We start from the raw sequence: 239,998 nt of genomic DNA on the forward strand, positions 1-239,998 counted from the left end.
CACCCAGGCACAGCCCAATGGGAGATTAGCTGTGAGAAAACATCACTTAGTGAGGACTCAGTGGGAGATCAGCTTTCAGAAAGCCCGGGCAAGACAGCACCGCAGCTCTAGTCTTCTCAAGTGGCCAGACTGTCAGCACCCCTCCACCCTCGTAACAGAGCAGCATGTCTCACACTCCCCAGCGGGCACTAACCAGCCCCACCTGGCCCTGCTAGGCACCTCAACTGCTCCCCCACTAGGGTGACCAGACAACAAGTGTGAAAAATTGGGACAGAATTGGCAGTAATAGGAGCCTATATAAAAAAACCACCTAAAAATCAGGACTGTCCCCTTCAAATCCGACCATCTCTCCACCCCATCTCTGCCACTCTTCCATCACTTACCCAGAGCAGCGGTCACGCCAACACACCCAGGACATGGGTACTAACACAGCTCAACAGCTCATTTACAACACAAGAAAAGATCAGATCAAAACTCTACTTGCAAAGCCATCTAAAAACACAGTGCTGGGGATTTGACATGCTCAGTGCTCCTTCTCCATGTTGGGCACCAGGCTTTCAGCTCAGGGTGACTCACACCCAGCCAGTGGCAGGCTCTGCCCAGGCAGGCTCCCATTAAGCTACACTAAAAATATGCATCCCAACCCCAAAACTTACTCAAATTTTACCCCAATGGCCCCAAACTTCTGGCTTTTAATATGCATATAAGATACTGCCGCGCTCAGTCAACTCCCCTTGCTCTCCAGTGGAAGCTGCCGCCAGAGAACAATGTTGATATTTAAATTAGCTAGTACATCACTCGCTCAATTCCCTCTCCTCTCCAGCAAGTAACGTCGGAGAGCTCCAATCTTTCTCACTTACCTTTCTGGTGTCAGCTTCAGGCGCCAGGGTTCACAAATGCATAAACAACTTGGGATTCTAGCAGACTACCACTTAACTCACTTGTGTTAGCAGTTGAGGAATGTGGTGCTGCTCTGAGGGGACGTACTTGCATACTTGGGATATTATTGCAAAGATACAATTAGAATTTCTGTTAGACAATTTTAAGGGCAACTCATATTTAGTAAAAACCTTATTTAGTGAAAGAAAGGCTAGCGTGACAGCACGGTTACTGGGGCTACAAAACACTTTCCCTCCTGAGTGAAACAAGAAGTTAGAATTAGAAAATTAGTTTTTCCAGTGTTGGTACAGCTTCAATTTCTCTTCTGTACAGGTTTGTTTAAGGCTGACTGTTTTGGTTTATTGTTTTTTTTTTAAAGTTGAGGTGGAGCTTTTAATTGACGTTTGCGGGATTGAAATGTCTGACATGCAATACCGGTTTTGACATAGTTCTGCATATTTTTATACAGATTTGGCCAGTATTCAGCTATTCAATTGCTTTATAGGTGGTTTTAATAGTAGGGCTTATTTATTTTATGTTATTTTAGCATCCTGCTGTAGCACTTTTTTATGATACTTTATGATATTTGTTATTTTTTGATTTTTAAAAACAAAATCAGGTTTTCTTTATGTTTGGGTTTTAAATTAAGCATTGGTTGCAGTTTCAAATTTTGCTTTAGATTTTTGGTTTCAGATGGGCTAAGAGGATTTGGGATTTAATACTAAAATTTGGGCAGATTTAGATTATTTATATGGACTTGGACTAAATCTCATTTACTATTTTATTTTAATGAGTGATATTGCTGTAAATCCTGGCCAGGGGGAGAGGAGCTGAGCCTGGCCTTTAACTGAGGAGCAGAGGCATGGCCCCAATGTGGGTGAAGCCAGGTGATGAGGAGGGCGCAGCCCCTCAATTTTTTCTCCAGCCCACCTCACCTCCCCCACCCTAGCAAATGGCAAGAGACTGATGCCGCACCTGATGGCCATTCTGCATTACTCTGACTGGCCACTGGGTGCCACTGCTACTCCATGGGAGACCCCCCACCCCGATGCATTACCTTGACTGACCACCGGGTGTCAGTGCTGTGTCAAGCAAAACACCCTCTGTGCAATACCCCGACTGACCACCGGGTGTCTCTGCAGCTGCAACAGAAACCCACTCTGTGCATTACCCCAACTAGCCACTGGGTGTCACTGCTGTGCCAAGGGAAACATGCTCTGTGCATTACCCAGATTGGCCACTGGGTGTCACTGTTCCTCCATGGGAAACGCTCTGTGGCATATCCCACCTGGCCACTGGGTTTCACTGCTCCTCCTAGGGACCCACTGTCTGTGCATCATCCTGACTGGCCACTAGGTCACTACTGGTCCAAGGGAACACCTCCGTGCATTACCCTGAGTGACCACGAGATAGCACTGCTGCGCCAAAGAAATGTGCATCGTGCATTACCCTGACTGACTACCAGATGTCCCTGCTCCTCCAAGGGAGACATACTCGCTGCATGACCCTGAGTAGCCACTGGGTGTCACTGCTGCTCCATGAGAAACACCTTCTGTGCATTACCGCGACTGGCCACCGGGTGTCACTGCTGTGCCAAGGGGAACATGCTCTATGCATTACCCTGACTGACCACTGGGTGTCACTGTCTCTGCAACGGAAACACCGTCTGTGCATTACCCCAACTGGCCACCTGGTGTCACCGGTGCTCCATGGAAAACACCACACTCTGTGCAGTACCTTGACTGGCCGCCGGGTGTCACTGCTCCTCCATGGGGGAGACACTTTTCAGTAGCCAACCTGGTTCGCTCTCTGGCCGCCCAGCTCTGATCACAGGGCTGCCACCAGCAGCAGTGCAGAAGTCCCCACTTAACTATGTGCAGCCCAGAGCACACGGCAGGTTCAGGGTGCCCCACAGCAACCCAAACAGACCCACTCTGCCTCAGGCTCCTGGGCCTGCCGCCCGTGGTTGATGCTCCCTGAGGGCTCTGCCAGAGCCAAGTTCCCCTACCCAGGCGGCTCTTGGAGGCTGCAAGCAGTCAAAGGGCGGCGGGAAGCTGAGGATCAGCCACAGCCCCAGGGGCCAAGAGCAGCAGCAGGAGAAGATGACAGGAGCAGCCCAGCTGCCCATCCCCTGGCACCAGCCAGCACATCAGTCACTCCCCAATGGCCGGCTCTAGCCACCACCTGGCCATGAGGAGGGCAATGCAGAGGGCGGGGCAGCGCTGGCACTTAAGAGGAGCAGGAAGCAGAGCCATAGAGATGGGTGGGGCCTTGTGGCATGGTGGGGTGCAGGCCCCCAATTTTCAGTCAAACCCCCCCCCCCACTGGGAAGAGGATGGTGCCACCCATGGAATCTGGAAATTGAGGGTTGAGGGTTTAAGGTTGGGATTACAGGGTCAGGGTCTAGGGGTTGGATTAGGGTGAGGGTAAGGGGGAGTTAGGTTTAGGATGTGGATTAGGTTTAGAAAGGGTTAGGGGTTGAGAGGGAGAGTTGGATTACAGGGAGGGGAGGGGTTAGGGTTCTTGGAGGCAGGTTTGAGAGTTAGAGGGTCGTGCTTAATGCGAGGGTTAGGATTAGCTTTAGGGATTAGGTTGTGTAAGAGTTTGGGTTCAAAGGTGGGTTAGAGTTAAGGAGTTAGGGTTATAGGCAGGGTGGGTGTTATGATATAATAGGGTGATGGTCAGGGATCAGGGTTAGTTGAAGGGTTAGGGTGCAGGGTTGGATTGCCTAGGGTGAAGGGAGGGGGTCAGGGTTGGTTGTGGTGTGGATTAGAATCAAAGGTTAGGGGGAGGAGTTGGGTTAAAGTACTGGGGAACAGGAAATAGAGTTTGTGATTAGAGTTAGCAGGTGGCAGCTCAGGGTTTGTCTTTTTTGCTGTTCTAATTGCTTGAGTTGACCATTGTGTATCATAATTTCCTGTAAGCGTAGTTTAATTCCTTTTACTGACTTTTCAAAAACATTAATTTCATTATTATTATAACACCACCTATGTTTTTATTGTGACATAGTAAATTACAGATTTTAATACTAATTTTTTTTGTTTTTTAATGTCAGGCTATTATATGTGATCATATCACTTCAATGGTGCCTGAGTTCCTTGGTTGCCTCACCCCTGGTCCAGGAGTAGCAATGGGTGATGGATGGTGTCTGCCCTGTCAGTTTCCTAACCCATGAAATCTCTATATTAAATTTAGATCTCAATAACACAAATGCAGCAAAGAATCCTGTGGCACCTTATAGACTAACAGATGTTTTGGAGCATGAGCTTTCGTGGGTGAATACCCACTTCCTCAGATGCATGCATCTGAGGAAGTGGGTATTCACCCACGAAAGCTCATGCTCCAAAACGTCTGTTAGTCTATAAGGTGCCACAGGATTCTTTGCTGCTTTTACAAATCCAGACTAACACGGCTACCCCTCTGATAAATAATACAAATGGTTTCTAACTTAGAAAAATGTATTCAGTTAGAAAACTATTTTCATGAGTGTCTCAATTTCAAATAGAGATTTCCCAGAAGTAGCACATTGCAACAAGACTTACCCCATCTGTCACAAATTGCTACTCCTAGACCCAGGCCTGCTGAATTGTGGGGGGTGGCAAATTGCAGCAGGACAGCAAAAACTTGCCATGTAGATGTCAGTAACTGCAACTGGTTGGAAATTGGGAAAGACAGACGTTTGTAATAGTACGTCCTGACACTACAGCCGAGATGCTGGGATGTTTCCTCCACCAGACATCAGGCTTTCCACATTAGGGACAGTGGGTGCCAGGCCAGTTGGGGGCTGGTCTTGGTTTCTGTTGTGAGCAGGCTACTCTGGGAGCAGGAGAGGGTGAGATGTGGGGCAGGTTGTTCAGCAGCCAGGAGCCCACATGCTTTTTCATCCCTGAGCAGCTCAGACATATAGGGAACCTGCTGTAGCCACGGCTGTAGTGCTGCTCTGTGGCCAGGCTCTGCTTGGTGCTGGCTGCAAGAGATGGGGCAGCATCAGAAACAGCACAGCACATGGCGGCAGGAGCTGCTGTGGCAATCAGCCACCAGCCAAATCCACTAACCTGTCAGCCTGCAGCATCACCATCTGTCCTCCATATGACCCCCCACCCCTCTCCCTCCCTCCTCTGTATGCCAGAGACGCTCATCTATCCATCTCCAGACATCTGTTTCTCTCCAATTTTCCATGCAGCGCTCAACACAATGAGGTCTGAAACTAGAGTGAGGCTTTTGGATGCTGCAGTACTGGAGCTGTAGGGTGACAGTGCATCTCTGGGCATCTCTAGTCTCAGCCCCTTTTCCTTGAGTCCAAAGCCATGACTCTAAGTTCACACCTCTCGGGCCCAGATGCCATAGCGCTGAAGATACTCAACCAGCCACTTGTGCTCTGTGATCCCGTTACAGCAACAAGAATCTCCCCAAAGTCCCCATGAAGATGTGGGAGGAGTGACATCTTAAGCCGAGCAGGCAGCATGAACTCTCCTCAGCATGGCATGGACCATGCCTGGGACAGACAGAACCTGTATGACTCATAGAAGACCACGGGGGGCAAGAGAGTGCATCTCACTGAGTCTGATAGGAGGCATGGACCCTCCCTCTGGGTTGCATTGTGACCGACAGACCCTTCCCCAAGATGCTCCTCACCAGCCCATGGGAGACAATGAGGGGCCAGGGAGTCATTATTCAGGGTGTTGCTCTGCTGCAGGCTCTCCATGTGCTACATGGTGATCTCCAGAACGTCAACTCTCTGCAACTTGGATTGCTGTAAGGAGTGGAGGGAGGCACTATTAATAAGTGATGGCAGGTACAAGGATTTGGGGACTCAAGGTGTTGGGGTGTCGCAGGTGGGACAGTGCTGTGTGTGTGTGTCTCTCCACTTCGCCCCCCGCCCCCTATTTGGGCAGTGACCCCTGGTTGCTATTTCACACTTTTAACAAAAGAGCCAAATGCCGCTGTTCGTCACAGGGTAATTTTATTTAACATAGAGCGTTCTTCATCCAAAATTTACAACCGTCAGCTTGCCCAGCACCGGCCCAAGTCGGCACAGTATTTGATACCAAATACTCCAGAACATACAGACCCAAAGGGAAGCAAGTTTTATGTGAAGCAATGAGATGTCGCCTAGAGAACCTGCTGAGCGGCTGTTGGGAAGCAGATAAAGTGCAACTAACTGCAATGGAGAAAATCATAATCCATCAGGGAGAAAAACTGACTCTGCTAGGATATCACACCAACTCCAGCCAGGCTGGGGTACCCAGCAATTTTGGATTGGAGCAGGAATTTTCCCCCTCCCTGGCCTGTTCATTGTCTGGCAATTTCCAGAGAAGTGCAAGGAGTGAGCTGAACATGTGCAGTAAAAAGGGCAGAAGGCAGGCGAGGCGGTGGGGGGCAAAACGTCTAGACAAGGCTGCTCTGCCCTCTCTGAAATGATGTGAGCTTCCTTCCTCCCCCCCCCCCCCATACACTCCCATCCTTAAACACTGTCTTTATTCAGGAGGTGTTTACATACAAATGACATATCACCATAGGGATGGTCACAAATTGGTCTTCTCTGCTGTTCTGATTGCCTGAATTGGCTACCCTTTCCTGTAATCTCCTGTAATGTAGTTTCACACCTTTTCATTCTTTACTTTTCAAAAAAACCTGAGTTATCTTACTCTTGTAACTTTTCCTGTTTTTATTGTGACTGTCATTTACTATTTTTAACACTGGTGCCTGAATTGCTGGTTGTCATGAATGGCTACCTCTGGACCAGGGAGGTGCTGAGAGTGGCTCCTCCTGTCACAATTGGCTACTGCTCTGAAATCTTTTTAAAATTTGGATACAAGTAAAACAAGATTTTTCTAATTTAAAAAAAGTATTAGAAAAATCTAATTTTATGAGTGTCCCATTTAAAATAGAGATTTCACAAAAGTAGAAATTGTGAAAGGTTCAATCCATCTGCCACAAATCCCTACCCCTAGACCCAGGAATGGGAAATTGTGGGTGTAGCAGATGGTGACAGGACAGTAAAACAAAACAAAATAAAACTAGGTGTCAGTAACTGCTAGCGGTAGGAAACTGGTACGTCGTGCAGCTTGTAATGCTACATCCCCATCCCAGCTTTGCCCACCCCACTGAGTCAGTTTTGTGCTCTGCAGGTAGTCACTATGGTGCAACAGTGCCATGGTGCTACAGAGAAGATGAGGCACACTCCCATTCCTCAGTCACCAGGGTCTCTACATGTTTGGGTTGCTGGCTGCCAGGCTCAGCTGGGCCTTAGGCTGTGGCTCCAGCTGGAGGTTGGATGAGGGCAGGTAGTTTGTGCAATGAGTGTATGCACTGGAAGTAGCACCAGTGTACTCTTGCAGAGCCAGGCTCTGCTGGGTGTGGGCTGCAAGAGTTAGAGTGAGAGTCAGAGATGGTGCAGGAAATGGGGGCCCGGAGGTGACAGGGCCAGCAGCCATGAGCTGAACACACCAAACTGCCGGACTGTGACATCATCATCCATCCCTTCAGCCGTCTCTCCTACCCTTCAGCCCTCCATATATCCCACTATATGCCATATACACCCCTCCACCCATCTGCATGCCTTACACGCTCATCTAGCTCCATATACATCCCTCTGTCTCTCTGATCGTCCGTGCAATGCCGAGTACAATGAGACCTGGACCCTGAGCGAGGATTTTGGGTGCTGCAGTAAGGGACCTGTGGGGTGATAGTGCAGGTCTAGAAATCTCTAGTCCCAGCCCTACTTCTTTTCAGCCCAAAGTTATGACCAGTCCACCCTTGTTGGTCCCAGACCTCACGGCCCCATAGACAAGCGACTGGCCACTCACACTGTGACCCATTTACAGCAATAAAGTCTCCCCAAACTCTCTACGAAGATGGAGGGTGTGAGGAATGGCTCCTGAGCCTGGCAGGCCATATGAATCCTTTCCAGTATGGCCGGGATCATGGATATCAGCAGATAGATCTTGCTCAGGCCATGGGAGACCGGGGTCTGTGTGTGTGACATGGAGGCACACAGATCGTCTCTCAGAGCAGCTAGATCCTGCCTGGAGCATGGGAGACTACATTTTAATTCAAAGAGACATTTTAAAGCCTCACATTAGGCATCAGTTAAATATAGGGTAATAATTGTCTGAAATGCATAAACAGAGACCTTTGGCTATTGCTTGAAAACAAGTTTAGTTTGAAAGGTATTTTATAAGCATTTTATTAATAATTTGAAACTTCTGTGAAAGTTTTTATTCTTGGGTGGCGTGAATATTTACTAATAAAACCAAATCTCTTCACTTTAATGTCAAGTATTAGTTTCCACATTATTATCCTGATTCATGAGAATTTTTTTGGCTGCTTTATATATATTTACTACAAAATAAGTGATTTGATGTTATGTAGCATTTATAAGCCATACCATAGGGATAAAAATTATTGAAATAAAAAATCAAAGCCAGTAAGGCAATGATATTGCTGTGCACTCCATAAAGTCTCCGTCACACACACCAACTACTAGCAAGTGGCTGTCAGAAAAAATCCTCTGCTTGTTTTCCTCACCTATCTTAGGCGCTAAGCTTTATTTTTCCCTGGGGGTGCTTCACCCCCGCTCCTCCCCAAGGCCCTCCCTCTGGCCTTCCTGGCCCTGGCTCCCAAGGCCACACTCTCACTCCCTCTTCCTGCCCCAACCCCTCCCCTGAGGCCCGTGCTGCCTGCCACTTGCTGCTCTCCATCCTCCCCCAAGCGTTTCCCCCAGCCGCCGAACAGCTGTGGCTGGTGAGTGCTGAGCACTCACAATTTTTTTCCATTGGTGTGTGGGCCCCAGAGCACCCACAGAGTCACTACCTGAAGACACACTCCTTCCTTTGAATCTGTGAATGGAAAGACCTGCCTAGGAGCTAATCAAGCTACTCTGATTATGCTAACACGTGACCCCCAGTTTCTCACAAACACCTTTTAAGGCTACTTGTCTTGGTGCACTTAGTAGCATCATATATTAACTAACATTTACTGGAAAATGTGTTTATGCTGCAGACTTTCTGTTCAGCAATTCAAAGAACCTTGATGTATAAAGGAAGAAACCTGACCTTTACACCTGGGCCCATAAAGAGTTTGGCCCTGCTCCTGCAAACACATGCAGTCACTGGATGTTTCCAGGCCCAGGACTAGTGTTAAAGCCAGATGTTCACATGGATTCCTGGGGGGAGGAGAGGCAGGCTGCAGCTGAGGGCGGGGTTAAGGCAACACTCTAGGGAGCGACTCTGGGCTGGAATCTGCAAAACCCAAAATAACCCAATACCCCCACTGGAGATCACCCGACAAGTCACAAGGCACAACAGGGTGGGGACCGGAACACCCAGGATGGGACTACAATGTCCATGATGCAACAGGGCCTGTCAGAGCATGGCAGGCAGCACCATATTAATCTTTTGTCTTCACCCTCTCACTGTGAAATCAGTGGCTCCCAGTGCCAGTGCGGGCACCACCTCCTCCTACAATCTTTGCCTTATAATAGCACCACCCACTCAGGGCACAGTCTGTCACTGCAATCCCCACTTCCTTTCCTACTGGCCTAAGGATTGGGAAACAGCAAGCAGAAGTTGTTACCCTAGTAAAAGCTCTAATGGTATTCAACTAGAACAGGGGTAGACAACCTATGGCACGTGTGCCAAAGGCAGCACTTGAGCTGATTTTCAGTGGCACTCACACTGCCTGGGTCCTGGCCACTGGTCCAGGGGGCTCTGCATTTTAATTTTCAATGAAGCTTCTTAAACATTTTAAAGCCTTATTTACTTTACATATAGCAATAGTTTAGTTATATATTATAGACTTATAGAAAGAGACCTTCTAAAAATGTTTAAATGTTTTACTGGCACGTGAAACCTTAAATTAGAGTGAATAAATGAAGACTCATCACATCACTTCTGAAAGGTTGCCGCTGACCCCTGAACTAGAACCACTAACAGAAAGTTATTTGTCCTGGTACTCACTGTAATAGTGTCTGACCAGAAACAGTTACTGGAAGCTACTTGCCCCAATATGCTAACAGCATTCCATCGGGAACAGTGACCTGAAATAATTTACACAGGTGATCTCACCTGTGGTTCTAGGAGGTTGAACGTTACCTAAATCCCAGACCATAGCTCCCGATCCCCTGGGAAGTGTTTTGGTTTTGGGGGTGGGGAGAATATGCTTGTAAACTTCAATTCCTAGGATCCCCTTAGACAATAGGGATGGGGGAGGTGTGCAGAAGCTCATGAGAGGGTAAGAATCTACATCTCTTCTGATTTGGGGCGGGGGGGTGTGTGGAAGAGGTGAGGCAGGTCTTGCAACTAAGCTCCCATGATTCCCTTGGGGTTTTCAAACTACAACTCTCAGATTCTCATCTCTGTCAACTGAGTCAGGGCTCCACCTTCCATGTGCTCTTGAGTTTTAAAGCTAGAGTTATGGACATATGGCCTTGATAAACTACCTTCTCCTGAGGGCAGGGAGGGAGGCCTGGAGCCAGGGCAAGGTCTTTACCCCAGGGAGGGGAGTATCACATGGACAAGGCCCAACTTTCTCTCTGCCTGGGACTGCTGTACGGTGTCTCCACCAGCTCAAGAGGCTCTGTTCACAAGATCCCAGCCTCCTCCAGGGTGTATTCCATGCAGTATTTCAGGGACTTGTTGCAATGGGGTGGCCCCTTGCTCTGTTGCTGGGAGTAGCAGGGGATTTATTGATGGTCTTTTGCCTCTTTCAGGTGCCGATAGAGAATACCATGGTACACATCGGTAAGGGCAGGCAGGGCTTGTTAAGTGTTGCACATACACCATGTTGCACTAACAAACCCCTAGTTTCTGCATCCCTCAATCACAGCTAGTGCAGAATGCGTAGCCTTCTTTACTGAAGACCCTTAATGGTGGTAGAGCAAAACTGGCTTAAATAATGTAAATACATTGAGATGGTCTTACAGCTATGTCATGGCAGAGTACAGACTTTGATTCCATCATAAAAAATAATCTACTGTTGCTGTCTAAGAGCAGGTTACTTTTCCCTGAAGCCTTTGGAATATTTGGCTAGACTTCTATGCACATTGAAATCTATTATGACAGGTATGTGCTCTTTTCTTCAGCACATCTGCTCATGAAAAATGATCACGGAGGACATGTAGCTCTCTGGCTTGCCTTTGGTGGCTGTGCCACAAACCCTACTGTTGTATAGTGGCTGCAAAGAACAAACGAGCAGGGGACAGCAAGTATTTAGAGCAGGTGGGCTGCTAGCCCCACTCCCCACCAGCCGTAATGAAAAGCTTGTTGGTTTGAACAGTAAGAGAATCAAACACTGGATTGGTTGGAGCATGTCACAAACCAGTTGAAAAACTTCTAGGTAACTCAACATGTTTTTCAACGCAAATTATTTGGTTATTTTAAAAGACAACAGGTTTTCTGTTGCGATCCTCCATATACCAGGCGCACCACCAAGCCTTTGTTCATGACTTTGCATGAATTCTTAAGACCCACCCCCACCCCACGGCCCAGGGTGCCCCATGCCCCTGGCAGGCGGAGGGACCCAGCGGCTCAGCCCCGCTCTCCAGGCTCCCGCAGACTCACTCGACACCAGTGCCTGCGGAGCGCTGCGAGAGAAGCCCGGATATGGCCTCTGGGGGCGGGGGCAGCTGCTACCGACCAGCACAATGGGGGGGCGGAGTGGATAGACGGAGCACTACAGTTAGTCAAGTCCGGCACCCCGCCCCCTTTGAGGGAGGGCATGCAATCTCAGAGCCAATCAGAGGTGATGTCACAACACTCTCGCAGTCCATTGGCTACCAGCGAGTAACCCGGCGGTGGCCCAATAGGAGGCGCTAATCCGTCGTGACAGCCGCGCCCCACTGCTCCTGCCCTGCAGCCGAGGGCAGTGCCCTGGGGACCGAGGCAGCCTCCCGCGGGGCACGCGGCACCTGCTGCCTGGAGCAATCAGGAGGGCCGCTTGTCTGAGTTCCTTTTATTGTAGCGAGCAACGGGTCTGGCCCGGCCCGGCCCCTCCACCGGCGGATCCCGCCCTCACGCGCTCAGCACCAAGGGCTGCTGCTCCTCGGCCACCGCCTCGGCGGCGGGGATCTCATACGTGACACACAGGGAGGAAAACAAACAGCCAATGAAAGACGTGAGGCTGGCAAAATACATCACCCCATTAGCGCTGCCCACCACTGCAGTTATGGGTCCCATCACTATCGAAACAAGCAGCTGAGCTAGGAAATACTGGCAGCTCAGAAGAGAGATATCCATGCCCATTCCCCTCTTGGTACCATCCAGAGTCGATCCTGCGAACTGTTCAAAGGGAAAGAAATAGAGAGTAGTTTAGCAAACCAGAGCAAAATATGCAAATTGTTAACACGGTAAAACAATATGCTAAAGGCAAACCCGCAAGATGAGACTTCCAATAATGAACATCCATATGCAGCATCCCCTACATTTAACAGAGGCGGACACATTGATTTTCCAAACCTAGCATTGTAGGGAATTACTGTCCCCAATAGTTGTTTGATTTACATCAGTATTGTTGAGAATGTAGTAGTGGTTTGAAGCAGTGGTTTTTAACCCAGGGCTGCCCAGAGGATTCAGGGGGCCTGGGGCAAAGCAGGGGAGCTGCGGGGCTTTTACTCACCCAGCAGCGGTCCGGGTCTTTGGCGGCATTTTGGCGGCGGGGTGCCTTCAGTCGCTCCGCATCTTCGGCAGCACTGAAGGGCTCCCCACCGCCGAAGACCAGGACCGCTGCCAGGCCAGGGCTCGTGGGGCATTTCCGCAGCAGGGGACTGTTCAGTCATGCCACATCTTCTGCAGCACTGAAGGGCCCCCTACTGCTGAAGACCCGGACCGCCGCCGGGGCTCGTGGGGTCCCTGCAAGGCCTGGGGCCTGAGGCAAATTGCCCCACTTGCCCCCCCCACCTCGGGCAGCCATGTTTCAATCTTTTTTCATTTGAGGAGCCCTAATTTTTTTCAAATAGAGGTGTGGCCCCGTTTGGAAATCGTAGGGTCTGCAGACCCTCATGAGTCCAAGGACCGCAGGTTGAAAACCACTGGTTTGAGGGAATCTGTAAACTGTACTGAGTTAAGTACTTCATCATATTAGCACTAGGGCTGTCAAGTGATTTAAAAAAAATTGTGATTAGCTGTTAATAATAGAATAACATTTATTTAAATATTTTTGGATGTTTTCTACATTTTCAAATATATTGATTTCAGTTACAACACAATCCAAAGTTTACAGTTTCACTTTATATTTATTTTTTATTACTAATATTTGCACTAATAAGCAGGACATAGTATTTTTCAATTCACCTAATACAAGTACTCTAGTACAATCTCTTTATCATGAAATTGAACTTACAAATGTAGAATTATGTAAAAAAACAACCCTGCATTGAAAAATAAAACAATGTAAAACTTTAGAGCCTACAAGTCTACTCAGTCCTACTTCTTGTTCAGCCAATTGCTCAGACAAACAAGTTTGTTTACATTTGCAGAAGGTAATGCTGCCTGTTTTTTATTTACATCACCTGAAAGTGAGAACAGGCATTTGCATGGCACTGTTGTAGCTGGCGTTGCAAGATACTTACATGCCAGATGTGCTAAAAATTCGTATGTCCCTTGATGCTTCAACCACCGTTTCAGAGGACATGTGTCCATGCTAATAACAGGTTCTGCTCGATAACTATCCAAAGCAGTGTGCATCGACGCATGTTCATTTTCATCATCTGAGTCAGATGCCACCAGCAAAAGAATGATTTTCTTTTTTGGTGGTTTGTGTTCTGTAGTTTCTGCCTCAGACTGTTGCTCTTTTAAGACTTCTGAAAGCATGTTCTACACCTCATCCCTCTCAGATTTTAGAAGGCACTTCAGATTCTTAAATCTTGGGTCAAGTACTGTAGCTATCTTTAGAAATTTCCCATTGGTATCCTCTCTGCATTTTGTCAAATTTGCAGTGAAAGTGTTCTTAAAATGAACAACATGTGCTGGGTCATCAGTCAAGAATGCTATAACATTAAATATATAGCAGAATGCGGGTAAAACAGATCAGAAGGCATACAATTCTTCCCCAAGGAGTTCAGTCACAAATTTAATTCATGCATTATTTTTTTAACAAGTGTCATCAGCATGGAAACATGTCCTCTGGAACAATGGCTGAAGCATGAAGAGGCATGTGAATCTTTAGCACATCTGGCACGTAAGTATCTTGTGATGCCAGCTACAACAGTGCCGTGTGAATGCCTGTTCTCACTTTCAGGTGACATTGTAATTAAGAAGTGGGCAGGATTATCTCCCATAAATGTAAACAAACTGGTTTCTCTTTGCGATTGGTTGAACAAGAAGTAGGACTGAGTGGGCATGCAGGCTCTAAAGTTTTACATTGTTTTGGTGTTGAGTGCAGTTATGTAACAAAAAACCCTATATTTGTATGTTGGACTTTCATGATAAAGAGACTGCACTACAGTACTTGTATAAGACCTCATCTGGAGTAGTGTGTCCAGTTTTGGGTCCCACACTACAGAAAGATGTGGAAAAATTGGAAAGAGTCCAGCGGAGGGCAACAAAAATGACTCGGGGACTGGAGCACATGATTTATGAAGAGAGGCTGAAGGAACGAGAATTATTTAATCTGCAGAAGAGAAGAACGAGGAGGGATTTGATAGCTGCTTTCAACTACCAGAAAGGGGGTTCCAAAGAGGATGGATCTAGACTGTTCTCAGTGGTAGCAGATGACAGAACAAGAAGTAATGGTCTCAAGTTGCAGTGGGAGAGATTTAGGTTGGATAGTAGGAAAAACTTTTTCACTGGGAGGGGGTGAAGCACTGGAATGGGTTATCTAGGGAGGTGGTGGAATCGCCTTCCTTAGAGGTTTTTAAGGCCTGGATTGACAAAGCCGTGGCTGGGATGATTTAGTAGGGGATTGGGGTCCTGCTTTGAGCAGGGAGTTGGACTAGATGACCTCCTGAGGTCCCTTCCAATCCTGATACTTTTTGATTGTATGAGGTGAATTGAAAAATACAATTTCTGGTATCATTTTTACAGTGCAAATGTTTGTAATAAAAATAATATAACGTGTGCACTGTACACTTTGTATTCTGTGTTGCAGTTGAAATTGATATATTTTAAAATGGAGAAAAACACCCACAAATATTTAATAAATTTCAATTGGTATTCTATTGTTTAACAGTGTAATTAACTCAAAAAATTAATTGTGATTAATTGCATGAGTTAACTGTGATTAATCAACAGCCCTAATTAGCAAACTGATCTCTTCTCTGGAATATTCCCTTAATGCCGGAACACCCAGGCAATGCCATAGGACAGGGGTGGGCAAACTTTTTGGGCCGAGGGCCACATCTGAGTGGGGAAATTGTATGCAGGGCCGGGACAGGAGGTTGGGGTGCAGGAGAGAGTGCGAGGTGTGGGACGGGGTGCGGTGTGCAGGAAGGGGCTCAGGGCAAGGCACTGAGGCAGAGGAGAGATGCGGGGTATATGAGGGGGCTCAGGGCAGAGGGTTGGGGTGCAGGAGGGGTGTGGGGTGCAGAAGGGGGCTCAGGGCAAGGGGTTGGGATGTAGGAGGGATGCAGGGTGTACGAGGGGACTCAGGGAAGGGAGTGGGGTTGCAGGAAGGGTGCAAGGTGCAGGCAGGGGGCTTAGGGCAGGGAGCTGTGGGGCAGGGTGCAGGAGGGGTTCAAGCTCTGGCTAAGCAGCACCAGGGTAGCAGCAGTGCAAACCAGGGCCAGGGCAGGCTCCCTGCCTGCCCGCCCTGGTTCCGGCCCTGAGCCACTCCAGGAAGCGCTGCAGCCCCTGGGGGAGGGGTTGGAGGGCTCTGTGTGTGCTGGCCTTGCTGTGCCTCCTGGTACCTCCTCGAAAGCTCCCATTGGCCGGGGTTCCCCATTCCTGGCCAATGGGAGCCGTGGGGTTGGTGCCTGGAGGCAAGGGCAACGCACGTGGAGCCCTCTGCCCCCCTGCCCGAGGGCCGCCTCTGAGAGCGTTGCAGGGCCCGCAGTGCCATGAGGGGTAATCCTGCAGGCTGGATCCAAAGCCCTGAGGGGCTGGATCTGGCCCGCGGGTGGAGTTTGCCCACCCCTGCCATAGGAGAAAGCAGTTGTGCATAAAGGAAACACAGCTCAGCAGAAAGGGAAATGATCTTCTTTACCTTTTGAAACTCCAACATTTCCTGAATTGATCTGCTGGGGAATCTTTCTCCCCTTAATACAAGTATATCAGTACCATTAATGCTACGAAAAGTTGTTTCTCTCTGGTCAACATCAATTGGAGAATAGAATTCTTAATGTGATAAAGCTCCCATTGGAAATTCTGAATGTGGGGTTGATCCTGCTACCATAGAAGTGATTTGTAAAAGTCCCACTGATACCAATAGAAGGAAGATTGGGCCCAATATGTACAGCCAAACACTTACTAGTTAAACAACAGAAGGATAAATACACAACTATTCCAACAGACACTTCTAGCCCATTAACTAGAACAATGACTGATAATGTTAATACTCATTACCTGAAATTCACTCACAGTAACAAGCAGAAAAGTCCCTGAGTGGGAGGGAGCTACAGCCATCCATTTTTTTTGCAGATTTTAAGCCTTCATTTAATTAAACTATTTTTTAACTCTTGCAGTGGAGAAAATAACTTCCAAATGTAAACTGATGCATTTACTGCCTTCCTGGACCTGCAAACCAACAGCTCCACTCTCTGTGCTACCATTCCTGTCTTTTCTAACAAGCAGTAGAATTAAATTAATAAGATTGGTCTGTTTTCACGGATGTTATGCAGAACCCTGTATTCACAAAGAAGGTACCAGAATCATGTCATTTTTGCTCTACAGATGCTTAGGAAAGCTATGAATTCTGTAAAGGTCTCTGGTCAATATTAACAAGGTTTGAAATATTTAATGTAATAATAATAGGAATAGATCAAAAAAGAAACAAGATTTACAATTTATAATGTATAAAAAGCTAATTTAATTCCAGTTACCCAGGAATCTGAATTTGACAATTGCCCTAGCCGATGATGCCGATAAACACAGGCTTTATGTCTTCTCAGCTACTGTTGTATATAGTGACCCATGTTTAACTCAGTTATTGTTTAAGTGTAAATGGGGAAACGAGAATTTAACAGTGGGATTCTAAAAGAACAAAATATCTATTTTTGAGTAAAATAATTTAAATTGTAAAATTGTCTAATGTCCTTATTTAATATTACATTCTGCTTGAGTTAATGTAAGATGCCAATTCCCCCCCTTTCCTTAAATTTTTGCATCTTTTTCTACATCATGTTTGCATCTTTATTAACATGCTAAGACTTTTGGAAAAATATTTGTATCCAACGAGGTGAATACAGATGTGTGCTGTTCAGTTCATGTCACTTGTAAAATTAATGCAGGAGAAAGTTTACTAAGATTAAATTCTAACTGTTTGAGAGTATTTGACACGAGGATTTGTGTGAGCTTTAATAGGGTAGGTCCGTTTATCCAGTGTGCAAGTGGTTCCAAGACCTGTCAATACTACTAAACAGGGCCTGATCCTGCAAAGAGTTACACCTGGCATAGAGTCCTTGTGGCACCTTAGAGACTAACAAATTTATTTGGGAATAAACTTTTGTAGGCTAAAACTCACTTCATCAGATGCGTGGAGTGAAAAATACAGTGAGCAGTACCTATATTACAGCACATGAAAATATATATACTGCTTACTGTATTTTTCACTCCACGCATTTGATGAAGTGGGTTTTAGACCACAAAAGCTTATGCCCAAATAAATGTGTTAGTCTCTAAGATGCCACAAGGACTCCTCATTGTTTTTGCTGATACAGACTAACACGGCTTCCACTCTGAAACCTGCCACCTGGCATAGAGTTTCTCCCAATGGAACTCCATTACTTTAGTGCTTTGTGATCCTGTATGCCTGCATACAATCCTCTGTTGTGCAACCAAGGTCTAATAATTTAGGGCCCATTTGTGGCTTTGCCACAAGCCCTGAGGAAGAGGCAATGCATTGTTGTCTGCCCACAGAAGCACACAACAATCTTGCCAACTCTCACAATTTTATTGGGAGTCTTGTAACAAAAAGTGTTTCCCAAGCTTCAAGAGTGATGTTAATATGCGAGAATCTGAGTTTTTGTGTATATATAAAGGAAGTTTCTAGCCCTCATGGTTGCAGAGAAAATCTTGAAAATGTGATCCTAGTGTAGCCTAGAATCTAAAAACCCAGAAGGCAAATAAAAATAATCACAAATTAATTATTTTTAAAAAACCCATGATTTTAAAGCCAATCTCATGATTTATTTTTTTAATGTTTGGGGTTGGAAATGCAGAGGCCAGGAAACTGATTGTGACTCAGAGAATCATAATTTGGGTATCCCCTTGCTCTAGGGGAGGAAATAATCTGTGCTAGCACTACAGATAGTATAGATTACTTTCCTGGCACATCAGTTCACTTGACTAGCGTATTGGAGGACATTGCATATCCAAGGTTCTCTTTATTCCCCATCCTGGCCCATCACCTGTGCAGGGGAAAAGAGAAAGTAGCATCCCTGTGGAAACTGCTTTCCTCCCTGTGATGTGAGGAGCCAGGAATCCTTACACTGTCTCTCCTCTGTATGAGCATGCAGAAAGGGTCACAAATATAGTTCATGTAGAATATTGTACAGCATCACAATAATGTTAGGGTTACAGAGTTAAGCACTCAAAAGTCAGGAAATGTCAACATTAAAATTTCAGCCATTGTTCAAAAGCTATCAGGCACGTACAGGCTACTCTTTTCAAACCCTCACAACTTGGTGACAAGGCAAATGGATTTTCACAAGGGCACTGTAAGACACTTCTCCTTCCTCACAGCTATTAACTACCAAATTTCATATTTCACCTCAAAACATTGCTAAACTGGTCATATAAAAGTTACATATTTTAGGGTCTTTTTAAATAATTGGTCACCCCTCCTTCTCAAAAATGAACTGCTTTTGTGCAAACAATAGAACAAGTTTTTCCTTGGGCAAAAATTAGACTTGGAAAAATTCACCCTTAATAATGCAAATTTGAAAAAATATGAGTAACTGCAAAGTGATTTACGATGGAAATGCTTAGGTAACTTTTTGCTGACAGCTGTAGTAAGTGCTCCAGCAGTAATGAAGTTTACCTGAGATTTAGGGTTGCCATCCAGCCAGTATATATCTCCTGCAGGAATAGTATTTCTGTTGAGACATGCATAGTAGTTCCCTTTTGCTGTATTGTGCCGGGGTGTCAAAAAAACATTTTTAGAGATTCCGTAGCCCAGATCCACAAAAGGGATTTAGGTGTTGTGATGCTCCTAACTTTTAGGCACCTAGAAAGTCACAGGAACACCACTGTGGTCCACAAAGCCTGAGTTGGGCACCCAGCCTCCTATACAATGAATGGGAAGAGAGAGGCACCATAGAAGCAATCCACAAAGCCAGCCCTGCTAGGCAGGGAGCCACCTATGCTAGCCAATGGGAGAAGTCTATGAGAAGGATGCATGCCAAGCCCTGTTCCACTCTTGACATTTGGTGCCTAAGTCTGGGCTGTAAAAAGGCACCTATCTCCGCCTGTGATTAATTATCCAGGAGAAGATAGGTGCTCAACTGCCTAGATTGAGTGCGGGGGCCCAATCCAATAGATGGCCTCTCAGAACATCTGCTTTTGCCAGGATAAGGTTAACTTAAACCTGCATGCGAGTTCACACAAAACAGCCAGATAAGGTGCTTCCTTATAACTTTTAGTTGTGTGACAGTCAGCAGCGATCCCCAAACAGCTAGTAGCCTTATAATAGCTGGCAACCATTAAAAAAAATTGAACACCTCACGGACACAGTAGCCTGAACTTTTGAACTGTCTTCTCTTATTGGTCTTAAGGCAGTTGAAGCTGGTCCTAAGCCGTTTTTTGCTGAGCAGATTGCAGAAGTGCAGGGTTTGCTAACCACCAATCAAATGCTAACACAACCAAAGCCTGTGTGTAAATGTGTATAAAAAAATTCTTGGCTTTTGTATGAAGTATAGTCTTTGTACCAATGTACAACACTCTCCTTTCTTCTGCAGAATAAAGCAACCTTTCCTTATCCCTGTCTGCCTGTCACTGGCTCTCAGCAAGGCAAACCCAACATTTCAGTAACAGTTTCTGGCACCCCAGATGGGACCCTCCTAGCTTGGACATCGGACTCCGGATGGTTGCAGCAAACTAGGAGCAGCGCCACCAGAGTGCTTAGCCCCTCCTTCCTCACTTCACCGCGGCCCCTGGGGTTCGTGCTCCGATAAGGTGAGCCCTAATAGAATAAAAAAACACTTGCCGGGTTCTGGTTATATTCTGGTTACTGTATTTCTGTCTTATACCTTTGGGTGTTAAGTGTGTGGGCAGAACTAAGCTTCTTGTTCGTAATTCCTCAGGGTGAAAGCCATAGCATGCAAAAAAGCCCTGAGGTCGTATTAAGATCCTTCTGTTCCGTCCCCTGTAGCAGTCAGTGTAAGCAAAGATTGCTGGCTTAAATTTTTTAAATTAAACCATTATTCCCTCCTTCTTTCTGTTTAATTCTCTATTTAAGTGCCAGAAAAGGAGATGGGTGGGTCTCAGCAAAAACCCTCTAAAAATAGCCCTTTAAATTACATGTTAAATAAATGGCCTTTACCCGGTGTTCAAAAAAATAAATCTCTTCTCATCAGACAGAGGGGGATTTGAAGTGTCAGTCTTCCACATCCTGGGTAAATACCCTAACCACTAGATTACAAGTTAGAATGGATATAGCGGGAGTAGAACCCCTTGCCCCTCAAGTCCTCCGGTACCTCCTCTATAGCTCCCATGGCAAGGAGGGACCGTACCTCCTGCAAGAAGATTTGCTCGTGAGAGGGGTCCCTGAAGAGGGACGAGGATGGGGAGTGGGAGGGGGTGTGTGGAAATAAACTGAAGGCGGTATCCAAATTCTACCGTGCTAAGACCAAACGATCTGAAGTTAGTTGAGTCCACACAGGGAGGAAAAAGGAGAGGCGGTTGCAAAAGGAAGGGAAAGGATCCTGTTGAACAACTGGTACAGCGCCCTCGGGCGCACCTTCAAAGGCTTGATTTAAGTCTCGCAGGTGGTTTGGCGGGGCTGTTATTCTGACCCCCTTGGGGTCTGGACTGCCGTCTACGATTGCCTCGGCCACGCCTCCTGCCGAAGTCCTGCCACTGTCTAGGCGGGGGGTAAGGGCGCTGAGGCTGGGGCCGGAAGGGTCTGCGCTGAGTCTGCGGTATGTGCATCCCAAGCGAGCGCATGATCACCCTATTGTCCTTCAGACTCTGCAGCCTAGGATCAGTCTTTTCCAAAAATAGGCCCTGACCTTCGAAGGGCAAGTCTTGTATTGTATGCTGCAATTCAGGAGGAAGGCCTGACACCTGAAGCCATGATATTCGCCTCATGGCAATTCCTGAAGTCAGAGTTCTGGCTGCGGAGTCGGCTGCGTCTAATGAGGCCTGGAGAGAAGTTCCCACCACCTTCTTTCCTTCCTCCAAAAGGGCCACAAACTCTTGACGCGATTCTTGGGGGACTAACTCTGCGAATTTCTCAACCGCCGCCCAGGTGTTATAGTTATAGCAGCTAAGCAGGGCTTGTTGGTTTGCCACCCTGAGTTGGAGGTCCCTCGCAGAGCAGATTTTACGTCCCAATAAATCCATGTGTCTAGCCCCCTTTGCTTTTGGGGCAGGGGCTTTCTGGCCATGGCGCTCCCTTTTGTTAACCGATTGGACGACGAGGGAGCAGGGAGGAGGGTGTACGTACAGGTACTTGTACCTCTTAGAGGGCACCATGTACTTCTTCTCAACTCCCCTAGCCGTGGGCGGAATAGATGCTGGAGACTGCCAGATGGGATCAGCCTTTGCTTGGATCGTCCGAATAAATGGTAAGGCCACCCTTGTGGGAGTGTCAGTCGACAAAATATCTACCACCGGGTCTTCTATCTCCGCAACCTCCTCCACCTGGAGGTTCATATTCAGGGCCACCCATCTCAGGAGGTCTTGATGTGACCTTAGGCCAATTGGAGGAGGACCCGAGGAGGATGTCCCCGCCACCGCTTCATCTAGAGAAGAGGAAGAGGAAAGGCCAGGGACAATTGGGTCCTCTGTTGTCTCGTGGACTTGGGCGACGTCCGGCTCCGGTGGGACCTGAGGGTCTGGTGCCTGAATAGGAGCGTCCTCCGTACCCGCAGGAGGGGGGCGACTAACAGTAGCCTCTGGCACCCAGTGCTCCGACAGTACGGAGCGTGGAGGTCCACCTTGGGCTTGGTGATATGCCCAAGGCGTCTAGAAGGACCACTGATGAGGTCCTTGGTCCTGAGCTTGGGTCTCTTGGAAGACACGGCTGGGGACATCTAAGTCACGGTCCTGTGCGTAGGAAGCACTGTCCGCCTGGGATGACATAGATGCATGGCGAGACGGCCAAGGAGGAGCTGAAAACCCCTGAGAATGGTCTCCATCCCTGGGTAGTCTGTCTGTACGCTGCAGCAGAGAGCGGTACCGGGCGCTATACCGGTACCGGGAACGAGACTGGGACCTGCGACTGGAATGGTGCCAGGAGGTTGACCAGGACCTCGAATCTCGACGCCGGGAGCGGCTGCGAGAGGTGCGGTGCCAGGAGCGGTGCCGGGAGCTGGATCGGTACCAAGAGTACCAGGCCGGCGAACAGGGTCCTGAACAGTGCCGCGAGTGCGACCGGTACCGAGATGGAGAACGGTACCAGGACTGCGAACGGCGTCGGGACCGGGATCGGCAATGGGACCGAGAACGCCGTCGGGACCGCGATCGTGATTGGTGCCTCTCAGCGGTGCCGACAGATGATGGTCTCAGTAGGACAGGCTTGCCTATGGACTGTATAACCCGCACCAGTGGTGCCGGGGGTTGAGGCAGCGCAGACTCCGTCAGTGCAATCAGTTCCCTTGCCGTAGAGAATGTCTCCGGCGTGGAAGGAATAGTAAGCTCAACCATGGCACGTGCCGGGGAGCTGTCAGGCACTGGACTTGATGGCTCCTGAGGGACCGGAATCGACGGTGCTGAAGTTGTCGGTGCCGGGCGGTCCGACTTAGGCGGGTGCTCCGACTGCGGTGTGGACACGGTTGGTGCCGAGGGGCCTTAGGGGTACCGGTGCGCTCCGGTGCCGAAGATGCACCTCTCCCCGGGGCGGACTGTCCGGCGCTCAGTGCCGAAGGTGGAGGAGTAAGAGCTGCCTCCATCAGGAGCTGTCTGAGACGAAAGTCCCACTCCTTTTTGGTCCGCGGCTTAAGGCCTTGCAAATGCGGCACTTATATGCGAGGTGGGATTCCCCGAGGCACTTAAGGCAGGAGTTGTGAGGATCTCCTGTAGGCATCGACTTGTGACAGGCCGAGCACAGTTTGAAACCTGGTGAACTGGGCATTGGCCTCGGCACCAGGTGAGGGGAAGAGGCTAATCCCCGAACCCCTCTTAACTATATACACTGTGTTAAAGAAAATAATAAACTAACAGCAAGTATAGAAATTTGAACTATATACACAATAACAACAAGAAAACTATGAGTAGCTAGTGAGGTGGAGATCAGCTAAGCCGCGCTCCACTGTTCCAACGACCGACAAGGGCGGTAAGAAGGAACTGGGGGGTGGTTGGGTTGGCAGGGGTATATATCCGGCGCCATGGTGGCGCCACTCCAGGGGGCGCCCAGCCAACCCACCGAGTGTTGCTAGGGTAAAAATCTTCCAATGAACGTGCACGCAGCGCACGCACACCTAACTGGAACGGATATGAGCAAGCACTCGAAGAAGAACATCTGCTCAAGTGCAGCGGCAGTTAAAAAAGCAAACAGAATGTTGGGAATCATCAAGAAAGGGATAGCTAATAAGAATATCTCTTAACGCCACTATATAAAACCATGGTACGCCCAAACCTTGAATACTGTGTGCAGTTCTGGTTGTCCCATCCCAAAACAGATGTATTAGAACTGGAAAAAGTACTGAGAAGGGCAACCAAAATTATTAGGGGTATAGAACAGCTTTCGTAAGAGGAGAGATTTAAGAAGACTGGGATATGCTTTCTTTTCAGCATAGAAAAGAGACAACTGAGGCAGGAATATGATAGAGGTCTATAAAATCATAAGTGGTGAGGAGAGAATGAATAAGGAAGTATTATTTACCCCTTCCTATAACACAAGAACTAGGGTAACCCAATGAAATTAATAGGCAGCAGGTTTAAAACAAACATAAGGAAGTACTTCACACAATGAATCAATAACTTGTGGAACTCAGTGCCAAGCAATGTTCAGAAGGCCAAAAGTATAACTGGGTTAAAAAAAGTATAAGTTCATGGAGGATAAATCCATCAGTGGTTGCTAGCCAAGATGGTGATGGATGCAACCTCATGCTCTGGGTGTCCCAAATTCTCTGACTGCCAGAAACTGGAACTGGACAACAGGGGATAGATCACTCAATGAGTGCCCTGTTCTTTTTATTCCCTCTGCAGCACCTGGCATCGACCATTGTTGGAAGACAGGATACTGGGCTAGATGGACTATTAGTCTGACCCAGTATGGCTGTTCTTATGTTCTTATGCTTCCCAATCAGATTCTGCCAAACACCAGTAAAGGAGCATTAATAGTGTCCTGGCCAGGACAGACTGAGCTATGAAAAAATAACTTAAAATAAATCTTTAGCTTCTCAGCAATATACAGGAGAGGGCAAGGGAGAAGGAAAAAGAAGTAAGCATTAGAGAGGCTGGGAAGGGGAGAAGGGCAAAGGAAAATCAATAGAGAGGAAGAAGATTCAGTTCCCTTTCTACCCAGGACTGGCCACATAGTAGAAAGAGATTTTTAAACAAGTTAATTCTAACTGACTGTATGTGCAGCAGAAAAAGAAAAGGAGCAAAAATGTATAGTTTAACGTGATCTGCCTTGGCAGAAGGTTGTCTTAGCTGTGAGTAGTGTAGAAACTTCTGCACGTTATGGTTTAAAAACATGTAGTCATAGGAAACTTACCTTTTTACTCTGATAGTAATCACACAACAGAGAATAAGGGAGTGTGCAGAGTGTTGAAAACAGAATACCGTAAGTTATGCATAGAGATAAAACCACATAGATATTTCTGGAGAGTGTAGCCAGGCCTGTACCAAGTCCAAAAGCAAGGTATGCTATGAAATACAGGGTGCGAATACTGAAGTATTCTTCCAGCTTTTCTAGTGCGGCTGTAAAATAGAATTTAAGAGGATAAATTGCACAGAAATATATAAACAGATGCTGTTTATTTTTTTAACCTTCTGTTATGACTACATCCCAGTTGCCCTGGTCTTTAACCTTGTCAAAGCATTAGAATTATTGGTTTATTTAATTATGGGAAATAACTTTCCACAAACAATAAAAGGAACTTATGAGATATTAAATTTCTTTTTCTTAATCTGATGTCATAATTTTTATTTTTGCCAATTGTTTTGAAGTCTACTTTAATCCAAATACTTGTAAAGTTAGCATATATGATACTGTATAAGGCTGGAGTGATCAGCTTCTGGTACTGTCAGCTTTTCAGGTCACGCAGAGTAAGACCTTTCACAAAGAGCATGTTAAGAAAGTAATTATGAACTGAAGAATGGCCTATCTTTGCTTTACCCACATTAAGGCTTTTAAGGTGTATATCCCCCCCATGTTTTCTGAACCCTGTCTATTATTAATCTGTGGTTTATGGATACAACTTTAACAGGACTATGAATGAAATGTAAGATATTTAGTGGAGAAGTGATTGATAAATAAGGGCCAGATTCCACCATCTTTCTTCATGCTGAGTAATGCATTACTTTGCAAGTAGTCCTGTTGAAATCAGTGGCACTTCTTGTGGGGTAAGGTGCTATCACTCCTCAGTTTGAAAAAGGTTGGCAGAATTGGGCTTTAAGGGATTTATTTGAGAGGAATTAGTATCATGAATAGCACTTAATTGGAAATGTTTTATGTAGGACTATTTCTATTTGTAATAAGTGATATACAGATCAATTCTCTTATTTAATGGGACTGAGCATATAGGAAAGCTGTCCCAAAGTGTGTTTGGCATTCCATGCAGGTGAGTAACCAAAAAATATACATATTTCACATGGTAAGTAATTTATAGGGCTAGATTACCCTTACTCAACGTCACAGAGTGGGCAGGCCCTTTTAAGAGAGTATGGACACAGCACCACCTGTGCCTGGTTTTCCCCTGATGCACGGGAGAGAAATGGTAGATGAAACTTTGACCATAGGAAGCATGTAAACAAGATGAGATCACAGGCCTAGGCTCAGATAAATACAGATTGAAGTTCACCTGCTTTTAAAAAAGCAGGGGTTGCCTAGACTTAGTTTAGGTGAGATTCACATATTCATAGACTCTAGGACTGGAAGGGACCTCGAGAGGTCATCGAGTCCAGTCCACTGCCCTCATGGCAGGACCAAATACTGTCTGGACCATCCCTGATAGACATTTATCTAACCTACTCTTAAATATCTCCAGAGATGGAGATTCCACAACCTCCCTAGGCAATTTATTCCAGTGTTTAACTACCCTGACAGTTAGGAACTTTTTCCTAATGTCCAACCTAAATCTCCCTTGCTGCAGTTTAAGCCCATTGCTTCTTGTTCTATCATCAAAGGCTAAGGTGAACAAGTTTTCTCCCTCCTCCTGATGAGACCCTTTTAGATACCTGAAAACTGCTATCATGTCCCCTCTCAGTCTTCTCTTTTCCAAGCTAAATAAACCCAATTCTTTCAGCCTTCCTTCATAGGTCATGTTGTCAAGACCTTTAATCATTCTTGTTGCTCTTCTCTGGACGCTCTCCAATTTCTCCACATCTTTCTTGAAATGCGGTGCCCAGAACTGGACACAATACTCCAGTTGAGGCCTAACCAGCGCAGAGTAGAGTGGAAGAATGACTTCTCGTGTCTTGTTTACAACACACCTGTTAATGCATCCCAGAATCATGTTTGTTTTTTTTTGCAACAATATCGCACTGTTGACTCATATTTAGCTTGTGGTCCACTATGACCCCTAGATCTCTTTCTGCTATACTCCTTCCTAGACAGTCTCTTCCCATTATGTATGTGTGAAACTGATTGTTCCTTCCTAAGTGGAGCACTTTGCATTTGTCTTTATTGAACTTCAACCGGTTTATCTCAGACCATTTCTCCAATTTGTCCAGATCATTTTGAATTTTGACCCTGTCCTTCAAAGCAGTTGCAATCCCTCCCAGTTTGGTATCGTCTGCAAACTTAATAAGCGTACTTTCTATGCCAACATCTAAGTCGTTGATGAAGATATTGAACAGAGTCGGTCTCAAAATAGGATTCAAGGTCAGGATATGATCTGGAGCGGAGTTCTCCCCATAGCCAGGTGGAAAGTCTACGAGAGAACCCTAGAAAGAGCAGGAAACGCTGGGAGATTTTCTGAGGGCTAGAAGGACAGTGGGAGCCTTGGATGGGCAGATGGACTGATTTGTGAAACCCAGCTAGCTAGGGAAGGACTGATTGTGCTGTGGGTGGGCCAGTAAAGAGGTTTGTTTGGGCGAAACAAAGCAAACCCCAAGAGGGGAAACATTAACTGAATCAGCTATTCAATTTCAGGAAATATTCAAGGTATCAATGGCCAGAACACTACTGGTTTTTGGGAAAATCAGGAAGCTGAAAGAAGGGAATGGGGCCACATGAAACCCTACCAGCTCTTTAGTACAGCCACAATTTTAAGCCCCCCTGCAATTGTTTTAGATCGAACAGTTGATTGATGGTACCCATTAATGTCTTCCAGCATAACAGTAGTCCTAACTCAACTCTGTCTATCCTCCCAATACACAGAATCGTATAAATGTGGGGCTGGAAGGGACCACAAGAGGTCATCCAGTCCACCCCTCTGTGCTGAGGCAGAACCAAGCATACCTACACCATCTCTGAGAGGTAGTCGTCTAACGTGTCCTTAAAAACCTCTAATGATAGGAATTCCACTCCTTCCTTAGTAACGTATTCCAATACTTAACTATCCTTTATGGTTTAAAAAGGTTTTACTAATATCTACCCTGAATCTCCCTTGCTGCAGATTTAACTGATTACATTTCTTGCTCTAGGTTCAATGGACATTGAGAACAATTGACCACCATCCTCTTTACATATTTGAAGACTATTAGGTTCCCCCTCAGTCTTACATAAGGTACTCCTGTTAATGCATCCCACAATTATATTAGCTTATTTCACAACTGTACCACACAGTTGGCTCATATTAAACTTGTGACCTACTGTAACTCCCAGTTTCTTTTCTGCAGCACTGCCGTCTAGACGGTTATTCCCAATTTTATATTTGTGCATTTGATATTTCTTTTCTAAGCAGGTCCACCCAGAGGATTCAGGGGGCCTAGGGCAAGGCTGGGTCTTGGCGGCAATTCAGCGGCGGGTCCCTCTCAGAGGAAGGACCCGCCAGTGAACTGCCGCCAAAGAATGAAGCGGTGGCGGTAGAGCTGCTGCCGATAGTGGCTTTTTTTTTTCCCCACCACTTGCGGCAGTGCTTATACTCAAGGGGTGGCGCTCCGAGGCTTTGGCAGCACTTCAGCGGCAGGACCTTCACTTGCTCTGAGGCTTCCACTGCACTGAAGGACCCTCCGCTGAAGACCCAGAGCGAGTGAAGGGCCCGCCGCCAAAGTGCCACTGAAAACCTGGAGCGGCTCGTGGGGCCCCTGTGGGGCCCAGCGCAAATTGTCCCACTTCCCACCCCCCACCTCCGGGCAGCCCTGTTCCTAAGTGCAGTAGTTTGCACTTGTTATACTGAATTTAATCTTGATGATTTCAGACTAGTTCCCCAATTTCTCATGATCATTTTGAATTTTAATCTTGTCCTCCAAATTGTTTGCAACAACTCCCAGCTTCATGTCACCTTCAGATTTTATAAGTATACTCTCCACTTCATTATCTAAGTCATTAATGAAAATATTGAATAGTACTGGACCCAGGACAGACCTCTGTGGAACCCCACTATTAATGTCCTCCCAGTTTGGCAGGAAACGTTTGATAACTACTCAGTACAGCTTTTCAATCAGTTGTGTACACACATTACAGTAATTTCATAACCACATTTCCCACTTTGCATGTGGGACTGCGTCTCTGTGCATGTGGGCGGAAGGATGAATGCTCCCTGTGCATAGGGAAAGAGGGATGAATGCTCCCTGTACACAGGGTGTGTGGGTGTTTGAATGCAGGGCACACAGAATCCTTAGCAGCCGCAGGGGAGTTACAGGAAGTCCTTGCAGTAGAGACAGGTGGGATGGTAGCATACAGGGAGCTTATGTGGGAAAATTGAGGGAGGCAAGGAACCCTTGGTGCGTGCAAAATGCTCAGCTTACACAAGCTATGAAGTGTGAAACTCCCCCATACCTCAGTTCACCTACCTCACAAGAGCCTTGTGAAACTGTGGATTACTTTATGAACAGTCATATACAATGGCAACTTTTTTATTGTGACTAGACTGTTGGGTTTCTGTGCTGTCAATGCTAACAAGTATTAACTAACAGAGATAGTATATAGACAGACAAGAACTGCTCATTTAAAAAAAAAAGTTTTTAGGGCAGAAAAACCTTCAAGTAGTACACTAATCTGCAATATAAATGCCATACCCAAAACAATATTCTATACTGCAGAAGCAGCTTTTCAGAGGCAGTTTGTTCTTCTCTCAGCAGTATGGGAGAAAGCTCTACTTAATACCTGAATAGAATGCAGCACTGAATGCATAGATACACATTCCCCAACAGCCCATGGTGACCCCAGCATTGTATTTTTGATAGTCATCAGAGTTGTGAGGGGCTTTAGGATTGCCTTGAAACACCACTTCTCCCATGAAGTCTGTGTAGAACAGCAACATTCCCTCAAACGAGAGCCAACCTAGAAGAAGCCAGAAGCAATGTTTATTTATTTAAATTTGAATGGCATCTTTAAGCTCCCACTCCAAGCTCTGGGTGCTCTTGCATATTTTAGAAGTCCCAGCAGTAAACAAACTGTGTAACATTCTATAATACACTCTCTCGCTCTATACTATACCGTAATCTGCATCAAAGTCAAAGCATTTTAAAGGTTAAAACCTACCCCTTGAACACCACCTGGAAGCCCCAAAGGCAGACTGCACTGGTCAGAGCACTGATCAGAGCAACAGAAACTACAAACGGGTTACAGAATTCTAAACTAGCTTTAGTTTCTGAGTGGATTCAAGATGTAGCTTTCACATAGAGCACATCATAGTGGTCTAGTCTTGAGATGACAAAGACATGGATTAGTGTAATAAGGGCTGAGAGAGATGGCTGCACTGATCTTTCCAAAAACAGATGGGAAAAGTGCTTTTAGTTATGGCGACTACCTGGGACTCCAGCAGCATCCTCTGGTTCAATAAAATTCCATAGCAGCGAATGCATGTTACAAATGGTGGCTGTACTCCCTCACTCAAGGATGCTGATGCAACAGTTCATCTTGGTTGCTTCTGCCAACTTATTAATATTAACTCAGTCTTCTTTAGACTGAGCCTGACCCATCAAGCCTTTGACAGTCACTTGGCCACTGCATTAATAGATGGAAGGTGATGGTGGTGTAGAGCTGACTGCCATCAGAATACTGAAAACACCACAGCCTATGTCTCTTACAATCTTTCTTAGGGAGCCTCATGTACACATGGAACAAGAGTAGAATGAGAGTTGAACCCTGTGTCGACTCACATGAGAGTGTCCCTGGTACAAATAAAAGAAAGTATCACCCATCATTATCCTTACCACATGTCTAAATGAACACACACTGTAAGATGAGGTATAAATCTACAGAGCTCCAGCATACTGCACATTAACAGTCGGTGCCCGGGGTCCACATGATGAGTTCCCTAGAGAATGGACAGTTAGTGGATGGCACACTGGAGCTCTGAAGATTAACACGCCAGTTTACTGCGCAGTGAGTTTCATCTAGAAATGCCCTTAGAGGCCTCTTAGCAGATAAAAACTCATTCAATAAGAAGTCCAGTACCAGAGGACAATGTCAAAGGAGGCTAATTTTTAATGATAAACATTTAAATTTATAAATTCTGCTCCTAGTTCAGTTTCTTGTGTCCCAGTATATATACTCAACACCTAATAAGAGGAAGGTTTCCTTAGTGCTGATATAAACAAGGAATTATTTTCTTGGTAAAAATAAATGTGCATTCTTCATTTCTGGCAGAAAATAATCTAGTTATAGAAGAAACATAAGAGACATTCTGGAGTTTGGAATACTATCAGTCACGTCCGTGGAGAAAATTAGGCCCAGTTAGTCAGTTGTCCTAAGCAAGGGACAACCACAATAGATCAAACACTTTAAAATATTAATCTAAACTGATTCTTAAACTATTTTCTTCTGAAGGAAAATATGATTACTTTCATGGTGAAAACAACATGATACTGTGCAGATTTACCTAGGAAGTGGTTGATGCAGAGATTACGCAGAGTCTTGGGCATGTGGCAGATGGTTGAACAAAGAAGTTTCATGGAAAGTGATTGCTCAGACATCTCACCTGGTCCGTTCAACGCACTCTCATACTTCACACCATTCAGCAAAATATTAGCAACCTGCACCATAAGAACTCCAAATCAGAAAACAACATAAAAACAAAGCTGTTATATTACATTTCTTTGTGGTCACCGAGAGTGTTGCCATAAAAAGTAAACATTGAGAATACAGATGAGTCTAGATTCAATGGGGATGCAAGCAATGGAGTAAATAAGTTAATCATAAAATGCAAAGTAGTGTTCTGTGCACTGTTCTGGCTTTCAGTGGATTTGAAACAAGTATCTTTCACTCTTCTGGATTTCTTTGGGAACCAAATTTAGTACTGGCATAAGTGGACATGAATCCAATTGAAGTGAATAGGAGCTGTACTCATAACAGGGCTGCATCTGGCTGCAGGAATACTAGGGGTGGTGCAGACAAAAGGACCTCCTTTAATTTACACGCTCATGTTAGTTGCTTTTCCTACCATTCTCTACACACATGGAGTGAAATCCTGGCCCCACTGAAGGCAGGAAAGCTAGGATTTTACTCATAGTGGTAAATTCCACTCATTTGCACAGCTACTGAATGTCTAGCTGGTGCATGTTAAAGTACTTCCTATTTCCTCCTGCACCTTTTAAGACCAACTTACACCTAGCATGTAATTTACACCACCATTTATTTCACTCCTGAATTTTGCCAAAAGATTTACACGGGTGTTGCACCTGCTAACCTCAGGCTATTTTTGGCTGAGGTTGGCTCATGTTTACAAAGGGCTGCCAAATGCGTTCCCCTACACAAAATGAGCTCCTTCACGAGCCTGAAAACAGAAATATGATGGCAAAAAAGTATCTATGTTAAACATGTTTCAAAACACAAAATGTATAACTGAGTCAAAAGATAGCAAAATAAACATACATAACAGGACAGTTGCCTCATTTCTGCTCCCGTTATGTACCAGCATACAGAGGTCCCTGGCCTCCTGCAGATTCCTCCTGCAGAAACCACCGGGTTTGGGGAAAGCCTTTTCCCAGGAGCTGGAAAATCTCACTTTCCCTGATGAGAACATGGGTAGTAATCTTCTTAAGGGGACGATCACAGCAAAACACACCTCCACCCACCATTACTTTGGTTATCATTTCATGGGCCGTGAAACAATTGTGCTAACATTACTAACCTCAGAAATGCCAGTGCAGATAATTTGCCACTACACTTTGTGTGATATTGTCTGAGGAGTGGGAAAAAGCCCACATTATTCCCTGGCAGAGAGTCCGAGTCATAACTAATTTCCTGCAATCTCTTACAAACTTTTGTTCCCTAAATCCTCTCCCTTTTTATTAATAGACTCATATTATGAGTTCATATATTGTATTCCCATCATAGCTTTCATAAACAAGCTGTTACAAAGAGCCCTTAATCACAAGTGTGCATAGACAAACAAAAAAAGTCAGTCATTATGATAAAAGTATATATTTAAGCATTTTAAAATAAAAGGTAAAACTATCTAAAGAGATTAAATGAATGTTCAGATTACATGGTCATGACATTGTTTCTGGAGATATTTTCTCCTCTTACCTGTTGGCTGAAGGTTACATTTCTTCTCCTGCTACTTTCTGGACAATATCCTGTGACAACATCTGGAATGGCCAAGGTCTGAGGCCTTTTTAGAATCCCTATTGATCGTGGCTTTATTGCATCCAGTGAACCTACCCTTAGTACATCTCCATCTGGCCCTGGATTTACAGAATTCTCCCCTTGGTCCAGGATTCCATTTTCTTGACAGTAAAAACCCTCTGCCACCCTGGGAAAACTGACACTGATTGCCTGTCTGGGCAAGCTAGCTGGGATTGCTAAATAGCCTTCATACCCTCCTGTGAAGCAGTCTATGAGTACATTGTCAATATTTGAGGTCCCAAATGATGATGCAAATTCATTAATTCCTGTCAAGGAGTTGTCTCTGCTGTTAAAACTGCCATATTTAGGTGTGAGTGGGCTGAGAGGGGAAATTGGACTTGTAAAACTGAGATTTTCATTTACACCTTCCTCAAACAAAAGAGGTGGAGAAGGAGGAAGAGGAAGACTTGGACTCTTCATCACTTTTTTCTTCTTGCTAAAAGACTGCAGTGGTCTTTCTGGAATGCTAATTAGAGTCAAGACAGTAGTGATAGTCAATATTATTGCTGTGAAGACATAGATGACACGGAGCTGCCCTCCCACAGCTCTTCCAAAACTGGTTTTATCCCAATTTATTCCTCCAACAACATAACCAAAGCCACCTCCAAGACCTGGTGGGGAAAATAGATTAAGATTACCTTCCCCAGCCAATCCCTAAAGAAAAAGAGCAATGAAGCACAGCACCATTTGAATCATGAGTTCTGAGCTACATTCCCAGTTCCTAGTTAATCACTTTAAGGATTTCTCTCTCTTAAAAACAATACTAAACAATACAATAGCCTGCACCAAAAGCAAATTAATGATGACACAGAGAGGGGAAGGGGGTTGATGCTGCGCAAGTAACTGATATAAAAAACTTGAAGCCAGCTCTAATCCCAGATTTGCCAGATCATTTTAGGACAAGTCACTTAACCTTTGTATGCGTCAGAGTCCCCATCTATAAAATGATAACAGTGATGCTTACCTGCCTTATGGAATAGCTCTAGGATTAAAGTGCATTTCTCCTCTGAAAAGCGGAGAAGTTAAAATTGATCCTTCATCTCAACAGGAAGCTCTTTCCTGTGTGTATTCAGAGTCAGATTAGCTCAATTTACTGAATAATGAGCTGGCTACACATTTGAAGTGGCAACACTGTTTAAAACAAACACTATATAAAATATATAAATTATACAAGCTCCATTCATGTGGTGACAGCCTTAGGCCAATGTCCTTTCTTTCATCACACACATATATACGACAATGCAGAAGAATGTTTTATAAACCTGCTGAAAGAGGAAAACTAGACTGCAGAGTTCGACAGCTAACCATGAAAATAAGGGTCAGCAGTTTTAGAGCACCCAGCAGGATTTGCCTCCTCCAATAAAGCCAATAAAAATGGTATGTTCTCCTGAGTACAGTATGCTCATCTCCTCTCTTTGTGAATATTATTACTACCACATCTGTTTGAGGGGGGTCTCATGAACAGCTGCTCAAGAACTTAGTTTAATTTCTAGTTTTTACATTTGTTGTGAAAGTCTTCAACAATAAAACCCAAACTGATAAAGGGCAAAATATCACAAACTTACTATAATTTATACACTGTTTATTTTTTAAATTACTGAGGTTATCTATTGAGTTATGCTTATAGCAGAGGAAAAGAGACAGTTCCCCAACCCAAAGCTGTATGTATCATTACAGTTCAAAGAGCTATGGTATATACCAGGGGCCGGCAACCTTTGAGAAAAGACGGTTACTCACCTTTGTAACTGTTGTTCTTCGAGATGTGTTGCTCATATCCATTCCAATTAGGTGTGCGCGCGCCGCGTGCACGTTCGTCAGAAGATTTTTACCCTAGCAACACTCGGCGGGTCGGCTGGGTCTCCCCCTGGAGTGGCGCCGTTATGGCGCCGGATATATACCCCTGCCAACCCAACGGCCCTTCAGTTCCTTCTTACCGGCTACTCTGACAGAGGGGAAGGAGGGCGAGTTTGGAATGGATATGAGCAACACATCTCGAAGAAAAACAGTTACAAAGGTGAGTAACCATCTTTTCTTCTTCGAGTGCTTGCTCAGATCGATTCCAATTAGGTGATTCCCAAGCCTTACCTAGGCGGTGGGATAGGAGTGAGATGTTGCAGAATGCAAAACCACTGAGCCAAATGCTGCATCATCTCTGGACTGTTGAACCAATGTGTAATGTGAGGCAAAGGTGTGAATCAATGACCAGGTAGCTGCCCGACATATTTCCTGGATGGGAACATGGGCCAGGAAGGCAGCAGATGAAGCTTGAGCCCAAGTAGAATGGGCGGTGAGGTGGCGAGCCGGAACGTGAGCCAAATCATAGCATGTACGGATGCAGGATGTTACCCAAGATGAAATTCGTTGGGATGAGACCGGTAGGCCTTTCATCCAGTCTGCCACAGCTACAAAGAGCTGAGGTGACCTTCGGAAGGGTTCTGTTCTCTCGATATAAAAGGCGAGAGCCCTGCGAACGTCTAGGGTGTGCAGCTGTTGTTCCCGACGCAATGGGTGTGGCTTCAGGAAAAAAGACTGGGAGGAAGATGTCTTGATTGACATGAAAGGCGGACACCACCTTAGGGAGGAAGGAGGGGCGTGGTCGCAGCTATACCTTGTCCTTATGGAATACCGTATACGGGGGGTCTGCTGTCAAGGCCCAAAGCTCAGATACTCGTCTTGCCGAAGTAATAGCGACGAGGAAGGCTGTCTTCACGGAAAGGTACAGCAGCGAGCAGGTGGCCCGCGGTTCAAAAGGAGCACCCATAAGCTTGGCTAGTACCAGGTTGAGATCCCAGGTAGGGGTCAGGCGTCTGACTTGAGGGTACAAACGTTCCAGTCCCTTGAGGAACCTTGAAACTATGGGGTGAGAGAAGATTGATCGGCCATTTTCCCCTGGGTGGAAGGCGGAGATGGCTGCCAGATGCACCTTTATGGAAGAGACCGCTAGGCCTTGTTCTTTCAGGGACCAGAGGTAGTTCAGGACAGTAGGAACAGACACCTGTCTGGGGACAGAGTTACGCTGAGCGCACCAGCAGGAGAAATGCTTCCACTTGGCCAGATGTGTCATCCTAGTGGAAGTTTTCCTACTGCCAAGAGCACCTGTTGGACCGAGGCAGAGCAACACAACTCAGACTGGCTCAACCACGCAGCAACCATGCTGTGAGATGAAGAGACTGCAGGTCCGGATGCTAAGGCCTGCGGAAGCCCTGTGTTATGAGATCTGGCCAGAGTGGCAGGGGAATCGGGTCTGCCACTGAGAGGTCGAACAACATGGTGTATCAGTGCTGCCTCGGCCACACTGGAGCAATCAGAATCAGGTGGGCACTGTCCCTGCGGAGCTTGAGTAGGACTCTGTGGACGAGTGGAAACGGTGGGAAGGCATAGAGTAGATGCCTCTTTCACGGGATCAGGAATGCGTCTGAGAGGGAGCCCGGGGAGCATCCCTGGAAGGAGCAGAACACCTGGCATTTCCTGTTCTCTCGGGAGGCAAAGAAGTCTATGTGGGAAAACCCCCACTTCCAGAAAACAGAATGGATGATGTCCGGACAAATCGACCACTCGTGAGGCAGGAAGGATCTGCTGAGGTGATCCGCCAGAGTGTTCTGGACTCCTGGGAGAAAAGACGCTACCAAATTGATAGAGTGGGCTATGCAAAAGTCCCAGAGGTGGAAGGCTTCTTGACAAAGGAGGGAGGAGCATGCTTTGCCCTGCTTGTTTGTGTAAAACATGGCCGTTGCGTTGTCCGTGAACAGTGATACACAACGGCCTTGGAGATGGTCTCGAAACACCTGGCATGCTAGACGGACCGCTCTCAGCTCCCGCACATTGATGTGTAAGGTCAGCTCTTGAGGTGACCAGAGGCCTTGAGTGCGAAGGCCCTCCAGGTGGGCACCCCAACCCAGAGATGATGCGTCCGTGGTTAGGGCCATCGAGGGTTGCGGTGGGTGGAATGTCATCCCTGCACAGACTAGAGTGGGGTTTAGCCACCAGGTTAGGGAGCACAGAACCTTCCGAGGAATAGTGAGCACCAAGTCCAGGCTGTCTCTGCGTGGTTGGTATACTGAAGCAAGCCAGGTTTGAAAGGGACAGAGGAGTAGCCTCACATGCTTAGTCACGAAGGTGCAGGAGGCCACGTGACCTACTAGGCTGAGGCAGGTGCACACTGACGTTGTCGGAAAGGTTTGAAGACCTCGAAAATTGAAGCCATTGCTTGAAAACACGACTGCAGGAGGCAGGTTCTGGCCAGATTGGAGTCCAGAACTGCTCCGATGAAGTCTATTCTCTGCATGGGTGTCAGAGTAGACTTCTCTGTGTTGATCATCAGGCTTAGGCTCCCGAAAAGGTCTTTGACGATGTGCAGATGCTGCGATACTTGTAACTGGGAAGTCCCTCGAATAAGCCAATCGTCGAGATACATGTAGACGTGAACCCGACGCCAGAGGGAGGCGGCGACTACAGCCATGCATTTTGTGAACACACGCGGAGCCGTAGAAAGGCCAAACGGAATTACAGTGAACTGAAAGTGTTGATGGTTGACCACAAAATGGAGGTACCATCTGTGTGGTGGGTAAATTGTCATGTGGAAATACGCATCCTTCATATCGAGGGTGGCATACCAGTCTCCCGGATCCAGGGACCGCATAATGGTCCCCAGGGTTACCATGCGGAACTTCAGCTTTATCATGAATTTGTTGAGTTCTCGCAGGTCTAGGATCAGTCGTAGATCTCCTTTTGCCTTGGGGATTAGGAAGTAGCGGGAATAAAAACAACTGCCCCTCATGTCTTTTGGCACCTCCTCTATGGCTCCCATGGCTAGGAGCGACTGGACCTCTTGTAAGAGGAATTGCTCGTGAGAGGGGTCCCTGAAAAGGGAAGGGGAGGGAGGGTGAGAAGGCAGGGTTGAAACAAACTGGAGGTGGTATCCCACTTCCACCGTGCACAGGACCCAACTATCTGAAGTTAGCTGGAACTAGGCAGGGAGGAATTGGGAGAGGCGTCTCATCAAAAGTTCTGCTTGGGCCCCGCTGGTGGTTTAGGGGGCGCCTGATTTTGAGCTCAAGGGCCAGACTGCCTCCGACAATTCTCTCCACCACGCCTTCTGCTAAAGTCCTGACGCAGCCTAGGCGGGGCATAAGGGCGGTGTGGCTGGGGCCAGAAGGTCCTGCATTGGGTCACTGGCGTGTGCATACCCAGCGAGCGCATTATAACGTGACTGTCCTTCAGACTTTGCAATCTGGGGTCAGTCTTATCAGAGAACAGGCCCTGGCCTTCGAAGGGCAAATCCTGAATAGTTTGTTGTAATTCAGGGGGAAGGCCTGATACCTGAAGCCAGGAGATACGCCTCATCGTCACTCCTGATGCCAGAGTTCTGGCTGCAGAGTCCACTGCATCCAGAGAGGCTTGGAGGGAGGTTCTTGCTACCTTTTTACCTCCTCAAGTAGGGCCGTAAATTCTTGACAGGACTCCTGTGGAAGAAGCTCCGTAAACTTCCCCAAGGACACCCACGTGTTAAAGATATATCTACTTAGGAGGGCTTGTTGGTTTGCCACCCTAAGTTGGAGGCCCCCGGCCAAGTATATTTTGCAGCCTAGGAGGTCCATGCACCTAGCCTCCTTTGACTTAGGAGCCAGGGGTTGCTGGCCATGACGCTCCCTTTCATTCATTGATTGCACCACTAAAGGGCAAGGAGGTGGGTGAATGTAGAGATATTCATATCCCTTTGAGGGGACCATATATTTTCTCTCTACTCCCCTTGCTGTAGGTGGAATCTACGCTGGGGATTGCCAAATGGTGTCCACATTAGCCTGTATGGTGCGGATAAACGGAAGAGCCACTCTAGTAGGTGAATCAGCCGATAGGATGTCCACGACAGGGTCTTCTATTTCAGAGACCTCCTCCACCTGTAAGTTCATATTCTGAGCCACTCGCCTCAAAAAGTCTTGATGGGCGCTGAGATCAATTGGTGGAGGGCCTCAGGAGGATGTTCCTGCCACCTTGTCAGGTGAGGAGGAGGAGAAGGATAGGCCCAGGACCAGGGGGTCCTGTGGGGGCACCTGTACTTGAGGAGCATCATCTGCGTCAGGTGGAACCTGGGTGTCTGCAGATGGTATCGGAGACTCATCCATGCCCGTAGGGGGCGGGCGGCTTACTGTCGCCTCTGGTACCCAGTGTTCTGACGGGGCCGACTGTGGAGCCACTGATGGAGAACCTTGGGCTTGGTGGTATGCCCATGGTGTCCATAAGAACATAAGAACGGCCGTACCGGGATTTCACTTGCAAGGATTTCACTTTAGTCACTGTACCTTTTAACTTTTGTATAACTAACCCACTCATTTTTGTATAGTTCCCCCTTTTGAAATTAAATGCCACAGTGTTGGGCTGTTGAGGTGTTCCTCCCCCCACAGGGATGTTGAATGCTATTGTATTATGGTCAGTTATTCCAAGCGGTCCTGCTATAGTTACCTCTTGGACCAGCTCCTGCACTCCACTCAGGATTAAATCTAGAGTTGCCTCTCCCCTTGTGGGTTCCTGTACCAGCTGCTCCATGAAGCAGTCATTTAAAGTATCGAGAAATTTCATCTCTGTCCAGAACATAAGAACGGCCGTACCAGGTCAGACCAAAGATCCATCTAGCCCAGTATCTGTCTACAGACAGTGGCCAATGCCAGGTGCCCCATAGGGAGTGAAGCTAACAGGTAATGATCAAGTGATCTCTCTCCTGCCATCCATCTCCATCCTCTGATGAACAGAGGCTAGGGACACCATTTTTTACCCTTCCTGGCTAATAGCCATTTATGGACTTAGCCACCGTAAATTTATCCAGTTCCCTTTTAAACATTGTTATAGTCCCAGCCTTCACAATCTCCTCAGGTAAGAGGTTCCACAAGTTGACTGTGCGCTGTGTGAAGAAGAACTTCCTTTTATTTGTTTTAAACCTGCTACCTATTAATTTCATTTGGTGACCCCTAGTTCTTGTATTATGGGAATAAGTAAATAACTTTTCCTTATCCACTTTCTCAACATCACTCATGATTTTATATACTTCTATCATATCTCCCCTTAGTCTCCTCTTTTCCAAGCTGAAGAGTATGAGCCTCTTTAATCTTTCCTCGCATGGGACCCTCTCCAAACCCCTAATCATTTTAATTGCCCTTTTCTGAACCTCTTCTAGTGCTAGAATATCTTTTTTGAGGTGAGGAGACCACATATGCACACAGTATTCGAGATGTGGGCGTACCATGGATTTATATAAGGGTAATAATATATTCTCAGTCTTATTTCTATCCCCTTTTTAATGATTCCTAACATCCTGTTTGCTTTGTTGACCGCCTCTGCGCGGACATCTTCAGAGAACTATCCACGATGACGCCAAGATCTTTTTTCTGACTCGTTGTAGCTAAATTAGCCCACATCATATTGTATGTATAGTTGGGGTTATTTTCTTCAATGTGCATTACTTTACATTTATCCACATTAAATTTCATTTGCCATTTTGTTGCCCAATCACTTAGTTTTGTGAGATCTTTTTGAAGTTCTTCACAATCTGCTTTCGTATTAACTATCTTGAGTAGTTTAGTATCATCTGCAAACTTTGCCACCTCACTCTTTACCCTTTCTCCAGATCATTTATGAATAAATTGAATAGGATTGGTCCTAGGACTGACCCTTGGGAAACACCACTAGTTACCCCTCTCGATTCTGAGAATTTACCATTGATTCCTACCCTTTGTTCCCTGTCTTTTAACCAGTTCTCAATCCATGAAAGGACCTTCCCTTTTATCCCATGACAGCTTAATTTACATAAGAGTGTTTGGTGAGGAAACTTGTCAAAGGCTTTCTGGAAATCTAAGTACACTATGTCCACTGGATCCCCCTTGTCCACATGTTTGTTGACCCCTTCAAAGAACTCCAATAGATTAGTAAGACACGATTTCCCTTTACAGAAACCATGTTGACTACTGCTCAACAGTTTATGTTTTTCTGTGTGTCTGACAATTTTATTCTTAACTATTGTTTCAACTAACTTGCCCGGTACTGACGTTAGACTTACTGGTCTGTAATTGCCGGGATCACCTCTAGAGCCCTTATTAAATATTGGCATTATATTAGCTAACTTCCAGTCATTGGGTACCAAAGCCAGTTTAAGGGACAGGTTACAAACCTTTGTTAATAGTTCTGCAACTTCACATTTGAGTTCTTTCAGAACTCTTGGGTGAATGCCATCTGGTCCCGGTGACTTGTTAATGTTGAGTTTATCAATTTATTCCAAAACCTCCTCTAGTGACACTTCAATCTGTGACAGTTCCTCAGATTTGTCACCTACAAAAGCCGGTTCAGGTTTGGGAATCTCCCTAACATCCTCAGCCGCGAAGACTGAAGCAAAGAATCCATTTAGTTTCCCTGCAATGACTTTATTGTCTTTAAGCGCTCCTTTTGTATTTCGATCGTCAAGGGGCCCCACTGGTTGTTTAGCAGGCTTCCTGCTTCTGATGTACTTAAAAAACATTTTATTATTACCTTTGGAGTTTTTGGCTAGCCATTCTTCAAACTCCTCTTTGGCTTTTTCTTATTACACTCTTGCACTTAAGCGGGCTGTGTCTGTGCTCCTTTCTATTTGCCTCACCAGGATTTGACTTCCACTTTTTAAAGGAAGTCTTTTTAACTCTCACTGTTTCTTTTACATGGTTGTTAAGCCACGGTGGCTCTTTTTTAGTTCTTTTACTGTGTTTCTTAATTTGGGGTATACATTGAAGTTGGGCCTCTATTATGGTGTCTTTAAAAAGGGCCCATGCAAACTTGCAGGGATTTCACTTTAGTCACTGTACCCTTTAACTTTTGTTTAACTAAACCCCTCATTTCTGTATAGTTCCCTCTTTTGAAATTAAATGCCACAGTGTTGGGCTGTTGAGGTGTTCCTCCCCCCACAGGGATGTTGAATGCTATTGTATTATGGTCACTATTTCCAAGCGGTCCTGCTATAGTTACCTCTTGGACCAGCTCCTGTGCTCCACTCAGGATTAAATCTAGAGTTGCCTCTCCCCTTGTGGGTTCCCATACCAGCTGCTCCATGAAGCAGTCATTTAAAGTATCGAGAAATTTTATCTCTGCATTTCGTCCTGAAGTGAAATGTTCCTAGTCAATATGGGGATAATTGAAATCCCCCACTATTATTGGGTTCTTACTTTTGATAGCATCTCTAATTTCCCTTAGCATTTAATCATCACTATTACTGTCCTGGTCAGGTGGTCAATAATAGATCCCAGTGATGAGGCCCTTGCTCGTGGCTCTGGCTCTCTGGAAACATATGGCTGAGGACATCAGAGTCACGCTCCTGAGGATAGGATGCGCTACCAGCCTGCAATGACACCGATGTGTGTCTCGATGGCCACAGCAGTGCCGATAGACCCTGGGAGGGCACTACTGTTCTGGATGCTCGATCCCGGGGCGGTATCAGGGAGTGGTACTGGGAGCTATAACGGTACCGCGAGCGATACCGGGACCTTCGACCATAGCGGTGCCGGGAGGTCTACTGGGATCTCGAATCTCTTCGTCTGGAGAGACTGCGGGATACATGGTGCCGAGAGCAGTGCTGTGAGTCGGATCAGTACCGGGAGTATCTGGCCAGCGAACAAGATGTCAAACGGTGCCGAGAATGCGACCGGTACGGCGATGGAGAGTGGTGCCAGGACTGCGAGTGGCACAGTAAGCGGGAACAGTGTGATCGAGAGCGTCTGTGAGACTGTGATCTTGAACGACGTCTCTCTGTTGGATCAACAGAGGGTGGCTTTACTAGGGCCGGTTTCCCGATGGATTGCATGACCCACACCGGCGGTGCCAGGGGTTGAGGCCATGTTGACTCCGTCATGGCAATGAGCTCCCTTGCCGTGGAGAAGGTCTCCGGTGTAGAAGGGAAGGCAAGATCTACCACAGCATGAGCCGGGGAACTGTCAGGCACTGGACTCAACGGCCCTTGTAGGACCGGAATCAACGGTGCCGCGCTCGGTGGAGCCGCAATTGGCGGTGCCACAGTCGACGGTGCAGCGGCAGATGACGGTGCCGGATGAACCGTCTTCGAAGAGAGCTCCTTCTGTGGAGCTGAAGCAGCTGGAGCGCTATGTTGCTTCCTGGGTGTCAGGGACAGACAGCGGTGCCGAGAAGATGTCGGTGCCGGTAAGGGTCGGTGCCGGGGGTCCTTCTTGGTACCAGAGCGGTCGGGGCTGAAGGGGCGCTCCTTATAGAAGCAGTCTGTTGGGTGCTCGGTACCGACGCTGCAAGACTAAGTGCCGACTCCATGAGGAGCTGTTTCAATCGAAAGTCCCGCTCCTTCTTTGTCCTTGGTTTAAATGACTTGCAGATGCGGCACTCATCGGTAAGGTGGAATTCCCCTAGGCACTTGAAACAGGAGTCGTGGGGATCCCCTATTGGCATCAGCTTTTGGCACGCCGAGCACGGTTTGAATCCCGGTGCCTTGGGCATGGGCCCACACTGGGGTGGAGGAAAGGGGCTAATCCCCGATCCCCCCTTAAACTATATACACTAACTATAAATACAACAACTAATACTAACTATAACTACAAGAACTGGAACTATATACACAATAAACAGCAAAGAACTACGAGTAGCAAGGGACGTGGAGATCAGCAAAGCCGCGCTCCACAGTTCCAGCGACCATCACAGGCGGTAAGAAGGAACTGAAGGGCCGTTGGGTCGACAGGGGTATATATGCGGCATCATAACGGCGCCACTCCAGGGGGCGACCCAGCTGATCTACCGAGTGTGGCTAGGGTAAAAAATCTTCCGACGAACGTGCACGCGTCGCGCGCACATCTAATTGGAATCGATATGAGCAAGCACTCAAAGAAGTGGCGTGCTGAGCCATCATTTATTCACTGTAATTTAAAGTTTCACATGCCAATAATACATTTTAATGTTTTTAGAAGGTCTCTTTCTATAAGTCTATAACATATAAATAAACTATTGTTGTATGTAAAGTAAATAAGCTTTTTAAAATATTTAAGAAGCTTCATTTAAAATTAAATTAAAATGCAGAGCTGCCTGGACGGGTGAATCAGCTTGCGTACCGCCTTTGGCACACGTAACATAAGTTGCCTACCCCTGGAATATACACACATTCATGCCATGCTATTCTATATTGAATCTTGTCTGCTCGTAGCTAAATGGCTATATATCATGCAAGAATAAATAAAAGTGCATACCTGCTAACAAAGCATGGATGTTAAGCCCCCTGTCTTGATCCACTGGGCTACACACATCCATCATGTAGGCATGACTGGGATTGTCTGCCGAATCTGCACTGAAGTCCATTAGGACAACCCCACAGATTGTGAGAATGATCCCCCATTTATGGTTATTCACAGTGTCAGCCAAGGCGCTGCCAATGTCCCTTCCATTCAGCATAAGTGAGAGCCCCAATAATGCTCCTAGGAACAAGGCATCAAATTAGATCAACAGTGAGGAAAAAATTATGAAGGTTCATGCTTCCTTGCTCTCCAAGTGTTATTCTACACTAAACTCAGTACAGCAGGTAGCATCATTCACAGTCAGATCACCACAGACTGGGGGTTCTGTGTGGTTTATGGAAAGATTTTGGATCTCTGTTCCCGACAATGTCCAAACTAACTGAATTATTTGCTTCTCTTAGATCCAACCTCAAAATTTAATGAGCACTTTCCATAGTTTGTTTGTTTGTAGCATTTCCTATCTGCTGACAGCCCTTCACACAGGTCTAGATCTCGCCAGATCTTTGAGCAGACAGGCTGCTTCCAAGCATACATCTCTAGTTGCCCACACAAGAGGCAGTGGGAGAGTGCCCTCTGTCAACACTACAAACTAGGGGTGTAGTTCCCAGGTAACATACATATACTCACACTAGTTCTCATCAGACCACAATAGCACAGGCAGTGACAGCATGGCTTAGTTGTACTGAGCACACACCCACCAGTTTCCCACAGGTTTGTACTTAGTATAGCTAAGCCATGCCTCTGCTGCTTCTGCCCATGCTACCATGGTTACACTACTATTTAGACTCCTGCTAGCACAATGAGAACTGGTGCATGTATGCGTACGTGAGTTGGGAATCACAAACGTAGCTCAATGTTTAGACGTACCACTGTTCCACCCTCCCTGAAACCCTATAGATGCCCCTCTACAGGAGCTCCACATAGAAGGAGCTTCATGATAGGGTGTGGGAATAGACTGTCCGCAGTCAACAGCACCATCTACTGCAAGCACTGCAGATATAGGAGGGAATGCTGCTTGAAACACTAACTGCCCTTTGCTTCCCCTTCCTGTGGGCTACTGCACAACAGTAGGGAAACCCAGCCAGATGCAAACTAGAAGGGTCCTGCCTCTCTGGATCTGTCAGCCCCAGCAAACTCTAGAGAGCCCTATAACTCGCCCCTGGAGCAGGGAATCTCTCTGGCCCCCTCATGTTGGGGCTTTCACTCTGGGAAAGGCCATATGTGCAACAGTCTATGTATTTCTCTGAGCAATTATAAATCCCTTCTGCTTTTGAGAAAACAAAAGTTGAGGTCAGCAAATGGGATTAAGTGTAAAATTCAACCCAAACAGCATTGCACACACCTCATTTTCAAACACTAACCAGCTAAAGCTCACAGCACCTCTCTTATGGAGAAAAGGAAACTGGTGTAGTTGTAAGCGGGAGAATGGTCCCGCTATTGTGGGGAACTTTCCTAGCTTCTGCACTACCCCGGTGAAGCAGGCTAGCGAAAGGATCTGAGTCCTCGCTCCCACTTCCTTTACCTAAAGGCCTCCCTGCCCTTGAGGACTCCCCTTCCACTCTCCTGTCTGGCAAAGTCCTTGTAACCCCAACAAGGCTGGGCCCAGGATTCCTGGGGGCTCAACCCCCAACCCTGCTGTGGACACTCAGGACAGGGGCGAGGGTGTCCCCACTCCGGGATACTCTCTTTGCACTGCGCACCTCCCTGACCCACTGATCATTTCATACAATCTAAAGCAAATACAAGTTGTTTAATTAACAATTTAAAAAAGAATAAGGAAAAATGGGAAAGGTTAAAGGAAACACATCACCCTGCTCTGTGGCAGGGAACGCCACAAACAGTGTCTCTGGAATGTCAGGGCAATTCAGTCTGTTCCTTGTAGGTCCCAGACCTCCTTCTCAGGCCCTGGCTGTGCTGCAGGGATGCCGTGGGTTGGACACTTGCTCTGGCAGTGGCTACACACTCTCAGGCTCTAGGTGGCAGGACCCGTCTTCCCAGCGTCGCCCCCGCCCTATCAGGGTTACAATATCCTCCCCCCCCAAGTCTGGCCTGCAGAGCCTCTTGGTTGAGGCATCTCCCTGCGCTGGGCCCACTGCCCAGGGTCCCCCCTCGCACTCCCCAGCTGCTCACTGTACCCAGCTCCGGCCTGCTCCAGCCCCAGCTCCAGCTCCACTCTGCCTCAGCATGGCTGCTGCTGCTGCTGCTCTGCCTTCAGCTCCCTTGGCTCCTTCTCCGACCCCTCTGGCTTTGGTTGCTGCAGGTCTGCTCCCAGGGCAGGTCTGCTCTCTCTGGGCTGTGCTCGGGCTTTTTGGGCTGCAGCTCTGCTTCCAGCAGCTCAGTTCAGGCCCCTACTCTCTCCTTAGCTCGGCCCTACTCTGTCTGACCCAGGCAATTCCAGCTCACATGGAGGGTGGGACCCTGCTGGCCTCCTGACTCCTTGATCAGCCTGCCTACCTTGTCAATCAGGCTGATCTGGAGCATTGGCCTCTCCCCTTTTAGTGCTGGGAATTTGCCAATCAAAACACCCCCACTGAATGTTAGTAAGGGGGCAACAGTCCCCTTACATTGTGAAGGCCAGAGATTCTATAAGAGCCACATGGCAAGTGTCAGGGCTTGAATTAGAAGTCAAGGTCTTGGAGCCCAGTCCTATGCTTTGTTCACCAGCTGTGGCACTCACAGCCCTGCACAGTTGAGGGGAAGGGGAATGTGGCTTTTCAGGTCAGAACACTGGAGCAGTAAGGGTTGGGGAGGAGAGGGGAACAAGGCCTGTCACAGAGCACGCTGCCCTGGGCAGGGAGGAACGGGGTTGGAGGGAGGCAGAAGGGAAGAAGAGGTTTTCACTGTCTGTTTTACATATTTTGAGATTTAAAGTTGTTTTACTTTTATATTTAAAAAAACACACCTATTGCCAGGACCAGAATGAAAGGCCGCCTCCTGCCAAAACTTGAGGTGCATCTGTCACTCCAGGCCCCCAGCAAAGGCTGCAGTAGGAAACCTGAAACAAAAGTGACTCACAAGTAATGGACATTTCTGTTACCATCCTGTTTCACCAAGACTTCATAATGGGAAGTTTAAAAGGCAGGAAATGCATCATTAAGGCAGAATGTGACCTTCTCGATCAATAGCAGTCATCTATGCCCAGATTTTGAAAGGTATTAGGCATTGTTGTGCTTGGTGATGCTATGCCTAATTGACTTAGAAACATAAATCTTATTTTCAAAAGGTACATAGGCACTTGAAATTTTGGCTCCTAAGTGTTTACATGACTTTGAAAATGAGATTTGGGCTCCTTATCAGTTAAGTGTTGCAATGCTGAGTGCAGCAAGACCTAAATGCCTTCTGGACCCTAGGCTTTTGCACTATTTACTTCTTTGAATTTCCTGGAGTGGAAGCTGAGAACTGTAGTACATTCTGTAATGTTCAGCTGGTACCAGCCTAACCCAATGTAATCCAATCCACTTTCAGATAACAGTGGAGTTTGACAAAAAATGTAAAATGAATAGGCAATTATTTTATCCCGTAAGGTGCTCAGTTCTGTATGAACAACTTTACTGCCTTAAACTGGAACTTCCTCATAAGGTTAGCCTGGGCTGTAGCGGTAAGTCAATGTGTAAATCTGAATGCTGCCTGGATTATACTGGGCCAGGTACGGATTGAGTGACTGAGGAAAGGAATGATTTCTTCTCTTCTTCTGAAATCAGTTTTAAAAGAACAAAGAGACAGAAGGATGTTACCCAAGTTGTGGAATAATACTTTCCGCTACTCTTCCTGTATAGAAGAATACACCTTCAGCCCCATGTCTGTGCAGAGGAATATGCCACAACCCCAACAGAAAGCAAAACTCTGGACTGAGAAGTAGATTTACTTCATCCCTGGGATGCTTTGTTTAACTCAAAGCTACCCCCCACCTTCCCACCCTGCTAGCTGACAGGCCCAGAGAGGTTTAGGGCTGGTCTACACTAGGGGAGGGAATCGATCTAAGATACGCAATTTCAGCTACGTGAATAGCACAGCTGAAGTCAAAGTATCTTAGATCGAGTTACCTACCGTCCTCACAGCACAGGATCGACATCTGTGGCTCCCCCTGTCGACTCTGCTACCGCCGTTCTCGTTGGTGGAGTTCCGGAGTTGACAGGAGCACGTTCGGGGATCGATACATCGCGTCTAGATGAGACGCGATATATCGATCCCCGAGAAATTGATTGCTACCCGCCGATACGGCCGGTAGTGAAGACATACCCTTAGTCTCCATATTCTCCCCCTCTTTCTGTTGTGTCAATGGAAGTTAGTTACTTGACTTCCTTTAAATTAATTTTTAAATACACAAATGGAGTAGCCAAAATTCTGGAAGTATGTTGGCTGCAAATAAAAAAAGACTCAGAAATCAGTAATGAGAAATCCCTCTTTGGTCACATCTTGCCCTCCTCTCCATTTTGTTCTCTAAAATTATGGGTAGTGGTTCCAACTTCCACATCTCATGTGTGAAACCTGTAAAGTAAATTAAATAGCAAAGAAAAGAAATAACTCAGTGTCAAACTAATTTCTTGTGAAGTGGAAAAGCAGGAGGGTAAAATTAGCGTAAAAAAATTACCTAGTATTGGGCTGATAAACCACACCATTCCATACAACTGATCTGGCAGCCCCATCTGAAGCAATACAGGAGTCACATAGGCTGTTTCCATGGCATAGCTGAACTCGATCCCAAAGAGAATGCACCCATTAAACAGCAGTTCTAGGAAAGATCTCTGAGGGTGGAGATCCCCAAAGTCAATCAGATCAATAGGACATGGTGTATTTGGTGGTGGTGGAGGGGAGGGGCGGATGTGTTTTCTCCTCTTTGGGTGTCTTTTAAAGTTGTTGGCACGATGACTGATGTGGCGAGTGACAGATCCGGAATAGCCTGAGAACTGTGACCTCCAGAATTCCTGACAAGACAGGCTGGGGAAAAGCACATCACTGGGAGGGGTTGCTGCAGCTGAAGGGATCATTGTGGATATTCCTGGGAGGAAAAAAGCTGAGATTCAGTATTGCTGTGAAAGAGAAATGTCACCTGATTTTAGCAGCTGAAGTTCTAATCTAGCCCATTTCTGGTCATGGGCATATTGAATGCCTCAGCCTTTCACAGAACATAAGATTTTAATGAACATAAGAAAATGAATGCTGGTCGAGTCAAGAACTTTCTGTGCTAATAACCTAGTAGGACACTCACTGACCCCTAGGGGCCTTTCCTCCCTCATAATGCCCTTGCAGGTCACTATAGTTCATGGATGACATGGAACCAATATTGTGAGAGAGAAGGAAGCTAGAGTGCCAGTGATGAAGGACAAGTCCCCAGTCCGATCAAGTGCAGTAGAGCTATTTGCTGTGGTTATCATGAAAGCTAAGAGATTGTTCATTTCCTTCTCCCCGGGCACTTTGTGAAGTCTAGGGCAGCAGGCCCAGGCTGCTGCCTTCCTTAGATCTCTCTCTCTCTCTCTCTCTCTCTCTCTCTCTCTCTCACACACACACACACACACACACACACACATGCTGTTTGAAAGGCCCTTTTATTTTAAATTAAGAAAAACAAAAAGACAGGACAAAAGTAACATTCATCAGAGTTCAGGATCTCTTTTGCCTCACAAAAGAGTGCTATACAGCCTCAGTACAGAGAAAATAAAATCATAGCAGAAACACAGATAGATCATGGTTTATTAATCTAAGTTTATTTTTGAGACACGACTCTGTGTCGATTATGACAGAATGCCTACTCTTCCAGTTCCTCAACTTCATTTTGAGAGTCACCTTTTACAAAAACATTTTAATTTACTTCTTCCACCCAGGAAAGCCCATAATCATATTTTTTCACATAGTAATTGGCGATCAGCTTCAGTTTCAGCTCTTTGGGTTTCAGCGAGGAGAGGGAGAGTGAAGGACCCGCCGCCGAACTGCCACCGAAGACCCTGGAGAGGGCTAGGCTGATTGGGGAAGCAGCCACAGCTGTGGCCAGCTCAATCGGGGCCCAGCTGGCCCTGATAAGAGGGCTGTGGGCCAGAAACTGGGGGAGTCTCTTTCCAGCTCTGGAGGAAGAAGGCTGAGCTGCTCGGGAACATATGGTACCTGAAGTGGAGCAGTGCTGGGGAAGGGCAAATGGAGCTAGGGAGTGCAGCCTGGTAAACCTGCAGGCCTTGGTGAAGACCTTGAAAAGGTACTGGGGCTGCAGAGGGGCAGCCTGGGGATAGGAAAAGGCAGCAGGTCCTAACCCCCTTACCAATGATGAGTGGTCATTATAGACTGCAGTCTGCCCCAATGAGCAGGGCCTAGATGATGACTGGCAGTAGCCACTGAGGCAAGGTGGGGATAGAGGGTTGGGGGTTCCCCTGTGAGGGGAGACCCAGAGTGTGGGGGTACTGCTGGGGCAGAACCCTGAGGTAAAGGGGCATGGGGGTCTGGGAGGAACATGGGGCCAGCAGCAGGCGATACACTGGCCAGCAGAGGGTGCTCTGGGCTGGACAAGAGCTAATTCCCAGGACAACCAGCAGGAGGCGCTGTGCCAGTGAGTCTTTGCTTCCCTACGGATGTCTTAGCAGGAGTGTTGTAAGCAAGACACAAGAAGTAATTCTTCTGCTCTACTCTGTGCTGATTAGGCCTCAACTGGAGTATTGTGTCTACATTTCAGGAAAGATGTGGACAAACTGGAGAAAGTCCAGAGAAGAGCAACAAAAATGATTAAAGGTCTAGAAAACATGACCTATGAGGGAAGATTGAAAAAATTGGGTTTGTTTAGTCTGGAAAATAAGACAGAGGGGATATGATAACAGTTTTCAAGTACATAAAAGGTTGTTACAAGGAAGAGGAAGAAAAATTATTGCTCTTAATCTCTGAGGATAGGACAAGAAGCAATGGGCTTAAATTGCAGCAAGGGGAGGTTTAGGTTGGACATTAGGAAAAACTTCCTAATTATCAAGGTGGTTAAACACTGGAATAAACTGCCTAGGGAGGTTGTGTAATCTCCATTGCTGGAGATTTTTAATAGCCATTTAGACAAACACCTGTCAGGGATGGTCTAGATAATACTTCAGTCCCTGCACTCATGGCAGGACTGACTAGATGACCTCTCGACATCCCTTCCAGTCCTATGAGTCTATGAAGTGATTCCTGTATATAACTCAAAGAATATGTAATGCATTTTGAGATCATTTGGATTGAGAGGTTCTGCATAAGTAGGAGCTATTATTGGCTTGAGCAGCTTTCATTCTGAGTATCCTTTACTTATGGGCTTTGGGAGGTTGAGTCTAAACACTATAGTAAGATTGCTTTCCCCTAGAGTTTCATCTCCGCTCCACCTCGCAAGGGATAGAACCCATCCTCCTAGCACAGGGGCTCTCCACTAAATTACAAACTTCCATAATGTAGCAAATCAGGTAACATCTCCCTGGGAGTTAAACAGTTTGAGGGATAAACCTCTCTTACTGTATCTAAAGCAACCAGTATATAACTCTTAGTTACATTTCACTTTTAATTTTAAAGATTTTTTTACTGGAAATTTTTTAGTCTTACAAATATAAGTGTCTTACCTTTTAGAACCAAGCCATTGTCCTATCAAACAGGCTCATGAATCATCAGAAGGATGCATGCATGAACATTATATGCATAAGCTCTTAGTACCCTCATTAAGCAAAAAAGGATTTTTTTAAACTATTAGAAAAATAAACTTCTCTTGGATCAAGACTGAGATTAATTTTCAAAGCACTGAATGTTCAGCTAACATTATTTTTCATATGAAAATGTCAGTCTAAAACTCTGTGCCATGGGCTGAAAATTTCCCTTTGCTTCTAGTTTCAGCCAAGAATTAAATCTATTATCAGTGATATAGCAATGGAAATGCAGAGAAACCATCACTCTAGTGGGGGAGACGGAAGGCAAATGAGTCTAACAGCAGATTTGCCCAGACTTCAGAGTTCATTCATTTTTTTTTGTTCATTGTGCGACACAAGCTTTGAATTGCAAATATAAAATATATAATATTTCCCAGCACCTTGTATAAGATATACAAGGGTTCTTGATGCTTTCACCAAATGTTCTGAAATACAAGGTTTGTTGATCAAAATGTATGAATGAATAAACAGATTGCTAGTAAAATCCATTCTGTCACCCTTTCTATTATCAGGAAGGCAATTTAGAACCCAGGTGATCTATTCACCAATATAAAGCATTTGAAGCAGAAAACCACAAATCGTATCAGCCCTTGTGAAATTTTAACAGTAATGGCCATCCTCCATTTATACCAAAGTCCATGTCTTTCATTTTTATAAAATGAAAGTCAGGACATTCTGTCTTCTGAAGGCTCATTCTCTCTGACTTCCCACAGCAGAAGTATTACCCAAGGAACTGCACAATGATCTGACCACTAACTGCAGAAAGAGATGCAACTAAGAACAAAAGGTATCATCCTCCCTCCCATCCTCCTCTAAAATGTCAGCCCATATGCAGTATTTGTAAACCTTCTTGTCAAAGGGCCCCAAAGCAAATGCCCAGAGCACTAAGAGAGAATGGTTTGGATCTCAGAAAGCATTGCATTTGTTCAGTATGAAATAAAGTTACCTGTAATTACAGATGGAGGAGCATCCTTTTTCAAATGTTTATCTATGCCTGAATTATCCGAGGTACAAGTTCCTAGTCACTGCTGCAGTGGCTGAATCCTCCTTCCCTGCATAAGGAGCCTGCCTTTTGGCTGGGGAGGAGAATGATGATGTCATCAATACTCTCACTCTCCTTTCTCCCCAGCCTGCTGGGGCTCCGCAGAAAGCACCAGCTTCTCTCTGTGCCTCAGCTATTGTTTCTTAAAGCGGCACGCTGCAAGAACAAGCTGCCTGTATTGCATAACAATAGGCCAAACTAACAGGAGAATTGCCTGCATTCTCTTATTGTTAAATATTTCCAGTCTTCATAAGAGAAATGTTTTTACCCCACAAAGGGTTTGTAATCAAGTACAATTGTTTTTACTAGGAAGCTGCTGGTGTGTTAGCTGATGTTTCAATTTAATAGTTTATTATATCAAAGGCTTCTAAAGTAAGAGTTGTATATTTGATAAGAAATCTATATAAACAAAATCAGTCACTGCATTAGTCTTTAAGTGCCTCTTTGATGTTACCCTCTACTTAGATTTACCACCTTGCTGATCAACTGGTTTTAAAATGTCCTAAAATCAAATGACTGGCCATTTTAACTTGCATGCAACAAGATTTTCAGAAGTGCTGTGCATTTACAGTAATATAGATAAGCTTCCTTTAGAGCCTCTTTGAAAATGTTTGAAAACTAAGACAACGAAGGATGTTTCAGAGGGCACTTGGGTTGTTGTGTTCCTATGCCTACAGAGGTGAAATTGGTTTCAGAATTTGGCAGCTATTGCTATATTCATTAGGTGCCAATGGACAGAGTTTTCCTACACTTCTCTGGATTCCCAACACTCACCAAAGACTCATGACAGGCCTGTGGAATAAAACCAGGATTAAGTGGGGAAGAATCTGCAAACATCCCAAAAGCATACAACAGACATCAGATGTTCAAGGGGCTTCGGTGGGAGGGGCAAAAACCTGTCTTCAATTTTAATATAACTACTTATGATTATTGAAGGAAAAAAGTTGCCCAGGAAGGAACGACCCAAGGAAAGGGGCTAATTTAGCATTCTTTCACCACTTAATCCACTTTTGTATGGAAATTAAAGAACATATCAGCAAAAAATATTTTCCAACATCAACTCAACTCTGAACCCTGATCTCAATCCTCAATTGAGGGATCCCAGAATGACCAATTATAGTAAATTAAAATATTTGGTCTAAGTGTGGAACATGCATTAGGAAAGGGAGAAGGAAGAAAAGGGAAGTTCTAAGAAAAAGAAGCAGTTGGGCAGAAACAGATGCAACCATAACTGGGAAGGAATATGAATCCTCAACATTACACAGGCCTCCAGAAAGATACTGTTTACTGTGTATGACCAGTCCTAAGCAAAACATGCTCTGGAAATCTTTCAAAGTTGGTTCAAAATGTTGTATGGAGGAATTCAAAGATAGCATCAGTTGCAGCTGAGGAAGAGGTGCATGGCTCTTCCAGATACATTGAGAATTTCTGAACAACTACATTAAGCAGAAATTTATTTCACTGTCTGTGATTGGGCGGAAATTGATCAGAAGGAAAATTAATTACTATAGAACTCTTACCTGTGACAAGCAGGCATATTACACCCTCTATCTGCAGCTGCTAGTAGCTGCAAAATGAAGTACTTCTATTTAAATTCAGTATGTCTGAAGTAGAACATATATGTCATGGGAGGTCTCGTATACCCAGTGAGATAGTCCCTCGGGTAACCTGGGCCATTCTCGGGGAGGGCTTTGAAGAGGAGCGAAACTTTGAATCTAAGGGTATGGCTACACTTACAGTTTTGCAGCGCTGGTAGTTACAGCTGTGTTAGTACAGCTGTGTAGGGCCAGCGCTGCAGTGTGGCCACATTTACAGCACTTGCAGTGCTGTTGGGAGTGGTGCATTGTGGGCAGCTATCCCACAGAGCACCTCGTCCCATTTTGGCGCTGTGGCTTGTGGGAAGGGGAAGGAAGTGTGCGGGTCTTTCCGCTTCCTGTTCCAACGCCCCGTGGTGCTTTGCTACACATTCCGAGCAGTTTGGCGGCATTGTGATTCTGCAGCGCGATTTCTGCGGTTTTTGTTATAAATGGAGCCTGAGCTGCTGAGGACCTTGCTGATGAATGTTGCCAGCACATCACACATGGCAGTGGAGCTATTCCTTCAGCTGCAAAGTGAGAGTGACAGTGACAGTGAGGAGTCAGACGATGATATTGAATCGCCTGACGGTGAAGACACTAAATTGCTTGTGGCAGCAACAGACGTGCTCAGCACCGTGGAACGGCGCCTTTGGGCTCGGGAAACCAGCACTGAGTGGTGGGATCACATCGTCCTGCAAGCCTGGGATGACGAGCAGTGGCTGCAGAACTTTCGGATGAGAAAAGCCACTTTCATGGGACTGTGTGCTGAGCTCGCCCCTACCCTGTGGCGCAGGGACACGAGATTGAGAGCTGCCCTGCCAGTGGAGAAGCGGGTGGCTATTGCAATCTGGAAGCTGGCAACTCCAGACAGCTACCGATCGGTGGCGAACCAGTTTGGAGTGGGAAAGTCCACTGTTGGAATGGTGCTGATGCAAGTTTGCACAGCCGTTAATCGCACCCTGCTAAGAAGAACTGTGACTCTGGGGAACGTGCAGGACATTGTGGATGGCTTTGCAGAAATGGGGTTCCCTAACTGTGGAGGGGCAATAGATGGGACGCATATTCCTATTCTGTCACCACCCCAGCTGGCATCAGAGTACGTTAATCGCAAGGGGTATTTCTCCGTGGTTCTGCAAGCGCTTGTGGATCACCGTGGGCGTTTCACTGACATTTACTCAGGATGGCCTGGAAAGGTGCACGATGCACGCATCTTTCGGAACAGTGCCCTGTTCAGGAGGCTGAGGGCCGGGACTTTTTTCCCAGACCGCAAGATCACAGCAGGGGACGTCGAAATGCCCACTGTGATCCTTGGAGACTCCGCTTACCCCTTAATGCCATGGCTCATGAAACCGTATACAGGGAAGCTTGACAGGAGCAAGGACCTGTTCAACTACAGGCTGAGCCGGTGCAGAATGACTGTGGAGTGTGCTTTTGGCCCTTTGAAAGCCCACTGGAGTTGTCTTTATGGGAAGCTAGATTTGGGGGAAAGCAGCATCTCCGCTGTTATATCCGCGTGCTGTACCCTCCATAATATTTGTGAAGGGAAGGGTGAAAGATTCAGTGAGGAATGGACCTCTGAGGTTCGACGCCTAGAGGATGAGTTTGCTCAGCCAGAGAGCAGGGCTAATAGGGAGGCCCAGGAAAGGGCTTCAAGGATTAGGGATGCTTTAAGGGAGCAATTTGATGCTGAGAGCCAACAGTAATGTTTGGTGCATTTGATGTGGTTTGCTGTACCTTGGGGTACAATATTTACCACTTCCAGCAATAATATAACATAGTGAAAAAGAAAAAAAATCCTTTATTCAACATACAGTACATAAAAGGCAAGGGGGTTGGGGTGGTGGACTGTACATTCACAGGTTTGAATATGTCCTATTTTGATCACTATTCAATGTCTGCTGCACTTCAGGATTACTATGCTGCAGGGTAATGGGGGTGGAGTGAACAGGGTAAGAATTATAGTTATCAGGGCTGGTAGGTGATCGTACAGGTGTTGGGGGCAGCTGGGGGTAATAAGAAACTGGCTGCTGGAGAAAGTTGTTTTGTGGAAATACTGGGGAACAAGAAAGAGGGCTTTGGGAGGGCTGTGGGTTACAACGGTACATATTTGTCTGCATGGCTACGAGAGACTCGAAAGACTCAGTTTGGTGAGCCAGAAGGCTTATCATCTGCTTTGTGGTTTTTTTGGCAGACAATTCCTTTCTCCTGCTTTCTGTTTGCCTCCATTCATGTACACTCTGTCTCCATTCATACATTTTCTCTCTCCATTCCTGTGTCTTTCTACTTTCTCTGTTGTAGTGACTCATAACTGATTTGATCAATTCCTCTTTTGATTTTCTGGGATTTCGTCTCAAGTTCTGCAATCTATGTGAGGCCGGTGATCCGGCTGCATTAGTCAAGGTCACTAGAAAAAAGAGAGATAGAACCATGTAATACACAGAGGCTACATTGTTTATTATCACACAGTGAAGGACTTTTTAGACTTTTGGTGGCATCCTTCTCACATACCTCACATAACACAGAGAGGGCAGGGAAGCTAAAGTCATGGCGAGCAATGGGGTGAGTGGTTTTCCCCCGAGTTCCCCTTGGGAGTGGGAATTGACCGATGGGTCACTGGGGTTTATCTGCAATGGGTACAGGAGGTAGCTGGTGTCCTGAACAGGGGACAGTAGTGAACAGGAAGGTGGCGAGCTGCTGGGGGGGGGTGTTGGGCTTTGGTATGCGTTCACACCGTCCTGCTGGTGGGAGGGGGGGAACGCACCGCGGTGCTGGATGCCTGCTTGGAGGGGGGTGCATAACACCAGAGCACACCGCGGGGCTAGCTACATGCTGGGAGGGGGGTGGGGAACACCGGAGCGCACCGCGGTGCTGGATGCCTGCTGGGAGGGGGGTGCATAACACCGGAGCACACCACGGGGCTAGCTACGTGCTGGGAGGGGGGTGCATAACACCGGAGCGCACCGCGTGGCTGGCTACGTGCTTGGAGGGGGGGGGAGAACACCGGAGTGCACCGCGGTGCTGGATGCCTGCTGGGAGGGGGGTGCATAACACCGGAGCACACCGCGGGGCTAGCTACGTGCTGGGAGGGGGGTGCATAACACCGGAGCGCACCGCGTGGCTGGCTACGTGCTTGGAGGAGGGGGGAGAACACCGGAGCGCACCACGGTGCTGGATGCCTGCTGGGACGGGGGTGCATAACACCGGAGCGCACCGCGGTGCTGGATGCCTGCTGGGAGGGGGGTGCATAACACCGGAGCGCACCGCGGTGCTGGATGCCTGCTGGGAGGGGGGTGCATAACACCGGAGCGCACCGCGGTGCTGGATGCCTGCTGGGAGGGGGGTGCATAACACCGGAGCGCACCGCGTGGCTGGCTACGTGCTTGGGGCGGGGGGGGGTAAACAACAGAGCGCAATGGGCTGGGGAAACGCGAACCTGGCGCCCTGCACTCAAGTATCCCTAAATTCTCAACAGGGTTTCCTACTGCCAGACATATCACTGCTGCGTGTTACCTGGGAAGAGAGGGAGGGTCTTCTACAGCAATGTGGATACCGCCCTGGCCCCTATGCAGCTTGCCTGTGTGCAGCCATGGTCCCCCCACCCCTCGCTGCACAGTGGATCGGACGAGTTAGCCTGACCGGGACAAGGACCAAGGTGGCTCTCCCGATCAACTTGAGAAAGCAAATTGCAAACGCTCTGGCTGCAACTTTTCAAGAGATTACCGAGGCAGATTACAGAGACGTGATAGAGCAAATCAATGGGCTATTCCACGTTTAGGCATGCATTCAGGCAGCCATGACCCAAACCCTCCTCTCCCAAAACATAAAAATCTACTTACCCCGAGCACGATCCTCAGTTTCTTCCTCACCATCAACTTCCTGCTGCTGCGACTGGCTAGCCTCCTCCTGGCTTGAGAAGAGCTCCTGGCTGCATGTGTACTGGGACTCCGGGGTGTCTCTCTCCATGCCAGTAGCCTCACTGTCACCTTCCTCTACACCCTCCCCCACTTCTCCCTGCTGTGAACTCTCCATCGTGGTCCTCGGATTGGCAGTGGGGTCACACCCAAGTATGGCATCCAGCTCCTGGTAAAAACGGCAGGTCGTGGGGGCAGCTCCTGAGCGGCGATTTCCCTCACGAGCTTTGCAGTAAGCACTCCTCAGCTCTTTTATTTTGACCCTGCACTGCAACGCGTCCCGTTCATGGCCCCTTCTCATCAAGGACTGCGATATCTGCCCATAGGTATCATAATTTCTCCTTCTGGAGCGCAGCTGTGCTTGCACAGCCTCCTCTCCCCAAACACTTATGAGGTCCTGCAGCTCTGCATTGCTCCATGCTGGGGCTCGTTTGGTGCGTGGAGGCATGGTCGCTGATTGATTGATTGATTAATTGCACTCCACACCTGGCTGAGCAAACAGGAAGGGGAATTCCTGGGGCATTTAAAGGAGGGGTCAGGAGAGCCCAGGACAGTGGAGTTTGCATGATTACCAGAGAGGCTTCTAAGGTATGCTGGGATATCTACTTATGCCACGGAGGTCAATAAAAACGCTGGTGGGTGTCTACACTTGCTGACCAGCGCTGGATCCTCTACACCCGAGGCTCGACCGGGTGTACAGCCAGCGCTGCAACCAGGGAGTTGCAGCGCTGGCCGTGCTGTGCAAGTGTGTACACATCCTAAGTTGCAGCGCTGTAACCCCCTCACCAGCGCTGCAACTCTGTGGTGTAGCTAAGGCCTAAGCGATTCAAAAGGGAGAGAGGTTTAGCAAAGAGAGCAGAACACCATGTTAATGTGTTTTCAGTAGCTTATTTTTCTGAGCAGACAAGCTGCTATGTTCTGAATGAACTTGAGCCTTTTTTATAAGGTTGGCACTTCCATTCTTAGACACAGAGTGTGACACATATGGCAGTTTCCTGCCACTATCTTTGGGAGATCTTACTGTATTAGTTTAGGTGTAAGCAGAGTCAGAACGGGCTCTCCCCTGACATCTGGTGGTGAGCTGTGGAAAAGGACTTCGGGGCTGAGCTTGTTTGCATGGGCACACCCACCCTGCCTAGCACAATGGGACTGCTGGCGCAAATGGTCACTTTGGCAGCTGTGGGATCCCCAGTCTCTTTGTTATTGGGGCAGGAGGGTTGTTATCCAGGTTATGTGAATAAAGGACAGTAGAACTGTATTGCATTTTATGAAGGAGGGACGTGCCCTCAACTAAATAGTACTCGCTAGGCAAGGGACATGGGTTCCAAAGCAGTGAATTGAAAAGTGTAGCTCTTAAATGTCCCCATGTGTGACAACAGAGTTAATGCTGATTCTATTAGGAGTTTTGTAACATTGTCATACTGAATTCACTGATACTTAGGTCTGAGCATTAGATCACTAAGGATCCCAAACTACCAGCTAAAATCACTGAGAGCTGTGTTGCAGAGGGGGTCTGAAGGCAAGTTGGTGAGTCAGATGACTAGCAGAAAGGAGTGGTTAGTGATGAAAACTGCAGCGGAACCCCATGGAGAGGCATGATAACCATCAACCTGAGCAGCAGAGCATGTAAAATGCCTCCTATAGCTCCCCCCACTTCTTTCCAGGCTGGGAGATAAACTCTGCAGAGGGAACTCTGGAGACTGCACTGACCAAAGGAAAGAAACTGTGGGTGGGGTAACTTTTGGGTTGCTGAACTTAAGACCCTGAGGGGAAAAGGACACTGCCAAACTTACCTGGGGGTAGGTCTTTTGCTCATGGTTTGTGTTATGAATCCTGTTAGTGGTGTTTCCCCAACATAATGCTGCATTGTTTCCCTCCTTTATTAAAAGGCTTTTGCTGCACTCGGATTCCGTGCTTGTGAGAGGGAAAATATTGCCTCTTAGAGGCACCGGGGAGGAAGTGGGGGGGGGGGAGGAGGAGGGAAGGTATGTAATTGTCCCAGGTCACCGGCTGGGGGCTTGAGCTGGTTTTGCCTTGTGTTATTGAAATGGAACCCCTAGATACTGAACCCAACTGTTGTTGCTGCCAACTCTGATGGGCAGAAGGGTTACATATGTATCATTGTGGGCTAGGGACTGTATATAATTCTGTGGGGGAGGGTGATCACAGTTCCTCTAGGAACTAAGAGCAGTGTGGAGTTGTCCTAACACTTGCCCTGAAAGGATTAAGGCAGCCAGAGAGGCCAATTAGCCTATTACATGGCAAGTGGGGACAGGGGAGGGGATTAAGACTGCAGGAGAAGACTTAATTAAAAGAAGCTCACCTGTGCAGGAAAAGATGGCACATATAGAAGCTGGGAAACTGGCACCAGAAGTGCTGGGAAAGACTGTAGTCACTCTCTGGAAAGAAGGAGGAGGGTTGGAGGCTGTAGAGGTGAGTAGCCTGCAGTTGCTTCCTGGGAAGTAGGACTGGTGAAGCTGGCAGGTCTAGAGAAGCAAGGGCAATTTAGAAGGCTAGGAAAGGGCTTGGAGAAATGTGGCAAGGTACAGAGTCAAACAGACCTTGGCTGCTGACTGGAGGGTCCATGAGCTGGAACCTGGAGTAGAGGGTGGGTCCAGGTTCCCCAATCGGTCACTGGGGAAGTGGCATGGGTAGTGCAGTGCATAGGAAGACTAACTGAGCCTGTTCTGGGGAAGAGATTCTCCTCCTCTGGGGGAAACCACAAGAGTGACCTGGCTGGAGGGTTGAGTGCCAAAGGGACTGCAGCAGCTCCTGGAATGAGAGAGGGGCTGGAGACAGAGGTGGATGGACAACTTGCACCTGTGGGAAGAGGTGTTGACCTGGGGACTTATTCCCCAGAATGGCCAGGAGGAGGTGCCCTACCTGCAGTGAGTGGAGAGCCCTGTCACAAGAGCGATTAGAAAAATTCACTCAGGTTGTAACACCTCCAGAGAAGTACCACCAACTGCAGAGGCTCACATAAATTGGTTCAAACAGGATTCTGCAGAGACCAACAAAGAGAGGATTTTTGGGTAAATAGGCTGAGTTTAAACTGACTCCTGGGCTTCTTTCTGACCCAGCAAATGGACAAGACTTTCTGCCCAAGGGATCATTCCTGGGAAGGGTTGGAAGTACTTTGGCCTACGGAAGCAACCTAAGACTTCTGGTGAACTGTTAGTGTAACTCACAGAACCTGGCTGTCAATGGGCGGGATTGAACCTGGGACTTCTGGAGTTTAGTGCATGAGCCTCTGCAGCATGAGCTAAAAGCCATCTGGCTGTTAGCTAAGGCTGTAGAGCAAACTCGTTAATATCTCTCGGTGCCACTAAATGGGACAAAACACCACACCCAGAAAGTGTGTGGGTTACATTTGCATGCATATAGGAACTTTTTTATGTGTTTTCTCTGTAATGCTTTCACTTTAAGAATAAATGTCCTTACATGTAAAGAGCTGTGTAGTAACTTACAACATCTGTTGGCAATATGGTGATCATAAGTCTTCAGAGAGAAAGCAAAAGCATAGTCACTGGCCTGTTTAGACAGTCTGACTTCCTGGGAATATTATTGTAAGCAAAAAAACTGTGCAGCCTGGAAAAATCCTGGTGAAGCTGGGGGGAGACATGGGTTTCCACCACAAGTGCCAACTCCATGGGTGCTCTGGGCCTGGAGTACCCATGGGGCAAAAAAGTGGGTGCACAGCACCCACCAGCAGCCTTGCTGATCAGCTACTCCCTCTCCCGCAGCACCTCCTGCCTGCCGGTGATCAGCGGCATGCAGGAGGTGCTGGGGAGCCAGGGGATGGAGCGAGAATGGCATGTGCTTCAGGGAGGAATGGGGCAGGAAGAGTCTGGGTGGAGCGGAGATAGGAAGAGGTGGGGTGGGAGTTTGTGGGAAGGGGTGGAGTGGAGGTGAGATCTGGGCAGAGTGGGGGTTGAACACTCCCCCCAGTAACACAGAATGGCACTTCTTCTACCAAAGAGAAGTGACAGCTAAGGAACCAGAAGCCTAGAGTGGGCGCTCTCGCTGCCCATGTGCAGTGTGTGATCCACCCACTGGGGGAAACTGGCCCCCAGCCTGACCCCTTCTGCCCAAGCTCTGACCCTTCCCCACTGGAGCCCTGAGCAGGGTCCCACCACTTCAGCCACCTAGTGCCCCCAGCACTGAGTGGGCAGCACAGCCTCAACACCAGAGCACCAGGTGGTGGTGAGCACCAACCCCAGCTGCCCCGAGTCCCAACCACAAGCTGCCCTAATCCCAGATGGGGGGAAGAGGGATAAATCAGAGGGGACTAGAGGCAGGGTGTGGGCGGGACCACTTGGGGCTGTTTGAGGAGGCTTAGCCTCTCCTGGCCTGTAATATATGCTGCACTTGCCGGACTACAGAGGGGGAATATACATACAATTGCCCTGAACTGTGACAGAGAATTTCCATAAACAGGCCTGGAGGTCTCGCATGCATGGATCATGATGACAGAGTTTGTGAGGCAGGGTGGGGTACATTATCTGGCTAGCCATAGATGGAAATGGGCATCTTTCACATTTCTAACTACATGGGTATCCAGAAGCACTCATCTGTCCAGGCCAACACAGACTGTGGGCCAGTTTTACTGATCTGAGGACAGATGCCAAGAGTAGAGGGTCATGTTATGGAGGTAGCAAATTCTTCAAATTGTTTCCCACTCCTCACCAAAATCACCTTAAAACCAGGAAAACTTGATAATGTGGAATTAGAGTGGGAGATTCTCTTTGGCAAGCCTGTCTCGTAGTCTAATCTGAAGAAACTATGTATATGTCTACTGATAGTGCACAATTATTAGAAGTATGTGTTATACACAAAGATATATTTTTATTTAAGCAACAGTCTCGCTCAGTCTCTCATCCCTCTAGGAATTTGTTTTGCAAATTTGTTTTACATTATTATTATGCTCTTAGCTTCTGCATTTCCTTACAGTTCACACTAAACAAAGACTGCCAGGCCCACTGATGGTGGGTGGGGAATTGCCCAGGGTCCTGGGTGATTTAAAAGGGTCCAGGAGCCCTGGGCCTTTTAAAATCGCCTGGGAGGACCACAGGGCAGAGGCTCCTAGGCACATGTGGGGTGGTACCAGTAGCGGCGAAGGCAGCTAGGTGGGCATGTGGAAGTCCTGGCCTTTCAGGAGGAGCATGCCCAGCCACGCAGCCAGCAGCTTGTGGGGGCACCAGCCATTGCAGGCACAGCACTGCCCATGTGTCAGGCGGACCATCTGTGAGGGCTGGGGGCCCATTGATTATTCTGCACTGGGGCCCGGAATTGCTGTCAGTGGGCTTGAAGACTGCCATTCACTATTTAATTCACCCAGTGTCGCTTTTTTCTTTCTTCTTCTTTTCTTTTTAAAGACATAGAACTTAATGCAGAATCCTTAATTTTATCTCTAATATTTTGTATTATGTAAATGTATATTTACAGAGATGCTGTAACATCACCCTGAACCCTTTGTGCTTGTTATATTACACACTCTTAAACTGAAATTTGCCTTTTTGCCAGAACACCTCTCAGTGCCTGGTTTGGTGAACAGTGTGTTTATCATGAAGGTAATATATTTGGCTTGTGATTATGTTTAATGAAGACTAATTTTTTTCAGTATTTGTTGAAACAGAATGTCTTTACAATATGGAAATCACTAACAAAGGTTTATTTAAATAGCTCTCTCTAGAGGTACAACTCATTTGCACACTAGGTGGTGCAACAGTAACACATGAAATTTTTTTTAACAGAGAACAGTTCAGTGCTGGTGAATTTCAGTCAGTCTGCAAATCCATATAGAGCCGTAGGACTATGACTAAGCCATGTAATCCCTCCAGCACAGATAAGAACAATGAGCCTTTGAGGTCTCCTGTCACAAGAGGTTGCCTGGCATTAGATCTGGACATATTTTTGTTCTTTAGATAAATGATAGACAACAGATCAACATAAAAACTAAACTATAAACATACTTAAAATGTTTGTGTGGGCATGACAAGCCAAGACCCCATTTCTAGTACTGGTGTTTGTTAATTTAGAGTGCAATGATATTTATTTGCTAGAAGCATGTTTAAGATCAGGTCCAGGTTAAGCAGATCCTGGGGCTCTAGTTCTCTCACTCAAAAACCTCTTCCTTCCATGCTCACCTTAAATAGCTTCCCAGAATTGAACTCATGTCTGTGTGTATATTGATCTTTTAACCATAGTCTCGCTCTCTTTTGGGTTTGGTTTTTTTTAAAATAAATTTTAGTTTAGTTAATAAGAATTGCCTGTATGCATGAATGGAATATTCAAGAACCTGGGAGGTAATATGTCTGACCCTTTGCAAGTGGTAGAACCTTTTCTTTTATATGATCAAATGAAGTTTTTCAGAAATCTTACCCATGTCAAATATGATGATCTGGATGGAGGCCTGGGGCTGGGTTACTTCAAGGGAACTGTTATTGGCTTCTAGGCAACCAGTGAGGTAATAAAGAAGCTGTTTTATGCTGGCTTGGTAAATCTAAGTATTGAAAATATCCACCAGTTTTGAGGATTATCTACCCCATTCTTTGCAGTTCACCCTAACTGAATGACTGCAAGTGGCCCCCACTGGGACCCCGGTCACATCACCATATTAGCTCATGGTTTCAAGCATTTGTGTGCCAAAAGATGAAGGGAAGAGAGCCAACAGGGCCTTGCATTGCACAGTTATGTCTACAATCCATCGGTCACAGGAGTTTGTCACCAATCAATGAGGAAAGAACATGAACAAACAGTTTTACCCACACCACAAGACAAAGAAGAACAGGGAATATAAACTTCTCAGAACAGGGATTGAGTTTCTGTGAAATATATCATAGATACCTATGATTCTACGTAGTATGTGCAAGCTTACCACGTGGAAGAAGAGTACAAACTGAAAATAGTCATATGATGATTAAAGCTGGGATTTTCAAAGAAGCCTAATGGAAGTTCGGTGACTTAGAAACCTCCTTCCTTAGGCTCTTAATCTCAGCCTAAATATGGTTCTTCCAGGTAGCATTTTACTTGTCAATAAATCTTGATATTCATGGAAACACAAAAGTAGTACATAACTCTGTACATTTAAAATGTTCTTAGGGCCCTGTTTGTAAATTTCTGCAGATCAGCCCAACTGCAAAAATATATGTGGTGTGATGGAGCTTCTCCTCCGCCTCAGTGGGTCCTGCACTTGTGTTTAGTGGTGGGCTAGGGTATTCCTCTTTCCCTCAAAGTTTCCCCCATGCCCCTGGGCTGGCTGCTAATACTCTGCTGGAGCAGGGTTCCTCCCGGCCTCCTTGAATGGGCAAGAGAGCCTATCAGTCTTTGGTAGCCCCTCCGGGCATGATGGCCACAGACCAGACAGCGGGTTCAGTCTCTCCTTGAGTGAGGTCTTTTCCCTCAAACCCCGGTTGGGCAGTGTAAGCCGGTTGTGTCGGGGCTCGTCCCCCTCAGGTGCGGCGGGGAGCCAGGGCGCCTCCTTACGCTCTGCAGTCCGGGTAGGCTTAGCCCTCGGCAGGTGTTGAGCGGGGTACAGGGTCTGTAAACAGGGTAGAGCCCTGGCCCTCTAGCCGGGGTCGGGGCTCTCAAAGTCAATAAGCCCCGGCCCTTGGACAGGGCGGGCAGCAATAGTTCAGGCTCAGGCCTCTAGCGGGGCTGAGCAAACACAGTATCAGCCCAGGCCCTTGGACAGGCCGGGCAGTAATAGTTCAGGCTCAGGCCCCTAGCAGGGGCTGAGCAAACACAGTATCAGCCCGGGCCCTTGGCTCGGGCGGGGCACCAAACACAAGTCTAGTTCGCTCTGGCCTTCTGGGTCAGGGCAGCGCAGTGGCAAAGTCAAAGGGGCCCAGCCCTTGGTTCGGGCGGGGCACCAAACACAAGTCTAATTGGCTCTGGCCCTCTGGGTCAGGGCAGAGCAGTGGCAATAGGCGGGAAGAGGGGGAGTCTGCCACCCAGTTACGGGTGGCAGGGGGAACGCAGGCCCTCCCACTCCACTGCGTTCCAGCCCGGGGCCCTAGCAGCGGTCAAGACCCGCTGCGGTCAGTGGGGATCCTGGCCGCAACACACTGACATGGGTTCGGGCTCTTCAGGAGCCGAACCAGGGTCGGCTATCCCCGGGGTACTTCCAACCTCCCCCTCTCTGGGTACCTGGTCCTTGCTGGCATCATCTGGGGGGTCCCAGACCATGGGCTCCTCCGGGTACCGGTCGTGGGGAAGCTCAGGCCACTCCTCGGGGTATCGAGCACACGGCAGGTCAGGCCGACGTTCCTCCGGGTACCAGGTCTGAGGCAAGTCCGGGCAGCGCTCCTCCGGGTAGTGGGCGCGGGGCAGGTCCGGGCAGCGCTCCTCCGGGTAGTGGGCGCGGGGCAGGTCCGGGCAGCGCTCCTCCGGGTAGTGGGCGCGGGGCAGGTCCGGGCAGCGCTCCTCCGGGTAGTGGGCGCGGGGCAGGTCCTGCCCGGCGGGAGCTCGGGCACCAGCGTCTGTCCTCTCCGGCAGCCTGCACCCAACTGAGTGCTGGGGCCAGGCTTTTATACTTCCTGTCCCGCTCCTTGACTTCCGGGGGGCGGGGACAGGCCGTGCTGACTCCGCCCACTGAGGCGCCTGCTCTGGCTCGTCCCTCTCAGGCGCAGCGGGGAGCCAGGGCGCCTTCTTACAGGCAGATATTCTCCCACCCTTTGTCTCTACCCACAGGGTTTCTTTCCTGGTGCTTGTCAGCATCTGCACCACCAAGCTCCCAGTAGCTCACCTTCCTCCCACAGCTCCTACAACATGCACCTGTCTGAGTGGAGGGGAGGCTTTTAACAGGTTCTGGCAAGCCCTTGATTGGCCCCAGGTGTCCTAATTAACCTAGAATAACCCTGGTCAGCTACAAAGGGAAAAGGGATGTGCTTATCCTGGGGCTACTATACCTGCATTTGTGCAGAGCATGCAAGGCATCAACAGCAGCTGCAGAAGACACCTCCCACCCCCAGCCCAGCAAGATGCTCTCAGTCCATGTGGCTGCTGCTCTCGCCCTTTCATTGGCCTGGCAAGCTGGCCTGGTTTCCAGAAATGCCCTGGGTGCAACATTTGTTGCTACAAGGAGCAGTCAGTCTCCTGTAGCTGTATGGCCTGACCCTGTCACAGTGGACACATTACATCCAAGAAACCAAGCAGCAGCAGGCTAGGGAATGTTCTAGGCAGAAGCTCTACAGTGAAGCACAGACAGAAAAATTTGGAATGATATAGTTTTCCTAACTACAGGCAAGCTGGTAGCAATGCCAATAGCTAAGTTTATCGAACACTATCCATTACAAGGCCTTGTTTTCTGTTGCTTGTAACTTTGACAAACTTTAAGCATTCAGGCTGAAATTTTCCATGCTGAGTATTTGTTCAAGCTGACGATTTTTTTTTGAAACATTTCAGCAAAAACTACCAGGCAATGAAGTGTTTGAAACCTTTTCTATTAATTGGTTCACCTCCTGGACCAAACCGCAATCATCAAGATAGACCTCAACAAAATGCTTAGGAAATTAGAACAATAAAAATGGCCCGCTTAAAGAAGCAGTGCAGATTCTAGTCTGAGGAGGCCATGACTTATGTCCTCATGATGGCCTAGAGGTTCACAATCCCATTCTTTCTCAAAGTGAAGGAAGAACTGGCTGGGATATTGTAATAAAACATATTACTGAGACAGAGTGATGTGCCATGCCCTTCAGTGCCCATTGTGGGGAAAAACTGGTCCATTCATATCTGCATAGACCTAAAGAGCATCACTGTAAAATCAGAAAGGTACATGTTTTCCAACGTGGAAGTTATGGTCTCCCAGTAACATTTTTTTTCAGCAAATGTAGTTTATAGCTTCTGACAAGTTTCTGTTCCATTATGACAATGCTAACCCAATAACTTTAAGATGCTATTCAGAAAATACTGCTTTTTGTCACCTCGCCTTCAGAATCATAGACATCCCAGGAAACTTCCAGAGGAAAATAAGTGAAATTCTGCAAGTTTATGGGAGGTCTGAGGGAAGAACATAACATTCTTAAGGCAACTGAGACTGTTGGACTAAAATTATACAAAGGAAAATGAATGCAAAGCTAAATACAACTTCAGCCTTTCGGGCATGTGATCAAGAGAAGATGAAAGCAAATCCAGAAAAAAATCAAAGTTAGAGTTGAAATGCAAGCACTTAAAAATTGTATTGTCTGATGCATCTCTAATGCAATACAACTTGGGAGCAAATTTATACCAAAAATATTCCTTTTAAGCAGTTCATAAAGAATTTTGGCTTTTAACAGTTCCTATGTGGATATGGACCAGAGCACAGGAATGTATTTTTTGAGCATTTATCTAGAATAGAATCTCAGATTTATGAACACCCTGGGAATGGAGGTTGTTTGTAGCTCTGAAAAGTTTTTAACTCCGAACAAAATGTTATGGTGGTTCTTCAAAAGTTTACAACTGAACATTGACTTAATACAGCTTTGAAACTTTACTATGCAGATGAAAAATGCTGCTTTTAGCTATTTTAGTTTAAATGAAACAAGCACAGAAATGGTTTCCTTACCTTGTCAAATATTTTTTTAACTTTTTTTTTTATGTAGCTTACATTTAACACAGTACTGTACAGTATTCATTTTTTCCCCTCTGCTGCTGCCTGATTGCATATTTCCGGTTCCAAATGAGGAGTGTGGTTGACTGGTCAGTTCATAACTCCGGTGTTCATAATTCTGAGATTCTACTGTATTTATCATATCACCATTTTGGGCACATTATGATGTCTCCAACTCTACAGAATTTGATAAATTCTTTATCCTACAGACAAAGTGATTTGTGATGTGACTTCCAGGATCTATGCTCTAGCCATCTTCTGTTCCATTTCAGCCTACAGGAGATATTTATATATTATGGGTACCTGTGAACATAAGGCAGGGGACAATGATGTTTAGGAGCCACTTACTGTCAATAAAGAAAAACAAATTATATGTTCCACCTGACCCTTAATACAGTGGTCTGTCAGTGTTAAAATATTCTTCCCCAGAAAATCATATGAATGACTGTTGTGTGAGATATCAGAGGGGGGGGTCATGTTAGTCTGGATCTGTAAAAAGCAAGAGTCCTTTGGCACCTTATAGACTAACAGATGTATTGGAGCATAAGATTTCATGGGTGAATACCCACTTCATCAGTTGGTGAGAGTTACCACTGTGGAGAGATTCAAGACATTAGCCAAAGTAGATACAATTATCTACCCAAGAGGTGCCCTTAAGAGTTTTGTGTCATTTAATGTAGCTTGTTTATCTGGGATTGTGGAATAGAAGCCTATATTCCTTCCCAGGGTGGTGGTAATGGTGAGAATTAACCTGATTCCTGCTATGCATTCTTTCTGGGTCTAGACAGAAGTTACAAATCTCTTCTAATTTCTTTGCTGTAAATGTACACATAAGATGTGAAGTCTCCTGTTTACTTTGTTCTAGTTTAACTCCACAGAGCTCAAAAGGGTGAGTTTTGGTGATGAATATATATTGCTGTGAATCTCCATTGTTCCCTCCTACCGTGATCTTTTCTCTGGGAGAAAGATGTTCTGTATTCATTTAAAACCCTTTGTTTGGTCTTTCTGTGAAACAACTTGTGACAGCATATTCATCTCTTTCCTCATTTACAGCTTCGTTTTAGGCTCAGTGTTTCACTTGCCAGTAGACAGACACCGCATTATTTGCCTAACTTGGATCAGGACTATTTCTCTGTTTCTTGGAAACCTCTCCCAGGATCTCCATAATCCTTTCTCTGAGGAAAACATTAGCTCCAGCTGAGCGAAATTCCACTTCAGGCAACAACTCAGAATTTATTATTCTCTTAAATTTTTTTTTAAATAAGATCAATGGATCTGAGACCTCCATTCATGAGCCACCCGGAAGCAGCAGTTTCTATTTCAAACAAAATTAGATTCATTACTGGGAGACCAAATGTTTGTACTGCCAGCTCAATGCACTGAAAAAATAGTCTAATAGTCAGGTACTGCAGCTACAGAATACTTAGAGGCCAAGCAAAAGACCCTTCTGCAAAGATGAATCTGAATTCAGTGACACAAGCTAGCAGAGGTTTAGTTTGTTACAGAATGACTAGTGTCTATAGGAGGCACTGCAGCTTCCTCATGCAGTGCATTCCCAAGTGCCTAGGAAGCAGCAGTTGTGTGTAATTGTGGAAGCAATTGAGTTTACGTTTCTGCAACAGGAGGAGTGTCAAGGATCAGCTGAAGATACCAGGAGCAGATGGAATTTTTGTAAAATTATTCAGCATGCTTGGTGTAGATGGAGCTATCTATTGTGGAAAAAGCCTAACTCTACAGGTGCCCCACAAGTAGTCTATATTGGATGGTCTATGAATACCAATTCTCATCAGCATAGATTGCTTACAGGATAGGGAGAAAACTAAAACAATTATTGCTATTTGCTGATAGATAAACAGCCTACTGAGCTTTCAATGGGATTCATAAACTGATAGTTTATATAAATATTGCTTATTATTGGTATTATGGTAGCAGCTAGATGCCCCAACCAAAAATCAGGGTTCCATTATGAAAAGGCACTAAACAAATGCATAGTAACAGACAACCCATGCCCAGAACTGTTATCAATCCAAATAAACAAAATTGACAAAGGATGGGTGGGCCAAAGGAAGGATTATTTTCTCCATCTCATATTTAGCAAAATTAAGCCCAGAGAGAGATTAAATTATTTGTCTGAGGTGATATAGGGAGTCTGTGGATAAGAATTTAATTTGAATTCAACTACACTGTCTTTCCTACAGGTACATGCACTAACATATTACCAGAACTGCAGCACAGTGCTTTGGACTATGTAACCAATTGAAATGTATTAATAGTGAATTCTGATAAAGTTGAGGCCTTCTAATTGAACTCTGCAATGTGTATTAATCTGGCCATCAAAAAGTGTAGCACTTATCCCATGGCAGAAGTGCTAGATGTCTGAAGGGGAAGTACCCTATTTTTCACTGCTCGGTCTTGGTTCAGTTAATGAGACTGAATATAACAAAATGTATATTACTTTAATAGCGCCGGCAGCCCATCTAGTGCAGGCTGATCATGAACACCAAACATAGCTTTTCAGTTCAAAATAATTGCTGCTTTGGTTCTCATGGGAAAGCAGAGACTGGTTTAGCTTCCAACTCACTCTGTTACAGAGGATAACTTAGGATAGTGCTAATCAAAAGTAGACTCTTTTATAATCATGTACGTCTGTCTCAAAACCATCTAATGCACATACCTGCCAATGTGAACACTTTCCTTCTGTACTTCGTTATTTTGGATTGTGAGGTGTTCACAATAGGAGCCATCTTCTAGGTGTTTATACAATGTCCAGCACAAAGGGGCCTTCAGTCCTGATTGGGGCCTTTGCAGACCGCCATCATAAAATTAAATACTACTAAGGATAATAATCCAACACAAATCAATCATGATTGTTTTCTAGAAGCCTTTTCGGACCAGAGGACTATTTGAATGGCACCTCCTAGTAGGCATGTCATGAAGTCCTGATACACAGGTAGGAGGTTAAGGTCACATAGGCACGAGGCACAGGACTCTGGCTATTTTGAAGGACTTAGTGGAGCCCCTATACAGAAGGATCAAGTTTTGGACTTGTTTTGTTTACCCCGGAATGGAAGGACTCTTAGTCTGGCTGGAGACTGTACCAGCAGAGGGAAACTAAGGCACAGAAACAGGAAAATAAGTATGAAAGGGAAACTGAGGCATGGACATTCTTCTACAGTGGATGATGCATGGATGATGAATGGCTATGTCAGAATGTTACAAAACTGAATTCTCCTCTCTGCAGGGCTAAAATGAGAATTAAGCCCTATGCAACCTATTTTCACAGGCCATCAAAGGCATTAAGGAACTGTGTTTAAACTCTATTTTAAAGTGATTTCAGCTAAACTGATTTGTAACATGACATGGTCAGCCAGTGTGAATAGGTCCAAATTGTACTAGAATCCTTTTTCAAGTGAAGTACAGAATACGTGAGAGTAGAGTGACAAACCTTGTCTACACAAAGAGTGGTTCAGTTCCATTGGCATTAACAGTGTCACAAGCCAGGGTGCATACTAGCCACAGACTGCTGCTGCTAGTATTTGAAGCACTGTGACATACAGATCTGCTCTGACCAGAGTGAGTTGACACTGTGATCAAACCTGATGGCAGCTATTAGCCCAATTCTAATTTCAAATGACACCAGTGTAAATTAATGGTCACTGCTAAAATCAGTTTTCACCACACTCAAAACAGCTGCATGTAGGAGGAAAATCATGACCTAGGATTCCTGACATTGCTAACTCTGGTGGCGCTGAACCTAGGTGCATCCTTGATGAGAACAGTGTGTCTCTTAAGCACCCACTTCAGGAGCTAAGATGGGAGGACCCCTGTATGCAAGAATCTCCTGGCCTCAGCTATCAAATAACTTTCTCATCACAAAGGTGCACAAACCTCCCCCATACAGTGCCCTGCTATGCATAATCTTGAACCACCTTCTCTTAAATTCCAATAAGTTCCAATGGGTGGGCATGTTGTCTTGTACCACCACTCTCCCAACCTGGCGCTAGGTTGCCACTCATCCACGTTTTACATGGACAGTCCAATTTTTGGCTTCTGTGTCTGGATTCCATAAAACTAGGGTTGCCAGGTGCCCAGTTTTCGATGAGAAAGTCCAGTCGAAAATGGCACATGAACTAAAAGCCTGGTTACCATGGGGTTGGGGGAGGCACCGGGTCATTTAGCTGTGCCAGCCCCTGATCAGCCAGGGCTGCATCCTACCTGCAGGCAGGCTCCTTGAGATGATCTAGTGAGTCTGTCCAGTGAATGACAGGGGCGGGGTGTTTGGGGAGAAGACAGGGATCAGGGCCTCGGGGATCCGGTTACCAGCAGTTAGAAAAGTGGCAACCGGGGCAGACACAATCCCAAACAAACAGGGTTACTCATATTTTAAATATAGCCCTAACTGGCACACTGACTGTTAGAGTTCTGAGAAACATCCCCTTTAGGAGGTATTTTTATGCTATTGTCTCCATTTTCAAAGGGAAGTAGAACAGCACGACACATATCAAAAAGGAATCCCACAAAAAATGGAAAAATGGATAAATTACTAAGGATAAGTAAAAAGAATGGCAAAAGTATGTCAGGACAAAATCAAAGGCTGAGGAGCAAAATGAGCTAAACCTAATAAGGGACATAAACAGCAATAAGAAGAGGTTCTACAAATACATTAGGAGCAAGAGAAAGATGAAGGGAAATGTAGGTCCACTACTTAGTGGGAAAGCAGAGCTAATAATGGATGACATCAAGAATACTGAGGTGTTTAATACCTATTTTGCTTCAGTGTTTACTAAAAAAGTTAATGGTGACCAGATACTTAACACAATTAATATAGCAACAAGGGGGAAGGAACACAAACCAAAATGGGGAAAGTACCAGGTTAAAGAATATTTCAGTAAGTTAGATTTAAGTCAGCAGGGCCTGATTAAATGCATCTTGCTAAGGAAATGGTTAACTAAACTAGGGAGAGAATGCATATAAAATTTGCAGATGACTCCAAATGGCAGGGGAGACTGGGGGATGGGAGGGCATTGCTAGCACTTTGGAGAACAGGATTAGAATTCAAAACAACCTTCACAAATTGGGGAACTGGTCTGAAATTGCAAGATTAAATTCAATAAAGATAAGTGCAAAGCACTACCCTTAAGAAAGAAAAATCAAATGGGGAAATATAAAATGGGGAAATAGCTTGGTGGTGGTACTGCTGAAAAGGATCTGGGGGTTACAGTGGATCGCAAACTGAATGAGTCAACAATGTGATGCATTTGTGAAAAAGGCTAATATTCTGAAGTGTATTAACAGGAATAGCAGCAAAGAATCCTGTGGCACCTTATAGACTAACAGACGTTTTGGAGCATGAGCTTTCGTGGGTGAATACCCACTTCCTCAGATGCATGCCTGGAAGTGGGTATTCACCCACGAAAGCTCATGCTCCAAAACGTCTGTTAGTCTATAAGGTGCCACAGGATTCTTTGCTGCTTTTACAGATCCAGACTAACACGGCTACCCTCTGATAATTAACAGGAATATCGCATATAAGACATAGGTAAGTGCAAAGGTAACAGGGTCACATGCCCCCACTCAAGCCAGATTTCTGCCAGGGTTTATATGCTCTTCCCTGAACTCTGTTGCATACCATCAGAACCTTTAAATTATGTCCCCCTCCATCAACAGTTACACATTGTCTCTGGGTAAGCATCTCACTGTACTTGGCACTGATGAGGCCTCAACTGGTATACTGTGGCCAGTTTGGACTCCACACTTTAAAAAAGATCTGGACAAATTGGAGAAAGTCCAGAAGAGAGCAACTAAAGGACAAAAGGTTTAGAAAATGTGACTTGAGAGAGAGCATAGGGAGTAAGAAGAAGCAAGAGAGCTGTCTGCAGGAGACTTGAAGCCTGGAGCAGACATGCTAAATGAACTAACCAGAGACCCCTGATGTGGGGAGGGAATGGCAAGCAGCTGTCTTCTTACAAGAGAGCTGAAGTAGTTGTTTGGGAGAACTGACCCCAGGAAGTTTATAAAGAAGTCTTCTCTGAGCAGGATAGCTGTAAGCCAGAGCCAGGTTCTGAGGTAAGTGCTATGCCTTGGAAAACAGATTTTTAGGTTTGTTTTGGGTTATTGTCTGTATACACCTGCAGCTCCCAAAAGGGTGGCAATTGGACAAGCAACTGTGTGGAGTCCCTGTGAAGGAAGGGGGCCTGGAGGCAGGAGAATAGAGGGCAGAGCAGAGGCACCTTCTATCATGACCTATGAAGAAAAGTTAAAAATGGCTGTTTCTTAGTGAGGAAACAAAATACATACTGAGGAGGAAAGCTGATATGCCTTCACATATATTAAGGCAGTAGTTCTCAAAGTTTTGTACTGGTCACCTCTTTCAAATAGCAAGCCTCTGAGTGTGACCCCCCCCCAATAAATTAAAAACACTTTTTAAATATATTTAACACCATTATAAATACTGAATGCAAAGCAGGGTTTGGGGTGGAGGCTGATATCTCATGACCCCCTGTGGGATCCCAACCCCCAGTTTGAGAACCCCTGTATTAAGGGCTGTTATTAAGAGGATGGTGACTGACTGCTCTACATGTCCATTGAAGGTAAGATGGGCTGTAACCAGCTTCATCTGAAGCAAAGGAGATTTAGTTTAGATATTAGGAAAAACTTTCTAACTGTGAGGGTAGCTCAGCTCTGGAATAGGCTTCCAAGGGTGGTTTAGAACCCATCTTTGAAGGGTTTTAAGAACAGGCTTAAAGTAAGAACAAATATGTCAGGGATGGTCTAGGGGTACTTGGTCCTCCCTCAGTGCAGGGGAGGCTGGACTAGATGACTTCTTGAGGTCCCTTCCAGTTCTATATTTCTATGAATCTGTATCAGTTCTTACTCCTTAGGGGCTCAGTACTGGAAGGTTCTGAGCACTATAGTGGAACTACTACATGTGCTTAAAATTAATCACGTGTCTAAATTCTTTGCTGGATCAGGGCTGGAGCACGCAGGGCTTTTCAGGATTGAGGTCTATAAAGAGACAACATGGTTATATTTTACTAACCTTGACTTAAGAGTTTCTCCACCCCCTTTATATCAGTTCTGTGATTTTTAAGAAAAGTTATAAAACAATCATTCGTTTGTAAAAAGGCTGTTTGCTCTGTGCAGTTCATTAACCTCTAGAGAGCTGTTAATTATTACTGAAAACATTCCATCTTTCCATGGTGCTAGGAAACTACATGACAAAACCTTTTCCCAAGGTTAAAGATGTTTACCAGTGCTAAGGTACACATTGCAATAACTCGGTGTGCTATACGTGCAAAAGAGCAGGTGGCTAACATGAGAATGAGTAACTGTCATCTTCTTCAATTAACTGTTTATAGACATGGAAGACTTTAGGCCATAGTGGACTGTCTTCTCCAGTTTTAGATTCTAATTCAATATCTCCGTTCAGTTGTCTTACTATTTCCGTCTCTTACTTTGCAGTGTCCACTCACTGCGTAATAGCCACACTAATCTTTGAGTGTGTGCTTCAGAACTTAGATCTGTGGTGTGTTTGGGGAAGGAAGTGGAATAGTACTAGCACTGCCTGATACCTTAACAGACAAGTGAATAAGCAGCAGGTTAAAGAAAGTTTGAGTTGGATAGAGCCCCATTATTAAGATGAATGGGAGATGGAACAAACCATATTTAAAATATACATATATATATATATATTTTAAGAAATGTTATACAAATATGGTGTTAAGAGGAAGCAACTCTAGGATCTTCTTTTCACCAGAACGGTCAGTTCCACGGCTCTCCAGTGTCCTTAAAATCTCCCAAAGATTAGACAGATTACATTTTTTTCCATGTGGAAAGGGGCTTGGGCAGGGCATTGGGGATGCAGGGGTCTGTGGGGATGGAGTATAGGCTCCAGGAAGGAATTGGATACGGTGACATGTCCCTTGGCTCCTAGGTGGATAGGCCAGGGAGCTGTGAGTGGTGCCTCTGCCTGCAGGTGCCGCCCCTGCAGCTCCCATTGGCCGCACCTAGAAGCCCAGGGGATATGTTGCAGTGTCTAGGAGCCACGTGGAGCCAGGTAGGGAGCCTGCCAGCCCTGCCACCTGGACTTTTAACAGCTGACTGGAGCCGCCAGGGTCCCTTTTTAACTAGGCCTTCTGGTCAAAAACCAGACATCTGGCAACCTGAGGGAGCACTATCCCACTCCTGGCCTGAGGCCCTGGCTGTTGGCCCCAACCTCAGTTTAGTCTACCTAAACATTGTTTGATCCCCAAAAAATTTTAGCTTTGAATTAAGGTGTTTCAATTTTATTTTTCAAAATTGAACATTTAAACAACTTCATTTTTAAAACTGAAAAAACTAAACCATTCTTCCCACACAAGTCAGCAAACTAACACAAATTTGCAAAACATGTCAATGTCACCCAAACTGCTTTTTTTTGTCAAACTTTTAGTTAAAACATTTTACCCAGCTCTAGATACAGGCAAGTGATAAAGACAATAAGCATCTTGTTTCTAACCATGTAAATGTACCTAATTTTCTCAAGTGGCTGAGGTGTCTAAGCTTCTACTCTATACCTGCAGTATGGGAAGGTATAAGGCTCTCGCACGGACTACATGAAATTTAGCTCCTGGTTTTACTTAATTCCTATCTAGGAATTTAAATTACAAAAAAATCTCCCTTATTGGCACACAATGGCACATTTACTGTTGAACGCAACAGAGTGGCCCAGAGTGGCTGCATACTGAACTCCTTGGTCACACTCGATATTGTTCTTGGCCAGTGTGCGTCACCCCCAATGTGGGAATGGGAAGCTTGCTGCTGCTGCTGCCAGCCTGTACCTGTTCAATGAATACATAATTCTGTCCCCTCAGCAAATAATTAAAGCGGGAGGGGGTGAGGGGGAGGAGATTTTCTAAATATATTTTAGAAGGCAGCCAGCCTGCTGAATCTAAATGACCTCTTTCCATCAGTCACCCCAGATATGGTTGGAGAAATTCCTTCCCCAGACCTGCCCTTTTCTGGTAATAAAGATGAGGCAGTAATGGAGATTGGGGTGTCAAAAGAAGAGCTGTTTGAGCAAATTGATAATTTAAAGAGTCACTAGGGGCCAGATTTTCAAAGGATTTTAGCCACCTAAAGATGCAGATAGGTAGTGAATGGGATTTTCAAAAGCTCCGAGGCAGATTAGGCAGTTAACTCTTATTAATATAAATCAATCAGTTCAGAAAAGGGACTGAGACACTATTTTAGACTGATCAATGAAAAGATCTGCTCAATATAAGCTCCAGTCAAGAAAAACAAACAGGATGCTAGAATACATGAGAAATGGGATGAAGAATAATGCGTAATATATTATCATGCCATTATATAAATCAATGGTACAGTTTCATCTGTAAAATTGTTTGTAGTATTGGGCACCAAAAAGGATATTGCAGAATTAGAGGGAATTCAGAGAAGGTCAACGAACGATTAGGGGCCTGCCTGGAAGAACTCTTGTATGATGTGTGTGTGGAATTGGGATACTTCACACTATGAAGGGATTGTATGACAGGATTGCTTGTGATTGTAGGGGGCAGAGTTAGGCAGCCCTAGGGGATACCTCTTGGTTTATGTCTTAAATTTGTAAAACCTCATGCTTCATGATTTCAGTTGCTCACCTGCAGGGGATTCCCTCCCTCCTCTCAGGTATTCTGGATTTATTTATTTTTGTTTATTTTATTTTGTCTCCTTCCTCTGAAGCATCAGAGATGGCATGGCTAGTGAGCTGATGTTCTGAGCTGGGCTCTGAAAATTTTCTCTCATGCTCAGGGTCTAACTCAGTGGTTCTCAACCTACTTACCATTGTGGGTCACACATGCAGCTCTCTGGGTTATTTGGGCTACATCCATCCACCCACCCACACACACACATGCTCTCTCACGATCGCTCTCTTTAAAAAAAAACAAAAAACAAAAAAAACTACCTGTAGGGCCCTGAGGATGTCACATGGGCCACAGCTGTGTGCTGATTGAGCCGCAAGTTGAGAACCACTTGTCTAACAGACAGCAATATGTAGGGTTGGGAAGAAATGCCTCCAGGTCAGATTGATAGAAACCTTGGGGAGGGTTTCACCTTCTGCAGCATGTGGTGTGGGTCACTTGCTGGGATCATCTGGGTATCTCTCACAATAAATTCTCTGTCCTTGCAAGGCCTCAGGTTCTGGTGCACATCAGACTCTCCTATTCTTTATCTGTGACATGTAACAGTTTAATTTCCTGTGTGCTATAATATTTTGGTTGCTGAATTGAATTTGAGAGTGCTGGGTGGTATTGATAACTTGTGATATATAGATCACACTAATGCCACAAGGGGCCAGCAGATCATCTGAACTCTTGAGGTTGTAACTCTGTGGGCTGGTCTACACTCCCACGATAAATCGATCTAATTTATGCAACTTCAGTTATGTGAATAATGTAACTGAAGTCGACGTAGTTAGGTCCACTTACAGTGGTGGCTATGCTGTGTTGTGTTGATGGGAGAATGTCTCCCATCTACTTCCCTATGCTTCTCAGGGAGGTGAAGTACACAAATCATTGGGAGAGTGCTCTCCCATCAATTTTTAGCATATCTTCACCAGACCCGCTAACTTGACGCTCTCTGCTGATTGCAGCAGTGCAGATCTACTGGTAAGTGTACACATGCCCTATGAAGCAGACATGACTGTATAAAAATGAATGAATGGTACAGAGATGTTAGATCAAGGAGTTTTCCTCTGTTTCACAACACAATGGGACATTATTTTCATGTAATGTGGCAAATTCAAAATTGATAAAAGGAAATACTTTTTCACAATTAGACTATGGAACTCACTGCCACAGGAAATTGCTGAAGCCAAGAATTTAGTGGAGGCCAAGAATTCAAAGAGGACCTGGGCATTCATATGGATAACAAGAATATCTAATATCATAATATTACAAACATTTGAAAGGTACATTAAGCCTCATGCATCAATATTTAAGCAAGTCTCCAACTATAAGAGATCAGGATGAGACTTAATTTGGTTGTGGTGGGTAGATTTCTTTCCACATCTGCCTAATGCTGAGTAGTTTTACTTGACTTACTGGGATGTACATTCAGCACTTCCCTGCTGTCCAAACTACCAGTGGAAATATAATATTTATACTCCAGGAAGCATGCTGGGTACTCTCAACTGGAGCTTAGCATCTCCAGGTAATTAAAAATCTGATTTACTGGTGAACTGGGATATTCACAAATAGAATGGCTATTAATCCTTTTCTGAAATGGGCATATAGTCTATTGTAAAATGAGCCACCGTGCAGTGTCTAGACAGTCTCCATACCAAAACTGTCCTATTACAGTATCTCTCTTCCATTTGCTTTCAGAATATGAATATTGCTAAAATACTGCATTATGTTCCCCACTTGCTTTGGCTTTATGCTGCATAACTGATGAAAAATCAGATGCTTAGACACCTATATCTTTCTCTCTCACACACACACACCACTCAAGCTGTGTCTACACTATCAATTTTTGTCAACACCCAAAAGTCAACAAAATAAAAATCAGAATCAGAATCTCATGTTTACACTTGCTACTTCTTTTGGCAGATTGTGTTCAAGTGGGGGTACCGTCATTGACAGTGTGAGCATTGCACTGTGGGTACCTATCCCACAGGCCAGCTCGACACACCTTCTGTTGCTAAGTGTTGTGAGAAGGCGGAGCGGATCGCAGTGCATCTTGGGACCTGGCTAAATGTCCTGTGATGCATTGTTTTGTGTCCCAGCAGTCCATGGACTTCCAGCTTTCTTTCACAGCATTTTTGCAACAGCCATTCTGTGCTGTGCACCCTGGCATCTTTGTGGGGAAGGGATGGTTCCCGCACTGCTCTCCTATGCTCTGATAATTGTCATTAAGACATCGCAGATGGCAGTGCAATTAATCATGAAGTTCCTAACTAAAGAAGACTCCAAGTTGCTTGACATGCTGTGTGATATGGATAGGAGCAACTTTAGATTGCTTTTGGCATTCATGGAACAGCTGCAGATGGTGGACCATCACTTTGGGGCTGGGGAAATAAGCACTGAATGGTGGGATCATATCATCACACAGGTGTAGGATGAAGAGCAGTGGCAACAGAACTTTCAAATTCAGAAAGCCACCTTCCTGGAACTATCTGCGGAGCTCACCCCAGACATGCGGCACAAGGACACCAGAATGAGAGTTGCCCTCTTGGTAAGAAGCACATGGCAATAGCTGTGTGGAAGCTCGCAACGCCAGACTGCTACGGGTCAGTCATGAATCTATTTGGAGTGGGGAAGTCCACAGTTGGGGCTGCATTAATGCAAATATGTAGAGCAATAAATTGCATCCTCCTGCTATGAAGGACTGTGACTCTGGGAAATGTGTGTGAAATAGTGGATGGTTTTTGCAGAAATGGGGCTTTCTAACTGTGCAGGGGTGATAGATGGCGCACACATTCCAATTTTGCCACCAGATCACCTTGCGACAGAGTACATAATAGGACAGGGTGCTTGTGGATCACCATAGGCATTTAACTGACATCAATGCAGGGTGGTCTGGGAAGGTGCATGATGCACACATCTTCAGGAACACCAGAAAGCTGCAAGTGGGGACTTTCTTTCCAGACCAGAAGATTACAGGGGGGCATGTTGAAATGTTCATAGTGATCCTGGAAGACCTGGTGTATCTCTTACAGCTGTGGCTCATGAAACCTTACATGGGACACCTGGACAGCAGTAAGGAGCAGTTCAACAACAGGCTCAGTAGGTGCAGGATAACAGTTGAATGTGCCTTTGGCAGATTAAAGCTGCGCTGGCGATACCTTTATGGCAGGCTAGACCTTAATGAGGATAATATTCCCATAGTCGTAGCCACATTCTGTACATTGCATAATCTCTACGAAGCTAAAAAATGAAAGGTTTGCTCAGGGGTGGAGTGCTGAGGCAGGCTGCTTGGCCACTGATTTTGAGCAGCCAGCTATCAGGGCTGCCAGAGGGGGCGCATTTTGAATCAGGTTTTGAGGCAGCACTTTGACAATGAGCATCTGTAATGTCAATCTCAGACAGAGGTGCTAGTTTTCCTAGGACGCAATGGTGTCATTTTGGGCCTAATGTTCCTGTATGACTGTGGTGATGATGATGATGATGCCTGTGTGTGTGTGTTGGTAGTGCCTGCAATCTCAATTTGTAGGGGGAAAAAATAAAGCTGATTCACCATTAAAGAACTTTGCTTTTGTTGAACAAGAAACAGCATGCACAAACACACAGATGCCTGATGGGAAAGGTGGAACCAGGGAAGGAGAAACTTTCACAGCAGTGTGTGTAGGACCTGCTATCGTGAAAGTTGTCCAAGGGGATGAAGTGAAGGGGAAACCAAGAACTCCTGGAAAGTGGAAAGGAATATGTGGGCGGAGTTTGGGGGGGTGCATGGAAAAGAATTCTGAATGTGCTGCAGGGGAGGGCGGGATTGGATCCGCTCAGTCTGTGGCACTATTAAGGACTTCAGCATCTGCGTTTGCTCCTCCATTATTTTAATCATCCTCTCAGTTGCCTTCTTAACAAATGCTTAATTCTCTTTTATGTCCTGCCGTTTGGCTTCCGAGCACTCATTACATTCCCTTTTTTCTGCACTGGGGACTGCAGTACCTCCCAAACATGCCTTCCTTGCTGCATTTTGGGCGCTTTCTTAGCTGGCAGGGATGCTCGGCCAGGATTTGTGGTGTGTTCCTGAAGGCCACATCTGGTGAAGCACAGGGGACAATGCACAGAAGCGAGATTGTTAAATTCACGCACAGCATTGTAACACTTCAGTTAAATACATGTTTTGCAACATTGCAATCACTTTCTCGCTGACCCTAGTCAGGCACACATCTCTGCAAACACCAAAGCATGGTGAGTGTTGGCAGGGGGATTACTCCACATGAGGGGAAAAGAGCACACACACTCGGCAAGGGTCATGGTGCAGCATTCTACAGAAAAAAATTGAAAATTCTCCCATGCTTTTCCACAACTGGGGGTCATTCTAGCAAACATCTCACTGCCAAGAGTAAGCAGAGAAACAAGGGCAAGTTCCCCACCAACAGCAATAACACAGACCAGAAATGGAAGACTTGTTTGAAGGCTGTGTGCCTAGGATGAGTTGCATGCTGAGGCCTGATGTTATTAGTAAGTCATACAACACTTGCACAAAAGACACAACAATCTTTAAAAGGAAAGAGGTAGCAACCTGTATAGAACTTGGAAGGAGAAGCACAGAGAGAAGGGTTTGTGAGATGCACCAAGAGGTCAGTCTTTTTCCACATGGTATGAATGCTAGTGGTAGATGCAGCCTCTCTTTAAATAGTTATCACTGTAAGCAGTCAGTTTTAGTTTTAGAAATATGGAATCCTTGTGTTATTACTCAGTATGCAGTACATGAAACACTAGTGACTGTTCTGGCCTGTGCTGATTCCTCTGAGGTAAAATGCCAGCCCTTCCTCAACCTCTAGAAAGCAATTGTTCAGGAAAACATGCCAAACTTGTCCTGGCTCCTGTGCAGGCACCTGGGTTCTGGGCAGGGCCGGCTCCAAGTTTTTTGCTGCGCCAAGCAAAAAAATTTTCTAGTGCCCCGCCCCAACTCCACCCCTTCCCTGCCCCATTCTAACCCCTTCCCCAAATCCCCAGCCCCCCTTCCTCCCCCAGGTGTGCTGCATTTTCCCTCCTACCCCTCCCTCCCAGGCTTCTTGGGGAGGAGGGAGAAGCAGAGCGGTGGCACGCTTGGGGCAGGAGGCAGAGGTGAGATGGGGGGTGGTTCCTCTGGCCCCCCCGGGTTACTTCCTGCGGCCCTCCCCCTGCTCCCCACCGCTTCAACTCACTTCCACTCTGCCTGCTCTGCTTCTCCCGCTCCCTCCCAGGTTTGCTGCAAAACAGCTGATTCAAGGGGCAAGCCTGGGAGGGAGGGAGGGGAGAGAAGTGGAGCAGCCATGCCCTCGGGGGAGCAGGCAGCAGTGGAGCAGAGGTGAGCTGTGTGGGGGGGAAGCAGTTCCTCTTCCTCCCCCCCACCCTGGTTACTTCAGCGGCCCTCCCCGCACCGCCTCAGCTCACCTCCGCTCAGGGCCTGCTCCTGGTTCTTTGTGCCCCAAGCAAAAAAAGAAAGTGCCGCCCCAAGCACATGCTTGGAGTGCTGGTGCTGCCCAGAACCAGGGCCAGCTCTAGGCAAGAGCCCGCTGCATTATGTTAGATTGGTGTCCTGTTGGCTAGGCTTTGCTTCAGTGCAGTCATTTGACTTCCATGCAATTGCTTGATGTCCACTAAGTGACCCCCATTTAGCTTCATTCAGCACTTGAGGGTGAGCACCCTTTATTTCCCAAAAATTGAGATGGTCACCAAACTAATTGGAACACAAGATCTAGACTAGGATTAACCGATCAGCCCTTTCAAGTATTGACTACATAGGCAAAGTTTGGAGATTGAAAACAAAATTGCTGCATGTAAATTAGTCACTAGAGGGCACTAACAGAATCCAGTAAATGCGATGGGAGCATAGTGCCATACAGTGTTTTATGTAAGTACTACAGTGTTCAAGGAAAGCATGTTCTTTAATTCATATCCAGTTCCTATAACCACTCTGACATCAAGCAATTGCACCAGTAAATGCGATGGGAGCATAGTGCCATACAGTGTTTTATGTAAGTACTACAGATCTTCAGAGTGGTGTCATAGGTCCATAGAGGGTTTTTTGTTTTAAGGCCAAAAGGGACTACTGTATTGCAATTGTCTACTCTGATCTCCCATATAACACAGGCCAGATAATCTCACTCAGTGGTTCCTGCATCCAGCCCATTAACTTCAGGTTGATCTTGAGCATATAGTTTTAGAAAGATATTCAATCTTGATTTAAAAACTTCAAGAGTCAGAGACTCCATTGCACCCTTGATAAACTGTTCCAGGGGTTAATTACCCTCACTGTTAAAGATTATGGCTCATTTTCAGTATGAATTTGTCTAGTTTCCAGCCGTTGGCTAGATTAAAGAGATCGCTGTCAGATGTCTTATAGCCTGTAAGCCAGTCCTCTCAGATCACCTAACTGAATATGAAGTATGGCACAGAGAGGTGGTACCCCATGGGGCTGTAGGCAGGGGCTGTGTGATACGGCACAGGGAGCTGAGTTCACTGAATTGGTTAGTGAAGTGTGGCATGGAGCAGGGAAGTGGTACCACACATGGTAGTGGGTTTTTGAGAAGCAGTATGGTAGGTGGAGGAAAGGTGTAGTACTGCACAGGGTGAAACATGTCAGATCGAGGTGCTGACTGGTCACATGCGCATGACTATGTGTGGGAGCTCATGCAGTTTACTGTTTACCTAAACCCAAACATTTTTAAACAGAAGTGGAATCTCGATTAATAGCCTATTAACCAAAGAAACCTATAGGAAGTACTGTCCCTACCCCTTTTCTAACATAGAAAAGAAACCACCGGATTCCTGGGCCTAATTATCTCCTTCAAAACCCAGCATTCCCCTGTATTTCTGACTCAGTGCAATATGCATTTCTGCTCAGATTATCATCTATATCCTATTACAGGATGGGATGCAATAGCACTTGATTTAATTGCAGGGCTCAGACTGCTCCCTCCTCTCCTATACACTAGTCATCAGGAAAAACCTGAAAGTCCACGTCTCCTGTGTTTAACTTTCTCGTCCATTAGGAAAGAGCGTCTTTCTGATAGACGAGGCAGGGGATGTTGGCCCCTCCCTGTCCCAAAGTGTGCAGTGACAAGAGAGAATAGCCATAAAGCACAGAGATGTCTATCTGCCATCGGTAACAATAACTTCTCTCTCAGAGACAGGCAGATGTGGCATGCGGCCGCTTTGTGAAGACATTGCTGTCAACTGGCCATAGACCCAATGTAACTGGACACATTAAGATCATCACTTCAGTGCAAGTGCTCTCCAGTTGACGGAGACAGCATGGTGGTTCCTATGTGACCCTTCTCCCTGCTTCTGGCACAGAGGGCCACAGATTAGGTAGAGGAGCTTGCATGAGAGATCCTTATGCCCAGCTCATCATGGACTATGGTTTGGCCCCTAGGATCCTTCAGCAGCTAGATTCAGAGAAGAGGAGGAGACTAGCACAGAGCTGGTTCAGGTTTGGGGAAGCACAAGTCAGCACTGGGCCACCTTTCTATCACTCCTGGATTGTGTTGTGTGCATTTTGGCTGGACCCAAGGATCTGGCTCAAACTCTTTTTAGTGAGAGAGGCTTCACAGGAAAGCCTTCTACCAGGACAGTCAGTGGAAATCATGTCAGCAAATTCTCCTAAGATGACTGTATCCATTACATTTGTTGGGTTCATCTTATTTGATGCTGAATACAGTTGGGAGATTGTAAAATTTGGAGATGTTTAACTTTCAGATTGTATGAAATCTGGAGACAGAAACCATTTGGCCTAATGAGGGAGTGTTAACTGCAGACTCTTAGATGAATAACTAAACTGATAACAAGGTTTCTGTTTTCATGCATCTCTTTCTTCCTCCCATCCACTGACTGGAGAGTGCAGAAAATCTCTCCCAGGCATCCTAATGTTCTTCTATGGAAAGATCCTGCAGTAACGATGCCAGACTGAACTGCACAGAGGGGGGTTGTTGGGAATAGACAGGACACATCACTGCAGATGGTCAGCCTTGCACAGTTCTGGTTTCTGACTGACATCACATGACATCTGATACATTCTAGAATTAAGCTCATAACAATAACCTGTTTGGCCAGTTTTCTTCTTTCCCATGGCTGGATATAAATTGAAAAGCCATCCCATGTGCTTATCTCTAGCTTCAGAGCTCATCAGGAAGGACAAGTACGTGCGAAGTCTCCTTGGTCTTTACCACTATGAGACTACAGCTTTTAATCACTTAGTTTAATGCACCTTCACCCAGCTACCCTACTTCCTAGGGCAGATTTGAACTACTCTCTCCTCAGAGTGTCTTCCACAGGAGCTCTTCTGAGGGCTTCTGACTTACCTGGCATGTGCTTTGTGTCTATCTTTCCTCCTCTTTCAGAGAGCTCTTTAGCAACAATCTGGCTGCTGTTGAGTGGCAGACAGTGGCATCAGATATCTAATTTTTGCCCCTAAGGATAAGGGTCTGTACATCTGCTCAATGGACACAATGCTGTCAAAGTAGGTCTATTTGGTTATAGACTGTCATGAGATCCAGGAGCAAATAGATTGCTAAAGGCATAGATTCCACCCAATAGAGTAAAAATGGCTAATCCGGTGAGACTTCTTTTCTTACAGATACAAGTCTGCATTTAGATAATGGTAGTTTATCTTGTGGGTCTAGGTGAATTGCTGCCCAGGCATGGAGAGAGCCATAAATAAGATGTCCATCCCCTCCTAACTCACTGAATAAATCAACACAAGATCAGGGCCTTGTTTATTACATATGACTGAGCTGACAGGGTATGAAAACCTGTCCCAGAACCTTCTGCAGGAAGAGCACTTCCTGTAATATTGTTTCTTTATTACTGACTTATTAACTCAATATAATCAAAATTTAATAATCACTCTAAAGATCAAATAGGCCCTTCCTACCCTCCTATGGTAAAAACTCAGGCCTGTGATCCTGTTGCAACAGTAGCTTAAAGTATAGTGCTTAAAATGAGCAGGAGCTCAATGCAAGCTCCTTCTGCAGAGAGAGGGGAGTGGGACCTTCATTTGGTCAGGTGGAAGAGCTGGAGCAAGGTGGGATTCCAGTTGGGGGCAGACAGAGGAGGTGATAGTGGACTTCTTGACTATGGCCTGTACAACAGAACATGAACTTCACCTTGTCCCTGTACAAGAGGATAATAGTTTCCATTACCTTGTTCATAATAGCTTTTCTTATGCAGCCTAGAATCCTTCTGGCACTCACAACTACAACTGAACAGTGCATCTTCATGTTACAGGTACCTGAATGTTATTGACCAAGATATAGGCAGTTTCCTTTTACTCAAAGTGTATGTGGTGCCTTAGGATTTTTAAAACCAAAATGCATCACTTTACTTTTCACTCATTTTAAAATCCAGTAGCCACTTCATAGGTTACTACCCTTCTTGAGGACACGTCACTTAAGGCATTAGCAAACTTTGCCACTCAACCAGCATCACTTGCTCCAGGCCATAAATAAACAAATGGAATAACAGTACATACGCGTGCAGGGTTTTATATCTTCAAAGCTTTGCACAAACAGTGCCAAAACAATTTGCATTACAGAACACTGATTAATTAGGACACTGCAAAGTCATGGCCTCAGCGCTGACCCAGGGTACCAAAGAGTGAATTCTTTCCACTGCAGTTTTACTGTTCACAATGATTTCTTGCTTCTGATAGTCTGACCAAACTGGTTGCCTTATGTACACACCTGTGGTCCATACTAAGGTGACCAATCCCAATGTTTATGCAGTTGTTTTCAGGCTGCAATATACTCAACACACTGTTTCACAGAAGTTCAGAGGAGAATTTCAGCCACTAACAGAAATAAACGAAAGTGTTCAAACATGTATTCAGGGCCACCGGGGGGGCAATTTGCCCCAGGCCCCCATGAGAACACAGTATTCTCTAGTATTGCAATTTTTTTTTTATGGAAGGGGCCCCTGAAATTCCTTTACTCTAGGCCCCCTGAATCCCTGGGTGGCTCTGCAGGTATTTCCTTTCCCCTGACTCCCTTTCTAATAGGTACCTATACCTAGGTCAGCATGAGATTGTTCTCATGTTTGAGCCACTTTCTGCTTTCCCCAGTAAAACTCTGTCTAGAATCCAGAGTGGAACATGTGAGTAGATAGTGTTTTTCTCTAGGGATTGAGTGCATTTTCTTAGAAAAAAGTAATGGGACAGTACGTTCTGTCAAGTAAATATTTGCCAAAGCTCTTGAGTAAGAGGACTGGAACAGGCAACAAACAGTGAACTCATAACCCCAGGTAAATTGCAAGCTAATATAAACAAACAATGCACAAATATCATCTATCCATTGTTCGATAAACACTTATGAGCTGATTTTGATGCTTGAATGTACTAATCAATTTCCCTGATCAGAACCATGAACTTTGGATGCAAAATGAAGCCAATTCTGCAGGTGCTATAATTAATCTCAGGAACTAAAATCAGCCTGCTGGATGAGTGAAATTGTTTTTGTGTGGAGAGACTCCATGGGTGTGTAATCAGTTTCTTGGTAGAATTTTTTGTTCTTTAGGAGTCTGTAAAATTATACCTCCAAATCTGGCTTGGTTCAGTATTGACTGAAAATCTTTACCTCCTTGACAGTGGTTTGGTCTCTTACAGTTTGATCCTATTTGCACAGACACTACCACTGCAATCATCAACCTTGACAGTCTTAGTACAGAGGTCAAAGACAGAATAGGCCATGGAATCCCTCCTCTAAATTGTCCCTCCAATCAGGGCGGAGGCACATCAATGAGACAGGTTGGGAGGGGATATATGGCTGCAGTCCTTGGATATGTAAATGTGGGAGTAGGAATTGGGAGGTGATTCTACCTCTATATGATGCATTGGTGAGGCCGACACTGCAATGCTGCATACAGTTCTGGTCTCTACCTTTTTAAAAATGTTTGAAAAATAATTGTCTATTCTCTGCACCCTAACGATTCACGAGCTGGAAAAAATGCCTTACAATGGGAAACCTAAAGAGCTCAATATGTTTAGAATAACAAAAAGATCAAGATCATGGTGTAGAAGTACTGTCAAAGGGAGGAAAATACCCAGTACTAAAGGCTCTTTAATCTACTGGAGAAAAGCATAACAAGAATCAATGGTTTAGAAGTCAAAGCCAGACAAATTCGTGCCTTATTTCTAATTTGAGTTTTTAACAGTGAGTGTGATTTAAACATTTGGAACAAATTACTAATGGAAGTGGCAAATTCCCCCATCTCTTGATGTCGAGTCAAGATTGCATGCCTTTAAGAAAGATATGGTTTAGTCGCATACTAGTTATTAGACTCAATACACGGATAACTTGGTGAAATTATATGGCTTTTGTTATATAAGTAGTCAGTCAGACTAGATGATCTAATGGCCTCTTCTGGCCTTAAAATCTATGAATGGTGTACCTGTACTAAACCCTTCTGACTGCTCTGCTCTCTCTCGAGAAAGGTAGGATAGAACTAAGGAACTCGAAACTCCAAAGCGCTGCCGTGGCAGCGCTTTGAAGTGTGAGTGTGGTCGCGGCGCCAGCGCTGGAAGAGAGCTCTCCCAATGCTGCACGTACTCCACCTCCCCGTGGGGATTAGCTTGCAGTGCTGGGAGCTGCGCTCCCAGCGCTGGGGCACTGTTTACACTGTAACTTGCTGCGCTCAGGGGTGTGTTTTTTCACACCCGTGAGCGAGAAAGTTGCAGCGCTTTAAAGCACCAGTGTAGCCAAGGCCTCAGTAAGTACAGGGGAATTACACCCAGCCCAGTTGCACAACCGTATCCAATTTAACCCCCTGCTGAGAAGGGTAAAAAATCTAATAGTCTCTTAATCAGAGGGAAGTAATGTTTGGTCCCAACTGGTTTCCTCAAAGGGCTAAGAGGGTCTTAGATTCCAAAACCTCTGTATGTAATGGCCAAGATGCTGAATGACATTCAGGAATTGTTTGCTCTAACCACTACTTATTTTGGGATAATGGAGGTGTCTTGAGTTCTAAATACTTGATCCAGATGCTTCTGAATTATGAGGGTCTGGCTGCTCAGATATTATTGAGGAATCTTGTGATAACTCCTAGTAGCTAGCATTTCTTTCCCAAAACTAACAGATGTACAGACACATTTTAATGTGATTGTACAGCAATTACATTTGTTAATTTCATAGCAATTGTAAGCAAATATGTGATTTGTATGCGTGGTGTTGTGTGGGCGAGAGGCGGAAGCGGAGTCGGCGGGGGAGCTGCAGCTGTCGATCCCGTGCCGTGAGGATGGGAGGGAAGTCGAAATAAGATACGTCGACTTCAGCTATGCTATTCTCGTAGCTGAAGTTGCGTATCTTACATCGCCTTCCCCCACTCCCGCCAGGGTAGACCAGGCCTAAGACCCAGGGATCCTACATATGCTCATCACAACATGTGATAACTCATACAGTGCACTAAAAGCCACACATGAAATGTATTAAAAGCTGGCTAACTGACAGATTCCAAAATGTAACTGTAAACTGGGAATCATCATCAAATGGGGGGATATAAGGAACAGAGCTTTATTCTTCACCTCCAGAAACAAAGAAACCAAATGATTTGATCTCTGCTGGGTGTTGGCCAATAAAAAGCTGGAAAGGAGACTGGGTAAAAGAAACCATCTTGAACAAAGACTTTATCTGGCTAAATCAATTTTTTTTAAACTTTTATTTGCTTATAAGCATCTTTACTGTTCACTTTTATTTGCTCACATAATCCATACTCCTTTGTTTATATAAAGTAAAACATGTTTGTTAAGAAATTCAGTGCCATGTTTGAAGGGAAGGTTGTTTTCACCCCAGTTAAACTAATGAGCTGTGATGTACTGACTGTTTTAAGAGAGCAGCCAATTAGCATATTCTGTGTAGCTGTGCGTTGCAAAGAAACTTCTCTGAGATGCTTGCAGGCTGGGGTTCTCTGTTACTTGTCAGGCAAGGTTTGGGCGGGGAGAGCCTTGAGGAGTTTGCTGGTGAGGAAGACAGGTTGGTGTAGCAATGAGCTGACGTCTAATCTGATCTCCAGCAAAACGTGCTCTTGCTGAGTCAGAGAGGTAACACCGTGGCTCACAGCTCTGGGTATCCCAGCAGTGTGTTACGCCTGGATATACACATTGCGAAGATTAAGATTTTGGCACAGGGACTTTTATTAAAATTCATGTGCAGGATGTTGGCAATAAACTATAAATCACGGAAGGCCCAGCCCTGATGCCTGAGGTTGACTGCCAAAGCCCTACTGCTGTGTGGAAGTGGGGGAGGGTGGATCTGTCTGACCAACCTGGAAGTCATGGAGGTTTGTTAAAATCATGGAATCCATGACAAAATCATATTCTTACACATGGCACTTGAACTCAGTATAATGGAAAACAATTTAGTACTACAAGGGGATCCAGTTATGTACCTATAGGTATTGCTAGCTTATGGTTTGGTGGCTAGACCACAAGAGGATTTTATTCTGCACTTTTTTGTCTGCTTGATCTTATACAGGTGGTGGTTTCTGTTTAATCATTATAAAGGTATTTTTTCCAGTCAGCCCCTTTGTACCATTCAGGAAGTCAGTGCTGGCCAAACATGCAGGAAACATGGAGTTGTCAGAATATATATATCCCAGATAGTGTGATTGATTTAGAAGAAAAGCTCCCATGGACCTGGTTTAAGTTTGGAAGCTGTTTCATATATCCCCAAAGACTGTTCAGGGACTGATCTGTGTAGTGCAGCTAACAGTCCCACACCATGCAATGCAAAAGGATCACGTTTTAACTGAATCACAGAAAATATACAATCCTTAGGGGACAGGTCTCATCTGGATCCCAAAGTTTTGGAGCAGTCTGTCTTGGTTATTTCTGCCTATCCCTGTTGTATCTCAGTGCCTCACGTCTATTAATTAACGTCTCATACCACTCTTGTGAAATAGTGCTATTGCCCCATTTTACAGATCAGGAACAGGTACATAGAGGTCAGTGGCTTGTTTGAAATCACACAAGAAAACTATGGAAAAGAAGGGAACTGAATTTCAGATCAAGGGCTGAGAGGGGGAAAAAAAGCCTTACAGTGACAGACTTAAGAGCTCAATCTGTGTAGTTTATCAAAGCGTGATTACCATGTAGAAGTATCTTCACAGGGAGGAAATGTTGGGTAGTAATGGGCCTTTTTAACTGAGCAGAGAAAGATATAACAAGAACCAATGGCTAGACATTCAAGCCAGACTAATTCAAATTAGGTATAAAGCACACATTTTTAACAGTGAGCATGATTAAATATTGGAACAAACTACCAAGGAAAGAGGTAGTTTGTCTTCAGATTCAGGTTGGATGTCTTTCTGGAAGGTGCTTTAGCCAAGCAAATTACTAAGCTCAATGCAGGGGCTACTTGGTGAAATTCTATGGCCTATGATATACAGAAGGTCAAACTAGATGATCTAATGGTCCCTTCTGGCCTTAAAATCTGTGACTCTTCTAAATCTCAGGCCAGTGCCTTAATCACAAAAGTTTCCTTTCAGGGGTTAAATTTCATCTGGATCTCTGGGGAATTTTAACCATAAGGTCTAAGTCAATCTGGATCTCTGATTTATAGCTTTAACGGGAGGAGGAGGTGGCATTTCAGATGGAGCCCTGGGGAGTTGGACATAAAGAACCTACATACTGTGATGACAGGGATTTTAGACAGACATCTGCTTTCTAATGAAACACCGATTATTACATAATAAAACGGCATCTGAAACCAAGATCATTTATATATAATTCTGAAATATATAATCCCGTCTCTAATTCTTTTTAGGGCTAAATTTCACCTGGGGTATGTGTTGCTTAATTACAATTCTTTAAGCAGTGTTTAAAGAAAATATTTCTAAATTCTAAACTCTAGAGCAGGGGTCGGCAACCTTTCAGAAATGGTGTGCCGAGTCTTCATTTGTTCATTCTAATTTAAGGTTTTGCATGCCAGTAATACACTTTAACGTTTTTAGAAGGTCTCTTTCTATAAGTCTATAATATATAACTAAACTATTGTTGTATGTAAAGTAAATAAGGTTTTAAAAATGTTTAAGAAGCTTCATTTAAAATTAAATTAAAATGCAGAGCCCCCTCAGACCAGTGGCCGGGATCCAGGCAGAGTGAGTGCCACTGAAAATCAGCTTGTGTGCTGCCTTCGGCATGCATGCCATAGGTTCCCTACCCCTGCTCTAGAGTGTGGGGGTAGGTGCTGCTATCAGTGACGTTCTGCAACATTATTCAATTAAGAGGCAGCTTTCAGGACAAATTTATTTTTAGTAAATATAGCCTGTGGTATGTAGTGTAGCTTCTAGCTGAGATATTGTATTCTTTATTTGTTCAGTGCTCTAGGCAGGGGATAGATGATACCACATAATTTAATCACTGTAAATCTGTGCAAGTATGAGCAGCTTAATAAATTGCTGCAGCAATAATTGGTTTACAAGCAGCATATTAAGTGGTATTGGTGACACTTCTCTCTAGGCCATTACTGAGTTCGTGTCCCAACATATGCTTCTCGAGATGATCTTTCAGACAGGCATAAAACCAAGGATCTGGCCACTTACTTAAAAATTCCATGGCATTTTCAGCAAGATTAGAGTCTTAGCCGAGCCTGGTGTGGTGGCCAAGTGCCCATTTGGGTAATTACATTCTGCCTTCCTAATGTCCCCCAACATTTTCTGTCATAAATAGCATTCTTTCCACCCTGTCCTAAACTTGTTTGATAGTTAGTTATGTTAAATGGCTACCCTGTTCTATCCCAGAGGATGCAATTTTTCAGCAATGGGTGAAGTTATTCATGTGTGTGTTTAATTTAAAAAATATAGTTTTACAAAGCAGTTTGGGGTCCTTCCAAATCTTCTTCTTAGCATATGCGCAACATACCTCAGGTTGCATGTGACCATGAGTCATCACCAAATTTAGCCCACTGGTTGGATCATTCGCTTCCTTGGCTTGGGCCAGGTACGGATGGGGATTGTGACATGAATGCTGATCCATGCCTCCCTTTCACCACCCTCCAAATGAAAGTACTGTTAATTTAGGTGTGACAGGATGGGTCACAGTCAGGTAGTGGACAGATATTGGCATTTCAAGAAGCCCAAGTAACATACATATGGGCTTTTCAGAGCACAGTTAAAAAAGCACGCAATCTTCCCACCCGGTGTTGCCAACTCTTGCAACTCTGAGTCTCTCAATATTTGTCACTTTTCTTAAAGCTTCAGCTCCAGGAATTCTGTGAATGCATAACTATGTCAGCTTTAATTAAAAAAAATAATAATAAAGGTTTCTAACCATCCTGGTCTGGAGAAAAGTTTGAAAATGTCACCCCAGTGCACAGTTCCAAAACCAGTTGGTAAATAAAAAGAACCCACAATGTATTATTTTTTTAATGTCATGATTTTTTTAAAACCATTCTCTGGAATTTTGAGGGTCTGACTCATGATTTTTTGGACACTCTTCTTGGTTTGACAAATATTGAAACTAAGATGTCCTGCAAGGCTCCATCAGCCTGATTTCTAAACCAAATAAACTAAAATAGGCTGAGTTGGTGCAGATAATGAGACCAATTTCTTGGTGCCTTCATCTCCTTCCTGCCTGTCTCACCACAAAGAATACTACAATACTTCATCTAAGTCGGTCCCTCTTAGAAATCTTGTCTGAGCATCATGCCCATTTGACACACATGCATAGCCCCACCTGACTTCCTACAGTCATGACATTGTTAGGTAAGAAATGTGCCCACTCCAGCTCTTTGGGCATTTTAATTACGTCAAAGGTGCACAGCAGTGATGGATTCAGATGGGCAGTGTGATGATTTTTTTAATTAAAGTTAATGTAAAAAGTATATAATATACAGGTTAAGGAAATAGTGTCTATACATCTGGATATAGTGCTTAACTTCTCCAAAAGTACAAAGTTTGGTTTAAAAGTCATACAATAAATTTATTAATCTAAATTTGGATTATTGCTGATTATGTACTATATTTAACTATATAGTTTAGATCAGGGTCGGCAACCTTTCGGAAGTAGTGTGCCGAGTCTTCATTTATTCACTCTAATTTAAGGTTTCGTGTGCCAGTAATACATTTTAACATTTTTAGAAGGTCTCTTTCTATAAGTCTATAACAGGGGTCGGCAATCTCTGCCACGCGGCTAGCCAGGGTAAGCACCCTGTTGGGCTGGGACAGTTTACCTGCCACATCCACAGGTTCAGCGGATCGTGGCTCCCACTGGCCGCGGTTCACTGCTCCAGACCAATGGGGGCGGCAGGAAGCCGCAGCCAGCACATCCCTTGGTGGGAAGCATTGCTTCCTGCCGGCCCCACTGGCCTGGAGTGGGGAACCATGGCCAGTGGGAGATGCAATCTGCCGAACCCGCTGATGCGGCAGGTAAACAAATTGCCTGGCCCACCAGGGTGCTTACCCTGGTGAGCCATGTGCCAGAGGTTGCTGACCCCTGGTCTATAATATATACCGGTAACTAAACTATTGTTGTATGTAAAGTAAATAAGGTTTTTTAAAAGTTTAAGAAGCTTCATTTAAAATTAAATTAAAATGCAGAGCCCCCGGACCGGTGACCAGGACCCAGGTAGTATGAGTGCCACTGAAAATCAGCTTGCGTGCCGCCTTCAGCACGCGTGCCATAGGTTGCCTACCCCTGGTTTAGATATTAGCATCCAAATATTTGGGTACACCACTCATGAAAAATTATACAAGAGACCATACATTTTTAACCCAGAAACTCCCTCCTTTGTTCCCTCACTGACTTGGCCTCTTAAAAATAATCACAGCTGCATAGGTGTTGGAACTAGGGGAGCTGGGGGTGCTGCCACACCCCTTGAATTGAAGTGGTTTCCATTATATACAGGGCTTACAGTTTGGTTCAATGGCTTTCACCACCTCCACTATAAAAATTATTCCAGCGCCCCTGTTCATGTAGTCCTGTGCATGGCAGACAAAGGGGCCAAGAATGCTGGTTTACATTTATTGTTTCCACAGTTACTGACTTGGAGAAGTTTGCCTTGACCCATCAGCACGATTTAACAGTGTTTCTGGAGAGCCTTTATGTGGCATTTCCTCCATCTGAAGTACTGAGGGGGCCTCAAGGTTTTATGGGTCTAGGTAGTACTTGTCATTCTCCACTGAAATGGGGTTTGATCTCCCTCCTTCCTTCCCTCTCCAAATGTGTGTGGATCCACTAGCACCTTATACCTCCCCATTTTCCTGCACTTTATGGCGAGCAACTTTATATAGGTGAAATGCTTCTGATTAAAAAAAAGACTGACACTATAGTCCCTTCTAAATGTCAACAGCCTCAGAAGTCAACCCCTAACAGAAAACTCTATTAGGAATGTGGGGGATTGTATTTAAAAATTGGCTTTCCAGATCCAGACAATAGGGAAGAAACTCCTGTTATCCTTCCTCCAGTGGTCAGTTGACTGAACTCCTGACCCCAGATGCCAGCTAGAGTCTACTTGAGAGTGGTTGATTACATCTTTGTGCCAGACTATGTGCACTCGTGAAGCTATACACACATGTTACATAATAACAAGTAATAAACAAAAAGGAGCAAAATCCATCTAGCTGTGCTGATGAGATTTTTTTACTTCCATCACCTGATAACTTAATTGCTCAATTAGCTACACCTCAGTGCCCTGGCTATGGTGTAGGAATGTTCCCTTGCAGGTCATTGTGAATCAGAAAACACAGGAGGTGGGTAAACAATGCAAAAGTAAATGATGATGTGTCCTTCCAACAGTACAGAACCACAAGCATTTTATACCATTCAGATTTGTTTAATTCTGCATTGATTTGATCCTTTGGGCCAGCAAACACAGACCATGAAACTGCTAGTCAGAACCTAATGTCAAAAAGGGGTTGTGCCTGAAGGTACAGTGAAACCCTGCTATTATGCGATGTTTGAGGTCCAAAAACTTCCATTGCATTAAATGCGGAGTCTGGTATAGCTGGGTTCAAACCAGTCACTCTGTCAGTGGTCCCCAACACGGTGCTTTGATGTGCGCAGCCTCGTACCCCTAGTGCCTAGCGCCCAGCAAGGGGAGAGGAGCCACGGCCCCGCGCCTGCCAGGGTCTGAGAACTCCAGGGCTGCGAGTGCTGGTGCTCTCTGTCCCAGGCAGGCGCGGGGCCGTGGCTTCTCTCCCGCTTCTCCGGGGCTGCAGGCGCTGGTGCTCTTTGTCCCTGGCAGGCCGGAGAGAAGCTGCAGCCCCGCACCTGCTAGTGATAGAGAATTCCAAAATAAATCTTGGAAAAATTGTTGGCTCCACCACACTCTTCTCAAAACATGAATGTGCTACTGGCCACAAAAAGGTTGGGGATCACTGTCGTAATACTGTTCACGTTTTGCTGGAATACTGTACTTTTTTATGACCTTTATAAGTAAGCCGCATTTTTCCAGTCGTATAGGATAAAGTGACTTGTGGCCATTGCAGATCCATTGCACTTACAGTAGTTCTCAGGTTGTACATGTGTATGGTGTTTGTCTATGAAGTTATTTTTAAAAATATAGAAAATTAACAACATTTTACCATTATGGATACACCAGTTCACAAATGCAAGTCGTTTTCTGCCCAAGAGAAATTGTATGCCCTGGATCAACTAAAGGGCAAACAACAAACTCAGTTTGCTAGATATCTAGGAATTAGCGAGTCCACTCTGCGAGGGTGGAAAAAAGAAGAAAAGCTCTGTAGCCTACCTTGCATTCTTGAAGAGGAAACTGGTTTACAGCGCAAAAAGGTCAAGTTTGCTAATGATGATAGCCTAGATTCAGCCTTGTATCAATGGTTTGTCAAGGCCCGCTCAGAAGGAGTTCCTATTTCTGGCCCTATTCTGAAAGCTCAAGCAGAGAAATTTGATCGCCTTATCAATGGAAATGAATCCAAATTTAAGGCAAGTAATGGTTGGCTGGACAGATTCAAGAAAAGGCACACTATAAGCCAAGTTCTTGTGTTTGGGGAAATCTGCTCAGCTGATAAAGAGGCTGCTGATTTCTATCCAATTGAGCTTAAAAAGTTGCTGGAGGAAGGTTGCTACACAGCTGATCAAGTTTACAACTGTGATGAGACTGGTTTATGCTTTAAAATGTTACCCGATTGCACCCTCACAACCAAGACTGACAGTCACAAACGAGAAGGCTTTAAGCAGAGAAAAGATCGAGTCACTCTCTCTTGTTTTGCGTCAACAAGTCTGGCGGCCACAAACTCAGACCTCTGATGATTGGAAAAGCAAGGTCTGCCAGATGTTTTCATCATGTTAATATGAAAGCCCTTCCCTTTGAATACACCAACAGCAACATGCATGGATGAATAGCTCCATATTTGAAGGCTAGTTCCATAAAACTTTCACGCCAGCTGTTCGGGCTCATTTGCGAAAACTGAAGCAAGAGGAAAAAGCTCTCCTTCTGCTGGATAATTGCCCTGCCCACCCTCCAGCAGAAAATCTTGTCAGTCGTGAAGGCAAGATTAAAGTCTCTTATCTTCCGAAGAACACTACATCAGAAATCCAGCCACTGGACCAAGGCAGCATATCGGTATTTAAACAAAACTATCGTCGGGAAATGATCAAGCGGATGGTAGCGGGTAACAACTCCTCTGTCCACGCATCACTCAACTTTGAAAGAAGTCTGTCACCTCGGCGGGAAAGCCTGGGATACTATCTCTGCACTTTGCATTGAAGGGTGCTGGATTAAGGGTCTTGGTCCAACTTTTCCGTCATCTACACACGATGATGGCAATGATGACAAGCCTGAATTTACAAGATTCATTGAAGACGACGTATGTTTAGCCAAAGAAGCACTCCAAGAATATGAGCACAGTCATCATGATATCCTTAACTGGTTTTCAGCAGATGACATCTGCCCCATATATGAACACATCTCAGATGACGAAATTGTTGCAAATGTCAGCAGGAAGACTGAAGCTGCACCACCAGAGCCCGAAAACAGTGGCAATAATGATGACGACGACTATGATAGCACTTCAACTCCCCCACCAAAAGCGTCTGAGGCAGTAAAGCACCTAGAAGCCAGTTTGAGGTGGCTGGAAGCTCAAGACATGGAGAGCGTCAAAATCCTCCAACTCAAAAGCATACTTGACTTTGCTAGAAGCCAATAGTCCGTGGCAAATAAGCAGACCACACTAGATAGCTTTTTTTAACAAGCGATGACATTTAAAATTATGAAGTCATGCAACCAGATTGACTTTGTACTCTGCGCAATGATTAGTACTGTACTGTATACAGTACTGTAGTTGATTTCATATTTCTTTCATGTACATTTAATTAAATTACTACTTTTGTGCTTAAGACAGGCTGGGATAACCATTGTTTTGTTTTTTTACAAGACTTAAACCAGTGATCCCCAACCTTTTTGTGACCGGCACATCCATGTTTTGAGAAGAGTTTGGCGGAGCCAACAATTTTTCAAGACTTTTTTATGTTGGAGTTCTCTGTCACTGTCAGGTGTGGGGCCATTGCTTCTCTCCAGCCTGCCAGGGACAGAGAGAACCGGCGCCTGCAGCCCCGGAGAAGCTGGAGAGAAGCCGTGGCCCTGCACCTGCAGGGAAAGAGAGCTCCAGCGCCTGCAGCCCCAGAGTTCTCTGTCCCCGGCAGGCGGGGAGCCGTGTCCCCTCTTGAAGCCAGAGAGAAGCTGCGGCCCCATGCCTGCTGGGGACAGAAAGCACCGGCACCCACAGCCTTGGAGTTCTCTGTCCCCAGCAGCCACAGGGCTGCAGCTTCTCTCCCCTGCCATGGTGTTGGGAACCACTGGTACAGTACTGTATTATGCCTTAAAGGGGAGCCCAACCTATGATCGCATTATAGCGGGGCGTGCTATTGCGAGGTTTGATTGTATATTCCCATTGTTTCCTTAGCAGACTTGACCCAGGCCAAGATAATATATTACCTTTGTATTTTGGAAGCCCTGTAATATATCTGGTTCTTTAGGGATCAGTAGGATTGTGTCCTTGTTGCGACGGATTCTGGTGCTATTGTTGAGTCACTGGACGTTATGTTGTGCTCATGGTTCTGCCAAGAGGTGTGTCATGTCTAGTAAATAAGCTAAAACGGGATGAATTAATGATCTAGGAGGCTTGATCTCCTCCCCCCTACTCCCAGAATATGATTTATTGCAGATTTGAGGATACAGCTTTCATGTCTAAAGGTATTATTAGAGATTGCAGCCCTGAGGATTTTATTAGGAATATATCTGGATCATGCCTGGTCAGTTTGTCATACTTTTTCTCAGTCTGTATTATTATTTATTTATATTATCAATATTATACCATAATAAAGTAATATGGCACTACTGTGTACAGCTATAAAAATAGAAAGCTTTTTCTGAATACTTAGTAGAAGTAAGATGTGGATAAAAGTGAAAACCCATTCTCCCTGGGCCCCCACCCACCTCTTCCCCCAAAGACCTGTTCCTATATTGACTCTGCCTCCTTCTGCCTGTCACTCACCCTTACTCCAGTAAAAAGTGGGGGGCCATGGCACCCTTGAGACAGTGGTCTATACCAGTGGCTTTCAAACTTTTTTTTTTCTGGTAACCCAGTTGAAGCAAATTGATGCCCATGACCCAGTGGAGCTGGGGATGAGGGGTTTGGGGTGTGGGAGGGGCTCAGGACTGTGGTGTGGGGGTAAGGGTTGTGAGATGGGGCTGGGAATGAGAGGTCAGGGTGTGGGAGGGGGCTCTAGGCTGAGGCAAGGATTGGGGTATGAGAGGGAGTCAGGATTCTGGGCTGGGGGTGCAGGCTTTGGGGTGGGGACGAGGGGTTTGGAGAGCAGAGGGGATTCAGGGCTGTGGCAGAGAGTTGGGGTGCAGGAGGGGGATCTGGGTTTTGGGAGGCTTAGGGCAGGGGATTGGGGTACAGGCTTACCTTAGGCGGTTCCTGGTCAGTGGGGGTGCAGAGGCAGGCTTCCTGCCTGTCCTGACACAGCAGACCATTCTGTGCCCCCAGAACGGCCAGCAGCAGGTCCGACTCCCAGGAGGAGGCTCGCAAACAGCTCCACACAGCTTCACCCACAGACGTTGCCCCCCCCCAGCTCCCATTGGCCAGTTCCCAACCAATGGGACTGCAGGGCTGGTGCTCAGGGCGGGGGCAGCACATGGAGTCCCTTGGGGGAGCCCCCCGCCTAGGAGCCAGACCTGCTGCTGGCTGCTTCCGGGGCACAGCGCAGTGGTGACACAGATAGGGACTAGCCTATCTTAGCGGGGCAGCACTGCCAATGGGACTTTTAACAGCCTGGTCGGCAGTGCTCACCAGAGCCGCTGTGACCCAGTGCCTTACATTCCACGACCCAGTAGTGGGTCGTGACCCCTGGTTTGAAAATGACTGGTCTATACTATGCTCATCACCATAGTATCTGAGCACCTACCACTGCCCATCCTACTTCCCACTGATCTTCCCTCAGTATTTAAATTTTTGACTCCCCTACACTGTAGCTTTCCCCTTCCAACAAGCAGCCACTGATCCTGCCCCTAGCCTGAAGGTAACTTAGGAAATCTAAGTGAAGAATGTTATTTTTAGTTTTGTGCATCTGCACCACACTGGTCTCAGGCTGCAATAGCACAGTCCATATATAATTATAGGAATGGGAAGTAATTTCACAGATTTAGAGTTTAGAAAAACTCTACATTCATCCACCTATCATGATGGTCTGGCCTTGGTATTCATTTGTGAACAATATGATCAAATATATCTTCATACTCTATGGTCAGGCACTATTCTCTTTGAAGTACATATTTAATATCTGCCCTGCTGCAAACTAGCACCCTAATCTGTGGGTTAGCGTATTGTTTGGGTCTAATTTAAACTGTTTTATTGGGGCAGAGACCATGTCAAAAGATTCTAAATAATACATTTTATTTTCCTAAAATATCTGTTCACAAAACCAACATGAGTAAAGATGAGGAAAAATACATTAAAATAAGCTGAGGTTCTTCAGAATCTGAAGTCTTTGGGAATCAATTTAGAGAAAAGAGCAGGCATCATTATCACATTCCCATGCCTGCAGTTCCCCCACCCTCTCCCTAATACATGCACAAATACACACAAATAGTCATTCTTTTTTATCTGGTAACCTCCAAATAAAACATCAGTCAGACTGGCAGTAGTGAAATCCATAATGCTCCCACTCAAGGTGTTTTGCAGTGACCATGTTGAGGAGGAGGAGGAGGAGGATTGAGGTTCTCCTGTACAGTTTAATGACACAAAATGTTCATCTGTAATCAAGCCGCCACCACCCACAAACCCATTTTCTTTAAAAAAACAAACAAGTATTTGTTCTGTTTTCCCCCCTGGGCTTCATGTCCAGCTGACTGAGTTGAGTAAAACTGTGTTGTTCCAGAACATGTAAAGTAAATTCAAGAGACCATGATTCGTGAGAGAGATTAAAACTGTCTGTCTGTTCTGGCCAAACACAGACAAGCCAGGCTCTGTTTACTAGACAGCTGTGCTCCGCTTGGCCTTGAGTGAATTAAATGTTGTGTGTGGAACACGTTGCTTAATGAGCCAGGGATATTGGATACTGATACTCTACTTAGATGTCAAATACAGTAACTGAGTAGCAGACTGTGCACAAGGGAGAGAACAGACTGTGACAATTACTCATAATTATCTGCTGAGTTCTCGGTCAGAAAGGAGCAGAGCTGTGTTAAAGCAACTCCATCTACTTGTTAAGGCCTCATTAGCTTTCCCTATTTGACACAGGTCAATAGTTTACAACATCATCAATATCCAACAAGGATTTGAACATAGGCCAGTGCTTGCTTTCAGAACCCCTCCTGCTCCTCCCACATGGTGGTACTGAGAATCTCAACCATTCATGGCTTCAATGTCTCCCCACTGTCTGTAACCAACTGGGAAGGACATGGGTCTAGTAGGTGCTGGCTTTAGTGTAACTGACCAAAACTCAAAGCATTGAAAGTTGTATGTGCCCACATGAGTAGGGCCCTACCAATTTCACAGATCGTGAAATAAGCTCTGCCCCGTGAAATCTGATCACCCCAAAATCAGCTGGACTTGTCCTTCCTCTGCATGGCTGTTATGGGGAGAGATCAGACCCAACTCCATAGGCAGCACAGAAGTGAGGGTAGTGCAGCTCTTGGGGTGCCCAGGCTTGGGGATGCCACCCCCCGCAGCTCCTGCCTGGGCTCAGGGACCTGGGCTGGGGGCTGCCATCCCCTGCAGCTCCTGTCCAGGCCCTAGGGGCCAGGCTTGGGGGGCTGCTGCCCTACTCCCGACTACATGGCTCAAGACAGGGATTTGGGTGCCTGGGTTCAGGGCTGCTATCCCCAACAGCTCCTGCCTGAGCTCCGGACCACCCAGGCTCATGGCTTCCCTCCAGGCTCCGGCCAGGGTTGGGGCACCCATTTTTCAAATTGTCCAGGATCCCTTGCATGGGCCCATCCGTTAATCCACCACTGGCCCTGACTAGCAGCTAGGAACCCCCAGCTGGGGCACTTTAAGCAGCAATGGGGAGACTGAACCTGCCTCCTCCAACTGCAGGAACCTCTGCAGCTCCTTCCTTCAGAGCCCAGCTCTGAAGGCCACACAGATGTGAGTATGTCAATCCTGCAGCCCCCCTACAACAGCTTTAAGACACTCCCCACAATCAATCCCGTTTTGGATCAGGACTCCCAGGGTTACAACTCTGTGAAATTTCAGATGTAAACATCTGAAATAGTGAAATTGACCAATTTTCAGACTCTGTGGCTGTGAAATTGACCACAGTGAACCCTGAATTTAGTAAGGCCCTACCCATGAGATATTGGTCAGATCCCATGGAAGTAGAAACTTCAGTTTTGGTCAGATTTTATCCACAAAGTAAACTGAAAATTCCCCACACCAAGACACTCAGTTCTGTAACTAAATGGCAGAAGTTTAGATCAACCCAGTTTTAATTTGTCCTTTGTACAGCCATGGTATACAGGCTTAAAAGTTTTATATAGGCTGTAATCAGTCACTCATCATGAGACCCACTGCTGGCACTCTAGCTGTGTTTCTGCTTTGCTGCAGGTTAAATGTTAGCAACAGTGTTTGGACAAAAGGTCATTATAGTCGCCCACTAAACATTGATAAAGTGGTCCATTAGCATCACAATACCTTCCCTCACAGCTTTCTGAAACCCATTGCATTTATGACAGATTTCAGAGTGGTAGCTGTGTTAGTCTGTATCAGCAAAAACAACGAGGAGTCCTTGTGGCACCTTAGAGACTAACAAATTTATTTGGGCATAAGCTTTTGTGGGCTAAAACCCATTTTATCAGATGCACGGAGGGAAAAATACAGTAAGAAATATATATCACAGCATATGAAACAGTGGGAGTTGCTTTACCAAGTGGGGAGTCAGTGCTAATGAGGCCAATTCAATTAAGGCGGACATCGCCCATTTCCAATAGCTGACAAGAGGGGATGAGTATCAGCAGAGGGAAAATTACTTTTTGTAGTGACCCATCCACTCCCAGTCTTTATTTATTTATTCCAGTTCTGCAGTTTCTCGTTGGGTGTCCAGGGAGATTGAACACTCAGTGAGAAACTGCAGAACTGGAATTAATTTGCTAACTGGACACCATCAAATTAGGCCTGAATAAAGACTAGGAGTGGATGGGTCACTACAAAAAGTAATTTTCCCTCTGGTGATACTCACCCCTTCTTGTCAACTGTTGAGAATAGGCCACTTCCACCTTAACTGAATTGGCCTTGTTAGCACTGACACCCTCCCCCGCCCCACACACACTTATTAGGGCTTGTCTACATCACAAAGTTGCAGCGCTGGTGAGGGGGTTACAGCGCTGCAACTTAGGAGGTGTACACATCTGCAGGGCATCACCAGCGCTGCAACTCCCTGTTTGCAGCGCTGGCCGTACTCCCGTTTTGTCTCGGGTGTAGAGGATCCAGCGCTGGTGATCCAGCGCTGGTGATCCAGCGCTGGTAATCAAGTGTAGACACTTACCAGCGCTTTTCTTGACCTCCGTGGAATAAGCAGGTATCCCAGCATACCTGAGGAAGCCTCTCTGGTAATCAAGCAGGTCTCCTTCCCCGGTTTGCTCTCGTGTTCCCCGAACCCCCGAGCAAGCAGGTCTCCTTCCCCACGGTTTGCAGGGGGGTTCGGGGAACGCGAGAGCAAACCGCAGGGAAGCAGGTCTCCTTCCCCGGTTTGCTCTCGCGTTCCCCGAACCCCCGTGCAAGCAGGTCTCTTTCCCTGCGGTTTGCTCTCGCGTTCCCCGAACCCCCGAGCAAGCAGGTCTCCTTCCCTGCGGTTTGCTCTCGCGTTCCCCAAACCGCCGAGCAAGCAGGTTTTCTTTCCCTGCGGTTTGCAGGGCGGTTCGGGGAACGCGAGAGCAAACCGCGGGGAAGCAGGTCTCCTTCCCTGCGGTTTGCTCTCACGTTCCCCGAACCCCCCTTGAAGCCGCCCAACAGCGCTGCAGTGTGGCCACATCTAACACCACTTGCAGCGCTGGTTGCTGTAAGTGTGGCCACTCTGCAGCGCTGGCCCTATACAGCTGTACTAATACAGCTGTAACAACCAGCGCTGCAAAATTGTAGATGTAGACATACTCTTAGTAAGGCAACTCTCATCTTTTCATGTGCTGTGTGTGTAATTATATAATATTGCCTGCTGTATTTTTCACTCCATGCATCTGATGAGGTGGGTTTTAGCCCACAAAAGCTTATACCCAAATAAATGTTACTCTAAGGTCCACAAGGACTCCTTGTTCTTATTGCATTTATGTTCACATACTCTGACAATTACCAATTAGCCGTCTGAATATCTCACTGAAACAACAAGTTGCATGCACTCATCGCCTTCCAATGTCAGGCTGTATATCCATGAAATTAACTATTCTTAGTTTATGGTGTATTGAAAATTAACTGTCACATATATATTTGTGAAACTTTGTGGTGACTGTCAAAATTGAAGGGAATACAGAAGCAGTCAATAGGTTAGAGCCTGTGTCATCCCCAATGTGTGAGGAATCCTGATCAATACAATTCTGACAGAAACCGAGTAATGAAAATTCATCTTTTTAATTAAAAATAAGATCCATGTCCACTATGGGCTTGTCTCTGGACACTTTGGTGCTGTGCTCATGAACAGGACAATTTTAAACAAACTTTAAAGTTTTTCTGGTCATTTTGTGTAGGTTCAGAAATTGTGGTAGTTTGTAGTGTTACCAAAATGTTGGGTTTGCCTAGCTGAGAGCCAATGACAGCCAGACAGGGATAAGGAAAGGTTGCTTTATTTTGCAGAAGAAAGGAGAGCCTTGTACCTTGTTACAAAAAACTTTACTTTATACAAAAACCAAGAATTTTTTATACACATTTACACACAGGCTTTGGTTGTGTTAGCATTTGATTGGTGGTTAGCAAACCCTGCACTTTTGCAATTTGCTTAGCAAAAATTAGCCTAGGACCAGCTTTAACTGCCTTAAGACTGATAAGGAAAGACAGTTTAAAAGTTTAGGCTACTGTGTTAGTGAAGTGTTTAATTTTTTTTTAATGGTTGCCAGCTATTATAACTAGCTCTTAGGGTTGCTGCTATTTGTTACAGTTTTTTCTTCGGGCCTGACAATCCAAATTGTCAGGCCCGTTAACGCAATTTGCGATTAAGCTGGAGGGAGAAATATTGTGTTTTTTTTACGGACATTAGAGCCCTTAATAACAGCAGTACACAAACATTTTGCACATTGTAACATTATCCAAACAACACATAAAAAGAAAAGAAAGAAAATAATTTATTTGACAATTGTACGGAAAAGGCCAGTAAACCATGACCCAAGGTTTGGGAGGAGGTTTTTAAAATTAAGGATATGATTAAGAGATACAGTGTGGAAAACAACAGCTGCATTTTTGATGGCCTGCAAATTTTTTTTAATTAAGCCAGAGCATTAATATAAAAAGAGCATTTTTTTAATGTGAGCCTAGGCCCCCCCTACATTAGCATTTATGGCATTTAGCACATGCCTATTTTGCAGTGTTACTATTGCTATGTTATTAATTTTGCGTTGTAACTTTTGGAACGTGTTTAAGGAAGCATTAGCTGCTTTTTTAAAAGTTTTGTAGAAATGTTTACCACCGCCCTTTTTAGCTTTGCTACCCCCAGCCCAGGAATTAGTTTACGTATAAAGGAATGAAATTTTGTTTGCCTGATTATTAGGGGGTTGTTGGCACATTTAACCCGAGCCCCTTTAAAGAGTGTAAAGAACTTGTGAGAATAAGTTTTTAGGTTGAGGATTTGGCGTGATTTTAGGGTGGTGTTTACTTGAATGTTTGGTAATACTTTTGGCCACACCACACCGGCCATGCCAACCCGGTGGGAGAGCGTTATAAACATTATGGCCACAAATAAAGTACAGACCAGGGCTTTGTTAATAAAGGGTAAGGGAGCTTTTTGCTACTTGGTGGCGCCAAGCTACCTTAACATATTGATGTTTGGAGTTGCCAAATACCCTGCCCCGGTACCGCAATGGGATGTATTTAAATGTTTTATGGCATGGATGTTGTTTAAGATACCCCCATGGTATGTAACAGCAAACAAGTGTGATGTAAAGCTTACTAGCGCCCCCTGGCATTTAGAGATTTTTACAAGGGATGAGTGAGGTGATAAAATGCCGGAGGAGACATTTATATAATATGCATGGGTTTTATTTATGGGACTCAAGGGAAGGAATGAAGGAAACCACTTTCCTTGATGATGTTTGCCTGTTAATTTTGCAATATAGGCCTTTTGAAACTGGCAGGGAGGTGTTTGGGTGTTTACATTAATTTTTAAGAGATAAAAGGTTTTATTTTTAACACTAAACCTAAGGGTTTGATTACAGGCTTTTAAGGGGATATAAAACCCAGGGTTTTTTAGAGAGGGTTTAATGGTACAGCCCACAGTCCTAATTTTTTTTTTTTTTTTTTTTAGAACGAGTTTGGTGGCACAACTAACCGTTAGACAAGTGTTTTAACGTGGCCAGTTGCTGAAAAGGTTTAGTCGCTGGATGCGGGTTAGCTTGTACAAGGGGCAGGCTTAAAAATAATAGCTACTGCAGCACCGTTTGAGAACCCATAGTTACAAAGTTTTAGGATTTTGTTTGTTGGAACAAAAGCTTTAGTTTTTTGAGACGTTTAGTTTTTTGGGTATTGTTTGCTTTCGGCTTTTTTGGGTTGCGGTGGGAAGAGCTGGCGGTGCTTTTTTGAAGTTTGATGTTTGCTTTTGGCCCCAGCCTAGGGGCTAGCTTGATTTGGTGTGGTGGATTTAGGTATTTTGTTTTTTTACTCGGATTGCAGTGTGGAAGATAAGAAGGACTTGAAAAGGGCCAGCCCACCAGGGTTGGAGAGGCTTGATTTTTTACTTTTTTACATAGACCCAATTTCCTGGCTGGATTTGGTGAGCAGGTACATTAGCAGGTAAGGACTGAAATTGGGTTGCATACCTGTGAAGAGACATGAGTATTTTGGAGGGAAACAATGTATTTGGTTAACTTTTTTTGTTTTTTTAAGTGGCTAAATCAGTTACAGGTTTTGGGTTAACAAATTTGGTGTATGGCCTGCTGAATAAAAGTTTTAAAGGTGAGAGACCAAGCCAACCCCTAGGGGCAGTTTGAACTGCCAAGAGGGCCAAAGGTAGAGCCTGAAGCCATTTTAACCCAGTTTGTGCACATATTTTGGAGAGCTTAAGCTTTTAAGTTTGGTTTATTTTTTTACTTGCCCAGAAGATGGTGGTTTTTAAGGACTATGTAGAAGCCAGGTGATAACGAGGGCCTTTGCAATGTATTGAATAACCTGGGCAGTGAAATGAGTGTTTTGATTAGAGTTAATAGACCTAGGAGAACCAAACCTAGGAATAATATGGTTTAATAAGGTTTTTTTTGTTTGTTTTTTTTTACTTTTAAGGCAGTTGCTTGTTTAGTTGGGAATGCTTTGGTTTAGCCAGTTAGTTGGCATACTATTACAAGAAGATACTTGTAGCCTTGGCACTTGAGCATCTCTGAGTAGTTGATTTGGAGCCGTTTAAAGGGCGTATATGCCCATAACCTTGCTTTAGGGGGGCCTTTTGGTCTTTTATTTTTTTTTTGATTGAATTTTGCACAAATGTTACAGGGGGAAAGGACTTTTTTGACTTTTTGGAATACCCCAGGGGCATATCAAAGTTTGTTTGTAATAGCTGCCATGGCGTTTGCTTTGCCATGTGTTTTTTAGTGTAGTTTAAATAGGGCAGGCCGCACAGCAGCCTGGGGCAAGGCTTTTTTTCCATTAGGTAGCTGCCACTCCCAACTTGGTGTTTTAGTGGCCCCTACATTTTTAATTAAAAATAAGATCCATGTCCACTATGGGCTTGTCTCTGGACACTTTGGTGCTGCACTCATGAACAGGACAATTTTAAACTAACTTTTTAAAGTTTTTCTGGTCATTTTGTGTAGGTCCAGAAATTGTGGTAGTTTGTAGTATTCATTCTAAAATAAATTATAATTATATTATTACAAACATCAGTGTGGACTGAACTTGCTAATTTTGCTACCTGTGGCCTTCTCCATGTGGTCAGACTTCATTGCTAATGGGCTCTGATCACAGGCTGAGTGAAGAAAACTGTCTAAAAATAAGTTGGTTTTCTTTTGTTTGTTTTTGGGTGTTTTTTCCTTAACAGTTTAAAGTATGAGAACTTCATCCCATTTTAGTAATTCACCTCCCTACAGAATGAAGGCTTTCTCATGGAGCCATTATGAACACCTGTTGAGTCAGACTCAACAAACTGGGCATTGCACAGGAAGCCTGGTCATCTCTCAACTGTGCTACTGTCTATGCATAAACTGGCCTTCTTACAAGCCTCTGTCACTCTGTTTGTTTCCTTATAAAGCTTCAAAACATTATGTCCTGTCCTTGTAATTATATGTTCATGTGAGTAGTTACATGGTATAGGCCAGGGATAGGCAAACTATGGCACTCAGGGCCAGCTTTAAGAAGAGGGGGCGCAATTCAAACATTTTCGGCAGGGCCCCGGCAGGGATGACTTAAAAAAAAATGTAAAGAAAAGCCTTTCATTTCTTAGCAACTGGTTCCCTATTAAAAAGTTCTAATTTAAGGGACATACCACAGTATGTATTTCTTGTACCAATAGGGTTACCATACATCCATATTTTCCTCCCGGATGGCGATTTAAGAACCAAAGAGCCTGACATGTCTGGGAAAATACGGATGTATGTTAACCCTACCTAAAGTTCTTTTTAAAAAAGTTGGGCCTGAACTAGAAATGAGCTCCGTTTTACATGTGTGGGTTCCCACTACTCCCTGGGGGTGTGCTAGGGTGACCAGATGTCCTGATTTTTATAGGGACAGTCCTGATTTTTGGGTCTTTTTCTTATATAGGCACCTATTACCGCCCACACCCTGTCCTGATTTTTCACACTTGCTGTCTGGTCACCCTACAGTGTGCACATGTGGGTCCCAGCTGCTCTCTGCCCCCCTCATTGAAGCAGGTGTGCAGAGTTACTGCCCTGGGAACTGCAGGGCACCAGTGGACATGGGGCTGGCTGGAGGCGAGGTAGGGGCTGGCAGGAGGCAGGGCAAGGGATGCAGGGCTGGCTGGAGACAGGGGTGTGTGGGGTGGTCTGGCTGGCTTCAGGCAGGGCCTCAGGGGTGTGTGGCAGGGGTTGGCAGGGCTGGAGACAGAGGAGTGCGGGACTGGCTGGCTTCAGGCAGGGGGGTGCAGCAGGCGCTGGCTGGAGACAGGGCAGGGTGTGCGGGGCTGGTGTGGACAGGGCAGGGGTTGTGGCAGGGGCTGGCTGGAGACGGGCTGGCTGCAGGCAGGGGGTGTGGGGCTGGCTGCAGGCAGGGGGTAAAGGTACAGGGGGTACAGCCCACCCTGTACGGTGAGTGCCCCCTCCTCCTCCCTCCCCCACCAGGGTAGCAGCAGCAGCCTGGGGCTCAGGGGCTATTTAAAGGGCCTGGGGCTCCGCTGCTTCTACCGCTCTGATCCTTTAAATAGCCACAGGAGTCCTGGGGAAGTGGTGTGGCTTCGGTGGCTATTTTATGGACCGAGGTGATAGAAGCAACGGGAGCCCTGGACTTTTAAAATAGCCCCCAGAGCCCTGCAGCCCTACCCTAGGGCTCCAGCAGTGGGTCTCCGGTGACAATTTAAAGGGCCTGGGGCTCCAGTCCCTGCTGGGATCCCCAGGCCCTTTAAATTGCCCTCGGGGAAGCCGGGCCACCTCGGTACAGCGCATTGGCTCTTGCCAGTACACCATATTGGGCTTGAGTGCGGGGCCCTCTTAGGGGCGGGGCCTGATTCAGGGGAATTGGTTGAATTGGCCTAAAGCCGGCCCTGATGGCACGTGTGCCACGGTGGCATGCAGGCTGATTTTTTTTCCAGTGTCACTAACGCTGCCCAGGTCCTGACCACCAGTCTGGGGGCTCTGCATTTTGATTTAATTTTGAATGAAGCTTCTTAAACATTTTAAAAACCTTATTTACTTTACATACAACAATAGTTTAGTTACCGGTATATATTATAGACCAGAGGTCAGCAACCTCTGGCACACGGCTCACCAGGGTAAGCACCCTGGTGGGCCCAGGGCCGGCTCGAGCCATTTCGCCACCCCAAGCATGGCAGCACGCTGCGGGGGGCGCTCTGCCACTCGCCGGTCCTGCGGTTCCGGTGAATCTCCCGCAGACGTGCCTGTGGAGGGTCCGCTGGTCCCGCAGCTCCGGTGAAGCATCCGCAGGCACACCTGCAGAAGGTCCACCGGAGCTGCGGGACCAGTGGACCCCCCACAGGCACGCCTGCGAGAGGTCCACCGGAGCTGCCTGCTGCCCTCTTGGCGACTGGCAGAGTGCCCCCCACGGCATGCTGCCCCAAGCACGCGCGTGGTATGCTAGGGCCTGGAGCCGGCCCTGGGTGACCCAGGCTGATTTGTTTACCTGCTGCGTCAGCTGGTTTGGCAGATTGCATCTCCCACTGGCCATCGTTCACCACTCCAGGCCAGTGGGGCCAGCGGGAAGCGGTGTGGGCCAAGGGATGTGCTGGCCGTGGCTTCCTGCCGCCCCCATTGGCCTGGAGCGGTGAACCGCGGCCAGTGGGAGCCGTGATCCACTGAACCCGCGGTTGCGGCAGGTAAACTGTCCCGGCCCAACAGGGTGCTTACCCTGGCGAGCCGCGTGCCAGAGATTGCCGACCCCTGTTATAGACTTATAGAAAGAGACCTTCTAAAAACGTTAAAATATATTACTGGCACGTGAAACCTTAAATTAGAGTGAATAAATGAAGACTCGGCACACCACTTCTGAAAGGTTGCTGACCCCTGGTATAGGCGCTTATTTTTAGCCAGATGCAAATAGAGCCCAAATATTTCAGCATCTTCAGAAAAGCAGTAACTCTCTAAGAGATATTTTATACTTGGATACTTGCCATTGTCTATGACTTTATACAGAGAGACACTTCACACCTGAAATTTAACAAATATATACAGGTTATATATAAATGTGGATTTCTTCGAAGTGCAAGACAGACAGGAGGAAATGCTCAAGTAGCACAAGTGCTTACTTGGGGAAAAAAAATCTCACGGCATAAAAATAAAATTGATAAGTGCATGTTGAAGACCAGATCACCAGAAAGGAATTGAAATCTGATCTTGAGGAAAAGTCCATGCCACAGGCTTTACTGAATCCACTTCCTGTCTGTGTGACTGTTTCCACTGATTCATGCTCTCACTGCCTTGCCTGCTGTGAATGTCAGCAAAGAGAGTGTGGGGGTGGGAAGGCTGAAGTTAACACCCACTGCTACATGCTACTAATTCAAATACTCTGCTCCATTTCACTAGATGTTGCTGTATCTTAAAAGGGCAATCAATGGCTCATTCCAATAGAATTAATCGGTGTAATGTGAAATGAGACCCTGGTGTCCAACAGTTGAGGTGAATTTACAAAAGCTGACCCTTCTCATTTTGCACCCAAAGGCCCTACCAGAATTTTCTAGATGGCATCTGAAGATTAATCTTTCAAGCTGTCCTTATCATGGATAAGTATATGTGAATAAGGAAACACGTACATTCCAGAGTCTTTTGGAGGATACGTCAGGATCTAGTACTGTAATTAATTTACTGTAAAAATTATTAAATTGTCTGCATTCATCAGGAATAAATCACCAGTCATGCAGCCCAGTAGCTGTAGTTTGTATAATTTATAGGACAAGATCATTGTCCTCTAGAGGGTGCTCCTTTGCCAGCCAACCAGACAGATGGAGTTCAGTCTGAAGGAAAAATCAAAAGGAATTTTCTGTACAGACTAAGGGTATGGCTACATTTGGAATTTCAAAGCGCTGCCGCGGCAGCGCTTTGAAGTGTGAGTGTAGTCAGAGCGGCAGCGCTGGGAGAGAGCTCTCCCAGCGCTGCATGTAAACCACATCCCTTACGGGTGTAGCGTGCAGCGCTGGGAGCCGCGCTCCCAGCGCTGCTGCCCTGATTACACTGACGCTTTACAGCGCTGTATCTTGCAGCGCTCAGGAGGGTGTTTTTTCACACCCCAGTTGCAGCGCTGTAAAGTGTGAGTGTAGCCAAGCCCTAAGAGTCACTATCATCAGCATAGTGGAAGATGCTTTTTGAGAGATTTAAAAGTGGAGAGGGTGTCAATAAATATCCAATGGCACTTTTAATAAAAATAGAAATGCTAATCCTATTGTCTTGGCCAAATTTTTATTGGGATAAATACATTCTGCCTCCCTGCATTGTCCTGAAGTTTCAGCTTGATGCAGGATTCTTCTTTACTCCTATTTTAAACTGTTGTATGGTGTCATTGTGCAATACTGGAGAGCTGCCATGTTCCTTCCCAGATGTAGCTGTATTTCAGTTGTAGATGAAGCTAATTCCATATGTAAAGTATTCTGGGATTCCCCCTGAAATGAAATGTGCTGCCAGAATGCTAGAATCTAGAGGGGAAAGGCCTATTGTATTATAGCTACATATAGGTAAGGTATTTTTACTATTGAGGTTAAAATGCTAGAGGGAGATCGTCCTTTACATTTCCCAAGTGTGGAACAGATTCCACAGCCCTTTCAGATTAAAGTAGTAACACATGGTTTATCTGAGTGAGTAAGTGGTCTTCACATGAGTAAAGGTTGGAGAATTTAGCCCTGTATTAGTATATGATTATAAAATGTCTGACTCAAATCTACAAAGTTTCAGGATTACATATAGATTTTTCTGGAAATAGTAAAACCGTAAAATCAGTGTATGGCACTGGAGAGTGTCTACATCAGGGGTCGGCAACCTTTCAGAAGTGCTGTGCTGAATCTTCATTTATTCACTCTAATTTAAGGTTTCGTGTACCAGTAGTACATTTTAATGTTTTTTAGAAGGTCTCTTTCTATAAGTCTATAATATATAACTAAACTATTGTTGTATGTAAAGTAAATAAGCTTCTTAAAATGTTTAAGAAGCTTCATTTAAAATTAAATTAAAATGCAGAGCTCCCCGGATTGGTGGCCAGGACCTAGACAGTGTGAGTGCCACTGAAAATCAGTTCGCATGCCACCTTCGGCATGTGTGCCATAGGTTGCCTACCCCTCGTCTACATTGTGTGTTACCTTTCAAGATAATCAGCGATTGGTGTGGGGAGGAGGGGATTGGATGAGTATAAGTAATCTTCACAAGACATTATATATCCAAAATTAAAGATATAATCTGAACAAAGATTTTAAAAAAGATTTCTATACACTTATTCTAAATTCACTAAGCTTTTTACAGCAAAATTAGGACCCAAAATGAGATGTAGGACAATGTAGTGACGCCGTAATTGAATCCAAACACAACAAAATGGACGTTTTCACAATGCTGCATGAGGTTTCGCCCCATCAGCCCCACTGATGGGAGTTGCTCCACTACAATCTTGTATAACACTCCTCAGTTTTGTCAAATTGTGTACTGCAGGAATTTTGCTGTGATACAACGGTGCCAAATCTTAAATCAACCCACTTTGCCACATTAATGCAATGCATCAGAAATTGTTCCACAGCCCCTGGACCCCAGTGATGGAGACAGACTAGTGAAATCTATGCTTGAAATCACCTTTTCCAGTTTGTAAAGTACAAACTTTTGTAACTTTTTTTGTTATGATTGTGTTTTATTGATCATATATTGGAAAATTGATTAAATCTCTCTTAACATGAATATTTCTAGAGTGGAGCCATAAACAAAGTCAAAGCATTCTTAGAAAATAAGATTTTAATCTTAAACTGTGGAATTGGTTAGTAATCACACAATGACCACTGGATAATTTATTCAAGATTAGCAAGCAACTGAATTTATCTCTGTGAAAATTACAGGATCAGTAGCTCAAGAATAGGGGAGCTGGAGGGTTCACAGGAATTTGGGGGCATCTGTGAATAGTGGGTATATAAAAGCAGCAGACAATTCTGATCTGGTCCATCTTTTATCATGAGAGTTTTGATCTGTAGAGGAGGATAGGTAAGGAACTTGTATTTGCCCTGGCTTATAGCACAAGAGCATGGACAGTCAATTAAAATTATTAGAAAGGTGGCAAATTGAACACTAATGGAATGAAATACTTTATCACACTGTAGACTAGTAGACTGTGGAACTCATTGTTGCTAGATAAAGGACATTTTTTAACAGGATTCAAAAAGTGATTAGACATTTTCCAGTGCTTAACTATCCTAAGTGTAATGGTAGTTAAGCACTGGAATAAATTACCTAGGGAGGTTGTGGAATCTCCATCACTAGAGGTTTTTAAGAACAGGTTTAGGGTTGCCAACTGTTTAATGGCACAAACCCAAACACCCTTGCCCCACCCACTTCCCCGAGGACCCAGTCCTGCTCACTCTAGCCCCACTCCCTCCGTCGCTCAATCTTCCCTCACCCATTTTCACCAGACTGGGGCAGGAGGTTGAGATGCAGGAGTGGGTGCAGGATCTGGGCGGGAGGGTGGGGCCAAGGGAATTTGGAGTGTAGGAGGTGGCTCTGGGCTGAGCCTCGGGCAGAGGGTTGGGGTACAAGAGCGGATTCGGGATGGGGTGTGGGCTCTGGGAAGGAGCTTGGGTCCAGGAGGGGGCGAGGGGTCAGGCTCTAGGAAGGAGTTTAGGTGTGGGCTCTGGGAGGAGGCAGGGAGTTGGTGTGCAGGAGGGGGCAAAGAAGGCTGTGCTTGCCTTGGGCAGCTCCTGAAAGCGACCGGCACATCCCTCTGGCAGCAGCTCCTAGGTGGGGGGGCTAGGGAGCTCCACGTGCTGCCCCTGCTCATAGGCACCATCCCTGCAGTTCCCATTGGCTGCAGTTCCCAGCCAATAGGAGCTGCAGAGTTGGCACTTGGGGTGGGGGCAGCTCACAGACATCCCCTGCTCCCTCTGCAGGGGCCACAGGGATGGAGACAGCCACTTTTGGGAACGGCAGGAAGCAAGGACAGGCAGCTGCGTTAGCCCCACTGTGCTGCCAGACTGTTAGCACCCAAAATCTCCTGGTTTGGCTGCAGTAGCCTTTGAGAAATGGGGCTTGATTCCGGGAGACTTCTGGTGAAACCAGGAAGGTTGGCACCCTCAACAGGTTAGACAAACACCTGTCAGGGATGGTCTAGGTCAGGGGTCTCAAACTCAAATGATCATGAGGGCCGCATGAGGGCTAGTTCATTGGCCCGAGGCCACATCACTGACACCCCCTCCTCGGTGCCCCTGGCCCTGCCCCTGCCCCCACTCCACCCCTTCCATGAGGCCCATCTCTTCCCACCCCTTCCCTGCCCCCTTTACAACTCCCTTCCCTGAAGTCCCCACTCCAACTCCACCCCCTCTCTGCCCCCAGAGGGTGCATAAGAGGTGTGGCGGGGGCTCAAGGCAGGGAGTTGAGGTGCAGCAGGGGGTTGGAGTGCAGGCAGGGGGCTCAGGGTGCAGACGGGCTGTTGGATAGAGCAGGGGACTCAGGACAGGGTGTTGGGGTGCAGTGGGGGTTGGGGCTCAGGCAGGGGGCTCAGGGCATGAAGTTGAGGTTCAGCAGGGGTGTGGGGTATAGTAGGGGGCTCAGGGCAGGGGGTTGGGGTGCAGGAGGGCTTTGGGCTCCTGGGTGGCAGCGGCGCACACTGGGGTCAGGGCAGGCTGCCAGCTGCGCTTCTGCTCCAGGAAGTAGCTGGAACCATGTCCCTGTAGCCCCTGGGAGAGGGGGATGCAGGGCTCCGCATGCTGCTTGCCATGCCTCCAGGTACCTCCCCTGAAGCTCCCATTAGCCGCGGTTTCCCGTTCCCGGCCAATGGGAGCTGTGGGTGGGGGAGCAGGCACTGCCTGGAAGCCAGGACAACACCTGGCCGGAGCCCTCTGCTTTCCCCCCCCCCCTCCCCGGCCACTGGGACGTGATGACGCCACTTTAGGGAGCGGCACGGGGCTCGAGGGGAGGCAATCCTGCGGCTCTAGTTTGCCCACCCCTGGCCTGGAGGTAGGCCGGGGGAGGGGAGCGTGGGCTGCTTGATAGGTGCCTACTGCAGGGCTTCTTCCTCTGAAGCAGCTGGTGCTGATCACTGTTGGAGTCTGGGTACTGGACTTGATGGCCCCACTGGTTTAGCAATTTCTGTCTGAAAGAGTGACTCTGACAGCTTATAATGACGACACCACAAAGTTGCTCTAGGTGGAGGCTGTGTCCTAACAGATGCCAAATGGCAATTTCTTGTGAAGTCACTAGGTGTGAGATATATGCACATTTAATTTGGGGGAAGTCTGAGAGGAAGTACCCTTGATCGCTGTAGTGGCTGCCTTGCAATAAAGAAGTGTTAGTTAAAGTTAATCCGTTGCAAACTGTCTGCCTTTATTTTGCTAATCCACTTATTTGGACTCTGCACATGTCATTAGGCAGTCTTTCTGCGGTGCGCATTAAGGAGGCATCCACCATACATTCCATTGCTATTGGGTTTTCTGCATTTTTGTGGTGAGGCACAAGTGCTCTTTGGCATGTGTATAATGCATTTATTGGGTGTTCTGAGGCATTCAGTGCTATAATGAACAAGCAGACCCTGTTCACTAGAAAAAGAGGAGAAGGGGATCCTTCATGGACCTTTTGAGCACCACAGCCATTTGCCCTATATCATCACAGTCACTGTTCAGTCACCATGTTGTGAACTCCATTTACACTGTATTAACACTTATAACATTTAATTACCTATGAATAAAACTCAACACAATAAACATCAGACATTGCAAGCTCTGACTCTGTGCCATGCAGTTGATTGCAATATAGTCCATATGTCACATCAGGTAACCAAACATTACAATACTGTAAATCTGGAGTAGTCACTGACTTTAATGGAGTAACTCCAGATGTCAAGTGGCATAAAAGAGAGCTGAACTTGGTCCTCTGAATCTTTAAAAAGGGGGTATTTGTGAGTTTCCCATTTTGTGGGGAGATGAGCCCTTCTGCAATATATCATCCAGTTATAGTAAACCATATAGCCAGCTGAGCAAATACTATTGATTATTTGGGATGGGTTGATTCTTTAGTGACTTTCAGGAGCCATCGTTTTTGTGCTGCTGGTAGTGGGGAGGGGATCAGGTCAAAGGGGCCCTCGGTCATTTACAGAAGAAGGAAGACCAGAAAATCATAAACAGCACAGTAAATGTTTCAACTTTCAAATTGTACAATATAAAAATTCAAACTACAATTTTAATTATCTAATTTAATTGTGTTGATGCCGAAAGGTTTGAGATTTCTGTGCTGCTACAGGCACTAATGGGATACTTACTATAGCCATAAAGAGACTATACACTAATTATAATGTTTAGTGTATTGAATTAAAATCAGATCTCTTTAAACTAATGGTAGAAACTTAAAAATCGATTGTAATGAAAAATGACCTTTCAGCCAAAAAAAAATACAGTCAACAGGGGCTTAAGCTGCAGGAAGCCTGTATAAATACTCAAAGAGCTGACTGAGGAGATATCTGAGCCATTAGTGATTATCTTTGAAAAGTCATGGAAGATGGGAGAGATTCCAGATGACTGGAAAAGGACAAATATAGTGCCAATCTATAAAAAGGGAAATAAGGACAACCCGGGGAATTACAGACTAGTCATCTTAACTTCTATACCCAGAAAGGTAATGGAGCAAATAATGAAGCAATCAATTTGGCAAACATCTAGAAGATAAGGTGATAAGTAACAGTCAGCATGGAGTTGTCAAGAACAAGTCATGTCAAACCAACCCGCTAGCTTTCTTTGACAAGGTAACAAGCCTTGTGGATAGGGGGGAAGCGGTAGGCATGGTATATCTTGACATTAGTAAGGCCTTTGATATTGTCTTGCATGACCTTCTCATAAACAAACTAGGGAAATGCAACCTAGATAGAGCTACTATAAGATGGATGCATAACTCGTTGGAAAACTGTTCCCACAGAGTAGTTATCAGTGGTTCACAGTCATGCTGGAAGGGCATAACGAGTGGGGTCTCACAGGGATCAGTTCTGGGTCCTGTTCTGTTCAATATCTTCATCAGTGATTTAGATAATGGCATAGATAGTACACTTAAAAGTTTGTAAAAGCAGCAAAGAATCCTGTGGCACCTTATAGACTAACACACATTTTGGAGCATGAGCTTTCGTGGGTGAATACCCACTTCGTCAGATGCATCTGACGCAAAGATGCATCAGATGCAAAACGTCTGTTAGTCTGTAAGGTGCCACAGGATTTTTTGCTGCTTTTACAGATCCAGACTAACATGGCTACCCCTCTGATACTTAAAAGTTTGTGGACAATACCAAGTTGGGAGGGGTTGCAAGTGCTTTGGAGGATAGGATTATCATTCAAAATGGTCTACACAAACTGGAGAAATGGTCTGAAGTAAATAGGCTGAAAGTCAATAAGGACAAATGCAAAGTACTCCATTTAGGAAGGAACAACCAGTTGCACACATACAAAATGGGAAATGAAGGCCTAAGAAAGAGTACTGAGGAAAGAGATGTGGGGGTCATGGTGGATCACAGCTAAATATGAGTGAGCAGTGGAACACTGTTGCAAAAAATGCAAACATCATTCCGGAATGTCTTAGCAGGAGTGTTGTAAGCAAGAGACAAGAAGTAATTCTTCCATTCTACTCCGCTCTGATTAGGCCTCCACTGGAGTATTGTGTCCAGTTCTGGGTGTCACATTTCAGGAAAAATGTGGACAAACTGGAGAAAGTCCAGAGAAGAGCAACAAAAATTATTAAAGGTCTAGAAAACATGACCAATGAGGGAAGGTTGAAAAATTAGGTTTGTTTAATCTGGAAAATAGAAGACAGAGGGGACATGATAATAGTTTTCCAGTACATAAAAGGTTGTTACAAGGAGGAGGGAGGAAAAAATTGTTGTTCTTAACCTCTGAGGATAGGACGAAGCAATGGGCTTAAATTGCAGCAAGGGAGGTTCAGGTTGGACATTAGGAAAAACTTCCTATCTGTCAGGGTGGTGAAGCACTGAAATGAATTGCCTAAGGGAGGTTGTGGAATCGCCTCCATTGGGGATTTTTAAGAGCAGGTTAGACGAACAGCTGTCAGTGCAGGGACTGGACTAGATGACCTCTCAAAGTCCTTTCCAGTCCTATGATTCTATGATTTGGGGTATTTGGAAAGGAGACCCTAACCCCTTACTTTTCATTTCCCATTGCAAGGTGCTGTCTGAAGTAACTCTGCATTTGTAGTCAGGATTGAAAACATTCTTCACTTTTCCACAGCTTGATGCCATCTTGAAGGCTGTGGGGCTGATCTGTAATAATTCTTGAAAACCGTTTGTAATCTGGTTTTTGGGCTAATTACTGTATGGCTATCTTGGGTTATTGTAATGTTTAGTGTATGCATATATTGGTTTAGTTAAATAGCAGGTTGTCTGAAAACAAAACACCTCCGGGTAAACAGTTCAAGAGAACTAGGAGACTGACTGTTCTTATGTTCTTAATACCTCAGGCATCAAGAACATAAGAACAGTCATACTGGGTCAGACCAAAGGTCCATCTAGCCCAGTACCTTGTCTTCAGACAATGGCTAATGCCAGGTGCTTCAGAGGGAATGAACAGAACAGGTAATCATCAAGTGAACCATCCCCGTCGCCCATTCTCAGTTTCTGGCAAACAGAGACTAGGGACACCATCTCTGCTCATCCTGGATAATAGCCATTGATGGACCTATCTCTATTAATTTATCTAGTATTGGCCTTCATGACATCCTCTGGCAGGGAGTTCCAAAGATTGACAGTGCATTGTGTGAAGATATATTTCCTTTTGTTTGTTTTTAAACCTGCTGCCTATTAATTTCATTTGGTGACCCCTTGTTCTTGTGTTATGAGAAGGAATAAATAAGACTTCCTTATTTACCTTCTCCATACTAGTCATGATTATATAGACCTCTATCATATCTCCCCTTAGTAATCTCTTTTCCAAGCTGAAAAGTCCCATTTTTATTAAACTCCTCTCATTTGGAAGTTGTTCCAGACCCCTAATAATTGTTGTTGTCCTTTTCTGTACCTTTTCTAATTTTAATACATCTTTTTTTGAGATGCAGCGACCATCTTTGCATGTTGTATTCACGATGTGGGCGTACCATAGATTTAGATAGTGGCAACATATATTCTGTCTTATTATCAATCCCTTTCTTAATGATTCCCAATATTCTGTTCACTTTTTTGATGGCCGTTGCACATTGAGTGGATGTTTTCAGAAAACTATCCACAGTGACTCTAAGATCTTTCTTGAGTGGTAAGAGCAAATTTAGACCTCACCATATGTATAGTTGGGATTATGTTTTCCAATGTGCTTTATCAACATTGAATTTCATCTGCAATTTTGTTGCTCAGTCACCCAGTTGTGTGAGATCCTTTTGTAACTCTTCGCAATCTGCTTTGGAATTAACTATCTTGAATAGTTTTGTATCATCTGCAAATTTTGCCACCTCACTGTTTACCCCTTTTTCCAGGTCATTTATGAATATGTTGAATAGGACTGGTCCCAGCACAGACCCCTGGGGGACACCACTATTTACCCCTCTCCATTCTGAAAACTGACCATGCCTACCCTTTGTTTCCAGAGTTTATGCTCCTTTTTATTTTCCTCTATAGGATTTAACTTCCACTTTTAAAATAATGCCTTTTTGTCTCTCACTGCTTTTTTCACTTTGTTGTTTAGCCAAGGTGGCACTTTTTTGGTTTTCTTACTCTATAATATATATCTAGATATAGATATAGATATAGATATTTTTAATTTGGGGTAAACATTTTAAGTTGAGCTTCTATTATGGTGTCTTTAAAAAGTTTCTATGCTTGCAGGGATTTCACTTTTGGCGCTGTGCCTTTTAATTTCTGTTTTACTAACTTCCTCATTATTGTGTAGATCCCCTTTCTGTAATTTAAATGCTGCCATGTTGGGTGGCTGTGGTGTTTTCCTCACCACAGGGATGTTAAATATAATTATATTATGGTCACTATTACCAAGCGGTTCAGCTATATTCACCTCTTATACCAGATCCACTTAGGACTAAATCTAGAATTGCCTCTTTGCTTGTGGGTTCCAGGACTAGCTGCTTCAAGAAGCTTCAAGAAGCTGTTTTGTGTCACTGTGTTTACGACTGGTTACAGGTTCCCAAAGGGAAAAACTGCAGGCAGGGCCAGCTCCAGGGGTTTTGCTGCCCCAAGAAGCCAAAAAAAAACCCCCGATCACGATTAGCAGCAATTCAGTGGGAGATCCTTCTCTCCAAGCGGGAGTGAGGGACCCTCTGCCAAATTGCCACCAAATACCTGAAAGTACCACTCCGCTCCGGAGTGTCCGCTTCAAGCACCTGCTTGATAAGCTGGTGCCTGGAGCCAGCCCTGACTGCAGGTGCTGAACCCATTCACACCTGCTGGGTAGGCATGGTGCATCCGTAGTGTACTGCAGGCCCAGGGCCTGGCCTAAGAATGGAAGAATTGCAGGATTCCACAGAGAGGTGAAGGCTCAGGGCTTGGAACTTGAGGGTGTGTGCTCAGAGAGCCCAGATGAGTGATAGAGGTGCAGCTAACCTTGTAACTGGGACAGATACATAGAAACATTTTGTTCAAGATTGCCATTGCAGAAGGAGTAGCCTAAAAGTAATTTCCTGACTTCTTGCCGCAGAAATTACAAAACCATATTGAATGAATTGTGACTTCTGTCTTCTGTCAAAACCATATTGAATGGAGATTTTAAAAATTCTTGAACTGCATCTGCCTGATCAATTTCCAGTGAAATATTCCTCCTGAAACTCTAATCTATAGGGATATGTATGTGATATGGAAATGAAGGCCTTTTAACTCTTAAAAGCAGCAAAGAATCCTGTGGCATCCACGAAAGCTCATGCTCCAAAACGTCTGTTAGTCTATAAGGTGCCACAGGATTCTTTGCTGCTTTTACAGATCCAGACTAACACGGCTACCCCTCTGATACTTTTAACTCTTAGAATCACATGTGTATAAGAACATAAGAATGGCCATACTGGATCAGACCAAAGGTCCATCTAGCCCAGTATCCTGTCTTCCAGGTGCCCCAAAGGGAAGGAACAGACCAGATGATCATCAAGTGATCCATTCCCTGTCACTCCTTCCCAGCTTCTGGCAAACAGAGGCTAGGGACCCCATTCCTGAGCATCTTGGCTAATAGCCATTGATGGACCTATCATCCATGAATTTATCTAGTTCTTCTTTGAACTCTGTTATGGTCTTGGTTTCACAACATCCTCTGGCAAGGAGTTCCACAGGTTGACTGTGTGTTGTGTGAAGAAATGCTTCCTTTTGTTTGTTTTTCACACCTGCTGCCTATTAATTTCATTTGGTGACCCATAGTTCTTGTGTTATGAGAAGTAGTAAATAGCACTTCCTTATCTACTTTCTCTACACCAGTCATGACTTTATAGACCTCAATCGTATCTCCCCTTAGCAGTCTCTTTTTTCCAAGCTGAAAAGTCCGTGTCTTATTAATCTCTCCTCATACGGAAGCTGTTCCATACCCCTAATAATTTTTGTTGCCTTTTCTGAACCTATTCCAATTCCAATATATCTTTTTTGAGATGAGGTGACCACATCTGCACACAGTATTCAAGATGTGGGCATACCATGGATTTATAAAGAGGCAACATGATATTTTCTGTCCTACTTTCTATCCCCTTCTTAATTATTCCCAGCATTCTGTTCGCTTTTTTGGCTGCCAGTGCACATTGAGTGAATGTTTTCAGAGAACTATCCACAATGACTCCAAGATCTCTTTCTTGAGTGGTAACAGCTAATTATGTATAGTTGGGATTATGCTTTCCAATGTGCATTACTTTGCATTTATCAACATTAAATTTCACCTGCAATTTTGTTGACCAGTTACCCAGTTTTGTGAGATCCTTTTGTAGCTCTTCACAGTCTGCCTGGATAGTCTTAACTATCCTTAGTAATTTTGTATCGTCTGCAAATTTTGCCACCTCACTGTTTACCCCTTTTTCCAGACCATTTATGAATATGTTGACTAGGACTGGTCCCAGAACAGACCCCTGGTGGACACCACTATTTACCTCTCTCCATTCTGAAAACTGACCATTTACCTACCCTTTGTTTCCTATCTTTTAACCAGTTACCAAACCATGAGAGGACCTTCCCTCTTATCTCGTGGCAGCTTACTTTGCATAAGAGCCTTTGGTGAGCATGTGCAAAAACTGTATTAGGAAATGAGTGCTCTGATTAGTTTCTACAAAAGTATCGTTTTTTGGGAAATTCATCTGAAAAAAAAAAGAAATTTTACAGTGTGTGTGTGTGTGGGGGGGAAATCCCCTTCTGGCAGCAAGGGATTTGCTTATAAATTTAAAGTGTTTTTTTTTGTTTGTTTTAGGAAAACAGCCAGTATATAAATGAGAAGCTTCCTGAAAAGGCTGATTCCTTATTTACTACTGATTCATTCTCTGAAAAAAAGGTTCTTTTGTTTTAGAAATCACTGGTAAACAGGAACAGATGACAGACTTAGGAAAATATTTTGATTGCACATGTGACTTTTCTTTGGTTCGATATGTCTGTGTCTTAACTGGGAATGAATAGGTTAGCAAACGCAAGCTCATGTCTCTGTCAGTGAAATTGACAAGCTGGATAACAGAATAGGGGTATGGCTACACTTGATACTTCAAAGCGCTGCCTGGCAGCACTTTGAAGTGTGAGTGTGGTCGCAGCGCCAGCACTGGGAGAGAGGTCTCCCAGCGCTGCACGTAAACCACATCCCTTACGGGTGTAGCTTGCAGCGCTGGGAGCCGCGCTCCCAGCGCTGCGGCACTGATTACACTGAGGCTTTACAGCGCTGTATCTTGCAGCGCTCAGGGGGGTGTTTTTTCTCACCCCTGAGCGCGAAAGTTGCAGCGCTGTAAAGCGCCAGTGTAGCCGAGCCCTAGGTCACTGCCTACCTCAGGCTTGTATGCTGTAAAGTAAGTGGGCCTCAGACAAGTCGCTTCGCTCTGGAGAGACATGGGCTAATTGTGTCATTTACATAACATCATTGACAACCTGACCCATTGGAGCATAACAGCAACAGCTTCAGACACAGCTGGTGCCTACTCATCTGACTTTCATCCCAGCAGTTTCCTTCTGGCCAAGAAGATAAGGAGAGGGAACAATGAAGGCTGTATGGGAGTGTGTTCCTGAACTCTGTTCCTAAAATGTGTCTCATTCAAGTAAGTCTATGCTGTCCTGTCACCACTGACGGATGCAACAGAATCAGGAAGAAAGTTATTTTAGGTTGGGGTTTTACAAGGTTATTTACCATTATTACCCTCCCAGGAACACATAATCATGGTTGAAGGGTGGTTCATCGTATGTAAGGTGACCAGATGTCCCGATTTTATAGGGACAGTCCTGATATTTGGGGCTTTTTTTAATATGGGCTCCTATTACTCCTTCTACCCACTGTCCCAATTTTTCCCTCCTGCTATCTGATCATCCTAATCATACTACTGACCTGCAGTTGATCCATGATAGGGTAGTTTGGTTTGGAGGGAGAAACAGCTGACTGAGAGATCAAACCAGAACATTTGTATTCACATTATGTGAATGCCAAAGAAAAACTGGTCAGATATCAAGAAAGAACACATGATCTTGCTATGAAGTCCTGTCCATCATGTTTAGAACTGGCACTGTTAGGCTTTTTTAAAAAAAGAAAATGAAAACAATTTGCTCTCTAGAAGTATAACTGCGCTAAATCCAACGAGGTCAATGGCAGCCAGTGGGTTTTGCTTTATCTTACTAGTCACCTGTCTTCTGCAATCCCATCAGCACAATTGCCTTCAATCTATGGCTTTGTGCTTCATACAAATTCTATTTTCAGTTCCACTGGTTAGATCAGAGTAATCTTTTTGATTTAGTGGAATCAGTATCACACAGAAGAATTCAGGATGTAGTTTTCACTGCAAGGAGAAAAGAGTGAGATGCCTAAGTGTTTTGGGAAAACATGATAAAAAGTAAAAGCCAGAATGTTTGGCTTATCCCCAAAATGTCAAAAATATAAAGTATATTTGTGTGTGAATAGCTTTGCACAGATTAGTGTACGAGCTCAATAGCCTTAAGAATGTCAAATTATGACCCTATAGGGCAAGATTAGATATCCCTTGGAATCTGGCTTTTAATTTTCTGAGTAATATGGGAGAAGCTATACAAAAATAAAATAGTAAAGCATGAATACACTTTAAAGTACGTATAATAATGTTGTGCTATTGTCTGTGTTCCCATTGGGTAACAATGTGGTGTGCATAGATTGTGTCTGCAGCCAATGGGCTCTATGAGAAAAGGCCTGCCACTTCCTCTTATAGGAGATTTTTATTTATTTATTTATTTATTTATTGTGTGTGTGCCAAAAGGCAAAGCCTCCCACAGTTGTCCTATGAGTTCATTAGCACTGGAAGGCAGCACAAAAAAAACGTAAGCAGGCCCTGTCTCAATTTCCCTTTTAATAAATTTATAATTCTGTTTAAAGGAATGACTTGGGAAACTTATTTTGAAGATTTTTAGATGAATGAGGATGATATTCAGATCCATGAATTTCCCAGATACGAACAAGAAAGCAAATTAGTCGAAAAAGATGGTTACTCACCTTTGTAACTGTTGTTCTTCGAGATGTGTTGCTCATATCCATTCCAATTAGGTGTGCGTGCGCCACGTGCACGTTCATCGGAAATTTTTACCCTAGCAACACTCGGTGGGTCGGCTGGGCGCCCCCTGGCGTGGCGCCGCTGTGGCACCGAGTATATACCCCTGCGGACCCATCCGCTCCTCAGTTCCTTCTTGCCGGCTACTTCGACAGTGGGGAAGGAGGGCGGGTTTTGGAATGGATATGAGCAACACATCTCAAAGAACAACAGTTACAAAGGTGAGTAACCATCTTTTCTTCTTCGAGTGCTTGCTCATATCGATTCCAATTAGGTGAATCCCAAGCCTTACCTAGGCAGTGGGGTCAGAGTGAGATACTACAGAATGCAGAACCGCTGAGGCGAAGGCTGCATCATTTCTGGATTGTTGTACCAAGGCATAATGGGAAGCAAAGGTGTGCACTGAAGACCAAGTAGCTACTCGACATATCTCCTGGATAGGTACTCGAGCTAAGAAGGCAGCCGACGAGGCCTGAGCCCTGGTAGAATGTGCGGTAATATGACCCGGAGAAATATGAGCTAGATCATAGCGAGTATGGATGCACACCGTTACCCAGGACGAAATCCTCTGAGAAGAGATGGGTAGGCCTTTCATCCGGTCTGCCACTGCAACGAAGAGTTGGGGCATTTTGTGGAAGGGCTTCGTCCGGTCAATATAAAAGGTGAGCGCCCTACGGACGTCGAGGGAATGTAACTGCTGCTCCCGATGGGATGCATGTGGTTTGGGAAAGAAGACCGGGAGGAATATGTCTTGATTGAGATGGAAGGCCGAAACTATTTTGGGGAGGAACGCTGGATGTGGATGCAACTGCACCTTGTCTTTGTGGAACACCATATACGGTGGGTCCACCATCAGAGCCCGAAGCTCAGAGACTCTTCTAGCCGATGTGATGGCTACAAGGAAGGCTGTTTTCCGTGATAGATATAGGAGCAAGCAGATTGCCAATGGCTCGAATGGAGGAGACGTAAGCCTCGTCAGGACCAGGTTGAGGTCCCAGGAAGGGGCGGGGTGGGGTACTAGGGGGTATAGACGCTCCAGACCCTTGAGGAACCTCGAAACCATAGGGTGGGAGAAGACAGAGTGACTACCTTCTCCTGGGTGGAAAGTAGAAATAGCTGCCAAGTGCACTTGCAATGAAGAGGTAGCGAGACCTTGCTGTTTAAGATACCAGAGGTAGTCCAGTATAGTGGGGATGGGAACCTCCGTGGGTGTGGCATTCACTGTTTGACACCAGCAGGAAAATCGCTTCCACTTGGCCAAGTATGTAGACTGAGTGGAAGGTTTTCTGCTACCCAGGAGGAGTACTTGCACTGTGGCAGAGCAACGTAACTCCGATTGGTTTAACCATGCAGGAGCCATACTGTGAGATGAAGGGACTGCAGCTCTGGGTGGTGAAGCCTGCCATAGTCCTGAGTTATAAGATCTTGATGAAGAGGCAGGGAGATTGGGTCGGCTATCGAGAGGTCGAGCAACGTGGTGTACCAATGTTGTCGGGGCCATGCAGGGGTGACCAGGATCAGGCGAGCCTTGTCCCTGCGGAGCTTTAGGAGAACCTTGTGCACCAGTGGGAAGGGTGGAAAGGCATAAAGCAGCTGGCTCTTCCATGGGATTAGGAAGGCGTCCGATATCGAGCCCAGGGCGAGACCTTGAAAGGTGTAGAACCTCTGGCATTTCCTGTTCTCGCGAGAAGTGAAGAGGTCTATGTGGGGAAAGCCCTACTTCCGGAAAACAGAATGTATAATGTCCAGACGAATCGACCACTCGTGAGACAGAAAAGATCTGCTGAGTTGATCTGCCAGAGTGTTCCAAACCCCTGGGAGAAAAGACGCCACAAGGTCTATTGAGTGGGCTATGCAAAATTCCTACAGTTGGATAGCCTCCTGACAAAGGGGGAGGATCGAGTCCCTCCCTGCTTGTTTATGTAGTGCATCGCCGTTGTGTTGTCCATAAGCACTGAAACACAAAGACCCTGTAGATGTTGCTGGAACGCCTGGCATGCCAGGCGGACTGCTCTCAGCTCTCGGACATTTATGTGCAGCGCCAGCTCTCGAGATGACCAGAGGCCTTGCATGCGAAGATGGCCTAGGTGAGCCCCTCAGCCGAGAGATGATGCGTCCGTCATTAGGGACACTGAGGGCTGCATTGGATGGAACAGCAGTCCTGCACACACCAGGAAGGGTGTTAGCCACCAGTCGAGGGAGTGTAGAATGCTCTGAGGAATGATGACCACTATGTCTACTGCATCTGTGCCTGGGCAGTAAACTGAGGCGAGCCAGGTTTGAAGGGGACGCAGGCGTAGTTTGGCGTGTTTGGTTACAAAGGTGCATGCGGCCATGTGACTGAGGAGGCTGAGACAGTTGTGAGCCGAGGTCGTCGGAAAGCCTTGGAGGCTTTTCATAATTGAAACTATTGCCTGAAATCAGGGTAGTGGTAAGCAGGCTCTTGCGAGTTTGGAGTCTAGAATGGCCCCAATAAACTCTATTCTTTGTGTGGGCACTAGAGTAGATTATTCTAGATTGATCATCAGGCCTAATCGGCTGAATAGGTCCTTGATGATGCCCACGTGCCTGGTGACTTGGGCCTCGAAGGTCCCTCGAATAAGCCAGTCGTCTAGGTAAGGAAAGACGTATTTGACGACGGAGGGAGGCGGCCACTACAGCCATACACTTCGTGAACACGCGAGGGGCTGTGGAGAGGCCAAACGGAAGGACCGCAAATTGAAAATGTTGGCGGTTCACCATAAACCGTAGGTACCGTCTGTACGGTGGGTAAATGGCGATGTGGAAATATGCGTCTTTCATGTCGAGAGCAGCGTACCAGTTTCTGGGGTCCAGGGATACCATGCGGAACTTCAACTTTTTCATGAACATGTTGAGTCCTAATAGGTCCAGGATAGGCCGGAGGCCTCCTTTTGCCTTGGAGATTAGGAAATATCGGGAAGAAAAACCCTTGCCCCTTAATTCCTCCAGTACTTCCTCTATAGCTCCGATCGAGAGGAGCGTTCGAACCTCTTGCCAGAGGAATTGCTAGTGAGAGGGGTCCCTGAAAAGGGACGGGGAAGGGGAGTGGGAGGAAGGGGGTGAAATGAATTGGAAGTGGTATCCAAATTCTACCGTGCGTAGGACCCAACGATCCGAGGTTAATTGGGTCCACACAGGGAGGAAGGAGGAAAGGTGGTTGCAAAACTGAAAAGGATCCTGGGGAAGGACTGGTGCTCTGCTCTCGGGTGCACCTTCAAAAGTTCGGTTTGGGGCCCATCGTTGGTTTGGCGGGACCTTTATTGTGGCCCCCTTGGGGTCCAGACCACTGTCTGCGGTTACCACGACAGCGCCTTCTGCCAAAGTCTTGTCGTGGCCTGGGTGGGGGGTAAGGATGCTGAGGCTGGCTACGGAAGGACCTTCGCTGGGCCTGTGGGGTATGCATCCCGAGGGAACGCATAATCACTCGATTGTCCTTGAGACTCTGCAGCCTAGGGTCTGTTTTCTGAGAGAAGAGGCCCTGGCCTTCAAATGGCAGATCTTGGATTTGGATGGTGTGCTACAATTCAGGAGGTAGGCCTGACACTTGCACCCACGATATCAGTCTCATCGTGATTCCAGAGGCCACAGTTCTGGCTGCCAAATCGGCAGCGTCGAGTGAGGCCTGGAGGGAGGTCTGTGCAACTTTCTTTTCTTCCTCCAGAAGGGCCTGGAATTCCTGGCAGGAGTCCTGTGGGACCAGTTCAGTGAACTTGTCCACTGCCTGCCAGGTATTATAATTATATCTGCTAAGCAGGGCCTGTTGGTTCGCCACCCTGAGTTGGAGGCCCCCCGCAGACTAGACTTTACGTCCCAACAGGTCCATACATCTAGCCTCCCTTGATTTTGGGGCAGGGGCTTGCTGGCCATGGCGTTCCCGCTCATTCACGGATTGGACCACCAGAGAGCATGGGGGAGGGTGGGTATATAAGTACTCATACCCCTTGGAGGGCACCATGTACTTTCATTCCACCCCTCTGGCCGTGGGGGGGATAGACGCCAGGGATTGCCAGATGGTGTCCGCTTTGGCTTGTATGGAGCGGATGAATAGTAAAGCTACACGAGTTGGCGCATCCGCTGACAGGATGTCTATCACAGGGTCTTCAACCTCTGGGACTTCCTCCACCTGTAGATTGATATTTAAGGCGACTCACCTCAGAAGGTCCTGTGAGCTCGGAGGTCAATAGGGGGCGGGGCTGATGAGGATGTCCCGGCTACCGCCTCATCTGGGGAAGAGGAAGATGACAGACCAGGGACAAGTGGCTCATGTATGGACTTGTGGTCAGGAGGCACGTCAGGGTCTTGGAGGACCTGAGGGTCTGGTGCCAAAGGAGATCCGTCTGTACCCGCTGGAGCGGGGCGGCTAACAGTGGCCTCCGGTGCGCGATGTTCCAACGGCGCGGAGCGTGATGGTACCGTGGGTTCACCTTGGGCCTGGTGATATGCCCAAGGCGTCCAAAAGGACCACTGTTGAGGACCTTGGTCTGGACCTGGAACCTCATGTAGAACTCGGCTGTGTACATCTGAATCCCAGTAGGAGGCACTATCGGCGTGCGATGAGACAGATCCATGCCGCGATGGCCATGGCAGAGCGGAGACCGTTTGGGGAGGAGCCCTGCGTCCAGCGAGCTGTTCTCCGTGCCACACTGGAGTGTGGTACTGGGTTCCATACTGGGAGTAGGACCGGGACCTGTGACCGGCGTGATGCCGGGAGGTCGACCGGGATCTTGAAGCTCTATGATGAGAGCGTCTGCGTTGGGAGCTGGATCGGCGGCTGGAGTATCGGGCCGGCAAGTGGGATCTCGAGTGGTGCTTCGAGTACGACCGGTACCGAGAAGGAGATTGGTACCGGGACTGCAAGCGGCGTCGGGAACGGGATCGGTGCCAAGATCGAGAACACTCAAGATCGAGGTCCCGCCAGCGGTGCCTCTCGGCAGTGCCGATCGAGGATGGTCTTACCATGGCAGGCTTGCCTGTTGATTGAATAACCCACACCGGCAGTGCCAGGGGTTGAGGCAGGGTGGGCTTGGTTAATGCAATCAGTTCCCTCGCCGTAGAAAATGTCTCTGGCATGGTGGGAACGATGAGCTCTACTGAGGCATGCGCTGGGGAGCTGTCAGGCACCGGACTCGACAGCCCTTGTGAGGCCGGAATCAATGGTGCTGAGATTGTCGGTGCCGTGGCAGCTACTGGTGCCGGGCGGCTTGATTTAGGCTAGTGCTCAGACTGCGGTGCAGATAGTGAAACCGCAGGAGCTTTCAGCTTCTTGGCTCGCAGGGAGAGGGAGCGGTGCCAGGCAGGTTTCTGGGCCGGTGCCGGTTGGTGCCAAGATGCCTTTGTGGTGCTGGTGCACTCCGGTGCCGACGAGGCACTTCTCCCCAGTGCGGACTGACCAGCACCCGGTGCCGAAGGTGGAGGAGTGAGGGCTGCCTCCATTAGGAGCTGCTTAAGGTGAAAGTCCCGCTCCTTTTTTGTCCACAGCTTGAAGGATTTGCAGATCCGGCACTTGTCTGCGAGGTGGGATTCCCCCAAGCACTTGAGACAGGAGTCGTGAGGGTCTCCTGTGGGCATCGGCCTGTGGCAAGCCGAGCACGGTTTGAAACCCGGTGAGCCAGGCATGGGCCTGGACACCAGGTGAGGGAAAGGGCTAATTCCCAACCCTCTGAACTATATACACTAACTACATTTACAAAAAGGTATTAAAAGTATTAACTAGAACTATAGAGAATAAACTATATACACAATAAGTATTAGAACGAGTGAATAGCTAGGGAGGTGGAGATCAGCTAAGCCGCGCTCCACTGTTCCAACGACCGACACGGGCAGTAAGAAGGAACTGAGGAGCGGATAGGTCGGCAGGGGTATATACTCGATGCCATAGCGGCACCATGCCAGGGGGCGCCCAGCCGACCCACTGAGTGTTGCTTGGGTAAAAAACTTCCGACGAACATGCACACGGCGCGCGCACACCTAATTGGAATCGATATGAGCAAGCACTCGAAGAAGAACAATAGTTTAAGAATAAAATGGTCAGACACGTAGAAAAACATAAGCTGTTGAGCAATAGTCAACATGGTTTCTGTAAAGAGAAATCGTGTCTTACTAATCTATTAGAGTTCTTTGAAGGGGTCAACAGACACGTGGACAAGGGCGATCCAGTGGACATAGTGTACTTAGATTTCCAGAAAGCCTTTGACAAGGTCCCTCACCAAAGGCTCTTACGTAAATTAAGCTGTCATGGGATAAAAGGGAAGGTCCTTTCCTGGACTGAGAACTGGCTAAAAGACAGGGAACAAAGGGTAGGAATTAATGGTAAATTCTCAGAATGGAGAGGGGTAACTAGTGGTATTCCCCAAGGGTCAGTCCTAGGACCAATCCTATTTAATTTATTCATAAATGATCTGGAAAAAGGGGTAAAGAGTGAAGTGGCAAAGTTTGCAGGTGATACTAAACTATTCAAGATAGTTAAGACCAAAGCAGATTGTGAAGAACTTCAAAAAGATCTCATAAAACTAAGTGATTGGGCAACAAAATGGCAAATGAAATTTAAGTGGACAAATGTAAAGTAATGCACACTGGAAAAAATAATCCCAATTATACACACAATATGATGGGGGCTAATTTAGCTACAACGAGTCAGGAAAAAGATCTTGGCGTCATCGTGGATAGTTCTCTGAAGATGTCCACGCAGTGTGCAGAGGCGGTCAAAAAAGCAAACAAGATGTTAGGAATCATTAAAAAGGGGATAGAGAATAAGACTGAGAATATATTATTGCCCTTATATAAATCCATGGTACGCTCACATCTCGAATACTGTGTACAGATGTGGTCTCCTCACCTCAAAAAATATATTTTAGCACTAGAAGAGGTTCAGAAAAGGGCAACTAAAATGATTAGGGGTTTGGAGAGGGTCCCATACGAGGAAAGATTAAAGAGGCTAGGCCTCTTCAGTTTGGAAAAGAGGAGACTAAGGGGGGGATATGATGGAGGTATATAAAATCATGAGTGATGTGGAGGAAGTGGATAAGGAAGAGTTATTTACTTATTCCCATAATATACAAGAACTAGGGGTCACCAAATGAAATTAACAGGTAACAGGTTTAAAACAAATAAAAGGAAGTTCTTCTTCACACAGCGCACAGTCAACTTGTGGAACTCCTTACCTGAGGAGGTTGTGAAGGCTGGGACTATAACAATGTTTAAAAGGAACTGGATAAATTCACGGTGGCTAGGTCCATAAATGGCTATTAGCCAGGAAGGGTAAAAAATGGTGTCCCTAGCCTCTGTTCATCAGAGGATGGAGATGGATGGCAGGAGAGAGATCACTTGATCATTGCCTGTTAGCTTCACTCCCTCTGGGGCACCTGGCATTGACCACTGTCAGTAGACAGATACTGGGCTAGATGGACCTTTGGTCTGACCCGGTACGGCCGTTCTTATGTTATGTTATGTTCAAAATCTCCATCATGGAGGACAAAGCACTGTATTTTAGAATGCCTAGATGAAGTTGAAGATCAGTCAGGTTATAATTGGCTCTAAATAGCATTTCCTATAAGGTTTAACACTCTCTTTATAGGCAGTTGAATGAAGTGATCGCCTATACTTGTGCCATATTGCTACAGCCTGCAGTCATTAGAGGTGCCTGAGCTGTATCCCCCTCACTATAGAAAGGCTCAGACTCTGAAAACGGCTCCCCTCCCTTGGTTCAAAGTAATCTGAATTTGGTGACCATCTAGGTGTGCTGCAAAATCTCCTTGTTTGAGAGGGTTTTTTGGAGAAGACTAAGAGTGTGCATCCCATAATAATAAAGATGGGGGAAAAAAGGAGTCTCTCTGTAGGTGTCTGGCTGGCTGATTTTGTAATTTGTAGGGTCATTACTCAGGGTCTAAGTCTGATTCTTGCAGCTCACTGATTAAAACAGTAATTGTCTATAAAACTTTGTTAGGGTCTTAGTAAATGCCTCAATCCTGGTCTCTATATCTCAGCTTTGACTGAGGATATCTTTCCCCTGTACATGCCTCCTACTATACCTTTGGCACCCTACTGGATTCTCTCTACTTCAACTCTGGAGTCAATATCAGAACAAAGAGAAGATTCTGGCATCATGAATTTGACCCTTAGGGCCAAATTCATCCATTCATGTCAATGAAGTTGCACTAGGGATGAATGTTGACAACTGTCATTGTGTATGTGTTATGAAACTATAGCAAAATTCTTCATGCCCTCCCATGTAAACAGCTCCTGCCTCATTCTTCGAGATTTCATCATGCTATCCATGGAGAAGAAACAGTGATGTAATGTTTCAGCAGGCTAAAGTCACCTGAACTAACCATGCTGAATTTGTGCAGAAAACTTGTCAGAATATTTACCTTAGCAAATATGGCACATCTCTCATCAGTTCACATCTAATCTATGCCCCTGGTTAGTAAAAAGTCACAGAGAGTTTCTATTTGCAGTTTTGTTGTGAAACTTCTGAGAATTTTCTCATAAAGGTCACATGCAGCACAGTTTCTAGGGCAATTGACTCCATGGAGTCATGATTTGCCTCCCTGTTATGGGTCTGCTATGAATTGCCTTTGATGTGTGATTTTGATGGATTTTTTTGGGTGGGAGAGGGAAGTGACAGTAATTAATTGTCCTAGCCAAGGCTAAAAAATACACTCCCCAAATTTCTATTGCATAGATGTTCAGTTTCTTTTCAGGTTAGTGTAGAATATTCCATCCTTTCAAAATTCAAGGCTGCTGTTAAACAACTTGCTGTTCACTGTTTTGTTCATTAAAATTCACCCGGTTCAATCAATAATCACTTTTCTGGAGCTGAACAAGAATTTCTAATTATTGGCTCCATCTCTAAATTTTGCCCGAATTTTTCTGACACACAAGCCCTATCATGTTCTGCATAACACGTTCTGGCCATTTTTAACCACTTCACAGCTAAAGCCTTAGCTGTGTAGATTCTCTGTCAGTCATTGTCTTGCATTGCAGCAGGGAGTCGCCATTATTTATTTTTGTTCAGAAATCTAGAGTCCTGGCCCTAAGGAGCTTAATCTAAAAACACAGACAATACAGTCCTACATACAAGGGACACTGGTGAAGGGCAAAACTCATGCAGCAATGAATTATTTTTAGAAGTAAATTCTGTGTTCTGGGCTTGATGCTTTATTACTGGGTAGTCTCTAGGAGTCAGTTTTAGGAAGGTATTTGAATGAGATAAATAAAAGTGGTCACTTGGTAGCCACTATACTGCAGAAGAAGATATTTTTTGTATATTTAAACATCTTTATATTCTCTAATTTCCTTCTCACACTGTGTAGAAATATGTGTTCTGGGCTCAAAGCAAGGCCTGTGAAATTTGTTTCATGTTCCCTCCCTGGGTTGATTTTTATATCCAGGGAGTCCATTCATTGTTTGTTTAAATATTTCACTTTTTTGATTATTTCTTTCTTCTCTAACCACAAAACAAACAAACTGATCCCTTAGACTTCAGTTTTTGCATCTGCAAGCAGCTGCAGAGGAAGAACTGATCCTTTACCCACTCAGTAACATTTAACTTAGTAAATAGTAATTAGTAACCCCTTCCTAATGAGGCTTCAAGCTCATGAGGGGCTTTAAATGCTACAGGAACCAGGCTTCCCTCTCTTCCCCTCCCCTCCCCCAGTTAGGAGCACCTGTTATAACTTTTTTTTATTGTCACTGTTGAAGGAAACCTTGTGTTTGTAAGGGAACTGTGTGCGTTTGACACCTGGTCACAAACTCTTCGGTTAAGACTGAAAGAGGTAATTATTGAATCTTAACTCTATATGATAAAGTTACAGATCTGAAGTTTATTGTAAAGCATCACATTTCCTGAGATTTAATAGTATTTAAACTCTGCGTTAATGTTGCAAACTCTTGAGATTCATAAGGCATTTCCAGTATTTATGGAACAAGTTAGCTGACCTAACACAAATATGTAAACGGAAGGCTCCAGGAAACTGAAACACTGATAATTACTTGAAATTGAATACCAGATTTCACATATAGACAGTACAATAGGCTGATGAAATTAAGCCTTTCATTACATGTTCCACTTTCAGAGCTATTTGCTGGCTGGAAAGTTAACAAGCTTTTGCTCTGAGCTGCAGCTGCTCACTAGGTTGACCTGCTGATGGGTAGGAAGTTATTCAAATAATAATCATGTTGCCACCCCAGCTTTCCTGGTTCTGCAGCTTATGATTAATGCTGTCAACTCACTCACAACATTTCTGGGGCAGGCACTTCATTTGGAGCTTTGATACATGCTGCTCAATAGAAAAATATCTTCTAATCCAAAACAATGCAATCCCCCAAGTGCCTTAGAAAATCCCTGCTTCTCTAGTTAGATATTTTAGTTAATGAGGAAGGATCGGAAAATACCTTACAGTTTGGAGTCAGCAAGAAATAGGGTGCTATGTGCCAACTAACAGCAAGGGAAGGTAAAACAGCTAGTGGTGTCTGATGGAGAAGCACTGGTATTGCCAGCAAGCTGCAGTCTCACATAGCAGCACCTTTGCTATTCAGGACTTATCTACACCAGCAAGTTTCTGTGCAGTAAAGCAGCTTTTTGCGCTCAAACTGCAGACAGGTACACACTGCCAAGCCACTTTGTGTGCAGAAACTCCTCAGTTGCAGCGCTGCAAAAAACCACCTAGACGAGAATCATAAGGCTATTTGTGTAGAGGCTCCAGCACTCTATTGTCAGTGTGAACACCTGATTGCTTTCTGTGCTGTAACTGTCCTCTGGAGCTGTCCCATAATGCCTCAAGTGAGCGTTCTGGTCATTGTTTTGAACTCAGCTGCCCTGGAGACATGCACCTCTTCCCTTTCAAAGCACCTGTCACAGGGTCTGCACAGGTTTCCACCTTCTCGCCCTGTGCTGAGGCTAATAAAATAAGAGTTCTCACCCCTTTTTCTGGTGTTTCACCCTTGTTCTTTATTTTAGTGCCACCATGCAGTTCCCTTTATTCCCCAACAGTTATCTCCTTTCCAACCTGTTCCAGGGTCTCTTGGCCTTTGAGGCTCCCTTCCTGTGGTGGAGAGACAGAGCTGTAGCCTCCTGTCCCCTCCCAGGCTAGCCTCCTGACTGAGTTTGGTTCAGGGCTTTTATAGCCCACCCAGCCTTCAGCTCAGCTGTCACTGCTTAGCTCAGTCTATTGCAGTGAGCCAGCCCACCTTAGGGCCTGCAGCTGGGCTCCCTGCTGGCTGCTTTGCACCTCTGCCCCTGGCCTCTCTGCCCAACAGCAGGGCTTAGCCAGCATTTTAGCAGAGCATTCAAGGGGTTTCACCCCTGCCCTGCCACAGCACCTTTTCTGACAGCTGTTGGGTGCTGTGCTGATCTGCTCTGGGATACACAGCAAACCATTCATGTGGAATGCTCATGCTGTTGAACACAGAGGCAGGTGTAGGGGTGTGTGTGAGTGCGCGTGTAAGAGAGAGTGCTGTGCAGCAAGCCCAGGGAGGGAGGCAAGAGCTGATGGCAGGGTTTCCCCCGCCCCCTACCTCGGGACTGGCTTCTTCCTGACACTGACTGAACTTACAAGACAGCATGCTGACACACACTCTGTCCCCCAAAACACACAGTCTCTCTCCCCCCCCATACACCCCCATCACACACTCTCTTCCCTCTGCCCCCTCTTCAGTTGAAAAGCAGCTGTCAATGTAGTAGAATGCCCATGGAACAACAGGATTGGGAAACCTGCATCATGTGATACTGTGCCTGCCCCATGAGGCATTGCAAACCCTTCCCAAAGCATCCTGTGGCCAGTTGCACAGTGGAATAGCTACCACAATGCACTGCTGTCTTTGCCATTGCAAGAGTCTGCTAATTTGGCTGTTCTCCAACATCACAAGGAGCACAGTGTTGACATGTAACAGCGGTTTAATTCCAGCGTTTTAATAAAAGAGGTATAATTTCTGGTGCAGAAACTTGCCAGTGTAGACATACTCTCAAAGATCTTCTGACACCTCAATGTGACTGGAACAACACATGCTGCTTTCTGTGCTAGAACAACTCTGAGTACAGTCTGCACTTCACTTTCTCCCCTTCTCGATTGAGATATTGAAGCTAAGTTTCATTTGATCATGCTGCCCCTTTTGGAAAGGTTGTACATAGGATCACAACATGGAATATACCATTTTTCCACATGATTTTTTTTCTCTGAATCTCCTAAACTTTGAGCATTAAAGATTCACAAGTGTCTTCAGGCCTCCTGGTGTGATATGTCTGTGACACTTTGGGGGTCAACCCAGACTAGTAAGGAGTTCTGTCGCTCCCTTACCTTGTAACTCTGGGTGCCTTAAATATACTGCGCTGTTGTGGCTCAGCAATAACAGCCAGAAAACAAGCATGCAGGTCACACCCTGGCTTTCATCACCCAGTTACTTTTTCAGAGTGACCCCAATATCTTCAGAGTCCTGAATTTCTCCAAAACTATCTGCCCATGTGACAATTTGCTGAGGTTCCCAGAATTGTGAGCTATTCTCAGCCTCAGCAAGTAAGAGTTTTGCTGTATAGCAACTCCCTGCCACACCAACTTGTCTGCCTTGTCAGTAAACTCTTCAGGACTCTGCCCATCCAAACCTTGCCTTGCAGGTAACAAAGAGTGAACCCCAACTCCCGAGTGTCCCAGAGATGGCTGCTTGTAATGGCCAGCCCTCTCCTGGAACACTCACAGAAGTTAAGTTTGTTGCCCCTTAAATTAATGAGCTACAGTGTATAGTCTATTTAAACTGGGGTTTGACAAACACATTTAAATTACAGCACTGAACTGGTTTATGGTAAAAGTAAAACAAGTGTATTTAACAAAAGGACTTAAGATTAAGTGATACCAAGTATAAGGAATAAAGATAAAAAGGATTACAAGCAAACAAAAGTAACTATGCTTCTAAGACTAAAACATAATTTCAGCAAGTTACAATCTTCGCTTAAGAAGATTTCACACCTAAACTCTAGAAAAGCAGCAAAGAATCCTGTGGCACCTTATAGACTAACTAACAGATGTTTTGGAGCATGAGCTTTCGTGGGTGAATACCCACTTCATCAGATGCATGTAGTGGAAATTTCCAGGGGCAGGTATATATATGCAGGCAAGCTAGAGATAATGAGGAAGTTCAATCAGGGAGGATGAGGCCCCACACCTCAACTGCTAGAACAGGGCCTCATCCTCCCTGATTGAACTACCTCATTATCTCTAGCTTGCATATGATACCAAATTTCCTCTAGATTTCCAAATCTCAGCCATAACTCGTGATTCCCCAGGAACTCAAAAGTTAGTGTTAAACTTGAGTTAGATGAACAAAAAACTAAGAAGGATTGTTACCGGGAATTCTAAAGATGTTAACAACATTTGGCAGTTAAGATTTCTGAGCAGTCGCAATTCTGTTAATAGTCTAAGAAAAACTGGTTCCAAATTCCAAGTCTCTTGTGAAGTCTCATTGTGCAGCCCATTCAGGATCTCCGTAGAGGTGTTTAGTGCTAGAGTTATTTCAGTTGGCAGCATGATATTAAAGGGCACGTCACAAAACCCAGGGGCTCTTTCAGAGATTACCATTGAGATTCTGTGCTGCACTTGTAAAAGGCTTAGCACAGACCTCACAGTTCAGGAAGAGGGGAAGAGTGGGTTTGAAGTAGCTTTAAACCACCTTTGTAACCTCCCTTCAAGTTCTGGGCTGCTCTGGGGACTCACACAGCCCCGAGCAAAACTTAGGGCTGCCAAAGTTATCCAGCCTGTTCCTGGTTTCCTATGGTACACAGTAATGCACAGTCTCCACAGGACTATCTGCAGACTCTCTTCCAGATATAACCCTCTCTCCTCAGATATGTTCCCTGCATACCACCTGTGCCAGCGCTTGCTGGGGAAGGGTGGGGTCCTTGAAAGACATCCTGCAGCTGTCGTCTTAGTTCCTATGCTGGGGAATTCTTTCCTGGCTGTATCAAAGGCTTTTCTACTCCCTTTCCATCGCTCCAGCTGTCTTACCAAGCACACAGATACACAGTGGGGTTGAAAATCTCACCCCAACTCTGATTTTGCAAACTCCAATTTTACAAACAACAATAATATCTTTTTTTAAATGCCTCTGTCACCTTGCCCTATAACCAGCAATCACATGTTCTGTAGATGTTACAAATATTCTGGTGTCTGCTGAAATTTTAGTAAAATCAAGATTTGTCTATACTGCATAGAGAACAGTGACATTGAAGTGTGAAATGAAACCAGCAATGATTATGACTTCAGGTTTATGGAATCAAGCTTACTTATATAATGCTTACAGCTTACAATTCTGGCATCTGGCCCAGAGTCATTATAGCATATAGGAGCATTTACTTAGAGAAATGTTATCTGGCTCATCATTACATGTGATGTAAACTTAATAGGAACCTACTTTTCTTTAATTTCACCAAATCCCTTTTCTGAGTGAAAAGGCTACAAATAAATATTTACGGTTAACAATGATAAAACTGTTGACAATGTTGAAAGTATTTGGTTCAGTCGGCATTCAGTCTACAAAACAACACATCTGTTGACCTGTAACCCCTGACCTGATTTTAGGGTGCAAGATTAAATTACATATTATGTGACAAAGCATATTAAAATGCTTTAAGATAGCAAAACAAAAGCTATTAAAGCTGTAAAGGAGGTAGGGAAATATAAGAATTTCTATAATAACGAAGGTAGGCTTGACAATAAGCTGAGGCCTAGTGGGCCAATTGGTAGTTTTAATAGTTAGCCTAAGTAGCAAACTGCTTAACCTAAAGTTATAAAATTTAGCAGTATTTTGCAATATGTAGCTTGTGATAAAGAATTAACCAATTTGGGGGGAATTTTTAGTATGTCTAACCATGAGGTTAACCACATTAATGTATTGGAAACACTGGGAAATGTATTAACGTGGGATTGACACAACGAGTTTGTCAGCAATTGGAATCTCGGATACCCAGAAAGTTATATATGGATAAGGAACAGGAGTACTTGTGGCACCTTAGAGACTAACAAAATTATTTGAGCATAAGCTTTTGTGGGCTAGAGCCCACTTCAGCATCCGATGAAGTGGGCTGTAGCCCATGAAAGCTTATGCACAAATAAATTTGTTAGTCTCTAAGGTGCCACAAGTACTCCTGTTCTTTTTGCACATACAGACTAACACGGCTGCTACTCTGAAACCTGTCATTATCTATGGATAAGGGGCTGAGACTTAAGTAAATATGTAAATGATGGATATGGAAAAAGGGCTTTATACCTGATGCATGAATGTTCACAAATGGGACACTAGAAATAATTGGGTATGCGTCAGCCCAAGATGTCCTTTCCTCTTGTGGTGTGCTCCACTGTTTCTTCCATCTTTGTTTATGGAGGCCATTAGAAAGTTTTAAGCATGTCAACATTGAGAGATAGGCCCACTGCTCAATGAGGAGGGGGTAACAGTAACGGGAGACTTGGAAATGGCAGAGATGCTTAATGACTTCTTTGTTTCGGTCTTCACTGAGAAGTCTGAAGGAATGTCTAGTATAGTGAATGCTTACGGGAAGAGGGTAGGTTTAGAAGAGAAAATAAGGAAAGAGCAAGTAAAAAATCACTTAGAAAAGTTAGATGCCTGCAAGTCACCAGGGCCTGATGAAATGCATCCTAGAATACTCAAGGAGTTAATAGAAGAGGTATCTGAGCCTCTAGCTATTATCTTTGGGAAATCATGGGAGACGGGGGAGATTCCAGAAGACTGGAAGGGGGCAAATATAGTGCCCATCTATAAAAAGGGAAATAAAAACAACCCAGGAAACTACAGACCAGTTAGTTTAACTTCTGTGCCAGGGAAGATAATGGAGCAGGTAATCAAAGAAATTATCTGCAAACACTTGGAAGGTGGTAAGGTGATAGGGAATAGCCAGCATGGATTTGTAAAGAACAAATCGTGTCAAACTAATCTGATAACATTCTTTGATAGGATAACGAGCCTTGTGGATAAGGGAGAAGCGGTGGATGTGATATATCTAGACTTCAGTAAGGCATTTGATACAGTCTCACATGATATTCTTATAGATAAGCTAGGAAAGTACAATTTAGATGGGGCTACTATAAGGTGGGTGCATAACTGGCTGGATAACCGTACTCAGAGAGTAGTTGTTAATGGCTCCCAATCCTGCTGGAAAGGTATAACAAGTGGGGTTCCGCAGGGTTCTGTTTTGGGACCGGTTCTGTTCAATATCTTCATCAACGATTTAGATGTTGGCATAGAAAGTACGCTTATTAAGTTTGCGGACGATACCAAACTGGGAGGGATTGCAACTGCTTTGGAGGACAGGGTCAAAATTCAAAATGATCTGGACAAGTTGGAGAAATGGTCTGAGGTAAACAGGATGAAGTTCAATAAAGATAAATGCAAAGTGCTCCACTTAGGAAGGAACAATCAGTTTCACACATACAGAATGGGAAGAGACTGTCTAGGAAGGAGTATGGCAGAAAGAGATCTAGGGGTCATAGTGGACCACAAGCTTAATATGTGTCAACAGTGTGATACTGTTGCAAAAAAAGCAAACGTGATTCTGGGATGCATTGACAGGTGTGTTGTAAACAAGACACGAGAAGTCATTCTTCCGCTTTACTCTGCGCTGGTTAGGCCTCAACTGGAGTATTGTGTCCAGTTCTGGGCACCGCATTTCAAGAAAGATGTGGAGAAATTGGAGAGGGTCCAGAGAAGAGCAACAAGAATGATTAAAGGTCTTGAGAACATGACCTATGAAGGAAGGCTGAAGGAATTGGGTTTGTTTAGTTTGGAAAGGAGAAGACTGAGAGGGGACATGATAGCAGTTTTCAGGTATCTAAAAGGGTGTCATCAGGAGGAGGGAGAAAACTTGTTCACCTTAGCCTCCAATGATAGAACAAGAAGCAATGGGCTTAAACTGCAGCAAGGGAGATTTAGGTTGGACATTAGGAAAAAGTTCCTAACTGTCAGGGTAGTTAAACACTGGAATAGATTGCCTAGGGAAGTTGTGGAATCTCCATCTCTGGAGATATTTAAGAGTAGGTTAGATAAATGTCTATCAGGGATGGTCTAGACAGTATTTGGTCCTGCCATGAAGGCAGGGGACTGGACTCGATGACCTCTCGAGGTCCCTTCCAGTCCTAGAGTCTATGAGTCTATGAGATTGCTTTATCTTGTACAGCCTTAGGCGGAACCTGTGCATGATCCAGGGAGTCATTTTGCTGTACTTCTTGTACTCTGTTTTATACTCCTATGATTTCAATTATGCTTGTCTGTACTAATGCCTAGCTACTCTCTGTGGGTGCTTCCCAAGTTCAAACTCAAATCAAGTTTCTTAAGTAGTCAGCTGGGTGACAAACCTGTTATTTATGACAAGTGTCCCTGCACCCCAAACTAGTCCAGGTTCCACTCCCACAATGCTATACTCTGCAATGACTCCCCATGGGATACTGGGTCCGATTCAAGGTTTCATTCCTCCTCAAAGCCCATGTTACCTGGTGAACTCTCACTCTTTCAATGACCAGGATTTCCCATGTTCCGCTGGAAAAATTAAAACTGACCTGTGGTATTTCATACATTGTAAAACCAAAGAGACGACTAAGATCATCTAGTCTGATCTGTATAACGCAGGCCACAGGACTTCCCAGAAATAATTCTTATTTGAACTAGTGCATATCTTTTAGAAAAACATCCTATCTTGCTTTCAAAAATTTTCCAGTGATGGAGAACACAGAGCACTGAGGACAGATCCTTCTCAGCAACTGTCCATTGCAGAGAGCTGTGGGATCCACCCACCTTGCAGGGTCCTGGACCTCAGCCCAAGCCCAAATGTCTACACCACAATTAAGTAGCTCCCTAGCCTGAGCCCCAGGAGACCAAGTCATCTGACCTAAGCCAACCTCAGGTGTCTACCTGCAGTGTAGACATACCCAAAGAGTTAAGCTATTCAAACTAGGAGAAATTCCTGGTGCCTGTGTGTGTGTTTTCAAAAACTTGTATTCATGAAACATAATAATTATACAGCTATTGCTAGTGTATAGATATTATCTGACCTTTCCTACAGCAAATTATCTATAAAGGATGAATATTAAGACACATTTGGACCTAGAGATCTTGCCTTGGTCACATGGTTCTATAATATTAATGTTGCATCAGCATCAATTTGGTTATGTAACATGTGGCTCCAGCCCCTTGCTTGGCCAAGGGGGAGGAGATGTGAGTGATGAAACAATGCAGAATTGAGGAAATACCATGTTGTCCTCAATGAATGGGGATCCATTGGTTACATATTAACTGTCTTTTACTAAACCTGAGGCTCATGTCATGTCTTGCCTTTAATTTATGATTTTGAGCTCAGAGGCTTTCAATATGCATTTTAATTTATTTTAAAGAATAAAATTTATTACATTCAGGATCAGCCTGTTGAACAAAGGTATAATTATTTTAACAAAATTCTCCACACTGTTTTCTGACTGTTTTATTTAAGTCTAGAAGGGAAAATTGTGATAACCTGGCCTGATTTTTTTCCCCTGGGAAAAATCTGCCCCTGCCAGAGGAAGCCCAGAGCCTTGGCTGCCAGGTGGGCGGGGCAGGGCGGGGGAAGCAGCCACACCCCAACCTTGCTCTGCAGCAGCAGTGCTGGGCAGCGGAAGTCCCCTCTTCCCAGCTGCTCCCCGCCAGCAGCAATGGGATGGGGGAAGCCCCCTTCCTCTACAGCGCTCCCCAACCCTGACCCCATCCTCCGCAGCAGCCATGGGATGGGAGGCTCCAGCGGCCTCTGACCCCCTCCCTGGCAGACAGTGCGGGACAGGGGAAGCCCCCCCAGCAGTGGCCCCCAACCCCATCCCTGACAAGCTGCAGGGGGGCAGAGCAAGCCCCCATGCCCCATCCGCTCTCCAGCAGAAGCACCAAGTGGGCGAGGCGGGAGAAGCCCCAGCGCTCTGACTTTGGTGCCCTGCAGAAGCATGGGGGTGTCGGGGAAGCCCTAGCATCTGGACCCCGCTGCGGCCCTAGACTGGAAGAGCTTTCACTCTCCACTGAAGCCCCGGTGCTGTGGCGTGGGGAGAGAGCTTCTCCGGTCTTGGGGCTGCAGTGGGGTGGGTGCAGAAAGCAGCAAAAGGGGTTGTGGGGCTGCAGTGTGGGGGGGGGGCAGTGTGATGGGTTTGTCACTTAATTGGGACTGTCACCTAATGTGCTGAAATTACTTCTGAGCCTGTTTCCCCTGACAGCCTGGGACTCCAGAACCCTGCCTTGTTGAGCCAGACATGCTAGCCTGCTGCAACATAGACCCAGGTCTGGTCCATGCCCCCAAAGCTGCAGACTTTAACCAAAAACTACTCGGCAGGTCAGCTGTCTCCAGACACCCAGTTCCCAGTGGGATCCAACCCCCACAAAAAAAGATGGTTACTCACCTTTCTAACTGTTGTTCTTCGAGATATGTTGCTCATATCGATTCCAATTAGGTGTGCGCGCAACGCGTGCACATTCGTCTGAAGATTTTTACCCTAGCAACACTCGGTGAGTCGGCTGGGTCGCCCCCTGGAGTGGCGCCGTTATGGCGCTGGATATATACCCCTGCCGACCCAACGGCCCTTCAGTTCCTTCTTGCCGGCTACTCCGACAGAGGGGAAGGACGGTGGGTTTGGAATGGATATGAGCAACACATCTTGAAGAACAACAGTTACAAAGGTGAGTAACCGTCTTTTCTTCTTCGAGTGCTTGCTCATATCGATTCCAATTAGGTGATTCCCAAGCCTTACCTATGCGGTGGGGTTGGAGTGAGATGTTGCAGAATGCAAAACCGCTGAGCCAAATGCTGCATCATCTCTGGACTGTTGAACCAATGCGTAATGTGAGGCAAAGATGTCAATCGATGACCAGGTAGCTGCCTGACATATTTCCTGGATGAGGACATGGGCCAGGAAGGCAGCAGATGAAGCTTGCGCCTGAGTAGAATGGGCGGTGAGGTGGCTAGCTGGAACGTGAGCCAATTCATAGCATGTGTGGATGCAGGATGTCACCCAAGATGAAATTCGTTCAGAAGAGACCGGTAGGCCTTTCATCCGGTCTGCCACAGCTACAAAGAGCTGAGGTGACCTTCGCAAGGGTTTGGTTCTCTCGATATAAAAGACGAGAGCCCTGTGAATGTCCAGGGTGTGTAACTGTTGTTCCTGATGCGATGGGTGCAGCTTTGGGAAGAAGACTGGGAGGAAGATGTCTTGATTGACATGAAAGGTGGACACCACCTTAGGGAGGAAAGAGAGGTGTGCTCACAGCTGTACCTTGTCCTTAAGGAATACCGTATACAGGGGGTCCACTGTCAAAGCCCGCAGCTCAGATACTCGTCTCGCCGAAGTAATAGCGACGAGGAAGGCTGTCTTCCAGGAAAGGTACAGCAGCAAGCAGGTGGCCAGTGGCTCGAAAGGAGTACCCATAAGCTTGGCTAGCACCAGGTTTAGATCCCAGTTAGGGGTCGGGCATCTGACTTGAGGATACAAACGCTCCAATCCCTTGAGGAACCTTGAAACTATAGGGTGAGAGAAGATTGATCGGTCATTTTCCCCTGGGTGGAAGGCGGAAATGGCTGCCAGATGCACCTTTATGGAAGAGACTGCTAGGCCCTGCTCTTTTAGGGACCAGAGGTAGTCCAGGACAATAGGAACGGACACCTATCTGAGGACTAAGTTACGCTGAGCGCACCAGCAGGAGAAACACTTCCACTTGGCGAGGTATGTCATCTTAGTGGAAGGTTTGCTACTGCCCAAGAGCACCTGTTGAACCAAGGCAGAGCAACGCAGCTCAGACTGGCTCAACCACGCAGCAACCATGCTGTGAGATGAAGGGACTGCAGGTCCAGATGGTGAAGCCTGCTGAAGTCCTGTGTTATGAGGTCCGGCCAGAGTGGCAGGGGGATCGGGTCTGCCACTGAGAGGTCGAACAATATGGTGTACCAGTGCTGCCTCGGCCACGCTGGAGCAATCAGGATCAGGTGGGTGCTGTCCCTGAGGAGCTGGAGTAGGATTCTGTGGATGAGCGGAAACAGTGGGAAGGCATAAAGTAGGTGCCTCTTCCACGGGATCAGGAATGCGTCTGAGAGGGAGCCTGGGGAGCATCACTGGAAGGAGCAGAACACCTGGCATTTCCTGTTCTCTCAGGAGGCAAAGAGGTCTACGTGGGGAAACCCTCACTTCCGGAAAACAGAATGGATGACGTGCAGACGAATCGACCACTCGTGAGACAGGAAGGAACTGCTGAGGTGATCCGCCAGAGTGTTCTGGACTCCTGGGAGAAAAGACGCTACCAATTCGATCAAGTGGGCTATGCAAAAGTTCCAGAGGTGGACGGCTTCTTGACAAAGGAGAGAGGAGCATGCTCCGCCCTGCTTGTTTATGTAAAACATGGCCGTTGGCTTATCCGTGAATACTGACACATAATGGCCTTGGAGATGGTCTCAAAACACCTGGCATGCTAGATGGACTGCTCTCAGCTCCCCCACATTGATGTGTAAGGCCAGTTCTGGGGGCGACCAGAGGCCTTGAGTGCAAAGGCCCCTGAGGTGGGCACCTCAACCCAGAGATGATGCGTCCGTGGTCAGGGCCATCGAGGGTTGTGGTGGGTGGAATGGCATCCCTGCACAGACTAGAGTGGGGTCTAGCCACCAGGTTAGGGAGCCCAGAACCTTCCTGGGGATAGTGAGCACCGAGTCCAGGCTGTGTCTGCGTGGTTGGTATATTGAAGCTAGCTAGGTTTGGAAGGGACGGAGGCGTAGCCTGGCGTACTTGGTCACGAAGGTGCAAGAGGCCATGTGACCTACTAGGCTGAGGCAGATGCGCACCGACGTTGTCGGGAAGGTTTGAAGACTTCGGATTATTGAAGCCATTGCTTGAAAACGCGACTGCGGGAGGCAGGCTCTGGCCAGATTGGAGTCCAGAACCGCTCCGATGAAGTCTATTCTCTGCGTGGGTGTCAGAGTAGACTTTTCTGTGTTGATCATGAGGCCCAGGCTCCCGAAGAGGTCTGTGATGATGCTCAGATGCTGTGATACTTGCAACTGAGAAGTCCCTCAAATGAGCCAATCGTCAAGATACGGGTAGACGTGTACCCGACGACACCAGATGGAGGCGGCGACTACAGCCATGCATTTTGTGAAGACACGCGGAGCTGTAGAAAGTCCAAACGGAAGTACAGTGATGAAAGTGTTGATGGTTGACCACAAAACGGAGGCATCATCTGTGTGGTGGATAGACTGCGATGTGGAAATACGCGTCCTTCATATTGAGGGTGGCATACCAGTCTCCCAGATCCAGGGACGGGATAATGGTCCCCAGGGATACTATGTGGAACTTCAGTTTTGTCATGAATTTGTTGAGTTCTCGCAGGTCTAGGATCGGTGGTAGACCTCCCTTTGCCTTGGGAATTAAGAAGTAGTGGCAATAGAACCCCTTGGCTCTCATGTCCTCTGGCACCTCCTCTATGGCTCCCATGGCTAGGAGCGACTGGACCTCTTGTAAAAGGAATTGCTCGTGAGAGGGGTCCCTGAAGAGGGACGGGTAGGGAGGGTGGGAAGGTGGGGTTGAAGCAAACTGGAGGTGGTATCCCCCTTCCATCGTGCGCAGGACCCAACAATCTGAAGTTAACTGGGACCAGGCAGGGAGGAATTGGGAGAGGCAGTTGAAAAAGGGAGAAGGATCCAGTAGGGTAACTGGTGGGCCATCCTTGGGCATCCCATCAAAAGTTCTGCTTGGGCCCCGCTGGTGGTTTAGGGGGTGCCTGATTTTGAGCTCCTTGAGGGCCAGATTGTCTCCAGTGATTCCCCCGCCACGCCTTCTGGTAACGTCCTGACACGGCCTAGGCTGGGCATAAGGACGGTGTGGCTGGGGCCGGAAGGTCCTGTGTTGGGTCACTGGCATATGCATACCCAGCGAGCGCATTATAACCTGATTGTCCTTCAGACTTTGCATCTTGGGGTCAATCTTGTCTGAGAAAAAGCCTTGGTTTTCGAAGGGTAAATCCTGAATGGTTTGTTGCAATTCAGGGGGAAGGCCTGATACCTGGAGCCAGGAGATACTCCTCTTGCCAGAGTTCTGGCTGCAGAGTCCGCTGCATCCAGAGAGGCCTGGAGGGAGGTTCTTGCTACCTTTTTACCCCCCTCAAGTAGGGCGGTGAATTCTTGACAGGACTCCTGGGGAAGAAGCTCCGTAAACTTCCCCAAGGACACCCAAGTGTTAAAGTTATACCTACTTAGGAGGGCTTGTTGGTTTGCCACCCTAAGTTGGAGGCCCCCGGCCAAGTATATTTTGTGGTCTAGGAGGTCCATACGCCTAGCCTCCTTTGACTTAGGAGCCAGGGCTTGCTGGCCATGACGCTCCCTTTCGTTCACCGACTGGACAACCAGAGAGCAAGGAGGTGGGTGAGTGTAGAGTAATTCATACCCCTTTGAGGGGACCATATATTTCCTGTCTACTCCCCTTGCTGTAGGTGGAATTGAAGATGGGGATTGCCAAATGGTATCCGCATTAGCCTGTATGGTGCGGATGAACGGAAGAGCAACTCTAGTAGGTGCATCAGCTGATAGGATGTCCACGACTGGGTCCTCTATTTCAGGGACCTCCTCCACCTGTAAGTTCATATTCTGAGCCACTCGCCTCAAAAGGTCTTGATGGGCCCTGAGATCAATTGGTGGAGGGCCTGAGGAGGATGTCCCCACCACTGCCTCATCAGGCTAGGAGGAGGAGGAGAGGTCCGGGACCAAAGGGTCCTGTGGTGGCTCCTGTACTTGAGGGGCATCATCTGCATCAGGTGGAACCTTGGTGACTGCAGATGGTATTGGAGCCTCATCCGTGCCTGTAGGAGGGGCACGGCTTATTGTCGCATCTGGAACCCGGTGTTCTGACAGGGCCGAACGTTGAACCACTGATGGTGCACCTTGGGTTTGGTGGTATGCCCACGGTGTCCAGAAGGACAGTGATGAGGCCCTTGCTCGTGGCTCTGTCTCTCTGGGAATATGTGGCTGGGGACGTCAGAGTCACGCTCCTGATGGTAGGATGCGCTATCAGCCTGCGATGAGACCGATGTGTGCCTCGAAGGCCACGGCGGTGCCGATAGACCCTGAGAGGGCACCACTGTTCTCGACACTCGAGCCCCGGGCGGTACCGGGGAGTGGTACCGGGAGCTATAACGGTACCGCAAGCGAGACCAGGACCTTCTACCATACCGGTGCCGGGAGGTCAACCGAGATCTCTAGTCCCTTCATCTGGAGTGACTGCGGGATACACGGTGCCGAGATTGGTGCCGTGAGTCAGATCGGTACCAGGAGTATCTGTCCAGCGAACGAGATGTCAAACGGTGCAGCGAGTGTGACCAGTACCGCGATGGAGAGCAGTGCTGGGACTGCGAGTGGCGCAGGGAGAGGGAACAGCATGATCGAGAGCATCTGCAAGACCGTGATCTTGAACGATGTCTCTCTGGTGGACCAACGGAAGGTGGCCTTACCAAGGCCGGCTTGCCGATGGATTGTATGACCCGCACCGGTGGTGCTAGGGGTTGAGGCCACGTTGACTCCGTCATTCCAAGTAATCCCTTGCCATGGAGAAGGTCTCCGGCGTAGAAGGGAGGGCAAGCTTAACCACAGCATGAGCAGGGGAGCTGTCAGGCACCGGACTCAATGACCCTTGTGGGATCGAAATCGACGGTGCCGCGCTTGGCAGAGCCGCAATCTGTGGTGCCACAGTCGATGGTGCCATGGCAGATGACGGTGCCGGACGAACTGTCTTGGAAGAGTGCTCCTTCTGTGGAGGTGAAGTTGGAGCACTTTGTTGCTTCCCGGGTCTTGGGGACAGGAGGCAGTGCCGAGCAGATGTCGGTGCCGGCAAGAGTCGGTGCCGGGACTCCTTCTCAGTACTGGAGCGGTCCGGGGCTGGAGGGGCGCTCCTTACAGAAGCAGTCTGTTGGGCGCTCGGTACCGACGCTGCAGGACTAAGTGCCAACTCCATGAGGAGCTGTTTCAATCGAAAGTCCCGCTCCTTCTTCATCCTTGGTTTAAACGGCTTGCAGATGCGGCACTTATCAGCAAGGTGGGATTCTCCTAGGCACTTGAGGCAGGAGTCATGGGGATCCCCTATTGGCATCGGCTTTTGGCATGCCGAGCACGGTTTGAATCCCGGTGCCTTGGGCATGGGCCCACACTGGGGTGGAGGAAAGGGGCTAATCCCCAATCCCCCCTTAAACTATATACACTAACTATAAAGACAACAACTAATACTAACTATAACTACAAGAACTCGAACTATACACACAGTAAACAGCAAAGAAATACGAGTAGCTAGGGATGTGGAGATCAGCAAAGCCGCACTCCACTGTTCCAACGACCATCACGGGCAGTAAGAAGGAACTGAAGGGCCGTTGGGTCGGCAGGGGTATATATCCAGCGCCATAACGGTGCCACTCCAAGGGTAAAAATCTTCCGACGAACGTGCATGCAGCGCACGCACACCTAATTGGAATCGATATGAGCAGGCACTCGAAGAAGAATCTCGTTTATTCTGTATAAAGCTTATACAGGGTAAACTCAGAAATTGTCCACCCTCTATAACACTGATAGAGAGACATTCACAGCTGTTTGGTTCCCCAGGTATTAATCTCTTGCTCTGGGTTAATTAATAAACAAAAGGGATTTTATTAAGTATAAAAAGTAGGATTTTATAGATTCTAGGACTGGAAGAGACCTCAAGAGGTCATTGAGTCCAGTCCCCTGCCCTCATGGCAAGTCCAAATACTGTCTAGACCATCCCTGCTAGACATTTATATAACCTACTCTTAAATATCTCCAGAGATGGAGATTCCACAACCTCCCTAGGCAGTTTATTCCAGTGTTTAATCACCCTGCAGGAACTTTTTCCTAATGTCCAACCTAAACTTCCCTTGCTGCAGTTTAAGCCCATTGCTTCTTGCTCTATCCTTAGGGGCTAAGATGAACAAGTTTTCTCCCTCCCCCTTATGACACCCTTTGAGATACCTGAAAACTGCTATCATGTCCCCTCTCAGTCTTCTGTTTTCCAAACTAAATAAACCCAATTCTTTCAGCCTTCCTTCATAGGTCATGTTCTCAGGATCTTTAATCATTCTTGTTGCTGTTCTCTAGACCCTCTCCAAATCTTTCTTGAAGTGTGGTGCCCAAAACTGGACACAATTCTCCAGTTGAGGCCTAACCAGTGCAGGGTAGACTGGAAGAATGACTTCTCGTGTCTTGCTCACAACACACCTGTTAATGCATCCCAGAATCATGTTTGCTATTTTTTTTTTGCAACAGCATCACACTGTTGACTCATATTTAGCTTGTGGTTCACTATAACCCCTAGATCCCTTTCTGCCATACTCCTTCCTAGACCGTCTCTTCCCATTCTGTATGTGTGAAACTGTTCCTTCCTAAATGGAGCACTTTGCATTTGTCTTTATTAAACTTCATCCTGTTTATCTCAGACCATTTCTCCAATTTGTCCAGATCATTTTGAATTATGACCCTATCCTCCAAAGTAGTTGCAATCTCTCCCAGTTTGGTATCATCTGCAAATTTAATAAGCGTACTTTCTATGCCAATATCTAAGTCGTTGATGAAGATATTGAACAGAGCCGGTCCCAAAACAGACCCCTGCGGAACCCCACTTGTTATACCTTTCCAGCAGGATTGGGAACCATTTATAACTACTCTGAGTACGGTTATCCAGCCAGTTATGCACCTACCTTATAGTAGCCCCATCTAAGTTGTATTTGCCTAGTTTATTGATAAGAATATCATGCGAGACCGTATCAAATGCCTTACTAAAGTCTAGGTATACCACATCCACCGCTTCTCCCTTATCCACAAGACTCATTATCCTATCAAAGAAAGCTGTCAGATTGATCTGACATGATTTGTTCTTTACAAATCCATGCTGGCTATTCCCTATCACTTTTCCACCTTCCAAGTGTTTGCAGATGATTTCCTTAACCACTTACTCCATTATCTTCCCTGGCACAGAAGTTAAACTAACTGGTCTGTAGTTTCCTGGGTTGTTTTTATTTCCCTTGTTATAGATGGGCACTATATTTGTCTCCCATTATTTTCCAAAGATAATAACTAGAGGTCAGATACCTCCTCTATTAGCTCCTTGAGTATTCTAGGATGCATTTCATCAGGCCCCGGTGACTTCAGGAATCTAACTTTTCTAAGAGATTTTTAACTTGTTCTTTTTTTTTATCTTCTAAACCTACCGCCTTCCCATTAGCATTCACTATGTTAGGCATTCCTTCAGACTTATCAGTGAAGACCAAAACAAAGAAGTCATTAAGCATCTCTGCCATTTCCAAGCATCCTGTTACTGTTTCTCCCTCCTCCCTGAGCAGTGGGCCTGCCCTGTCCTTGGTCTTCCTCTTGCTTCTAATGTATTGATAAAAAGTCTTCTTGTTTCCCTTTATTCTTGCGGTTAGTTTGAGCTCATTTTGTGCCTTTGCCTTTCTAATCTTTCCCCTGCATTCCTGTGTTGTTTGCCTATATTCATCCTTTGTAATTTGTCCTAGTTTCCATTTTTTATATGATTCCTTTTTATTTTTTAGATCATGCAAGATCTCATGGTTAAGCCAAGGTGGTCTTTTGCCACATTTTCTATCTTTCCTACCCAGCAGAATAGCTTGCTTTTGGGCCCTTAATAGTGTCCCTTTGAAAAACTGCCAACTCTCCTCAGTTGTTCTTCCCCTCAGGCCTGGTCCACACTACAGCGTTAAATCGATTTAAACAGTGTTAAATCGATTTAACGCAGTACCCATCCACACTACAAGGCACTTTAAATCGATTTTAAGGGCTCTTAAAATCGATTTCTGTACTCCTCCCCAACGAGAGGAGTAACCCTAAAATCGATATTACTATATCGATTTAGGGTTAGTGTGGACGGAAATCGAAGTTATTGGTCTCATTCTTTTACAGAGCTACCCAGAGTGCACCACTCCGGAAATCGATGGTAGCCTAGGACCATGGACGCACACCACCGAATTAATGTGCCCTAGTGTGGACGCATAAAATCGATTTTATAAAACCAGTTATATAAAACCGGTTTTAATAATTTCGATTTTATGCTGTAGTGTAGACGTGGCCTCAGTCTTGATTCCTGTGGGACCTAACCTGTCAGCTCTCTGAGCTTACCAAAATCCGTCTTCCTGAAATCCATTGTCTCTATTTTTCTGTACTCCCTTCTACCCTTCCTCAGAATTGTGAATTCTATATTTTCATGATCACTTTCACCCAAGCTGCCTTTCACTTTCAAATTCTCAACAAGTTCCCCCCCCATTAAGTGGTTCCAAGTAATAACAGACAGAACAAAGTAAGTTACCAAGCAAAATAAAACAAAACATGCAAGTCTAAGACTAATACATTAAGAAAATGTTTACAGGTAAATCTCACCCTCAGAAATGTTCCAATAAGCTTATTTCATAGACTAGACGCCTTCCTAGTCTGGGCCCAATCCTTTCCCCTGGTACAGTCCTTGTTAGTTCCAACAGGCATTTTGGGTGAAAAGCAGGGGCTTTCTCATGACTGGGACTCCTTTTGTTCTGTTCCACCCCCTTTTATATCTTTTGGCACAAGGTAGGAATCTTTTGTCTCTCTGGGTTCCCCCCCCCGCCCCCAAATAGAAGAGTACCAGATTTAAGATGGATTCCAGTATCATGTGACATGGTCACTGTAAGACCTCATTCTTCATCCTTCCAGGGATGACCCACATGTACTCAAGGAGGTTTGCAAGTAAACAGAGCCATTTACAACCAGTTGTCCTAGTCAATGGAAACCATCAAGATTCTAGACCACCATTAATGGCCCACACTTTGCATAATTACAATAGGACCTCAGTTATTTCATATTTCTAGTTTTAAATACAAGAGTGATACATACATATAAATAGGATGAACACATTCAGTAGATCATAAGCTTTGTAGTGATACCTTACAAGAGACCTTTTGCATGAAGCATATTCCAGTTACATTATATTCACACTCATTAGCATATTTCTATAAAACATATGGAGTGAAAGCTTCTCTGGTCTTGGGGCTGCCTTGAGGTGGGTGCAGAAAGGAGCAAAAGGGGTTGTGGGGCTGCAGTGGGGGTGTGGGAGATGGAGAAGACCCTGGGTGGAACAGGGGCAGGCCCTGGGGAAGGGGCAGAAAGTGGTGGGGCTGTAGGCACTTGAAAGACCGTGGACAAAACTACCAGTTTCAAGGACTTTACCTCCTATCTCCAAGGAAGCAGCAAGCTTGTTTTCCCAGGAGATTAAAGAGTTCAAAGCCCTCTGAGGATGGAGAGTTACATGTCCAAAGCTGTCTAGTGGGACATGCTGACACAGAGGGAGACTCTGCAGAGGGAGTCTAAAGAAATTGGGGCTTCCCAGATCCAGAGAATGGCAAGCCTTAGGATAAAGCTAGATATTTGTACAGTCTGTTTTATTGTGTTTGATATATTTTGTCTTAAATGCTTTTGTCCTAAATAAATGGTACTTTGATTACTACTGTCATTGCCCCAAAAGGAACAGAACTGCAGCTTCTGAGCCCAAGCCAAATCTGCTGAGACTTTCATGGTTTGTACCAGGGGACTGCCAGGCATGGCCAGTCTGAAAGTGAGAGAATCACATGATTCCATGCTGAGCCAGGTGATGGTTTGAGTCATGAGACCTGAAAAGGTGGCGCTCTTGGTCGGACCACCAGAAGGAGTCAGAGCTACAGGTACAGTTATCCCAATAATGGTGACAGCACATTTTTAGGGCTGAAGTCTAACTGCTTCCACAGTTTACTCTGGAGTCAAACCTCGTGGTAACGTTGGTGACTTAAAAACTCACTCAAAATACTCTATACTGAAAATTAAGTAAGTACTTGAGAGTCCTTCTGCTTTCTGACTGTGAGAGATCTGCACATCCCATGTAACAATCCTACTTCATACAGGACATTACCAGGGACCCAACAACACACCACTTGTGTTTCTGACTAGATGCAGGTCTTGCCCTATACAGAGCATGGCTTTCTTCTGCAGCAGATCCTGCATAAATCCTCTTCCCTGGCAATGCTGATGGGAGAGACGAGACTGGCATTCATCCCACAATAAGGCCGATTGTCCCAGGCTACCACATTCAGTTAAATGTTTACTTTTTTGTTTCACAACCGAACAGGAAGTGAAAGGCCAGAGAGGCCCAAATGCAGAGCAAAGCCTTTTTCATTCATCTATTCACCTCTGGCCAAGACTCCAGCAGGAGACCATTGCTTTCCAGTCTTTTCCAAGACGCTGAGGCATCAGGTAGTAAATTAACACTCAGACAGTTCTTTCAGCCTAGTTCTGCACTCCTGTAGAAATCTCAGAAATCTGAAACTGTTCTGACAAGACTATGTAAAGGGGAATTATGGGGATATTTTTTCAATCCTTCCGCTTTTTAGCTGGGCCAAAGAGCTTGTTAATGGAGAAACTCTAACCTCTTGGAATTGCCCCTTAGGGCTGACCTTTTGGCCACACTTGAAAAAATGTTTTTAGCAAAGATAAAAGCTATTAACATGCAAAGCTTTTTACAACCAGAGATAAAACTTTCCCCTGGCCAGTCACAATGGTTAAAATTCTACCTGCAGAAATTCAGACTCCTTCCCAGTGGAATTTACAAACATCTACCAAGTGCAAGTGAGACCAGCAACAGAGGCTCAATGAGAATGGGACTCCATGGCATACCTACTGGTTATGAGATAATTAATTACTTTTTGCTCCTGCAGAACTTGAAACATTCATCTAGCTGCCTGTTTGTTTGCGCAGTCACATGAGCAAAGCCAAACTGCTTGGACAACTAGTCTATTCACATGGATCAGAAAGGGGTGTGTGTATGTGTCTCTCTCTCTCTCTCTCTCTCTCTCTCTCTCTCTCAACTGAACTCATGAGAGAATAATTGAATTTAGTTTACGGACGACCTCACAGCATGGTTTGTAAGCTGTTTCTGAGAATACAGTATGTAGTTATTAGACAGACTGGAACTGTGTAATTTCTAGCAGTGATTCTCCAGCAATTTGAAAACGTATGGTTCAGCATGGTGATGAGAACCCAGAATGTATAGTGGGCTGTGAATGACTGTATGGAGTAGACAGGAGGAAGAAAAATATAATTTATCATTTGTAAATGTGCTGTACAAAAGACTTTAAATGTGATGATTAACTTGCAGTTGGGCTCTACAGAGACCAAAAGAAACTTTCCATTCACCTTCAGTTAACTTAGTTTAGCTGAAGTACAGGAGACAACATTCAGATTTTGCCAGTGTGTGGAATGTCCTGAATCACAAAGAGGCAGCAAGGGAGAAGCACCAGTCCCAGTGTTCTGTGTCTGTCATCATTAAGTTATGCAATATACTTTTGGGGGGGTTATTAAAAATCTCAACTGAGCCATCTGTCTGGAGTAATAAACAGAAGCAGGAACTGATTTTAGCTTGAGGATCCCAAACCTTCTGTGTTAGGTAGAAGAAGAAATTTGTTCTTCGCTCTGTGATGCTCTCAGTAGGGAGTCCAACTCTAGTGAAATCTGGACTAATTCCTTGATCACAGTCTGAGTGGGGCACTGCCTCAGGATAGAGGTTGCTATAATCTATTAGTGCTGTCATTTGCACTCTTCTCCAAAGGCCCACTTGTGTCTCACTGAAGCTGGGTATTAACCGGGGCAGGGCCGACCCTATGGGTGGGTGGGGTGTGTGTGCGTGTGTGTGTATGCCCAGAGCACCATGGTCAGGGGGTGCTGTTGAGTGCCAGAAGCTGGTGGGCCTGTGAATGCGAGCGAGTTTAGGGCTGGAGCACCTGGCCAGCTAGGTGGGGGGCTGGTGATACCACTGGAGCTGCCAGCCTGGTGGGGAAGTGCAGGCAGCAGGGCTTGCCCTGGCGGAGCCAGCAGGCCAGCCCCTGGGTCACCCCTTCCTGTGGGCAGGGTTGGTGGCCATGCATCTGCTGTCCTCCAGCTAGGTGGTCAAGGGGTATATGGCTGGGGAGACCCTGGGCTCAGAAACTCTTCCCTGTGCAGCCTGGCCAGGCCCTGAGGTCAGGAGCTGATCCTCCCTGAGCCGCATGCTCAAACTCACAGGAAGGGCACCAAAATACAAATTCACCTGTAAGGCCGACCAGGAGTGTGAGAACTAAGGGTGCTTTGAAGTCCACCCATTGACATTCCAGACAGGAGGAACAGGAGTTGAAAGTCTCCTGTACATCCCCTGGCCGATAAAGTTGCAGTAGCTGGCAGACTTTGTCCCTCCTCAGATATCCAGTGCAGAGCAGTTCAGAAATCAGTCAGTCGCAGGATCCCAAGAGATCAGGATGCCAGTAACTGATATCAGATCTCTCCAGTTCGGGGAATTTGATCTATTTCACCGAGCATATCTCTTCACAGCTCAAAGTTGGGTTACTGCTGTTACACACAGAGAGAAATTCTGAAACTGGAAGAGGAAAACTCTCATTCATGTGATGGAACAATAATGGAACCATTGTTCTTGTTTGTTCTGTGATAGATTTAAATCTTGGAGGCCACATGCATGCAGGGAAATGACCAGTGCATAATTCTGGGACTACAGATCTAGTTGGATCCCGGTCCCATTGAAGTTGGTGAAAGAATTACCATTTAACTTCCATGTCATCAGGATTTGGCACACAACTGGTAAAATTACAAGCTTCTCAAGGGTTGTGCTCAGTTCTGAAATAGGCAAGATATGCAAATTAAGCATACATACAAAACTACTTGGATTGTGAGTTAGGGGCATCTCCCTCTTGCAGGTTTGTATCTAAGGGCTCCTGGAGTCCTGGCCAGTCACACTGGGTTCCTCCAGCTTTCATGTTCCTCTCCAAGTCCTCAGCCCTTGTCTCTTTTTAGAATTTGTAAGCTCATGTCACAAAGATGAAGCAATTGGGTTTGGAATTTACATTTTGCATCAAGGTTATTGTCTCAGACTTGCTGAGTCTCTAAAGTTTGTGCACAACATGAAGTGTACATCTCAACTTTTCTCCAGCTGACTCAGAAAACCACCTGACTGTGGCACAGTTAAACTGTTCTTAGACAGCCAGTCCTAACTGATGGCATAGGGATTATACTAGACCAATCAAGAGATTTGGAAAGGAGGCAGCTTTTCAGCTAGTACAGAATGTAAATAGAAATCTCCATATTGCTCTTTAAAATATGCTACCAGTAATTTATGCACAAAATAGAAGGCCAAGCCCTCTGTTTTATGTACAGGGGTATGTTCAGTGTGACTGGCTGTATGTATAAAAGTACAGTGTAAATAATATATCAGAACTGAGTCACTTACAGCTCAGTGACACTGAATGAAAAAGGAATGCCTCTCAGGCTGGTCACATTGCCTAATATGGACGGGCAGGTAGATGTTATTGCAAAAGGCAGCATCAATGACCCAGATGAGCTCCTCCCCATCAGGAAATTGTTCCTGATCTTCTGGACAAGACAAGAAAGGGAATTTGGGAATAATTTTCTCTGCAGAGTCATCTGTAGTAGAACAGAACAAGTATAAATTCAGCTTTGTGAAGGATCTGCAGAAACCCCAAAGCGATCTAGCACAGGAATTCTCAAACTCATTTGAGCTATGGACCACATCCCAGCTGAGAGATTGTCATGGAGTAACAGCCCCTCCCATTTGGGACACCACAGACTCAGCTACCCTCCCGCTGATAGTTACATCACTGTAGCACCTGCATCAATTACTTTCATGGAAAACTCACATTCAGGAAACAAATAATCTATCTTTAGCTTTTAATGCAATTTAGGATCTGGAAATGTCCTCCAGGATCAATGGGTTTATTTCAGAAGGGTGTTTCTAATTAAGCCAATCACCTGTGACAATCTGGTTAATTGCTCTTGAAGTCAAAATGGCCAAGAGTTTGTTTCTGTAACCGAGGGAGAAATGATCACTGAGAACTTGTGAAAAAGCAATCTCGGTATTCTGTATGTTAGCGGTAAATGTAAAATTGGTGCCTGGCATGTCCAAACATTGTCCAAAATTGCTTAAGCTATCTGCCTCATCAGGCAGTTGAAAATCCTGAACATCAATATCTGTGGCTTATCTGAGGGGCACTGGCCAGAAAGTGTAGAAAACAAAGTTGAGGACTATACATTTTTGTTCTCCGGCAACCCTGCTAGATTGCTTGAGCAAGTGTAGATCGTGGTACTCTCACCCAGTGGCAGACAAGAATTGTAGAATTGGCACATGATTAATGAGAAATTTCAGTGTCTGATTGTGTACTGGCTGCAGGCATCATGCTATCATCTCTGTGTATGATCCGACCAACGCCAAGATCAATGATGCAGCTACAGATAATTTTTATCAGCAATTGCAGACAATTGATAATGAAATCTTGATAAAAGACGTTCTCATAACAGTGAGCAACATTAATGCACAGATAAGAAAGGATAATGCCACCTGGGCAAATATGCTCAGGAAGTTTAGTATGGGACAGAAGAACAGGAATAGGCAGGTATTGCACTGTTGTTGGTCCCAGGGAAAATCTTTATTTCTGAGGTAATGTCTGGAATCAGTATTGCACTTCATGGCAAAGTGTGGCTTAGTGCACCTTTAGACACAGCCGTTCCACTATCGACCAAATCTTTTCCTTGAAAGAGCTTTTTGAGAAGAAAGGTGAATTTAATACGCCATACAAAGCACTCACAGGCTTTCCTCAGGCCTTCGAGTCACTGCATGGAGCAAGTTTATGGGATCCGATGTGTCAAGTTGGCATCCATCCAAAGATAGTGTCATTTATAAAAGAGCTCTATAATGGAACAGAAAGTGGTGTTCAAGGCAATGGTACATGGCATGGTTTCTGTCCCCACAGGAGTTCCTCAAGGCTGTTTCAGCACCACTGTTGTTCAGTATTGGCATGTATTGGTTGATGAATAATTTTGAGGAGGCAGCCATTGGTGGCAATAAACTGAACACCATTTTACTCTGAGCCCTGAAATGCATTAATGACATTGCCTTGTTCACTCAGCTAGGTGACTGCCGGAGCTGATGGCTGATCTGGTCAGGAAAGAAGTGGCATGCATTGTTCAGGTTATTAATCTGGATAAAACTAAGTCCCTGACCATTACCGTCAAGCAGCATCCAATGCTAGATTACAACCTGTTCAGTAGTAACCTGTCCAAAGAGGATATCGCACAGGTAGCAGCTGTTAAGTACTTGGGTAGCATCATAGACAGGGCTGGGATATGTTCAAAAGATGTGGATATTCATATAGTAGCTTCTGCACCACATTCTGGGTCCTTCTGCAGCTTCTGTGGAGATGTCAAGACATCAGGTTTACTACAATGCTGTGGATATGTAGAACCACTATTATACCAATTCTCTTGAAAGGCAGTGAAACATGGGTGCTAAGAAACACTAAAGAACAACAAATTGACATTTTTGGTTTGCATTGTTTTTGTCAGCTGCTCCATATTAAGTGGTAGGACAAGATCAGCAATGAGGATATTCATAGCCAAACCCAGCAACCATCTCTGTTAGCACTGATTTAATTTTACCAACTTTCTTGGTATGGATATATTACTAGACCAATGAATTATGAAGTGCATTTGCCAAGGAAAGCCGCTATGCAGTCAACAATCATACTATTGCCAAAAGCTTTGAAGGTGTGCTAAGCTCACTAATGACTGAGGTAGACTCAACATCCAGACTGACCATTTTAAGTACCTAGCTAGAGATCAATTCAAGTGATGCTCGATCTGCAAGGAGGTTACGTCCCTTTTGGGTTTGTCTTGATGATGATGAAGTGCATTTGGAAATGAAGAGGAGGAGACAGCAGAGTGTGACTAGCCAGCTTTCTCTATGGAGCAATTTAAGAACCTCAGCTCTGGCAAACACCTCAGAGTCACAGGGGTGTGATGCTTGGTGCACAGAAAAGTAAATTCCAAATCCTCCAATGACTTCCAGGAGCTCATCAAGCATTCTCTGCATTTGTCTAGTGTTTTGAAGCTCTTCAACACCAACTTCATACACTCCCTTTTCCCATGCTCCCTATGCCCTGATCTAGGTTTCTTCATTTGTCCCATGGTCTCCTATTCCTGTTTGACTCCCCAATACCCTTCCCTTGATTTTCCATGATACTTCCACCCTCTGTACCTTTCTTCAACACTCAGTGCTCCTACAGATGTTTTTGTAAGTGCACCTTTCCCTCATTCATGATTCATTAACAGTCATGGGCTACAGAAAAGATGCTGGCTCCTTTCCTTAATGTGATTTTTTAAAAAGAGCTGTTAGAAATTGGAAAGTGGTTCATTTACTGGAGATGGGCAATCAGAAGATTGGGAAATGACTTGCTTAGATGACTCCAGCCATATGGACTTTCCAGGACATCTTCCAGTCATTGGGCTTTATACCAAGGCCAATGCTGTTTCTAAATCTTATTTCTTTGTTAAATTTAAAAATGTGTTTTGTAAAATGCAAACAAATTGAAAGAAAATATAAAGAGATAAATGTGTTATGTAATGAGAGAAGGTGGGGTGGGGGGCTGGTTCATACATGTGCTGCATAAATGTCCATACTTGGTTTTATAAATTAATTAAAATAAATAAGCAATTAACACTTGTTGTTTTACATAAAAGTAATAATTCACTGGTGTCATGATACTAAGTGAAGGCTCCAGCTTATGTCTGTAAACATAAATCCTCTCAAAATTGTATATTGCAAGGATGGAAGGTATCCAGTGTTTCATAAGTAATTGAGAAGTGCTTGGTAAAATAACTTTACAGAGATATTGTTAATAGACATTAAAAGTTTCCTCATGTTCTTACAGTTTGTTTTTTACTGTAACTGATCTGAGTATTAATAAAGAAATAGTCAGTGTTAGATCATTTTCTCTGTGTTGAGTATTGCAATAGTAGGTTGAGTATCGTCCCTTCTACGTAGAAGTTGTAGACAGCACATACTTTGCTAGTACTTTACAGTACACAATCAGTTCACGATCAATAAGCAAGTTCTACGTAAACTGCATTTCTCCCTGAGAGTTTGACTCTCTGGTCAGAAAGCTGTTCCAGAGGCCATAACTAGTCTGGTTGTTCATCGTAACCCATGGATGAAATCTGGACAGGAAAGGCAGTCTCTTAATCATGAGGACACAGTGTATTGTGCAATTCATTTAATCATTAATGCATGCCCAGAAGCAGCTGGATGAGCATGGGCATGACTGTAAAATAGACTTTCTTTTATAATTTTCAGATAAGGTTATTTCCTGCTCGCAGGAAGGAGGAGCCAGGTGCAGCTGTCACAGACCATCAGAAGCTGACATAGGACTGAACCCTCATCTAGCCAAATAAGAGCAGGAGTTTTCATGAATGATTCATAAACTGGTTTTCAAATTATAAAAGACAGTTATGACTCATGGAGGAAAAGCTTTAGTGCCCTAAATTCTGACGTTTCTGGGATCTAGACTAGAGTTTTACTGTACTAACTCACATATGCCACTAATTAGCATATTTTTACCATCTTGCTTCTAGTAACCACAATGTGGTATTGGTGTAATATGACACAGTTTTCAAAACTCGTGTTTGACAATATTTGTTAAACTGCCAAGTTTGGCTACATTTTTCAGCATGAATCACCAGAAAACATCTGGTTTAAAAGTAGATGCTACAATTATAGCCACAGCTGACCTACTGAGCAATGCTCTTAAGATGGCTTCCTTGTTCAAATGGATGTGTTTGCTGCTGAAGGCAAATGGACATGAAATTGAACAATATAGGCACAAGTGCAAATTGACACAGAAAATGCCATCAATGATCTTGTCAATCTGCTCCCCTAACACAAAACAAACGCTGAAATAGTATTTCCCAGCATGTTGTGATTTGGCACACTGTCAAATAATCCAGAGGGGCAGGATTCACAGAAAAAAACATAGCATGTTAACGAGTCTCAGAGGCCTCCTATCTCTGGACAGTCCCACAGGGAGACACCAAGGCCTGCGTGTCCAGGGACGGCTCCAGGCACCACTGCACCAAGTGCGTGCCTGGGGCAGCAAGCTGGGGGGGTCGGCCTGCCAGTTGCTGTGAGGGCGGCTTGCCTGCGGGCTGGTCATGGAGATTTGGCGGCATGTCTGCGGGAGGTCCGCTGGTCCCACGGCTGCAGTGGTAATTCAGCGACGGGGACGCTGAATGTGCGGCACCGTCGGACCTCCCGCAGGCATGCCGACGAATCTCCATGACCAGCAGATGGCCTGCAGGTGACCCGCCGAAAGCCGCCTGACTGCCGTGCTTGGGGCGGCAAAAACCATAGAGTCGCCACCGTGCATGTCATTGTGCTGTGCTAGAGCCCAAGCCCTGTCTGAGATTTACCCTGTGGAATATCTGAGATTTACCCTGTGGAAGATTAGCAAAGCAATACCTGCTGCCAGGACCTAAGGGACACGGCACCTTTTATTTAGATTTTCCTTATATCAGGCTGTGGAAGGAATATTCTCAAGCCATTTTTCACTCGCATTTAACCACTGGTGCAAACAAACATGGTCAATGTATTTAACAGGGTAGCAGCCATAACCTTTCACTTTGTAGCACACCACTTCCCCTTAATGAATCCTATACCTTACTCTTAACAACATCAATGGTAGCTCTTTCTCTCTCTCTCTCAAACACATACATACACAAACACACACAGAAGGCTGTTGTCTTTAAGATAATCAAATGTCTTCATACTGTCTTTTTCCAGAGCAGCAGCTTTTGAATGGATAGAACAAGCAATTCAAAATTTCTCTGAAGTATTTGGTTTCCCCCAGTAATGCAGTATTATTTTCCCTCATCTATCAGAATCTGCAGTGGCTACATGCTGAGGAATGATCAATTTTAATTTGCAGTGTAGTGTTGGCTTTTTTTAATGGGTAAGAGGTTAGCTTGCATGCCTCTGCCAGAATGTTCATAAACAAGGAGCCTCAACTCTGATGCAATAGCAGGCCTTGTCCAGGGAAATTTTTCATTCTAACCCTGGAGTATAATTATTGTGTAAGACAAATAGTAATGGATAGAGCCCAGTAACTGGGAGAACTACAGAAGATTATCATGTATGAGGCCAGTAACTTGCCAAAGACAAGGCTGGCAAAGGGTCAAGAGAAAATGTCTATTCTGACTTTTCCACCTGCATCTGGGAGCTCAGTTAAAATGCACTATCACTCTCTCTGATAACCCAGTGCATCTGGGTTCTGTTGAGCTGCGCTGACTCCTCACATTGTATGGAATAGATCAGTGGTTCTCAAACTTTTGTAGCGGTGACCCCTTTCACACAGCAAGCCTCTGAGTGCGACCTCCGCCCCACTTATAAATTAAAAAAACACTTTTTTATATTTAATGCTATTATAAATGCTGGAGGTGAAGCGGGGTTTGCGGTGGAGGCTGACACCTCGTGACCCCCCCAGATAACCTCACAATCCCTTGAGGGGTCACGACCCCCAGTTTGAGAACCCCTGGACTAGACTAAACAATGAGGCCTATAATTCTTGTTAAGAGTCAGCTTCCAGGTCTCTTCAGAGGATTCAGGGGGCCTGAGGCAAAGCAATTTCAGGGGCCTCTTCCATAAAAAAAAAGTTGCAAAACTATAGAATATTATATTCTTGTGGGGGCCCCTGCAGGGCCCGGGGCGTGGGGCAAATTGCCCCACTTGCCCTCCCCCCGCCCCGGGCGGCCCTGCTTCCACCTCGCTTTGAGAAGACTGAAGCCCTGTCTTCATTATGAAAACAAGTCTGCTCAACAACTGCTCTGACATGGGGCCAGCTTTTGTTCTAACCGGGCTTGGGCAACATTGGCTAAGCGAGTCTTCCATTTTGTTTAGAAAATATTTTAAAAGCCTTTTCTGACAGCGGCTTATGCATACCAGATCTTTCACAGGGGATAGATTGGAGCTAAACAAGTGGTACTTTTTTAAGCTGTGCCCATGTGAATCATCAAAATCAGATGCCAATCACAGCAGCTTGTGCAGCTATTTAAAATATAATTGTGTTACCACTTGGCTGCACAAGCTCCTTGAGCTTGCACATACTCAGGCATTCTAGCAGGCTCTTTGGCCTTATTTTCTCTTTGGTGGTGTCTCCCAAATGCTGCCTGCTTATGGTATCAAAATGAGACATCACTTGCAATAAAATGTGTAGATCTGTGACCCTCACAATCCTGTCACATATGAGGCATGAAATAGTTAACTCAGCTGCCCAGTGATGATAATTTAAATGTTTACGTTCTTGACTCCTTGCTGAGCTGAACAGGGCAGTTCCCACCTGTCTGAGCTGCTATTCTAGGCTCACTGCAGACTCAGGCAGACATCTCTGCCTTGACTGCACTTGGTTCATATTTTTTAGGCTTTCTTCACAACAATAATAATTAGACACTTACTTTTTTAATAAAATCTGAGATTCTGGAGAATAAAAAAACTTGTACAGACACAATATTCCTTTCCAAATACAAACAGATGGACATCATACCAAAAGGACTGAAGGTAAAAAAGTCCATTACAATCTACATACCACACGGACTATGCTGACAGATTGTGCCACACACTCTCAAAGAAACTGCGGAACAACTTGATCAACATCCTATACAGCAAATAGGGAAAGATCAAGAATAAGCTCTCAAAACTGGATACTCTCATAAAAAACCAACCTTCCACACAAACTTCGTCGTGGCTGGACTTTACAAAAACTAGACAAGCCATTTACAACACACACTTTGCTTCTCTACAAAGGAAAAAGGACCCTAAACTATCTAAACTACTACATGCCACAAGGGGCCACAACAGTGGTTCCCTTAACCCACCCAACAATATTGTTAATCTATCCAGTTATACTCTTAGCCCAGCAGAAGACTCTGTCCTATCTCGGGGGCTCTCCTGCCCCACTACCCCCACGAACATGATACAGTTCTGTGGTGACCTAGAATCCTACTTTTGACATCTCCGACTCAAGGAATATTTCCAACACACCTATGAACAGCATACTAACCTACAGAAATCTTCCTACCAACACTACAAAAAGAAGGATTCTGCATCGACTCCTCCTGAAGGTCGACACAACAGACTGGACTTCTACATAGAGTGCTTCCGCTGACGTGCACAGGCTGAAATTGTGGAAAAGCAGCATCACTTGCCCCATAACCTCAGCTGTGCAGAACACAATGCCATCCACAATCTCAGGAACAACTCTGACATCATAATAAAAAAGGTTGACAAAGGAGGTGCTGTCATCATCGTGAATAAGTTGGAATATTCACAAGAGGAAACTACACCATCAAGAAACTCCCTGAAAAAGCACAAGAACAAATTTGCACAGACACACCCCTAGAAGCCCAACCAGGGGGTATTCTATCTGCTACCCAAGATCCATAAACCTGGAAATCCTGGACGCCCCATCATCTCAGGCATTGGCACCCTGACAGCAGGATTGTCTGGCTATGTAGACTCTCTCCTCAGGCCCTATGCTACCAGCACTCCCAGATATCTTCAAGACACCACTGACTTCCTGAGGAAACTACAATCCATTGGAGATCTTCCAGAAAACACCATCCTGGCCACTATGGATGTGGAAGCCCTCTACACTCACATTCCACACAAAGATGGACAACAAACCGTCAGGAATAGTATCCCCAATAATGTCACAGCAAACCTCACGACTGAACTTTGTGACTTTGTCCTTACCCATAACTATTTCACATTTGGGGAAAATGTATACCTTCAAGTCAGCAGCACTGCTATGAGTACCTGCATGGCCTCACAGCATGCCAACAGTTTTATGGCTGACTTAGAACAAGGCTTCCTCCACTCTCGTCCCCTAAAATCCCCCCAATCTACTTGCGCTACATTGATGACATCTTCATCATCTGGACCCATGGAAAAGAAGCCCTTGAGGAATTCCACCATGACTTCAACAATTTCCATCCCACCATCAACCTCAGCCTGGACCAGTCCACACAAGAGAGCCACTTCCTGGACACTACTATGCTAATAAGCGATGGTCACATGAACACCACCCTATACCAGAAACCTTCTGACCGCTATACTTACCTACATGCCTCCAGCTTTCATCCAGACCATACTGCATGATCCATTGTCTACAGCCAAGCTCTAAGATACAACCGCATTTGCTCCAACCCCTCAGACAGAGACAAACACCTACAAGATCTCTATCAAGCATTCTTACAACTACAATACCCACCTGCTGAAGTGAAGAAACAGATTGACAGAGCCAGAAGAGTACCCAGAAGTCACCTATTACAAGACAGGCCTAATAAAGAAAGTAACAGAACGCCACTAGCTGTCACCTTCAGCCCCCAACTAAAACCTCTCCTGCGCATCATCAAAGATCTACAACCTATCCTGAAGGATGATCCATCACTCTCACAGATCTTGGGAGACAGGCCAGTCCTCGCTTATAGACAGCCCCACAACCTGAAACAAATACTCACCAGCAACCAGACACCACACAACAAAAACATGAACCCAGGAACCTATCCTTGCAACAAAGCCCGTTGCCAGCTCTGTCTACATATCTATTCAGGGGACACCATCATAGGACCTAATCACATCAGCCACACTATCAGAGGCTCGTTCACCTGCACATTTACCAATGTGATATGTGCCAGCAATGCCCCTCTGCCATGTACTTGGCCAAACCAGACAGTGTCTACTCAAAAGAATAAATGGACACAAATCAGACATCAAGAATTATAACATTCAAAAACCAGTTGGAGAACAATTCAACCTCCCTGGTCACATGATTACAGACCTCAAACTCACAATACTCCAACAAAAAAACTTCAAAACCAGACTCCAATGAGAAACTGCAGAATTGGAATTAATTTGCAAACTGGACACCATTAAATTAGGTTTGAATAAAGACTGAGAGTAGATGGGTCATTACACAAAGTAAAACCTATTTCCCCATGCTAATTTTTCCCCTACTGTTACTCACACCTTCTTGTCAACTGTTGGAAATGGGCCATCCTGATTATCACTACAAAAGTTTTTTTTTCCTCCTGCTGATAATAGCTCACCTTAACTGATTTCTCTCACTATAGTTAGTATAGCAACACCCATTTTTTTCATGTCCTCTGTGTATATATATCTTCCTACTGTATTTTCCACTGCATGCATCCAATGAAGTGGGTTTTAGCCCATAAAAGCTTATGCTCAAATAAATTTGTCAGTCTCTAAGGTGCCACAAGTACTCCTGTTCTCTTTAGTTTCAGAGAGGTGCCAGTTCAACACAGACACGTCAACTGTTTTTGAACCCTGCCCTTTAAACTACTACAGACTAAGTTACTGAGAACTAGAGTTGAATTGCATTTAAACAAGTTTGCAGACAAGGTTCTCCTATAGTGAAGTAGGTCACAGTGAATTCAGAAGGGAAAATCCTGCCCTGGCGAATAGATGTTTCAAGACTTAAACTTGTCTGCAAGAAAATATTTTCTGCATGTGTTAAAAGAATGTAATGCAAAATTGCTAAGGAATGCTCCACGTTTAGTGTAGACTTTTCCTTTTGTTTAAAAGCATAAAAGATTTTTTCTCCTCGAAATCACAAACTTGCAGCAGCTCTGGGATTCAGCAGAAGCAGCATAGCCCAGATGTGTATCATTGCTGTGCTTGACTCAGAAATTCTGGGAGCATGCCTCTAATTAGCTGGGTTAGGAAACAGGCTCAGACTGAGAGTCAAACAGGAACCAGTTTCTTCATTTTCCTCCTACTCTCCAGGCAGCTAGTGTGGGTGCTTAATAGTCACTTGATCCAATGAACCTATCCTTTATAGAAAGGAAATGACCAATCCTCCTCCAGTGAGAGACTGCTAGGTCTTTGGGATGCTATCAAAAATACCCCTGACAGCTAAATAGAAAGCAGATAATGGGATATAAATGCTTCAGCCAGCAGAGAGAGAAAAGATTGAAGAGCAACAAATAATCCCTGTAAACTACGCAGCTACTCAGAACATTGATCATAACAATAGTTGTTAAAGTCTCACATCCCTACCCCAAATACCTGCACATTAAATATAGTAACTGTCAGAGTACAGCTGAAGCCAAAACATTTTCAAGAACATGCAGAAGGAAGACTGCATCTCCACTCTGCTGCCTTTCTGTTGCGCCCAGCTACTGTAGCCCATATGTTCCTTTGTCAGTGCCTCATACATAACACATGAAGAACAAAGTACTGGCACAATCAGGTTTCTTTTAATGTAACAACCAACAGCAATGCTTCTCAGTGGCCAGTCCAGATTCTTCACACTACATCAGAGCCATAACTAGCTATTTTTGCACCTGAGTCAAGAATATAAAATTGCACCCTTCCCCAGGGGCAGCTCTTCAGCAGCAATTCGGCGGTGGGTCCCTCAGTCCCTCTTGGAGGGAAGGGCCTGCTGCTGAATTGCCGTGGAAGAATGAATGAATCGGTGGCAGTAGAGCCTCTGATTTTGGGGGGTTAACTCATGAGATTTGACTGCTTGGGCTGGTAATGTTGTTTCCAAGATGGCCTTTGGTTCCAGTCCCATTCCAATTCAGAGAGGGACTCACAGGTTAAGAGAGGACGGAGGTGCTGGATATCAGCAGTGGCCACTAGGTATCAGTATGTGTCGTGAGATGCTAGGAGTTCAGGTTTGCAGGGCAGGATCAGTGGTGGCAGGTTTGTAGAAATTTTGGTGGTGCCCAGAACCCGTCCCCACCCAAACTCCACCCCCCCCCACCCAAGGCTTTAAGAGGGAGTGTGAGTGAGGGAGGAGGTCTGGGGTGCAGGCCCTAGGCTGGGGCAGGGGATTGGGATGCAAGCTCTGGGAGGGAGTTTGGGGATGGGAGGGGTGCAGAGGGATGGGATGCAGGGGTGAGGGCTGTGGATTGTGGCTGCAGATGAGGGGTTTGGAGTGTGGGAGGGGCTCAGGGCGAGAATAGGGGTGAGGGCTCTGACTGGGGCTAGGAATGGGAGGTTTGGGGTGTGGGAGGGGCTCAGGGCTGGGGAAGAGGGTTGGGGTGTGGGGGGTGATGGCTCTGGTTGGGACTGGAGATGAGGTGTTTGGGGTGCTGGAGGGGCTCAGGGCTCAGGCAAGGTTGAGGGTGTGGTGGGGGAGTGAAATCTGTGACTGGGGCTGTGGGCTCTGGTGTGGGGCAGGGCTGGGGATGAGTTTGGGGTGCACGCAGGCTGCTCCGGGACAGGGGCCAGAGAGGAGAAACCCCCCTCAGGCCTTTCCCTGCCAGCAGCAGCAGCAAGCTCTGGGGGAGGAGCCCCCCTTTCCTGCCCCCCCCCAGCAGCACACTCACCCCCACCACTGTCACTGCATGTGCTACTACGGCCCCTCTCAGGTCCAGGAATCACCCTCACCTCCCCCGTAGTAGGTGCCGGGGGGGGGGTGCTGCATGCGCCTCCTCCCCTGCTATTGCCCCTGACTGTAGCTTCACTGGGAGTGAGGGATGGGGCTGTCTCCTTGCCCAGCATGAGGCAGGAGTGGTGACTGTGGGCAGTGGGGCCCCCCCTGTGCTGCTGGAGGGTCCCATTGGAAAATGAAAGGGTGTGAGAGGGAAGGGCAGGCTCAGACTCAGTCTGCCCTGGCAGTCGAGTTGGAGGGCACTAGGACCCTACGGCAGCAGTTGCTGCAGGGAAAAGATAGGGACTCTCTGCTCTGGAGTGGGGAAGGGAAGGGGGGAGCAAGTCGGGCCGGGAGACACTCAGGGGAGGCATGGGGGGGTGGCAGAGGGCCGGGGTGGAGATCACCTGGGTTATAAATATCTCAGTGCCAGCAGCTTTTTTCCCTCTCCACCACTTTCTCCCGCCCCACCCCACCCCCGGCTTTGTGTGCCCAAGGCAAGTGCCTCACTCGCCTTGCCCGTGTTACAGCACTGCACTACATATACATATTCTCACTGAAACCCACAGAGCTTTTCTAATGAACTCCAAAGAGGCACCCATGTGCACCCTGTAGGGCAGGCATCCCATTCACATCATTGGGATGTGGTAAAAACAGAGCTGCCAATTTTGGTTGGATGTATTCCTGGAAGTTTCATCAGATGACATAATCTTTAATTAAAGATTATATCTTTAATTCCTGGAGACTCCTGGACAATCCTGGAGGGCTGGCAACTCTAAGTCAAACAAACCCAGAGAACAAAGATCCTGCTATTCATAGACCAATGCTCTCCCCAGTTACTGTGAATCATGTGCATGCCCAAAAATGCAGAGTCAAATGCTGAAGTTCTTACTCAGAGAAAATTCCCATTCACTTCCAAGAGACTCTTACCAGGGTAAGGACTTCACAATATGGCCCTCACTCACACATTCACAGCATATACTGTCTCTCACACACACACAAACGTACATACACACACAGCATAGAATTTCTCTCTGAGAAGATATTCAACCTTATTAATTATCATCAAATGCGGTGGGAAATTATTGCCATGCAAGTAGGATTTATATGCAGTACCACGACAATGGTGCCAAGGGGGCTGTGCCCACATGCAGAAGGGGTCCAGGCACCTGGACTGTGGCCCCACCCCACCCCGCTGCTCTGCCCACATTCAGCCCCAAGGCTCTGTCCCCACTTGACCTCTTCTCCCCAGGGCCTGCCCACTGCTCGGTCCTCTCTGCCCCCTTCCCCTCTCATTCCCTGCTCACTTCTCTCCTCCCTCTCCCCCCATGCAAAAGCAACAGGCAGAGCCTCGGGGGAAAGATGGCCAAGTGGGATGGGGCCACGGTCCAGGTGCCAGGGCCCGCAAAAGATTAATCTGGTCTTGTTCATATGATGGGACAGTTCAGGCTTAAGAGGCTTAAATGGTACTTCAGAAGATATGAGTTTTTTCATAGATCTTGCCTCTGTTGAGGCCCACTTTACCTTTCACTCAGTAGCACTGCTAAGAGAACATCCTCTTTCTAAAATATAAGGAAACATTGCTGTGAACTAACTTGTTCACGTGGTAGCAGAAAAAGGGTCATAACTCCCTTATGGCTCTTTGAAAATTAATAGCTAAAGGCATGACTGAGACTGTTTTGAAAACAGGCTAGTGTCTAGGAGTGCAAGGGTAGGGTAGGGCAAGCAGCAGAAGAAAAATTTTGCCTGCATTGTCTGCATGAATTCAGAGTGCAAAAGGTAGAGAGATTAATGTAAATGAATCATCAGTGCCATTCCTTTGGGGTTGACAGGCAGCAGGCTCTTGTTCAACAGCATTTCTCTCTCCAATCAAAAGAAAGACACTATCTGACAAAGACACAGGTACATTGTGTTAGAATTAGGAGAGGAGGTGTAGTTTTCTCTATTGTCTTTTATTGTGTGGGACCCCAAAGCATGTAATACAGTAGGGAGCTGGAGTTTAATAGTCCCTTGTCTCTCAACAATAGGCACATATGACCAGATATTACTGAGGCTATCTGCTGTAATGTCCACCTTCTTCCAACCCCTCAGCATGTTAACTACACCAGTTTAGCATCCTGGATGCGGACCCTCTTCTCCACGTATAACTTAATCCCTATTTCACATCACTCCAATTTACTGCAAGTGATGTCTCATTTTGGTACCATAAGCATGCAGCTTTTGACCCATCATACATGAGTCTATGTAGACATAAATCACCCCAGAGGACTGGCACAGGAGGATGCTGCAAGCAAAGCAGCTAATGCAGGGATGGGGAGCAGTGTAACATAGGTGTCAGTGAAAGAACCCCCTTTCCCTGCTTTCACGTATTTGCACACAAAAAGCAAATATAGACTCTCAGCCTAAATGATTTACTGTAGATTAAGGAAATATAAATACAGAGGCTATCCCTTGTTCTGCAAGAGCCCCTATCTTGCAGGTCCTCATGGCCCTGGCCCTTTGCAGACAGTGGGAACTGCACGGAGATGACTTACACCTACAGGTGTAACACATGGAAAACTGAAGTGAAGATGCATGTGTCATAAACAGATAAGTAAGAGTTAATAGAACAGAAGTACTTCATATCTCTTTTGCCTGTAAAGGGTTAACAAGATCAGTGAGCCTGGCTGTCACCTGACCAGAGGACCAATCAGGGGACAGGATACTTTCAAATCTTGAGGGAGGGAAGTTTTTGTGTGTGCTGTTAGAATTTAGTTGTTGTTCTCTCTGGGTTCTGAGAGTGACTAGACGTGCAACCACATTTCTCTCCAATCTCTCTGATACAGTTTCTTATATGTCCAGAATAGTGAGCACTAGGTAGATAAGGCAAGTTAGGCTTATGTTTGTTTTCTTTATTTGCAAATGTGTATTTGGCTAGAAGGAGTTCAATTTTGTATTTTGCTGAAAGGATTTTAATTTGTACTTGTAGACTTAGGCTGGGAGGGTATTCCCAGTGTCTATAGCTGAAAGACCCTGTAACATATTCCATCTTAAATTTACAAAGATAATTTTTACTGTTTTTTCTTTCTTTAATTAAAAGCTTTTCTTGTTTAAGAACCTGATTGTTCTTTTATTCTGGTGAGACCCCAGGGGACTGGGTCTGGATCCACCAGGGAATTGGTGGGGAGAAAGGAGGGAAGGGGAAGAGAGAGGTTAATTTTCTCTCTGTGTTAGGATTACTTTCTCTCTCAGGGAGAGTCTGGGAGGGGGAGAGAGAAGGAGGTGGGAAGGTGGATTTTCCTTCTGTTTTAAGATTCAAGGAGTTTGAATCACAGTGATCTTCCAGGGTAACCCAGGGAGGGGAAGCCTGGGAGAGGCAACGGTGAGGGAAAGGGTTTACTTTCCTTGTGCTAAGATCCAGAGGGTCTGGGTCTTGGGGGTCCCCGGGCAAGGTTTTGGGGGGACCAGAGTGTACCAGGCACTGGAATTCCTGGTTGGTGGCAGCGCTACAAGTACTAAGCTGGTAATTGAGCTTAGAGGAATTCATGCTGGTACCCCATCTTTAGGACGCTAAGGTTCAGCATGGGGAATTATACCATGACAGCATGTACATAACTTACACCTACTTATGCCTTCATCCTGCTCCTGAGCTGGCCTTTTCCTGGCTGCAACTCTATCCTGACAGACACCAATGCAGAATCACTTAGACATATACCCATTTATCACACATAGGTGAGGTTGTAAGTTACAGATTGGTATATGGGAGGGTCTGAGCTGGTGTAACAAACATCAATGGGTCAGAAGAAGGTGAAATTTACACTAATGCAACTGTCCTCTAAACATACCTGGACGGACTCACTTCTGAACTAAGTATGCTAACTCACACCATTCTGAGGCCTTCTTTTCACTACAGCTCTGACCTCCCCTAATGTTGCTGGGCCAGCTAAGCCATGGTTATTGTATTTGCAAGTATTTACAGGATGGAACCATGCACCATCAGGATTTGAAGGGTATCCATAATTAAATGGCAAAAATAGACATAGGGGATATCAGGGTGCACCATAACAGTGATTAAAAAACTAACAGAGCAAGCATGTCTTGGTGGCAGCTGTTGGCCTGGCAATGGTAGCTTACAGCTTGGCAGAGTGGGGACAATCACCTGATGCAGCTGTGTGACATTTATGCACCAGGGAGTCTGCAGCACAAAGTTCCAACTTCTAACCCTGAACTTAGACGTGTTCAGAGGAAGCCCTGCCAGGCCTGAACAATCCCTGTTGGGTGGGGAGAGAATGAAATCCTGGCCTCAGTGGTGTTAATGATAAAACTCCTATTGACTTAAATGGGGCCAGGATTTCATGCAGAGAGTAGGGCTTCCCAGCTCTCAGCCAAGAGACTGAACCAGGTTGATGTTGTTTCAGCTGACCAAAATCAACCCTATTAGACAGGAGACTTTATCCTCCAACTGTAGAGAGGCCCAGTGAGTGTCTGTTTCCTATGGGGTGTGGAGGTGAAGGTAGCTTCATTGCCAGCTGTAGAAGTCACTTAGTGGTGGGGAAATGGAAATGTCCTGCTACCCAGCTATTAGGAGCTGGAGATATGCAGGGAAAGAGTGTTCAGTTCAGAATGGGACGAAGAATGAGTTTTATTTGCTCAGAATTAACTCAGTCTGTGTATTGCTAGTCAGAATTCAAAAGGAAAGGATATTATCTTTATCTCAGGAGTGAGCATCCCTCCCATGATTTTGCAGACAGGTATGTTATGATGGGTGGCATAAGCTATGTTCAGTTGCAAGCTGTGTGAGGACCTGCTTTCTCATGCTGGTAACCTCAAGGGACCAGGCTCTTTAAAGCTGCCTGCTATTTAAAGACTGTGTGTCAGCTATGCCATAATAGTCAAGCTCAAAGAGGGACCAGCTTTTGAACAAACATCTCAAGGTGCACCTGCCAGTTTGGTGCTGTCATCCTTTTGTGATTGTAAAATGGACATTTGCACATCTTGTAACTCAGTTTCTACCTACAGAGTGCTGTGAAAATATAAATTGCTCTATGTGAGAAGGATTGTTATTAAATTATTCTGCGTAAATGCCTATATGAAAATTTGGCCTTAAAACTTCAGCTTAATTGTGTAGCTGTATTGTATTTATTTGACATTGCACTGGGCTTTTGTATTTTGATGCCTATGCATATGCCAACTATACATCTCTTCAAATATGTACCCCCTAAATAACTGCCCCTCTTATAATATGTGTGTTTATTACTATTACAGACTGCGATCTGTTTCTGAAAAGACTCAGTTGTGAAGAAATGCCTAGAAGAGACCAAGTAGTTGTGTGAAACTCAGTGATGACTAGAATTATTTTTATCTGTTTATCTGTAGTGCACACAGAAGAATGAAGCATTCTGAAACAGTGAAAAAAGACTGCAGGATACGCGCCCTTATAATTAGAGACAAGCCAATGCGGGAAAGTCATTTTCCTGTTCAGCATCCACAGCATGTTGCTTTGCAGATATTCCAGGGTTTACTGCACAAACAGTCACTCGAAATAAGATTCTAAAAGATAATGTGTTTTCTAATCCATAAAAATACAATCTCTTTCTTTAAAATGTTTTCGGCAACATCTTCTCTGTCCTTGCATACCCAGTTCTCCTTTCTATTGCGTCCGGAGGGTACTAGTGGGGTCTATAAGGACACTCCAAAACATTCACATACAACTACAGACATAGGCAAGGAGTGGGGACTCAGACTAAGGCTAAGATTTTGTCAGGGATATTTTTAGTAAAAGTCACGGACAGGTCACAGGCAATAAAGAAAAATTCACGGACTGGGGAGCCCAGTTGCAGGGTCCCCACACCACACCCACACCGGCTGTGCGGTCTTGGTAGCTGGGAGCTTTGAAGGACATCAGGCACCCACAGTGGCTTGGAACTCTTGGGGCCTCACTGTCCTTGGCAGCTCAGAGCTCTGGGGTACCACCACTACTCGGGAAGCTTCAGGGTATCTCTGCCACCCGTGGCGACTGGGAGCTTCAGGGTACCCCTGCCACCCACAGCGACTTGGAGCTCCTGGGTCCCCCTGCCACCCAGTCCTGGCCTACAGGGCTGAATTCATGGAAATTGCTGGAAGTCAGGGAGTCTGTGACTTCTGCAACCTCTGTGAAAAAATCGTAGCCTTATCAATGACCCATGAGTTTACTAAACCTGACTGCATTCTCTGAAGTGAGGCGGTAACTCACAAATGAAAGGGGTGTAGTGAGTTCAGTATCTCTTCCCATGGTTTTTCATACACATCAGAAAACTCTTTCTGGTATCAGGTACAACTGCCTGTGATTAGTGCAGTGGAAGTGGAGCAGAAGGGGTTTTGCTGGGCAGGGTTAAGGTGCTTTGGCAGAACTAGGCATCAGAGTCAGAAATGGAGTAGCAGCAAGTCAGGAGAAAGATGCAATAGCAGAGTTTAGGAATAGGAGTGGATAGGCTCTGGACCAGTGCAAAGTTCATATAAAGCCTGCTGCCTTAAAATCCAGGTTCATTCAATGATATTATTTATTATTACTTAGATGGTAAGTTTTTTGGGGCAGTATAGTGGGGTGGTCACCTGCTCCTGTCCAGAAGGGCTTGAAATCATCCCTGGGAGAGGGCTGAAGCTGTGAGAAGGCTGCTGCTAGGAAGAGCTGCAAGCCTCAGCTGATTGGGGAACCAGCCACAGATGCAGCCACACCCCAATCAGGGCCCAGCTGGCCCTTATAAGAGGGCAGTGGGCTAGGTGCACACAGAGAATCTCTCCCTAGATGTGGAGAAGCTTGACTGTTAGGAGCTAAGTAGGGCACCGAGACCGGAACAGGGCCGGGGGAAGGCCAGAGAAGCTGGGGAGCTCTGGCTTAGAAACCCCCCAGGCTCCTGGCCTTGTTAAAGGCCAAAAAGGGTACTGGGGTTGTAGAGGGGCAGCCCAAGGGTAGGTAGAGGCAGCAAGTCCAAATCCCCCTTGCTGGTGATGAGTGGCACTTACACTGCAGTTTGCCCCAGTGAGCTGGAGGCTAGATGATGACTGGTAGTGGCCACAGACTGAGGCGAGGTGGGGATAGAGGGTGGGGGTTCCTTGGGGAGGGAAGACTCAGATCTGTGAGGGTACTGCCAGGGGGCAGCACCCTGGCCTGAAAGGGACACCGGGGCCCAGCGGCAAGCGGGACACCGGCCTGCAGAGGGCGCTCCGGAAGCTGGAAACACTAATTCCCTGGTTGACCAACAAGAGGCGCCACAGGGGTGAGTCCTGCCCTGTGACAGGCAGGGACCACCTCTTTCGCTCTGTTTGTACAGCACTGAGCACAATGGCATCTTGAGCCCTGATGGGGGCTTCTACCGTAATACAAATAAATAATAATTATAATAATAAAGGTTACAGACATTTAAAGTTGCCCTGTCTCTGGCAGTGGAGTTAAATGTATCAGGGTGCTGATTAGAAAAGGGAGTAGGCTGTGCTGTCACCTGGGCCTAGGCTGGTATAGCTAATACAGTTTCCTTATTTAATATTGTTTAATTGCTAAATAAACTGATCTAATGAGTCAATTGCTGCAATAAAATGATGTAATGTGTAATAAATCTGAACTAGCTACTTCTGGTGTTCTATCTGAATGGACAGCAGTAACCTTCATGTTTGTTCTGGAAGAGGGAAATGAAATGCATGCAGCTTCCTTGTAGACTCAGAAGCAAGAGAAGAGGCTATGTGCCTCCAATAGATTCATATACTACTTATATATCCTAGATGTTAGAGAGACAATGTGGATGAAGGGTTATCTTTGCACATTGGAAAAAATAACCCCAACTATATACACAATATGATGGGGGCTAATTTAGCTACAATGAGTCAGGAAAAAGATCTTGGCGTCATCATGGATAGTTCTCTGAAGATGTCCACGCAGTGCGCAGAGGCGGTCAAAAAAGCAAACAGGATGTTAGGAATCATTAAAAAGGGGATAGAGAATAAGACTGAGAATATATTATTGCCCTTATATAAATCCATGGTATGCCCACATCTCGAATACTGTGTACAGATGTAGTCTCCTCACCTCAAAAAAGATATTCTAGCACTAGAAAAGATTCAGAAAAGGGCAACTAAAATGATTAGGGGTTTGGAGAGGGTCCCATATGAGGAAAGATTAAAGAGGCTAGGCCTCTTCAGCTTGGAAAAGAGGAGACTAAGAGGGGATATGATAGAGATATAAAATCATGAGTGATGTGGAGAAAGTGGATAAGGAAAAGTTATTTACTTATTCCCATAATACAAGAACTAGGGGTCACCAAATGAAATTAATAGGTAGCAGGTTTAAAACAAATAAAAGGAAGTTCTTCTTCACACAGTGCACAGTCAACTTGTGGAACTCCTTACCTGAGGAGGTTGTGAAGGCTGGGACTATAACAATGTTTAAAAGGGAACTGGATAAATTCATGGTGGCTAAGTCCATAAATGGCTATTAGCCAGGAAGGGTAAAGAATAGTGTCCCTAGCCTCTGTTCACCAGAAGATGAAGATGTATGGCAGGAGAGAGATCACTTGATCATTGCCTGTTAGCTTCACTCCCTCTGGGGCACCTGGCATTGGCCACTGTCGGTAGACAGATACTGGGCTAGATGGACCTTTGGTCTGACCCGGTATGGCCATTCTTATGTTCTTTTATTGGACCAACTTCTGTTGATGAGATAGACAAGCTTTCAAGCTTACATAGAGCTCTTCTAACAACAGCATCCTGGATGATCATTCTGAAAGCTGCAGGCTCCCTCTTCTGAGGCGGGAAGCATATAGGGCATACAGACTGTGCTGGCTGGGGGGGGTCAGTCCTGGTTTTTAGAGCTCTTCTAAATGTAGTCTATGGATATACTCCATATAGATGGAGGGTTTGGGTGTTAAGGGAACACACCCATCTTTTTCCTTCTGTCTCCTACAGAAGAATGCCAACTGTGAACATATTTATAGTGTTCTATACAAAGTTCAAACACCACATCCAAGTTTCACTTTGCTCTGGCTTTCTTTACTTTGTGCTTAATTAAACTCCTCAGTCAGAGAATTTCTAGCAGAAGCAAAACCCCATGACCTGGTGCAATTTGCAGGCAATCTGCTGCAGTTAGAAGTAACTGACACTTAAGACATTGAAAAACATACAGGGACGTGTCTTCTATTTTATCTCTCTAGATAGAAATGGCTTCAGCCAATACTTATATAAAGGTTGATATGTTTGAAGGGTAGAGGTCAATAAAATTGCACAGGCTGTGTTTGGGACCCACCAGTGAGACAAGAGCATGGGGGAATTTAATTCCCAAGAATAAGTGGCCTGATGCCCTGAGTGCAGTCTCTGAGCGAAGCAACCGTTTTACACAAACTAAGTATTTACCAAGCACTGGGTTGAAAATTATTCCAGCTAGAATCACTGAGCAGTTCTGCCAGTTGAGCACTGTTCAGTTTATAATTAGCATATCCAACCCACTGCACATGTAATATCTCATTTGATATGCCAAAGAAGTATGAAACTATGGAACGTAAAGTCAGTAATAAAATTTCATCTCAGCAACCATTATATGAAAGGATCAGATGGCTCTGTCAGTCTTATTGGGGCTGCATCTTTCTGCATTAGATCCTAAGATAATGAGCATGTGAAACCTGAGGCAATCAGGAAACAGAGGTGAGCCTACAGCAAATTCCCATGCAGATCGGAGCAGTCCTGTCCCTCCAATGTGCACCATGCCACAAAGTCTCTAGTATAAGGTAACTCTGTGCAAATGGGGTCATACACATAAGGCAGAATGGAGAAGGATGTGTAACATGTAATCAGGACAAACAGAACCCTCAGCCATGGGACCTGCATTGCATGGATCTGATTCTTTGTGAATTGCACTCCAGTATTCCTCTTCAAATTCCAGAAGAACTGGAGAGTTCAGGCACTGGCTTTAATGAGGATTTCCTGTTACAGTGTTTGCAATGCGGTAATATGCCTAGGCAGACAGTTTAGCTCTGCCTCTGAGAGCTCACATTGGTACTTGTGATCAGCATATACCAATGATCATAATCACACTCCAGTTGTGATAATTTGCTTCTCTCACACATTTTTCTAATCATTCACCTAAGGAGCTGCATATGGCTAAAGAAGACCAGGGCAGAAGTCCCATGGCGGCTTGTCCTCCCATCGCTTTCCAGGATTAGTAAGGAATTAAGTGACACTTCCCATGGGCCAAGCACTGGGATACTCGCCTATATAAGCTTTCTAATGCCTCAATGTGACATGTAGGGTCACTTAACTTCACTCTCTTATTGAGGAAGTGGAATTAGAATCTGCTTCTGCCCACTCCCTTGTTCTCTCTGGCTCCTCACAGCTTCAGGAACAGAGATGCTAGAAGAGCAATGCTATTTTCCCCCCTCTATTCTTCCCAGTCTTTACCATGCTGTCTCTGTCCCAACTGCACATACTGAGAGTCTCCATAGTGTTAGTGAATCACTCTTTGCATTCTGTGCTCAGAACTGAAAAATCATCATTTGCTGCTCAAGACCATCGTTACAGTCTAAAGAAACAGAGAAAAATCTGCTTGAGAACCTACAGCATCATATACCCCATTTTGTAAACAGCAAGGAAGACAAATGGGTCCCCAAGGCCTTTCACACTGAGTGGCTGCTACCTTTCCCTTCATTAATGGTGTGCCATTCTTCAGGGAAATGGCTGGGATCTCTTGGCCAGCCTGTGCACAGCCTCAAAGGGGCTTGAAAACTCATTTATGGAATATAACTGAAGCTCATCACATGAACAAGCAAGGAATCCCTGTACCTGGGCTGCTTAAGCTTTAAAGGAACTTAGTGAGAATAACAGGGGATTCCTTCTGTCTATATAAACCTAAAGCTCCCGCAGTCCCAGCAGAGTAATCATAGAAATGTAGAGCTGGTGCTGAACTTAGGCAAATTCTCACCATATAAACTGCTCACCTTGAAAAGGGCTGGAAAGTCTCAGCATTAGCTAAATTCCTGCTTCCTTGTGTTTTTAGTTATTTCTTAAAAGCTGGCAAGTGCAGAGGTGTGAAACAAACTGTGCTTTTCCCTGGCCCCACAGAACTGGCCTGTGAAGTCACACTCTTCCGGAGATCTGATCCTATATGCTGATGCTTGTGATGTGGAGATAAGGACATTTAGAGAAGGCCCTTGCTAGTATATTACTAATTATGTAGTTGAGAGTTTGCCTGTGCCAGGGCTTAAGTTTTGTGCTGATGGTTTTCTAATGTTTGTACAGTGAATTAAAAGCATCTTAAGAAAACAAAGAAAAACCATGCCTCATGGGTTTAAAATGCAAACTCTAGGCTCATGAAGGCAGCAGGCAGTTTGTTTTGCTTCTGAATAAATCTAAATGTCATTCAGACCCAGTTTATGTTCTGTAGCTCTTTGCAGTGACATCTGGCCAGCTGTTACAGTAGGTGGTTTGCAGTATCCTGTGAGTCACACATGAGTAAAGCTGCAGTTCCTGCACAGTACTGTAGGCGCTAAGATCCGGTATTTGCTACAGAACCGTGGGAGAAAAAACTAACAAGGGAGAATAGAAAACAGATGGGAAAGTGAATTCCCTTCTGATCAGTATCTAAAGGACTGCATCCATCACCTCCTACCCCGGAAAGAAAGGAGGCCTGTGAAGACTGTGGCTTCCTCCTTCACCTGGACTCTGCTCTTCTTTGGTTTATATTTCTCTTTTACATGTCTCTCAATTTATTTTCCGCACTGGTAACTTTAAAGAATTGGTCTTTCTTTCCTGGGGACCCATTTTGTTAACTTGATTCTTATTAATGTTCAACTTTACAGATCAATCCATGCAGTCTGGTCTCTAGGGCTTAGTATTTTCCTTTCTTGATGCAGATGCACGGGAGAAACTTTCCCAGAATCCTCCATTTCTTAGATTCTGAGGGGCTGGAGGAACCTGATACTAGTATAGTGCTTCACCGTCATTAAATTCTGATAAAGCAACAAAGCACTCAGCAGCCTCCCTGTCTGTTTCTTGCATAAAATACCATCCCACCCCTAGAGGTTGTTGGCATGTTAACAGGAAACTGAAATTATTTGTTCAAAGTATCTTGAATTGCTAAATAAATGCTTCCAATTTTCCTTTGATCCCATTAGCTCATTTCATATCCCACGGGATTTGGGCTCTGCTTTTCTAGACTGGTGCAGATGAAGAACAAAATTCTGTATGTTCTAAAGTTACTCAGAATGCTATAAGAAGCAATCAGACACAGTAAGGGACTTTCTTGCTTCTGCAGATTAAAGAAGTATTTTGTTCAGAAAGCAACATACAGGAAGTGTCTCCTTTTGTGGGTGTCATCTGCATTGTTACTGATAAGGCCTCTCCTTGAGCAACTGCTTCCTCTTTTATGGTGTAGTCAGAGTCTGGAGCCAGGGAAATTATTTTAATGTTACAGTTTCATCATCATCAATTCTCAAAGATCAAATGAAAGAGAGACTGAGCTGTGGGGTAGAAATTTACAGATTAAAACACAAATATCTGTGATAATCAATGCAAGCAGCAAAGAGAACTCTTGTTGGACTCTTCCCCACTTTGAAAGCCCTGAAGTGCATATACTCAGTTCTAATTACACACAGCAGAGACCTGCACCACTTTTCTATAAGAGGCATGTTAAAAAATGTCAGTTACTGTTTAAAGCACAGACAGAGAAGAAAAGTTCATTACTGGTAGACTAAATATAGGAATTGTAATTCTGGACCAAAGCCTGGTTCCATCTAGTCCAGCAAGCCCTGCGTGAGCACTCAGCCAGTTTAGCACAGATGTGAGTGACAGTCTGTCTGCAAAGAAGTGACAAATAGAGAGTTACGACCAACTGTGGCCCTTTTGCCCCGTGTTGTGCAACAAAAGAGAACACATATTATAAAAGTTCCATCTTGTTTCATAATCCAGTAAAGAGACCCACTGGAGCATAGATCTGCAGGAAGTTTTCTGTATTGGTGTCACTACTTAGATCACTGGCAGCATACTGCATCTTCAAAGCTCTGGACAGGCAATAACTGTTCTTTACAATGTATCCGTGAAATAGGAAAGGAATTACATAATCCTCCTAAACTCCAAATCCTGTTCACCACCAAACAATGCTGCAGCAAGTATTCAGTCCTTCAGGTCTCAATCCTGCTGAAGGAATAATGCGCTCTTCTATATAATGTAATGAGTTCAAGCCACTGTCAGCTTTGCAATCAGAACACCCTCTGTACTATGGGAAGCTCACTGCTGCAGTGCATTTGCTACAGACACTGGTAAAGCAAACTGGGCTGTTGCTCAAACTTTCTTGAACTGAAAACATTACCTCTGAATCTTTCAAGGAAGGTGCTGAATCAGCTGCAGTGAGCAGCACCATAGAAAAGGCCAGAAGAGTTCTCCCAATGCCCTTCCTAACCCAGAAAAAGTTCATTTAACTGTCACCTTTCCTCCTATAAGCCTCTGCAAGAGTCTGGGCAGCTGACACAAGCAGTGCTATGGCTGGGTAAGGACAAGTTTCCAAAGCAGGAGAATCTCTGTGGATGAGTTGGGAGAGCTGATTGGTGGGAGGGAAAGTAGCCTAAGGAAGTATCAAAGCCTGAATAACAATATTTTAGATTACACTCTGTCATTATACGTGTCAAACAGGATTTTAACTGATTGGAATATTGATTTGCAAACCAGTTTGTTCTCTTATCTGTAAGGCAGGAAATTCCTCCAGGAACTCTGGGGCCTAGATACCATGGTGACTGGTGCACTAATTATACATATGTATTATGACCCTGGTCTGGAAAGGTGGAAATATACAAAGTATCAAGTAGGGATTAGGTCCAGTACTCATCCTTCTGGAAGAAAAATCTGTGGGAGTGGTAATATGCAAAGAGACCTTTTGTATGGTCATCAGCACAGAGAGCATAGCAGATTCTCACCTCTGGGGTGGGCTGGCAGCCACACAGGGCAATGAGAGTCTTTGTACCTTTGTAAATGCCCTGGGTCTGTCCACAGCACAAGTGCAATAACATCAGGGAACATGATTACACCACAGTTTCCCTAACCCAGTTATAGCATGAGTCCAACCTGAAGTATAGACTGGACCTCAACTATTTCATAGCCAGGCTACTGTATGGGTCATGGCCAGGCCATCAAGCTCATTCTCTTTCATACACACATTTGTTTTCCAAAAGAGCCTCTTCTGGAGGGAGGGCAGCTAGATCTAAAGTACTTTTAAAAAGAAGCAGCCTCCCCGGATTCCAGCCCAACCTGAAATACAGGATCTGCTGGCAGAGGCCTGCTTGAGGTTGCACTTGTAACTGTCACACCACATGCAGCACCTTCACTTAACCACATCACTTCCTCTTGTGTTGCCAGAATTAATTGCACACGTTTGAAATCTTAGCAACGAAGAATTAATATTTTCCTCCCTCACTGAACACAACTCACATCATGCTTTCCAGCCAATGCAGTCAATAGAATCCCTGCCAAGCTATGAGTCAGAAAGTGGGACATGCTGCACACTTTTCTGGCCACCCAGGACTATGCCAGTTTCCTTTGAGGTGGGTCCCTGCAGTTCCCTCACCTTTGACCAAATGCTCAGTCTGCTATTTCTCTCCTGACTCAACCTCCTCCAAGACTGGAGATCAGGTTCTTTGCTTCAGGAGCATCCAAACATCCAGTGCAAAGTTCAGTTGCCATGGGACTGAAAATAGAGAGCGAAAAGGCAATTTAAAAATTAGCTGAATAAAATCAAAACTGGAGTGCCAGTATGGGCAGCTAGCTGGGCCTGACCTGAATTACCATCAGTTCAGCAAGATGGACCCTTACACTGCACTGAGTTCTCTGTCTCTTTCTACAGCAGCATCACTTGTTCTTCCCCACTCCTCTGGAAATCTGTGACATGACCCACCATACTGTGTCTAGATCAGTTGCTGTGTAACTGGAGATCCTCTAGTTATAACGTTGTGAGATTGTCAGCCAAGGTGTTAAACTTCGTAATCAGTATGTTAGACTTTACCTCACTTTTCATCTCAATACAATAAGTTTTGGTGCCAGATTGAAATCCCAAGAGTTCTTCTTTCAATCTATGTTTGAGTCCCCAGTGAAGTGATCAGACAGCAGAGTGGATTGCAGGACGTCATTGTGGGAAGCAGGTACAGTAAAATGCAATGGACCGGGCATATAACTAGGCTCACTGACAATTAATAAACTACAGCTGCCGCTGAGTGGTACCCACAGGAACTGAAATGACCACTCGACCAACCTCCAAAGAGATGGGAAGATTTTATCGTGAAAAGACATGGCCACACATGGAGAAGAATGGCCAGGATAAGAGAAGAATGGAAGATGTGTTGTGATCGGTGCAATCTATATGAGGGTTGAAGGACTGATCGAGCAAGGTGATCAAGGTGACAATTGCTTTCAATACAAAACTAAAATAATTTCTAAGTTGCAACCTATTTGACTGAGTTCATACACCATAACTCTTGTTATTTTCCCTCTTATTAGACTGGTGCATAGTGCTGCATTTCAAAAACTATTTGCAGTGTTGCCACCTTTCATGATTTCATCACAAGTTTCCTAATATTTGATATTTGATGTGTCTGACAAAGTGGATAATCATCCACAAAAGCTTGTGGTCCAATACATCTGTTAGTCTTTAAGGTGCCATGGGACTCTTTGTTGCTTTTTACAGATCCAGACTAACACGACTACCCCTCTGATACCTAATATTTGATGTTTTTCTTTCAGTCAGAGCACCTGGAATTCTGTGGTTTTGTGAGAATATCAGATTTCCTTTTCAATATATTGTTTCCAGCCCTCAAAGCTCAAAACTAAAGGCAACTAGGGAACCTAATATATTATATTATGGGTGTTGTGTTTTTTTTTAAATCTGATGATATTTAAGTCAATCTAATGATTTTGGAGTGCCTGACTTATATTTTTTGTACACTTTAAGTTCACCCATTTCAGAGAACGTTTTTGAATCTGTGTAAGTGGATGGTTGAAAACACAAACAATGGCCAATAACAAACTCAACCCCACAGTGAAGGACTTAAGGGTTATCTTTAATATCTTGGAAAGGGTGTCCACTCCCCATTCTGTGTCTGAGTAAACATCCTCCTTTAGGAGTGCCTCTCTGCTATCTGCAAAAACACTTTCAGGCACAATATTAAACTTGCTAACATTTATATAACAAATTCAGTTGATACTAAAAATGATAATCATATGAGCCAAGTCCTGCAGTCCTTATTCAACCAAGTCCAGTGAGCAAACCTCTGAACTCAGCTACACTAGTGCAACTCCATTGACTTAATGGGATTCTAGCCTTGAAAAGAATGAAAACAAGACTGCAGTATTTTGCATAAATCTGATAAACGCTTTCCTGACAGGCTTATTTTTATACTGAAATTGGTGATTGCAGATATTTATATAAAAGTACATATCTCCCTAACCATCCTGATAGCTCGCCAACTAGAAAATTCTAGGGTTCTATGGCTTGAAGTTCTCTTGGTAGCAGGTGTTATTTGTGGCAGCTAATTTTGAAATTTGCAAATAGCAAATAAAAATGAACACTGCAATTCTACCCACACACTTGCTCTGAGCTAAGTTGTCAGCATCACACCCAGCTCTCCAGAAATCAGGATCTGCCAACATGTCTTGTGGCAGAATAAAAAGGGACCCAGATCAGTGGAAGAAATGGCAACAATTGCAGTATTCCACTGATTTGCAAAAGACAGTGTTGGTAAGAGCTAAATGGCTGTTCTGTTTCACTGTGTCCATGAATCCTTGTTATTACAAATGTATGTGAATGGAGTTTTGTTCACATGAATGTTTGGGAAGGCTCATGTTTATACAAATATCTGTTTGAACAACAGTATTCACTGTATATATGTGTATGCTATTTACTATTCATTATTACGCTTTTAATATTTCAGCCCTCCAGTCAGGGAGCAGAAATAATATATGATTTAGGTAACTAAACATCCAGTGTGAATCTAGTGAAGCAAATTGTTTGAACAATTATCAGGCTATGAGCTATAGTCATACACATCAAGATCCTTAAGTAACCGAATAAAATGCAACCAGTACTGCCAGTAATCAACTCTCCCACGTTTTTATAAAGCTTCTGGTGACTTTGCAAACTTCAAATTTGTCCAGGTTTCAGCAATTCTAAGACAATGGAATGTCTATGTAATTAACAGATAGATTTACTGTGATCTTCTGTGAACTGTTATTTTACAAACTTGTCTTAGAAGCAGCAACAGTCTGTCACGCTTAGTTCCCTCAGCACAGAGACTGTTTCAGAGAAGCAGAGCGTGGAGGATACATATAGCCTGTCTCTGAATGATCCCAACAACTTGTCCTGGCACTAGTGAAATCCCTTGTCTATAAATCCCAGACCTTACTGAATCCTTGTCCCTTGCTCTCTGTTAAGTCAGTTGCTTATTTCTGAAATAAAATAATTACTTTACTCATACTGAGGAAACTGGTGGTGCCAGTTTTAATTCCACAGCTCTTCACTTTTAGAAGAGACCTTTCTAAAAGTAACAATAGTGCAGTTTGTTTACAGATATTTAAACAGAGGACGTGTCCTACCCAAAACCACATATGCACATGCTGTATGGGTCTTCTGTTCAGGTCCCTTGTTAAATGAGAGACTGAGCTGGGATTTGAAATGAATTTCCAGCAGGATATCTGGAATTTGCAGCAGAGAGCTGGCTTCTGCAGAAATCTTTGTCCATGTCCTGATCATCTCTACCTTGATATCTGTAGGTTTGAACCTGCTCCTCCCTACCTCCTCCTACGCCCCTCCAGCCTACACAAAATCCATTGTAAAAGTAATCTTCCTCTCCTGCTTCTCTGGCTGCCTTTTCACTTCCTTGATTTCCTGTCTTTTAGAACAATGGATCCAAACATCCCCAACCGCATCTTCAAAGCTATACAAAGCCTCATCACTTCTGCATCTACTCTGCTTTCATCTTCCTCCTTCCTTCACTTGCCCAGTTCTCTCTCCTTTTACTGCACCTTTCATCTGCCTTCCACTCTTGGTTTTGCACTTTCCTCCATGATGCCTCCTACACTTGAAGCAGTCTCCCACTTCCTATCCAATAAGAGCCCTCTGTCTTCTCCAGGACTCCTCCCTATGGTACCCTACGCTTCTCACCAGTAAACTCTCCAAACTCTCACTGAGCCAAGCTGCTGTTCTGATCCTTGTGTGTATTCCAGCATGTAAGCTTCTCATAGCAGGGAACATGCCCAGTTGTATGTAAATAATAACAACAATAACAGATTATACAAGTGACACACACGGGTGATTTTACAAGACTAGCTCTCAGTTATACTTGGATCCCACAGGTTGCAACGATCCTACAGGGGACAGTGTGCGGCGTACAGACCTAGTCTGACAGTTCTGCACTACACCATTGTTACCTCAAGGGGAATAAGGCAATGCTTCAAAGGAAAACTTTAGAAATGGTAAGGGAGAAATAGGAAAGGAAAGCCCCTTTTCTCAGAAGATACAAACTCGACTCCCTCCTGTATTTATCACCAGTGGATTTAGCCTCCCTCCTTGTGTAGTGTAAATAAAATAAAGAGGAGACAAGGTGATTTGGCACTAACAAAGGTAAGTGTATTCAGGGTAAAGGTACAGAAAACTGGGAGGAATAGGGGAAAATGCCAACTTAATTAATACAATGAAATAGTGACTGGCTTTGGGAGCTTAAAGCTCAGGCCCATAAACCCTCCCTTAGAAACTGGAAAACAATAAATGATGCCCCAATAAAGAAACCTTTTCCTACTGTTCAGGTGCAGTGGATACCATGTATAGGGGTGATGCCCAGGACCTTCCACTCTCCGGCTGATTTAGAGCCTTTGAGGAGGAGCACTGGGGAGTCCAGACGACTGTTGGATTTCGTTGCTAGCAAGGAGGCCCTGTGGGATGATGGACACCAGGAGTGCAGGATGGCAGGAATGGTGGTGACAGGCCTCCTTTCCCTCAATCTCACTGCGGGACCGATGGTATTCTTCACTCTCCAGCTCTGGAGCACTGTGAAGACCCGACCGTGTACGTACTGTCGCTGGGGTGGACAGCCCCGCGCAGGCACTGAACAAGTCCTTATATCATTTTTATGGTGGGAAAAGTTCTGAGGAGATGGAACGCTGAGGGCTGGTTTTGGCGGGAAAAACTGGTTTTGACTGGTTTGAGCCTGTATCTTGGTGGTAAACAAGTCCAGTCTCAGAGATGGAGTCCAAGGGTCAATAGTTCATATGCTCCACATTGGATCTTATTTTAAAGCCAGTGATTTACTTCATAAACACCTTATTAAACAACTAATTGAACATATTAAACAGTTTATACTTCTTACAGCTAACACCATGTAGGGAGATTACTGATAAACCCAGGGAGCTAAGCAGCACATACCTCCTTCTCAGCTGCCCTGGAACCTGCATGGCACGTAATAAGCAAAAACTTCCCCTGCAAACCCCGCAACTGGTGTCTGGCAGCTGCAGGTGCGCCAGAAGAGGCTTAGCTTTTTTTTAACGTGGAGTTTTTGTAGGTATTTGGAACTCTCGTATTTGTCACTAACTAGAACTGAACTGAGCAGATGGCAAGGAATGACCATGTCCCTCCACTGCTGAGAGAGATATTTGGAGGTGTGGAAAAGAAAGACTAAGACCCCACTAGTGTGGAAATCTGGATACAGGTTTCCCTCTAGCAAATGACTGCTGAAAAGCTAAAGTTCAGAAAAGTGATTAAAAGAAAGCCAAGATTAAAAATCAGAGAGAGTCAAACAGTCTCTTTCAGGGGAAGGTGCCTTTTATGGATACTGTGTGGGGAGCACAGCCTCAGATTATTTAGCCTGAGAAAAGATACATAACAAGATTAATGATATCTGTATAATACTGGATACCAGCCAGGTGGCTCATCATGGATATTATAAATGAACAAATCTATTAGGTTGCCTTGAGTTGAAGAATTGTTGCCTACAGTACATTCACAAGGATCCAACTGTCACTACATGAACTTGGTGATCTTTCCTGACTAGTTTCTTTTGAAAAGACAGGAATATTTGGTCCCTACGTCTGCACTGGCGCTAATGGTAAGAAGGTGCTAGTGAGCTGTTGTCCATAATCCCATGCATATGCACAAAGAGGAAGAAACTTTTAAATACTTAAGTACAACTGGAATCACAACAAGTTCCTGCCCTGGTTCCACATTGGATATTATTTGTACAGTTCCATAGGTGTGGATAACGCTTTACAGATATATAAAAACAGGCAGTCCCTGCCCTGAGGAATGTACAATCTAACTTGGATTGTTATAGACAAAATGAGAGTTGGAGAGAAGGAAGGAACTGAAGGGCATGTAATTTAGATTGTTACGTTAGGCTCATTTATTATTGCAAGGGTTTTCTAAGAAGTTCATGAAAGAAGATTATGGAAAATTTATAATTCTGATGTAGGAGCAGAAGCACGGGCAGCACTGGGCGGCATCGTCAGTTGATTTTCTCATGTAGTTTCAACTAGACTGTTCCACTTCCTCCCTGAATCTGATGTCATTTTTCTACATGCTGTTAAACAGTTGCTACCTTTGTCTCTAGGGGAGGCTGCATATCAGTGTGGGTGAAACAGTTCCTTTATGTCTTGTTAGTAAAGCATTTTGGGATCCTTCCGGATGAAAGGCACTATAGAAATGTAAGATATTATTTTTATTTTAGGTGATCGAACTACAGATGGTGGGTGTGACAAAGAAATAAGAGTAAATACATAATTTAGAAATGATGCAGAATCCATCTTAGCTGAAAAGCTGTTTCTGAGATATGAAAAGAGAGTCTATGGGTGTTTGGCAGAAGTGGAGATGTCCTGCTTGAGCTCTTAGGTCCTTGCTTTTTGACGTAACTTCTAATTTTTAAGTCTGAAGTCTTCTGTATCACAGAGATTTCTGTCTGAGGCAAAGATAGTTATGGGGATTTCAGAAATATCCAAAATTTAAGAAATTACTGGGCAATTTAAAATGGGGAAAGAAAAAAATGTAAATAAACTAAAGTTCAGCAGTTGCTCAATTTTCCCCTGGCCATTTTCTGTGGTGACCAGACTGACAGACCAGTGAACAGTGGAACTCTGCAGGGTGCTTTTTCATGATTGGGATGGTGACAGCAGTGATGGAAACTAAGGCTATGTCTACACTGCGCACCTTACAACGGCACAACTGGGCTGCTACAGCAGTGCCACTATAAAGTGTAGCCACTCTTTGTTGGCAGGAACTGGAGCTCTCCTGCTGACAAAATAAAATCACTCCTAATAAGGGGCAGAAGCTTTGTCAGCAGGAGAGCCTCCCACCAACAAAGCACTGTATGCACAGGCACGTTTTATCAGTAACGCTTTTGTGGGTCTGAGGTGTTTGTTTTTTTCACTCCCCTGACCGAAAAAAGTTTTAAAGTTTTATCAATTACAATGCAGTATAGACGTAGCCTAAAACACTCCAGTTTTTTTCCTGGAAGGACAGACTCTGCTGGTCAAAGTAGAAGTCCTTCACAGAGGAAAGCTAAACAATTTTTAAAATAAAAATATAGTAGTACCTCAGAGTTATGAACACCTCGGGAATAGAGGTTGTTCGTAATTTTGAACAAAACATTATGGTTGTTCTTTCAAAAGTTTACAACTGGACATTGACTTAATACAGCTTTGAAACTTTACTATGCAGAAGAAAAATGCTGCTTTCCTTTTTTTTGTTAGTAGTTTACATTTAACACAGAACTGTACTGTATTTGCTTTTTTGTCTATGCTGCTCCTTGATTATGTACTTCTGGTTCCAAATGAGGGGTGTGGTTGACTGGTCAGTTCGTAACTCTGAGATTCTACTGTACAGCAGTTTGAAAGGAGCAGGGTTTGCTTTCTCCCAAATGAGCAACTTAGAAATCATAACCAACCAATTTAGATAATGGGGGAAATTATGGAAACATTCACATGCATTTACTTGTAATAGTTGGAAAAATGACTTCTATAGCTATGGAAAGTTTAGTCCTATATTTACTTTAAATTTAATGCTTATTTTCCATATAAAAAAAATCTTTCCTAAATTTGGTCTAAGGTTGCTAAATTGCACAGCTCACCAACCCAAACCATAAAAATCAAGAAGATAAGAAGTTAAGTCATTCAACACCACTGTACCTATTGGGTTCTGGGAAGTGGGCAGGCGGAAGCCCGCCCACTGCTAAAGGATCCCCCCCTCCAGCGTAAGGGGAGAATCTACAGGACCTCAAAACCCAACTGAGTTTGGGGTACAACTAATAAAAGAACAGGGATAGGAGTGCAGTCAGAGAGTCAAAAGAAGGGACACCGATCAGAGAACCCCGAACAGCGCCCATTGCTCCTCGAAGGTGTCAAGGGAGCCGGTGGACGCCACCCAAAGGAACTCTGCCCGGATATGTGAACGGACAGAGGATCGGAAACAAGCCCCACAGTCACAGGGGTCTCCACTGGCCAACCTCCTCTCCTTGGTTGTGTTGTCGGCTGTTTTAGCCAGGGCTAGGAGGAGGTTGACCAGGAGGTCCCATGACTTTGTGGGGCCATGGATAGGGAGTGCATAGAGAAGGAGGTGAGGGGAAAAGTGCAGCCAGAAACGGAACAGTATATTCGTGAGGAGCCGGTATAGGGGCTGCAACGTGGCACACTCTAAGTAAATGTGAGCCAGGGCCTCCCTCGTGCCGCAGAAGGGGCAGGTGTCTGGGACAGGGGTAAATCGCACCATATACACACCCGTGCTCACGGCCACATGAAGGAGACGCCAGCTGATATCCCCGGCAGGCCTCAGGACCAGGGTGGAGTATAGGCTGGCCCACCGTGGCTCCTCACCCTCCAGAGGTGGCAGGAGGTCCCACCACTTTGTGTCGGGGCGGGACACAAGGGTGAGGAAGTGAAGGGTGTGGAGCACGAGCGTGTAGAGATGCTTCCTTGGTGCGGTTTGGAAGCAGACCAGCTGCTGATCGTGCAGCCGGCTTGCGGAGTAGGGGCGGGGGGACCGGTCAGGTCCACGGGGCAGGGGCCCGATGAGAAGGTCCGGAGGGCTAGGGGTGGTGGGTGGACGGGGCGTGCCCTCTCGCAGGACCCGGTCGAGGTAGGCCCGAGCAGCAAGAGGCAAAGCAGCCTCCACCTCCTGTAGTACGCACCGGGGAGTACAAGGTCTGGAGAGCCCCATACGCTGAGCGAGCGTCAGGGGATCCAGCCAGTCTCCCCGGTCGTAGTCCAGGAGGTCTCCGACCGTGGTAGCCTCTGCCAGGACCAACCTCTGGCGCACCGCAGGAGACTCCGCCACCTGCACACGGAGCTGGGAATTGTGTAGCAGGGGCTCCACTCAACACTACTGTATCTATTGGGTTTCTGGGAAGTGGGAGGGCGGAAGCCTGCCCAATGCTAAAGGATTCCCCCCTCACCCTGAGGGGAGGATCTACAGGACCTCAGAACCCCACTGATTTCAGGGGACAACTAATAAAAGAACAGAGACAGGAGTGCAGTCAAAGGGTCATAAGAAGGGAGCCTGATGGGGACACCGAGCAGAGAACGCCGGACAGCGCCCACTGCTCCTCGAAGGTGTCAAGGGAGCCAGTGGACGCCGCACAGAGGATCTCCGCCCGGATACGTGAACAGCAGGTCCAAACCCTCCCTACCAGTGATGAGTAGGCAGATACTGCAGTCTGCCCCAGGGCGTGGGGCTAGACAATGACTGGCGGTAGCCATACACTGAAGTGAGGTGGGGATAGAGGGTGGGAGTTCCCCGGTGAGGGGAGACCCTGAGAGAAAGGGGTTACTGCCAGGGGGCAGCACCCCATGTAAAAGGGCTCCGGGTTCAGGGAGGGACACGGGGGCCAGACAGGTGGATCACCGGCTTGCAGAGCTCCAGAGCTGAATTGAGCTAATTCCTGGAAGACACCAGCAGGAGGCGCCACAGGGGTGAGTCCGCTCGTCTTCAACCACATTGCACTCCACTAACAAGTCCTCATCTGACAAGTCCTCCACTAACAAGTCCTCCATTCATCCTCCACATATCTCCAGGCCTCTCCCAAACAACTAACCCACAGCTTTAACTCTGGCCACGGTTTACTAGTTAGACATTCATTTGTTTTGATAATTAATATTGGGTTGGTGTCACTTTCGTTGTAGATAGCTCTGTTCCTGCTTTTGTCTTCAGATTAAACATGGATTCGAGTCAAACTAATAGATAGCATTCCAGTTACTCCTCAGTAATGATGAGCACCATGAAATATACACCATTGAATGGGCAGTATAGTCTTATGGATATATACTAACTAGCTCTCCTTAGCCCTGCCCTAAACACAGCAGAAATATTTTCAGAGGCCTGTTCTGTGTGCGCATAAGGTTATTGTTAAAATTATACCAGCTGGATTTAAAAAAAGAAAAGAGAAGGGAAAGAGAGACAGAGGTTTCCTTTCATGTGAGGGCCTAGTCTTGAGGTAACTTTAAAACACTTATCCAACTCACTTCTGCTGCACAGAAGATGATATATTTCTGGTGTATTTCTAGGTCTTATATCTCAGCACAATTTCCTGGAAGTATTAGTGCTGAGCCTGGTGCTCTCAGAAAGAACAAGAACAATGTTACTTGGCACCAAGATTAGAAATAGCCCATGTACCAAATTATTAGACTTAATTATCCACTTCAATTCCCCTGACTATTTCAATAGTGGACTCTCTGTTCAACTTATTTTCAGGAGTTTTTTTTAGCCTGTCCAAACACAAGTCTGGCATTTGTGGAGCAGACATCTTATCATCTGAGTAATTTCTGAAAATAACACATAGAAATAAACATTTAATACAGATTATTAATATTTAATATAATTATTATCACTTATGCTTTGATTCTAGCTTCACACTGATAATATCTCTGCATCACTGTTCTTAATTACACTCTGCATTTCCTTCATGATTCACCATTGCATAACAAACTAAGATAGAAGCTTTATGGATGTACTGCAGGTTTGCATAATCAGCTAAGTTTGTTGGACTGTAAATGATGATTTGCACTAACTGAAAGGGCCATTTGGCTGCATAATTTGTGGGTGTTGGTTTATTAGAATAGAAAGTGCCAATCAGATAGGGGAAAACAAATATAGACTAATTATGTTTTAAAGAGAAATACCCAAGACTGCTTGGAAATCAGTCACCCAGGGAGAGAATTCCTCATTGTTAACCTATAAGAAATAAGTACCAAGTTGCTCCTCCAGTGTCTATATGTGCTCAAGAGTGGAGGAGGAGTATGAGGAGGAAGCATGGAGGACAAAGGAGATAATGAGGAAGGGATAGGAAATCGATGCTCAGCAAGTTAGTACACTCTGCAAGGTCGAAACTGGCCCCTCTGCATTTAAGGACAACATTATTCTTCATGCCTAGGCACAAAAACTGCCACTATGCCACCCCTGATAGTTTGCTTCACTTCATTAATAATAATCTGTTCTGTTCCTCACTGCAGAATATGAAATACCCAGAGACCATCTCAATAGACTCAGTCCAGGAAGGAGCCAATGGGTTTCACCAGACAAATTCTAGCACTCAAACTTCTATTGTCCCTCTGGCTGTTAATTAATTAAGGAAGGGAGTGTGGTCTAGTGATTAGAATAGGGAAGAGGAGTCAGGACTCCTGGGTTGTATTTTTGGCTGTGCCACTGCCCTTGAGTAAATCACTTAACTACTTCTGTATAAAACAATGAGAATTATCTTGGCCTCCTCTCCTCTGACACCTTCTCCTGCTTACTATACTTCCTCCATGCTTCTCACCTGTCCATGTCTTTTGGCTCCTTTATCCATTCCCAACTTCATGTCTTCTTTCATGCTGCTCTATGCACCTGGACCATTCTCCCAATTAATGTCTGCCATGCCCCATTCCTTCTTTCGTTCAAACAGCTTTTATAAATCCCCCCTAATCCATGATACTGTCTGGCTATAATGCCCATTGAGCATCCTGCGTTTATCCTGGTTTATTGTTTATCATGCCCTTGCAGTTGCTGTTCAATTAGGCTATAAACTCTATATGCTGTTTATTAAACATAGTTTAGCATGCCATGTGCATTGATGGCACTTTATAAATGAACAACACAAGCTGCATGGAGTAGATCTGGCTAGCACCATCACCGCACTTTCAGTCAAGTCTGCTATCCAGTTATGAAAATAGTTTTTGCAACTCTGGGGGTCCTCATTGGTAATGTGCGATGCTGCCACAGGGCTGATACACCTCATAACCCTTTGGGGGCAATGGAGAGGTGCATTACAGCACACCGTTAGTCTGTAGAACTGCCCCCAGTCTCGGGGCTGAGTGGCCCTGTGGGCTTGGTCAGTAGCCCGGCCCTTGCTATTGGGGCAGTATGGCCTACTGGCCAGAGTCTATAACCCAGCCTTTGCTATCAGGGCAGTATGGACTAGTGGCCAGTGAGTAGTACTGGGGTACTCATCCAGGGCAGGTTGTGACTAGGGTAGTGAGACCCAGGCCCACCCTCTCCATGTGGGGCTGTTTGGGGAGGCACAGCCTTCCCCTGCCTATTAGATGCGCTGCTCATGCCCGTCCCAGATGCCCAAACTGGAAATGCTCTTTTCCTTTACAGCTAGCCAGGAGTCTGTGCCCCATCATGGGGCGGCTCTATGCTTTTTGCCGCCCCAAGCACGGCAGTCAGGAGGCTTTCGGTGGCTCGCCTGTGGGCCGTCCGCTGGTCATGGAGATTCGTCGGCATGCCCGTGGGAGGTCTGATGGTGCCATGCATTCAGAGTCCCCGCTGCCGAATTACTGCCAAAGCTGCGGGACCGGCGGACCTCCTGCAGGCATGCCGTAGAATCTCCATCACCAGCCTGCAGGCGAGCTGCCCTCACAGCAACTGGCAGGCCACCCCCGTCCAGCTTGCCACCCCAGGCGCACACTTGCTGCGCTGGTGCCTGGAGCCACCAATGGCCACAGTGTAATATACAGATCTGAGACTCCTAGGCTTGGCTATCACAATACACTGCCTCCAGATGAATTCAATGGATTTAGGGCTTCTCCTAGTGCACCATACTGCAGTGCACTTGCTAAGCATCAGATTATTTTGGTCATCTGCTTGCTTTACTGGCTCCCCATCCAATATCTGACCAAATTCATAGTCATTGTGCTGAAAAATTTTCATGGCTCTCTGTGGGATAGGCCTAGGTTACTGCAGGGACTGACTCCTTACAGCCATGACCTCCTACAACAGCTTCACTTTTTGAGAGACAAAACTATTGAGACTTGAGAGATCAGGAAACAGAGGCAGAGTCTGGACCATGACTGCAAAATTCTCTCCTAGAAGAGTTTAAAATGATTGTGAAGCTCTCTCCTTTCAGATCACATGCAAGAGCCATCTTTTTGCAACAGGCTGCAGGCTGCAGATAATTTATAAAGCTCCATTCTGGTCTAGGCTGTTCACAGAATCTAAATCTTGCTCTTTGTGTTCTTTTTTGTTTTGTTGCTTTGAGTTAATGCTTATGCCAGGACTGAAAAAGTCTGAGTCTGTGATTACCCAGCCAGGCAGCATATCAATAGAATTACTTTTTAATCTAAATTCTCCACTCCCTGACATGGACTGGCTTTTAAAGTGTGTCTGTATTTGTTGTCTAGACAATTGCCTATGCTGCTCTCTAATTTAACCTTCTTCCCTGACCCAGGTATTGCCTCTGTTTTGTGGGTTTTCTGGATAAATAGACTGGAAATGCAGCCTGCTGATTCTGCCCAATGCATGTTGGATTCTTGTGGATGCACTTACACTGGGCCAGTGAAGTATACATGTTCCTTAAATACAGAGACAGTTACTCCTAATCCTAAAAGGAAACTAATGTCATCAGTGCCACTTTCTGCTGATCCTGCCCACTTACTTGTTACAATATTGGCTCTCTAATCTGTGAAACAAGCAGGGTCCGCTTCAGGCAAGAAAACACCTGGTTTAAACAGAGGCCTGACCTGAATTGTATATAAGAGGTCGGTTAGATCTGTATCTGGTGATAAAACCCGAAGATGATGGGAGGATCTGTGTGGAGAGAGATTGTCCGCTGTAACAGAATACTAATGAGTATTAAACATCTGAGATGTAATCAAGGTGCATAGTATAAGAGAGCTCACACAAACCATGTAGCCTTTGGGCAGCAAGCTTGTACTGTATCAGAACTCAATTCTGTGGACCAACTGCTGAATATGATGTGTCAGCTGATCCAGATTATCTGAACACCTTAAAGACCATTATGGGGAAATATTAGTCATACATGCAAAGCCTGACTTATGGGCTCTGTGTGAAGGTAAGTTTCAGCAGCACACTGGCACAGCCAGTCTTATTGCCATTGCTACAGGCTCTGGGCACAGCCAGGGGCACCTGCACTCTCCCTGTGCCAGGTTATTGGCCTATGGATGTGCATAGTTCACAGACCAATTGGCTAGGTCCACAGTCATCTCTCTTGCATGGCTACAGTAACTTCCTCCACCCACCACTGCTCCATGGTGTTCAAAGCCCCCCATTATGGCACACCATGGCCTGCCACCACTACAGCTGTTCCATTAAGATGTATTTACCTGTGTTTGTATGTCATGATTTCCCTCAATATAATACTGGTGCCCCTGTTTGATCTCCCTTACTTCAGAGCAGTATAAGCTTGGACCTGTATGTGATTAGGGAGTGTATCTTACTATCTGTATACTTTGTTCCAGTGCCGTAACAAGGGGGGAGGCAAGTGAGGCACTTGCCTTGGGCGTGCAAAGCGGAGGGGTGAGCTCTACCACGATCGGCAGCACTTCGGCAGCAGTTCTACCGCCGCTGCTTCTTCAGCGGCAATTCAGTGGCGGGTCCCTGAGTCCCTCTCGGAGGGAAGGACCTGCTGCCGAATTGCTGCCATTGCTTCATTCATTCTTTGGCAGCAATTTGGCAGCAGGTCCTTCTCTCCAAGAGGGGCTCAGGGACCCGCCACCGAATTGCTGCTAAAGAGCCCGGCTCTTGCCTCGGGTGCAAAAATTCCTTGTTACGGCTCTGCTCTGTTCTGTTCAGGTTCTTATATGGCTCCCATCACCATGGTACCTAACAGCCAAATACATCTCTCCACCATCAATGTCCATGAGCAGATCTGCTATGCTGGACTCCCTTCTGTATGCCTGGGAGCTCTGCTCTAGAAAGGCATTCTTTGGATTTTATGAAATCTGGAGACCATTGGCATTAGGATACTCCACTGAAACATGCAGTATAGGAACCTCAATAGAATCATCATCATCATGTTCCTATTACACCTCTGGCGTTTAGGGCAGTGATGAAGCTCCTTCACTCCTGTCTGTTTCTGGCAAGCCTTTCAGCTCCGCCCCAGGTTTTTCAGGTCAGCTTCCACAGCTCTTCGCCATGTTTTCAAGCGACCTAGTTTTTACCTGCCTTCAGGTGTCCATCTTATTGCTACTCTTGCAATGATGGTGCTCAGATCCTCTTGCCTGCGCTGTGTAAACAGATCTTGGTTTGAGATTGTTCTGGGGCAAAAGATACAGAGGATTTTTCTGAGGTAAATTGTATGGAATGAAGACAGTTTGGACATGTCATACTTTCTCATTCCCTGCACTTTGCACTATAAAGCAGTGTTGAAAGTACAGTACACAGCTCTGATAAATATTGAGTTTGGTTCTGGTGTTGTATTTTGATGATTTCCAGTCTGTATTTAAGCTCCTGAAGGTGTTCCTGGCTTTATTGATTTTGTTCCAGATGTCTTGACTTGTTCCACCATCCTGGCTGATGGTGCTGCCCAAATATGGGACTAAAACAGAAACCCTGAATTGGATACAGACAATTCATCCTCTGTATTATAACAGTCTTATTTTGTTTATGGTAGAGGTATGTGAGCTGGCTCATTTTCTTTTCTTTTGAGGTCTGAGGCTAAGACAAATGGGTGTGGTTTCAGGCTGATGAACAATAAAAAAGGTGGGTTTCAGAGTTGGGCCAGTATTACCTATTAGATGTCAGGAAAGGTTGTGCTATATTGTCCCATATTGGGTTTGATTCCGTTCTTGTTAAAAAACCTATAAGGGAGCATGTAAAATAACTAAAAAGACAACATGTTTACGCTGCAAAAGGATCTTCAAATGAAATGTAAAAGTGTCTGTGTGCATGGCTGGTAATATAGATAAAGGTGCCAAGGGTTGCAGCATAACTGTACTCAGGGAACAAATTGTATCCATTTCTTATCATTGGGACAATTTCTCATTAATTTTCTTCACTGATGACTTACCATGGGCAGCCTTTCTTGTCATTAAAAAGAAGGTGAAGAAAGAGTAAAGAATGGCTAAGCTGCTTATCTTTGCTTAAGGAAGTAACCAGCTATAATTCACACTTACCAAGATTCAGAAATAAAACCAAGTCCCTGTTCGGGGACAACATCTCCTATGAACAAACCATGCAAGGCTCAGAAATGTTATAGCAGCCAGTATTGCAAAACAAGGAGATGACTATTTAGAGAGGCTTGGTCACAAAGGAAATTATTATCCACAGAATTAATGTGCAATAAGATATATGTGACATCCTATATTTAAAAAGGGAAATGAGATCAGAAATATAAAGCTTTCTACTTCCTATGTTAAAGAACTATAATCTGGTAGAAAGATTGGCTTTAATTCATCATGTCGCAATCTTAAAAGAGATTTTAGCATATTTTTCAAACACTCTTAAGAATGCTGTTCAGATTCATGAGACATCAGAAATGACTAGAAGTGTAGCACGAAAATTCTGCTTACAGCCAGTACTTAGAAAATGGAAAAGATCTGCCCCATTAGTGAGTCAGGAAAGTAAAAATTAGGGAATAAACAGCAACGATTTGACTGTGATGTAATGAATCTGGAGCATGGCTAATCAAAGTAGAGCGTCAGAAACAGTGTTTCTACTATCTTCAGCAATTACAACACTTTGGGTCAGGGATATTGTCATTCTCTTCAGCAGAAGTGAGAGTCCAGGATATTCCCAGTTTTTGTAATAATAAAATGGCCTGTGAATTTTAACTAAAAGGCAAGCTTCCCTGTAACTGCAGAATAACCCAGATATGAAATTTAAAGCTTCCTTCTACACTATCAAACTGCTAATCAGAAACTGTCATTAGCAGCATTAACAAACCATGTTGTTCACATACTTAATGCAGAGTTCATGAGACGGAGAAATTATAGAAATATGGAGTATATATAACCATTGGGTTTGCCCCTAACAGAATTAGATAATATGGTGATAAATGGTTTATAAGTGTATAGAGTTATGAGGAAGATAAGAGTCCTGAAGTATTTTTACATTGCAAAAATGGGGTAGAGACAACAGTTTTTAACTTTGTCATCTGAACACGCAAATTCTTAAGCATAGTAATCACCATGGTGACTCAGAAAGAGTGGACACTATTACTATCACTACTAAATACTCTCTTGTATGTTCCAACAATAAGTGGTGTCATCACTAAATGTCATGATCCAGTAAAATGGAAAACAGCCCCCAAAGCCCACTGCCACAAACCTGTAATCAGGACTTTGTTAAAGATATTGCGGGCCCAATAGCAGAAAGAAATTTAAGGCCATACCCAGTCAGTTCCTAACTATCTTCTAAAGTGGCTCAGAAAGGAGAGTGGATCCACTGATAAAGTGTTGTATCAACCAGGCAAAGTACTAACAAGCTTCAACAGGACTTTTTTTTTTACAGTGGAAACCTCTTTACCAAGCTGCAGCTGCACCCTCTGTAACTCACTTCGCCTCAACTCCTCCCTCCTCCTTCCTGTTTCCTGTCCTTTTAGACTCCCAAAAGCCAGTGCTCCCAGTTCTAATAATTACAAGCACATCTAAACACCACATTCCCTCCTCTCTTAAGAAACTTTCCCAAATAAAATAAACATTGTTGTTCTAACCACAGGAACAAATATGAAACAAGACACTATACTGTTGGCAAAAATATTATATTGAAAACACTGTAGATACTACATAACATAGTCTCTAGTCCAGGCAGGTGGTCGTTTGGATCTGATAGGCCGTCTCTCAAGCCCCAGTTCCAGTGCAATGTCTTGTTGTGTTCGTTCTATGGTGAAGTCATCCAGTGCAGACTGGGTGTTGGCATAATTTCCTCTTGGTGCATAGGCAAGTGCAAGACAAGAAGCATTCCATACCCGCTCACTGGAAAGTCGATAGGTGTAAAGTCCTTCTTCTCTATGATTTTAAGAGGAGTTGTGAATTTATGATCCCCTTTGCATAAGATTCCAGGTTTTCATATTCTAACGAAGGAACCACACTCAAACTTTGGTTCCTTAGCACCCTGCCGCTTGTCTGTGAAAGCCTTATACTTTGCTTGGTTCTGTTCAACTGTTTTTCTTACATCATCCTCATTTGGGGCATCAGGTCGTGCCTTTTAGAATCTAGCAATGTTCAGTTTAGTATTCATCTGTTTCCCATGCAGTAACTCTGCGGGTGATCTTTGCGTTGTGGCATGTCATGTAGCCCGGTATGCTTGCAAGAAATTAGTAGTGAAGGGTATCCACAATCGCCCTTCTGGTTTAGCTGTTTGCAAACTCTCTTTCAAATTTCTGCTATACTGTTCAGTTTCCCCATTGGCTTGAGGGTAATATAGGGATGACCTTCTGTGTAAAATGTTCCTCTCTGCTAGAAAAGTTTCAAACTCCAGGGAAGTAAATTGACTAGCATTATGTGAAACCAGTTCTTTAGGGTTACCTTCCGTGCTAAAAACTGAAGAGAGGAACTTAATTATTGTAGCAGAAGAATTTGCGATGTAAACGCTACCTCAGGCCATTTACTGAAATAGTCTATTAAAGTGATGGCATAACGACAGTCAACTGGAGCAGTATCAAAGGGCCCTACAATGTCAATCACCACTTTTTCCCATGCAGATTCAGGAAGAGGAACAGGCTGTAACGAAGGGGTACATATCACTACTGTCTTATCATGCATTTGGCAAGTGACATGGGATTTTATGAGTGCTTAAGATAAGATAAGAATGGCCGTACTGGGTCAGACCAAAGGTCCATCTAGCCCAGTATCTGTCTACCGACAGTGGCCAATGCCAGGTGCCCCAGAGGAGTGAAGCTAACAGGCAATGATCAAGTGATCTCTCTCCTGCCATCCATCTCCATCCTCTGATGAACAGAGGCTAGGGACACCATTCTTTACCCTTCAGTTTGAAAGTCCATCCCTGGCCGTAATTTGTTATACAGGCATCACATTATTCCACCTTTTAACTTTATGCATAAACCCCATAAGCACAGCCGAGTTTCTCCTCAACCTGGTGTTGGGTCCCAGCTGAAACTGGTGTGTGTTCTGCAAGAGGGCTTTGCTCAGGAAGATCAATTCGTCCATTAACTACCGAGATTTAAAGCAGCCAATAAATCTCTGCCAAGGATAGGAGTGCTTTTGTGGACAATGTAGAACTCTGCAGTTACTCAGCAATCACCAAAAGTAACTATTGCTGGCAGCAGCCATGTACTGGCATATGTTTTTTCAAACAGCACACCAACTGAAGTTTGGGTTCAGTAAGAGGCACATCTTTAAAGTAATGCAAATAGATGGAATCAGGTAGTATAGATACCGCTGAGCCAGTGTCCAACATTAACTGAATAGAGTGTGATTTGCCTGAGGGTATGGAGGAAACGTTTACAGTGCACTTTATCTGTTCTGGAATATGTGCAGTAGTGATTTTGTCCACACCCAGCACAGGAACATCTGGTATTGGAACTGCATGCACCTGTTGCTTGAACTGGCTACTGCACATACTTTAGCAAAATGCCCAATCTTTCTGCAATTATTGCACTGAGCTACTTTTGCTGGACATCCTGTGTACATTGCAAGATGTTGTGGGGATCCACAGTGAAAGCACTCTTTTACTGTATTTTGCATTTGCTGATTCAGTGGCTTTTTATTAGTCTTCCTTTTGCAATTGTTTGTCTGCAGCGATAGTGAACTTTCTTCTGCAAAGGAGTCACAGCCTGGACTGTGCCTCCTGTATCCCTGCTCATTATTTTGGCTTCAGCTGCAGCTGACTTAATCTGAGTAGCAATGGTTATTGCTTTTTCTAGTGTAAATTGTGGTTCTAGAAGTAAGTGTTCTCTTACACGAAACATGGTTGTTTTCTCAATGACCTGGTCTCTAATCATCTCATCTGCCATATTCCCAAAATCACAAGTTACAATCAGACTCCTCAGGGAAGCAATATATTGCATTATAATCTCCCCTGGTTTCTGCTCACGCTGGTGAAATCTGTAGCGATTAACTACTACATTCACTTTTGGCACAAAAAAGTTCTTTAATGCACTGAGTGCAGTCTCTTATTTATCATCTTGAAGGGAAAAAGTACAAAATACATTCTGCCCTTCTGCTCCAAGGCAGTGGATTAGCAGAGCACACTTTCTTTCTTCAGAAATCTCTGTAGCACTGATTGCAAGCAGATAAGTCTCAAACATGGATCCAGGCAGTAAAAGCAATTGGAGGCTCACCTGGGCTTTGCAGAAAGGGCGCATGTGGCTTCAGAGGCAGAAGATCCATCCTCATCACCAAAATGCTGTATCAACCAGGCAAGGTACTAACAAGCTTCAACAGGACTTTATTTTTACACTGGAAACCTCTTTACCAAGCTGCAGCTGCACCCTCTGTAACTCTCACTCCACCTCCTCAACTCCTCCCCCATCCTTCTTGTTTCCTGTCCTTTCAGACTCCCAAAAGCCAGTGCTCCCAGTTTGAATAATACAAGCAGCATCTAACACCACATAAAGGTATGGATGGAGACCTTGCATGGATGTATCCAGGAGCAAGCACAATGCTCCTTTGCTGGGCCAAAGGTGCTCAGACACTATCAAGGATTAAAAAATGAAACAGTGAGTATTCTCAGGATACTGCAGAAATGGGTTTGGGGGTAAAATCAACAGTCTGAAGTTAAAAGATGTTCTATTTGCACTGGTTTGTGATAATAGCACTCTGAGCTATTAGTGCCACATGCAAAGCAAGTACACATTACAACTCTTTGCCTAATGCATATATGCAGACTGGGGGTTGGGTGGGATTAATTCCTAGCAGTGATTTTCAGATAACTCAAATCCCCTTCAACAGAAACATGTAACCTCACAGTCCCCAGTGTAGTTCACCACACCTTAGTGCAATGCTCCATTCATAACAGAATTATTTGCTATCCAAGTGCAGTGCACCAGCAGTAAATAGAATACAATTCCTGCAGTGCTCAAACCTTGCTGCAATGTACTATCACTGACTACATTCCCTGTAATACAACTGACCCCCATGCAATGCAGTGCCCTGCAGAATCTCACTCCAGTGCAGCATACCAACCCCCTCTGCACCTCACCATAGTGCAGTGCACAAACACAACTGAATGCCTTGCCTCACTGCTATTTTTCTCTCTGTTAGGTCTCATCTTTAATTTTCCATGTTTTCTCTCTTTCCATAAAGTAAAACCGTTCACTTGCTTGTGCATACACCCATCTTTAGAGAAATTCTTTATTTCTGACATGCATTCAACTAACTTGATTAAAAACCCTCCCACTCCCCCCCCATTAATAACTTTATTTATATGGTGCCATAGCCGCAGACCTATGTGATAAGGACTATAAGAGAGCCATCCACCAATAAGAATGAGAGTCCAAGGAGGAGGTCTATTTCCGTTGAAGGAAAGCTATACGGCAGGGGTAGGCAACCTATGGCACGTGTGCTGAAGACAGCATGTAAGATGATTTTCAATGGCATTCACAATGCCTGGGTCCTGGCCACCGATCCTGGGGGGGGGGGGCGGCTCTGCATTTTAATTTAATTTTAAATGAAGCTTCTTAAACATTTAAAAAACCTTTATTTACTTTACATACAACAATAGTTTAGTTATATATTATAGACTTATAGAAAGAGACCTTCTAAAAATGTTAAAATGTATTACTGGCACACGAAGCCTTAAATAAGAGTGATTAAATGAAGACTCGGCACACCACTGCTGAAAGGTTGCCAACCCCTGCTATATAGGATGCCCCAAAGGGAAGATAACAAAAGAGAAACCAACTGCAGATTTGCACAGTAGAGTTGGTTTCATCATTCCTTTTGCCTTTATATTACAAAAGGAGATCAGACACTCTTACCTCCAGGAGGTATATTTTACTATTTGGAGTTTTCTCTGGATCAGATAGAAGCTAGCAGCACTTGCTGGTGGATACCATTTTGTGAGTGCTACCTTTTATACCCTCACATACATTTGGTACTAGGAGTGTAGCATTTGCCTTTATACAAGGAAATGGCCAACCTGTTATTTGCTGAAATAGTTTTACTGCACACTGCTTTCCAAATGCCATCACTACTAATATCTAATTCATTAATATTTGTAAAGCACTTTGAGGTCCTCAGATGAAAGGTGCTGTAGAAACGCAATGTCATTAATTATTATTGTTCCATTGGGTCTGTCTACACAGACATCCCAGTGTGCCATGTAAGAACATTGATACAACATTCTTGCATTCGACGAAGTAGGTATTAACCCACGAAAGCTCATGCTCCTTTACGTCTGTTAATCTATAAGGTGCCACAGGACTCTTTTCTGCTTTTACAACATTCTTGAGAATTCCAACAAAACTTCCCATGTCAGTATGGATTTATCATTGCATGAAACTTTGGGAAGGGGTGTCCAAGCAAGCTACTACAATGATAGTGGAAGGCTCCCAAGGGTAGCCTTTACATGGCAGTGAAGCCAGAACTGTCAAAAACCCTGGAACAGATGGGGTCCGGTGACATGCATTTTCCTTTTCATACCATTAAAAACAAATAGTGTGTTCTGTTATGGCATCACTCAGTGTATGGCAAATTAACAAAAGAAACAGTTTAGGATGGTTTCCTCCCTTAGTTCACCTGCTGCATGTACAGAAGGTAAGGGCTTGTTAAATGTAAAATTAGGCAGCATACCGCTCATTCAAAAAGTCAATAGATATGTATGAAACATACAGCAGGGTGTACCAGCCGAAACTAGTTCAGTTTTCAGCAAGTTACTACGTAGGTAAAGTCCAGGAGGTCCTGAGTGCTTGAGATTCCTAACTCCTCCCAAAAATAAAATCACTTTTACATACTGTGGCCCCAACACAGTTAAGATTTACATTCCTGGTTGGTAACTGTTATGTTGCTGATTAGTTAACTAGACATTTTAAGCCTTGGATTTCTTCCAATTCCTTAATAAATAGCTCATTCCATGAACAAAAGAAACACAGTATGGGGAAGTTTAACTGATTAAACCTTTATGAGCATAGAGTTTCCGAAAATTAGTTGAGAATAAAACCCTTAGGTTATTTCTTCTTACAGTTAAAGAAAACCAAAGCTTTCCTCACTATCACTGAAAGAGGGAGAAAGGAGACAGACCTTAATGAGAGCATCCTCAACATACTTAAGTCCCATGAGTTTAGGCCCTTGTTGGGTTACTGACCACAGTTTAAACTTCTCATTTTCAATGTCTCAGTAGCATGAAGAAAACAGAGGACCCTTCAAAATTATTTGTATTCCATAGAGAAAAAAGCAAATTATTCTAAGTGAACAAAATCAGTTTTTCCAAAGATAAAGCAACTGTTACTATGAACAAAGCATATGAAATTCACAAATGTCTCATCCCCTTTGTGATGAGGTCAGTAAAGAGAAATATAACATTCCCCTCTAGATTGGATGGACAGACACATTACATTGCATATATATTCCATTGCATTGTGGGCCTTGGGATTGGAATTTCTTGAATCTCCTAATGAAGCATTTGCCATTACTTAGAAGGGAGAGTGAGCACACCCTGGTGGCTTAATTGAGTCACAATACAGGTTTCTGGAAAGATGCTGAGTAAATAGTTTAAGTATTTTTAGAGGGCAGAAATACTAACTTTTTGCAATGAAACTTACAGAAATTACTTTCTTGGATTTTTTGGGTAATATGAATCTACAGAGCCATCAATACATAATCTCTGCATTTCCTCATAATAACTAATAATGGTTATAAAGTTGAACACAGAAAAGAAAAAACAGTTCTGGAAGTAAAATTAGGAACTAGAGAGAATTCCAGGAAATATGTGTTTGTTATCTGGCAATATTCACTAGGAAGAAGTCAGTAACTGGATTTGAGTAAAGAAATAAGCCTGAAAGGAAAAGCAGAGAACTGAAGCTACAGTGGAAGCAAATGATAGAAAGACAATTTGAGAAACACAAATTGCTTTCTGTCTGTTGGGACAGACCTCACTGAACAGAGGATTCAAGGACCGATCATGAGAGAGGAGCAGCCAGGTTTGGAGGTAGCAAAATAGTTACACATATGTCTTTGGTGATGCCTTCTAATTTAGGTGACAGTTGTCATCTCAGTTAAGCATATAGCTGTGGCACAGAAACAGTGTAAGGGTATTTTTAACACATGGCTTTTCATTTAATATTTATTCCAATTTATCAAGTTGGGAGGGGGGCACTGTCCCTTCCCACAGCCTTATGAATGAAAGAGATAAGCACATAAACTTCAAATCGTATCTGTTGCTCTCCGTACTTTTATTTAAAAAAAATCCTGTAGAATTTAGTAGGGTTTAACAAATAGGATTCTATAAAAATGTAATAGGTTCTACAGAAACGACTTTAGAACTACCTACAGAACTTAATATAAAATGCTAACCTTAATTTAGGTTTGTTAATTATTTCATAGAAATCTGTAGAAGGGATATAATTTTCTTTCCATATATAGTCCATTAAATTCCAGAGGACCTTTCTGTAAGTGTGTGTGTGTGTACTCATAAACCAGCTGGAAACATACAAACTAGTTCATAATGAAAAGTGTTAACTCAAACAACCTGCAAGAAGTTTGAGAATTATTTGATCTATTTCTTTAATAACCTCTTTAAACATTTACTGTACCATCTTTCTCTAGCATTGTTGATTAATGTGGATTCAGTTGTGAATAGTAATTATAAATGTCAAAATATTTCAAAACACCCTATTGCAATATTAAAAACCCTTTAACAGTATTTCTTAGATGAGACATAAAACTTAGGTCCTGGCCACCTGGGATCATTAAAACTGATGTGGTACTTTTTGTTTAAAAAAAACCAAACAGTTGTTTAACCTAGATTATTTTGCCCATCAAAATTCTCTGTGAATTTCAACTGGATATTGTGTTGTCCTTCATTCTCTGCCCTACCATGTTATGTAGTGTTGCTGTGTTTCCTACAGTGATAGAGAAGTGATTCCTAAGTATGGTGCCTTTCAACAGATTTTCCTGAGTAAGGACTGCAGGATCACACCCAGATTTGTAAAGTACTTTGGGATCCTAGTGGATGAAAGGAGCTATTGAAATAGAAGAGCATTATTACTAAACCTGAAATTTAGAAACTTTAATCATTTTAGTTCTTATGTTCAGAAAAGTCGTAGCTAATGTTGCCATAGGGGACAATTCTCAGGACATTAGCAGCTAGTGAAGGCTGCTGATTGTAAAATATGACTTTATAAACTGCAGCTGAGTAGAGGAAATTGTAAACCAAGGTCAATTCAAGAAATTGAAGATGGTGTTTTCTTAAAATATCCAGCCTCTCTCAAAGTACCCCCGAGTTGCATGCATGCCAATCTGCTAGGAGACCAACAGTTTATCTAGTCTAAAGCAGGATTAACTACCTTTATTAGTGTCAATGGACAATCCAGGTGTGCTAGGCACATCAAGGGGATAGCGTAAATGAAGAAAAATCCTCAAAGTGGAACAATGAGCCTTCTGTTCCCTGGGTTTCATGAAACATCCCCTTCTCATGCAGCTTTTCCTGAAATGAGCTTGCACAGTAGTTCAGTCAGCTACTCGCTTGCCTCTTCAGAAAAAAGAAAAACAAAACCTAGATTTAAGGCCTGGTCCAATAAACCATCACCTGCTGCAACAAACGATGCAGTTTCCCCTTGGAACTTAGTTGACTTCCCAAAGGAAAAAAATTAAAAATGATAGCCAAGACTGTTAAATTAGAAAGTCTCTACTTTGTTCGTCTTGCTCTATCCATTTTTCCTGCATGTATATTTTGCTAATGTGATACTAGTTATCTTTCTATTTCTAGCATTCCCATGGCCATGGCTTGTAGTAACTGAATAAAGGGTATGCCATGATATCTAGGAGCTAAAGTTGTCCAAAGAGACCTGACCGTCTCCAATCCTGACCCTCTCCAAAGAGACCTGACCCTCCATGCTTCTTTCATTTTGTTTTTCTCTATTCGTCGTCTTCCTAATTTTTTCCCACCTTATTCTCAGTATCTGGTCATGTGAAAAAAAATTGTAGTTATAGAGGACAGTGGGACATTTTCTCCAAAAATTGCATTGTGTTCTGAAAACACTCAGTTTGATCTCCTGCAGTTATGAGTTCCACTGTAAGGAATCTTCTTACTACTTCTTATTTATATTACAGTGCTATTGCTCCAGTTAGGATTGGGGCCAGATTGTGCTGCCACTATACCAACATAAAATTAAAAAAATTCCCGCCCTACAGAGATTGCAATCTAAATGACCATCAAGAAAACTCTGTTCCAGGGTCCCAAGAGTCTCATCTTGGCTCTGTCAATTGCAAAGTTCTTCCAGAATGCAATGTTCTCAGTGGATAGGAGCTGAAGAGGCAATCTCTAATACCACAGCCTACTTTTGCCCCCTTATTCACATTAAGTAATGCCATTGAAAGCAATACTAAGGTACTACACAGTGTGAAGGTAGCAAAATGTGTTTTAGGGGATTTATAGATTTCAATTTGCAAAAAGAACAGGAGTACTTGTGGCACCTTAGAGACTAACCCATTTATTTGAGCATAAGCTTTCAATTTGGTATGACGTTAATAGAAAGTGGACCCAGAAATAAATAGGGAGCCAGTGGATCATGTGGTGCTTAGAGTGATGTGCTCTCAGTCTCTTAATTTGCCAGTGGCTATATGTTATACATGTTGAATGTCCATAATGCCTTCATTTTCACCACCAGAAATCTAAACTGGAACAGAGGAAAGACATTGATCATGACGGAAAGGTCATTGTCTCAAAGGGCAGAATATTCTGGCCACCTGGAGATGGGAGAAGGTCATCCTCATCACTGTTTCAGTCTCTGTTGTCCAGCAACAGAGAAGAGTACAGTATGATGCACACCTCCTTGATGTGTAGATGACTTAGAATTTTATCCTCTATTGAGGACAAGGTTTCAGTCACCTCTCCAGAATGTCTGTCTCTTCCTACCAATATCAATTCTGTCTTCCCTGGTTTAGGCTTGAGTCAGCTGCTTTTCATCCATTTATTTAAGTCTTTTAATCAAGGCTAGAGACTTTTCTAAAAGATATGCTCTCTGTAGCTCAAGCAGAAGTTGTGGGACTGATGCAGATTTTTGGGGCATTAGGTACTACGGTCTGTGTTATGCAGGAGTTCAGATGGAATTATCCTAATGGTCTCTTCTAGCCTTAAAATCTGTTAATCTATTTTTCTTCAAGGCGTTATGAGATCTTGGTCATCTCTGTAGAAAGACAAATGTTAAGATGGGAGTTGTCAACATACTATTGATTCTGAATTTGTCCACAAAAATTATTAGAAAATGTGACCTGTGAGGGAAGATTGAAAAATTTGGGTTTATTCAGTCTGGAGAAGAGAAGACCAAGAGGAGACATGATAACTTTTCAAGTAATGAAAGGTTGTTACAAGGAGGAGGGAGAAAAATTGTTCTCCTTAACCTCTGATAGGACAAGAAGCAATGGGCTTAAATTGCAGCAAGGGTGGCTTAGGTTGGACGTTAGGAAAAACTTCCAGTCAGGGCAGTTAAGCGCTGGAATAAGTTGCCTAAGGAGGTTTTGGAATCTGTCATTGGAGATTTTTAAAAGCAGGTTAGACAAGCATCTGTAAAGGATAGTCTAGATAATACTTAGGCCACGTCCAGACTAGGGGAGGAAAATCGATCTTAGATACGCAACTTCAGCTACTTCAGCTACGTGAATAACGTAGCTGAAGTAGAATTTCTAAGATCGAGTTACTCACCCGTCCAGACGGCGCGGGATGGATATCCGCGGCTCTCCATGTCGATTCCGGAACTCCGTTCGGGTTGATGGAGTTCCAGAATCGATGTAAGCGCGCTCGGGGATCGATATATCGCATCTAGTCTGGACGCGATGTATCGATCCCCGAGCAATCGATTTTAACCCGCCGATACAGCGGGTTAGTCTGGACGTGGGCTTAGTCCTGCCATGAGTGCAGGGGACTGGACTAGATGACCTCTCTAGGTCCCTTCCAGTCCTACAATTGTGTGTGTTAACAGGGTCAAACTTTTGAAATACGTTTTTATGAACAAATGTGGAGCATTCTATATATCTGTCTTTATCCTCATTAATGCTGCAGCTGAGCATTCCACAAGCTACCGTGTGGTCACTCAACACCTGTCAGATTGGGCACTGTTAACCCTGCTTCACAGATGGGGAACTGAGGCACAGAGAGGCTAAGTAACTTGCAGGGCCATTGAGAGTGGGTTTGGGCCCTGGTGAAAAAAAATTTTGGGGGCCCCCCACCAAGGGCAGACTGGCTAAACAGGGCAGACAAAGTTGGGGAAGCCACACCCCTTCCAAACTGCCAGTCCCTGGTAATTTGTACCGACTTCCCCCCTCTCATCGGCCCTGGTGACTTGCCCAAGGTCACCTGGCTTCTGTGGCAAAGCAGTGAATTGACCTCCCCTCTTCTCCCCTACCCACTAGGCCATCCTGCATCTAGCCCCATAGGCACAGACCACAGCAGGGCAGTGCTCTGAGCATTAGTCCCTTGCACAGCAGTGGCACCCATGGGCTGGCTGTGCAGGCAGCTGCACAGAGGCAGGCCATGCAAGCAGGACAGTGCTGGAGCGGGAGGAATAAGGCCAGATTACGCGGCAGCCTGCACGCCAGGAGCCGTTGCTAGAGCAACCCTCCGCCTGCGCAGCTGCACGTGCCACTGGCAGACCCCACACCGACGTGTCCTCTCTCGCGCACGCCAGCTGGCCATTGCCCCTTTAAGGCTTATCTCTGAAGCCGGTGATGGCGGGGTGGGGGGAGCGAGCGCGGCCCGGCCAGGGGCGTGGTCTACAGGGTTGGCCGCGCCCACCAGCCTATGAAAGGCGGCAGCGAGCCCCGGGCGGGCAGGATTTTCTGGGATCGTGCTAGCGGGGCTGGAGTGTGGCGCACGCGCAGTGTTCCCCAAGGCGGGCAGGGATATGCGGAGCCGGGGCGCCGTCTGGGTGAGTGATTCCCGGGGCTGCCGGGCTGACCCGGGAGCTGCCCCACCAGCGACCCTGGGCTCGGCCGCCACTGCCCTAGGCAACGCTCGCGGAGCGCTCGTTGCCATGGCAGCCGGGCCCTACGGTGAGGCGCTGGGGCCTCCGGCTCCTCCAGCCTGGCTTTGCCTGCGGCCGCCGCACCCAGCAGTCGCGGCTCCCCGGAGCGCGGCGGGCCCGGAGCCTCCGCGGGCAGCCGAGCGAAGGCGCCTCGCACTCCCGCGGCTGGCGGGGGCTGCCGCGTTGGCCGGTCGATGCCAGCGCTGGGAGGGGGCGAGCCGCGGCGCCGGCAGAGCAGCGCCCGGGGGCGGCGGGACCGTGACTGGCGGGTGAGTCACGCACCCGTGGCTCGGGCTGGGGCCGCAGCTGTGCGGAGGCGTCTGGGTGTTTTCAGGTGCACCTGCCAGCCGGGTGGGGCGGGACTGGCGGCCAGGCAGCTGCCGGGTGAGGGCAGGGGCGGCTGAAGCCCCAAGTGCCCGGCTGTTTCCTGGCTCCTCGACACGGACGGCGCTCGGCGCTGCGGTCAGTGACGGTTTAACGCGAGGGCTCGTCAGTGGCTGTTTTTGTCCCGGTTCTAGCAGAGCGGGTTTGGCCCCACATAGACTGGACTGCGTCCTCGGGCTTAGGCTCTAGCTAGAGGTGCTGGAGCTCGAACCTTTTTTTTAAGTTGTGCTTTAAGTCGGTGGTTCTCAAACGTCATTGTACCGTGACCCGCTCCTGACAACACCAATTACTACGTGGCCTCAGGCAGGAGGACTGGAGCCCGAGCCCCGCCGCCCTGGGCTGGGGGGCCGAAGCTGAAGCCCAAGGGCTTCAGCCCTGGGCAGGGAGCATATAACTTTAGCCTCCTGCCCAGGGCCGTAGCCCTCAGGCCTTGGCCTTAGACCTCAGCAAATCTAACACCAGCCCCAGGGACCCCATTAAAGTGGGTTCATGATACACTTTAGGGTCCTGACCCACAGTTTGGGAACCCCTGCTTTAAGCACTTCCCTAAGTTCAGTTTACAGATACTAGGATCATAGCACAGCTTAGGGCCTGTGACTAAAACTTTAGCTCCAAGTTCTCTGGAAGGCAAGGGAAGTCTTTTAGTCAGTCTTCACCATTAATTGTTTACCTTATTTCAGACTAGTCACAGTGGTCCTGAAGGAAAAACTATTGAGTCTGTAATGACATGTTATAGGACAAACGAAGTTACAGAATCACCTAACTTTTGAGTCACCTGCCAGTATCTGAAGACAACGTGTTTTGGGTTCAAAAATTAGTGACTTTTTTTACTTGTGTTGATCCAGAAAAGACAACACTTGTATCCTGTCTACCCTTCTTCTCTCAGCCATAATTATTATGGTAACTTCTTATTTATTAAGTGCAGTGGTTAACTAAATATTTGGATTTTAGAATGGGATGGGGAGACGTTTTCCTGCTTATTATTTAACCTGGCCTCCTACTAGATGTTGTAGTGCTATTTGAGCATGCTCCAGGGAATTTAATTACATTAATTTCGCCAAGCAGTAAAATACATAATATATGTTCCAATTTTAAGCCATGATCCTACAAACATGTATGTATGTACAGCTTTACTCACATCAGTACTCAGTGACTTCAATGTGCTTAAGTATTGCACCAGCATTGAGGTCCCCATTCTTCATCCTAAAATGTTGTTGGCACATTAACACAATCTTCTGTTAGGAATGAAGAAACTGAGCCAGAAAGAGAATTTATTTTTGTTTCTTTGAAAGCTTGTCACTGAAATTGCAGGTACAGCTTTACTCTATCACCAAGCTGTAGAAGTTACAGAGAAAACAAATGTATAGTTTAAAAGTCTGCATCAACATGTACACTTTGTAAGCACCATAGAAAGGAAGGTATTTTTGGAAATTTTTGTTAAAACTAGTTACACGTCACACATTTACTGTCTAACTTATTGCAGCACACTTTAATGTGGCTACTTATAGGTCTAGTATTTCCATTACACGCTTCTGTTTTCAGGAGTTATAACTCTGTCATAATTCCCCCCCGGACTGAACCATCAGAGTGGGTAGTAGCAACTTTTTCCTTCTAGTTGATTTGTTAACCTTTAACTGAAGGCATTTTGTGGGTTCAGATGCTGCTTTTTGCATACTAATTTAAGATGGCTGAAATTTTCTTAATCACTCTAGCCCTTAATATGCTCATGGCTTTCCCTGCCCAAAAATAGCCTGTTTGTAATGGTCAAAACCAAAGACAGCACTGTACACTTTATGTATAACATATATCTTCATTCTGTCCACTTCCTGTGAATGCACACTACTCTAATTGCACAATATGAATGATGTATAGTGACTTTGAAACTTCAGTGGTCTCATGGAACTTATCTACAGCTCAAGAGTTCTTAATAGATCATGGCTAAATTATACTGTTATTTCTAGTCTGCAGGTAAGGATGGTATATTGGATGGCAAAAGCTCTCTGGGACAAGGTCACTGGCAGATTTTTGAATCTTTGTCATTCCATGGTACAGTGTTTGAAGGATGCACACCAGTGTTCGGAGGCACTCCTTCCACCAGCTCCCAGGGTTCTTCTTGACTATGCTGCTACAGCTGTACCACTAAAATGTGTGCAGTGTAGTTGCTGATTGTTGCCAGGAGAGAGCTGTCCCACCCATAGGCACAGACTCCGTGGGTGCTCTCTGGCTGGAGCACCGACAGGGAAAAAATGGGTACGGAGCACCTACCAACAGCCCCCATATCGGCACATTCCCCTTCCCTCCCTGCAGTGCCTCCTGCCCACTGCCAGGCACCAGGAATCAGCGCCTCTCCCTCCTTCCTTGTGCCTCCTGCCTCTGCAATCAGCTGTTGGGAGGGGAAAGGATGGAGAACATGGTGCACTCAGGGGAAGGGTCTGGAAGAGGTGGGGATGGGGTGTGGGCTTGAGAGAAGGGCTGGAGTGTGGGCAGGGTGAGGGCAGTGCTTGGGGGGGGGGGAGTTGAGTACCCTCCCACCCCGGTACAATGAAAAGTTGGTGTTCCTGCTGAAGAGTTCTCCTGTGGACAAAGCGCTATTGGCAAAACTTTTGTCTTTGGGGGGTGGGTTTTTAACACTGTTTTGTTCTTTAGTTGCCAATGTAGACAGCCTCTACCTTTTGAAAAGATTGTGAATGCTGGATCTACTTTCTTAATCTTGGCACAGGAAGGCAGGGGAGTGGGGGCTTGCCTCGGGTGGTTATTGTGAGCTCATATGCATTAATTGAAGAGGCGGGGGAAAGGGGAGGAAGAGGAGAGTGTGAATCTTTAACAAAGACAGCCTTTGTCTTCAGTACTGAATAGACATGGGAGTTAAAATAGGTAGTAGCAAAAACAAACAACAAACCTACAATTTAAATAGCCAAACTGAAGTCTGCTCTTTTAGTCTCTCTTGATGTTAATAGTTCTACCATCATCATAGAGTTCTCCAGGGCAGATGTGGTCTGCATTTCTCATGTAAAAAAACAAGCAGAATATTTTAACCAAGCCTCTCAGTCAGGCCTTCTTTATGTACCATAAAGAAGCTAAAAAGGCCACAAAACCCATTTTTTTGTCTTTTGCAAGTTGTCTTTGAAATACAAATAATCTAATAAGCTTTCATCAAGTGTGCCCCAGACAGAAAGCTGACAGGTTTCTTTAGGGCTTAGTTAACACCTTTCTTTTGGAGAGAGGAAACTGAAGTTTTGATGCAAGACCCTCACCTTGACCCTGACCTGAACCCTTCCCTCCTTCCCAGCGCATGAGGTATTGTAGAAGTGAAAAGTCTTAATTCTGAATTTCTGGTACAGTAATGTGGAATTTATCAAATTTAGTATAGTTATTTAGATGTTGGCATAATTTGAGCCAGTTGTTATCTTTTATTTTTTTAAATGTGAGCTGCCTGTATCCACTATAAGACTGCATGATACTATATACCAGTGGTTGTCAGCCAGGGGTACACATACCCCCGTTAGTGGAGTGGGGGTGGCAGTAGAGGTCTTCCAGGAGGAATGTCAGCTCATCTAGATATTTGCCTAGTTTTACAACAGGCTACATAAAAAGTATTAGCAAAGTCAGTACAAGCTAAAAATTCGTAGAGCAGTATAAAGAAGTCACTACCTATATCTACAATATCAATGTTTTTCAACCAGAGGGTGGGTTTAGGGCAGTTGCAAGTGCAGGACCTGCATTAGGGGGTGGCAAGCAGGGGCCCCATGAAGCTAAGATACATGCTGAAGCCCAAGCTCTGCCTCCTGGGGCTCAAGCGAAAGCCGCGCTGCCCAGAGCCAGAATCAGACTCCTGAAAATGGTAGAGTAGTTGGGAACCACTGCTGGATACCAGGGCCGAGCATGAGGCTGAAATCTGACAAACAGGCAGGGCACTCATTTCGCTACTTAATTGTTAGTTTTTAGTCCCCAATTTAGAAGTTCCCTGAAATACTGTGTTTTGGATCACTGAATTAAGTACAGTTAAAACCTGGGCTAAGTCCCCTGTAGATGGCAAATAGAAAAATCCCTTCAGTCCATCCAAAAATCACTTTCTCTCACAGCTGTACTAGTTGCTTTAGCTGTTCTCCTTCTGCGACAACTTTAAGCTTCTGCACAACTTCCCTTCTTCCCATCTCCGCTTTTATTTCTACCTATTGTCCATCTTTTTTCAAGCTATTTGTTCCTTTGTCATCTTCACCCTACCTGCTGCCCTTTATGCTTTGAACAGTCTTCCTGTCTGTGTGCACCAAGCTACCACTCTCTTCACTCAAATCTTGCCCTAAAATATAATTTGTCCATGAAGCTTTTTGAGATTGAGACAAAGCAGGTGCTTGAGAGATCAGTTTGTCGAAGGGTTATCCAATATATTTTAAGTCTGTTTTGCTTATATAATGTTCCTAAAGATTGATGCTCATGGTTGAAAAATCCAAATAAAGGATTGAATTTTTAGTCTGTGACTTAGTTCACAGCTGTGGATTAGAAACTGTCTTATTGCTCTGAAAAGCACTGAGGACACTTATGGTGCTCTACAAATAAGATACAATTATGTGTAAAACAAATGGTTTCGAACAAGTCATGTTGTTAGGATTGTTTGCCGGATGTGGGTTTCTTGGCATTATATAATGACCACCAGAGAAACTAGACTTTCAAAGCCTAATTAATTACAGTATGCCATGAGTTTCAGGAAGTAGATTAAATAGTAACATCAATAGGCTTTCTGCTTAGGATCTGAAATGGTTAAATGTTAAAAACAGCACAAAGGGTTAGCTATCATTCCAAATTAACAGGAATCTCCTTCTAAAAGTATATTATAGGAGGAAATGACATCATATTGTCAAATAAGGAAGAGCTAAGCCGAACAGATGACTTATATGACAAAAATGTGCCCCTCCTATGAATTGCTTCTGAGATTCGTTAATGATATGGAGTGGCAAGGTGAGCAAAACTAGGTTAAAAACATGTGTTCTTACTGCTTTTAAAGTAGTAATTTTTTCCTTCTGAGACTGTATAGTAGATGGATGTTGCTTTTAACTCTTTACGTCAGAGCAGAGTCCCCAACGTGGTGCCTGCAGGGGAATCTAAATGTGCACGCCCAAGTCCTAGACGGTGGTCGAGCATCCGTTGAAATTCGACTGCATTTTGGCAGTGACACACATCGATGATGCCACTTGCTGCTGACAAGTGACCTCATTGAGGTGTCGCTGCCGAAATTTGGCGGCATTTCGGCAGATGCCTGACCTCCACCATGGTCCTTCATCTGGTGCCCGCCAGAAGAAAAGGTTGGGGACCATTGTCATAAAGCATGATCTTTTATCCCTTCAGCAGGTAGCATCACAGAGTGTAATCCCTGTCCAGGTTTTTTGTTGGCATTCAACAATTTTCACTGCAAATTGCATCCAATTCCATTACATGTGCTGCATCCTTAAGGCATAGTTTGACCTCCTGTGCATATCAGAATACTTTGATACTCCTGAGGAATTCTGTGGTGACAAAATTTAATAACTCTGTACACAATATTTTAAAATTTGACAAGTTTTATTTGTCAAATGCAGAGGCTCCAGCATGGCAGTAGGGAGCAAGGCCACTGGCTGCATGAAGGTGAAAGATCACCCTGCAGCCATCCCACCCCTAGAACGCAACTCAGTGGTGAGGCTGTATCTGACCCTGACACAGCACAAGGCCAGGGCCTGCCATAGAAACACCCAGGGACCATGCCTGTCTGCACCAGGTGTGGGGCAGGTAGGCTCAATCAGGTAGGATCCAAATGTGGAGGGGTTCACTGTGGGGTGAGAGGATTCCATGTGGGACAGTCTGTCTGCAGGCAGTTCAGTGGGGGGGATCTGGATGCACAGAGGCTCATTGGGGAAGTTCCAGGTGCAGGAGTGATGGGACTCTACAGGGGCTTGCAGATGAAGGTTTTTGGGGCTCAGTGGAGGGGTCTGGGTGTAGGGGTCTCAGTAGGGGGGAATCTGTGTGCTGGAGGAATGGGGCTTGGTGAGATGGGATCTGAGTACAGTTGTTGGTCAGTGGTGTGGGGGTCTGGATGTGGGGGCTCAGGTTGATGGTTTGAGTGCAGGGAGCTCAGTGGGGGGTGATCTGGGTGCAGGGATGAGGGTCTAGAGGCTGGAAGTCTGGGTTCAGAGGGCTCCAGATGCAGGGGTTGAGGTTCAGCGGGGTGAAGTTTGGGCATAGAGGGCCAGCAGGGTTCTGGATGTACCAGATGAGGCTTGGCAGGGAAGTCTGAGTATGAGAGGTCTGGATGCACAGGGGTTGAGTAGATGTGGGAGCAGCTCCCTGTACAGTGACCTCTCCCCCTGCAGCTGAGGAGTAATGGGGGCAGGAAGCAGGAGAGGATGTTTCCTGCAGCTGGGGGAGGTTTCTGGAGGTTGGTCTGACACTGCCCTGGCTGCTACTTGCAGAGGAAGAGTCCTGTCCTCTCCTGCCTCCATCCAAGCTAGGACTAGCAGCTGACCTGGCTCAGTCCTATGGTGGTTTACCTCTCAGCCGGCTTCTCTGGGTGCCTGAAATGTTGTACCTGTGCTGCTAGGGAGTGGTGCGTGACTGTTCTTGCAGCTTCCCTGTCAGTCATTTTTCTGTGGGGAAGCAAAAATCTGTAGGACATGAATTCTGTGCACGCAGAGTGGCACGGAATTCACCCAGGAGTCATTTGAGTATTGTGATGGTGATTGCCTAACAGAAATGCCAATAAATAAATAACTGAGGTATCTAAATGTTCTGTAGCTTTCAGAAAAAATGGCTGATAAAACATTCTGCAAGATCACAACAATAGATTGAGCTGGAGCTGAGAAATGGAAATTCCCTTTTTAATTTCTGGTCAGATATGAAAAACAAATATTGTAGCTGCAATGTAATTGTAGTATGTGCATAGATGTATTTTTCAGAAGGAGAGCTAAAAAATCTACATAGGGCATGCCATATATTACATGCTGTCATAACATCCAAATATTTATACTTGTGGCAATATGGTCTGGGAAAAATGTTTTTAAATTTAATTCTCTCCTTGTACAGTTACATTGCTAACCAGACTGCTACAAACTCATTATTTTGCATTGCTTTAGCTTGGGTCTCCCAAGTTTAGTGACAGAAGCAAGAACTGGTTGTAGTTTTCCTTTATAGTAACTTAGCTTCTTGACTAGATACATGCCTGTGAGGACTTCAAGAAAATTTGTATATCTTATCACTTTAGTTTTGCAAGTAGGGTTTATCAGCATAACTGGGGAACCCATTGTGAAAACCAGACATGCTAGCTAACTCATTTGCACAACTAACATCATAAACCAAGGAAATGGTAGTTTGGTTACTTTGATAAGTGCAGTTTAGCTTTATTTATGTTATGGATAGTATATCGTATTATATTTTGTAAAATGAATTAAATTGTCATGTGATTTGACAGTACAATATTTTATTAAATCTTTGCTAATCCACAAACCCAATAACTGTCTCAGGATAACCCTACCTTCTCTGTAAAATGAGTTTCTTCTGCAAATTGATGTTCATAAATCCATGAACAATACTGACTTTCAGTTGTATTCATCAGTAACCTTATTGAGAGTGTACTATCCAAAAGCAAAAGTTAATGCAGCTGTCTCTTATAGATTCTCAGGATTTGCTCTTTACTAAGCTTCAAGTTCACAATGCTAAGCAGCTTGCTGCATATTTTAAAATAGTAGCACAAACTCTTTAAACCCAGGGTGCAAAAAGGTAAAACTGACTTGGTAGTAAAGAACATACAGTTATGTTGCCCTTTTCTGCTTCCCCTCCTATTCCCACTTCAAGAACATAGGAAGCTGGGACAGTTTCATAACAGTCCATTCACATTTCCCTATTGAAATGTAGAGGCAGGTCACCTTTTGTGAATTCACAAAGAGATTATTGTTAGACGTGAGTAGGCTTTATGAATGCACAACTTGTCTTTATTTTTTAATTCAGAAAACTAGGTGATGGAAACAATGAGAAGTACCTTTTTGAGTATAATATTTAAGTGTCTATTGAAATGGAAGCTTAAAACTCCAAGGGGATTTCAGAGCAGGCAATAATTGCACAATCACTCTGAAAGCTGAGATTTAGACAGCATTTTAGGAGGTACACACACACTCATTACTACTAGTGGTTTTGGCATGGGAGCAGGTGGAGGCTGGTCCTCTTAGAAATCCCTGCAGGCTTTTTCATGTAGTCAGAGCAAGCACTCTATTCTACATATGCTTTCAAACTATTTAAACACCAGTCTCCTTCCTATTTCATCTTGTTTTTTTTATTCTGCAACAGACACTTTCTCTATGGTCTTGCCAGTTCATGTAAGCACAATAGATTTGATTTACCCCAGTGTTTTCAACTTAGTGTGAATGCTTGGATTCATTCTTAGTATTTTAACCTAAGGATTATTTTTAAACTGCATTTTCAAATTCTTGCCACTTCTAACAACTTAACAAGTGTGAAGTAGCTAGTAAATTGAGCCCTTACCTGTCCTCTAGGCAACAAATGAAGACTTAAAATGTTGACACATCTTCATGACATAAGCAGCCAAACACCAGTTGGAACAAACATTTCTAGTTTAGGACACTTGCCCAGTGTGGTATGGATTGATGTCTGTCTCTAATGCTACATGAAACTGAGTTTGAGGATCAGTGTCCTACTTCAGTCTCAGCCCCAAGTGGATAGCTCTATCTGTGCTTGTACAACTGAAAGAATGAGAGGTTAATACTTTAAAGATACATGAGTATCTTTAACTCATTTGCTAGCTATCAGCTAATAGAATGGCTTTAATCACTTTCTGGAATTACATATCGTATTTCTTAAAGAAAACTTTAATCTTATTGGTTGGTAACCATTCAAACATGTTGATTTTGGAACTAAATATAGCCTTTACGCTAAACGTGGTACTTCTTGCTAACCAGGAGGATACACTGTGTAGCTATGCAAGTTTATTTAAGCAGCTTAACATACATTTTATTCAGGTTAATAGGTTTTACTTAATGTATGCCTTTTAAGTTATTATAATTTCAAATTTAATTTTAAACTGGTTTACTTTTTAAACTTTTTTTTTAAATCAGTCTCTGTATTCAGGTGAAGAAACTGAGGTTCTCCTGCCTTGTTATATTTAATCCTCCTCACTTTATGGAGTTTTGTTCCATTGAGTTGCAGTTTCTCCACTGCCCAGAATGTACGGCTGATCTTTCAGAAATTGGGAGGAGAGTAGATGGGTTCACACAAGCAAAACCTTCTAAAGCAGCATATTCCATATATTACAGTTTCTAATTGAAATTCAAGTGTTTGTCAGAACACCCTGTTTCCCAATGTGAATGTGCCTACTAAACTACTGTGCACACATTCAAAACAGGCTTTGTAGAAAAAGATGACTCCATTTTGTTTAGATTTGCTTAACCCCATAGCTTAGAACTGTTATGGGATACAGTTAGGAGGAAACTGAGACCAACAAATTTAATTTCTAGTAGCTAACACTTAAAGTGATTAATTATTCAATATAATCTTATCTGAAAAGCTTGTGGATTGATCAAACCTTTGATTTAAGCAGTCACTTTATATTCAGTCTATTAGAATGAGTCTTTGACAAGATTAGATTTGAAGCCAGGCTATTGTGCTTCAGCTTCCTTTTAGGTTAAAACTCTTGGCAAAGTGACTCCTTATCACAGTAATACAGAGGGAGGTTTGTCTAATAGAGTGTTATACAAAGATTTGTATGTTTTGGTAAAATTGGTGTCTGAGTAACTCAGTATGTGTACAAGGTCTTAAATTTGCTGGTATAAAACTTCTATTCATCACCTGTTTTTGCTGAAACTTGAAAATCTTTGGATTGATGTTTCCCCCAAAATGAACTCTTACAGAACTTATTCTAATTGATGGATTTGTTTTTACAGTCACAGAAACAGAACAGGAAACACTTTTGATGTGTGAAATACTTCCTTCTTTTCAGCGGGTGTTTGGGCCAGAGAGGTCCTCACACAAAGGAGTCACTGTAATTCAGAGAGTTGGGTGGCATTTAAAATGGGAGACTCACTCATGTTGGCTTAGTGGTATTTACACCCTCCTCTCCTCTGAAGGGAATGAAAGCTGCAGGATACCTGGCAAGAACTGTGGATTTCTAAAGTTTGGAGACATTGTAGAGCAAGGCACAATGTCAACAGCAGGAGTTGCTGCTCAGGAGATGAGAGGTCCATTAAAGACTGGTTTTCTCCATAATGGCCAAGGCATAGGGAGTCTGAAAACCTGCTGGAGCAGCCACAATGGGTTTGAAAAGTAAGTGGGGTAGGGGGGAATAAACCTTGCAAATGGATTTGAGAGTTCTTACCAAGCATAAGACATAGGTGGACACAATAACTGGTTCACTTACTCAGAAAATTTTTTCTTTTCAGGACTTTTTTTAACGTGGAACCTATAGCGATGCCATATAATCTGAATCCATCAGCACAGCAAAATTGTACATCTGTTGGTATGTACACTGAAGATTTTGAGATGTATTGATGTAAACTGTTTAGTGGAAGTGGTTTTGGAGAAAATCTGGCCCTTTTATCTGCGGTAGGAGAGACTTTCTGAATTTAGATACCAGGCTGCCCTCTAGTGACAGAATGTAAACACTACTTTAGTTCCTTCCAGTGCATTTCTGAATTTTTGCCTAGTATCTTCATAGATTATTAGGGTTGGAAGGGACCTCAAGAGATCATCTACTTAATATACTTTTATTTGTTCTGAGGAGAATATTTAGTGTAAGTGTGTGAGAAGTTGTGTCAAATATTCAGTAAAACCTGCTTACAAGGATAGAACTCCGTGGAAGTAGTTGCAAAGTGGTTGGGGCAATTCAACTGCATGTTTAAAACATCTACCCTGGAGACACACCCCTGTTTTAATGTAAGTTGTGGCATGGCTCTCTCATTGTCTTATTTAACTGGAGCACTGCTATAATATAAGTCCTATATATATTGAATATTCTCCCTTTGATACTCCTGAGGGAATTCTGTGCCAAAAAATTATGCATACAATATTTTAAAATTCTGCAAAATTGAGCAAATTTTATTTGTCAAATAAATATGGCTCTGGCATGGCAGTGGGGCACACAGGAGGCGCACTGAGGTGGGAGATCACCCTGAAGCCTCCACCTCCCCCCAGTACAGAAACTCAGCAGTGAGGCTGCACCTGACCTTGACACAGTGCAAGGACTGGACCTGCCCCAGGGCCCTTTCCATCTGTGACAGGTCCTCCAGGTGTGGATGGGCAGGCTCAGCCTAGCGGGATCCAAGTGTGGAGGGATTTAATGTGGAGGGATCCAGATACGAGGTTTGTGGGGCAATCTGGGCGTGGGTGGCTTAGTAGGAGATCTGAATGAACAGGTTTGTTTAAGTATTCTGGTTGCAGGGGCAATGGGACTCTGCAGGAGAGCCAGGTGAAGGTAGTTGGGGCTCAGTGGGGGGTTTGGGTGTGGGGAGATGGGGCTTGATGGGGTGGGGGTCCAGGTACAGCTGGTGAGGGATCAGTGGGGTAGAGGTCTGGGTATGGGGGATTCATTGGAGGGATCTGAGTTTAGGGTGGTAGGGCTTGTCAGGGTGAGGGTTCAATGGGCCTGCTTAAAGGGGGAGCTGCTGCCAAGGGGATACCACATGCTGTTGCACATAATAGAAAGCAGGAAGGCTCCCAGCACACAGAAGAGGAGCATGACTGGCACTAGGACACAGGAGGCAGCATTCAGCTGTGGAGTCATCAGAGCTGAGACAGGGCCTCCTTCAGCTGGGGAGCTCTGTGCTTTCAGAATGAGGGGTGGGGCAGTGGCATGTAACCTGTGTGCCCCTATGCCTCACCTCTGGAGGGGTGCAATCCCCTCCCAAACTGCAACCATTGTCACCCTCCCCCATGCATTGCTTTCCTTTGCTTCCCTCCTGTTTTCTGCAGGGAAACACAGGAAATCTACAGGAAGAGGAGCCGGGGGCATCTTCTGTGGGTGCTGTCTCGCAGAATCCCTCTAGGAGTAATCTGAGGATGCATGTGATGTACTGTGTAAAGCAAGCTATATGTAGGGGACAACAGCTGGCTGTTCATAAATATATTATGCAGGTGTGTTTCAGGATTACTGTAGTTAAGAGTCTTTTGTTAATTAAGGTATTAAGGGTGCATTTTTCCTAGTGCTGAATTGGGGGCAAATGAATGGCAAGATCATCTGCCATAAATTCATGGTGGTGGGGATGTAGACAGACATTCTTAACTTTATTTTCCCCTCCTAGGGCACATTTCAAACCCTGTACCAACAAATGGCTACTGCTTTACTGAAAGCTGTGGCAGGGTCCCACCTCAGAAATCCAGCCTATCTCCTCTTAGTCCCAAAAGTGAGAAGCTTAGTTCAAAGCATGAAGATCTTGTTCCTAGTTTTAGCAAACTATCAGTAACTGTGGGCTGTGTTTCTGAGGAGATGCAGCCTCATACACCAACGAAGAGTGGGCCACCTCAATTTTCTTCTGCATCTTCCAATGACCGCAGCTCTAGGCCACTACCGCCACTGCCTATTTTTGAAGGCCCCTCTCCGGATGTCGATAGAGAGGTGGAATTCTTAACGAGTTCAGAGACTGACTTTTTGTTAGATGATTATGGACTTTCTGCTTTTAAATCCAGTGCTCCAAGTAGGCGGAGCTTTAGAGGCTGTGGACAGATCAATTATGCCTATTTTGATGCCCCAGCAGGACTGAAATCAGAAGATGCCAACTCTACAACTAACCTAAATGGATGTACACAAACCCTGTGTCCTCCTCCACAACAGCAGCATCGCCGTTTACGCAGGTCTCATTCAGGACCAGCTGGATCATTTAATAAACCAGTAGTGAGGCTATCTAGCCACTTAAATAGGGCTTCTCCCAATTCTGATGAAGACAAACCAGAGGTCCCCCCTAGGGTTCCCATACCTCCTAGGGCACTCAAACCAGATTATAGAAGGTGGTCAGCAGAAGTTGCTTCTAGTGCATACAGTGATGAAGACAGGCCTCCCAAAGTGCCCCCAAGAGAACCTTTATCACGGAGCAATTCCCGTACACCAAGCCCTAAAAGTCTGCCATTGTACCTCAATGGGGTCATGCCCCCCACACAAAGCTTTGCCCCTGATCCTAAGTATGTCAGCAGCAAAGCTCTACAAAGACAAAACAGTGATGGATCTGCAAACAGGGTCCCTTGCATTCTTCCCATTATTGAAAATGGTAAGAAGGCCAGTTCAACACACTACTATCTGCTGCCTGAAAGGCCTTCATATCTGGACAAGTATGAGAAGCTCTTCAGAGAAGCAGAAGAAATCAGTGCAAGCGCAGAAATGAAGTCCTGGTCTGGTGACTGCACCACAGCTGCTGCCACAGCAAAGGAGGACTCAAAAGCTAGAATGGACATGGTTGGTCACGTGAAACGAAAACACCTGTCTTACGTGGTTTCTCCATAGATTCTTGGAACGTGATTCACAATAGTTGCATAGGATGGAGTAGTTCTTAACAATGTTGCTAAGTTTTTGAGATCCAAAGAAAGATTCTCAAATAATGAAGTAATAAAATGCTTCCTGTTTCAGCAGAAAAGTGGAGTATTAATGGTAAAGTCATCTTATGCTGCGTATCTCTGAATTGTTTGTCTGGACTAAGCCTGTCTTGGTCTGTATAATTGAAGACTGTATACAAACACATGGAGTAACCATAGCTACGTTGGCCAGTTATATGCTATTCTAGAGTAATATATTTTGTAAAGGCATATTAAGAAAAAAATCCAGTTTTGATGTCTAAAACCGAAATCAGGGAAGAAAGTGCAGTACAGTATTTTTGTTATATCACAGGCATTTCCAAAAGGATAGGCTTGGCATTTTAAAATCTTTTGCTGAAGATGGCATTGCTGGGAACAAACCCTCTTCTCTTTCGCTAGGATGTGCTAACCCGGCTAGAAGGAAGTTGACATCTACTTAAGACTTGGAAGTGTATTGAAAGTGTTTAGACTGTGGTCTTTTTAATATCTCCAATATTTTGAAAACCTAATAGGATATAAGTAGAATTTAGTGAAGTAGCTTCCAACAGGGGTTAGACTTCTGCTTTTTTATGGTGCCTCTTGGATTCTTTCACCCACTAACAGGCACATGGCAGAATTACCTAGCAGAGACTTGGACCAGCTACTGCTAACCTTCACCCATTGTTCTCTCCTTAAGGGGTCCAAGGAATGCATGTTAGTGTCCTAAAACTGACAGGGGAAAGATCTATCCACAATTGCTAGTAAATGGTCAGCAATGACTACATCCTTATCTAGTATACAAACTTATGACTGTATTATAAACAGGAAACACAACACAAGCTGGTCTTGTGTTTTGGTTTCTATTCAGTATTTTCTGGTTGTGTGGTGGTTTTTGTTTTTGGGCCGGGGGGGGGGGATTTAAACATGATTCCATTTACGAACCATGTCAGTCACATCTACCTTTTGCTTCAAGTACTGCTTCTTTGTTTCAGTTTTTTTCCCCCCTAGTCTGCCTCACTGTTCCATTTAGGTCCGGGGAGATGCAACATTTGTGCATTAGCTGTTTCTTGTGCATACTTCCACATATTTATCCTTTTATAGATAAGCACAAGAGAAGAGGTGCTCATTAATGGAGGTCCATTGCTATAATGCTCTCCTCCTAGTAGAAGTGAACAAGCTGTTTACAGTTTAAACTGCTGAATGAGATATTTGAGCTATTTTAAAGCTTACTTATGTTTTTAGTGCAAACTAAATGAAGGTGAAATACATGCTATAGAAAATGCACTGATATTTCTGCATTGTGTACAGTATTGAACAAAAGGATTTTATTCACTTTGTTTTATTTTGAATATTGCTATGTCTTGAATTGAATAAAGTTATAATACTTATTTATGATACATGTAATGTTTCTTGATTTTATTTGTGGTGTAAAAGTCTCATGCATTTTAGTTTTCAGTGTGGTTTTTCTAAAAGGATAATTTGTGTAAATGCAGACAATGTTAATACAACATTTTAAGGCTTCACAGTTAACTTTTGCAATTCTTGATCTAATCTTAAGGTTCCTACAGCAGTGTTTACTCATTCACATTACATACCATCTTCTGTTCTTGTTTTATTGTGTAGCTTTGCCAGCCTATTTTAAGGTGTCTAACTTATCATGTTGGCCAATAAGATGTGCCATAAACTCATGATACACAGACTATCAAGATCAATAAACCTATTGATTGTTTCCAGTAGCACCCACAATATGCTACCCACTGTGAGAATACACAAGAGCTCAGCAGTGTTCCTGACCTGAAAAGCTCCGAGGCTAAAAAGTCCAAAAGTGGACAGAGGGAAGGTAGGGGAAGGGATGGCTTTTTTTTTTCTAGGTGAAATAAAGTACAGCTCTGTAATCAAACTAATTTTCCTTTTCAATAGGAAAGAAGCTGGCAGCATTGTTTATACAACACAATACTCACCTGGTGCATAAGCCCTGAAAAGATAGAGTACATAACAGTGGTGAATAGACAAGCATGCCGATAAGTCCCTGACTTAATGATCTTGTAATGTAAGCACTCTAGCTATTAAGTCCAAATGACCCTGTGAAGTAGGCAAGCATGGGTTCCATATCCACTGAATTTCCACACCCAGGTCTCTATTTTTGCAACAAAAGCTAATTATTTAGCTCTTACTGTTAGACCTCTCTAGGCTACACCTCAGTGAAGCTCTTAAATTCCCACCATTGCGGTAGCTCTGGCATAGTGATTTTACCACAATCTCATTTAACCTGCTCAGAGTTGTTGGTGCCATCAGGCTAGCTGCATATGTACCAGCAGGCTCATTGAGTACCAGTGGAGCAGAGAAGAGAAATGTGGGTCACTGGGCTTGTGCTGTCCTCAGAGCCCTCTGCGGTGAGGGTTTTATTAGAATATGGGGGTTTGAAGAGACCTCAGGAGGTCATCTAGTGCAACCTCCTGCTCAAAGCAGGACCAATCCCCAGACAGACTCCTCCCATCCCTAAATGGCCATCTCAAGGATTGAACTTGCAACCCTGGGTTTAGCAGGCCAATGCTCAAACCACTGAGCTACTTGCTGTAGAAGCCCAGAGGAAAGGTAAGTGCCTTTCAGGTAGCTACTTGCCTCTTTTTCCAGTCCTATTTGCTCTGGACCCACCCAGGTGAGCCTGTTCCCCTGCTAGTTTGAGCTCTTCTGGAATACATCATCTCAGCAGTATTTCTGTGGTTGGGTTTCATACAGTCTATAAGAGCACTGGGGCTTTTGTGAATTCCTCTTAGGTAGAGTATGGATTTAGATATTGCTGCTACAGCCTGTCATTAAAGTGGAGCTGTATTTCATCACGTGCCTGAACACACCACACATTCTCACGTATCTTCTAGCAGTAGCTGACAAACCAGCTCCAACACTAAACTGTTGCCTGTTCTCAGTGCTGATTATCAGCCATGCTGTAGCCTAATGGGTGTCACTTCACTAGAAGTGTTTCTCCTTTTGCTTCACCCCCTCACCCTGTCTGCTCCACCCAAGCTGCATGACTAACCACCCCCTTCATGTCCTCCTCCCACTCTTGCCTCCAGGCCTCATTTCATGTGGCCCCGGATGCCTGGAAACCCCTCCCTAACCCAATCTGTCATGCCTTCACCTTCTCTTTCAAGTCTCTCCTTAAAGCTCTCTGCTTCTGAAAGGTTTGAGACCTTAGTTCTGCCTTTTGCAGAGGTTTCTCAGATGAACAAAATACAAAACTAAAACTCAAATTAAGAAGCAGATCTCTTCACTCATAACACTGCTGTAGTTTGTTTATACCTGTCTTTGACTGTGCTACTCTTTTTTGATTCCTGAGTTCCTCAGGACAGAGACTTGGTCTTAATAATGATCTAACATGTCCAGCACACTAGCAGTGTGACCTTAACTTACTTTGAGAGGGGTAGCCCAGGCATCAGTAATTCTAGTTTTATAGGGGGCAAGAGATTTTTTATTTAGATGGAGTAAAGCTGGAACAGTTCTTGAGCTTTAAGTTGCTAGTAATCATTGTCCACTAATTCTCATTAGTAAGAGGATGAGCACTGTGAAAAAAAGTTCTTTGCAAGTTGTCATTCTTCAAGCACTAGGGGCTAGTACCTGCAGACCTTCATGCTAACTGCATTTTAAACTGTCACTATCAATTTGTTAACAAAATCCAGTCCATGCCCTGGAAAAGTTGTGGTGTTCGGTTTTTTTGCCTTGCTGCATTCATGAATAATAGTAAATAGTCCAATTCCAGAAATGTTCCATGGCCTCTTTTGGGAAGAATATCTGTATTGCAGGAACTCCTAGTCATATATGCTCAGTGCTGATTTATTGCAAAGAACATGACTGGAGATAATAAACTGAACACTAGTGTGCTGAAACCTTTTGCCTCCAATGTGGCTAAAAAGAAATCTGCTCCCTCTTTAGCCTCTTCTACTTAAAACTTTTTATTCTGCCTATGTAATCATAGCATTCTCTGAGCATCACATCTCTGAGAAATAACTTCAGAGGGAGGATGCTGAATTTTAATCAAACGAAGTGTGAACTTCGGGGCCCCCATAATGTTATGTGGTGCCCTTCTTGGTAGCCATAAACTTTTTATTATGGTGGCAGAAGCATGTTCATTTTCAGATGCTTAAACTTTGTTTTTTGGGGGTGGGGGAAAGAATGGGGGAGGCAGAGAAGTCCTTTATTCTCTGGGCTGAAATGTCTCCTGTTTATGTAGCCATGTCAATTTTCCTCCCCAAACTGGAGGCAGTCTGTGTATGGGCCTGTTACACTTGCTTAATAATGAGAAGTTTGGGAAGTTCCTAATTTTTGTGCATCTGAACTCTAATCTTCCTTTCACTTCCCCCCTCCCCCCAAATTTCCAAAGTTTTGCAAGGTTTGTCACCTAATTCCTCTTGGCTTTAACAGGAATTGCACACTACAAGCCTCTGTGACTCTAAATTTACATCACTGGTGTCTTTCCATGATAGTGCAAACCCTTTCTCTCCTGAACCGCTACCATTCTGTTTTGTCAACTGAAGCATAGCCCTTGGAGCTGAACTGTGTGAGCTAATAGGCTTTTGTCATTTTATCAAGGACAGTGCAGGATTGTTCTATACAGGATGCTTTCCAGTGCTCTGACCACTTTCCCTTTAAAAAGCCTTATGCTAGGGTTTCCTCAGGTACCTGTACCTATTCCATGGCTTAATGCTTCTCCCTGGCAGCAAATTTTGGAGGGCACTGGCCAAGGAAGCAGGAAAATCTTGTGTACATTCCTGGACTGCATAGGATTCCTATATTTTCAGGGATAAATCCTGGGTGGATCGCAAGTCATGTTTCCAGCTCCCCCATCAGTAATCAGCCTCTCTGCTACACGGGCAGCTCTGCAGGTTCCAGCCAGCAGAGGTTCTTCTGTTCATCCACTGGCACATAAGACTTGCACAAGCAAGATGTGAAGACTTGCACAAGCAAGATGTGATGCCTTGACAAGAGCTTCTGATCATATGTTTGAATGTGCAGGGGTTGTGCAGCATGTGTTCACCAGGGCAGAGATCAGTACTATGTAAGAAGAAGCCCCTTGCTCAATGGGGAGGTCTGGTCAGGACAAGCAGCTGGCAAAGTAGACATGCCTAGAAATATGATCTTCTTAACAGTTCAGGAGTACACAGATTAGAGAAAGGTGCATTTTAGAATGGAAGGAGGGAATATAGGAGTATGTATCAATACCAATCACACCTTCAATAGCTCAAGAGGTGGGGTTACCCTGTAAAAGGTCTTCTATTTCAGAGGTCCCCAACGTGGTGCCCACTGAGCCATCTATGTACAGTCATGTACTGGCTGGTGGACAAGCATCAGCTGACGAGCAGCAGCATCCAGATTTTCGGCAGCGATGCCTCCGGATGATGCTGCTTGTTAGTGATATTTTGGCGCTGCCGCCTATTGACATTGCTGCTTGGTGGCATTTCACTGGCTGCTTGTCCACCCCCATGGTCCTCTGTGGCTCATTGTCTAGTGCCTACCTGACGAAAAAGGTTGGGGACCACTGTTCTATATGGATACATACTTATGTGCTGTACAATAATCTCCCAGTGGATGTTGTGGAAGGCTCACTGCTTGATGGATTTGAAACCAGAAAAGGGAACTCTCCTGCACTGGCTCCTCTCAGATGGATTAGAGGTGATTTAACATATTTCTAGACTCTATATCTATAGTTGAGAGATAATAAATGCTTCCACTATTCCTCCAGAATCCCTGTTTCATCCATGAGGAAGACTGGGTTGCCTGCCTGGTGACATTGCTCTCACTTAAGTTGAGCCCTTTCCCAACTGTATATTTGTCATAAAGCAAATGCTGCTGTGAATTCCTGCCCAGGATATCGTATACATCATCATAATGTTTAGGCACCTTACACCAATGGTTTTAGAGGTTTTTTAACATCATGAAATGGAGCTAAAGCAGAAAGTAAATCAAATTTTGGGAGTGCTGACTGACATTGTTCTAAACTTTCTGCAACACCTTAAAAATTTACAGCACTATTAACAACTAGCAGCAACCACCTAGTGTTCCCAGGAATTCCTAAGTGGCAACAGGCCCTAGTCCCATTGAAGTGCAATTACCACAGGCCTCCATACCTGGAGTTCACATTTTCTTGTATCAACCTCAGTTATATTTCTGTGTAAAGATTTGGTGATGCAAATCCAGGTTTGAAATGACAGAGTAATGACACTTTACCCAAAGATGCCATTTTGGATGGGCACATACACTAATTGGTGGCAGATTCCTGTGGTATACATATCATATACTAGTCAAGAATTCAGGGTTATACAGAGGCTAAAAGCTTGGTCATGGTGTGTTTCTTTCTAGTGGATTAATAATTATTTATATTACCATAGTGCATAAAAGTCCTGGTCCTAGACCACAACCCCCTAGCCCCTCCAATGCTAGATTATGCACAAATACAGAACAAAAAGACTGTTCCTGCCCCCAAAGAGTTTATAAACTAAGTATAAGAGAAGAGAGAACAGGTGGCTACACAAAGACAACTGGGAGTACGGGCACCATGTCCCTTTGCAGCTTGCAGCACAAGATGAATGCTTGTCTCCCGCAGGCAAATGTCAAGAGGAAAAGGCTTAAACAGGATAGCAAAAGATGCTGTGGTCTTCACTTTTTGTATCAATTGCCAGTCTTTTACAGGTGTGTTCTATGTAAAATGGACTCATTTACTGGAAGCATTGTGTTCATTTCCTGATAACATTTTATAAAAGTGGTAGTATTAACAAAACATGGTAGCTGAATGACTATTTTTGGCAGCTTTCATTTCCACAGGAAATTAGTGTTGAGTTTTAAATATATATGTACTTAATATTGGTCAAATATAATTGCAAAGAATTCTAACTAGTAATATTGTGATTAGCCTTTGTATAGACTGAAAGAGGTGTTAACCCCCCCCAGTCTGGCACTGTAATTCTGGCCTTGTTTAAATCCCTGCCCAAAACGTCTATTTTCATCCACACAAACATTTTTTTTTTGTGAGTCATACATGAAAGCCGCACCTCTGGTTGCTCATAAAATGTTGTATTACTTAAACACGGGGCTGCACTAAATCTAGCTGTGGTTAATTTTGCAAAGGTGTTAGCTGCTTCAAATCTCAGATAGCAACTGTCATCAAAACTCTGGCAGCACTGACACTATTCATTTTTACACAAAATGATCCAGGCAATGTGAGGGACTTCTGTGCTTAAAGTCTGCAGCCTCCCTTTGATCCCAAAACATATTACCACCTACGTGTTGTTACCAATCTTTTATTCTGGGCTCTAACAGTGTCCTTAGTATGACTCTTTTTCTGGACCATCTTTCTTTCACTGCACCCTTCCTCCTCAAGTGATGGTATATACCAGGCGTCGGCAACCGCTGGCATGCAGCTCGCCAGGGTAAGCACCCTGGCGAGCTGGGCCAGTTTATTTATCTGCCATGTCGGCAGGTTCGCAGACCGCGGCTCTCGCTGGCCGCGGTTTGCTGTCCCAGGCCAATGGGGGCGGCAGGAAGTGCCACGGGCTGAGTACTGGCTGTGGCTTCCCACTGCCCCCATTGGCCTGGGATGGTGAACCATGGCCAGTGAGAGCCGCGGTCTGCCGAACCTGATGACATGGCAGAAAAACAAACTGGCCCAGCCCGCCAGGGTGCTTACCCTGGCGAGCTGCATGCCAGAGGTTGCCAACCCGTGGTATATGCATCTCTCTCACACTGGGGTGAGGAGGACATCCTAACATACAACATGGGCTATGCTCAGAAAAATTAAAGGTAGCACTACATTTTCTCCACATTTTTTTTCATGAAACCCTGATAGATGGGATATATGGCATCCTTGCTGATAGTCCCCTTGCCAGTTCAAGCATTCTTTGCATTCTAAGGCATAAGGGGGAGACTAGTGTGAGTGACCTTAGCAGTGTTACTCATTGCCTTGCAATTTGGGCATGGTCATTTAGTGGCTGATGTGACAGTTCAGAGAATGCACAAGGCTATAAGCATAATAGGTTGCACCTGGTGATTTATCAGGCTTTTGTTGTCTATCATGTTGACAAGTTAGTCAAGAAAATGTTGCCTGTATCCTGGTCACACAGCCAAGCATGTGTTCACCAGGGCAGAGACTGACAGAATTCAGTACTTTGTAAGAGGAATCCTTGCTGTGTAAGTTGCATCCAGGCTTAAACAGTATGAATTGACAATGATCTAGTATGATGTAAACTCAGCATAATTCCAGAGCATTGACGGAGGCCTTTCCACCGCCACAGGCCTCATGACCCAGGGCAGAGATGATGCTGGAGGAGCACACCCTGATGGATTCTGTTGTACTTACAAGAGGATTAAAATAGCCCATACTGCTTTCATTTGCAGAAAACCCCTTTTCTCTTTGGTAAATATTTTGCCCGCTATTTTCCAGGCTCACTGCAAAACCAGTTAGAGCAAAGGTTCGGCCATTACCGTTAGATGGGGTTTTATTGCTCAGGCCCCCTACTCCAGAAACATTCTGAGCGTGTGTTGCATGCAAGTGCCACAAACATGCTGCCGTAAATCCTCAGGAAAAGCCGGGGACTTTTGTCATGACTCTATCCAAGCTTTGCCTGGCACACACCGACTGACCCAGATGCTGAGTCGTAGGCAGGGTACACTGTCCAGCATGTATGGGAGCGGTATAAAACTGGTTTCAAATCATCTCTGCATTCCCCCCAATCCTTGGGCCATCTGGCCACAGGGCCATGCCCAGCATGAATTAGTGTACCCCTCCAGGGCTGTTTGTGTTATGCTAGCTGCCAGTGGGCCATTTCAGTGATGCCCTGCCTGTGCTAACCTTCCCCAGGAACACCCCTGTGCCAATCATTTATCTCCATTGACGACTAAACCCAGTATCAGAGGGGTAGCCGTGTTAGTTTGGATCTGTAAAAGCAGCAAAGAATCCTGTGGCACCTTATAGACTAACAGACATTTTGGAGCATGAGCTTTCGTGGGTGAATACCCACTTTGTCAGATGCATGTAGTGGAAATTTCCAGGGGCAGGTATATATATATGCAGGCAAGCTAGAGATAATGAGGTAATTCAATCAGGGAGGATGAGGCCCTGTTCTAGCAGTTGAGGTGTGAAAACCAAGGGAGGAGAAACTGGTTTTGTAATTGGCAAGCCATTCACAGTCTTTGTTTAATCCTGAGCTGATGGTGTCAAATTTGCAGATGAACTGAAGCTCAGCAGTTTCTCTTTGAAGTCTCTTTCAGGAACAGTATCCCTGATGGTGCCACAGCACAACTGGCTGCTGAGCTCTGTGCCTTTATCCTCACACACAACTATTTCAAATTTGATGACAATATATATCTCTAGATCAGTGGCACCGCTATGGCACCCGCATGGCCCCACAATATGCCAATATTTTTATGGCCGACCTGGAACAACACTTCCTCAGCTCTCGTCCACTCATGCCCCTTCTCTACCTACGCTACATTGATGACATCTTCATCATCTGGACCCATGGGAAGGAGACTGGAAAAATTCCATCACGATTTCAACAGCTTCCACCCAACCATCAACCTCAGCCTGGACGAATCTACATGGGAGGTCCACTTCCTAGACACCACGGTGCAAATAAGTGATGG

General features: G+C 45.1%; 3 protein-coding genes across 5 annotated transcripts; 1 reads left to right on the forward strand and 2 right to left on the reverse strand.

The window, feature by feature from the left end:
• Positions 1-5,825: 5,825 nt before the first annotated feature.
• On the reverse strand, positions 5,826-207,728 carry SLC45A1 (solute carrier family 45 member 1). Of its 3 annotated transcripts, none has more exons than XM_050931827.1 (9): positions 207,635-207,728; positions 48,889-49,296; positions 47,200-47,292; positions 44,253-44,477; positions 32,941-33,650; positions 31,292-31,445; positions 29,572-29,748; positions 24,853-25,058; positions 5,826-12,158 (listed from the first exon to the last, which is right to left on the reverse strand). In XM_050931827.1, exons 1-9 carry the CDS (start codon positions 207,687-207,689, stop codon positions 11,892-11,894), a joined length of 2,295 nt encoding a protein of 764 aa, XP_050787784.1. In that variant the 5' UTR covers positions 207,690-207,728; the 3' UTR covers positions 5,826-11,891. The 3 variants fall into 3 exon arrangements, with proteins under 3 accessions (XP_050787784.1, XP_050787785.1, XP_050787786.1); XM_050931828.1 differs by lacking the exon at positions 207,635-207,728 and adding an exon at positions 52,881-52,976; XM_050931829.1 differs by lacking the exons at positions 48,889-49,296; positions 207,635-207,728 and adding an exon at positions 52,881-52,941.
• LOC127038820 (zinc finger and SCAN domain-containing protein 29-like) lies at positions 56,332-58,950 on the reverse strand. Its single transcript, XM_050931831.1, has 2 exons — positions 58,390-58,950; positions 56,332-56,957 (listed from the first exon to the last, which is right to left on the reverse strand). The coding sequence occupies exons 1-2, from the start codon at positions 58,910-58,912 to the stop codon at positions 56,407-56,409; spliced, it is 1,074 nt and encodes a 357-aa protein (XP_050787788.1). The 5' UTR covers positions 58,913-58,950; the 3' UTR covers positions 56,332-56,406.
• Positions 207,729-216,285: 8,557 nt separating the features above from the next.
• On the forward strand, positions 216,286-231,762 carry ERRFI1 (ERBB receptor feedback inhibitor 1). Its single transcript, XM_050931830.1, has 4 exons — positions 216,286-216,376; positions 226,957-227,152; positions 227,269-227,345; positions 229,126-231,762. The coding sequence occupies exons 2-4, from the start codon at positions 227,031-227,033 to the stop codon at positions 230,316-230,318; spliced, it is 1,392 nt and encodes a 463-aa protein (XP_050787787.1). The 5' UTR covers positions 216,286-216,376; positions 226,957-227,030; the 3' UTR covers positions 230,319-231,762.
• The last annotated feature ends 8,236 nt before the right edge of the window (positions 231,763-239,998 follow it).

This window comes from Gopherus flavomarginatus, chromosome 21, assembly GCF_025201925.1.
Source record: "Gopherus flavomarginatus isolate rGopFla2 chromosome 21, rGopFla2.mat.asm, whole genome shotgun sequence".
Classification (NCBI taxonomy): domain Eukaryota; kingdom Metazoa; phylum Chordata; order Testudines; family Testudinidae; genus Gopherus; species Gopherus flavomarginatus.

Coding starts and splice junctions, on each gene's coding strand:
- LOC127038820 (XM_050931831.1), bottom strand. CDS start 58,912: ATGCCTCCACGCACCAAACGAGCCCCAGCATGGAGCAATGCAGAGCTG. Junction 56,958..58,389: donor AACTGAGGATCGTGCTCGGG/GTAAGTAGATTT, acceptor TCTTTTTTCTAG/TGACCTTGACTAATGCAGCC.
- SLC45A1 (XM_050931827.1), bottom strand. CDS start 207,689: ATGAGGATGGATCTTCTGCCTCTGAAGCCACATGCGCCCTTTCTGCAA. Junction 49,297..207,634: donor GCCCTTTCTGCAAAGCCCAG/GTGAGCCTCCAA, acceptor TTTTCCTCCCAG/GAATATCCACAATGATCCCT. Junction 29,749..31,291: donor CTGCATCAACCACTTCCTAG/GTAAATCTGCAC, acceptor GGCTTCTTCTAG/GTTGGCTCTCGTTTGAGGGA.
- ERRFI1 (XM_050931830.1), top strand. CDS start 227,031: ATGTCAACAGCAGGAGTTGCTGCTCAGGAGATGAGAGGTCCATTAAAG. Junction 227,153..227,268: donor AGCCACAATGGGTTTGAAAA/GTAAGTGGGGTA, acceptor TTTTCTTTTCAG/GACTTTTTTTAACGTGGAAC. Junction 227,346..229,125: donor GCAAAATTGTACATCTGTTG/GTATGTACACTG, acceptor TTCCCCTCCTAG/GGCACATTTCAAACCCTGTA.